General features: G+C 42.9%; 3 protein-coding genes and 2 long non-coding RNA genes across 7 annotated transcripts; 3 read left to right on the top strand and 2 right to left on the bottom strand.

The window, feature by feature from the left end:
- Positions 1-40,738: 40,738 nt before the first annotated feature.
- Positions 40,739-181,589, top strand: TRPC7 (transient receptor potential cation channel subfamily C member 7). Its single transcript, XM_077913159.1, has 13 exons — positions 40,739-40,840; positions 51,977-52,209; positions 52,736-53,513; positions 89,341-89,523; positions 127,296-127,460; positions 135,767-135,983; positions 145,707-145,940; positions 149,891-150,155; positions 164,766-164,961; positions 170,558-170,779; positions 171,448-171,528; positions 178,462-178,537; positions 180,700-181,589. Exons 1-13 carry the CDS (start codon positions 40,739-40,741, stop codon positions 180,867-180,869), a joined length of 2,922 nt encoding a protein of 973 aa, XP_077769285.1. The 3' UTR covers positions 180,870-181,589.
- A 4,714-nt stretch (positions 181,590-186,303) lies between these two features.
- Positions 186,304-189,713, bottom strand: LOC144322144 (uncharacterized). The gene is made up of 3 exons (XR_013387718.1): positions 189,558-189,713; positions 188,259-188,478; positions 186,304-187,757 (listed from the first exon to the last, which is right to left on the bottom strand). It is a non-coding gene; the product is annotated as an uncharacterized LOC144322144 (long non-coding RNA).
- Positions 189,714-202,154: 12,441 nt separating this feature from the next.
- On the top strand, positions 202,155-203,150 carry SMIM32 (small integral membrane protein 32). Its single transcript, XM_077910942.1, has one exon. The coding sequence runs from the start codon at positions 202,313-202,315 to the stop codon at positions 202,622-202,624; it is 312 nt and encodes a 103-aa protein (XP_077767068.1). The 5' UTR covers positions 202,155-202,312; the 3' UTR covers positions 202,625-203,150.
- Positions 203,151-211,860: 8,710 nt separating this feature from the next.
- Positions 211,861-268,982, bottom strand: SMAD5 (SMAD family member 5). 3 transcript variants are annotated; one of them, XM_077911770.1, is made up of 9 exons: positions 268,826-268,971; positions 267,910-268,128; positions 264,174-264,354; positions 244,045-244,616; positions 238,344-238,595; positions 234,419-234,538; positions 220,790-221,011; positions 218,473-218,729; positions 211,861-216,887 (listed from the first exon to the last, which is right to left on the bottom strand). In XM_077911770.1, exons 4-9 carry the CDS (start codon positions 244,445-244,447, stop codon positions 216,744-216,746), a joined length of 1,398 nt encoding a protein of 465 aa, XP_077767896.1. In that variant the 5' UTR covers positions 244,448-244,616; positions 264,174-264,354; positions 267,910-268,128; positions 268,826-268,971; the 3' UTR covers positions 211,861-216,743. The 3 variants fall into 3 exon arrangements, with proteins under 3 accessions (XP_077767896.1, XP_077767895.1, XP_077767894.1); XM_077911769.1 differs by lacking the exon at positions 264,174-264,354; XM_077911768.1 differs by lacking the exons at positions 264,174-264,354; positions 267,910-268,128 and having other exon boundaries at positions 268,826-268,982.
- Positions 268,983-269,061: 79 nt separating this feature from the next.
- On the top strand, positions 269,062-272,503 carry LOC144321621 (uncharacterized). Its single transcript, XR_013387220.1, has 3 exons — positions 269,062-269,193; positions 269,287-269,663; positions 272,243-272,503. It is a non-coding gene; the product is annotated as an uncharacterized LOC144321621 (long non-coding RNA).
- Positions 272,504-284,071: the final 11,568 nt, after the last annotated feature.

The following is a 284,071-nucleotide window of genomic DNA, read 5'->3' as shown; positions in this document are numbered from 1 at the left end:
TCCTAGAATCCACATGCAAAATCTGGAATCTGAACTCTTTTCTATCAGACTCCATTATCTTTTCTTTAATCAACACACTCTACTGGGCTTTGAGAGTGAGAGCAATCCTTTTAGCTGTTTTGAATGCCATCAAAAACCTGAGTGATCCCAGCTTGCTTGAAGTGAACACTGGAGGAATATATGTTTGTTTGTTTTCAACCAAAAGATCAGTCCTTTTCAGGTGGAGGGGGGTATCATTTTTTTTGACCTTTGAAGAATTTCACTCTATGTCCCCATGTACTGCCTTCACATTTGCAAGGTACTTCCTCCAGTGACTTCACTAAGCCATCTCAGAATGACATTGCTGACTCCTGTTTTCCTCAGGCAGAGTAATGACATGTGCAAAGACCAAATGTTGGGGTGCTCAGAGGAAGAATTGAAGGTGTTATCCTAAGACTTTTTCCATGAACCATTCAATTCAAAATGCATGTGTATGGTATCTTCTTTTCTGACAGCTTCCATCTGTTAGTATGGCTAAAAATGTACATGACCTGCTTATCCTCACACAGCTAAGAATGAAAGAATTAGAAGAGACATCATTTAACAGGTAAAGAGACCAAAAAGAATACTCTTTCATGGTTAAGGGCTCAGCTGTAGAGTCAAATGGATTTGGGTTTGAACCCCAACTTCTCATAGTACTTGAGTGACAGTGGCTACAAACTCTGGTTAGAGAGTTACCCAATGACAGGATCATCATCTATGAAGTGGGGGAAATTTACTTCTCAAGATATTTTCTTTTTTATAATAAGTGAGATGAAACATATGAGATGACCAGCACACACAATGTATATTATTAGCACAAAAAAAGACAAGACTACTCAAGGTCATAAGATGGGATGGACAGAGCCAGGTCAGAGACACAGCCTTCTGGCTCTTTCTGCAGTACTCTTTTCTGCATGAAGACTTTCTTGGTGGCCAGTTTTCTTTCCCTAAGACTTGGTTAGGCAGCTGGAGAACTGCCTGGCCACTTTCTATCTTGTGCCTAGAGAAGGAAAGGTGTAAAAACATGTTTGTGTAACAGAGACTCCATAAACAAGAATTGCTTCTTCCATTACCACAAAATGAAAGAATAATAGCCAAAGAGCTGCCAGGGAGCTTCTCATCTTATATCTGCTAGTAATCAGATTTCTGGCTCTAAGCTCTTTCTGACAAATTATCTGTTCTCTTTTCACATTTCTGTGATCCATTTGTAGCACATGTTCAGCCAAGGCTTCTGTTCAAGTCATAATCATCTTTGGCAAACTCATTTCCAGGTAATCCAACAGATTTCTGAGAGATGACATGTTCCAAAGTCATCCTGTCACACACAGGGGACTCCCTTTTCCACCCACTTGGCTAAGGAGACTCAAAGGAGAGCACCTCCAACATAGCCCAGTCCTCAGGGACTCACAGTATAGGAGAGAACACGTGCACATAGGTCATGACCCCATAAAGGATTCTGGGGGAATATATGGCAGGAGGTCTTATCTTCATGGAAGAGGTAGGGAGAGCTGCCTAGAGGAAGTCACTTAAGTTGAGGAGCAGCTGAGCAGGTGAAGAAAAAGATAAATGCCAGGCAAATAAAACAGCATATTCCAAGGCCCAGGGGGAGGAAGCAGACTGGGCTGGAGACATTAAAAAGTATACACTCCATGAGATTCTGGGATTGGTGGGCATTCAATAAAATCTTGCATCTTGGATTAAGAAAATTTATTTTCCCCCAATACCTTGATACACAAAGTTGTTTATGCTATAGTGAGATGGAGTCAGTTTTTTTTTCAGAATGAGAAAAGATCATGCTTGTAGACCTCTAGCTCGAAACTGGGGAAGCAGGGATGAGCACCTAACAGCTGCTGGGGTTTGTGGGAAAGAGAGACCCGCTAGGCTGGGCTTGGCAGCCAGGCCGGCATCACTGTACATTTACCACCCAATGAGAATGACTCATGCTGGAAAAAGACAGCACTTCCACTGAGAGGGCCACCAAGAGACTCCATGCTGGATGGTCTGAGTAGAGGTGCAACTGAATTTCTACTGAACATTTACTTAGTCTCTCAAGTTAATTACAGCTAAAGGCACAGGAGCAAGTCACTATTAGCATTCAGTTTTTGTCCATTCAGCCTAGGGTGGTAGTTTGCCTGGGACTCAGGTCTTCTTGAACATCAGGCTTCCCATGCTAAATCCAGGAAAGTGCCAGAAGAACCAATACAAACCAGTCACACTAGTTTGGCCCACTGCAAGTCCAGTGACTCTGTGCTGGGCTCCAGGCTAGGTGCTAAGGATATGGAGAGGGTAAGACACAGTGTCTCAAGAACTTCACAACACAGTTAATGGAAAAAACAAACATGTGACCAAAATAAGTCCTGGGACCCCCACATACCTCAGTCTTGATTAAATGATGAGTTCAACGAAATAAGTACCACAACTAAAAGTAATTAAAATGCACTTCTAAGTTCTATCTCTCAAAGGATATCAAAGGTGATCCAGTTTATCACCCCCATTCTTCTGGTCTTTAATCCCCCCTTCTCCCATCTCATCTCCTAACCTCTCTGAAGGTCCACGTGCCTGAGCCTCTGAGGCCATCCTTGCATCTGGCTCCTTCTCAAGGCTTCCCTGGTGCCCTACTTACAAGGGTCCTTCCTTCTCTCTTCCCTCAACATGAAACAGTACTTCCCTGCTGGAAGTGGCTGCTATGACAAAGCCTCCTCCAGGCTGTCCCAGGAAAGCTGGGGACTCAGTGACTCCTATGGAGACTGGAGCACCAGTCTTCTCTACTCAGAAAGGAGCAGAGCAGTTGTTTTCTCATGTAGTTGCTATTTTTGCAAGAAATTCTCTACCTCATTTCACTCACATAAGCATATCACTTCAAACTGCTGGTAAGGACTGTGATGAGGATAGTGTGTGTACAGGGAGCTGTGTAGCCACAGAGATGGGTGCTTAGCTCAAGAACAAAGCAGATACCCGGTTGATTGAACCAAAGCAGACTTTGTCCCACAGATTTGGGGTTCCCCACTATTCTAGACCTAGAGAAACTCTCATTATGGAGGAAGGGGAACCCTTTAAGGCTTTATCTATCCAACCCACAGGCAAATGAGCTTGAACACAAAGTGAAACGTATAAACCAAGCCCATGGTGTTCTATTTACTGAACTACTTAAGAAAAAATAGCTTCTTTTTAAAAATTTTTTTGTTTTTTAGAGAGGGGGACAGGGGTAGAGGGAGAGGGAGAAACTCTTAAGCAGGTCCCACACTCAGAGTGGAGTCCAATACTGGGCTCCATCTCACCACCCTGAGATCATGACCTGAGCCAAAGTCAAGAGTTGGATGCTCAACCAATTGAGCCACCCAGGCGCCTCAAGAAAAATAGCTTCTTATAGGGGAAACAGAATAGAGATAGCTAGGTCTTAAGGAAATCATCTATTTGGTCACTAGAAGTATGGATTCATTTTGTCCCTCAAGAATTGCAGAACCTCATTACGCTAAAGTGCTAGCAACATATTGGTCGGAGTGGGGGAATCCTCTGCATTCTAGTCCATATTTACACCTTCATGCACCTTTGCCTTCATCCTCTGTGGAACATCATTATAATAATCAGGCTGTACAGACTGACACAGAGTCAGACTGCCTTGGTCAGAGTCCAGTGACTAGCTGTACAACTTTGAACACGTTTTTTCACCTCTCCATGCCTCAGTCTCTACCTCTGGAAAACAAAGAGAAGCAATTATCTACACCTCAGAAGGTTGCTAAGAATAATAAACAAAATGATATCTCCAAAGTATTTAGAATAGTGCCTGATACAAAAAAAGAGTCACATGAGTATTTCTAAAATGCCTTTATCATTTTCAGTACCATTTAATTTGCACTCAATTTGTGCCAAGCACTATTCTCACAATTCCAAAAGGCAGGCAGTTTTAAATTACCACTGGTATTTACCAGGGAAACTGAGGCTCCAGAAGCAACTCATCCACTCAGCATCAGGGAAATAGAAATCAAAACCACAATGAGACACCACCTTACACTGGTCACAACAGCTAAAATTAACAAGTCAGGAAATAATAGATTATGGCAATGATACAGAGAGAGGGGAAATTTTCTTTACTGTTGGTGGGAATGGAAGCTGGTGTAGCCACTCTGGAAAACAGTGTGAAGGTTCCTCAGAAAATTAAAAATAGAGCTGCCCTATAACAGTTATTGCACTATGAGGTATTTATCCAAAAGACACAAACATAGGGATTTAAAAGAGCCCATGCACCCTAATGTTTGTAGCAGCAATGTCCACAATTGCCAAAAAATGGAAAAAGTCCAGATGTCCATTGACAGATGAATGGATAAAGAAGATGTGACATATATATTCAATGGAATATCACTCAGCCATTGAAAAGAATGAAATCTTGCCATTTGCAACAACATGGATAGAACTAAAGGATATTATGCTAAGTGAAATAAGTCAATCAGAGAAACACAATTATCATATCATCTTGCTCATATGTGGATTTTAAGAAACAAAACAAAGGAAGATAGGGGAAGGGAAGGAAAAATAAAATAAAAGGAAACGGAGACAAATCATAAAAAAACTCTTAACTATAGGAAACAGAGTTGCTGAAGGGGAGGTGGTAGGGGGATGGGGTAACTGCATGATGGGCATTAAGGAGGACAGTTGATGTAATGAGCACTAGGGGTTATATGCAACTAATGAATCACTGAATTCTACCTCCAAAACTAGTAATACAGTATATGTTAATTAAATTAAATCACATGGTTGATAAATAGCAAAATCAGAAGCTAAATCCAAGTGTTCTGGAATCAAAACCCATGCTCTGGGCTCTTTTGTCATCGTGACTCCCCAAACCAAGTTTTGGAGAACCTTCCATCCAAAGTTTGTCAAAAACCTCCCTCCTCACCCAATTCCCTCAGAAATTCAGGACCAGTCTTGGGAGAACAAATGGGAGCTGCAATTTTTCCAAGGAGAGCCACAGCCCTGGCGCCAGCCAGCCTCCACTTCGTCTCCAGCAGGTGGAGTCTCAGGCCCAACGTCATTGTGTGAGGACCAGCATAGGAGCCAATACTATCATTTCTACCCAAACAACCTGCTCCTTTCCAGCCTCTCTGTTAAGTTACACTCAGGAGAGAGCCTCCTTGGGACTGCACTCCCATCTTCATTGCCAAGCGACCCAAAGGAAACCTGGGTCCTCAGTGCCGGTTCCTCCTTCCCCGGGGGATGTGTGCCACTTTGAACTCTGAGGGAAACTTGGAGGAGACCCTCCGGCAGGACAAAAGCCAGGTGATTACCCCCCACCTAATGCCACAGCTGTGCCTGCAGATTCACAGTAAGAACAGTAAATATGACGGGATCCCTGGGTGGCGCAGCGGTTTGGCGCCTGCCTTTGGCCCAGGGCGCGATCCTGGAGACCCGGGATCAAATCCCACATCAGGCTCCCCGTGCATGGAGCCTGCTTCTTCCTCTGCCTGTGTCTCTGCCTCTCTCTCTCTCTCTGTGACTATCATAAAAAAAAAAAAAAAGTTAAAAAAAAAAAAGAACAGTAAATATGACAATGACAATTGTGGAATTGGAGCTAACATGAACAGGAGTTGCTGTGCTCAAGGACCTCTTCTGAGCCACTCACACACATCCTCTCCTATTCACCCCATAACAACCTAAGGCAGTATTAACCACCCCATGTGCAAAAGTAAGATGGGATCCAGAAATGGAAAGTTATTTGTCCTAATACCCCACAGATAGTGAGCGGCAGAGCAGGGGAGAGGGCGCAGGTCACCTGATTTCAGAGACTGCAAATCTCTTTCCCTGCTCAAGGAGACATGGGCTGAGGTCTCCACAAGGCCATTTCCCTCTTGGCTGTGAGGATCCATCTTCCAAGAAATAGGGTTGTCTCTCTGCTCCACCCATGCACCTGTCCCATGCCTTACTTGTCAAGCTGAAACTGCCAAAGAATTCTCTAAAGTGGATTTGACCAAACCAAATAATGTTTTGGAGATAATTTACATAAATAACTAAGTCTGTTTCAAGGTGAGAGACTATATCAAAGCTTTCCCTAGGGAACATTAGACTGGCTTTGCAAGCTCAGCAATCAAGTAGGATCCTGCTGTTCTGTACAATGCCTGCCTCTCCTGCTAAGTGATTTTGGCTATCACCCAAATGGGCCTCATCAGGGCATCTGTACCTTTCTGAGAACCTGGGCTGAGAGGCACATCCCTAGGATAGAGTGCAGCCTCTGCTCTCTCACACACAGCCGTGGCCTATGCTGTAGAATCCCCTACTCTTCTGTAAGCTTCTCTACACTGAGAGGTTTTTGTCCAGGGCTTTCCTGGAGGTACTGAGGCAGGGTACAGCATGAGCATTTGTGACAACTGCCCGCCTCTGCCTGGTATGTTCAGAATTAGATGGTCCAGCTCAGTCCCAAAATCCATCTGCTTGGTGATGGCCATGAGCAGCTGCTATGATAGGCCAGATCACCCCTCCAAAACAAGGAGGAGTCCACTTGGGCATGGGAACAACCCTTGACAAATAGCTTCTAAGCTGACGGACCCATGGTTGGGCTGAAGCTTAGCCTGCTCTTCTCCCCTGGAGCTGACAGCCCAACTCCTTGTCCTCCTGGAATGTCCCCCGATTGAGTGGAGTTTATGGTTAAGAGCAAGTTCTGATTCCAGCAAGGCTAGGTGCTGGTTGTGTGACCTCAAGCAACTTCCTTAACTTCTCTGAACTTTAGTTTCTTCACCTGTAACCCAAATGACAGTAACACCCATCTCCCAGAGTTGCTATACTGGCTACATGATTTCATGCACACAAAGAAATTAGCACAAGGCAGAACAGAATTAGCATTCGAAAGCTGGTAACTGCCCATCCCATGTTGGCTGGTGACAGCTCAGGGTACCCATCTCCTCACTTCAGCTGAGGACACGGGAGTCTGTATTTCCATTGTTCACTGCCTCCTGGGCCTCTACATGTGGGATGTACAGATACTTCTGTTTCAGTACAATCACAAGAGAGCCTTCCTCTTCTCCCCAAATGAGCATTAACACCTAAGACCTTCACAACCTAGTCCACTCCCTTTCCTGACATACATTGCTTTAACTCTCACTCCACAGGATGAGCTACACATTTCTGAAGAGAAAATGGTGTGTTTCATGCCTCTGTATCTTTGTGTGGCTTTTTCCTTTGCCTAGGATTCCCTTATCTGCTTCTTTCTAGCCTGCTTCTATTTCTTTCCATCCAAGCATCATCTTCTCTGAAAGCCTTCCCTGACATCCCCTCCCACCCAAGCTGGGTCAGGTGACCTCTTAGGAATTTTCATAGGACCTTGTCCTTCTCCTATCAATGCCAATATCACACAGAATCAGAATGGCTAGTGTTGCAGATAAGCATCTCAGCCCACAATCTGAACTGTGCATAACCCTTAAGGAACCTCCACACAGTTTTCCAGAGTGGTTGTACCAGTTCACATTCCCACCAACAGTGCGAGAGGGTTCCCCTTTCTCCACATCCTCTCCAACATTTGTTGTTTCCTGTGTTGTTAATTTTCACCATTCTCACTGGTATGAGGAGGTATCTCATTGTGGTTTTGATTTGTATTTCCCTGATGGCAAATGATGCGGAGCATTTTCTCATGTGCTTGTTGCCCATGTCTATGTCTTCCTCTGTGAAATTTCTGTTCATGTCTTTTGCCCATTTCATGATTGGATTGTTTGTTTCTTTGCTCTTGAGTTTAATAAGTTCTTTATAAATCTTGGATACTAGCCCTTTATCTGATATGCCATTTGCAAATATCTTCTCCCATTCTGTAGGTTGTCTTTTAGTTTTGTTGACTGTTTCTTTTGCTGTGCAGAAGCTTTTTATCTTAAGTCCCAATAATTCAACATGGATGGAACTGGAGGGTATTATGCTGAGTGAAGTAAGTCAATCAGAGAAGGACAAATATTATATGGTCTCATTCATTTGGGGAATATAAAAAATAGTGAAAGGGAATAAAGGGGAAAGGAGAGAAAATGAGTGGGAAATATCAGTGAGGGTGACAGAACATGAGAGACACCTAACTCTTGGAAACAAACAAGGGATGGTGGAAAGATAGATGGGCAGGGGGTTGGGGTGACTGGGTGATGGGCACTGAGGGGGGCACTTGACAGGATGGGCACTGGGTGTTATGCTATATGTTGGCAAATTGAACTCCAATAAAAAAATATACCAAAAAAACTGTGCATAAAGAATACCTTTCCTTCATTGATCAAAAACTGACCTTCATTTCCATTTGAGCTCCCAAATCATAATCTCAGTCACTTTCAATAATATTAATAACCTTAAGATATTCTCAGCCAATTTGGCCACACCCTCAACAAGCCACATCTTTCCCAGTTTGACTCTGGGCTCTCAGGGCCTCATACAGTATTGAGATTTGGGCGGGGAGAGGAGAGAGATGGATGAGGCATTGTTCCTCAGCTGTTGTCATTAACACATGCTGGCATCTGCTGAGATGCAGCCCATTCCCCTCAGATCCTCTGTTATCAACCTACAGAGGACTTAGTTAGCTCTGCTCCATGATCTGCCTCTCCAAGTCCAGCACTATGTGCTTACTTCTGCATCTCTCTGGGCATGTGCAAATCATGTTCCTGTTCTTTATGCAATGCTGAGCTCTAAGAAGCCCTCCTGAGGCCACTACCCTATACACTACACATATTCCTCTCTACTGCCCTTAGGTGTCAGGATAAATGAAGAACAACTCAAGAATTCTTGCCATCTTTCCAGGCTCCCCCAAGAAAATTAAGTGTAGATATCCTCCTTCCAAGTTACCCCCAAAACTCCATGGATATACTGTCAATTGTCTCACCCAGCCTCCCCAGAACTCACTCCGAGAGTCATGGGACCCTTTTAAGGGAACAGCACCAATGTATATTTCTTTTTTTTTTTTTTTCAATGTATAGTTCTGTTGCATTCCCTCCAATTCTCCTCCTTTAGCCTAGATAAGTTTTATCTTTTATGGAGTAAGAGGGAAAACATCTCAAACTCTGATCGATGAGTCTTATATTCTGTAGACCCTGAGTCTCTTTAAGGCAAAGGTTGAAACCTCAGATCTCTAAGCTTTTAGAAGTTACAAGTCTTTCCTTTCAAACTATTATCTGTGCCCTGAGTTTTCAAACATATCTTGAAACTCCATCCCAAGACTTGATTCCTTGAGACTCATACCTTTCTGTGTTTTGCTGTAAAAATTCTTTAAAAGGCAAAGAATGCCTTGAGGTATAGTTTAAATAAGTAATGTGACACAGGACTCTCCCCAAAATGCTAATAACCAAATACAGTACTAAATACATCAAAATAGTACCTTACTACCTCTTAGTTGTCTGATTCTCCACCAGACTGAGCTCTCTGAAAGCAATTATTTCATTTCTTTGACTAATACCATGTGCTCAATAAATTTTAGTTGAATAAATAACTAAAACATTGATTTCTGTTCATGGTATTTGAGATTTCAAGTAATAAACAATATAAGCAATAATATAATACACAATATAATAAACTATTAAACAGAGTGTAGATAAGCACTACAAAGAAAATTAAGTTCTTTGAATTTTGAATAGTAGAGCCATTTGAATGGTATTTGAATGTATTTGAATGGTAGAGCCAACAGAATGGCTAATCTTGATTCTTCTGCTCAGCATTTACTAAGCTGTAACTATGAGTCAGACACTATTACATACATGATCTCCCTTAATTTCATCTTAGAAATGAGAACATGCACCTTTTAGGGAATAAGACTCTGAGTGCTTGAAGCCCAGTTTTTTCACAGAAAATGGGAAGGCTCTCTTTCCCCCACAAAATAGCCACCGAGTCCAGGTAGAGTGAGATGGAGAACATGGGAAGTTACAGAGAACGAGTATCTTTCTTAGCACTTGTGGCTCTGACCTCATTAGATCTGCAAGTGAAAAACCAGGGAAAATATTTATCATTTCACTTTATGTTTTGTATTATCAGTTCTTGCACAGAGATAAATTCATAGAAGTTAATATGGGAAAACTGGTAATAAGCTCAGGAAGGCGCTTGGAAACCTCATATTGCATTTGCCCTGAGGCTCATAATTTGACTTTCAATCAACACAGCTGAAATACGTGGCATGAAAATTTTATCGTAAAAGGATATTGCGAGTGCCAGAAGGTAACCTCCTTTCTGAGTTAATTATTTACTTTTAACGGGAAAAATATTATAATAAAAATCACAGGTGCATTGTTCCTTGGACTCTGGCTAGAGAATGAGGACGACTATGCTCTCTAAAATCAGATGGAGTCACTGATTCAGGTTCATCCTAAAGTCACTGCTGTTCAGCTGTATTACTAAATTGGAAACTAGGAAGGAAACTTAGACAAAAGACTTGAACTCAATCAAGCCTTCCTCACCTGTTAAGTCACCCTGACCCTGTTTCCTCATCTCTCTCCCAGGAAAAATTATATGGACATTATGGATAGTGCATGGTTGTTGTGAGGACCCAATCGGTTGCTACATGTGAAAGAGTTTTGCGCACTGTAAAACATCATGCCTTCTGAAAGGAGAGATGGCTACCCAGCTAACAGGCTGATGCTTCCTGTCCCTCTTGTAGGAATTCAACAATAACAGCTCACATTCCCAAGGTGCTCACTTCTTACAATGTTCAGTGATCACAAATATTAACTCATTCAATCCTCAAACAACCCAATGTGGTAGGTTCTATTATTATTTCCATTTAGACATAAGGAATGGAGTCAAGGAGAGGCTAAGTCACTTGCCATGTGGCTCCAGAATCCCTGCTCTTCACACGTTGGGTAAGGATGTCTTCCTGTCTCCTAGTGTCCCCTCAGCCATCTTTATCTTTGATCCTACTGTAGAGCCCTACTTCTTTGGGCCACAAAATAGCTAAAAGAATCTAAATACAACTCTCCAGAACAGAGTCTGCCTTGGGATCTGGTGTTCCTTCCCCCCTCAGTACTATTATTTATGTATCCTATAGATTTGCAACTACTGCTTGCTGATCCACCCTCTGCCCTCTGAGGTCAAGCAGAGCAAGGAGCCATTTTTAAAAACTAAACATCTCAGCCTCTTCAACTCTTCATCCCATCAGACATTCCTAGGACTTTTCTAGATGCTCACTATACACTTCAATGTTCCTCTGATTTTGTCACCTAGAAATGGTCTATCCATACTAGACATATAACCACAAGGGTGGTCTGTCCCGGACACAGGCCAGGACTACACAACAACACACTAAACACAGCTAAAAATCATGCTCAATTGTCCCACACTGCCATATCCATCTGTGCTCAGTTTCCCTCCAGCCTGGTGTCTAAAGTCCCTAAGGTATAGAAGCTCTTTCTTATTCTCAGGTAGAGAATAATCTTCCTGACCGAGAAAGACTCAGCCAATTCCGTCACCCAGAAACTGATCATAATGTGTTTAGATTATCCTGCCCCCCACCTCCCACAACGTCCTGGATTATTCTTCTCATTCTCCTTCCTTTAGGCCCCTTTTATCAGCTTCTCCAATCATTTATTATTTCATTGATTCAACAAATACATACAGAGACTCCACCAATTAATTGGTATCCAGAACCTGGCATCAGAAAATATTAGAACTGTTATGAAGAGACTGGAGATTTTACATAATTTTTGAAGTCTTTTGGGAATTTTCATAGATCTTTCTCAAACACTCTTGCTTATCCAGGTATGATTCTACCTTTACTTATAGTAGGTGTTCAATAAGTGCTTGCTGGATTTAAATAGAAGTACCTATATGTATGATGTGCATACGTGTAATGATCTATGATGTGTCCAAATGCCTGTTGCAAAAAAGGGAACCAAGAGGTGTAGCCACCTTCCTCTGTGGGTTCTAACATCTTTACTTTCATCTTGCCACTGCATTAAAAGTAACAAATCAGGGAATTTTCAAAGAAAGGTTCAAATAAAGAAAATCATTTGCTGATCTTGTCAAGGGCATCCTTTATTCTGGCTCAGCTAGAATGGGGAGATGTTGGGTATCAAATGGTATGTTTTAATAGTAATTTCCTTAGATGAAGAGTTTTCTTTGACTTCCTTTGTATTTATGACATTTCTCTGTATAACATATTGTTTAACTCTCAGCCAAGAACAAAGAGCAGAGGTGTTGTTAATTCCATCTATACTGATAGAATTAACAATTATGAACCATTTTTTTAGGCCTTAACTTTTAAGAGAATTTTCCTCTCCTTTATATACTGCTTCACTCACCTATTGCTGCATCCCAAACCACTCTAAGACTCAATGGCTTAAAATAACAGCCATTTTATTGCTCACAATGTGGGTTGGCCAGCCTCAGTGTGGATGGCTTTTGTTTGCTCCATAGGGGGTAAGCTGAGATGACCGACCTTGCAACAGAGATCCAAAAAAGCCTCATGCACATGTCTGGGAACTCGGTGCTGTCAGTGAGCTGGGGGACTCAGTTCTCCTCTAAATGACCTTCCTCTCCAAGTGGCCTCCCTTGAGCAAGATGGCTTGGCTTTCTTTACATGGTGGCCAAATTCTGAGAGCAAAAGCAGAAGCTACAGAGACTCATAACATCTGGGCTGCCAAATTCTAGAACATTACTTCTATCATCGTACTGCCTTAGTCAAAGCAAGTCATGGGGTCAGTCCAGATTCAGGAGGAAGGAAGAAAGACTACATTTCTATTAGTTAAACAGCAAAGTCTACAGACACAAGAAGGCTACAGATACAAGAAGGCCCAATTCATTGGATGCTATTTTGAAGAGTCTACATGTAGACTCTCCAAATGGATGGAATGATGTCATTCAGAAGAGTAGAGTTTCTCCCTGCCAAATCTTGGTGAGAAGTGACCTGCAGTGTTTTACCACACCCAAGTATGCTCACCAGAATCAAAGCAGTCCACAAGGAGGACAGATATAACTAAAGGAGGACCTCCTTGGGGTACACTTTGAGTCTAGTGGGCAAGAAGATTTGACGGAAATGGAGATTATCCAAATCCCACTCCATGGGCTTGTAGCCCAAGAGACATGGGTTCAAATCTCAGTTTGCCACTTACCAGTCCTGGGAAAGTTCTCAACCTCTATGAGCCTTTTTTTCCAAGAAAAAAATGGGCATAACATTAGTAGAGGCCTCACAAAGGTGCCTTTGTAAAAATTAAATGAAGTGTTTCAAGTAAAGTGCTCAGCACGGGACATGATAAAGAGTGAATGTTTAATAAATAATAGCTCCCATTTCACCTGGACCAGAAGCTTTTCCTCTACTGAACATGTTCCTCCTCTCTCGACAAGTGTGGTGTTAGAAGGTAGGCTGGGCTTTCCGTGGCTGGAAGCAAGAGTGAAATTCAAAATATTGAACGACCTGTGTTGCCTGGAACTAGTCAGTGAGATCTGAAGCTGAAACCATAACCCCATCTAGAATAAGAAGTACTAAGGTCCCTCTTCTGCAGGTGATCTAATTAGTGCAGCCAGACTGGAAGAGAAGAACCAAAATCTTGTTCCTCTTATCTGAAGGAGTCAGGTTGAAAAAGCAACTGATACTCAGCAATGATTCAAATGAGGGATCAAAAGTACAATCTTATAATTTTGTCAGAATCCTGCAGCATCCAGTAGCCTGGCAGCCAGAAACAATAGATAAATAGCAGGGAAGATGAACATCAGGAGCAGCAGGTGAGTTAGTATCCAAAGGCCCTGATATGGACAGAAATTAGTAAGGCAGGAACACCAAGTGTGTAATGATGAGTGCCTGGAAGTGAGGTAAGTCGATGAGGTCAAGATCTTTTATTTTTTTAATATTTTATTTATTTATTTGAGAGAGAGAGGAAGAGAGAGAAGCGAGTATGAGAGGAAGGGGGGAGGAGGGAAGGCAGAAGGAGAGGAAGAAACAGTCTCCTCACCCTGGACCCCTGGACCCAGGGCTTGATCCCAGTATCCTGAGAGAGGGAGGAGGAGGGAGGAGAGCAGAGGAAGAGGAAGAAGCAGGCTCCCCATCCTGGACCCCTGGATCCAAGCCTTGATCCCAGGATCCCAGGATCATGATCTGAGCCCAAGGCAGACACTTAACTCACTGAACCACAAAGGCACCCAAGGTCAAGCTCTTTAAGCTGGAGTAATTTTAAACTGAGTAAATGGAAATTCTGAGGAAGGGGAGTTTCTTGGGAAATGTCCACACAGCTGCTGCTAAATCCAAAGGGCTGCAGTTAGTGCTGTGAGGGCCCAGTGAGACTGCCCTTGCCTTTGAGAGGCTCCTGTGCACAGAGACCAGAGAGCTCTCTGCTCCCACCTTAAGGGGGAGTGTCCAGCCAGACCAGTGACTTCACTGAAGCAGGAAGTGGAGGGACAGGATGGAGCAGGCACTTGGCAAGTGTGTGAGAGAGCTCCCCTGGCTGAGCCTGTAGGCCTTGGCAAACGGCCTTTGCCAAAGATTCGCCTGTGACTGGTGTAAGTCTCCTAAGCCCACAGAATAAGATCTTATTTCCCAAGCCTACAGTCAAAACATTCCATAATTTCGTTTCAGCTTACTTTACCAGCACCATCCCCCCAAAGTAGAATTGTACGGAGTGGGGAAATGAATAGCACAGTCTTCATGGAGTAGTTATGAGGAGTAAGAAAACACCCATGTGACACACAAGTTAAAATACATGAGGCAAACACAATGACTATTTCTCCCACCATGTCCAGTTCAGCAGCTGTGCACTGCACAAAGTTGTTGAGTCACTCCAAGCCACATTCCCATGAAGTATGTCTGCCCAAGGGGTACTACCTTCTCACTTCCCAGGCTAGCAGAATCCTGATTGCTTCGTATGATTTTATGAGAATTAACTTAGATTATGATTATTATGTGTTCAGCTGTGTATATGACAAGAATTACATGTTCAATAAATGTTCAGTGTCGTTGCTCTATTGTCATTGTTCAGGTTTGATCTCCAATCAAAAAGATTTTTTTTCCTTCTGCCCAGTTTGCCCACTGCCTGCTGAATAGAGAGTGTGCAGTGCCCTCCAAGCTTCTTCTCCACCGGGTGCGTACACCCTCTGATGCCTAAAGTCTCTCCATGCCCCAAGCGCCTCTTCAGTTTCCACATCCTCCGTAAATCATTCCCTGACAATTCCTGCCTTCCTCTTTTGAACCCCCAGAGCATCAACTGTCGGCATAATTCACTTGGCAATTAATCATTCTGTGCCATGTCACAGCTCCCTATTGTAGTTAAACCAATTATGCTGAACTGTCTTTGTACCTTCCTTGATGCCCATGTCCTCACCCCACCCTCTCAACTCCTGGATGTCCTTAAAGCACCCAGCTCAGTATCTGCACCTAGGAGGGGCTGGGTGTATTCACATATTCACGTGCAGAATCTCATGAGACATGGTAGTGACTTGAAGAGGTAAGAGCAAAGTGCGTGTCAAAGGTTCTGAAATGATTATAAAGAAAGTCACAAAAAGGAAAATCAATCAGCACACCAATTGATCAAAATGTCCACTTTGGGGTACCTGCATGGACAGAGTCTATGCAGGTGGGTTGGTTCACGCCTATGTACCACCCATTTTCCAGGCTGCTCCCAAAGGAAACAGAGTCCCTATGAACTCCATGAATTAACAGTGAAGTTCTGACAAACTTTATTAGCCAGGGGAACATGGCAGCCTCAGGCATGACCTAATGAGCCTTTTGAAATTGGGAGGATATAAACTCTTGCTTCATAGTTTGTACTCCTGTCCCTCCCCTGGGACCCTACTCAGTGAATAAGCAGGTCGTGAGCATTTAGCAAAGTACAGAAGAGGACATAGGACCAAGATAATTTACTTGGACCCGCATCCCATCCCGATCCCTTTCACCAACAATACCTTCTCACTCCAATCCTAACTCCTTTTGGAGCTTTTCCTGGATTCTGCAGCCACAGGAATCACTCTCCTGTTATATCCATCAAACCTGTAGCTCCAAACTATGTCACCAAACATTCCACCTCGCACTGTCCCACCAAGGTTTGCTTCTAGTTTCATAAGAGGCTGACACGACTGTGAGCCCAGGTGTACCACCATGATGTCCAATTTCAAATATTTATGCCATCAGACCAGAGACATTGGCTGACTATAGAAATGAATAATAAAACACATCAACCTGTATCAATAAAAAGCCTTATCTGTTTTAAAATGTGTGAAATCTTTGAAAACAAGTCCCATGCTGCCAACAAAACAAAACAAGAGCTCAAAAAGACCGCTTCCCATCATGCATATGGTAATTAATCCTTAATATCCTAAAGAATTTCTGGCATTGTTATCTTATATTTGCAGTACTTAAAGACCGTGTATTAATTATTAATTGTAGTGAACTTTTTAAATGTCCTGTAAACTGGGTTGTTCTAGCAGGGGGCTAAAGCTGGGGGTTGCATCATTCTGACAGAGAAGTTCTGGCTCATCTTGTCTCTCTCCAATTTGAGGAACCAGACCTGTTCACTTCAGAGTGTGCAGAGAAGTCATGGAAGGTGCCGACATCATTTTCTTTTCTTTCTTTCTTTCTTTCTTTCTTTCTTTCTTTCTTTCTTTCTTTCTTTTGATAATTTAAGCTCTTTTATTATTTTTTTCATTTCTTTTTTTTATAAATTTATTTTTATTGGTGTTCAATTTGCCAACATATAGAATAACACCCAGTGCTCATCCCATCAAGTGCCCCCCTCAGTGCCCATCACCCAGTCACCCCATCCCCCTTCCACCTCCCCTTCCACCACACCTAGTTAGTTTTCGAAGCTTTTACAGAGAGAGTGCCGTCTGCTGTGCTCCCTTAATCAATCCTAACAGTGATAACATCAGTAATCCCAAAGGGGTCACTGATGTTTCACCTCCCCTGGCTGAGTTAATTCTTCTTAATCAAACTGGTGTTCCAGACCTCCTCCTTCTCCTAAAGAGCCTACAGTCCATTGCTGGGTTTGCAGAGTCACTGCAGACTGTTGGGGGTCGTGGGCCATCCAGGGTTCTTTCCTAGCGGAGATCAAGCACCACAGGCTGCTATGATCTCTAACAAAGTATGCTTTAAATCACTTTCCACCAGAAATATGCTAAATAAGAGTTAAAATACTAGAAGGCAATTCAGCATGACAATAAGCACATCCTAGAATTAGGCTGATTTCTACTCCTGGTTTCTCCACTGACTGGGGCTGCATGACCTTGGGAATGACTCTAACCTCTTTGAGCTTGGGTTCCCTTATTTTTAAAGAAAATAATATTAAGACCTGCCTCTTACACATTTTGAGGATTAAACAGAACAATACACATAAAATGCTCAGAGAGTGTCTGACACTCAACAACTGTTAGCTGTTCTTTTTAATGAGTAAAGCATATAAATTATTTGCTTTTATAAATTAAATTCACAAGGTATCACTTTCATTGACCCACATTCTGATATGATTTCTCGAATGACAGGGAAAGGCTGGAGTACATGTAGTTAGGCTGTGGGAAATTGCTCACCGTCTCAGGAATACCAAATAGAGTGCCTTGTACACATAAAAACATCATTCGTCATGTATTGAGGTAGGAGAGAGGTTCAGACATGCTCCTTGGGGCACAGCCAGAAGCCTTGCTTTAGAAGTGGAATTCTCAAGGTTCAGAGGTAATTTTCTTTCTTTTTAATGTGTAAGGACTCCAAGATCATGTCTAGTGCCCAAAGACATCAAGATGCTCAGCAGTAAAAAGACAGAGCTTTGGAGGGAACAGAGACACGAGTTGGACCATGGACAAGCTATCTAAATTCTATCAGTCTCATTTTTCCTTTTTGTAAAATGGAACAGGTATAACATATCTTTGTGAATTGTCATAAAGATTAAGTCAACATACATAAAACGCATAAGCTGGATTTTTTTTCCTGTGTGCCATTAAGCAAGATAACCTCCAAACATCAATCTCTTCACAGATATGAGGATAAAAATAATTTTTCAGTGTTGTTTGTTTTACACTATTACTGCACCATAACTGACATGATAAACTATATCTATTTCAAGTGTACAATCTCATCAATTTTGACATATGTGTACACCACCCACAAAGCCACTACCACAATCAAGATAATGAACATATATTCATCAGTGGCAAATGCTGCCTCATAAGCCTTTGCAATCCTTCTTTCCTGCCCTTTCCCATTATGTCCCAACCTATGAATTCAGACAAGCAACAGCTGCACATACATAGTATGTGCATGTGCTCTTTTCCTATGTAATATTTTTCATTCAGCATAATTATTTTGAGTCTTAAGAGTATATCTGTGGACTGTTTTCTTATTTTGAGTTTCTTATTTTGAGTTTTGTATATTCGGATACAAGCCCTTTTTCAGATACAGGTTTTACAAATACATGTTTTCAAATACTGGGTTTTCCTTTCATTCTCCTACAGAGCTTTCCAAAGAGCAGAAGTTTTCATTTTGATGAAGTCCAACTTATCAATTTTTTTCTTTTATGGATCATGCTTTTGGTGTCATATATGATATGTTGGCTTAATCCAAGTTTAAAAATGTTTCCTTCCATATTCTCTCCAAGAAGCTTTATAGATTTAGGTTTTACATTTCAGTTCATGGTCCTTTTTGAATATATGTGAGGTAAGATCAAAGCCCTTTTGTTTGTTTGATTGGTATGTTTACTCTTGCATATGGACGTCCAATTGTTCCAGGATCATTTTTTTTAAAGACTACTATTTCTCCATTTGATAGTGATTTTGTCAAAGATCAGTTCTCCATATACATCTGAGTCTACTTCTGGATACTTTATTACATTCCATTTTTCTATTTGTCTTTTTTTGCAGTGTTATCATATGATATTAATTGCAGTAGCTTTATAATAAGTCTTAAAATTAGTAGTTAGTTCACCAATTTTGTTCTTTTTCAGAGTTTTCTTGTTATTTCATGTCCTTTGAATTTCCAATAGGATTTTAAATTCGGTTTGTCAATATCTTTATGAAGAAAAGAAAGCCTTCCAGGAATTTTATTGGGATTGAATCTATGAAGTAATTTGGGAGACCTGTGATTTTGTGATTCATCAACAATATCTGATGACCAGTAATATTATCTTAACAGTGTTGAGTTGTCTAACCCATAAATAAAGTCTCTCCACTTTCTTAAGTCTTAATTTCTCTTGATGTACAGATCTTCTACTACTTTTGTCACACTTCTAAGTATTTTACATTTTTCAGAGCCATTATAAGTAGTATTTTTTTCAATTTCCAATTGTTTTCTGCCAATATGGAAATATAATTGATTTTTATACTGACCTTTTTTCATATTTTCCAATGCATGTTCTATAAAGACATTAATGCTATCTGTGAATAAAGACAGTTTTACATCTTTGCTTCCACATGGATGCCTTTTATTTCTTTTTCTTGCCTGTTTGCCCTGGCTAGAATACCTAGTACAAGATTGAAAAGAACTGGTAACAGAGACACATTCTTGTCTTGTTCCTATTATGAAGGAGAAAGCTTGCAGTCCATTGCCATTAAGTATTTGTCTTTCACAGCGTTTTGTATATATCTTTTCAGTTGAGGAGGTTGTATTCTGTTGCTGCTTTAATGAAAGTTTTTATCAGGATGGGACTTTGGGGACACCTGAGTAGCTCAGTGTTTGAATGTCTGCCTTTGGGCAAGATCCCTGGGTCTGGGGATCGAGTCCTGCATCAGGCTCCCTGCATGGAGCATGCTTCTCTCTCTATGTCTCTGCCTCTCTCTCTCTGTGTCTCTTATGAATAAATAAAATCTTTTAAAAAAAAAAAGGATGGTTTTTAAATTGCAATTGTTTATTACTGGGGTTGATCTCCATTTATATGCTTATTGGTCACTTCAGTTTTTTCTTCTATGACAGACTAGCTTATCTTTTGTCCATTTTTCTATTGAGTTTTTGAGAAGATATCTATATATTCTAAATATTAATTCTTGTTAAGTACATGTGTTGTAAACATCATCTCTCATTTTGGGGGCATTTTTCACTTTATTCATGGCAGTTCCTGATGAACAAAATTTTTATCATTACTGTACTTAAATGTAATTATCTTTCCTTTGTAGTTTAGAATTTTTGCCACTATTTTAAATCATTTCCTACCTCTAAGTCATAATATATCCTCCAATATTGTTTCCTAAAGTTATATGATTCCAATTTCACTCTAATTTTTTGTTGTATTCTAGGAAGGAATCCAATTATATATTTAATATGTAAATGAACACAGTACCATTTATTATTGAAAGGCTCATCCCTTCCCCCACTAATTTGCAATTCCAATTTTGTCTGAAATCAAGTTTCCATGTATGTGAAGTCTATTTTTGGATTTTCTATATAGATTCATTGGCCTGTTTTCTATCCATATACTAATTACTCACTGAATTACCTTTATAGCTTTAAAGTCCATCTTGATATCAGCTAGACCAATCTCCTCCACCACATCTTTCTCCTTTGTGTAGTTTTGGCTATCACTACCTTTTTGAAGTTCTCTATAAATTTTTAGATTAATTGAATTCCCAAAAACAAGTAAAACACCCAATGCACACACACACATACATACAAACCTTTTTTACATTTTTAAAAGTTTAGTAAAGAAAGATAAAGCAAAGAATATTAACTGAATGTGATATGATGATATTATCAAATTATACTAAGGCAAAATGAACCTTTAGGGATAAAATAGGATCTTACTTAATGATGAAAAAAAATTCATCAGGAAAATATAAGAATCCTGATTTGGTATAAATGCAAACATACAGTCTCAAAATGTATAAAAAGAGTGAGTAGGCTTGAGAGGAGAAAATAATCAATCACCATTGGATATTTTAACACATTTCTCTCTAAAACCGACAGGCCAAACAGGACAAAAAAATAAACAAATAAAGAAGACAATACAAGTTTGAACAACAAAATAAACAATATTGATCCTGTGGACATAGCCTACAAATAGAGTAAAAACATTCTTTCCAAGCACATATAGATAATTCACAAAAATTGACAATGTTCTATACCATAAAAGAAGTTTTCACGAAACAATCGATACCAAACACTGAATTCTCACTACAGGACAATAACATTCGAAATCAATACAAAATGGCACCTTTTCAAAGTCCACATGTCCAGCTTTCACGGAATTTTTCTTATATTGCTAAGCTCTTCAAAAGGGATGCTGTGAATGGCTTCTTCCATACAAGTAAAGAAAAAGGACTATAACAATGTAGCCTATGGAGTCAAGGAGTCTCCAGTGGGGATTCCGGCTCATTACTTAACAGCTTTGTGGCATTAAGGAAATGACACAACCTTTGTGTGTCATAGGTTCCTCAAAGTTGGAATGGAAAGTGTCTTTCTCATAAGGATGTGTGAGAATTCAATGAGATCATACACAGCACTTGGCATAAAACCAGATTACATAAAAATAGCTAATGTTTGTTTTCCTAGTTTTTATTTAAATTTGTTTTGTTGTAGCTATTATTGTTGTAACATTTGCTCTTCAATATAACGAAATGAATTCCTCTTAGGTTTTCCACCCAGTCACAAGGCATCTTTTTTAAATCTACACCAGAGATATCAGGTTCAAACACTGCCTCACAGTGGAGGAGGCCAACCAGAGCAACTAGCTTCTAGTTTTTCACACTTGGTTTCCCCAAGCATGTTCACTGCTCCCAAGGAAGCCCTTTTTCCAATTCCATAGTTAAAACATCCAAAGGAGTCATTTCTACTTGACTACCTTTTACTGAACACATGGACCTTATTCTTCCCTCTTTGAAATCCTTTGAACTCTGTGGGTGAGTGCAGAGCTGTGGATATCCAAAAGGCTGATGAACTAGAAGTGGAATGACTTGGATTAGAAATCCAGCCACAGGGATCCCTGGGTGGCGCAGCGGTTTGGCGCCTGCCTTTGGCCCAGGGCGCGATCCTGGAGACCCGGGATCGAATCCCACATCGGGCTCCCGGTGCATGGAGCCTGCTTCTCCCTCTGCCTGTGTCTCTGCCTCTCTCTCTCTCTGTATGTGACTATCAAAAATAAATTAAAAAAAAAAAAAAAAAAGAAATCCAGCCACATCAGACTCTAGGAAACAAACTGAGGGGTGCTGGAAGGGAGAGAAGCGGAGGGATGAGATAATTGGGTAACAGACATTAAAAAGGGCCCATGATGGAATGAGCACTGGATATTATGTGCAACTGATGAATCACTGAACTCTACCACTGAAACTAGTAATACACTACATGTTAATTAATTGAATTTAAATGTAAAAAATAGAAAAAAAAAAAAAAAGAAATCCTGCCACATTTTGGTTAGTCCCGATGTGACCCTAAAGAAATCTTTCTAAAAGGAAGCTTCTTTTGAGGAGATTCAGTGATACAGGAGAAAGGATAAAATGATAAATAAGTACCTGTACTAGAATGTGACCATTAGTTTCTTCTTTATTTTGTACTGCACCTTTCTCATATTGAACCATAAACTGTGCTATTTCTGCCATCACAGGCTGAAGTCAACCTATGGAGGGTCATGAATGTTGGGATTACCTGTAGTTCAGTCTCCCTGTATGGCCATGAACTCAGTGGAGAAAGATTGTGCCCAAGTTGTCATTTTAGCCCAAATACTTAGAATCTGGGCTTGTAGGGTGCTCAGAGAACATCTTTCCAAGAGAAAGAATGACTATACAAATAGATGGAATCAAGAGGAATTGGATTGAATGTACAGTAAAGGTTCATAAGAAAAAGTATAATGAAGGGTGCAAGCAATACATTAGAAAAACACAAACAATACAATGTACCCAAAATGTACTTTACTTTTTTTCTACTACTATCTAATTTTTTCCTTATTGAAGTATAATTGACATATAATTAGCCACAAATATTTAAACTTAACTATTGGGATGCCTGAGAGGCTCAGCAGTTGAACATCTGTCTTCGACTCAGGGCGCGATCCTAGGATCCGGGATCGAATCCCACATCAGGCTCCTTGCAGGAAGCCTGCTTCTCCCTCTGCCTGTGTCTCTGCCTCTCTCTGTGTCTCTCATGAATAAACAAAAATAAATAAAGAATAAATAAACTGAACTATTATGACAACTCTGACATGGACATCCCCTTTTAACCATCTGTAAAACAAACATCATGGATATCTCAATCACTCCCAAAAGTTTCCTCCTTGCACCTCTTTAACAGGCTCTGAAACGGCGGTCTGTGCATAGGTTTGGCTGGGCTGTCAGGACCACCACCAGTGCAGGAGCTGGGCTGGACGCAGTAGGACTGGAGGGAGAAAGGGCTGGGGTTGAACTGTGATGAAGAGATGACAGAGGCTCAGCCTGGCTGAACCCACATGGAGACAAGTCATCCCAAGGGACAAGGGACTCCATCCTGTGTATCCTACTTCCACCAGTCACTAGATATGACTAGTGACTAGATATGACTCATGACTTCATCATGAGGTGAAGCCTAACCTTGGAAGGTCCCTTTGGCCCAAGGCGACTCCTGGGGAAGGACTCAGCTGCCAGATTAGCGGACAACATTCCCAGCACATGCAGGAAACCAGAACCCACATCCTGAAGTGGGATCTGTGTAAGGCAACATACACTTTCAATGGGGCAGGTAAGGGATAAAAGGGTGGAAAGCCCTGGTCCCTACCCTCCTAGAGTGAGGAAATCAATGTTTTCTTTTTTTTTTTTTTTAAAGATTTTATTTATTTATTTATTCATGAGAGAGGCAGAGACACAGGCAGAGGGAGAAGCAGGCTTCCCCCTGAGCAGGGAATCCAATGTGGGACTCAATCCCAGGACCCCAGGATCATGACCCAAGCCAAAGGCAGACATGCAACCACTGAGCCACCCAGGTGCCCCATTCTTTTCTATTTTATATGAAAGAATCTAGTTTAATGAAACCAAAGCTTCTGCCTGCATTGTGCCACACATAGCTCCAAGCTCTGCATTTTCATTACTGCATTACCACAACCACCCCACTCTGACCTGGTACAGTCCATGAGGCGACTGAAGCACAGAAAGGCCAAGTAATCACCCAGCATCAATCATATGATTAGTAAGCTCAGAGCTAACAATCAAAACTCCAGGCTGTCTGGGCCAATTCTATATTTCTAACTACTACAATTGGCTGCCTCTCTGAAATTTTACTCAGATTTTTTCATTATATTTTATACTGCATATCTTATCTTGCAAAAGGTACTCCTGTTGCATGTTATCTTCAAAATGTGAAAATTGGCAGTTTGGCACACACCAATTGTGTAAATCACTCAATGCCTGGATTAGAAGTTACCAAAGTCACATCTGCAAAGTTCTGCGATATTCTGTCACCACATTTGGAAAGGCTATCATTATAACTTGTAATCTTTGATGGAGTAAAAACACTACCCTAGAATTAGTCTTATTCAAAAGAATTAGAAATGGGAAATACATACACATGCACGTGTGCTCACGCTTGTTCTCTCTCTCTCTCTCTCTCTCTCCCTTCACAGGAGAGAACTTGAAGGCCCAGGTACAGAGCCTCCTTTCTTATTCCTGAGGAAACAGTAATTTTTTACTGAAATTATCCTACTAACTAAGATATATCAAGCTTGAGCGATGCAGTTCTCTGATGAAACTCATTATGTATTGTATCTGACAGGGCTCACTCAGAGAAACAAAATCACTATGACAAATCAGATATAACAAAAGATGAATCACTTGGAGTTGGCTTTACACACAGTGGAGCAGGCTAAGTAGTCCATGTGAAGCTATTCCACCTGCTTATGGTATTGGAGCCTGAATCTGCAGACAAGGGCATCAGGAAGAGCAGACAGATAGGCAGTGGAGGAAGCAAGGAGAAATTGGAAACTATCAGAATGCATAGAAAAAACTAGTACCCACTGCAGGCTCTTGCTGCCTCCAAGCTCCTACTGTGATGATGGTGGTATCCTGCAGGGGAAGCTGGCACCCTCCGTCACGGAGCGAAGCATAGGTATGATCCCAGAATCAAAGAAGCCTGGAGGCAGAAATGCAGCAGGAGCTGGAGATAAGCCAGGAGATCATCTAAAACATGTGACAACATGCAGGGGGGTACAGCAACACCTTGTGCCCTTTGCTGACCTCCTGGGCATAAAGAATATGGCTGTTGTTTCAATTCCACCTGCCAAATCTCCTGCAAAATGCCTCTATGGTCCAACCTATTTGGAATTATTCGGGGAAAGGAATTCTGGGAAATGCAGTTTTAGCTAGGTTGACCAACATAACTTACCACACCCATTTTTGAGGCTAGATCTAATGAAAAAAGGAAGTACTCAGATGGGCATTAAGGAGAGCATGTGATGTGATGAGCATTGGGTATTATACACAACTAATAAATCACTGAACACATCTGAAATTAATCATGTACTGCAAGTTGGCTAACTGAATTTAAATTTAAAAAAAGGAAGTACTCAAATGCTCTACCTGAGAAAATATTACCTTAGATCTTCTCAAAGCAGCTCTTGACATTATGTAGGGCAAAACTTTGTGTTTGTTTCCCCCCACAAAGAAACTGTAATTAGTTACTAAATACTTGACACCATGAATTTACAGCCATTACCTTAACACTCATGGTTAGTACTGTATTTGTTACTCCTATTTTGCAAACAAATGCATTGAAGTATAGAGAAGTTAATAGGTTTTTTCAAAGCTATGCAGCAAACTGCAAATCTGGCACCCACATCTCTCTGATTCTGTAATTCCTGCCCATCACCAATTCACTCTGCTACTCCTGCGGTACTAGAGAAAATCTTTCCAGTCATCACCTTTTATGAAGATCTAAGAAGAGTCAGTACCAGAAGGGATGGAACAGATGGTCTATCCCTAGAAACAAAGAACAAAGAGGACTAGAAGTTCAGGGAAAAAGTGAGAATGGGGAATCGTGGGTCTATAAGGAGAATACTCAGCAGAACTAAGGTGAGAAAAAGAAAGGGGTACAACAGAGAACAGAAAGTACTCCTCTTTTCAAAAGGAAAAGAAGGATTTGTCTGGAGTCCTGAGCAGATTAAGATCAAGTCAGGAGTGAGGGCTGCGGAGGGACACCTAAGCTGCTCATCTCTCAGTAAGACCTCTGTAAACCTACAAATTCATGACCAAAATGGCTCAACCCCACCCTCCTCCAGCTTGACTAAATGTTAAACAGGCTTCCCTTTTCTCGAGTACTTATTTTAGAAAACTGTCATTGTAAATCCTTTCTCTCTGCTTCTCTGAGATGTAAATCTGTTAAAAAGCTTCTTACCAGTTTTATAATCCTGTAACGTCTTTCTTGAGGAGAAAGACATCCTTTGAAATGTAGATAGCACCCCATCTCCTTGTTTCTGTGGGAGGATAGGAGACTAATGTCCCATGGACACCCTACTTCAAGTTATGACAACCATCTCCTGTCACAAAGAGACAGGAAGTTTACCTTTCCTTTGGGGAAGGCCAATTAGCAAACAGCCTAGGATCCTCCCCACCTGCAGTTCCGATGTTCTGGCCCCATACATTGCTAGAGCAGAAGTCAGATCAGGTTCTAGCCTCTCCTCTTGCTGGAGTAGCCTTGAATAAAGTCTTTGTTACCTGTTGAACTTCATTAGGTTTGGCCATCAGAAGCCCAATTAGGAATGGGCAGAATTTAACTCTAGTCTACCTGTGGAGAAAACATGTATCATGCAGAGGAAGATAAAACTACTAACCAGGGATCCCTGGGTGGCGCAGCGGTTTGGCGCCTGCCTTTGGCCCAGGGCGCGATCCTGGAGACCCGGGATCGAATCCCATGTCGGGCTCCCGGTGCACGGAGCCTGCTTCTCCCTCTGCCTGTGTCTCTGCCTCTCTCTCTCTCTCTCTCTGTGTGACTATCATAAATAAATTTAAAAAAAAAAAAACTACTAACTAAAAAAAATGAGGAACTCAAGTACCTTGGGGAGCTAAGACAGAATAGAGGTTTAGAACACATGTGGAATTGGTCACTCAAGTCTGAGTGCTCTTACCTCCTACTGCTCTTACTACTCTTGCAACACCAGCAACATTATTAATTTTTTTTTCCTCTGGCCCAGCAAAAAGAGTGATGGTAACAATAGTGCTGGCTGTACTATGAATTAAATCAATGTGCCTAATGCTTACCTGATTCCTAGGGTCTAACTAGTAATCAAGAAAATTAGCCTAATTATTTACCCAGAGGGAGGGTTTTTTTCCTCCAAATTTGCTATTTTGAGACATTCCAAACCTAAAGAAATGTTAAAGAATGGTACAATAATCCCATTCCCTTTACCTAGATTCACCAATTTTTCACACTTTGCACATCTCCCCCTCTCTCTCTCACTCTCTGCCATCTGAAAATAAGTTGCAGATCTCATGCCTAATACTTCACTAAATACTTCAGCATCCATTTCCAGAAAATAAAGACATTCTCTTACATAAGTAAAATGCATTAACCATACCCAAAAAGATTCAATAAAATGAGGTTATTCAATTCATATTTACATTTCTTCAAATGTCCCCAACCTTTAATTGTTTTTTGTTTTTCCCTTCCTGATCCAAGATCTATTCAAGGTTCATAAGCTTCTCTGTATTGTTTCTGCCCCTTTAGGTTTTTTTTTTTTAATCTAGACAACTTTATAACTCTGAATTCTTATGTTAGAAAATAAGAAACAGTCTTCAATCAGTGACCTAAGGTACAAGTCAAATCCAGAGTAAATTGAAAGGGGGGAATAAATAACGTAAATAGAAATTAATAAAACTAAACCAGACAAGAGAGAAAATTCCCTTAAAAATAATTAAATTAATAACTGCCAAGAATGACCAAGAAAAAAAAGTGAAGGCACAAATTACCAATATTATGAATGAAAGACATGACATTGCTAAAAACAGAAAAACTACTAATCTTAGAAGGATAATGAGGGGATATTATAAAGAGTTTTACACCAACAAATTTGACCCCTTTGATGAAATGGATAAATTCCTCAAAAAACAAAACTTACCAAAATGACCTAGATTTACATTAAATATTTTTAGCAAATATACCACCTAGATGACATTTTGTACTTCCTACTGCATTCCTTCAGGAGGCACATAATATTAGATTACCTCACTCTAAGATATCCCAGGTTTGATTACTTGGTTAAGGTGTAAAACATCAGATATGTCCACTATAAAAACACATTTTCCTTTTACCTCAACTAATCTCTGGGGTGATGATTTGAGACCATATAAATATCCTGTTCCCCAACAATCTTTCACTCAATAGTTTCAGTAGTCATTGATCATTCTAGTTGAAAAAATTGGTAATTAATAATTAATTGATACTTGGGGCACCTGGGTGGTTCAGTCAGTTAAGCAGCTGACTCTGCATTTCAGGTCAGGTCATGATCCCAGGATCCTGGGATGAAGCCCCACATCGAGCTCCCTGCTCAGCAGGGAGACTGAGGATTCTCTCTCTCTCTTTCTCTGTCTGCTCCTCCCTCAACCTGGGAATGCTTTCTCTTTCTTTCAAGTTAATAAATAACTCTTTTTTTAAAAAATTGACACTTAATAACTGATTACATGAGGTAAAATGCAGATTCTCTAATTGTGTTACTATGTCTACATTTTTTGGCTACCATTCTTTTATAAAAAGAGCTTTTCTTCTCTCCCTTGATCTCTCTTGATGGCTCCCCCACCCCCAACCTCATCACTATGAACTCATGAATTCAGTTTTTATTCAGCATGTTATAATCAATTATCATCATTCTTTTTAATGTGTCACTTGTACCAAGCCAGTTTCTATGCTTTTCTTTTTAATGAACCCATTAGTCTTTTTGCACTTACTTGCTTTTTGACATGAGATTTTTCAGGCTTACCTTGTAAATTCCCTGCTCTGGGCCTAGAAATAGCCATTTCTCTAAGAAACATTTTAGTGGTGATCAATGTTTAGAAATCCAGATCTAGGCGTCAAGTGTAGTCAATGCTACCGAAGTAGATTCGCTTAAAGCTCTTTCAGGGAACAGAGGTAGGAAATGTGTATGTGTGCTCATGCTATCTGTCAATATATATATATATACATATACCATGAGCTCATATTGATGTCTCTCATTGAAATCCAACCCTGTATCCTTTGTCCTCACCTGGAATGTAAAAACTCTACTTCCCAAAAACATCAACATATTGACTCATATGCTGTATCCTATTATACACATGAAAGAGTTTAATAACTCTATCACCCATACGACCACCAAGAACAAAGCTGCTAAGCAATTGTTAATAGTCCTTTGCAGCTCTTTTCGACCTTGTAATATATTCCATTTAGGGTGTATCATCGAAGTCCTATACTCTAAGTTACTTGAATTTTTTCTCTGTCTGATTATTATCAATTTGACATGCAGTTGGGTTATTTTTTTCTGTTTGTATTCGAACTTAATGTTTGTCTTTTTGTTTTTGCTATATTTTTAACATTTAAGATATTTACATGGTTCAAAATCAAAACTATGTAAAAGTGGTCTACTTTAAAAAAATGTCACATCCATCCCTATATACTCCACACTATCCCTACTTACATTTTAAGTATATATTTTCTTTAATTTCTGATATATCTTGTTTCCTTTTGCAAAAATAAGCAATTTCCTCTTCTTTCTTACATGATAGGTAGATATGCACACCATATCCTGGACTTACAGAGAGCTTCTTGATTCTTCCTCTTTGACTACATTGTACACCATTGTATGGAGCACTACATTTAAGCCAATCACTATCCTTTGAGCCATCATTTAGAATGACTACAGTCTTTTGTTATTGTAACTTATTCCTGAATGAAAACCTTGCACACATGCTGTTTCATATTTGTGGAGGTATGTCTTAGGGCAAATATCTAGAAGTGGAGTTTCCAGTTCAAAAGGTAAATGCATACATAATTTTGTTAAATATAATAAAAACCCCTTCAGAGGGGTTATTATCATTTTGCATTTCAAGAAGAAGTATATAAAAATATGTTAATTTCCACAGCCTTGACAAAAGTGTTATCTAGATTTTAGACTTCCTACCAATCTGATAGATGAGAAATGGTCTCTCAAGTTCTCACTGACATTTTTTATAAGTAGAGTTGAATATCTTTTCTTGTATTTAAAGGCCATTTTTATTGTTTTTGTGAACTATGTAAGGGGTTTTGTTCACTGTATATATTTTCTGATTTTTTCTTAATTTTTAAGAACTATTTATTATAGAAATTAGGCCTTTGACCATCATATAAATCTCCTGATTTTTTACTGGTCCTTTGACTTTGCCTACAGTGTTCTTCCATATAAAAAATATTTTCTTTATTTTTATATGATTGATATTATCAATCTTTTGTTGTTTCTGGGTTTGGGGTTTAAAGCTTTAAGTTTATTCACACTCTGGTAAAGACATAAATCAGCCATGTTCATTTTTTACATTTAGATCTCCGATTCACTTGGAATCTAATCTGGCAATTGGTATGACATATGAAACTAGTTTTGTTTTTCAAATGACTATCCAGTTGTCCCAAAACCATTTATTTTAAGACTGCCTATTTTCCAAAGCAGAGGGAATGTGAGACACAGATTTTGTCTTGTGAATGATGGATAGCTGAGAAGTCAAACAAGCTCAGAGACTAGCAACCACAAGAAACCACCATCAGCCCTGGGATGAAGTATCAAATAGAGAAGGAGATGTTCCTGAAGCCCAGGGTTTAGGGGCACCAAGCCAATGCAGCAATCATGACCATTGGTCCAATAAGATCTGAAGCCCTCCGAGAATTGCACTTACTGCCTAAGTACAGAAATAGGTAAAGAAATGCTTCCTTTCTTCCCATCCTCCAATCTCCCACCAGTGGTTCCTATTGGCCAAATCCGGATGGAAATCAGTTAATGAGGAGCCTGGGACATGCATCCTACAGAGTGTAACTCTCTTGCAAAATAGAAGAGAGATGGAAGAGGGGCAAGAGATGCTCTGAGAATAGGGGCGCCTAGGTGGCTCAGTCATCTGAGCATCCAAATCTTGATTTCCACTCAGGTCATGTTCTCAGGGTTGTGAGATCAAGCCCTGTTTAAGACTCCATGCTAAGCCCAGTCTGCTTGTCCCTCTCCCTCTGTTCCTCCCCCTGTGCTCTCTCTCAAATATATAAATAAATAAATTTTTTTTTAAAAGAATTGTTCTGGGGACAAAAAGGCAGCACAATACTCTGGAAAAAATAAGAATTCTTTTTATCTTTTCATAACAACAAATTGTAATGTATTAACTTATTAACATTTAGTAACTTATAACTTATTAACACTCCAGGAGCCAAATTCCTCTAAGTAAATTTTTAAAGGTATATGTGGATTTAAGGACAGACTGTAATACAATCTTCTTATAGTTCAATCATCTCTCCTGAAAATAATCTGGATCAGTGAGCTATTTATTGTGTATACATTTGGCATGAAGCAGAATTGAGGAAATTAAGAATACAGGGATAGGACTAGAAAGATTTCAAAAATAGAATTAGCCCTGCAGAAATTAAAAACATCCAAGAGACTGAAATTGAGATCAAACTGAAAACAACTGAACAAAATAAATCTAAATTTTATTTTAAAATACTAAAACTGAATTTTTTAAAAAAGAAACTTATAAGCCATATACAATAAATGCAGGAGTTTATAGATACTTAGGAGAAGCAAAAATTTCTTTTTATCCTTTATAATTTCCCTAGGTGCTGCATTTTTTAAGAAAGTGATTTACTTTATTTTTAAAAGTTATTAAGCCTTATTAAATATCGATTTAAAAATACTTTTTATATGTCTTAGAATTTGGGATATACGTGTACCTATCAATCATAACATAAAATCTAGACTGTATGACACACTCAAAACAACAAATAATGCTTTGCAATTCAAACGTTTGGATCAGAGGCATAAAATTTATATTCAATAATCTTTTCATCTCTAGGTACTACATGTTAATGCAATGTTTTTAGAAATATGAGCTTTAATAAATATAACATTCCATTTTACACCTTAAGAAATCCATTAATTATTTATATATCCTAATTTAGCAAAATTCAAATATAACCTCAGTTTTGAAGGTTTGATAATTCCCATAAAACAAATATTTTGATTTTTGGAAGGAATGATTTATTTTCAGAATTAGTCTAATGAAACAAGATTACTTTCTCATAAGGAAACCAATAATGTATCTCTCTTCAATTTCCTAGAAAATCAAGGGCTCAAAATTAGACACCTTGCTGACCCGTGCTTCAGGTACTCAAGAAAGAATTCTCTAGGCCCTTCCTTTTCACTTTTCCTTCTAGACTTCTCCTACTTGCCAGTGTCCTCTTCTGCACTTGATAGCATCACTGTTTAGGGGGAAGGACCATAAGGAGAAATGAATCAACTCAAGCAAACATCCTGGTGCACAGGAGGATGAAATAAACAATAATAGTGTGTGGAGCACCATTAGCCATTGTGGTTCTGCATACTCCAACTCCAATTAAACCATCTTACCCAAACACCCTTGGATAATTGGTTCCAATGACTAATACATGCCTACTGATCCAGAGCCTGTGAATTGTGTATGCAAACAATAAACCTGCTTAGGATAATGTGATTGATTGTAATTCCCTTTGAAATAAATGTAACAAATGGCAATGTGCCATCCAGTTAACCATGCAGCACAACTGTAATTGTTAAGGTTGTTCATTTCATTATACAGGGTCCTTTCTCAGAAAAAAATTCCTCTGCTCTTAGGATGAGGAACTTTTGTCCTTTCCCTGAACACATGCTTTCCAGTAGTTACTTGGCTTCTTTTTATTTCATTCTGGCTTCTAGAAAATCTGGAGCCTATCTATATCCTGTGGATAGAACTCAAAAGAAGTATCTACATATTAGCTTAAATCTGACAGTTTATGTCCCTATCATCATTATCCTATTCTTTTTTTGCCTATCTCTAATTTGTTTTGCATTTTATATATTCCTGTAAGTCATCTTCTCCAGAAACAGATCAAACAAAGACAGAGTTTGAGCAGTGCAAGATACTCACAGGTAATCAACACTTTTACAGGGGAGGAAGTAGGACTGGAGACAGAAAAAAAATGCAGACCTGATCAAAATTCCGCCAACTTGGCAGCGTGCTCTGAAGTGAGCATGGTCCTGTGGCAAGCCATACTGGTAGGTATATTCCCCTCCTCAGTTAGTCACCAGACACAGGCTTCCCTAACAAGGATGTGAGATCAGGCAAGGCGGGTCTCTAGAAGTGAGATAGCCTCTGAAGAAGTTGAAATATGTCTGCTGATGGGAATACCCTCAGTAGCAACAAGTCCTTCCTTGACATGAAGCTGAGTGGCCCTTCCACCTCTTTTTCTACTTCAGTTTCCTTCTCCATCAAGAATGAAGAGAAGCTCCTCCCAGTATCTGGTGTACCTCCTTCATAAAAGATGCTTGGAAGAGAGATGTTAGTAAGATAACTACAGTGCCTAACTAAAGCAGAGATGGATCTCGAGTCCCAACTAATTATCTTCTTCTTCCATCATCCTTTTTAGATTCTGTTAACCATTAGCTACCACTACTCCTGGTCTGGCTACTTACTTGCTAGTGTTCAGATCCTTCAGCCCTAAGGATCTGAGCCTTGGGTTATTATGCCCTTTGGCTGGGGTCACTAGACTAACCCATTTATAGTCACAATTGGACAAGGGAATATTAAGATAGGCTCAAGCAAATCAGTGGAGTTCTACTACATTCCTTTCTGCCTCCAATATGTAATAGTAGCCCTATCTTCTCTAAATAATCAATTACCTTGCCGATAGGGTGACTCATCTTATTTTTGATCCCCAAACAAGGAGGTTAACAAGTAAAAAGTGACAACTGAAGCTTATAATTCAATGGGACTTTTCTGTGTCCACTTGAGAGTGTACCCCCCCCACCTTGGGGAGCAGGACCTATAACCCAACAGAACCCATAATTATGGGGAAAGGAAACAAATGATGTTCAGTGGGTCACTGAGAGTGATAGTAACTAGAGTCATTACTATTTCCACCCCTTGATCCCTGTGTCCACATATTCTTACTGAAGACACACCAGGTAAAAGTCATTAACTCAATGCATATAGAATATTCTAGAAGATGGCATCCCATCTGTGTAGACCACTGTCTCTGAGCTTCCAACAATCTATCAGGCCAGCAGTTTCTAAGTGGAGTAGAATGTGATACGGCCAGTGAATTTCATGGTCATATACTCACTCATGAACCTCTTTTGCTATAAAGTGGCATTTATGTGGCATTTATAGTATTTCCCTACTAATGAGACCATATGGACAAGAAAGGCAAATTCACCCAGAATATACATCCACTTCTGTAAGACATACAAAAATAAACAACTAACCCTTCCGGGATCAAACGAGCCCAATGTAGTCAACCTGCAATCTACAGGCTATTTGGTCTTCTTGAATAATGGTGTCATATTAATATTGTTCTCTGTTGCTGGCATATTCGATATTCAGAAAGACAAGCCTTCATAAACAGGAGTCCAGGCTCCTGGGGTCTTGCATATCCTTAATCTTTGCCAACATCTTTCATGTGCCCTCTGTGCCAGCACTGCGGCAGGTGATGGCAGAGACTGGCTGCTATCAGCTAGACAGGTAATTTTGTTTACTTGGTGCAACATTAAGTATCAGTTTCACAGTAGATACTACCTTGTGGACATTAACATGTCCAATGTACATGTACAATGATCTTCACAATTCATATCACTCCATATGTCCATCCACATGTCTCTAACCCAGACTTTATCAATAATATTCCATTCTTTCTTCTTCCAGGCTCTTGATCAGCTGGCCAAATCATTTATCATTGTCCATGAGTTTGTATATATTTAACCTCAGGTTAGTTTTCTTTCCATGCAAAAGGGATAACTTCTGTTTTAGGCCTCTGAGTATTGAGAGGATTTACTTTATCTTTCAAGGCCATCTTTAGTAAGACTGTAGTGTAGCTACCATCCATTTTTGACACATATACAAATACTGAGCTAACTCATCTATATACTGAATTCAAACTTTTTCTCCTCTTTACATTAAAATCTCCATATGACCATAGATATAAGCTGAGTAAAGGACACTGGTGCCAGTATGGTGAGTGCCATAGGGATCTAGCTACCTGTTAAAGCTCATGCAGTTTTCATGTGTCCGCTGGCCCTGCCACCATTCATTCCTAGATATACCACTTCCATTTTTCTATGAATTGTTCCCAGACCCATCTGACCTTATGAATTTTGGATCTGATAGAAGTTAGCTCATGATGGACCACTCTAGACCTATGGTCACTTAGTTTCTCATGGTTGAATGGTTCATCTCTGCCAAAACCCAGTAACATGACAGAAGTTGTTTTTCAAAAGGTATGTGATTCTCCACTGCACCTCATGCTCCAGAATGCCGAAAGTTCACATTATGATGCTTTCATTGTGGCTTAACACAAACTATACATGACATATTTTCCCACCAATGATAACCCCTAATATTATTTAGTCTGCCAGACTGTATGGCCCAAGAGCAGCGCCCCTTGCACTACAATGTGATCCTATTACAGATTCTTTTCCTGCTCAGTCTCCAGTCAAAGCTGGCAAATTTCCATGCTTCCTGCAATATAGGCTGAGCAGAATCCTTAGCTGTAGTATATGCTGACGCCAGATCCATAATACCTTCTGCTTTGTTATTGTTGTTGTTGGGTTTTTTTGTTTTTTGTTTTGGTTTTTCTTTTCCATTTAAAATGTTTTACTTTCCTTTTTAAACTAGATTGTGGGGATCCCTGGGTGGCGCAGCGGTTTGGCGCCTGCCTTTGGCCCAGGGCGCGATCCTGGAGACCCGGGATCGAATCCCACATCAGGCTCCCGGTGCATGGAGCCTGCTTCTCCCTCTGCCTATGTCTCTGTGCCTCTCTCTCTCTCTCTCTCTCTCTGTGACTATCATAAATAATAAATAAAAAAAAAATTTAAACTAGATTGTGAAGTGCCACTGAAATAGGCAATGTTGGCATAACAATGTCTGTTACAATAAAATACATTAGACATTATAATAAATAACCATAAAAACTATGTGGGGGAACATGAATGTAGTCGACTGAATCTGGAAAAATGTTTTCTGCACAAGTGAGAACAGTCATACCTCTTGTTAAGACTGATATAAACAGAACCATAGGAAGCTTCCAGGAGAAGTAGCCAGCCCAGGGCTGAGGGTGGAGGTGGAGGTGAATGGGGGTCAAGAGGGTGAGGGGAACGGCAAACTAAAAAATACTGACTGAGGTAGCAGTACTCTGCTCAGTGCAAAAAAAACAGACTTATGCATAAAAATTAGACTATGATCTCAGATTAAATTCAGATCATCATGCAAAAGACACAATACATGCTGTTTAGTTTTAGAAAAAACTGCACACATTTCTTGGGTAGGAGATTGCAAGACACAATGACTGGTCTTTTAACTTTGGAGGTGATGTATGAGTATGTTCCTAATTCCTGGATGCCCAAAAACTTTTTATAGATGTAGAAAAACCAAAAATCTTCACAGGTTTCATCTCCTATCTTCTAGAGTGCATTTGTCTTACCAAGACCTCCAATATACTGACCACCTCTTACTTATCAGGTCCAGTCAATATAATATCATCATCATCAACTTAATAAATTAATATGGTGTTCTACAGTATGCTCAGGCAGTTCAGATCTCTTTATTCTATAATATGACAATGAGTAGGACAGTCAACATAAGTCCTCAAGCAAAATTGTCTGTTTCATGTGAATATCTGATCCTCATTGATAATTTGGGATAGAAAATAACATATTTTCCAAAATAATTACAACACATCTGAGGCCTATTAATCTACTCCAAAAAGACACTACATATAGTACAGTGCCTGTGACTGGGGCTACTATTTGCTTCAACTTGCAGCAGTCTACACTTACTACCTTGGGGACACTGGCTTCTGGAAGTATAGACTGACCAATTAAATAGAGATACCATGGGACTATCAACTCTGTACCCTTTAAATCTTAAAGGATACCACTAATCTTCACTGTTTTCCTTCTCTGGGATGTTTTTTACTTTACTATCTTGGCTTTGTAGGGAGTGTGGGGGATAGTTTCAAAAGCCTTCCACTTTGTTTAGCTTGCTGTGATAGTTCTTATCCCACATGACTAAGACCCAAAGTGGAAGCTATATCAACTGTCAAGTATGCCAAAGTCACTTAATATCCTGGGACCAAGGAAATGGCCATCAGGTAGGTTCATAAACCCAGTAGACCTCCTGTAAGCTCAATGTTGGCCAGCACTCCATTTATTACCTGGTCATCCTATACCACCACTCTAACAAGAGGACCATGATGAGGCACTGAGTCCTTGGATATTAATGTCAACTCAGACCCTGTGTCCAAGAAATGTCAAAATACCTGGCCATTCCATTTTCTCTTTTCCTACTGAAAAGCTATTCTAGTAAATGACTGTAGGACCCTTTGGAGAAGGGCTGGGGGAAGCATTAACGTGTAAAGAAAATACGTATTCTTTTCCTAGGAATTTGCCCACCACTTCAGTAATGGTTTCCAGAACTGAAAAAAGGATTAGATCCAGAAACTGGACAAGGAACATGACTTGTTTAATGAAGGCTATATTTTTAAAAGGAGTTTTAGATTCACAGAAAAACTGAGCAGAAGTACAGCCAGTTCCCATATATTCTCTGCCCGTACATATCCACAGCCCTCCCCATTATCACCATGCCCCACCAGAATGGCATATTTGTCACAAATGATGAACCTACATTGACACATCATTATCACTCAAAGTCCACAGCTTATATTAGGGTTCACTCTTGGTGTAGTGTAGTACATTCTATAGATTTTGACAAATGTAAAATAGCATATATCCACCATTATAATATAATTAAGAAGAGTTTCACTGCCCTAAAAATCTTCTGTGCTCTGTCTATCCATTTCTCTCTCTCTCTCTCTCTCTCTCTCTCTTTCTCTCTCTCTCTGCAAGCCCTTGGCAGTCATTGATCTAAATGTCATATAGATAGAATCATACAGTATACAGCCTTTTCACAAAGGCTTCTTTCACTAAGTACCCCTTTCTTGATTTTTCTATAGCCACAAACATAGTTACCTTAGTCAGTTACCCATCCTTTTTCTCCTTAGAGATGTTATCTTCTAATAACCATTTCCATTATTCTGTAGGCTCTTGACTGCCCCTCCATTCTCGCTGGTAATGACAGCAATGAAACAGTCTGGTTTAGGACGTTTAAGTGCCACTATCTGGCCTCCATTGTTTCAGGGTTCTATTATGCCCACTGCAGTCAGTGAACCAAGCCCTGTAAGAGACCGTGCTACTGTCAGCCCTGGCTTACAAAGAAGAACTACATTGAAAACTGTGTAATACTGGTGCTCTTCTAATGAGTGCATTTCTTATGCCATTGGTAAAAGATGTGTCCTCTAGGCTCCATGAATAAAATTGGCTCATGCGCCTTCCAGGCAAAGATACTCATTTCAATATCCTCACATCTATAAGCTCTTTATTTTTAATTTTTTTTATTTAAATTCAATGAATATATATTATTAGTTACAGAAGTAGAATTCAGTGATTTCTCAGTTGCATATAACATCTAGCACTCATTACTCAAGTGCTTTCCTTAATGTCCATCACCCCAGTTACCCCAGCTCCCAACCCACCTCCCCTCCAGAAACCCTTAATTTGTTTCCTAGAGTTCAATATCTCTGATGATTTGCCTCTGCTTTCGTCTTATTTTATTTTTCCTTCCCTTCCCTATGTTCATGTTTTCTTTCTTAAATGCCACATGAGTGAAATCAAATGGTATTTGTCCTCCTCTGACTGGCTTATTTCATTTAGCATAATTATTTCATAGCATACCCTCTAGATCCATCCATATCATTGCAAATGGCAATATTTCATTCTTTTTGAAGGCTGAGTAATATTCCTGTGTATTCCTGTGTGGTGTGTGTGTGTGCGTGTGCATGTGCCATATCTTCTTTATCCATTCATTTGTCAATGGGATCTTTCCATATTTTAACTATTGTGGACATTGCTGCTGCTTTGAACACTGGGGTGCATAGGCCCCTTCAAATCATTGTGTTTGTATCCTTTGGATAAATACCTAGTAGTGCAATTACTGCGTCATAGAGTAACTGTATTTTTAACTTTCTAATGAACCACCATACTGTTTTTCAGAGTGGCTTCACTAGTTTGCCTTCCCACCAACAGTGGAAGAGGATTCCCCTTTACTCTGCATCCTTGCCGACATCTGTTGTGTCCTGACTTGTTAATTTTAGCCATTCTGACAGGTGTGACATATCTCATTGTGGTTTTGATTTCTATTTCCCTGATGCCAAGTGATGTTGAGCATTTTTTTCATATGTCTGTTGACCATTTGAATGTCTTCTTTAGAGAAATGTCTGTTTGTGTCTTCCTCCCATTTTTTGACTAGATTTTTTGTTTTTTGATGTTGAGTTTGATAAGTTTTTTTATATGGAAGGGAATAGAGAACTTAGATTTGTGAAATCAATCAGACTGCTAAGCTTTTTATTCCATTCCTTTTATCCTCTGCCATGGAAATTCTGTCATTTCAACTTTGTGTATATGAACACTTGTTTTCTTTCCTGTTTTCAGGTGTTGTCCTAGCAGTAAGTTCACATTATTCCCTGGGATCCTTAACAAAATGTTAAATCCAGTAGTTCAAGAGAGCATTTCTAAGTCAATAAACTCTTCAATATGCAATTTTTATTTTAGGCCCCCTTAATCAAGCATCCTTAGAATCCAGGCCCACACTTACTCCCCCGACTCCTTCTAGTACACAATGGCTGGTTCTTGTAGCTCCTTCGGAACACTGTCCCTTTACTGCCTTAGCAGACTCAGAACATCCTCTGCTATATTATGAGTCTCTAAATATTAATGTCATTTCACAGCCTGTGTACAACCTAACTTAGTTATAGGCCTTATGAGCAGCAGGGAAGGTGGTATGGGTCCTGGGACACACACACGACATTACATGGATGAGTGTGTGAGATGGGAGGTACTAACTCTTAATAGAGATGAATGGACCATGTCTGTAGGTTCAGGTTCAGAGGTATAGAGGAGGTCAAAATCTTGAGAGACATCCATGTAGATGTCCTCATCCAATCCAAATCTTGGATTTTCCCAAAGTGTGTGGCATGATAGGCTTATTTTGGTTGGGCATTTAGTAATTTCTGAATTCACTCTTCCCAAGATTAATGCTTAGACCTTGAACTTCTCTATCTTTCCCCTACCCTAGAGTTGATAGGAGAGCTTCTTTATATGCAACCAAGAGGTCCTCTGGCTTTTACACCTGGATTTCAATTGCCTATTACATAGCTTCAGCTACTCATTATCTTTCTTTGGAATCAGTGGCATTTAACAATAGCAACCCAATACCATTGTGCTTAACATTATTATTTCTCCTTAAAGTTTCAAATGCATGAAATATCACACCTGCTAATGATTTCTCTTCCACCAGTAGAAGCTCCCAATTCAGTATGGGTAAAAGTTTAGGAACTTGACTATAACCTTGTTCCAGGAGCTGTCTATGCTCCACATATGACCAGTGATGGGATCTGCATTGCCAGCAAGATGGCAATCCAGCTTCAAATCCCATCTTATTATCTATTTTCTCAAATCACACCTACTACCAATTAATGAAGGTTGGATTTCATGGAAGCAGAAACCAAGACAGAGTTTGAGGTGAAAGATGCTTATCAGGGATCAACATTTACGAAAGGAAGAAAAAAGAAAGTAGAATCAGGCAGAGGAAGAAATCAAACCTTGATAATTGGGCCAATATGGCAGTGAGCTCTGGAGTAAGTGTTCCTTATAAAGTGTCCCCAAAATGGCTTATATACTTCATCTTACTCAGTCGCCAGATAAAGGCTGCCCAAGAAATGGTATGATTTCATGTAAGATGGCTCTCTGTTGCTGAGGCAGAATCTAAAGGATATGAAAGCTGTCATCTGTCAGCTGTCACTTCTGTGCAAGACCTTCCTTGAAAGGGGATCACCATGTATAAATATTTATTTCATATTACTTTGTTCACTTTTTAAAGAAACTGTAAATTTAAAGTTTATATAAAGACAATTATAAGTGATATAAATCCTGTAAGAGCACAGCCACTAAAATTCACAAGTTTACAGTCCAAACTAGAATATCAGTAATTTTACATAAAATGCATTAAATAGGGTTAAATTAGCATTATTATTATCATCACTTTGAGACACAATGCCATTTCTAGTCACTCCCCACCTGTTCTGGAATTAAAACACAATATTTCATGACTTGAAAACAGTCTAGAGCACAAGGTTTTTATCAAATCTGTGCTTACTCAGGAGAAGTTTTGCTGTGATACTTCCATCAACCAGGATGAGAGAGATCTCCCATTCTTTTTTAATACAAGTTTAACATAGTGGCTTCTGGTAATTTCAACCAGATTATTTTCCCTCTGGGACTGATTTATATCACTCTCTCTTTCTTTGCATCACTTCCTTAAATCAAAAGTGTAAGAAGTCTGATTACTGTACTTCTGCTTCTATCTATGAGAAAGAACCATGTCTGTCCAGTAACTAAACAAAGTAGCATGAGGGAAAAGAGAGAAAGTGTCCCAAAGTATTCAGTCATTTGAATTAGACTTTCATACTCATGGCTGCAGTTTCTAAACTAAATTACTCCTCCAATAGACAAGAGCAGTGTTTCCTCACAGTGTGATTTATGAACTTCCTGCAGAAAAATGACCAAAAGTTCTTGAAGAAAAAAATGCAAATTCCCTAGAAAAGGAGCACCAGAAAATTGTATTTTTATATTTTCAACAGGCTGGTTAGGTGACAATAGAGCACACAAAGTCTGAAAACCACAGATCAATAGTATGTTCACTATTCAGTCACAGAGTAAGCTGTAAGCAATAATGAAAACTGATGTATACTGAGCTCTATGTACCTGGCATTGCCATAAGCACTTTATGTGAGTTGTCTCATTTTCTCCTCACTATAACTACACAAATGAGAGACTGTTATTATTTTCATTTTACAGATGATAAAACTGAGGGACATGCTTGGAGAATGGAAGATTTGGAATTAAAATAAAAGAAGTTTGACTAGAATGCTGTGAATTCTACTATGAACCTAGGAGAAAGCAAAGCTCAAGACCTTACACACGAACTTGAGACATCTATAGTCTTCTGAACTTTCACCATTGATAGAAAGGACCTAATTACATCTGTATTTTACATACTGAAAATATTTTGACAGGTATATAACATTTTTTTAGATGATAAGTGTTAACCCACTGAACAAAGTGTTATATACAAGATCCTCTAGAAGTAATACAGCTCTCTAAAAATGTGGAACTGAAGGTTGGATCCTTCACAAATGTCATCTTAACCTATCACTTTTGAAAAGCTATCTGGCCTGATTGTGACCTGTCTTTAGTTAACATATCTATAAAATAATTAGCTCATTTCCTCTCTCTATATATATAATTGTTGTACTATCATTATCACACATTTTAAAATACGACTTGTTTTTTAATGAGCTCATCATGAGTAGAAACAAGAACACAGTTCATGTCAGAGTTTCATGAAAATATTCTTTTGGCTATTTATTAAAAACAGAATATAATAAGACTTCATCTCCAGCATTATCAAATAAAAGCCAAAACCCAGTATTCTTAAGAAAGTACCTTATCATTAGGAATGTCTTACTCTATACTGCTTCACTAATCTTGATGATGAGGATTCCAATCAAAAGAATATTTCCAGTGTCATAGCTAATCTTCTAATTTTGTGGCTGTGTAAGACACTTTTGTTGGTTTCCCATATTCCGCTCTATACTTCAATGTGGTATTAAATAGCTCTTAATTCATTAGCATTTTATTCAAATGAGTTCAATGTATGCACTCCTGACTCTTATTAAAGATAAAATTCCCTTGTCCTTCAAGACTTAAACTTTTAAAAGAAAAAGTCTTGGGCAGCCTGGGTGGCTCAGCGGTTTAGTGCCACCTTTGGCCCAGGGTGTGATCCTGGAGACCTGGGATCAAGTCCCATGTCCAGCTCCCTGCATGGAGCCTGCTTCTCCCTCTGCCTATGTCTCTGCCTCTCTCTCTCTCTCCGTGTGTGTGTCTCTCATGAATAAATAAAATCTTTTTTAAAAAATAAGAAAAGAAAAGAAAAAGTCTTAAGACAATTTCTTTCTAAAAAGGTATTTTACTGACAAAGCACAATCATCGGAAAGCTTATGTAGAGGCTTACAGGAATAAAATTAGTTTGTTGTCAAGCTTTTTAGAAAGTTGGAACTAGATAACTTCTCTGAGTAAGAAGGGAAAGAGAATACTCAGACTTATTATGCACCTCTTAAATGTGAACCCTTGTGACTAACTCTTCTGGTTGATTTTTATATGTTATTTCAATTAATTATCACCATGCATTTGGAAAAAGGCATACAGCCCCCATTATCACCCACCATTTACATATAAGGAGACAGAGGTTCAATAAGGTTAAACATTATGCCCAAAGTCACACAGTTAATAAGTGAATCAAAATTCCAGGGTCTTCCCCCACTCACCACATTGCTTCCAGAGAAAATGCTAGTGGCATATTAATGAACTAATGCAATCTGATTTGCATATAAACATAGAATGGCATTGTACAAAATACATTATACGTCAATTCTTTAACCCTAAGTATTATGTTTACACACAGAAACATTCCTTACAGACTGTGAGTTGTTAATCCCTGAGTTGGTTTCAAAGAATTAGCATTCTGGTTTATTGTTCAGTCACAGAGGTACACCCTGGAAGTAATCCCAGTTTTTCACATACAGGTAATATTTCAGTTAAGGAAGTTTCCCTCCCATGAGGCCATCAAAATACTTTAGTGTGTAAGAATCATAGACTATTTGTAAACAAGGCAAATGGTGAGAATGGGGTCTATGGGGGAAATAGATTTCTACATTAGGAATTTCCTTTCAAAAAATGGAAAGTCACAAATGAAAGCTAATTCTTTTAAAGTCCCATCATTAACATCAGACTTGATCTATATCAGGGCCACTTCCTGATCCTAGACAATGTTAAAAGGTCATGAAACAAAAGGGTAGAGTTAGCAGATGCATGACTCACAGAAGACACAGTAGGGTGTGACCTTAAAGCTTATTAAAACAAACAAACAAACAAACTACTTCTGTCATTCTTCAGGTTCTCCTGGTTTTAGTTTTCTTTTCAGCTTCCCTCCCTGTGTAAACACCCATAAACACAACAGGTAGGAAACCAATTCATTCCTCATTTTTCATTTATTTAAACAGATGAATATTCTGCCTCAGGAACCAGAACCTGATGCCTTACATATTGAGGTGTGTGTGTGTGTGTATGTGTGTGTTATGCACTGTTCTGGGATTTGAGAGGGGGCAGGTAGAAATCGTGAGGATCCACGGTAGGAAGGCAGAGTTGATACCTCCCTTTTAAAGCTACTGTCTGGGAGAAGGGGTGGGAACTATACCAACCCATCACCACACCACATGCCTGTCTCACATACGATTCTTTCCTCGTCATGTTCCCTGGGAAATTTCCCCCAGATTAGGAAAAGAACGGTAAGGCGACTCTGCCTCGCGGAAGGAGAGTTGTTACCATTGCAGCACAAAGGACAGCGAAGCGCGCTTTCACATCTTCGCAACTCCACTCACTGGACCAGCTCTACACTTCAGCACCACGGAGAGCGGCATCCCCTCCGCTACCACCCATGGGGAGCCACATTCCCGCGACCCAACACCGGATTCCGGTCATCTAGAGAGGAGGGACCAGCCTGCTTATTTCTCCCTCAATGTAAGCAACTATGATGATTCTTTCATATCAAATTTTCCAACAGAGGTTGTTTTCTTGCTGAAATACGGCATTAAACTTTTATTTATTAGCCCTCTCTTTCCTGTGTAGCTTGGATTTTTAGATGTAAATCTGGATCTGAAATCTTTCTTATTGATTGGGTTGGTAGAGGAATTTTTTTTTTTTACTTTTCCTTGCAAGTCTAAGTTTAAAAATCCATTTAAAATAGACAATTCATAGTGGTAACCCAGTCTTGTTGTGCTAAAGTGCAGTATTTTTTTTTTCTTCCTGGAATAGAGTATCTGTGTTGTCTGTTCTCTTACTTCAGTACTGACAGCTTTTTAATTTAACATTTTTTGTGACTGTATTTATCTTAACATAAATATGGGAATAGGAAAAGGAAGATGGCTATCTTCTAATAAGTAGCCACCATTAAAGAACTACAGGTGGGAATAAAGAAGCTGTTACTTTTTTTCCTTTTATTTGTGGAAAATATGTCCTTTAGATGTCCATTTCAACCTAACAAATATGCTCTTAAAAGAGATGTAATCTGGGCAGGGCTTTAACACAAGCTTTGAAACTCTAACAGAGAATCTCCTTTACATGTGAAGTTGTAAATTCACTTAAGTGTGATTGAATAGACTTAACCAGGATGCTATTGTCATTAATTGTAATTTAAAGGCTTAATGAATTCAAGGGTAGATTTGTAAGAGGCAATAATGATTGACCCTGTCTACTGGCACTCAGTGAATTTTTGCCTCAGAATGCCACCTACTGGTGGGTCCTGTTTCTGAACCACTGGACACACAACAGATTTATGAATGAATACACATTAAATCCAGAATATTCATTATGAATATGATACAAACTCACTCTCTAAGATCTTTTAAACAGTGGCATTGGTTTAATTATTTAACAACTTACCAAGGTTCTATGCCACAATTATAATTTCATAAAAATTTATTTCTAAAACACTTGCTCCTAAGCTTAGGGGCATATAGATTAGCTAACTCCTTCAGGCAGTCATTAACCCAGAAAAAAAATGAGAACTATGTGAAGCCTCACTGAGGCTAATTTCAGACACATGCGGTATCCTGGATGAGAGCTGCCAGGATCTCTTGCTCAGGAAAGGCAATGAACATTTCCTAGATAAATATTCAGCGTGTTACCTTTTTCATCATTCTCATTTCATGATTTTAGAGCCTTTCTTACTTTCTTGGGAGTAGATGATCATTTCAGGCTCTTCTGTCACAAAGGTTACTGTAACAGTCAAGAGGTTACACATACCTATTTTATACCAAGACAAATCTTTGGAGGAAAAACATGTAAGAACTTACTGTTTCAGTTCTATCTGGAGATATACACAGAGATACAGACATCCAGTTTCATAATTCCCCAGTTTCAAACAGACAAATAAGGATTTAAAAAGAAAGAAATAAAAAAAAGCATACACAAAGCATTAGTTATATGTGAATAGTTAATAAATAAGGTAGCCTGAAAATACAGAGAATGACCTCTAAATGATGATGATTCATTGAAAATTAAGTTGCTGATAAAATTGTTTATTAGCATTCAGGAATCTAGATAATATTTTTAATTCAAGATGCAATGGAAAAAATATAACACATTAGCAGAATTGTCTGGAAAGTATATCTCAATATAACGTGTTATAATGAGTAGCAGAAGGATTATTTTGCTATTCCTATAGGACCTGAATGGTAGGGTATATCAACTCATGTATATTAATGGGGTAACTACGTGGATATCTTTCCTTTTATTTAAAATGCATGTGGATGCCTCTGAAAATACATATAGTTTTTCAGAAGTATCTTGAATAAGTGAGAATGCCCCAGTCATTCAAGGACTTAATATACCCTCTGATATTAATGGTCTCGTCTAGCAACTTGTAGACCATTACTTATAGTGGAGCTGGAAACTAATTTGGCTTTGGAACTCATACCTTACTTTAAAAGTTGTTAGAACAAAGAGGAAATAATAATTAAAGGATCATATGACTCCTATATCTATAAGAAGGAAGACACAGTAAACATTAACACATCTATTTTATTGGTCTTCTTTAATGACCAACCCAAATTCAAGTATTTAAGAACTGATTACATTATTTGACCATGCACCATATGCCAGGCATCAGGGATACTGGGCACCAGGTACATATGCCATATAAACAAGTAATTCCCCTGCCCTCAAGATTCTTGCACTCTAATGAAAAAATTTACCATCTTAAGAAATTCAGAAAAATGGAGGAGGAAGAGGGATGGCAGTGGCATACCAGCCCAAAGCAGTGGCTTTGAAACCAAACAGATCAGAGGCCTAATAGTGGATCTATCACTCACAAGTTTATGTAGCCTTAACAAAAGTGGTTAATTTATCTGAGCCCCATTTCACCATCTGTTAAATGGGAATGACAATAGCACCTGTATCATGTAGTAGTTTATGAGAATTTAAAATGATAATACGCGTAAAGTACTCAGCATAGTGCCTGCAACGCAGTTAATGTGTAATAAATGTTAATCATTATGATTAGTCACTGAGGAAAAAAGCTTATCACACGATTTGTGTGAATTAAAATAATAATTCATATAAAGCACTTAACAGAATATCTGGCACATAGCAAATGTGTAATATATGTTAACTATCACCATTATACAGCCATTAAAAAAAAACAGCTAATCTGACTATATCACCATAGAGTAAAATGTAAGCCAATTTACAGTTATTTACTATAACTATATTTACTTAAGTGTACTGATCATGTAAGGTTGTGATCATTACTTTCATGGACATTTGTATAAGGCTTCACAGTATCCATTTGATACATATTATTGCATCTTCGCTGTGGCTGAGGTGCACAGAGGATGGATTTTACTATTCCCTTACTTTGGTAAGAGAACTGAAATTTAGAAGAAGACTCCACATCACCTGAATATTTTATCATTGTTGCTATGGACTAAAAATCAGACTATGTACACTGGGAGAGAATGTGCAGACCACAGCTGGGTTGTCCTCAGTAACTGGTCTAACTCCTGGATTTTGTTTGGTTCTATGTTCAGTTGTGGAATGTTACAGACTGAATTAGTTTCAGGCTTGGGTGATTTCCACAGAGACCTATGGTGCATGTGGCAATTTTACAGAAAGACAACAAATATCTCCAAAAGACATTCTGATTAAATGTCCTTTTCTTCATCAGTAATTAATCACAACCCCTGTCTCTAAAATGCTTAGTGGTCATGCTTATTTGCAGCTGGATTTAGGGTGCAGAATTTATACTTTTCATGGATCACTGACATCTGGCTGTCTTTAGACTGGCTGATGCATCTGTAAAAGCAGTTTGATAAAAATAGCAACCAAGGGATCAAGAGGGAGTTTAATAATCAGTTCTCTTCTCAAATATGGTTTTGTTTCCACTGAAACACTTCTTCTCAATGACATCAAATGTCAATGTATGCATTTATGAAAGATGAAAAACACAGTACCTTAATTGAGATGTTTGATCACTCATTATCTCAATAATACATGCAAATAAAAAGGCATTTGCATTCAAAGTTCATTTTGAAGAAAAATACTAGAGTAAGGGCAATCAAATGCTAATTGATTTTAAGGAGAATCATTTTGCTCATTATTGGTCCTGAAACTGTGACAGTATCCCCATACTCCAGCAAAGCAACACAGCTGATTCATGAGTGTGAGTTTTGGCCACCAGCTATTGTGAGCCAAATGACTTTATCTTTTTGACATATCATCTTTTTGACATATCTTTTTGACATATCATATCACATGACAACCCATGTGAAATGTATGGCTAAAGCCTGACTATCGATAATGTCAAGATTAAATGGTAAGGCTAAATATACTCACAGGTATAAAACTGCTGAAATTGAACAAACAGGAAAAGGCTGGTAAAAGAGTACAAACTTTCAGCTATAAGATGAAGTTCTAGTGTACAACATAGTGACTACAATGGTTGATAACACTGTGGTGCTCTAAGAAAGAACATAATGTTCTCACCAAATATATATATATATGTGAGGTGATAATGTATTAACTAAATGATGGGATTCCTTCCATGATACATACTTACATGAAATCACCACAATACATACTTTAAATATTTTACAATTTTGGCAATCAAACCTTAATAAAGCTGAAAAAATAAAATAAGTGTTTAAAAAGCATGATTAGAGGGCTATCAGGGTAAGAGGTAGAGCTAACAAGCAGCCCTAAGTGAGGTAAAGAGGCCCCCATCAATATCTGAACAAATTCACGTGGCTCCAGGGTCTGCTGGTTTAAAACCCTTACACTGGAAGCAACTTCATAGCATAGGATGACCCAGTATATCCTTGTAATGCATGCATGATTCGAGGGCCCATAGGTTTCATCAAGGCCAACTCTCCTAGGAAAATAGCAGAACTGACAGTTCTATGAGCATCTGAATGTAAAGCTGAGATTTTAAATGCTAGGAGAGAGGCTTGTTTATGTCTTAGTGTATCTGTGTGTCTGCTTTCAAGGTCATTCAGAATAATTCATGTCAAATGGGGAGGACATTTGACATCTGATAAATACTAGGCACACACATATATTTTTTCCTTGATATAACATAATTATTAAAGAAACATCAAAATTTACATGACACTCTACTCTTGTGCAGAAATTATTCACCCTAACGTTTAGTCTTTCTGCTTCACTTAAAAAATGAGAATGCTAACACCTTGCTTTTATGTTTGTTTGTCTAATGAGGGAAATTATAAATGTCTTAACACCTTTTAAGTTTTTAAGCTGCAGTGCCTATGATATGCATATGGACTCTGAATTTAAATTGGGTACTTACATGTTCCTTGTGAAATGTTTTTCTGCTCTGACTTGGTTCAGTAGTTATTATATTTCCTTTGAATTAATCTCTCCATGACTTGTTGCTGTGTATTAGTGTACACCCTTGACCTTGGAATCTGACCTATTCTCCCTCTTGAGCAGACCTCTAATGGAAAAGTGACATGGAATCAAGCTCAAGCCCTGGCTCCTAGGACAGCTGCTGTCTCATCTGACACACCACTCAGATACTCCTGAGTGGAAAGTAACTTTTCTCAGGTTGAGATGCAATGGCTAAAACCAGAGAGGTGCTCCTGAAAGGAGTATAAGCCTCATCATATGACAGATTAAGTAATTCCATCAGAAAGACTATTAGTCTTCTATGGGCTCAATTCCCACCTGAGTGTGTGTACCCAGATGACAGACCTTGAAACTAACTTCATAACATTCTCTGAAATAAGGTTCTTTGATGATACAAATGAGGTGACTGCTTAGATTTCAACTCAATCTCTTCCTCTTCTGCTGAAAAACCTATAATGATAAATACCTGTACCCTATTTGTAAGTACCTCTCTCCTATAAAAGGTTTCTACTGGACTCCCAATCTACAGTCAGCTTTGGCATCAATAAGCAGCCTCTCTCCCTGAAATGATGGCATTATTGAGAGAAATGGGCTCAGAGGAGCTCGTGAACTTGAATCCTGAGAACGTTTTCCCCAGCAATCTTTTATCAAAATGCTCTTTTAAAAAGTGGATGGCAGTTCAGATCTCTTTCTAAAGGAGCGCAGAGGAGCTATTAGGATTTATCACCCACAGTTACCTTTTGACAGGGTTACCCATAATTATTCTTTTAAATTTCTGCAGATGAAGAAGCTACTCCATTGAATAGTTTAGCAGATTCTTCCAAAAACTGTGTTACTCAGACCTAGGCAAGATTAGAGCATAAGCTCTGACCTCCAAGTCTTTGCCTTATGCCAGATAGGGCCCCCTAATAGAGCTAAAACCAAAAGGGTTTGAGCAGGTCAAAAGGTAAAACAAGCAGAAAACCAAATGGAGCCCAAAATCTTAAAAATCACAAGATTGACTTTTTTTTAAATCTCAAAACACTAGATTTAATTTAAAGGACTTCCTCTATGATTACTTTTATTTTTTCTTATAAATGGCTTAAGTGAAATACTGATTATTCTTAATGCATGGATACGACCAGTAACAAAAAGACTATTTATTGGAAACATGGAAAATAGTTCAAAATAAATCGCACTTACTCTTCAGAACACGTACTTTTTTTTTTTTTTTAAGATTTTATTTATCCATTCATGAGAGACACAGAGAGAGGTAGAGACACAGGCAGAGGGAGAAGCAGGCTCCATGCAGGGAGCTCGATGTGGGACTCAATCCCAGGACTCCAGGATCACACCCTGGGCCAAAGAGAGATGCTAAACCACTGAGCCACCCAGGTGTCCCGAACACGTACTGTCTTATTGAAATGTATGCTATTCTAATATTATTTGAATAATGTGAGGAGGGGCAAACTAGAGAAAAAAAAGAAAAAAATTTGGGTAGGGCTAACTGGAGAATTAGATGTTCAAGTTTGTAGAAAGTTAGAAAACGTGTGGTCCAGACTATGTTACAGTTAAAGCATCCTGAACCAGGGATCCATTCAAAGTTTCACTACCAGCTGAAGATAGGGTGTCTGATTCAGGCTCAAATGACACAAAAGCTTTTATTTTCTCTAGTCTTACCTTTTAAAAACCCTGGCAAACTAAAGTCTAGGTAACTTGCCCAAAGCTACCAGGTTGGCCAAAGGTGAAGGCAAGACTCATACTCTAAGTTCTCTGACTGCAAAGCCCACTTCTCAATCCTACTTGTGTCAGCATTATCACCTGGAATAGGATCAATACAAGATTTACACAAGCAATATATGTGAAATTATTAATTTCTCAGTATAGTTCCTGGCATATAATAGGTGCTTAATAAATGTTTAACCATTATTACCAGTAGCATCAGTATTAACCTCCACACTCTGCCACAATAGCAAAGAGCAAGTGAGAAATAAACCCAGCATCTAAAATGACCTGTTCTATGAGAGACTCCTAACTCTGGGAAACGAACAAGGGGTGGTGGAAAGGGAGGTGGGTGGGGGTGGGGGTGACTGGGTGACAGGCACTGAGGGGGGCACTTGATGGGATGAGCACTGGGTGTTATGCTATATGTTGGCAAATTGAACTCCAATAAATTAATTAATTAATTTAATTAAATAACCGGTTCTTCCATCCATACAAAAATCCAGATTTGAGCTAAGAAGCTACAACCAAATTTCCTCAGAGGAGCCACTTCAGTGACCATTAGTAAGTGGCAATGTGTCTAGGCCTGCTCCCTGCCACATCTTGCCCTTTTGTAGACGCTTAGGCTGTGCAAGCACCAGAAAGCAAGCACAGTCCCCACGAAGGAAAGTGTCAAGTACAGCACTGACTGTGAAGCAGAGGCATGTGGCCATGCTTGCACGTTGCAGCAGTTTTATCACAGTGAGGGATCTCAAGGAGGCAATGCACCCGAAGCAAATGCAGCAGTATCTATGGTGGCCATGTCCATAGCAGAGCCTTGGGGGAACTGGGCATGGCAAGAGGCAGGAGAGTACGGAAGAAAATCAACATTATTTTCTAGTATATGTCACCTCACTTAATCCTTCTATGGAACCTAAGGCACACAAAACATTAACCACATTGTATGGGTAAAATCACAGAGAAGCAAAGTACTAAAGCCCAGAAAAGTTAAATGACATGCTGAACTTTGCACAAATTGAAAAACTCACAGTTCTCAGCCTGTTTCAATCACATCCTACCCCACACCCTCCCCCTCTATCTCCTGTTAACTCCACTCAAATCTACATTTCAGTTTGCCACCATTCCTCCACCCAAGGGGTACAGATGCTGGATAACTGAATCAGTATTCTTCTATATGAATACGAATAATTCAGGTTAGCCAACCTGTCTTCATCTCAGGGAGAGAAAAATGATTTCTAATAAGATTTCATAGTTTTGCATTAAGATCCCAATCATGAGATTCTTTCTCATCTCAACAATTTGTGCTTGCTCTGCCGCTGGGCACCTCACAGGCCCCTGGGAGAGTAACCGAGCATCTCTGCCTTGTACCCCCACAGGTTGGGGAGCAACACCTTCAAAAACATGCAGCGCCGGCACACGACCCTGAGGGAGAAGGGCCGCCGCCAGGCCATCCGTGGTCCTGCCTACATGTTCAATGAGAAGGGCACCAGCCTGACGCCGGAAGAGGAGCGCTTCCTGGACTCAGCTGAGTATGGCAACATCCCTGTGGTCAGGAAAATGTTGGAGGAGTCCAAGACCCTCAACTTCAACTGCGTGGACTATATGGGGCAGAACGCGCTGCAGCTGGCCGTGGGTAACGAGCACCTGGAGGTCACAGAGCTACTGCTCAAGAAGGAGAACCTGGCGCGGGTGGGGGACGCGCTGCTGCTGGCCATCAGCAAGGGCTACGTGCGCATCGTGGAGGCCATTCTCAACCACCCGGCCTTCGCGCAGGGCCAGCGCCTGACGCTCAGCCCGCTGGAGCAGGAGCTGCGCGACGACGACTTCTACGCCTACGACGAGGACGGCACGCGCTTCTCCCACGACATCACGCCCATCATCCTGGCGGCGCACTGCCAGGAGTATGAGATCGTGCACATCCTCCTGCTCAAGGGCGCACGCATTGAGCGGCCGCACGACTACTTCTGCAAGTGCAACGAGTGCACGGAGAAGCAGCGGAGGGACTCCTTCAGCCACTCGCGTTCCCGCATGAACGCCTACAAGGGACTGGCGAGCGCTGCCTACTTGTCTCTGTCCAGTGAAGACCCTGTCCTCACCGCGCTGGAGCTAAGCAACGAATTGGCCAGGCTAGCCAACATTGAGACTGAATTCAAGGTAACTCTCCCAATCACCACTCTGCAGACATTGCCCAGAGGGCTCTTCCAGGTGTGTCCAGTAGTCAAACGGGTTGTCTTCCTGTCTAACCCAGGGTGAGGGCCTCGGGGTCTGACCATCCCACAGGGAGGAAGGGGATTTCCTCAACCTTGTCAGATGTAGGCCTGAAGGAGAAGCAGTCCATTAGGTGGAATATTTGAAATATTTGAAGAAGTGACTTATGCCCAAATCTGTACAGTAAAAGACAAGCAGCACAGAGTGGTTCGGGTGTAAATAGCTCACTGAGCTCTGCCCCAGAGGGCTGAGGACTATCTAGGAGACCTGTGGATGTTTCCTAGACCAGGTCTAGGATTTCCTGATTGTCTCAGTTAAATGACTTTGATTTGTCTCGTCCAGACCACCATCCTGGCCTGTACTGTGTCATCCTAGATTTGGTCTCACATCTGATGCTAGAAAGGCCTGCCTGAAGCCTTTCTCAATTTAGCAAGCTATTACTATTGTTCTGTGAAGGGGATGAGGGAAAGGTACCTGAAAATGAAAATAAAACTCTTTCTGTGTGGTTGAGCTTCTTGCCTCAGTAGATGGGGTCAGAGCAAAACCCTATAATTCAGCCCCCTGCAAACACCTAGATGACCAGGCTAGCCCAGGGAATGGAGACCCATCTCTAAAGTCCACTATTAACAGTGGGAGTGATCCCATGCTTTGACTGACAACTGACACTCCTCTTTAAAGAGAAGGCTGGAACCTCATTTTTTTATAGTATTTAATAATAATTGAGAGAACATTTAGTGGGCACTTACTATATGCCAAGCACTAACGGCCTTACATATATGATGTTGATTAATCCCCTCAGCAACCATTACTAAGAGTACCATTATTATCCTCATCTTAGATGAGGGCACAAAGGTAGAGACATATCACATAGTTAATAAGGAGCGAAACCACTGTTCTAATCTAGGCACGCAGAGCCCAGAGCCAGCTTTTTAGTCATTCTGGGAAACTGTTCATGCACTGGGCTTCTCAGAATTCATGTATCTTTATCTGAATGCTGAAGGAAGGTGTGCCTGGAAGAGTAGAAACTACAACCAGGCTCATCATTTCTCATCCTGTTATTCAATCAGAGCCTATGATGCTTTGGAGCATACAAAAAGGTGTCACATGCAAGGCAGATAATGGAGCTGGGAAAAGGTGTTAACTGCCAGAGAAAAGTTCATTGTCCAAAAAGATGTCACTGCAAGAATTGCCCCTGCAAGGGACACAATTATGTGGCCAAGAATGGGTACCAATTCATAGCAATGGAGGTCCCCTGGACTATGGTGTTCCAGGAGATCTCAGAATGGGGCTGGGCCTCACTGAGCAGGAGTAACTGGATTGGTGGGGAGAGGTGTGTATTTGGAGAAGGCAAGTGAAGGTGAGGTCCACAATGGCCCAGAGCAGGCAGAGGACTGCTGAGATGCTGCATGTGACTCGAATAAAGGGTTCCTGTAGGGGCATGCACGAGCAATGCTGCAGAGATGAGTCGGGGACAGTCCTCAGAGGGCTGAGCCCTGTGTGTGTCAGGCTGAGCACTTTGGCTGCGCTCCTATAGGACATGAAGAGCCAATGAAATTTGTGATTGGGGGTGCGGGACACCTGGGTGGCTCAGTGGTTGAGCACCTGCCTTCAGCTCAGGTTGTGATCGTGGGGTCTGGGATCAAGTCCCACATTGGGCTCCCTATGGGGAGCCTGCTTCTCCCTCTGCTTATGTGTCTGCCTCCCAGTGTCTCTCATGAATAAATAAATAAAATCTTAAAAAAAAAAAAAAAGAAAAGGAAGAAAGAAAACTGTGATTAGGAGACCACAAAGCTAGAGTTTGGGAAATTTACTTCACTGGTAGATTAGCTGAATCTGAGGATTTGGTGTGAGGCACTGGGACTAAAAAGGAGGATGATTTAGGTCTGCATGCATGAGGCCACCAAAGCCTCTCTGAAGGAATGAATGGCCTGCAGCCACAGACAGAAGAGCCAGGCTCACAAAAGGCTGCAAGGCACTGCAAACTGTGACTAGATGAAGAATCCTGTAATTAACTAATTTTACTCCATCTGTTCCCCCTATCTTGGACCCATCTACTGAAGTGGAACAACCTCCCTAATCCTGCATTGTTCATAGCCTCATCTAACAAAAAGTTAGTGGATGTAGATGAGGAGATGACCTAAAGAGGCTCCCAAGGAATGTAGCTATTGCCCATTTTTTTCCTTGTTTTGTACAGTAAACCCCATCTACCAGCAACAAGGTCAATGACATTCCAAGGAAGATCGGTGGAATTTTGCTTCTTCCCTCAGCTTCACAATGAATCTTCACAGGCCATGTAAAAGAAATGGCTAATCCAATTAATTTTAGATCTTTATGGCCAAGAAAAAAAAAATGATTCCAGAAAAAAAAAAGTTGAGGATTAGGTTTTCTGGATAATTGCACAATTCTCTACTTATCTGGAATCTGGGAGCAGGCCAGCCTTACTAAATAAAACGATGCTAGACTAACATTTGGAATTATATCTGAGCCATTTGTTTCCTTCACTAAAACCAAAAGTCTGGCATGTTTTAGTATGTATAAAACTGGAAGTCTGTGGAAACCATGATATTTTGATTTAAAAAGTAAATTATGAAAATTAGAGACAATTAAGAACACTACTAACATGATGACAGACGGGTTCTATAATGCAACGACTTACTCAGAATAAGATCTAGCATAAATACATTTGCTGGCTATTAACATCCCTCGAGTTACCTTTGTTTGAAATAATGTCTTTCACATTGTCGACAAATGGCGCGTTATAAATTAACACAAGTGTTCCTTTCGAACTTTATTACTTATTCAACTATCCTTGTATGTGCATTCCTGACATAAATCTTCTCAGAGAAGAGAGCAGCTTAGCAAAAGACAAGTCAATTTGTAATAAAAGAATAAAGAGCAAGTGTGTATTCTAAAATGTACTGTTTAGGAGTTTGTCCTGCTTTAAAGAGACTATGCACAGCTGACTGTAGCCACATGTATGTGGATGACCCAATGATGTCAGCTATATAAAAAAGATATCTGGTCCTGACAGGAGGTTTCATATCTCATCCTCCAGATCCTCTAAGACACTCACTCTGGGAATGGCTGCTCTCGACTAGAAAAGCTCACGCAGGGAAACTTATATTCAGTGGCCCAGTCTACTGTTCTTGAGTCATTGTAATTTATCACTAGAATAGAGTTTAGTCATTAGCAAGATGTACAGCCAATGTCCGGATCTCCAGTAAATCATGGCTGAAGTCAGATGCCTGCTAGCAAGCCAGTATTTTGGGTTTGGAAATTATGCATCTCTACAAAGATTTTCTTATGCCTCTCTCATCTTTTTGGGTCTAAAAAGATGAAAACTCAGTGTGGTCAGTGAGACCTTCCTAATGCTTTGACTGGTGCTCAGTAATCTAGGAAGCATTCCATAAATCCTTGATGAAGGGAATGAAGGAAATCCTGAAAGTATAATCATTTCAACTGATGAAGCAAGTGATTACTTTTATGTATGATTTAAACTCTTCCTACATGTATGAATCTGACAGAGCTATTTGATAGACACGGTGAGATAGGAAAGCTCTACAGAAAGTTACAAGGTAACTAACGGGATCAAACCAACACACAGTAAATAGCAGAAGACCAATCATATGCTGCACTGTATGGTGCCAGTGGCCACTAAACTCCTGGAGGGCACCACCCCAGGTGACATTTTGGTTAACTGAGTTATCTAGAGGAGGAAACAGGGAAAGGGGAGATCAGCATAGGATGGGCTATCCAGAGGTGTTTCATCCTGATGGAGGTTCTCTCTATATATAGAGGCACCTAAAATAGCATGAAAAAATAATTTTAAAAATACACAATAAGGTCTCTACATTTCTCTTGAATTAGTCTGCTTTTCTTCACTGATCATCCTTCTGAAAAAAGTGCTGAGGATCCCTTTTATTTTGCTGGTAGCTTCCTAAACTCCAGGGCATCCTGTCTATGAGTGTTGCTTATCTGCAGAGCTCTTATTTCAAAAGGATTACAGGTGTTAATCTTTCTTCCCACTTGAAGTTCTGCCTGGAGCATGCCTGGTGGGAGCAGGAAGGGGTGGGGACAACAACAGAAAATTGTGGAGTGAGATTTAGGGATTTGGAAGAAAAGAGAAAACAGGGCAGGGACTGGAGGTATCCCTCTTGTGCTCTCACCTTTTGCTTAAATTTAAAGACTCCATGTTCCCAAATCAGGGGACTGTGGAAGCCTTTACCTTAGTTACTTAAGACTTGGTCATTCAGAATAATAACAAAGCTACAACTAAGAAGGCTTTTCGCGTTGACATAACACCAGCATGGAGGCTGCTGATTATGTAATTTATTCTAATAAACCAGAGAGGATAAGAGTAGGGGGTAAGAAAGCTAAAGCTGTAGCTCCATCCTGCTTAAAGTGTTGATGACTCTACTGTTTGTCAATGGGTTAACCACAGGTATCATGAAAAAAATAGATAATGAATTATGTATCAATGTTTGTGTTGCCATTTTAAGATCCATAAAAAAAAACTTTCTGGGCCTAAAATACCACAAATTAAAAATGCAAATAATGATAAATCAGACCAATTTGCCACCTGCTATGATCTCTAGTGAGATCCCATTGTGAAAGGTAAAGATGTTGAGATGACAGTTTGTAATCTGCTTGCAAACTTATCAAAATGGAAGAGGAAAGAGGAGGGAGAAGGAGGAAGAGTATCTCTGTATTGAAGTAGGGAGAGCTCGAAGTACATAGGAACTCAGGCCATATGGAGCCAGGGAACTAGGAAAGCCTGAGTAAAGGCCCACCTTGGGCCTGAAGCAGTATTAGAAGGCTGAATAAGCATGTTGTCCCCAACATCCAGTGGAATCTGTGTTTTGCACCTGTTCCTCATGCTTTGAATATTTTTAGGATTTTTAAACTTTATAGATCAATACCCTGCGAAAATACGTTTCCTTGAAGTTTGAGCCTAGCTGGTAGTATAAACACATGCTTATTTAACACACAGGAAATGACTTGAAAATTGTTTCCCTCTCCATCAGGAAAATATTTTTTTAAGCTGTGAAGGCTGCAAGTCTTAAAAGCAAGTTGTTGGGGTTTTATAAGAGAATCTGGGAGAAAACTCCTCAGAGCACTCATCTATATATCAATCCCCAGTACCTTCAGAGATCCGACTGTGTGACCCAAGCCCTCTACTTGAGCATCTGATGATACAGAATGTAAGCAGAAAAGAGAGAGATCACAGAGGTCAGGTGATGAGCTATCTTGGGAGGCCCCTCACCTGAGCATGTGCAGGTATGGTGTGGTCAGAGCACAAATGCCAGTCAACAGGTCCACACCAGGACCTGAATCATCGACTTCCATGCTTGAGAGCAAGATCCAGGGACTGGCTTATCTCAGGAGAAGGGACAGATGTGACTTCTGCACATGCTAGCTCTTTTTCTATTTTCTTACCTAAGCAGCTGGAGAAGCACTTTCACCAGGGCATTCATTAATGACTTATCATAGGAAGTGAGCTAATTAACGTATCCTTTAATGACAATTTTTCATTGGGTCATAACTAATGCCTAAAATTATGTGATTATCTTCTTCTAGGGTTTATGCCAAGAGTATGAGCTTCTAAAATATAGGGAGGCAGTGTATATTAGGTAACAGGAAGTCAGGTGGGCCAAAGGAGGCCATTTACTGGACCAGGACAAGGGCAGAGGGCAGGATCTGGTGAGCACCCAGTGCAACCATGCTTCATTTCCTCAAAGTTGTGGAATGGAGAGCCAAAGGCTTGGCTCTGCAATCAGATTGACCTAGCCTCCAATCCCAGTGCCATATCCTGACAACCGTATAATTTTGGCCATCTACTGGAAGTTAGTTTTCTTATTTGGAAAACCAAGGTATTAGAATTGTAACATGTCCAAAATAGAATGCCTGTTTTCTCCACCCAAACACTGGCTCTTCCCCTAATCTCTGTAAATGACAATACAATTCACCCACTTGTTAAGAAGCCTCATCTCACTGAACCTCTGGGAAGTCCTGGCATGTACCAGGCCCTCAGTAAATATTAGCTCAGTGAAGAAATAAATGAGTTGGTGAGTGAATTAAGGACAATGTCCTCCCAGGATGCTGGTGACAATTATAATCTGCATCTAATTTTATATTCTTCATCAAATTTAATCCTCACCAGCACCCTGATTAGATGAAGAATATAAAACTCTTTGCAGAGAACTTGACCTGGAATAAGTACATAATTTTCCCCCAGAGAGCTCAGTGGGGATGAGCCCACTGGATTTTCAACACAACTTTTCCTCCTATGAATGCAACTTAAGTTTCAGCACCTCCTCTACTCAGAGGGTCTTCCTGATTGCTGCTAAGCTTCCCTACCCCTTAACCCCACCTCCATAGATCTTTCTAGAACTAGAAAAACTATAGGCTGTATGTGTGAGCTCCACGGTTAAAAACAGGCCAACGGATTAGTTCCAGTGGGACAAACGCAGACCACCAAGAGTGCCTAAGTCTGGAGTGCTAATAAAATATTCCTGTTAAAAGAAATGGCATGGGCAGCAAAGACAGAGGAGCAGAGAAGGAGAAAGGAACTGGGCAGGCAGAGCTCCTGACAAATTCAGACAGAGATTATTTTTTGAAAAATATCTCCATGGAAAAGATTCATCACTATTCACAAAAAAATGGGGGAAAAATCATTTCCTCTACAAGTGCAACTATCAGCGTGAAGTATCAGAGATATGAAGAAATTGGAGGCAGTTCTAGAGAATATTAGTAGATGAGTAGCAGCACAAATTACCTCAAATGGAAATGATGGAAATGAAGGCATTTTCTCTGAAAAAGTTACAATGCTACATAAATTAATCATCATAGTATATCATTAATCAAGTATGCTGCACACCTGTCAACATGCAGGCATGTATTTTACTAGCAGCAAATTCATAGATTAAATGTGGAAAATATATGTCAGGAAGGCGGGATGGTCTGTAGACACAGAGAATATCACAACTGGGTAGACCCTAGTTACAGGGCTATCTGAAAATCTGGCATCCCTGCAGCAAATATTCATTAAGCCTCTAGCATGAGCAGGGCCCTAGACTGGATGCTGGGATGAAATGATGAACAAGATAAACAAGGTTCCTACCCTCAGGACCTGACAGTCCAGGGGAAGGGACATTATTCATATAATCGCACAAATAAATACGGCTTTACAAATCGTGCTGAGTGCTAAACAGTAAAAGGGCAGTTTTAAAAGCTGACTTAGTGGGACAGCTGACCCTGTGAGTGTATGTGTATGTGTATGCATGTGTGTTTAAAGATTTCTCTCAGAAGAGGTGCCTGGGTGGCTCAGTTGGTTAAGCTTCCACCTTCAGCTCAGGTCATGATCAGGGTCCCGGGATGGAGACCCGCACCAGGATCTCTGTTCAGCAGGAAGTCTGCTTCTCCCTCTCCATCTGCCCTTCCCCCGCCCATGCCTGCGCTCATGTGCTCGCGCTCTCTCTCTCTCTCTCTCTCTAATAAATAAAATCTTTAGGAAAAAAAAAAGATTTCTCTAAGAAGATAATGTTTAAATGAAACCTGAGAGTATGGGAGAGATAAACAGCTAGCAGGGAATGGGAAAGACTGTGCTAGGCATAAAAACTGCACATGAAATATCCAGCACAGATAAGGGAGAGAGAGACCTGTGAGAGAACTGTAAGCAGCTCCACATGAGACGGAGTAACAGGGAGAGGTAGTAGATGATGAAGGCACTGAAGCACCACCTCAGCCTTGGCCTTACCAAGTGAGAAGTTGAACTTCATATTCAGGTAAATGAAGAGCCATAGGAAGGTCTTAGCAGATGAGTGAGGGACTGGTGTGAGCAGTTTGGAAATATCCCCTGCACCTGAGGCAGAAAGTGGCCTGCAGGATACGAGACTTGAAGGAGCTGGACAACAGCTGTAGGAAGACGGAGTCCTCCTAGGAAGGGGGTGAGTGGCATCTGAGTGCAGCAGCACATCTAAGCCTACAAGTGGCTCAGCACAGTTGGAGAACAGCACAGTCAGGAAAGGTGACAGGCTCCTGGCTGTTTCCAGTACAGTCTGCTGGTCTGGGAGCTGCAGGGACCCTGCTTCTTCTGCCCCCTGGGCCCTCTCAGGGCTTCCCTCAGAGGAGGAGGAAGGAAAGGGCCCACTCCTTATCTTCTCCTTCACAGTGGAAGCTCTGTGGAGCAGCAGCACAGCAGGAGAGTCCAGAGGACTCCAATTCTCCACACTGGCATCTAGAGGGAGAGAAAGGTGGGGCCCAGAGCAGAGGTCCCAGAAAGTGAGTTCAGAAGTGATATCCCTAGGACAGAAAGAACGCCGGGGGGGGGGGACTCTCCCGTGCATCTTCCAGATTCTGAGGCTATCATTCACTGTGGGCTGCAGCTACCAAGTAAACAAACATGTCATTACAGGAAAAGGACTACATCTTATCTCATTTTTTTTTTTCAACTGGAGCTAGTTTTAGCATAAATAAAGGCATAGAGTAGACCTCTTCCTCTTCTTCCTCCAAGGTTTGGGATGTTGAGAATATCAGAGGAGGATAATACAAGGGGCAGGCAAAGCTTTTCTGGGCACTGAAAATCCTCCCTGGTGAGCACCCGGGTAAGTATGGGGGATATATTAGCCTTGGCACTGCCATAACAAAAACGTGATGACTTAAAACACAGAACTCATTGTCTCACAGTGCTGGAGGCCAGAAATCCAAAATCAAGATGTTAGCAGGGCTCTGCTTTCTCTGAAGGCTCTAGGGTAAGATCCTTCCTTACCTCTTTGAGGTTTTCTTGGAGATCCTTGGCTTGTTGACCCATCACTTGAATCTCTGTCTCTGTTATCATATAGTGATCTTCTGGGTGTTTTTGTCCCTTACCCTATTCTTATGAGGACATTCTTCTAAGCACCAGTCATTTTGGCTTAAGGTTCCATTTTACTCCAACATGGCCTCATCTTAACTAATCACACCTGCAACACCCTATTTCCAAATAAGGCACCATTCTGAAGTCCCAGGAAGGATGCTGATTTGGAGAAGACACCATTCATCTCAATATGGTGAGGTAGAGGACCAGGTTGAGATGAACTGGGGAAGACTGAGACCAGGAATCTAGATAAACCCTCAGAGCAGGACCGGACAGAAGGCCAGAGGTCAGTTATTATAGGAAGTCAAGCACAGCCCTAAAACTAGGGGGTTAGTCTGGAAGGAACAGAAGAGATTGTACTTACCAAAGCATAAGCTGAGACAGTGACACTGCAATTCTCGAAGTGTGTGTGTGTATGGGGTTTGTGGGGAGTGGGACGTTGCTAACAGAAGCAACGGGGAAAACTCAGTATTGAGGCACTACCCCTTTCAAAGACATTTTTAAAGCTTGGGTTTGGGAATAACGAAAATAAAACGCACCAATTATAGAATCTTTTGAATACAGAAAAGTAGTGGGAACAAAAAGGTCAGCCTTAATTCCTACCATCTAAGAGCAATTCATATTTTGGTATGTTTTCTCCAAGTGCTCCTCCTATAGCCAGGTAACAAAATGTGAATAAAACTATGACTCAGATGGTCAAACATTATCATAATATTTGTGTTTCCCCTCATACTTTATCCTCATTCCCATGCTCCCTTACTCCACAAAAAGCCCCCACTTCAGCATATTTAATGTATTTATATATAATGTATTTCATATATTTATATTAATTATGAATATAGAGAGGTATATATTTTGTATTCGTTCAAGAACTACTTCCTTTGCAACTACCATGTGCAAAGTTCTAGAGGTTGGGGACACTTCGACACTATCAAAACCCTATCATCTCTGCCCTCTTGGAGCTTACATTCCAATGGGGACTATGGAAAAATATACTACTGAGCCTAAGTTACATAAAAATGGCTGTGGTACAAGATTATGACCTTTCATCCAGTGAAAGACTGGACACCACGTTTTTTATGCTCTCTCCATGTCACCCCATGGAAGCCTCACTCATTGCTTCTGTGTGCTACTCACTACTGCATTTTGTGCCTCTTGCAGCCTTTTTCTCTCTCACTCCAACAGAGCGGGGACACCTACACGGTTCTTTTTGTCACCACAAAGGCTGCCACAAAACATGTCCCTGTACCTGTTTGCAGCCCCTCTTGAGCACTGGTATTACAGGCCTGGGAAGAAATGCCCACAGTTAAGTTCATGCAGCCCAGCTGCCTGCCCCCTAGAAGGCTTGTCCCCGGGAGCTGTGCTGTGCCACACACTGCCACCTCTAGATATCATCCTGCTTTCTCACGTCTGCCAGTAGGAGGAAGAGAGTTACTTTAGTTAGCATTTCTCTAATTACTAATGATAAGCTCAGCCTGTCTTCCTATGTTGTGCAACCACGTGGGTTTCTCCCTTCCCTGAACTACCTCTTCCTGTTACTCCTTCACTCACTTTTTAACAGGATTTCTGTTTGGAGTATTTTTAAATTTTCCTTCAGGAGCTCCTTGTCTGTTCTAAATACTAACAACTTGTCAATATCAGACACTGCAGAAATCTTTTCCAGGCTGTCACCCATCTGTTACATTTGTCTATGGCACCCTGTTTTGAAGAGAAACACTTATTTTTGATGATTTGTGGATGTAGTCTTATTAAAACTCCCTTCCCCGCCCAAGGTCACAAGAACATTCTTGGACATTACATCTCTTTTTTCTTCTATTACCTTCATGGATCCACCATTCACATTTAGGTCTTGAGTACAACTGGAGTTTGCTTTTACGTGTAGAGGGAGTTTCCATCACATTTTTGCCTTTCTCCACATGGTGAGCTAGTTTCCCATCATGATCTACTCTGGAATCCGACTTACCTTCCCCCTCCACCCCGCCGCCCCCATGATGCCACCTCAATCACACGCCAATTCCCAAACACACGTGTTTCTGTTTCTGGACCTCTGTCCCATCCCAGTATCCTATCTACCCATTCCTCCAGTTTCATACCTGAGACTTTGTTTTGTGACTCATTACCTGATATGACAGCCACTCGTGTGATGTTTTTCTCTGCATAGCTTTGTTTTGTGCAATGCGGAGAAGAGTGTAAAAATAATTTGAAATCCTGGTTTTCTTACTGAATACTGTAACTTTGGCATTGCCCCATGTAATGTCAACACTTTATAAATAACTTTTCCCGGAAATTTTTAGTGTCCTGTGTTAGGAATAAAACTTTTCCTCTACTTCCTACATAGGCATCCCACAAACAAATGAGAGAAATTAGAGATGAGTAATTCAAAGGGTTGGGTAGGAGCTGCACTTCGACAGGATCTTAACAAAAGAAGACATTTTTAGACAAATGGCAAGGCAAAGGAAAAGGACTTTGAGCTTCTACGGGCATTAAATCACGGGAAGGTAAATACATGGATGAGGGGCATGAATGGCAGATGAGACTAGTTTCAGCAAAGTTTGTTACATAAATTCCTCTGGTACTGTCTGTGGACTGATGAGGGTCTAGAGCTGACCCCTGTAATGAATTATTCCTGCCCTTCTTGGTACAAAGAAGCGAGGGGAAACCCTCTATAAATTTATGTCCTACTTCTGGTCAAATAGAGGGAGGACAGAGGGTTTTCTGCTATCTGCTTCTTAATTGTCTTCAACTCAAAATAATCTTTATGCCAAAGTTGCACATTTTGAGGTGGCACATTCTACTGCCCTTCAAGCCCATGAATTACAAGAAGTAGGCAAATGCCACTGCAGCTCCCGAATTCACGGAAGAGTTCCATTTAATACCAATCAAGAAAATTGAGAGAACTGCATTTGATTGCAAAGTGGAAAAAAAAATCTCTATCATTCAGAAATCTCATTGGCATTGATAACTACGTGTCTCTCCTTCTTTCTCATTTATGAACTATGTGATCAGTAGCCACTATGTTATGTACTCAAACACAGTGTAGGGATAGGAAACTCTGCAATCCTTGCACAGGCTTTCCTTCAAAACAGGTACCACCTGAGCAAATGGAGGAACTGCACTTTTCCATCAGCTGTCAGTAAAACAGACCAAGTGGTATTCTAGCACCTGCACTCTTCTGCTGTCCCCAACAGGTCTGGAGGAGTTGGGGAATACAAGCTCTGGTCACAGTAGGAGCAAAATGCCATTGGACTCAGGAAATCTAAGAAAGCTAAAGTTGTATACCTAGTCCTAAAATTACAGGGATTTAAGAATGACTGAGGCTAAAATGTTCTAAATACTATCAACTCTCAAACAGAAAAGGATTTCCAAATGCTTGGTAGCAGAATTATCTTTCTTATAATTATGATCACTTTGTCCTTCATACTTGCAGTGTGAAATTAATAATGATGGCCTGGTTCTCTGGGCTCCAGAGCAGGCTTGTTATTATTGACAGGTAAACACCCTGAAAATTAAGAAGGGCCACAGTGAAATGCCAAACACTGCTCTCTCTCTCTCTCTCTCTCTCTCTCTCTCTCTCAATCTCTCTTTCACACACACACACACACACACACACCCTAGAAATACAACATACTCCACATTTACTAATAATACAAGTGCTTGAAACAGGAGTTCAGAGCCTCTGTTTGCATTCTTGAGAACAGTAGCATGAAGCTGCTGGCTTTTTTTTTTTTCATGAGGAAGACCAGGGCTTTGTCTGCTGAATTAATAGGTCTCTGCAGCTTCTCCTCCACCGTCTTTGAAAACGGTGGCTCAAGAATCTATCTGATGACAATGTCTCTTCTCTGGTGATTATTAATTTTGCTAAAAGTTCATACTCCAAAGAATTCACCCAAAATTCTTCCGCAACACATCAGAAACTTGATGTTTCATATGCTTAAAATGGATATTTTAACATAAACATGGAGATAAGCTCCAGGAAGTGTGCAGGAAAAGGAAAAATGTTGTAATTTGGCTGACAAAATACGGAGCAAGAGTTTATATCCCTAACTGATAACTCCTCTAAAATTACAAATTCAGAAACCAGATTTTAAACACAGACATGGGTCTTTTCTTCACCTAAAGCAAATTTGAGGTGTATTCTCATGACAGATTTTTGGGCATTAATCAAGTGAGCCAAATAGCTTGGGAGACCTGTGGTCACATTCTCCCCAGGACATGGTATATGTAAACAGGTAATATGACACCCTAAAAGAAGATCCTTAGGGGCGATGCTAGGATGGGGCCTTGACAGGTAAGACTCCAGAGCAGAAAGGTGGAAAGGAAAGGCATTGAATGAAGAGACCCAGCACTCTAACACAAACTGCTGTGTGACTCTGGCTTAGTCATTTCACTGCTCTGCTGCTCATCTTCCTCATTTACAAAGCTAAGTGCCTATAACCCCTTAATGAAGCCCTTTCTGCTTCTCCTTTCTACAGAATATTTTCTTTAGTTTTTTTTTCTTTAAATTTTTGGTAGTGAACATGTTTGGTTTCCGAAACAGAAATCAGTGATTCATCACTTACATATAACACCCAGTGCTCATCACAAGTGCCCTTTTTAATCCCCATCCCCCACTCACCTCCTTCCATCAACCCTCATTTTGTTCTCTATCTTTGAGTCTTTCATGGCTTGTTTCCCTGTCTCCTTTATTCTTTTCCCCCTTTTCATATGTTCATCTGCTTTCTTTCTTGAATTCCACATAAGAGGGGCACCTGGGTGGCCCAATGGTTGAGCATCTGCCTTTGGCTCAGGGCGTGATCCTGGGGTCCTGGGATTGAGTCCCGCACGGGCTCCCCATGGAGAGCCTGCTTCTCCCTCTGCCTATGTCTCTGCCTCTCTCTGTGTCTCTCATGCATAAATAAATAAAATATTTTTTAAAAGCCTCCACATATGAGATCATATGGTATCTGTCTTTCCCTGACTGACTTATTTCACTTAGCATTACACACTCTACCTCCATCCAGGTCATTGAAAATGGCAAGATTTCATTTTTTTGATGGCTGAGTAATATTCTATTATACATATATATACCATTCTTCTTTATCCATTCATCACTTGATGGACATTTGGGCTCTCTCCACAGTTTAGCTATTGTCAATAATGCTGCTATATAAGCATCAGGGTGCATGTATCACTTTATATCTGTATTTTTCTACAGAGCACTTTCATAAATAACATCTAAATTGAGATTTAACAAGAAATAATTATTCCCATTTTACAGATGAGTAAACAACTGAGAGTGGTTAAGTGATTTATCAACAAAAGGTATTCTTCCTTTTGTGTGCCAGACACTATAATAGATTCTAGGACTATAGGTGTGGATGAGACCCAGACTCTGTCCTCAATGCCAAAGGCGAGACTGGAGCAGTTAAGGGATAATTACAGTATAGTAGAATAGGAGCGGAATGTTGTGAGAACACACAGAGTGCAAAAAATGGCCTAGTAATGTGAGATAAGTCTTCCCAGAAGAGATAGTATTTTGAAGTGGTTCTTGGAGGATGAGGAGTTTGGCACATGGAGATGAGAAAGAAAAGCATAAAGGCAGAGGAATGAGTATGTGCAAAGGCATGGAAAGCCTAGTGTACTACTTTGTAGATAGGTGTAGCTAGAGGAGAGCAGGCTTATAGAATGGGGCTAATGTTAGTGAAGTATGTTGAGGTATAATAATCAAAATGCTGGTATTTTATTATGTAGGTTTTAGCCAAGAGGATGATGGGCTGGCATTTGGGTAGAAGAAGGAAGTACCATAAACAGACAAATCAGGAAGCTAGTTCAAAAGTCCAGACACTAAATTACAAGGACTTAAATGATGATCATGATGATAAATATGGGGATATGAATATGGGGTTCCGATATAAAGATACTTTGGATCATAATCCATAGATCTTGGTAACTAATTGGCAAAGACAAAGATGAACCCAGGGTTTCTAGCTTAGGAAGCTGAGTGGATGGGGATTCTACTTCCTGAAACAGAAAGCACAACATCAATTTTGCTGGTTACATGGAAGGCCCATATGTTCAGTTTGGGGCATACAGAGTTTGAAGCGTCTGTGAAACTTACCAGAGTAGATGACACCTGGCAGTTGAATATTTAAATCAGCTCCTTCAAATATAGGTTGGGGCTGGAGGTAAAAACCTGGGAATCATCAGAGGTGACAGCAGCATCTGTGGAGATAAATGGAATCACATCAAAGCCTCAGTCGGTCTCTTTCTTTCATATTTACAAAATAGATATAGGTCCTACTTCCGAGTGTTGTTCAGTCATTCACTAGATAAATCAGTTTAAAGCAAAAAAAACTGGAATCTGATTTTCCTGATTAGATTTTAACTTATTTAAATGCAATCACTTACTCATCTTTTTCCCATGTCTTCTGGGACTTTTAGAAAGTCACTGCAGATGTCTGTGCACAAGATAATGAGCCTGTAATAGTCAGCTTTGGCTCCAAGACCATCTCAAGAGCCAAGTATCCCCCCACCTCTCACTGCTCCTAGATCAATTCCCTGGTAGCTACACACCAGCCCTTTCTTGCTCCTCAAATTCCCATAAATAAAATTTTCAAATTGTACTACATGTAGTAAGCCATTTTACACAGCACTTATTAATTTCTATAATGTGACATGCCCTGAGCTGGAATATACAAATGACCAAAGTTGATTTGTTAAGTATGAAAATGTCAAAAATACAGAAAGCACTTTGTCAGGGCTATTGGACCCCAAGAAGAAAATACAGTGGGGGTGTGAGCATGAGACCGTGGATCTCCCCAGGGATATCAGGAAAATCACTCTGGAATTACCTTAGAGCTGGTCTTGAGAGAAGGGTAGGGAATCGTAGAGGAAGCAAAGAGGAGTATAGTCCAGGCTTGGGAACAAAAGGGATAGAGGCACCAAAGTGAAAAGAATGAAGTATGATCCTCCACATGGAGAAGTCATTAGCACTTATTTGCCTAACTTAATTTTTAGTTTTTGTGTTATAATTAGCAGGGCTCTGCTGTTGTTTTAATTGCTACTTTGCCATCTAGTTATTAAGCCCTCTTAATCAATAGCATTTTCAGCAATCACAAGCAAATTTTTTAAAGTTACTCCTATACATACACAGTGCTATAATTACTCTTCAAAACAAGTCTCATGAACATTTACTATTCCGAATCCATAATCAGGTGAGTCATGACATAAGCCTCTGGAAGGGTATGTCATCTAGTGATGCCAATTCGAAATTCATGTTTCTCTGAAATGTTTCCACAATATATAGTTAGTACAAATAAGATGCATAGGTCATATTTGCTTTGAACTTCTTTTTGGATCTTCTTTTAATTTGTTATTAAATAAAAAAACAAAGCCATTAGCCATCAAAGATGACTGCAACTCTGGCTAAATTAGCACCAAGCCTGGATACCCTATACCTCTCTCCAACACTGAGGTTTAGGAGCTCAGGAAACTTGGTCCAAAGGAAATCATACAGGTTTAAACACCATGACACACTCAAAATTATTTTTTTAAGTTTTTTTTTAATTTTTATTTATTTATGATAGTCACACAGAGAGAGAATGAGAGGCAGAGACATAGGCAGAGGGAGAAGCAGGCTCCATGCACCGGGAGCCCGACGTGGGATTCGATCCCGTGTCTCCAGGATCACGCCCTGGGCCAAAGGCAGGCACTAAACCGCTGCGCCACCCAGGGATCCCTCAAAATTATTTTTTTTAAGATTTTATTTGTTTATTTCCAAGAAAGAGAGAGAGAGAGACAGAGAACACACATAAGCTGGGGGAGGAATAGGAGAGGGAGAATCCCAAGCAAACTCCATGCTGAACGCAGAGCTCAACTCAACCCTGAGATCATGACCCAAGCCAAAACTAAGAGTCAGATGTTTAACCAAGTGAGCCACCCAGGCACCCCTCCAAATTTTTTTCTGATTATACTGGTAATAGCAATTAACACAGAAAATGAATTTGTGCATAAAAAGAAGAGAATCATCTATAATCCCACCAGATATTAACATGTTAGACAATTTCCTTCCAGTGTTTGATGCCCCAAGCATGCCACATATGGAAGCCTCATTTTCTCTCTGTCCCTAAAGTCCCATTGGTATTAAATCTTAAACGTTGGGGATCCCTGGGTGGTTTAGCGGTTTGGCGCCTGCCTTTGGCCCAGGGCATGATCCTAGAGTCCCGGGATCGAGTCCCACGTCGGGCTCCTGGCATGGAGCCTGCTTCTCCCTCTGCCTATGTCTCTGCCTCTCTCTCTCTATGTCTATCATGAATGAATAAATCTTTTAAAAAAATAAAATAAAATAGAACTTAAATGTTTCCCAAATCCACTTCCATCCCTACATCCTATCTTTACTACTTGCACTTGACTAGCTCCAACTGTGATCCTACCTCCATGCCATAATACTCCCCAACACTGAGGCTGTCCTTCACATGGGGCCAGGAGGATCCCACCGAGGTACAAACCAGACCATGCCATTCTCCCCCTTAAAAAAGCATCCATGGCTTCCCACTGCCTATAGAAGAGAGTCCAAGCTCCTTATCAGGGAATACAAAATCCTCCATGCCCCAGCTCCTGTCTACTTCTCCAGATTCATCATCTTCTGCCACTGTCTACCTCTATTTATTTTTTTTTATTTTTTTTTATTTATGATAGTCACACAGAGAGAGAGAGAGAGGCAGAGATACAGGCAGAGGAAGAAGCAGGCTCCATGCACCGGGAGCCCGACGTGGGATTCGATCCCAGGTCTCCAGGATCGTGCCCTGGGCTAAGGGCAGGTGCTAAACCGCTGCGCCACCCAGGGATCCCTGTCTACCTCTATTTAAATAGCTCCCTGTATGCTTGTAGAGCAGGGTTTTGTGTCTCCTTGCCTTTATTTCCTAACAAGGAATGCCATTGCTCCACATGTTGAACTGAGTAACTCTGATTTATCCTTCAAGATTCAGCTATGACTGACCTCCTGTGGGCAACCTCCTTGAATACCCAGACAGAGCTCACAGCCAGTCTTTGATTCTGATGTCCCAAAGCAGTGAGCCTGCGCCTGTCCCTTTATCAGCCTGTTACTGCTCAAGACTATTGTGCAACAAACCACCCCAAATCCCAATGCTCTACATGTCCATGTTTACGGTCATGTTCACAGGTCTGAGGGTCAGGGGATGAGGCTGCTCCATATATCTCATTCTGGGGCCCAGGGTAGATAGGCAGTGATACATTCTTCTCTTGGCAGAAGTCACACTTCCCATAGGGCCAAGGGAAAATACGTGATGCCTCCTAAGATCTAGGTTTGGAGGTCATACATTGTCAGGCCATGGGCTAAACCAAGTCCCATGACCAAGCGGACATCCACGCAGGAGGAAGTATACTAGTCTCATGGAGGTGGAGGGAGGAGGCAGAAATATCTGTTAAACAACAAGCTTATCTAATGCACTACTCATCTCAAAGATGGTGACTGTCTTTCTAGTTGCACAGGCCAAACACCTCCATCACCCTATCTCTACTCTGTTTTTCTTTCTTCATATGCAACTCCTCAATAAATCCTACTGACTCTATCTTTCAAAAATATCCAGAATTCTATCTACATTTCTCACCTGCTTGACCATTTTTTACCTTTCTGGGCCAGGCCACCTTCATCTCTTCCCTGGGTAACTGTAACAGCCTTTTAATGGGTCTTCATGCTTCTGCTCTTGCCCCTTAAAATGTATCCCATGCCAGCAGCTGAAATGATCCTCTTCAATCATTCATCAGATCATGTAAACTGCTTACTGACACCCTCCAATGAGTCCCCACCTCAGCAGAGTAAAAGCCACAGTCCCTGACAAATGCTAGTAGGCCTCTGGCCATATGTTCCCTGCTATTCCTCTGACCTCATCTCTTCCTGTTGTCCTACTCACCCACTTTGCCCCAGGAACTGGCATCAATTGGTTATTCCTCAAAAATACCAGATGACCCCCTCTTCCAGCTTTGCACTCTTTTTCTTCTTTGTACTGGTGACTCCCTATCGAGAACACTTTCCTTGTGTATCTACATAGCTCCTTCCTTCACCATCTTCAACTATCTATCCAAAAATCACCTCCTCAGGATTCTCTGAGGAAGCCATTTTGGATACACCACCTGTATAAAATAGCAATCTACAGCCCCCGTACCCCCAGTAAACATAAGCTCCTCAAGGGCAAGGCCTCTGCTTTGCTTATAGCTGTATCTCAATGATCTAGACCAGTGCCTGGCACAGAGAAGGTACTCAGTGAACAGTTGTGGACTGAATGACTAGCAACACAGCCTAATACTGAAAACTACTGGGTTATGTGTTGTCTCTCCCATGGGTGGACAGCCTCTGCATCTCCCTCCTTTTTGCATCTCCAGGGCCGGGCCCAGCTTCTAGAACAGAGAAGGCTCAGTAAGCCCATGTTGAACTAGGTGGAACATCTCTATAAGGATGAATCCCTAGAAAGCACTCAAGTTTACAAGCTAACAGACTCATACTGTTTCTACTGCTTACCAGCTTGGTTTATTGGTAAGGAAATATTTTCCCAAGAATTACTGTAAGATCAGATGTACAGACACTCGGGTCTAGTTTGCACAAAAAGGTAAGCTCCTCATCATACTTCACTGCCAGACTTTCAGTGTCTCCCTTTTCCTCTGATCTCTCAGCTCCATGAAGGCAGCAACCATGCCTGCTCGCTCTCCATTGTATTTCCAAGGCCCTAGTACAGTGGTCAACACGTAGGAGATCTCTATTCATTTTTGTGGAGTAAATGAAAAAATGAATGACCATGCGAGTTCTTCCAGGAGCCAATCCAAAGACAACAGTGACTCACGGGTGTTTTTGGACGAAAGCTTTGCAAGGACCCAGGAACAGGGAGTTGTTAATTCAGCACCACTCCACAGCTATACTGTAAGCATCGGCTCCAACAAGGCAAACAGATCACAAAACTATGCTTGCTAAGAGCCAGCACACCTTGAACCACAGTCACGGTGCTGCTCCCTTTGGAATTCCCCTAGCCCCCCACAATGCTGCCTTATCCCACCGCTCTGCTTCTCTACATATCTGAGGAATGAACAATGATGTCCCCAGCCACTGCAGGGGGGAGCTCTGCAAACCCTCTGCTTCCCACCCATTCCCAGACCTTCCCACCACGTAGACAGTAGTTCTGGATGGGACAAGGGACCAGGGGTGAGGGTGGGGGGACACAAACAAGGTAGATGACATCCTGCTGAGAGTCCTAACACCAGAAAGATCACAGGGGTGTAGATAGACTGCCACTCTGATAAGAGGCTGAGGGCCTGGGGAGCAATAGGAATCAGTGAGGACTTCCACCCTGACTTTCTGATTGCCAACACAACTTCTGGTAACTTAGACTGCAGGTCAAACTCAGTTCCCTGACCTTCCCCAGAGGTGCACATGTAGGGTAATGCCTTACTCCATTTCAGCACCTCTTCTTCTTATCCAGCAGATCCTCATCTCTCTCTTTCTCTGAACCCACCCCGTCAGGGTGATGCTCAGGGTTTTAGAACACATGCCAGGGAAGTTAGTATTTTTATCACCTTGAGTACTGCCCAGGATTAGCATTCTGGAATCTGGAGTCAGCCACATCCAGGTCCAAATCCCAAGTACCAGTGAAGTCTCTGGGCCTCAGTTCCCCATCTATAAAAGAGGAATGATAACAGTGTCTACTTCCTAGGTTTGTCATGAGAATTCATGAGCTAAATAAATAAAGCATCCGCCCTGTGACCTGGTACACAGTATGCACCCAATAAATGATAACTAATAGTAATAACTGTGACTGTCATTATGTTTTAATATTGTCTCCCATCCTACTACATACAAAGTGCAACCAATCATGCCTCAGCCAACCCCATGTGGGCAGGACAGGAAGGCAGGGGAAATGGGGCTGCTTCCATATAAATGAACCATCAGGGTCCCTGTTCCTTTTTCAACTCACACATCCTGAATACTGTCCTGATTCATAGCTTGGAGCAACCAACCTACCAGGAAGCTCTGATTGGATGGTTAGTAGAGTGTTGGGGGGTGGGGAGGGGAAGGGAAAGAGAGAGAGAGAGGGAGAGGGACAGGGAAGGAGGGGGAAAGAAGGGGGTGGAGAGGAAGGAGGCCAGGGGGCTGTGAGGTGTGAGGATGGAGCAAGGCTCACACATGGAGATGTGACTTCCAGTCTCAGGTCTCTGTAGTTCTGGAATAAAAACCAGAAAGCTGAAAAGAGGCTCTTCTGGTAGTTCACCAAGAGAACCAAGTAGCATTTTTAATCTGAACAAGGATGTGCAGAGGGTGTACATGAGTTCGTCTTTGGAAATCTAAGCATGTATATGTTTAATTAATTATAAAAAGTTCTAGAAAATAGTAGATAATGCACATAACCTATGCATGGCCATGTGATTGTTAGAGTAGCTAACACCCATCACAGTCCACACGTCCATGAACATTCTCTCCCCTCTGCACCCGTGCATTTGCCAGTCGCTCTTCCCAGAGTGTTCATTCCCTACTACCTCTCCTCCCCACATCCACCTTGCTATTCCTGGCCTCACTCATCCTCAGGTCTCAGGTGATGCTCTGCCTCTTCGTGAAAGTCTTCCATGTCTGTAGCAAGGGTCTCATGTCACCTTGTGATCCCATACCTGCTTACGTGTCATTCCTCAAGGGCAAGGACTATGTTTTATTTAGGTCTGTATTCCCAGTACCTGGCACATAGTGGGTGCTCAAATATACTTGCTGAAATACTGAATAAAATACTAGAGTTGCTCATCAGCCACTATTCTTCTTAGGCAAGGCTCTGACTCCATCAGAGGGAACTTGTTATAAAATCAACAAGTGGAGCTATCCATTACTTCTGGGACTTCACAATGTCATGGTGATGGCTTAGGGAGCCCCTTACAAATGTCAGTACCTGCCAATTAAGCAAACCAAAAATCAGGTTGGACACCAAAGTACCAGCCTGTCAACAATGCCTAAGAAAGGTGTTGTAGTCACAGGAGGATTCAGGCTCAGACCCACTGTGAATTATCAAGGATGCTGTTCCAACCCGGCGCTCCAAGCTTCTGTCCCACTACCTGCACATTCTACCTTAGGACTGACACAGGGTGAAGCTGGGGGACTGAATCCAATGACAGGTGTCTCAGCTTTACTAGAAAAGGCACTGGAAGGGCAACACCCCAAAGGAGACAAATGTTCTGTGTTCTCTCCTAACCTACAAGGCACACACTGTGGCAAGCAATGTATATAAATTACCATATTTAACTTACACCCTGCAGCAACCCTACAAAGTAAATAGCATTACCATCTCTATTATACCAAATGCACTACAGCACACAGAGAGATTGAGAATATATTCAAAATCATGCAGTCAGGGCCCAGCAGAAAGAAGATCAGAACCCTGACTCTCTGATTCAGGAACACAAGCACTAACCACCCAATCTTCTCATGCCAAGACTGATCAGGCCTGTGCTGAAAAATTCTGAGATCACCAACATACAACCATCTTTCCCAAAGGCTGCAATTTAGGGCACGGAGACCCCACTGGGAAACGCAGGAAGTCTGGGATATATAAAGAATGGCCTCCTGCAGAGGCACAGTGAGAATGGGGCCTTTGAGGAGGTCACTGGAGCTGGAAGGCAGCCCCACCTTACCCTCAGGGAACAACCATGGAATTGAGGATCTGGGGGGTGTGCAAATGCCCCTGGGACAGTCAAGGCAAGAAATGTTGGCTATCTGATTCATGTACTAGACTTAAACCACCTTCCTTGGATCTGCATTCCTAAATGGAGATTAAATGCTCAAGAATATGTGTCTTTTATGATCCTTTGGAGCATGGGCTTATAGATATGGTGAAGGTTAATGAAACAATTAAGTGTATGCATGAAAGCTAAAACATGGATTGAAGCTTTTCAATTTTCATCTGCAATAGTGAGCACCAGGCTCAGGTTCTTACCCCGCATTCCACATCCATTAATTATTTCAGTGATTCCAGCTACAATTAATAAGGATTCAGCCATGTGTGTTAAATCTTAACGTTCAGTTTTCTCATCCATCAGCTGAGTGGAGGGATGTGCAGAATGGAGTGCCAGAGGCAGGAGGTGGCTTTGAAGTCCTTCTTAGCTAAAAGGTGTGTGACCTGTGTGCCTGGCACTGTGCCGAGCACATGAGTTTACCTCACTGAATCCTCAGTTTAAGTGTTAAAATCCTTCCTTATGTTACCACTGTCCTCAGGTCACCTCTTCTGAGAGGTGAATATACTCCATTCTCCACAAGGCTCCCTTCCATCCCATCCTCAGACCCCTCATAACCTTCATCTCCAGACAGCCCCTACTTCACTCTCTGGAAATAACAGCTTCTCCACAACAAAACCCCATGTCACTGCCCTCCCCTGCAGAGATGCATCGTCATCTCACTCTTAGAAGACAGGCCCCCTAAGGACACACTTCCCCTGCAGCCTTCACAAGCTTTTGCTCCCATGGTCCTCATAGCCCTGGGCCTGGAAAAGGGGGGTGGGCATATCTCTCTTGCTACTCCTTACCACTTCCAGACCTTCCTCCTTCTCTCCTCCCTACAAACATTCACCTTTGAATCATACTTCATCAGATCAGGTCACCCGTTATCCCTCACCACTGCTGCCTGCAACAATGGATCACTCTGTCATTTCTCCATGCTTTTAGTGCCTGGACTTAAATTCCTGGTACTTTGATATATACGTAGATGATCCTTTCCACATCCTGGCTCAGTTGCATGAACTCCAGCAGTCTTACTGTAGTCACCATGAGCCCACCTGAGCCTACACTTGTCATGACCATAAATGCAAATTCTCCATAGTCTCAGCATCATACTCTGACTACTCAAACTTTTCCATCTGCCTCCAATATCTCAACTCTTATCAATCTTTTGCTGTCCCTGTGACCTCTAACTCAGTAATCTAGCCTTCTTCTTTTTTTTCATAACTTTATATTTATAGCAGTTTTAGGTTCCCAGCAATATTTAGCAGACAGTATAGAGTCACCATACATCCCCACCCTCCCACATGCATAGTGTCTCCCATTACCAACATCCTCACTGAGACATTTGTTACAAATGATGAACCTACAATGACATATCATTATCACTCCAAGTCCATATCTTATATTAGGGATCATTCTTGTTGTATGTCCTAAGAGTTTGGGCCAATGTATAATGACATGTTTCTACCATTACAGTATCATACAAAGTAAAGAAGCTTCACTGCCTTAAAAACCCTCTGTGCTATTCATCCCTCCCCACCATCCCGACCTCAAGCCCTGACAACCACTGATCTTTTTGCTGTCTCCATAGTTTTGCCTTTTCCAAGACATCATATAGTTAATGTGTGTACCTTCTTCAGATTGGCTTTTTTTCACTTAGCAACAAGCAATCAAGTTTCCTCCATGTCTTTTTATGGCTTTATATCTCATTCTTTTAAGTGTTCAATAATATTCCATTGTCTGAATGTAACACTGTTTATTTATCTACTTACCCACTGAAGGGCAGCATGGTTACTTCTAAATTTTGACAATTATGAATAAAGCCTCTATAAACATCCATGTGTAGTTTTTTGTGTAGACACAGTTTTCAACCCTTTGGGTAAATACCAAGGAGCACAACTGGTGAATTATACAGGAAGATTATGTTTAGCTTCATAAGACACTGGCAGCTTCATATTTAAGGTCTCTTGTAGATGACATGTAGCCGTGTCTTATTTTCCTAACCTTTCCACTTTTCTTCTCCCTTGAAAGCCCTGTCTGTCTTCATACCAGTCTCAGATCCATGAACAATCATTATAATCACTCTCACATACATGCCTCCATTCCTTTGCCCCTCTTCTGATCTGCTGTATTCTTTGGCAAAAAGACAATCCTTGTAAAATCTAATTCTCTACCTACTCCATGCCAGCACCCAGGGAGGTGGATGTGGTTAGAAAAAAATCAACCACATTAGCTGGCCTCATTTTAAATCTCTGACTATGAACCTCAAATGGACTCTTATTATCCTCCAGCAATTATATCCTGTCTCTTGAATCCATTCACTCTGAAATTTTGCTAAAAAACATTTCAATCAATCAATCAATCAATCAATCAATAACTATTTCAGACCTCCTCTCCTCAAACTTCCATCACCTTTCCCCCTCATTCTTACTCTCAGCTGATAATATTTTCTTCCTATTTCACTGGGGTGGGGGGTGAAATAACAGAAAGAAAATGTCTATAGATTCTCACCACCAGTGTGTGTACCTACTAGCATCCTCCTCCACATACTTGACCTTCCCTCCTACTTCAGATAAACCATATGTGATTCTATCTAAACCTATTCCTTCACTTATATATGAATATCTAATCTTCTGTCATATATGCTATTGAACTATGGGATTAATACAACTATCTAGTGATATCAAATACAATGATCCATATAATTATCTACTGAAAAATTTCCAACAATATATAAAATAATATGGTTTGTCCTATCAGGAAAAGGAAGGAAGAGGGGGAGGGAGGATGGAAGGGAAGCAGGAGGGGGCAAAAAGAAAGCTTCTCTGGATTCTACTTCTCACATGAGTTACTCTGCCATTTCTTTGCCCTCCTTTGCAATAAAACTCCTCAACAGACATGTCTATATTACTGGCCCAAATTCTCTCTCTTCTCACTCTTTAATCTTCACCAGTCACACCCTCTACTCTCCCCAAATTGCTCCCATCAAGGTGACCAGTGACCTCTAAGTTGTTATATCCAATGCTCAATTTTCAGTCCTCCTCTAAATAAGAGGGAATAATATTACCACCAGCTCTATAGGGTCTTACAGGCTAATGAAATACTAGAATGTTTAGAACCCTTTTATTATAAACTGCTATTTTAATCATTTCTTAAACAAACTTTGCCTAAATATAAAAGGCAGAAAGTCTCCCAGCACACACATGAATGTTGATTTATCTCCAACTATGTTTCAGTTGGACCTTTCAATGAACATTCTTGCCCTATAACTGCATTCCTGAAGGGAGGAGAAGGGCAAGTAGGTTTGATGCTCACACCCTTTTTAAATCTAATTTCTAAGGTCTCCATTGAGGAATGAGTGTTAATTATCCTGTACTGTGTGGGCGTCTCCACAACATCAGTCTGAGAAATTCATTTAACTTTTGACCGATCAGAGTAATGAGCTTCTGTCTCTCGTCATTTAAGTTTGTCAGTAGCTTTGAAAAGTTTTAGAACTGAGGTTTTTTAACCAAAGTCAAGCAAAGTAGTAATCTGTGTTGTTATGTAGTGGAAATTGTGGTGTTGTCAAAACAGTAACTTTAGCTCTAAAAATTCAAGGTATGAACATACCATGTTAAATGGTTTTGGTTTGTATTCTGTGTTAGAGACTGAGATTCATCTCAATAATAAGTGAGTCTGTAAAAATTATGGACCAAAAGAAAGGGAAGAAATTCTGGACCAGCTGAAAATAAAAAAATCTGTATTAATATCTGCACTGAAGAGAATGCAAGACATAAATGATGGATGACTATTGTAAAAACTGTTAAATACATTAACCAAGTAATCTGGGGTTGAAAGCCAACAAAACTTTCTTATCAACATTTTGTTCTAATAAAGACTCCTAACTCTGGGAAACGAACTAGGGGTGGTGGAAGGGGAGGAGGGCGGGGGATGGGGGTGAATGGGTGACGGGCACTGAGGGGGACACTTGATGGGATGAGCACTGGGTGTTATTCTGTATGTTGGTAAATTGAACACCAATAAAAAATTAATTTATTAAAAAAAAACATTTTGTTCTAAGATGTAATACTTTATAAATCTTTAAACCAATATAAAAGCATGTAACTGACCATTTTACTGGTCATATTAACAAATGGATCTAAGGTAAGTGTTCATTCAAGAGTAAACAATCCAAATTTATAAATATATGTGAACATGTTTGTTTATATAGAAAATTACAGAGAAATCTACAAAGCACAAGTAAGTTTAGCCAGGGCATAGGATATAAGGTCAACACAGAAAAATCTATCATATTTTTATACAAATAATGAACAATTAGAAATTAAACATTTAAAAAATATTTCCAATAGCTAAAAAAAGAGATATAAAAGTCTTAAAAAACAAATGTAGAATAAATATGTTGAAAGCTATAAAACACTAAGGAAAGAAGGGAAGGAAGTCCTAAAGGAGAGACAGAACATGTTCATAGTTCAAAGGACTCAATATAGTTGTCAGTTTTCTCAAAACTGATCTATACACTTTACACATTTCCAGTGAAACTTCAGCAGAACTTCTGATAGACATGAAGAAGTGTATTCAAACATGTTTATGAAAAGGAAAGGAAGGAGATAAAGCCAAAACAATGTGAAAAAGAATGACAAACCTGAAGAACACAACATACCTCATTTTCAGACAATATAAAGCCACAAAAATAGAAATACTAAATACTAGTAAAATAATAGATATAAAGTCAAAAAAAAAACAGAATAGAGAGCACAGAAATAAACCCTCACAAATATGATCAATAATTTTTGACAGCTATACAAAAGCAACTCAATGGAGAAAGAATATTTCAACAAATGAAGCTGGAATGGGTAAATGAATACCTATGTGCAGTAAAAGGAATCGACCTAAACCTTACACTTTCTATTAAAGTTAACACAGAATGGTTCATGGACCTAAATACAAAACCTAAACTATAAAACCACTAGAGCAAGACAGAGGAGAACACATTTGTGACCTTGTGTTAAGGTTGCTTAGGGCAGCCCGGGTGGCTCAGCAGTTTAGCACCGCCTTCAGCCCAGGGCCTGATCCTGGAGACCAGGGATCGAGGCCCATGTCGGGCTCCCTGCATGGAGCCTGCTTCTCCCTCCACCTGTTCTGTCTATCTGTCTGTCTGACTCTCTCTCTCTCTCATATGAAGAAGGAAGGAAGGAAGGAAGGAAGGAAGGAAGGAAGGAAGGAAGGAAGGAAGGAAGGAAAGGAGGGAGGGAGGGAGAGAAGAAAGAGAAAGAAAAAGAAAAGAAAAGAAAAGAAAAGAAAAGAAAAGAAAAGAAAAGAAAAGAAAAGAAAAGAAAAGAAAAAGAAAGAGAAATGATTGCTTAGTTGGAGCGCCTGGCTAGCTTAGTTGGTTAAGCGTCTACTTTTCTGCCTGGGTCAGGATCCTAGCATCTAGTAGGTAGCACTGGGCTTCCTGCTCAGCGGGAAGTCAGCTTCTCCCTCTCGCTCTGCCCTCCCGCTCAACTTGTCTTCTCTCTCAAATAAAAAAATAAAATCTATTAAAGAGAGAGAGAGAGAGGGAGAGGGAGAGGGAGAGAGGGAGAGAAACTACTTAGCTATAACACCAGAAGCATAATCATAAAAGAAAAAAATGATAAATTTAAAACTTCTGCATTTTGAAAGATGATAGTAAGAGAATGAAAACTATAAGTCACAGATAGTGAAAATATTTACAAACTCTCTTATAAAAGAATTGTATCCAGAATATATATAAGAATTCTCAAAACTCAATGAGAAAATTTTAAAAATGGATAAGGGATTTGAACAGACACTTCACCAAAAAGATACAAAGATGGCAAATAAGTGCATAAAAAGATGCTCAACATCATTAGCCATTAGGCAATACAAATTAAAATTGCAATGATATATCACTATACGGAAAATGAATTGACCATACCAAGTTCTGATAAGAATATGGATGAGCCGGAACTCTGATAATTTGTTGGTGGTAATGGTAAATAGTCCTTTACTAAGTGAATGTATAAACAGAGTGGCATGCACAGGCAGCCAATGTGAAATAAAAAGAAATGAATTATTGATACACACAACAACATGGATGGATGAATCTCAAAGGAATTATACTGAGTAAAAGAAGCCAGTCTCAAAAGGTTACATAATACATGATTCCCTTATTATGACATTTGGAAGATGCCCAACTCTAGGATCTTTTGGTTCCATGGCCAACGCAGCCACAGTTCACTGTCCCCAAGAGCATGATGACACAATGCAGCTTCAAAGCACTGAATGTGGACAAACTGACTGGGAGGCTTACCCTCTGTCCATTCATCTGTGCCCACAAGCCAAGAATGGCTCCCTCTTATCACTTTCTTTAAGAACAGACTTGAGCATGCCCTAATAGAAAGTAAAGAAGATTTGCATATAGCAGGCCACGGAGATGGATGGCAAGGTCCACATTGATACAAACCACACTGCTGGTTTAATGGAAGTCATCAGCACTGACAAGACTGGAGACAAATTCTATCTCACTATGACACCAAGAATCACATTACTGTTCATCAGATTCTGCCTGAAGAGACCAAATGCAAGTTGTGCAAAATGAGAAAGATCTACACAGGCATACAAGTAATCTGTCTGGGGATGCCTGATGCTGACACTATCCACTACTCTGATCTCATTAAGGGGAAAAAAATCATTCAGATTGTTTTGGGGACTGGCAAGATTACAGACTTAATCAAGTTCAACAATAGTAACCTATGTATGGTGCCTGCGGGTGCTAACTGGGACAGGACTGGTGTGATGACCAGAGATAAAGAAAAGTGAATTCAGATTCAGAATATATTTTTGATATATGAATTAGGTCTTGAAGGAGAGAGAAAGAAGAAGAATCAAGGGTTTCTCCAGTATTTTATGTTTTCTTTCCCATGAGCCAGTCTTGTTCTCACTCTAGGAATTAAAAGCCACAAAGAGAAAGAGGTCAAGAGTTTGAAATCAATGTTCAAAATAAAGTGCTAACAATAATAAAAAATTGCCTAACCACAGACATGTTGAATCACTATGCCATACACTTGAAACTAATATAACATTGCATGTCAGTTATAAAAAGCTTTAAATTGCCATTTATAGGCTTTAATATAAATTTTTACGTATTTAGATTTTTATTTATTTTCTGTATTATTTATTGTTAGTTATACTATTTTACATTGTTTTGGTACTGATTCTCCCAATGATTATATGGCATGTGTATTATTATAGATTAAAAATTGAGATGCAGAAGAGGTGAATGGTTTGTTCCATTTCCCACAACTAACAAGTAATAAAATAGGAGTTTAAATTCCAGGTCCTCCTGACTCTATTTTTCTTTTTAATTTTTACTTAAATTCAATTTACTTAACACATAGTATATTATTAGTTTCTGAGGTAGAGTTCAGTGATTCATCAGTTGCATTTAATACCCAGTGCTCATTAAATCAAGTGTCCTCCTTAATACCCATCACCGAGTTACTCCATCCCCCAAACCCCCTCCCTTCTAACAACCCTCTGTTTGTTTCCTAGAGTTAAGAGTTTCTTAGGGTTTGCCTCCCTCTCTGTTTTTATCTTATTTTACTTTTCCTCCTTTCCCCTATGTGCACCTGTTTTGTTTCTTAAATTTGACATATGAGTGAAATCATATGATATCTGTCTTTGTCTTACTTATTTGGCTAAGAATACCCTCTAGGTCTTACTGACTTTAAAACCTGTACACTCACTTACTATAGTAGAGAATTTGCTAGGTGTTCAAATTTCTGTATCCCAGCTCACCCTTTATTTCCCCAAGTTAGCTGAGAGTCAGCCCCAATTAAGCCTCTAGTTTTTATAGTGTGCTAAGGAGAAGGACATATATCCTGCTCACCAAGAGGTAACACAGTGAAAGAAAAGACAAAGGGATTTGGGTCGGACCTACCTGTTTTGAATCTTGGCTCAACCACTTAGTAGCTACGTTATCTTAGACAAGTAAACTGCTTTGATTGAGTCAACATTTATGGAAGGTCTATCATGTTCCAAAACATATTCTAGACTCTATTTGTGAATAAAACCGACAACATTTCCTAACCTCAAGAAGCTTACATTCCAGGAGAGGACATGGAAAGTAAATACAATAAACAGATAAAATACATAGTATGTCATATGGTCATAAGAGTACCATGAAGGAAAAGCAGCAGGATAGGGTGATGGCAAACAGAGAAGGCTTACAATTTTTTTTAAAGATACTCAAGGAAGGCTTCTGAGAAAGTGACACGTGAGCAAAGACTTGAATGAGTTGTGAAAGTTACTCATTTAGAGACCTAGGGGAAGAGCATTCCAAGTAAAGAAAATAGCCAATACCCAGTGTTCATTAAATCAAGATCTGGTCTGTGCCAGATGTGCTGGGAGAACAGCAAGGAAGTCAGCGGGAGTAGATAGAGGAAAGGAGAGAAGCACAGGTAATAAAATCAGGAGGAGAATGGAGGGGCCAGCATTGCATGTCCTTATAGGATGATATAATGACTCCACTTTTACTTTGAGCAGATGGGACACTGTTGGAGGGTTTTGACAGGGCAGTGCCATGATCTGACTAGTTTTTTTACGTACTCCTCCATCTGATATATGGAGAATACACTATAGCAGACCAGGACAGATTTTGTGTGTGTGTGTGTGTGTGTGTGTGTGTGTGTGTGTGTGTGTCCTGAACAAGTGAAAGGGTGGGAGAAACTAAATAAGGTGGAGAAGACTAGATTCAGAGTTAATTTTGTTAAGTTTGAAGTGATTATTTTCCAAGTGGAAATATCAACTTGGCAACTGGATATATGAGTCAAGTTCAGGAGAAGGATGTGCTAAAGATATAACTTTTGGAGTCATCAGCATATGGATGGTATCTAATGCTCTTATATAAGATCACTAAGGCAATGAGTATAAATAGATAAAAGGAGAAATCAAAGGACAGGGCATATCTTTGGGGCATTCCAAAATTAAGACATCAGAGAGATGAGAATAAATCCAGAAAGAATATAAAAAGACGTCATTCAGAAAGAAAAAACACAGAAGAGCATGTTAAGCTAGAAGCCAAATGAAAAATGGGTATCAGAGAGGAGGAAATAATCATCTATGTCAAAGGTCTTGATAAGTCACATAATATGAAGACTGAGAACCAACACTGGGTTTGGCAACATAAAAGTCACCTGTGACCTGTGATCTCACTGGAGAAAGTGGACGTGGGTGTGAAATACTTATTGAATGGAATAAGAAAGAATGCCTGGAGGGCAACTGGAAACAATGAGTGTAGACAATTCTATTGAGGAGTTTTGCTATAAAATGGATCAGGAAATTGTGCTGGTAATTGGAGAGGAAAGTGTGGTCAAGACAAAATCCTTTTTAAGACAAAGAAAATAGCAGCATGTTTGCATACTGAGCCAGGAGGGAAAGGGAGAAATTGACAATGCAGGAGAAAGAAAGGAAGACAGCAGGAGCCCTGTCCCTGAGTAGGTGCCAGGGACTAATATCCAGCACCAAAGTGAAGGACATGACCTTAGATAGGAGCAAGAGCACTTCATCCACAGCAAGAAGAGGGAACAGTCCATGAGTGCAGATGTATGAAGGTAGATTATGTGATCTTGTCAGCATGTGGTGCTTTGCTTCTGATGACTCCTATTTTCCAAGCAAATTGGGAACCAAGGTCCTTGTTTGATAGTCAGGAGGGAGAGGAAGTGTCAGAAGATGGAGGAGAGGAGAAGATATGCAACACTTGTTAGGAGAGATGGAGGGTAAACTGCCCAGAGGCACTCAGGACTACTTGAGGTTGGAGGTAGTTGATAGTAAGCCTGATCAGCACAGTTGTGTGTTTTGCACCCACCTTTACTATGCAGAGGCAGGAACAGGGCAGCAGAGTCAGACTCAACTAAGGTCAGGCTTTTTTCTGTCCAACAGGAAAGATGAGATAAGGGATTCCTGGGTGGCTCAGCGGTTGAGCACTGATCTGGGGATGAGTCCCACGTCGGGCTCCCTGTGGGGAGCCTGCATCTCTCTCTGCCTGTGTCTCTGCCTCTATCTCTGTGTCTCTCATGAATAAATAAATAAAATCTTTAAATAAATACAAATTATTAGTTTAAAATGAAAAGAAAGATGAAATAAGAGGAGGGCCAGAGAGTTGATGACATGTACAGGGATGATTATAACAACTGCCCATAAAATACAAGCACTGTAAGAAGGGAGACAGGCACCTAAATGGAACGAAAACTAAGGGAAGTGTAACCAATGCCTTGTAGATCTATCTGGTAGAAGCAAAGGATTGAGGTCCTAGAGGGAACGAGCTCAACATATAGGAGGTGGTAGTCAGAGCAGGAAGAGTTGAAGATGGGGGTTACAAAGGAGCTATGGTGGGGCGGGGTGGGGGGGGGGGGATATGTAAGAGAATGAATGGCTGAGTTAAGAGTGGAGGAGAAAGTCACTGGGAAAACACCATTAAGGAAATGAGAGGGCAGAGTAACAGGAGGGTCATCTTCCTGAATACTGAAACCCCCACAAATAACAACAGCAATGTTGGGAGAGTGGCAGTGAGACAGGAGCTAAAATCTTCAAGGAAAGTAAGAGTGATCTAGAGATGAATAAGTTCCTAATAGAAGGAAAAGCAGACTCAGCTTATTAGTTTCTCTCTGTGGGTCTCAGTTTCCCCATTTTTAAGTTGGAAATGCAGCCAGTCCTTCCATCATGAGATTTTTATAAGGATTAAGTGAGATATTGCAGGCAGAACATCTGTCACCCATTGGGACTGGCAGACTTTAATGTGCAGAAAATTAAATTATTTTTAAAAGGGCAACTGTGAACTCCAGGGTATGTGCCTCATCCACCTACCACTAAAGTTGGGAGAGTGTGACCTAGAAGACTTCCTGAACTCAGAGTTGACCCAATAAATCACACTCATCCTAACTGCCCAAAGACGTTCCCCTGTGGCCCTGTCTGGGAAGCCTGGGCCTGGCCATGACCACCCCCTACCACCTGCAGCTGGCCTCATCCATACCAACTCTGTCTTCCCAGCAGGCCCGGTGTTCTCACTTACTCAGCTAACCATCTGCAGACACCAGGTTTGTTGCCTTCCAGCTTCAGTGTCAAATGCAGAAAGCAAAAGCCAACTACATGCTTTGGCTGCTCTGTCTGGTGTGCCTCCCTTTTTTATGGCCAAGCTGGCTGAAAGAGCCCAGGGAAGTTAAAATCTCAAATAAAATGGTACCTTGTGTTCTGAACTGTGCTGAGCCCAGAAATGTGCAAAGGCTCTAGGACAGTACAATCTGACATTCCTAGCATGGGGAGCTTGGGCCATGGGCTGAGTCCAGCCCTTTCCAATTCTTTTCTGTATCTATCCCTAGATTCAGCTCTAGGTGGGAGTTTCTACCAAGAGAAGAGGTCATGTCTAACAGGAAAGTGTCTGTCTTACCAGGAATAGGCAACAGTATTCAGAGACTCCTCCTTCTCAAGACAGAGACAAGAAAGGTGACAGAGTAGAGGCCAGAGGCTTAGGACACCTGAGTTGTGGTGCCAGGATTGCCCGAGTTGAAGAGGTCCCTTTTGCTGAGTCCCCCAATCTGCTGAGTTTCCCATCTATGGTTCATCGGGGCTGTCAGAGTATCTTAGCTGGAGCAAGCTCTGAGCAAGTTTTACCTGGCATTACTGTGATGCAATCTAGAGTGGATCCCTGGCCTCCTCTCTCCCACACTACTCAGAGACCATATCTGCCTCATTCACTGCCAATTTTCCATTGCCTAGTACATAGCAGGCCCTCAATAATGAGGGAGAGGAGGAAAAGAGGGAGGGAGGGAGGAAGGGAGGTATGTTTAGGATGAAGGAGCATAGAACACAGCTCTTCCTATCGCCACCCAGCTCTGTACAAGGTACCAAAACCTAGAATACTCCAAGTATCTTCCCTGAATTCTTCTCCATCACAGCCTGCCTTAGCTGAGTAGTGGTTTTCCTACCCAGAATTTCTCTTCTCCTTAAATTATATATAAAAATTAAGGGTGGCCTCTCTTGTCAGAAAACATGTTCTTGATCCTCTTCCTAGCAAGCAAACCCTTATTGCCCTCTTTCTCTAATGCACAGTGACATTTTGACACAACAGTACTGGATAGAGACAAGAATCATTAATTCAGAAAAATGGTTACACTTGTACAGTTTGCTAGGCTCCTATTTACACAGGAATCCAAATTCTGGAAAAGCAAACCTCCATTCCTATTTACCAACTACTATTGGTAGTTGAAACCTGTTGACATTGATTTATATTAAAAGTGACATCTGGCTCTTGTGTCTTTTCTGAATAGCCTTGTTTCAACTAAAAAACAAACAAGGAAACCTCTAGAGGAAAATATTTTTGGGGAGTAGTGGTATGAGGGTGACATGAAACATTTTTTTGTCCAACATTTTGGTTCATAATGTGGAACTGAAGCAATCTGTTTAGGGGGAGAGATAAGCTGGCACGTCACTCAGAAAGGAACTGCAGTCTCTCAAAGATAATTCTGAAAGGTATGCCTAGGGAAGGAAATGAGAACTCCAGAGGCAACTCATTAACAAAACAAAACAACACAACACAGAGGTCAAGACCTAAAAATGTTTATTCAACACTAAGTAATTTAAGGAGCCATGATTTGCCATACAAAAGGATTTGTGGTTAAGAAAGGATCCCATTAGATTTAAATTACATTTGATTTTTAAATGTATAATTTACAAGCAGATTTTCCAGCACCTAAAAAGAAAGCATTTTTTTCCCCAATTTTAGCCCATCAGATCTTTCCAGTAAACTTCCTGTGTAGAACAGTTACCACTCTATGTTGGTAGTAAATGAGTGAAGGGTTATTTCCAGCCTTCGAAGTTCACTTCTTTATCACCCCTTTCTCAGAACTGGGAACAAAGAAGTGCTGCTTTGAGAGAGCCAGGATGGGCATCAGTGTAGCACGTACCCACAGTGACTCAGATGCAGGTAGCCTGTCCACTCTGAGGAATCCCAGCTTAGAGAAGAGGCCCTCTAGGTTGCTGTGCCTTCTGGGCACAGTGCAGCCCTGCTTCCAGTGCTCTCTGGGAGCTCACGCTTGGTGGACAGTTATTGATCCACACTGCTGTGCTGGGCAAGCCGATCTGTGGTGCTCAGTGTGACACACCCCTGATTTCTCTTTATTCTGTTAGAACGATTACAGGAAGTTATCTATGCAATGCAAGGATTTTGTGGTGGGCGTGCTGGACCTATGCCGAGACACAGAAGAGGTGGAAGCGATTTTAAATGGTGATGTGAACTTGCAAGTCTGGTCCGACCACCACCGTCCAAGTCTGAGCCGGATCAAACTCGCCATTAAATACGAAGTCAAGAAGGTAAGCTTCCCCACCTCTCCAGGCCTTCCTGTCTTGCAGGGTGGCTTGCTTAGCTTTGTGCTCATGCATATTTTACCTTCCCTCAAGGTGACCACGGAAACACCAATCACCTGACTTCTCTCTAGAAAAAGAATGGCCAGTCTTGCAGGGACTGCTCAGAGCTCCTTAGTCCTCCTTCCTTTCATTCCCCACCCCACCAACAGAAAGGTAGCATGACTTAATTCCATGAACAGGCTTTCAGCCTGGAAAACAAAAGAGATTTTCAGCCTCCAGACAACTGGCAGGGACAACGTGACATGACATCAGCTAGTAGGCCAATTCCCCAGTTTCATAAGAAACATATTACTCTGGTCTACCAATAGCATTGATTGAGCTCTGTGTGCCTGGGAACTTGCTGTGTAGAAAATGTTCTAGTGTGGAGGTTTTGTGGGATCCATGGTTCTGGGAGTCTTAGAAAAACTTCACTCCAAAGGCTTATGAAAGTATTTAGTAGGAGGCTCAAGGAGACTCACAGGAGTAAGTTCATCCACATTTCCTCAGTTAACCTCAAAGTGTCTTTAATCCCACAGGCACCTAGTAGCCCTCAGACCCAAAGTAAGTGGTCAGATTGAAGTTCTCAGCAGCAAAAGTCAATTATGTTTCCACTTTGGATGTACTCTGGATTCTTTAAAATCTGCTCTTACATTAGATGATGTCATCCATCCTGATGAAAACTGCAGAGATCCAAAGATCCATGTGTTGTATTATCATTGTTTGCACATAAGCAAAATACATGATCAGGATTTTTTTTTTTTTCCAGCTATTCCACAGGATCAGTACTGGGGGTATTTTCAGTGCTCCCAAACTGACCTCTGGGCACTTCTCCTCTTGCTTGATTATCTTAATTTGTGTGGAGGGAATCATCCTTCAACAAACCACATATATCTGTGGGATTTATCTAGTGAGAGCTTCCAAATTAAAAAAAATCTTCCTGCCCTCTTACTTTTAATAATAATAAAAACTAAGAAAAATAGCTTTTTTTCAAAGACTCTGAGTCCCAAAGGCAAAGTGGACAATCACGGGAAATTTGGCCTTCAATTACCATTCAAAAGCATACGGCTATGAAAACAGAGGGAGAAGGCTATAGGTTCAAGTACAACCCTATTTTTTTAGCTCAGGAAAACTCATTTTTTTACCAGCCTGAAGAGCTCAATGAGTCTTTTCACCAAAGCACAACAATCCAATCCAGAAGCTGCTAAGATATCCATGGCCTTGGAGTTCACACACACCCTGCTATGGAGATTGTTTAGCAGTGGTAAAGATGAGCTTAAGTTTCCAAAACCATAAGCATTTCCTTCCTTGCCTAAGCCAGAGTATCCTCCTGCCTCCCAGCACAGGGAAGGAGCCACAGGGTGGAGGTGAAGATGTCTTTGAAAACCCAAAGAACAGAGATGCTTGGCATCTGCAGATTTATATTCACAGTTTTGGCTATTCCTGGGCAATTCCAATGGCCCATAAAATGCAAGCATTTACCATTTTTCTGAAATGTAAATCCAAATCTCTTAGCAAAACTGTCACTGAGGGTAGATCAGTCAGCTAGTCTGAAAGTCTGGCCACCACCTCAAAGCTACCTGTCCCCCCTCATTGTCAATTACTAAGTGCAAAACAACTCCAGTGATGAATGAGGAGAAAAAGTGAAGTACTCCATGAACATGACAGTTTGGGGCTCAATAAAAAGGTTTTATGAGGGAAATTATTTAGAGATATTAGCCAATTAGGAGAGTCATAAAGGTCTCAGGAAATATCCATCATGTATGTCAAGTGTCTGTAGCAATCCATAGTAGGGAAGATGATAAACAACCTGCATAAAAAGTCAGCCTTGCTCATTTTAAGTACCTGCAATGGGTAAATTGTCTCCAACCATGTATACCATTATGCAACATCAGACAGATTCAGAGTTCTCCTTGACATTTATTCTATCATGAGTTATGGTGAAAATACCTAATATTAAAAAGGTATATTAATATTATAATGAGATTTCATTTTTAATTTATGAACTTTAGCATGCTTCCATGGGCACAATCTAACCCTGGATCTTTGAGTTATGAAATGACTAGCATCAAAGGTTATTTGTAGATACACTGCCTTTATACCTGATATATACAATACTTTTAAAGCTGGAATATAGAACCATAAAAATTTCCTAAGTCTCTGCCCGTATGATATCAAGTTAAACCATTAATTTGGTAATTAAAACAAACTAGTTATTCTTGGCAATTTCATGGGATGCTACCAAATATGACCTTAAAAAAAAAAAAAGGTTTCTTATTCAAATAAATTTGAAGATCCTGAGTTAAGTCGAGTCAAACAGATTGTTTTAAGACATTACAGAGCTTTTAATATGTATTACTATATTTATTAAAAGAAGAAGGTACTATATGCATTACTTGACCACAGAACTCTATTTCTCATAGAACATCTGGTGAAACTAGTTTTCCATGTAATAGTCTTTGGGATACTCTAAAGCAGAATCGGCCTAAATTATCCATGTAACACACCGTTCTAAATGAAGTGGGTGCCGCCCTGTGGCTGGTAATGAGCCCTGGATCATGTCCTTCACTTAAACGTCTGCCTGTTCAAGCACCACACTAACAATGTCTGGTCCTCTGGCTGGTTCAATCATGTCAGCCTCATTAGATAAAGACAATTATCCCACCACTGCACAAAGGACCACCTGGTAAAGAGAAAAGAATCATGAAGAAGGTGTCAGGAGATGAGATTTTTAGCATAATTCCTTCACTTACTAGTTACATGGTCTTCAGCAAGTCTTCGAAGCTCTCTGAGTCACATTCCGTATCTGTAAAGTGGGCATATAAGTTTTTGCTTCAGAGTTTTCTGTGAACTTTTAAATGAACGGATATGAAACTGTAACGTTCTCTAGTTCCACAGGAAAGCACCATTGCTGTCATTCAATAATGTCCTCCTTCCTTGGAACTAGAGGGGTCTTTCTGTTTTCACAGATATTCCCAAACTTGTCCCTTGCCTTCTCCCTAGAAAAATGCTAGAAACTGCCCCTTGGGTAAGAACATTATCATTATAGCCTAAAATTCCTCCAGAAAAGACAAAAGGCCTTATGAGGATATTGTTGTTCTCCATGATTTTTGCTTTAAGATAAAACTCAGCCTTCCCAAAACCCCGGCAGATACGTTATCTGAAATGCTAATCACTGTGTTTGGAAGACAGTGTTGGGGAAGTGGCTCAGAAGGTTAATTAATCCTGACCCCAGAGTCTGAGATTAATCCTGACCCCAGAGTCTACCACACCACCAACTCTATGCTGGGCTCTGGGGAGACTGAGAAGACCAAGACCCAGGCCTCACCTTTGGGGGGTTCATCTAGCAAAGGAGAGAGAAGAGTGAATCACAGTTACCACCCTGAGCAGGACAAACAGAAACGTGAAGGGGCAGCATGGAAGCCAGAGGAAGCAGTGACCAGCTCAGTCTGGACCCCAGGAAAAGTTTCCCAGAAGCGGAAATGCTTGAGACAGGGCTAAAAGGATGGGAGGTGCTAGAGGGGATGTCAATCTAGCAGAGAAGCAAGGGAGGACAATTTAGGCAGAGGGAGGTGAAAGTTGAAAAGTTTCAGGTACCTGAGGAAGAGTAGCATATGTGGGGCTATATTTAGAGGGGGACAAGTGCTTCTCTATGGCTAATCACTGGGGGAAAGGAGCAGACCAGAAAGCTTGTCGGAACTAAATCCTTGAGGGCGTTTCATTACACAGCCACTTGGACATTATCCTGGCAGTTCTGTCCCAGGGAATTTTCTGTGATGATGCAAATGTTCTATTTTCTGCTGTCTACCATGGTAGGTGCTAACTTCTTATGCATGGCCAGCCAGCACTGGAAATGTGGCTAATGTAATTATGAAACTGAATTCTTATTATTTTTAATTAATTAATTTAAATATTAAAGCCACATGGGGGCAGTGGGTATGACACGAGACAGTGTGACTGTAAATCCTCACCCATGCCTTCAATAAGCTTTCAGTGAGTGCCTACAAACTATGCTGTGCTAATCACTGGGGATATGTGGTGAATAAAAAGGACATGATGTCAGCCATCATAGGAAAGACAGATATTAATCAACATATCACACCAATAAATTGTTATGCTGGATTAGAAGTAAGTGTTATAAAAGATAAGACCACGATATTACAACTTCTAAAGTTAGATGTCACCTAATAAGGGAGATCAGTGATGGCTTCTCTGAGGAAGTCATACTTGCTCTGAGAGCTAAAGAATAAAAAGTTAACCAGACATAGGGAGGACATTGCTAAAGGACAGAACATGTTCAAAGCATATTCAAAGGTCCTGTGGTAAGAGAAAACATAGCATATAAGAGAAATTGAAAGAAGGTGACTGTGGCTGAAATGGAAGCCCTAGGGAAGGTGTGGGATGAGTATAAAGAAGCAGGCAGGGACCAGACCAGGCAGGGGCTCACAGGCCATGCTAAAGAATTTTGTTCTTATTCTTTTTTAAAGAATAATAGGAATCCATTGGAAACTTTAAGCAGTGGTTGTAAAGATGGGGAAAGAAGCATACAGCTTTTCCTCTGAGAAAGGCTGGAAGGCAATCGGGTAGGTAGGGATGCAACATTGTTGTTGGGCAAAAGGGACATGATATTAATAGAAATAGGTGTCGTTAAGCTGTGTTGACAAGCAAAGCCAAATTTATAGTGGCTTTTAACAAAAGAAGGCTTATTAACTGCTCATCCTATTTCTGTCCTAGAAGAGAACGCTCTCAGGAACCCAGGCTGATAGGACAGCTACCCTCTCCAATGGTCCCGCCCTGCCAAAGGGAACTCCCATGATGGAGAGTCCCACACCAGCAAGAAAATGCTTCCACCTAGCAGTGGCATGCATTGTTTCCACTTACAAACTCATTGTCAATGATTAGTCACGTCACCCACCACACTATGAGAGAAGCCAGGAAGTATAACCCTGCCATATGTTGAAAGGAAAGAAAAATGAAGCTGTTTGGCAAATAGCACTAATGACTACCAAAAGGATAAAAGTCAGAGGAATCCATATTAATAGCCTCAACTTCTCTATAAATAGGAAGCAGAATCACCCTCTGAGGTAGAAAAAAGTGAAAAAAAAAAGAGAAAGTTGGGGGAAAAATTCCTTGGGAGATGGAAGACAGCTGAGCAGTAGAGCCAACAGCCCAGCCAAGACTGGAAACTATAAATTCATTGCCAGTAGCCTGTGTTCTTAATAAAAATAGAAAATCTCTACAAAAAAAAAAATGGTAAGACGCCAAGTCAATGTCCTCCGTGAACCTTAATTCCATGCTGTCAATTTCATTTCAAGATTTTTTCACAGACATTGGTCCCAGAAGTGCACAAAATGTGGCCAGAGGTTCCCCTTCAAGAATAATGCCAAAGAGGGAGGGGCAAGTTTGGGGGGGGGGTAATTCCATCCACATCACCACTCTGTCAGAGCTGGGCCAGGGCCTCTAACCCCAGCAGAAGTCCCTTCACTTTTCTTCCAAAAATCACCACCTTGTACACATTTTACAGCCATGTTGGGAACAGGCCCACTTTTCTATCTGGAAAAAACTCCAGGAAAAGAAAAAAGAACATGGTAAGTCCTCCATTTACTAAGTATGTGGCTTTAGTTAGGTTACTTAGCCTGCTGGCCTGCAGCAAACTCCCAGAGAAGGTGCACCCTGATGCTCAAGAGCCTGCTGACCAAAATCTGTGTTAAAACTGACAATGAGGCCCAGCTATAGATACACAGTTGGCTGAAACCCCTCACCCAAATGCAGTGGCTATGGGGAGGGACAGGAGGGAGCGGGAAGATGACTTTTGCTGAGGTTCTTTTTCATTTCCTCTGTCTGCAGAGAGCACAGGGACAGTAAGAAAAGGGGACCTGGGGACACCAGGGCTTTCTAGAGGACGTCTAAGAGGCCACTGAGACACTCACATGCTCTAAGCAGACATTCTCCCACTGTGTTTTCCTGCTGAGGCATCATTTTACCAGATGCTCAGAGTTAGGAAGATCAGAGTTGTCACAAACACAGTCTGGCTGGTCAGGCACTACCCCAAACTGTGCTGCAGGATGCCCACTAGCTGCCAAACACTGTCGGAATCCACTTGTATCAAAAGCATCAATCAGCATCCTCTTTGTGGATTCCTCTCAGCATTTCTGTAGCCCTCACCTGACCACACAGCAGAAAAATGATCACTGTCCACCAATCATTCGTCTCAGAGGGGCTATCTTTTGCATAGGAAAGAAGTTTTGTTCTTCTCAAGCAGCAAATCCCCAAGAAGGACTAACCCATGTATGCACATATCCCTTTTCTGCCTGGAAAAACTCTGAGAGGAAAAATAGAACCTGATGGGCAGCAATACAGTGTTGTGTCTGGAAACCTAATTGTGCATATTCAAGTCCTAAGTCTCTTCCCTACTAAATATGTTGCTTCAGGCAAGTTCTTTCATCCCTGTTTCCTTATCTCTATAAGGAGAGCAAATAATACCTAATAATCAGTATTCCTTAACACCCATAATGCAGCTAGAACATGGTAAATGCATAATAAATGTGAGCTAATGGAAGCTGTTTGCCATGTTGTTCATACAAGAACTATTCTTCAGACTAAACCAGAATTGAGAGTGGAGTAAGATTGCAGCATAGCAGAGGGGCCCTGAGCTTACCTCATCCATCAAACACAGGTAGATCAATATGAATCATTTTGAACAAGTAGGAAATCGATCTGAGGATTAAGAAAATAATCTACACAATTGGAGAAAAGAACATGGCAGATGTAAGGTTCAGAGCCATGAATTGGGGAAGAGAAAAGCCTCAGAGCCACAGAGGGAAGGGAACCGAACCCTTTTCTCAGAGTGAAGTCAGGGAGAGAGGGAGAGAGTAGGAGAGAGAACAGCATGTAGGTGCATGCAAGATGCCATGGTGTGGGGATCTCCTGGGTCACACCTGGAGAGATCGCTCCCCTTCCTGGAGTACATTGGAAGAGGGTATTTTGCCTCTTCAAGGACGAAAGACCAGCCAAGAGCCACTGAGCAGCCATTGGGCAACAGGGGACAGAGGAGTGCTCAGAGGGCAGATAACCTAGTCGCAGCTTTTCGCTGCGCATCACAACAGACTACAGCCACGGTACCCACACCATGCCATGTGACTGCTTTCCTGGAACAGAATGGTGCCCAGTGCAGTGCTGCCAGGCTCTTCCCTGGGGGAGGGGAGTGGGTTTGTACCTTGCCTGGCCCTTTAAGATTTGAAGTTTTGAATCTCAGTTACCAGCCAGAGATAAAACAGAGAACTGGGGTGCCAGGCACAGACAGGTTGAAGGCAAGGATTTGATGAAAGCCTGGGACACAGGAGAGGAGATTGTTTGCTCTTCTGTAAGGGCCTCCTGAACAGGTGTAGTGATGCCATCTTCCAATCCCGCCCACCAGCACAGTCCAACTTCCGAGAGAAACATAGTGCCTCCAGGGGACGCTGGACTCATTTACGCCAAACCCCACCCTCCTGCCTGGCAGGGGCATCTTTACAAGGACAAGTCTGACTGCGAGCCAGTGCAGCAGGCCTCTCCCCCAGAACACTAACCCAGTCCCTCCACATGTACCAGATCTGCTGATAATAGAGTGCTCCAAAGCATCAGCTTCAGTCAGGTGGGATAGGATGAAGAGTTTTTTTCCTTTTTTTTTCTTTGGTATCAGGCTTATACATTTTGTTCATTTGTTGGTTTGTTTGCTTGTTTCCTTCTCTTGTTTTTTGGATCAAACTTCTTTTTAACTTTTTTTCTTTTTCTTTTCTCCTTTCTTTTTTAGTCTCTGAAATCAGGCTTATAATTTTTTTGTTTGTTGGCTTTTTTGTTCCTTTTCCGTTTTCTGTTTTCTTGGATTGGGCCCTTTAAAAATTTTTTTTCTATCAGGATTATCTTAACAAACAAATCAAAGCTCACCTAGTTAAAGATCCAAACACTCCATACTACAAGCAAGGAAGGACTCTGCAGAGGATTGACCTATGGGGAAAAGCAGCCAAAACACAACAGCAGAGTGCACAGGGCATACACCAGAAACACTTCCTGAAGTGCTAGGCCCTGGACAGTGGAGGACCCTTTCTTAATATAGTATTACTCTCAGGACCAGGAAACATAACAAGCTTTCTGAATTTCTGAATGCACAAAAGATGGAAACCTAGACATAATGACAAGATGGAGGAATTCTCCCCAAAGGAAAGATCAAGAAGAATTCTCAGTCAGGGATTTGCTCAAAACAGATATGAGGAATACATCTGAATAAGAATTTAGAGCAATAGTCATTAAGAATACTAGCTGGGCGTAAAAGAAGCATAGGAGACAGCAAAGAAACCCTGGCTGCAGAGATCAAATCCCTAAAAATGAGTCAGGGCAAAATAAAAAATGCTTTAATTGACATGCAAAACTGACTGGATATAATCAGTATGAGGATGGAAGAAGCAGATGAACAAATAGGTGATACAGAAGATAAGATTATGGAAAATAATGAAGTTGAAAAAGATGAAGGAAAGAAAACTATTAGATCACAAATGTAGACTTAGGAAACTCAGCAATTCCACAATGTACAATAATATCCATAACCTAGGAGTCCCAGAAGAAGAAGAGCAGGGGAAAAGAAGCAGAAAGTTTATCTGAACAAATTATAGCTGAGAACTCCCCTAATCTAGGAAAGGAAAGAGTTTCAAGTCTAAGAGGTAAAGAGAAATCCCTTCAAATTCAACAAAAACAGATCAACATCAAGACGTATCACAGTGACACCTGCACAATACAAAGATAAAAGGAGAATTCTGAAAGCAGCTAGGGACAAAAGTTTCTTAACCTACAAAGGTAGACATATAAGGTTAGCAGCAGATCTGTCCACAGAAACATGGCAGGTCAGAAAGGACTGGCATGATATATTCAACATGCTAAATGGGAAAAATATGCAGCCAAGAATACTTTATCCAGCAAGGTTGTCATTCAGAATAGAAAGAGAGAAAAAGACTTTCAAAAGACAAACAAAAACTAAAGGAGTTCATGAACACTGAACGAGCTATTCAATAAATATTAAAGGGGACCTTTGAGTGGGAAAGAGAGACCAAAAGTAACAAAGACTGAAAATGAACAGAGACAATCCATAGGACAGCAACTTTACAGGTAACACATAGCACTATATTCGTATCAATCAATAATTATTCCAAATGTAAATGGATTCAGTGCTCCAATTAAAAGAGAGAGTAGCAAAATGGATTAAAAAAAAAAAAAACAGGGCAGCCCCGGTGGCGCAGTGGTTTAGCACCGCTTGCAGCCCAGGGCGTGATCCTGGAGACCCAGGATCGAGTCCCACATCGGGTTCCTTGCATGGAGCCTGCTTCTCCCTTTGCCTGTGTCTCTGCCTCTCTCTCTGTGTGTGTCTCTCATGAATAAATAAATAGAATCTTTTATAAATAAATAAATAAATAAATAAATAAATAAATAAATAAATAAGCAAGCCATCAATATGCTGCTTACAAGAAACTCATTTTAGAGCCAAGACACTCCCAGATTCAAAGTGAGGGGGTGGAGAACTATCTATCATGCTAATGGACATCAAAAAAAAAGCTGGAGTAGCCATAATTCTATCAGACAAACTAGATTTTAAACCAAAGACTAGTAAGATATGAATAAGGGCACTATATCATAATAAAGGGAAAGGGAGGTCTATCCAACAAGATCTAACATTGTAAATATTTATGCCCCCAACTTTGAAGCAAATATATAAATCAATTAATAACAAACTTAAAGAAACTCATTGATAATAATACAATAATAGGAGGGGACTTTAATACCTCAATCACAGCAATGGAAGATGGCTGCTTCTAAGCAGAAGATCAACAAGGAAACAATGGCTTTGAATGACACATGGACCAGATGGACTTAACTGATATACTCAGAGCATTTCATCCTAATGTAACAGAATATACGTTCTTTTCAAGTATACATGGAACATTCTCCAGAACAGATCATATACTAGGTCACTAATCAAGCCTCAACTAGTACAAAAAGATGGAGATCATAACCATGCATATTTTCAAATCACAATGCTATGAAACTTGAAGTCAATCACAAGAAAAAATTTGGAAAGACCACAAATACATGGAGGTTAAAGAATATTCTACTAAATAATGAATGGGTTAACCAAGAAATTAAAGAAGGAATTTAAAAAATACATGGAAGCAAATGAAAATGAAAACCCGACAGTCCATATCCTTTGGGATGTAGCAAAGGGAGTCATAATAGGGAAGTATAGAGCAATACAAGCCTTCCTCAAGAAGCAAGAAAAGTCTCAAATGCACAACCAAACGTTACATCTAAAGGAGATGGAAAAAGAACAGCGAATAAAGCCTACAGCCAGCAAAAGTAGGGAAATCATTAAGATTAGAGCAGAAATAAATGACAGAAATAAAATAAAAACAGTAGATCAATGAAAGTAGGAGCTGATTCTCTGAGAGAATTAACAAAACTGATATACCCCCTAGCCAGACTTATCAAAAAGAGAAAGGACCCAAATAAATAAAATCACAAATGAAAGAGGAGAGATCATCAACAGTACAGAAATATAATTATAAGAGAATGTTATGAGCAATTATATGCCAACAAATTGGGCAATTTGGAAGAAATGGATAAATTCCTAGAAACATATAAACTAAAAACTGAAACAGGAGGAAATAGAAAATTTGAACAGACCCACAACTAGCAAAGAAATTGAATCAGTAATCAAAAATTTCCCAACAAACAAGAGTCCAGGACTAGAGAGCTTCCCAACAGAATTCTACCAAACATTTAAAACAAAATTAATACTTATTCTTCTGAAGCTGTTGCAAAAAATAAAAATGGAAGGAAAACTTTCAAACTTATTCTATGAGGACAGCATTACCTTGATTCCAAAACCAAAGACCCCACTAAAAAGGAGAATTACAGACTAATATGTGAACATGGATGCAAAACGAACATGGATGCAAAAATTCCCAACAAGATTACTAGCTAATCAAATCCAGCAGTACATTAAAAGGATTATTTGCCATGATCAAGTGGAATTTACTCCTGGGCTGCCAGGGTGGTTTAGTATCTGCAAATCAATCAATATGATAGATCATATTAAAAAAAGAAAGGATAAGAACCATATGAACCTCTCAATAGATGCAGAAAAAGCACCTGACAAAATATAGCATTCTTTCTTGACAAATAATCTTCAAGAAAGTAGGGATAGAAGGAACATACCTCAACACCATAAAGGCCAAAAGCAAAAAACCCACAGCTAATATCATTCTCAATGGGGAAAAACTGAGAGCTTTTCCCATAAGGTCGGGAACATGACAAGGACGTCCACTCTCACCTCTCTTGTTCAACACAGCACTGGAAGTCCTAGCCTCAGCAGACAACAGAAAGAAATAAAAGGCATCCAAACTGACAAGGAAGAAGTCAAACTTTCACTCTTTGCAGATGACATGATACTCTATGCAGAAAACCTGAAAGACTCCATCAAAGTTGCTAGAACTGATTCATGAATTCAGCAAAGTTATAGGATATAAAATTAACATACAGAAATCTGTTGCATTTCTATACACCAGACACCCAGATGGCTAACAGACACATGAGAAGATGCTCAACATCACTCATCATCAGGGAAATATAAATCAAAACCACAATGATACCACCTCACACCAGTCAGAATGGCTAAAATTAACAAGTCAGAAAACAACAGATGTTGATAAGGATGTGAAGAAAGGGGGAACTCTCTTCCACTGTGGTGGGAACTCAAACTGGTGTAGCCACTCTGGAAAATATTACGGAGGCTTCTCAAAAAGTGAAAAATAGAGCTACCCTATGACCCAGCAATTGCACTGCTAGGTATTTATCCAAAGGATACAAAAATGCTGATTTGAAGGGGTACATGCACCCTGATATTTATAGCAGCAATGTCCACAATAGCCAAATTATGGAAAGAGCCCAAATGTCCATCAACTGACGAATGGATAAGGAAGATGCAGTATACACAAACACACACAATGGAATTATTCCATAACAATCAAAAAAGAATGAAATCTTGCCATTTGCAATGATGTGATGGAACTAGAGGGATTTATGCTAAGTAAAGTAAGTCAGAGAAAGATAAATTTCATATGATTTCACTCATATGTGGAATTTAAGAAACAAAACAGGTGAACATAGAGGAAGGGAGGAAAAATGAGACAATATAGAAAGGAAGGCAAACCATAGGAGACTCTAAAATATAGAAAACAAACTGAAGGTTGCTGGAGGGGAGGTGGGTGAGGGGATAGGCTAAATGGATGATGGGTGTTAAGGAGGGCATTTGTTAGAATGAGCACTGGGGATATATGTAAGTGATGAATCACTAAATTCTACTCCTGAAACCAATACTTCACTCTATGGTAACTAATGTGAATTTAAATTAAAAACAAAAAGACTAAAGCAGGATTTCTCAACCTCAGTACTACTGTCATTCTCAGCCAATTTTTCACTGGGGACACCATCTTGTGTGTAATAAGAATCGTTAGCACTGTCCCTGGCCTCTACCCACTAAATGCCAGTAGCATTCTCCCCCCATACTATATCAACCAGAAATGTCTCCATATAGTCTCTAAAGTCCCTGGGGGAATGGTGGGGACAAAATCATCCCCTGTTGAGAATCTCTGGATAGTTTTCAGAATCTAGGCCATAACCCCCCTTAATGATAAACCCTGAGAGCAGGGATTATAGTCCTCCAAGGATGTACTGCATCTCTCTAGAGCAAATCCAAAGTTGGATCAAACTCAAACGCACTGTATTCCTCTAGAACTAAATTCTCAAACTTAACTGCACAAAGAAACCACCTGAGAGCTTTATTAGAAAACACCAATGTCAGTGCCCCACGCTCCATCTCTAATCTAATTCTTCTGGGTGGGAGCCCAGGGAATATATTTATTAAAGCTCTCATAATTCTAACTTGCAGAAAGACTGAGCTCCTAGAAGGTGGACCTCTCCTCATCCATCTTGGTCTCTGAAGCCAGAAAACAGTATTCAGCCTGCACATAATGTGCTGGCTCCCTGCTGAGTAAATGAAGAGATGGATGTAAAGTGCAAAGTCATAGGCTTTAATCCTTCTCCAACTAACTGTAATTACCCTTGTGACTAAAAGTCCTCATAGCAGAATTCAGATGATGTTCCACACTGGCCTCAAAGTATGAGGCCGCCACCCCCATTTTTCCACTGACTTGCGTCCCTCTGGGGTTGAAACTCTGCAAAAGAACTCTCACTCTCTTTAAAAAACAAACAAACAAACAACCCCTAACAATGGTCTGGCCCTGGCAGTCTTAGGGATGGAGCAGAGAAAGGGGTGGCTCCCGGGGTGCCTCTGCATAATCAGGGAGAGACCATGAGGCCTTTGTCCACCAAAAGGTAGCTCAGATCACTGACTGTTCAACAGTGGATCTCAGGATTGTTCCCTCCATGCATTAGCTTGAGTTGCTGGCCTGTCCCCACACCCTGCCTGGCTCAGGTTTAAGAGCGAAAAGCAAGCAGAACACCTGATGCCTCCTCTTTGCCTTTCCTCAAGCCTGCTATGAATCATCTAACACAACTTCCTCTAAAGAGCAGATGTCACTATGCTTTTGCAAAAGAGATTTCAGATCCTCAAAGTATGGGCTGTCACAACAGGGCAGAAAACTACTGTGACTTTTGGTTATTTTGCTGCCTTTTGTTCAGCTCTTTCACTATATAAATATTTACATGAAAGAATAATCCTTTAAAGCATTTTTCTTCTTCTTGGTTATCATGTTTCCTAGGCTACATGGCCTTGCTTTTGTAACTATCCTGATACTCACCAAGTGCTGCATTTGTTAAACTAGAGTCTGATTATTATTACATCCTGATTTGGAGGTTAACAAGAAGAGAAGAATTTAAGGAGCATTCAAGGAAGAAACATAAATCCTCAATGCCTCCAAGAAATAAATGTAAATCAGATACATTTACTAGCCCAAAGTGGAAAGAACAGCAAGAGCCATTTTCAAATTGTCACTTTTATCCCAGGGTCAAACAGATCTTAGAAATTATAGTACCCCCAAGGACCTGTGAATAACTCCAGTAATTAAGCTAAAGACCAATACTCATTATTTCTGTAGTAATGCTCATATATGGATTCAGAGTCTTAATGAGCATTTGATCTTTTATATATTCCTCCCATTATGTGCCATAATGCATTATTCTTTTATTAACATTCATCTGCCTAAGGTCACTTGCAAATTCCTTGATGGAAGGGGAGTTTTGTAAGTCTAATTGTGGATGAAAATCTTTGCTTAAAAGAAATCCTTTCACTTATATAATCTAAGCCATACTCCTATTGTACCTAAAAGACTGGAATAGCCTCCAATTGTCCTTACCTCTGTCCTCCACCTCTCCTCCTACACACACACACACACACACACACACACACACACGCAAGAGTTACAGAATTTTTTTAAGTAATCAGATACTGTCATGCCCTTTCACATCTTCCACCTAAAAGTGAACAAGACAGGTGCAGCCCCTGCCCTCAAGGAGCTCACAGTCTAATAATCATCACTGGGAAAAGCAGAGCCTGAGACAAGGGTCTTTGTGCAAGTGAGTGGTCTCAGGATAATACTGCAAGGAAGGGGCAGAAGCTGGAGATGCAGCTAAGTTAAGAAGTGGTTTCAGTGAAGCCTAGCTTCAGCCTTATCTAGTGGGGGAGCTCTGTAGTGTGAGGAGTGCTGCATTCATGCCCCATATTAAAGCAGGGGGCATCTGTATCAGTCATTACAGTGCAGGCTTCCCCCGAGGGGAAGGCATAACCTCCCAGGCATTTCTGGGCAAAGCAGCATCCACTGGGAGAGGTACATTTCTGGAGAAGGATGTACCAGTGAACCCTGAGCAGCCAACACCCCCAGAAGCTAAGGATGCATATGCCTAGCTGGTAAAGGGATCTAGGCAGACCACCACTACCATCTTCTCACCCTTCACGTGCTTAAAATCCAAACTACTCACTGTGGCCTGACCTTCTCTCCAAATTCACCTTGCACCAGGCTCACTCCTGCTCACTGATCTCCAACACTGCCTGGTTCAATATTCCTTCAACACTCCACATGAGTGCCCAATCCAGAGAAGTTAGTGATCGCTTTCCCTCAGATCTCCACTGGCTAGCTCTTCCTTACTGTTCAAAACTCAAATGTAATTATAACAATTATCTCCTCCTCAGAGAGACTCTCTTGATCATCCTATCTGAGAGTGGTCACCATGTTGATCCCTCCCTCACTGGCCACTCTCCATCCTAGTACTCTCTTTTATAGTTAATATCTGTTTGTTTACTGTTGATTTCCTCCAACACACTAGACTCTGTGCCAGCAGCCTCACCCCTGAATCCTTAACCTACAGCAGACTCAACCAAGCAAGAGATTCTCAAAATTATTTACTGAAGTCACCAAATAAATGAATGCAATATACCTGAGTTTTCTTCCAGCTTTTACTTTCTCTGAAATACAATAAAATTTCATGTTCTTGATGAGATGCATTCTAAAAACTATTGAGGAAACTCTCAGGGTTCTCTTAAGGATCAAAATGAGATAAAGAGAAAAGTAGCCTATGAGGGGCTACTGGGTATTAGTTATTATTTGTCCCATTCTTTTTTTTAAGATTTTATTTATTTATTCATGAGAGACACAGAGAGGCAGAAACATAGGCAGAGGGAGAAGCAGGCTCCACGCAGGGAGCCCGGTGTGGGACTCAATTCCGGATCCTGGGATCATGGCCTGAGCCAAAGGCAGACGCTCAACCACTGAGCAACCCAGGCATCTCTATTTGTCTCATTCTTGAACCTCTCTAACTACTGACACATAGCCTGTGGAAATTCAGATCATTACTGACAGCTTTATTTTATTGAGAAAAAAAAAGAAGTCTCATTTAAATACAAAATGCCACTGTTTGATTAACAAAGTTAGTAATATTTTGGTCACCAAAACTGAATCCTAAAGAAATTATCATTTTTTGTACTTATTATCCCATAATAAACCCATCTAATGTATCATCATTTGACAGCTTTGCTTGTTTCCCTCCTAATGGGTATTAGCTCTTTCTGAACAGGCAGACCTAGAAACTTGAAGGAAGAGATAATCACGTGACATCTATTATCACCTAAATCTGTGGGCATTAGAAAGTAAGATCCAGTCCCTGCCATCAGGAGCTTACATTCTAAAGGGCTACAGAGACCTGAATCCAGCTCTTTATTCAACTAAGAAAGGAAAGATTAGCTCAGGCAAAAATGATGTGAGAAGCCTTTGAGGAAGAAGAGGAGGTAGCTTCAGTCAGACAGTAAAAGATGGGTCAGAGCTCAAAAGAACAGGGGAATGAAGATGTTCCAGACAAGGAAATGAGGGGAAAGCACAAAGGTGTGATAATGTTTGGAGAACTGCAGATGGCTGGGGCGGGGGTGGGGGAACATATGGGAAGAGAGGAGGCTGAGGAGGAAGGGACAAAATGGGGGTTGGGAATTGGGACCAGGAGCCTGTGGTTGTAGGAAATGTGACTTGCTGGGGATGTGGGGTCAGATGTGTTCAGTTGCGAAGATGCGCTGCAATGTATGGCCTTCATTCCATAATGGAAATGGAATCCATGACATTGTATTTATAGTTTGTCTCTATAACCTTACTTATTTATTACACAAACAGCATAACAATAGGACAAATCTTAAAAAGGAATAGTCTATAATCCTATGTCCATATGTCTGTTGTTTACATTTGTTTACATTTGTCCGATTATTCTCATATGGAGACATGTATTTACATACTTAACAGCTATAGGGTAAATAATTCTGTTATGTGATTCACTTAGCATTAAAGGTAAACATTTTTCCATTTTTTCTATAATTATTATTTTTATGTCAGGACAAGATTCGTGTATCATTTATATCTTGTCTCTTGATGAACAAATACTTTTCTCATAAATTGATATTTTACTATTATCCCCACTCATATCACTTTCTTTCCTTCTTTTTTGTTATTTCCTAAAATTGAGTTTCTGAGAATGATGCTTCTGGGTCAAAGGATACAAATATTTGTGAAACACACTATAAAATTATTTTTCCCAAGGGCTACACTACTTTTCAATATTAACAGGTTTACACAAGTAAATTGGTTTCATCAGTACTTTGCAAGCATTAGATATTATTAGGATTTTTTTCCTCTAACTTAGTAGATGCAAAATATTGTCTTATGCATATTTTAAAATGCATTCCTCTGGTCACTAGGCAGATAAGCATTTTCTTTGTGAAATCTCCCTACCCACAGCCATTCACTATACACCACCACCAATATCCTTTAGTATGTACATATTGGAGCCTGACCTGTTCCATGATGATATAAATGGCTCTTGTGCAATACGGAACTTTTTACATATTTGGGGCCAAGTCAGTGCTATGCCATGACTGTAGGCAGGCATGCTTCCTGAGACAGTTCTAATAGTAGGGTTTGATAATATATACGAGAATGGGAACTGGCTAAGATGCTACTGAAGGAATCCAGTGGAAGGTGATGAGGGTCTAAAGAAGGGTAGTGGATGGATCTGGAGGGTATTATGCTGAGTGAAATAAGTCAATCGGAGAAGGACAAACACTATATGGTCTCATTCATTTGGGGAATATAAATAATAGTGAAAGGGAATAGAAGGGAAGGGAGAACAAATGGGTAGGAAATATCAGAAAGGGAGACAGAACATGAAGACTCCTAACTCTGGGAAACGAACTAGGGGTGGTGGAAGGGGAGGAGGGCGGGGGGTGGGGGTGACTGGGTGGCAGGCACTGAGGTGGGCACTTGACAGGATGAGCACTGTATTCTGTATGTTGGCAAATTGAACACCAATAAAAAATAAATTTATTATTCAAAAAAAATAAAGAAGGGTGGTAGCTGTGTTCATAAAAAGGGGGAAGAAATCCATACAACTGGTTTTTTGAAGGTAGAAAATAGGATGTTGTAGTCCAGGACACAAATCCAACCTAGAAGATTCTGTGAGAGTCTAGCCTACCAACCACAGGACAAACTGTGGAATCCCTAAATTGCCCTAAGGGAGAGTTCATTTTGGTGACAGAGGATACAGGAGGCCATTGTGGAGCCTGGAGGACTTTGTGGTAGGATGGGGCCATGCCCAGGCCCACGTGGATGAGGGAAGGACCAGGCAGGGGACAAGGAGAAAAGGATCAGGACTCAAGAGAGATGCTCAGAAAGAATACACATAGAACAATTCTCTCTCATGAGTGCCAGCCCTGTCCCCCTCTTCATGTGTATACCACACCTCAAAGCCTCAGTCATGGGTCTCTATATTACTGATGAAGGAACTGAGGCCCAGGGAGGGAGAGCAAGTCTCCAAAAGTTAGGCAACTGATAAGAAGTAGAAGAGGAACTCCAACTTACATCCCTGGTCTCAAAGCCTCTGTTCTTAACTACCACTCTGTGCTGGGACCAGAGGGGTTAAGACCAGTACCCCCTGCCTAGCAGGTTTCCAGAAGAATTCCAAAAGAGAACAGGTATGGGGGACAAGTGAAACCACAGAGCTGGGTGGTCCTGCTCAATCCACAAGCCCTGTGCACAAAGGCAGAACAATGCCAGAAAGTGGAGGAGGGGGTTGGCTACAGAAACTAATGCAGCCAGGGTGCCTGGTTGGCTCAGTTGGTTAAGTATCTGCCTTTGACTCCGGTCATGATCCCAGAGGGGATCATCTCCCACATTCGGCTTCCTGCTCAGCAGGGAGCCTGCTTCTCCCTTGGCCACTGCCTGCTGCTCCCCCTGCTTATGCTTTCTGTCAAGTAAATAAATAAAATCTTTTAAAAAAAGAAGAAACAAACAAACTAATGCAGCCAAGGTCCTCAAAGATACTCAACCTCTCACCAGATCCTCAATGACCCCCTTCTCATCCAGTTTCCCCAGTTTATTTTCAGTGGATGCAGAACAGTACTTGATTTTCTAATAAGGACCACCTTCATTAAATGAGAAAAATGGAGATGTTAAAAAGTTCACTAACAAAAAAAAAAAAAAAGTTCACTAACTTGGAAGCTGCTTTCAGTAACATCAGGCTGACCTTTAGTGACATTAAAGCCCACAGCAAGGATTTAGAACAACAAACTTCCAATAACCAAATCTAGTAGCACCAGTTATAGACCCTTGCTGATAATAGATCACTTCTCCGAGAAAACGGTGTACTATGAGGGTGGGGGACACACAAGTATATATGTTCTCTTATAATTGTAAATGGCTATTCTATTTATAAACATTGCACGTATATGCACAACCATATAACATATTGTTAAAAACTTCTTCCCAAAATAAAGGACTCCCTCCCAGAAAATCAAAGAATGCATGTTTTGGCTGAAAACCAGATCTTTCTTTTTTTTCTTTTTTTTTTTAATAATAAATTTATTTTTTATTGGTGTTCAATTTGCCAACATACAGAATAACACCCAGTGCTCATCCCATCAAGTGCCCACCTCAGTGCCCGCCACCCAGTCACCCCCACCCCCGCCCTCCTCCCCTTCCACCACCCCTAGTTCATTTCCCAGAGTTAGGAGTCTTCATGTTCTGTCTCCCTTTCTGATATTTCCTACCCATTTGTTCTCCCTTCCCTTCTATTCCCTTTCACTATTCTTTATATTCCCCAAATGAATGAGACCATATAGTGTTTGTCCTTCTCCGATTGACTTATTTCACTCAGCATAATACCCTCCAGTTCCACCCACATCGAAGCAAATGGTGGGTATTTGTCGTTTCTAATGGCTGAGTAATATTCCATTGTATACATAAACCACATCTTCTTTATCCATTCATCTTTCGATGGACACTGAGGCTCCTTCCACAGTTTTGAAAACCAGATCTTTCAACATGATGTGAATCATGCTGAATCTTTTTCTGTATGGAGTAGTGGTTAGAGTCATGAGCTCTGGAGTGAGACAGCCTGGACTGGCTTGAGGCAAATCACTTAACCTTGCTTTTCCTTCATCTTTAAAGTAGGGGCAATAATACTTGTCTTACAAAGTCCCAGAACATAGTAAGTACTGGATAAATGTGGGCTACTAGCACATTACAAATGCTACCTTTCAGGAATTATTCTGATCCGTAGCAGGTACTGGTTAGGGGACTGGCTGTGTATTACCTGGGTGGCAAGTGGCAAGCAAAGCACAGCCCACTCCAAGGTAATATGCTCTATTTTTAGAAAAATAATTCTCTATTTCTAACCTTAATCTACTCTGTTGGAAATGTAAGTTTATTACACTATTAAAACTTTACATATATATGTATAAATGTATACAATGAATTTATATACATATACTAAATATATGTATATATAAAATACTAAATATACTAAACATGTAATTAGTGAAAAAACAGGTATAACCAGTATGAATTTGCTTTATGCCTCTTGGTGTAAGAAGTCTCATCTATGGAGTGAGAGTATCTGGGTCGCTGATGTCTTGGTTGTGTGACTTTAGAAAAGTTACTTAGCCTCTCTGTGCCTCAACTGTTTAAGAAAAAACGTAACTGTGTCTATGTCTTGGGATTATTATGAGAATTAAATTAATACATGAAAATAACTTAGAATCTGGTGCATCATAAATGTCCAATAAATGTTGGCTCCTAACATTACTTTCTCTAAACCATGTGAAATCTGACCCAGTATCACCTATCCAGGTAGCCAGGAAATCCTGTCTCAATCACTCTGGGCATTCTCTGCTGTCATACCACAGCCCTGAAAACTCATCTGTGTACCCAAAGGAGGGCTCTTGGCCTGTCCACTTCTCCTTGTAGACACTTGCTGCCCCTAGCATTCACTGATCACCATCTGCCCAAGCTAGAGCTCCATCTAATTCATTCAACAGTTTGGTTTTGAACCATATTGGTTTGGTTTTGTTTAAGTACCTTCTCTGTTCCAAATAGGGAATTGGGTGTTGGGAATACAATAAAACAAAACAGACAAGGATCCCTTCCCTTCATGGAGCTTCCAATGAAGCAGGATCTGTGGGCCAGACTAATGCTAGGGTCCTCCTCTTCCACAAAGAAGCCCCTTGGCATTGGTCAATTACCCCAGTACTCTGAAATGACCCCTATCTGGGGATCCTTCTACCTCTGGGGCAGAGTTCAAATGCAATCTGTCTACATCTCACAGAAAACTCATAAAGCCCACTTCCTTCTTCTAGTCTCAGGAAGCATCTCTCCAATAACAGGTACCCTCCTCCAGCCCCTCTCCTTCACTAGGCCTTGATCCCCTAAAAATACCAGCATATGGCCTCTGGAACCATCACTGAAACCTCAAGAAACTATGTAATTCCTCCTGAGCCAGGACTACCTTGCTCAGAGAACCCTCCTGGCCACCTCCTCAGGAGGCAGATGGCAAAACACCACTCATTCTCCCCGAATGACACATCAGCTGAGAAAACATGATGGGTTCATCTTCCAGGGAGGATATTCAGATACCCAGCAATACAGAGGGGGTGAAGGCAGGGGCATCTAAAGCTCAGTGGATAGAAGATGGCAACTGGGCTACAGAGCTGTCTGAGGGTAGGAAGACGCAGAACGGACTTTTGGGTCTGATGAGCAAAGGATTTTAACATGATTTCGAGACAGCAATTGCGGCAGAGTTCAGGGGCCAGATTTCAGATAGACCAAAGGCTTAGGAAAGGTCAAGAACGCAGGTGAGAGCCGGTTGTGATTGACACTTCTTCCTCTGGGAGGGAGAGGAAGAGAGGATGAGCATCTCGGTAGAGAAGAGGTGAAAGCTGTGAGGGTAGCTCTTGCCCAACTGCCCTATGGAAAATGAGACAAGACAGAGCGCTGAGGGTGTAAAGTGAATACAGGCATTCAATTTATCTTCTGGTGCATGAAACTTAGTGGCTCAAAAACACAACAAATCATTGTATCTGGTTAAAATTCTGTGGGTTAGGAAATCTGACATGGCCCAAGGGAGAAATTCTTATGGCCAGAGGGCATTAGCTGGAGTCAGTTGCTCAGCTGTATTCAATTGGTGGTTATGCTGAATTGGAAGATTCAGGAAGGCTTTGCTTACATGTCTGGCACATTGAATGGCCTTTCATATGGTCTCTCTCTCTCTCTCTCTCTCTCTCTCTCTCTCTCTTCTTTTTCTTCTTCTCTCCTCTCTCTCTTTCTCTCTTCCTCTCTCCTTCTTTCTCTCTCTCTCCACCTCTGCCTGGCTATGTTGCACTTCCTAACAGCACAGTGACTTCAGGGAGGTGGTCTATTACAAGGCAGTTGCCTTTAAAGAGGGAGCATCCCCAGGAGTGAGGGGAGATGCTAAAGATCTCTAAGGTCCAGTCTTGGAAAATTCTATGGCATCACTTCTGCCACATTCTATTGATCCAAACAGATTGCTAAGAACTAGCCCAACCTCAGTGGCATCAGAGACCCCACTTCTGTCACACTGCAGAGCACGTGAGATGGTAGACACTGCTACCACCCTCTTTAGAAGTGATATATATCCCAAGTGGAAAAAAGAAAATTCCTATTTGTGGGGGAACATAGAGTTAAGGAGATGAGCTGGAAGATTCATTCATTCACTCATTCAACAAATATTTATTGAGAGCCTACTATGTCCTAGACACTGTTCTGAATACTATAGATACAATGCAATATAAAAAATTCTTTGCCCTTATGGAGCTCGATTCTAGGGCTGTGACAGACAATAAATGTGTGACATAAATTCTGGTGGTTGTTAAGTAATAAAAAGCTAAATAAAGCAGTGTAAGTAAGAGACAGAGCAAGGGACTGACTGGTAGAAAGAGGGAAGACCTCTATTTTGGTCAGAGTGGTCAAATGAGGCCTTAGTATGTCTCAGTAAGAGTGAGGAGGATAGTGGAGCTTCACCACACTGAGAAAAAAGGAGAGTGTCAGGATGTGAGGTAGGTAAGAACTAGATTATCAAAAAAATCTCAGAGACATAGTAAGAAATGCCTTTTTCTCTACCCATGGTGGGAAGTCACTGGTCTGGCCTCTTGCCCAGATGAAGGTGGCTTATTTCTTAGTAGAAACTCATCCTCACTGGCCCTTTCTGGGTTCTTGGGGAGTTGAGGAAAAAGGAGATACAGAATCCACCACCATCTTCCCGCCCTCTGACTCATGCTCGGGTCATTAAGCTTCCCTTCTGGATTCTCAGAGCTTGGGGTAGTGTCTTTGCTATATGTTTGACATTATGGAAACTAGAAGCTATCCAAACTTGGTCTGGAAAAAATATAAAAAGAATTCTGCAAAGCTCCAGATGGCTTTGTAAATTAAATTAAACTCACAACTGGCCCAGAAACTTTCCCCATCATAATAACATTATTGATCATTAACATTTAAAGAAGTTGCAAACAGAATCCTGGATACTGCAATAAATTACCATCGTCTACTGGGCAGGTTCCATGAATCAGGTGTCTCTGGAGCCCTTTGAGACTGTCTGATGCTGTAATTTAAATGATGTTGTTCTGCTCTTTGCTAAGGGGGAAGAACTGGGGACCAGTGTGTGTGCACATACAATCTACATTATGGGTATCTGGCCCATATATCTAAAAATAAGACTGTCACAACTCCTCCTAGGTCCTTCAGGACCCTGTTTCTCTGAAACATGCTTAGTTTCCATCGTAAGGTGATGCCAGACTCCTTAGTGGCTCCCATCTCCCATTGCTCCACAAAGGACATCCATTCTGAGCTACATGTATTACTCCTGACACACCAGGCTCTGAGGCATCACTGATAATAACAAAAATCTATTAAGTGCTTCATCTGTGCCTTTTGCCATATCAGGTACTTTGAATGCACTCATTCAGTACACCTTCAATATTGTCATCTCCACTTTCCAATGAAATTGATCTGGCTGAGAGGCAGAGTCAATATTTAAAGCAAGATCTAACTGACCACAGAGTCCAGAATCTTTGTAGCTCCATCACTTCAGCGTGCTCTCTTGTTTGATGTCCTTCTAATAGACTACATAGCTCACCTCAAGAAACCCTCCTTCTCTAAGAACCCTTCCCTCACCATCCCTCCATGTCCCCTCTCCAGATGGGTGCTTCTTCTCTGTTCTTTCATGGCATCCTTATCCAACCCCTGCTATAGAATTGACTGAGCTACAATGAATTTGCCCATTGGCCTGTCTCCCTGACCAAACTCTATGGGCCATGAAAACCAGAACATTATTTTTAACTTTTGCATTCCTGGTATCTGGCTCAGTAGGTATTTTCTGGATGGACAAACATATGATGAATGGATAGGATGGATGGACAGACAGATATAAACTGGTGTATACCAAATGTAACTTTAAACATGTCACAATAATTTATATGACTCAGTTTCTACTTCTGAAGAAAATGAATCTTCTGAGAGAAAAAAAATGTGAACTGCCCTGGGCTAATAAAAAACCAGCACTCAAATTAAGATCATGATTAACTCAACCCATCAAGAACACACGTATCTTAGGAGTTGACCCCTGAAAGACAAAGAGGACTACTACTGCTGCTTCAAACACTAAACAGAAATGTCAAAGGAACCCTTGCATTGGTTGCTTACATTTGACATGTAAAAATGACAGCCAGCAGTCACCTGCATGACAAAAACATGCATTCACCAGAAATAAATACTGCATGTTTCCCAGCATTTGGGGTGTAGTAAATTTCCACATTTCCCAGAGAAATTAAATTAAAGGAGCACCTGAGGATGTCCAGGTTGAAAGCCTGGGTGATAAAGCAGGCACTGATACCACTAAGAGGAAAAAAAAGCAACCTTTACTAGGTAGGTGGCTAAGGTATGTGCCAGGCTCTCTGTCAAGTAACAATGTCCCTTAAAGTATCAGATGATTGAAATGGGAAGTGTTACATTGAGAATAATTCTAGAAAATTATGGTAGTTGTTGGGGAGGAGGTATTCATCATAGATACACCCTATCATTCCCACAGAGCCCGGAACTACATGAGAAGGAACTGAACACTGTCTATGCTAGGTTTAACTTTGTTGGTCAGGTTGGTACTAAGAAGAAGAGGAGCAGGAAATAAGATTAATGCAATGGAAAGAAGGAGAGACAAACTCCCAGAAATGAGGACAAGTGTGGCCAAAACCTGAGTGTAGGGGTGAGCAGGAGTTCTGAGTTCCTCAGTCATCAGATAAATGAGGTAGTCCTCAGATTTTCCCCAACCTCCCCACAAGCCAAGATGGGCTAGGTGTTTGTAGGGAGCTAGGAGTACTGGCTCAGGATCTCACACCTCTGTCCATCCAGTTTTTGGGAAGCTAACTCATGTAGTCAAATGCAGGTAGAATGAATAAGATGAGTAATCTTCCACTTGGGACCATCAAAACAGAATTATGCAGGCCTGAACCCTGAGAAGGAGAAACTGTGGAACAATGGGAGGCATTAATTCACCTTGGCCATCAGTCCCAGCAACTCTACTGGGGGAGTGCCCTCCAAAAAAGATGGGCATGAGAAGATACAGGCATTTCTGGGGTAGACAGATAGAGATGCGGAGATAGGCATGATGGTGAGCAAGTGGCCACGTGTGCCGAGAGAGTGAACAGCCCACACACCAAAGAGGCATTCAAGGTCCTGAAGAATTCAGCACCCACTCCCACATGGGAGCCCACAAGGCCAGCAGCTGAACTGCAAGAGAAAATCCCTAAAAGCAGAGCAGAGAGCAGAGGGACAGACACACTCCACAGAGGCGTGGACCATCCCAGAAGGCTTTAATGCAAACAGAACAACAGAATAGAGAGACTATCTGTCTGGTGGATAGATGGATGGATGCATGTCTACCCACAGGGCTGGTTTGTACTCATCAGCTGACAAGGCCTGTAATATTTGGGTCACTTACCTGCTATTATTTCAACATTCATGTCTCATAATATCAAGACCCTGATAACAGTCACATTCCATAAATGTTGAAAATTCAGAAGTTTAAATTTTTAATAGTTTGTATTTTAAAAGAGTATGAGTACGTTTTAAATGTAAAACTGTAGGGCATCTTGGTGGCTCAGGTGATGATCTTGGAGTCCTGGGATCAAACCTCGCATGGGGCTCCCTGCTCAGGGGGGAGTCTGCTTATCCCTCTCCTGTTCTCTCTCAAATAAATAAATAATTTTTTAAATAAATAAATAAATATAAACTGTATATACAAATAAAAGCATCAAGTAAAAATAAAATACGGGCAAAATATACCTTACACATACATGAGCATTATAATATAAATTCAAAAGAGATGAAATTAACTTTAAAGTGTGATTTTTAAGTAATTACATTAAGGGGGGTGGTACCTGGTGACTCAAGCGGTTAGGCATCCAACTCATGATTTCAGCTCAGGTCATGATCTGAGGGTTGTGAGATTGAGCCCTGCATTGGGCTCCGCAACTAGCATTGAGCCTGCTTAAGATTCTCTCCCTCTGTAGCCGCCGCCCCGCCCCATCATGCACACATGCCCGATAGTAATAATAATTACATAAAGGTAAAATATAAATTATGATTTTTAAAAATAAAGCATACGAAATACATCATTGCTGAGTAATATGCATGCACAGCTCTCTGCAACACAGACTTGAAAAACTTGGTATCATAAAGTCATAAGTCAACTCCAAATAGCTCCCTCTGATTTATTCATCTGTAACTGACCTAATATTTTAGTAGATAATTAGATAAAAAAGCTTTTTGAAAAATGTATGACCACCTCACCCTACCACCAACCACTAGGTCCATCAACCTAGTACTAGAATTTCTGTTTTGGTTAAAAGCTATATTTTCTATTTCAAGAAAGTATGTCCAGTCTCTGTCTTCCTTTATTTAATACAGATGCAGATTTCCTCTATCAGTACTTTAAAATATATGTTCTCCTTGTTTATAAAGTCTTTGAACTCGAGTAAGAATTATTCTTGCAAGAAAAACTTAAATAAAACTTCCTCTTCTTAAAAACTATTATACGGCAAGGAATTTTATTTATTTATTTTTTATTTTTTAAAGATTTTATTTACTTACTCATGAGAAATACACACACACACACACACACACACACACAGGCAGAGACACAGGCAGAGGAAGAAGCAGGCTCCATGCAGGGAGCCCGACATGGGACTCGATCCCGGTTCTCCAGGATCGGGTCCTGGGCTGAAGGCAGCGCTAAACTGCTGAGCCACCTGGGCTGCCTCGGCAACGAGTTTTAAAAGACCATTCAAGGAGGTCAGTTAATTCCTCCATAAAGTTAAAAAAATGGACAATGGGAACTGTTTAGGGCAGGCTAGCCCCAGTGGGTAGAGGTTCATTCCAGAGGTGAACAAACACAGAATACATATTTGCTATCTTTTCTATAAATGTATGTAGTGAAAAATGTATGGGTTTTATATGAGAAAGGCTTGAGTTCTAATTCTTAGGCCCAAACTTCTGCAAAAAATGGCAATAAAAATAATTCTTGCACATAAAAAAAAAAAAAAACTATGAAAAATGTAGACAAATATTCTGTAAGTGAGCATACCTTTAATTGATTTTTAAAAAATCAATGCTTGATATAATTCTTTGGACAGGGATTAACATATAAATGATTTATATTTCTGAATTTTATTATACCAGTAAAAAATCTTAAAAAACAGTAATTTTGGCACTTAAAAATTGAGCTATAAACCAAAAATTGAACTGCATTTTCTGAACCCTTGAAAACTCCTTTGAGTTAGGCATGATTATGGGTCATTTTATAGATGGAGAAACTGAGACCTGAGAAGTTAAGACACTCTGCCCTTCACTAGTCAGTGGTAGAGCCAAGACTGGCACCAGGTAGGCTGACCTGAAAGCATGTGCATGCTCTATGACCCCATGAATCTTTGCACCCAAGGGACAGAAAAGCCACCAGGAAAGGTCTGCAGAGTTACAGATTCCATATAGGAACATTATTCAGTCAGAACTCAGGCACAGAAAATTATCTGAAACTACAGTTCTTCCAGTAAGATGTCAGTGTCAGGTGGGATTTGGCAAGAGACCCAAGACACTAATTAGGTCCTCAGCAAAGCAGTTTTTTGCCTGGAGTCGTACTTTTCAAGGCTGTAAATCTGGACTTAGGTGGACTCCACATTAATCTGGTTCCTGGCAAAGTGGTACCCAGGCATTGAGCCACTGCTTGAATCTGCTGCTGCTGTTCCTGCCTGTATGCAGGAGAGAGCACCCAGGATTTTGTCTTCAGTGTGATGATGACTTATTCCTTTTAGAAAGATACAGTTGTCGAGGGAACTGGCTTCGAGTCCTTCCCCTTGTGTATTCCTGATTTTCATCTCCACTGGGACTTGGCAGGCCAACTGACAGAAGCACAGGATGATGAGAGCTCCAACAGCATTTTAAATCACGAGAACCCCTGGCCTCTGTGGGCTTGGAGAAATCACTGTGGTCCTTTGTGCTCTGGCATGTCTACCTGTTCAAAAAAATCTACCTTGTGGAAATACAGGAAAACAGCTCAAAACATGGTCTTAGAAGTCAGAATGGCCTGGCTTCAAGTCCAGTCCATATCATAATCACCTTTGTGATTATAGCCAAGTTACTTTATTTCTATGCCTCATATTTCCACATTTATAATAAGAACATTAACAGCAGGGAGTCATGTGGGGGATAAATAATACAGTGACTGTTAAGGACAAAGCCTGACACAGAATAGATGCTCAATAAACATCAGCAATTCTTTATTAAAATAATAATTATTATTTTGTGAATATTTCTCAGTTGATGTTAGCTTATAGTGGTAATGGCAGACATAGATATTAAAGAATCCTCAGCAGATCCCAAAGATAAGCCTCAAACCCTACTTTAGTCTCATGTTTCAATTCTCTCCTGCACAAAAAAACAAAACCCTTAGTTTTTATCACCTCTCCCTGTTTGCTTCTAGTAAAGATATAAAGACAGCTAAATGTTCATCAGACCCTGAGTAATATAGAATCTGTTATATTTAGAAATTATTCTGAAATGTTGAGTCAGAGAGAAAATCATAGAACAAATCTTAGCAGCTCCAGAAGGGCATGCAATTTATCACTCAACAGATGTTACTATTATGAGCACCTATTATGTGTAAAACATAAGGCTGCACATCCTTGGGGATACAAAGACAGTTGGTTCCTTCAAAGAGCTTAAAAACAGCACAAAAGATGTAAACACAATAGTACAGCTCTTCACTACTTGACCCTTAAGCCATGACTGCTAAGTGAGTGCCACAGAACAAGACCCAGAGGAGTCTAAGACATCTCAGGGGACTAAGCGACTTGGTAGGACTTGAAAGAGGAGAGAGAGTTGGGTCCTAAAGGCTGATTAGGAAGTGAATCATAGAGAAGCAAGATGAACACAGGCAGGTAGGCTACACAGACCATGTCTGGGAACAGTATGTAGAGCAACTTGGCTGGAAGGCCCAAGAGGATAATCTAAGAAGGTGTGCTAGACACTGCTTCCATTTTGCCTATGGTTTCAGGCTAGGGCATAACCCTAAGTGGGGAGGACAGAGTCATTGCCCAGGTATGGAGAGTGGCCTCTGTGAAAGAGCAGAAGCAGTCATCTGGAGCCAGCTAGAGGTTCACTGTGAGCCCACAGTGGGACTCTGGCTGTGTGAGTGAAGTCAGATTGGAAACCCAGTTACCTCGTCAGCACCCTCTGGGCTCAGTGCTGTGAGAGGAATCCTGGTGAGCACTGACATATATTTAGCATTCGCCTCCAGGACGGCTGGCTAAGGCCCTTTGCCATTGCACCTGCACTCAGGAAAAGGCTCACCCACAGCTCTGGGAGAAGTCCAGCACCATTTGTTTAGGTCTCTGCATTCCAGAGACTAAAGCACAGGCTGTTCATGAATAATTGTCTCCATCAGAAAATCATTCTGTGTCTGGTAAGAGACAAGCTGCTAAGTCACAGGTGCAGTGCTCAGAGTAACTCACCAATTTGTGGCATTTGTGTAATTCCAGTTGATCTATAAAATTGCAGGACTGTTTGAGGTGGGAAAGTGTTTGTGTTCTGCTGTCCCTAGAAAACAGGAACAGAGAGCAATGGAGCAAGCTATTCAACTGAACAGATAATATCAAATCTTCATAGGAGTGAAGAGCTGTCAGAAGTACACACCTCCTCCCACTGCACAGCAGACTTTCAGGATGGCTCAGTGAGTAGGGACCTGCCTGGCAGGACACTCAGTTGTACAAATAACTAAGACACGTGCCATGGCTGGCTAAGCTGGTGGGTACACAAGTGGAAGATGAGGCAGGGGAGCCTGGAATCGAATGAGAGACATCTGTACAGGCTTCCAAATAGATTCTCCCAGAAATGAGGGAGATGTCCAAAAGACATTCGAGTAGTCCGCAAAAGGAGACTTTTGCAGGTGATACTGCAAAAAGATGAGGAGAGGGAGGCAGCATGCTGAAGCAATGCATATGTAACAAAGAAGCAAAAATTCCCTTGGCCTGAGCTCCCATACTTGTCTCCCTCATACTTCCTGGGTACCCCCTCCAGATGATGGTAGGAATTTTTTCCTGATAAGATCTTTAAACTCCTAGCTTGACTGCCTTTGGTAATGAAGCAAGTTGTCGTTGTCATTGTTTTCCTGTCCCCTGGCACTTCCACAGTGAAAACAAATTCAACCAAGACATGAATTCAGGCATTTATCTGTTCATTATGCCTCCTGGAGAGCAAGAAAACTTTCAGCCATTCGCACCCACGTGCCTCTTCCAGATATGGTGGTGTAGCCAAAAGTGCTGGGAATCTGCCAGACATAGGGATAATAAATAAGGAAGGCCACTCTGGTACTGTAAATGGTTCCAGGTTTGCAGTCTGACCACAACTGCTAGTTATGTCATTTCCTCATTCAAATGGTACTGCTGGCATATCCACTCACTAACCACCACGCTGAAGGTCCACAGACACTATCCAGGAGTTTTCTCTCTGGTAGAGGATCATCCAGGCATAAAACTGATAAAAGGAGAGACTAAGAATTGGAGAAGAGGAAAGAAAGACAGATTCTCCCCTGACTGGGCCCCATGAGCTTTCAGGAGAGAGAGAGAGAGAGACAGAGACAGAGAGAGCGCTGAACAACACCTGGACAGTGGTGATGAGAGGGAAAGCATGCTGGGGAGCAGAGACACTGGGAGCAGAGGCTCAGTGACAGTCAGGCTTGGGGCAGGCTCTGAGAAGAGTGCAGCCAGAGTTTGGCTAGAGCCTAAGGATGGGAGGCAAAAGAATAACAGTCAAGTTGGAACAGCAGCTAAAAGTCAGACTCTCAACTCTCTGACTCTCCTTTCCTTTGCTCTTCTCTTCTCTGCTTCCTTTTTCTTCTTTTCATTCCCTTTCACTTGCTTCCTTTCTCCCCAGTTAAAATCTCCTCCATCTATGCCCTCATGGCTCCCCAACAGCATGAATAGAGTGGATACAGGACTAGCACAGAACTGCCACTGCTCTCGAGAAGTGAGTCAGAGAGCAACTGTCCCCGCACCCCCAGGAGGACACAGCCCACTGCCACAGAACTCGGGCTGGAAAACCACAGGCACATCTCTGTGGCACATCTGGAATCTGGAGGCTCAGAAATGCCCTTCCACTTGGCAGACAGAATGAGACAGGGGAACCACTTTCTGGCTGTGGGACTATGGGCATATGTCAGGTGACACAGCCTCAGCTCCCTCACCTGCAAGAGGGGGAGGATAGCACATCTTCATTTGTACATGACAATGTACAGACATTCATTTTTTGGAGGGTTACTGTGAAGACGACAGCCAACAGAACTAAAATTCCTTCAGGTAGTAGGTCCTCAATAATGAATAGCAAAAACACTCAAGCTATGATTTCAAAACGTTTTACTTTATCTAGTGCCCATGCTTAAGGCTCCTTGAAAGAGGTATAATTTATAGATTCCCCATCCAGAGCTCCAAGCCCCACACCTTTCTTTCCTCTCTCCCACCACTGTCCACACAGAACTATTATGGCTTATCCTCTTGTGGTGGCCACTTGGGAGTGGCACAAATAGGTTCAATGAGCATAGCACCAATGTTGGTTCCATACCAGAATGTTCCACTGATTTAAAACTTCATGCAACAATGGCAATTTCTGCTTTTTTAGTGTAATTGAGCATACTAAATTCTTCAGGAATTTTTAACTCTAAAAACACCATGGCAACTCAGTCCTCTGCTGATGGGATAAACTCAGCAAGGTGAAAGGCCAAGAGACCTATGTAGACATCACTGTGTGGGGTGGGAGGGGAGCAGAAGTGATAGTGAGAATGGCAGCAGCAGTAATACCATTGCCCACCATTAATATTAATGTTCAGAGCACCCAATACACATTTTCCTCAATCACAAAACTAGCAGCCGTGAAGTGGCTTGCCCAGGGTCACAGAGCTAGGAAATGGCAGATCTGGGATTTGAGCTTGCATAGGCCAGCCTCAGAGACTGTGAGTGCAACCACTCTGTGAACTACTGGTACAGAGAAGAATAATTTGAAGGTCATCAATGGAGACAAAGCAACCAGCTGCACCAAGGATGTGGAGCTCTCAGTATCAGGTCTCTCAAGGGAGAAAGCACACCAAGTGCACCCACTGGTGGGACGATCATTCAGTGTTACCAGTTCACCCACTGGGAGGACCTACTCCAGAACTGGCAGGAGGTGTTACCCCAAGGTCCCATTCCACTTCACAGTCACAGGCCCGAGAGCTCCAGGTGGACAAGAACTGCAAGCTCTTTCTGTATTTCCAGTGCTGGGCACAGTGCCTGGTAAGAGGGAGTACTGAAGAAAATTCTATGAAGTGAATGAACGAACAAATGAATGACCCACCAACAAACTAAACTAGTAAGTGACTAATACTTCCATTTCTTTTCCTTCCTCCTCAACCTCCAAGACTTGAGAGCTTTCCCAAGACAGAATGGGAAGCAAAAACATTAGCGCCACTGAACCCAATTCCACAAGATGCTCCAAAAATGAAATGGCACCACAGAATTATTCTAATTCCGAATGATGGTCCTCACTAAGAAAAGCCACTTGATGACCATAGTTTGAGACAGGGTCTGTCTCCCTTTGCCTATGCAGACAGTTTCCAGGGAAAATACATTTCTATAAGCAAATCCTGGTGATGAGCTAAGTAGAAAACCTTGACCACAGTCATATCAGACACCGCTGGGCCCTTCAGTGGTTTATCTGTATAAAAGAAAGTCATTTTATCTATAAGCACTGGATTTTACAAATTTTGCTCCAGCTAAGTCATTCTTCAGCTGATCAAATCTTGCATTGCCACATCTCATCATTCTATAAACGAGACTCAGTGTGCGAGAGAAAAACTTGTACTTAAAGGCCTGGAAATCACAGTCTTGAAGCCACTGAGCTCAAATGAGTCCTCTTCTCCTCCCTGTGAAAAATGCAAAATGCAGGATTCAGGGGAGGGACACTGAGGAGGAGAAGTGCTTTCGGCAGGTTCAAGACCATGCACTGCTCCTCAACGGTGGAGTGCCCCACCAGCTGTAGGGGGTATCAGGGTGCAGAAGACCCTTGATAGGGACTCTTCCCACACAACAGAAGCCAGCCCGCTGTGAGCTAACGGCATGGATAAATCAAGCTGTGCCTTCAATGGAGGGTGGAGCAGAAGGGACTGGATAGAGGGAGTGACCTAACCCATGTGGTTAGATTACATGGTTGAGACACCAACACTTTAAGAATCTGTCTGCCCCAACAAGGTGGACACAAGAATAAAGACTGGAGGGTAAGGTAGAGCTGCAGAGAGAAGAGGGAGGAAGAGAGAAACAGAGGGAGAGAGACAGAGAAAAGGGGAAGGAAAGCAGCATTATGGGCTTATTTCTGTATATTACATACTAATATAGTGCTTCCGATTAGCCAGGTACTATTCTAAGCACTTTACAAATTCTAATCCTCATGATTAGTTTCATCTATAGAGGAGGAAAGCTCAGCACAGAGTCAGTGACATGAGAGCATATGGACAGTAAGTGGCAGGGCCAGGACTTGAACCCAAGAAGCCACAAACCAGCCCATGCCCTTATTCACCGCACACCAGGAAAGTCTCAGGCCTCGTTTTGATGAGAGTGTCTAGCCTGAGAGCTTTAGCATCTTGTGAGATAGCCTTAAAAACAGTAAGTTAAGAAATGTTTGTATCTCTTCAACAACTATGTATTCTTAAAACATCAGTTTTTTCCTTGTGAATGAATATAAAGTGGGCAAACAGTGAAGGGGATGGTTCTCCTTTGGGCTATAAAAGGAAAACAGCAGCCCACATATCAAATAAGAGTAGAGTAACAGCCAAGATTGAGCTAATATGTCCAAGAGTTCCCATATGGCAGCATTGTATTCTTACTATGTCACCAGGGGCTAGGAGAAACAAGATGCTTCGATATTAACAGAAAAGTAGCTCTGGGTATAGCTGTTGTTATATTAACCAGAAAGGCTGGTCAAATGAGCCATGATGATTAACTGGTGTGAGATGGTCTCAAAAACCAGCAGCCACATGATTCCTGGTCCCTCTGGACTCTCAGGTCCTGTTTTCCAGCCAGTCTCCTTGCCCACTGTAGGGGATGCTGGCTCAGAGCTCCCACTTATCTCTGCAATTTTACTTCTCTCAGCTTCCCCCTCCTGCCCCGGTTCTCTGCACAGTCCATCATGTGGCTGGATTTCTTCTCTCTGCACATGTCCAATCATGGATATGGCTGGATGTCTTTTCTCTGAAAAGACTGCTCAGCTCCATTTAAGGCCACCTTAATGGATTCTCAGCTCCAGACCATCAGGAACTCCCTGCTATGAAAAGTGGAATGGGAAAACTGAGGTGTTCTTGTCAGTTCCTCTGAAGAACTTCCATAAAAGTGAACCACACCCTCAGTCCAGAATTGTCTGGGGTGAGAATGGCCTGGGCAAAACCCTTGGGGTCACCCATCCTTTTGTGAGCTAAATGCCAAAGCAAGCAAACCCAAGACAATACTGATTTTCTGTGTTCCCATTCCATTCTAGCTGCAGACTTTTCCTCATACCCATTCATTTCTCACCCTACTTCTGAAAATCCTTCCCCCATGGACCTCCCCACCCCCACCTCCCTGCAAGAATTCTTCCTGTCCTTGTTCCCTAGCTGAGTGTCCTTTTGGTTGGACTGTTGTGAACTGATGGCATGCCTCATGTTACTCTTCTCTTCCTGGGATCACAGATGATCTTTCTCTGTGCTTCAAAGGCACAGTGGAAAAATTCCTTTGCTACACACTGAATTTCAAAAGCCTACCACAAGTACAGAAAAGCATCCATAGAAAGGTAAACAATCTGGGCTTCAGTTATCAGCTGCTGTCAGCTTTCTGGGAGGAATATACTATAAAGTCTATCCACAAATAAATATTATAATTGGAGCAAGTTTGCTTTATTATAGGGGAAGAAATGCAGCTATAAAACTTAGCATGTGTCTCATCAGAAGAAGTCTCAAGACAGCCCCCTTGTTTTAGTTGTGATCACTGTTTTCTCTGAGGCAGGCAAGGAGGAGTGGGAATGGTCCCCACTGTGTTTGATCTCAGCATTTCTTCCCCTCCAGCTCTGCTGCTCAATCTTTTGTGCTGACTTAGCTGCAGGAGGCAGTAGAAAAAGCATGGATACAGAGAGATCAATGGAGGGGTCAGCACCAGAGTCCTTTCAGAGCAGCTGCAGTGCAGGGAGCCACAGGGTGAGCTAAGGTCTTCTGCTATTTCATAAGCTTATGTCCCACCTTCTAATCTGACTATGGGTTTCTCCAGAGCAGATCCATTTCAGCACCCAGAGAAGGCTGGCTGTTGAAAACAAGACAGGCACTGAGGGGGGAACTTGATGGGATGAGCACTGGGTGTTATGCTATATGTTGGCAAATTGAACTCTAATAAAAAAAAATACCAAAAAAAAAAAAAAAAAAGGAATGCCACCAATGCCACCTACTATCCCTCTGTGGGATCTCGCTCTCAGAAAGCTGACAATTACTAAAATACCTATGTAATTTTCTATTGCTTGCTCCACTTTGCTGTGAGCCAGACAGGGCATAGGAAAGCCTATCACCTGCTGGCCTGGGGATTCCTACCCTAGGATGAGGAGAATCCACAGCTCTTATCCTTATAGGGAAAGACCACAATGGTTTGGATCCAATAATGCTACCAAACAAGTTACATTTTCACCAACATTTGGATCATAGTATTATCGGGGGCTGCTGCATGGTCAAATAAACCTTAGGTAGTGTCTTCACACATCACTTGGCTGCTGCCTTGAGTTCCCAGAAACTGGAAACAAGAACATGCTGCCATTTGCATTGAGAATGTTTAAAAAGAGTTGTATTTATATTACTCTTATAATGAAAAGGAAATGTTTTTACATTTCCTCATAATCACTGCACATGTCTCCTTAATACCCAATGAGGCAAATAAGATGAAAATTGGCATATTATGCTCGAGAGTAATCAGATGAAAAGTCAGACCCTTTGAAGAATGCCCAGTGTGTCTGTTCCAGTCCATGGATGTGTAGCTATCCTGAGTAGGGCCAAAGTGCAGGGCAACCAAAAGCATTCAGCAGCTTCCTCTTGTCACAGGGGGGAAATAAACTAATAAGCAAAATTTTCTTACTTATAAACTTCCTTCCCATAAATTTTACTTAAATATTGCCTATTAACCATTTCCACTGACCAGGACTCAAAATCAACAATCAAAACAAATAGCCAAATGGCAACAAATATTTGCAGAAAAAGGCTGTTTGTTTGCAGCAGTTCAATTCAACTTATTGGATGGAGTAGAACGAGGAGACTCTCTATGTGAATAAAAGGATGTCTCCTGTACCATGTAGACCCCAAGAGGGGGTATATATTATCTGAGCCTCTTACTACACATCTTCATTCTTCTTTCTTTTGAACTGGTTCATTTTAACTCTGTAGAAGATGGTTGCCCACATCTCCCAAGATTACTTGTTAACTCCTGGTAAATAAAAAACTGCCTCTCTCCATCAGTCTCAAATACTCAGGTGAGAAAACCTGGTAGGCCAGTAAGTCAGGGTTCCACACCTAGTCTAATAAGTTATATCCAGAGTGGTGAGGTCACACAATACCAAACGGCATAAGAAGTCTGTCTTGTAACCTGGGCATTAGGGCAGGGCCATTCCAAGAGAGGGAGGTGGCTGTGGGAAGCTACTGCCTGAGGGACACCATGTGTCAGTGCTCTGGCAGGCCACAAAATTTCTATGCATCCAAGCAAACACCACTAAAACCCAGTGGGGAAATATTCAGTTTGAACATGTCCTCTAGAAACACTGTAAGCACTTTTCTTAGCCAGTAAAGGAAAAGAGGTGGGAGCACTTCTACAAACTTATTTAATCCTACAGAACAATAGGCTGTTTTGCAAATGAGATACTAAAGCTCACAGTAGTTAGGTAAACTGCCCTAGGTCACCTGGTCAGAAAACAGAGGAGCAAATTTCAAACCCAGGTGGGACTCCAAAACCCCATTTATTCTCCGTTCATTATTCATGCTGCCTCCCAAATGAATTCCACCCAAGATAAGTGCCGAGCACCAATGAAGCCAGTCCCGTGAGGTCTCTGGCCGCAGTGGCACTACAGCCAGCAGCCTCACGCTGGAAGGGCATAGCAGGGAGCTGCCCATTGCTCTGTCCTAACACCCCAGGCACATCCCAAGTAGACCCTCTCAACCCCCAGCTACTCGTAGGTGGTATACTGTTTCAAGTGCTACCGATGCCATTTTCCTGTTTGCGTTTTGTTTTTGTTTTTGTTTTGTTTTTACAGTTCGTTGCTCATCCTAACTGTCAGCAGCAATTGCTTACCATGTGGTATGAAAATCTCTCAGGCTTACGTCAACAGTCTATCGCTGTGAAATTCCTGGCTGTGTTTGGAGTCTCCCTAGGCCTCCCTTTTCTCGCCATAGCCTATTGGATTGCTCCGTGCAGCAAGGTACAGACCTGCTTAAGGCGCATGTCGTTTGCAGTGATTTCTTCTCTCCTTCGCATGACCTAAAGGCCATTCACTCAAAACAACAGCTGAGCATTTCCCCCGTGTTGCAAGAAGAGAGCCTTGAGATATTTAGCAAAAGTAGAAAACCACACAGACCTGCTTTTTTTTTCCATCACTTTTCTAAAGAGAAAGGAGTGATAATATGGGAAATGTCAAATATATGAGGCATAATCTGATCAATATCAGAAGAGAGAGAGGAGAGACAGGCACTGTCATGCCTCTAATTATGCCATGTCCTCTACATTCACAGTAATAATTATAGCAATGGTCCTAGGAATAGGCAACATTTACTGAGTACTTTCTTTTGGCTAAGCCCTTTTCATGGAAGATCTCATTTCACTCCCTCAATTACATTGGGATGCATATTCTTTACAAAGTAGGTTCAGAAAAGAGAGATAATAGGCTGCGAGTAAAAATGCAGCTCCTGCTGGGCACTGCAGATCCATCTTCATGATATCCCAGTTTCCCTGGCTTCCTTGATTAGGCTCTGGCTCACACAGGTAGCTAATTGGGTCACAAGAAGGAAAAGACAAAGGAAACAGGAGAGCTGAAAAGGTGCAGAGCTGGGTTCTCTTCTCACAGGGAAGCAAGGGACTGGAACTTCCCCCACTTCCCTCCCCACCATGCCTAAAGCCATCTGATCTAGAGCCACAGAAAACCACAGCACTCACTCCAGCTTCAGGCAAGAGTTAGCAACCAGAGGACTAAATCATGGAGAAATGATTCCACAGGGAATCAGACCAGCTAATGTGATTAACAAAAAATGGAACCTTTTGTCAATTCTAATTAGAGGGAACTCAGGCCAGGATGATGGGCTCAAGACTTCAGCGCTGCTGCCAAGGCCACCTCATCAGGCAGGCAATGCACTCACTGCCTTAGAGTATGACGGGTAACAGAGTGAGGTTAGGATTCAGACTCCTTCTTCTGTAAAATGGTACTACAAAGTCCTCAAATTGAACATTTGTGGCATTCAACCTTACATTCACTGAGAATTTTCTTTGTCTACCACGCCACAGATTTCTAAATCAGAATTCCCCAAAGTTACATACAAAAATAAAGGCAAGATTTCCCGTCTTTCATTATGAGCTAAAAAAAAGGACAGTGAGCAAAAAACACCTAGCCAGATTTAAAGCTGGGTTAGAGTAGGTCATTGGTTCCAGGCACATGTTTTCACATGGAATTATCTAGTCTGTCCTACAGGTTAGATCCTTGCCTTTATCCAGAGCCTAGATGGACAAGGCTGCTCACCTCCATATTCTTGGAGCCCCAAACTAATTTCAGGACATTAAGTCATTAAAATAACAGCCACTTGGATTGGTAGAGAAAGCACTGATAATCGTCACTTTTGCTAAGTGTGACATATGTGACAGCTACTAGAAAACTGGGATGGTACTAGCAAACTGGTTTGCCTCTGCCTGCCTGGTGGCCTGGAGAAATACTGAGAAAGAAATGATACTCCAGTTGCTGACTCAATTTTTTAGATTTTCAGTAGGTCTGAGAAGGATCATCTTGGCCAGTATCAATCAGGCAGATGTGATCCAAAAAAAAAAAAAAGTACACATGGGAGAAATTTCTGGACTTTCCTGGGGTCCAGTAAATCCAGGAGACTGATGCCATCATGAAACAGAGGGTTCATGCCAATAGCAGTCTTCTAGAACATTCTGGAAGAAAATATGATAGGAAAATTTAGCCCACCAGTAAGGCTTCCTCTCCTCTGCTCAGATACCTGTCTTGATTGACATTTTGTCAATCATGGAGCTTCCAGTAAGACTAAGAAAAATATCAAAGATAAATATGAGTGGGCCATTACACTGCTTGTGCCTTTTGGGCACTTTCTGGGCTGCAAGTCTAAGTTCAACACACTGGAGGGTGTGTCCATGTCGGAGTGACAAGTTTTAGTCTGTGGCATGACATCACTCTTTGTGGCACTGCTTATTCTAAGGTTCCCTCATTAAAGAGGGAAATTAGTTGACAAAGTTGCTCTAAGGCAGCCAAAGGGCAGATAAAACAGTCAAGATATCTTTAGTCTTTCCTTTCACCACGACAAAAGAAATCTTTTCAAGTTTGGCAAAGATACTATATTACTGGGGATTACAGAGGTATTACTTATTCCATGTGAAGAAACCAGCCCTCTCCAAAGGATCCTGATGTCCAAAATACAATGTCCTCCCAAGGAAAGTGGCACAGTGGAGAAATATGTTAATGTGCTAGTATCCCTCCTCCCGAAGGGTCACTTCCTTTATACCTAATAAATCTATGAAAAAGCCAGTGTCATCCCAGCAACTTCATATTCTAACCACATTAGGACACCTGCCTCAAAAAATTAGAACTTGATATTCTTTCATAAATGTATTCATAAAAATGTCACTGCTAAATCCCATCAACCAGCTAATGTCTAACAAACTGTTGAAGTTTCTGTTTCCAACTTAATGGTCCATTTACTTAATAGTTGCTGTCTTAATTTAGGGACCACTAGGGACACCAAAATTACTTGACTGGCCTGCCAAAATGATCTCATCATTTCTTTCCCTTTGAATCCTCATGGCTATCAATTCGACTTTTAAGTTTTTGAGGGTCCCTAAGAAAGACAGCTAAATAAGAAGATTATAAGGTCAAGGGTGTCAACACAAGTTCAGCTTACTAATATAGTGGCTGGAGAGGGTAATCAAGTCACAGATGTGTACATAAGGTGATAACAGCAGGTGTGGATCATGTGACAGGACTGCCAAGGTCAATAAAGAGAACAGTGATATTTTTCTGTGATTTCTCATCTTAATCACCAACATGGCTGAAGTCATGCAGCCCACTGGGAGGCTGGTGAGTTCTCACCTCATGGCTGCTCTCAGGTAGGTCTTTGCCTACAGAGCACTTCATCCTCTCAAGGAGTTCTTGATGCCAAATGCCCCTCATGGCTCAATAGCCTGTTTTTGCATCCTTTGTTATTTCATTCTGATTCATAATTTAGGTTGCTTGCCTGTTAAAATCTGAAAGCTGTAAGAGTTAAGAGTCATTCTCAAGGGCCTCCACAGGGTCTCTATGGCAGGTGGATTGAAGAGTAAGTCAGCAATCTGGAAGTGTTAAGGAACAATACAAGTTCTAATTGTAAAGGTATGAGAGATGAAAATGATTTCCTCCATGCCTGTTAACCTTGATGGTTCAATTATCCTTATAACTCAGTCCCAGGACTCAGGCAGTAAGAGCTGTAAAGGACTTCAGCCTCCTACCTATTGTCTTTGCAAGGTACAAGCCATCCATTTATACACTGCCACATAACTCTCCACTGAAGAACACCAAAGTGTTAGCTGTCATGCCCCAACCCCTCAGCCGGGTACCAACAAAAAACACCTAGTGAGGAAGTGGAGTAACTCTGCAGCTTTGGAAGATCCCTGCTTTCCCTTGTCAAAGGTGAAGCAATTTGAAACAAGGGTCTTCACACCACGTGGTCCAGAGCCAACCAACCAGGAGAGGATGATGCCTCCAAAGGCCTCTGTGTCCCCCTACCTGCCTCTACCCGAGAGCACTAGATTAAAGAAAATCATGCTGTAATTTTTGAAGCATTGCCATGGAGGGAAAAATCTGTGCCCAGAAATAGAGCATATTTTGTTCTTACATTACAGAAGTGTCTACTCCTGTGCTCGCTTCAGCAGCACATATACAAAAGTATCCACCCTCAAATCCAAAAGGAGAGTCCATTGCCTGTCCCCATGCTAGGATAGGAGTTCAGAGTACCAGAAGGCTGATGACTTCCATACTTAGGCCTGTCTGAGCCTGGCAACATTCTCTCCCCAGCTCTCTATTCAATTTCCCAGCACAGGGTATAGCCCTGCATCTCTCTCCACTAACAAATCAGCTAGTGATCTGAAAGGAAGGACCAACTCTTCCAGTTTATTTATTCTATCCAGTGCCCAAGATTATGGTGCACATAGACGGTACCCCCAAAGGGCTCATGGCATAAATGCTTTAGGACTCTGTGTAGCTCCCACTTCATTAAGTGAAGCTTTATAAGCTTTATAAGAGCCAGTTGAATTAAGTTTGCCCTTAGGAGAATCGCCTGAGGCTCTCCAGTGCCACACAATAAGTGCTTCCTATGTTCCAGGAGCTGCTCTGCTTTGTACATATTATTCATTTCTTTTATCAACCCTACATGATAAGTTATATATTTTATCCCTACTTTACAGAGGAAGAAACTAAGACACAAAAGGATTAAGTAAATGATGAAAACTACGGAGTTGTAATTTAAACCTAAGATCTCTGGCTTAAAACACCTGACCTTAACCATTGCACACCCACATACACATACACATACACACATGCACACACACACACACAACCTGCCCTCTACCCTTTCCAGTACATCAGCCACATTACAACCTTCAGTGCTGAAGGTAAACATCTCAACCACTGACTACTTCACTTTGCAATGGACTAGATTCATAAAGTCAGAGGTAGCAGGACATTTCTAGAAGAGAGGAGTCAAAACCATGATATGACAGACTATATTCTTTCTTTTTCCTTCCTGAGAAACCCCTACCTTCAAGAGTCCACTATCACTCAGCACCTCTTCAGCCCATAGGACAAAGGGTGGATTCACATGGTCATGTAAGAATGCCCAGATTAGAAACACCCAATGAACATCCTCCTGTCCCACCCCACCCCCAAAAAGGAAGTTTTCTGAGCCCTAGGTTAGACATTTTGAATAAGAATTTTACAGGTAGCATACAGAGAAATTTTCCCCTAAGTTAACCAGGATCTCTAACCACTCTGGCCTTGAAGATGTGTGTGTTTCTTTTTTGGAGCACTTGATCCAAAGTTTGCATCCATTCAGCTTTCCAACTTATACACACCAAGCCCTTCCTTGAGGTCACTGGCACCTGGAAGCGAGTGAAGGTGGCATTTAGTGACACAATACTGGGTAGAGATGGTAGAAACATTCTCCAGGTGGAGACCTACTTTGCAGGCATGTGGCTACCAGGTCCCCATTGAGATGCTTACACTTGTGGTTATGGCTAAGAGCCCAGTGGCATGGGACACAGAGCTGTGCTAACTAGTAAAAGTCCACCTCTGATCGCTCACCAATACCATTTGTTTGCAGCTAATTTAAGAGCATTACTCAGGGGATCCCTGGGTGGCGCAGCGGTTTGGCACCTGCCTTTGGCCCAGGGCGCAATCCTGGAGACCCAGGATCGAGTCCCACATCGGGCTCCCGGTGCATGGAGCCTGCTTCTCCCTCTGCCTGTGTCTCTGCCTCTCTCTCTCTCTCTCTCTCTGTGTGACTATCATAAATAAATTAAAAAAAAAAAAGCATTACTCAGTTGTTCTCATACTCATATATTTCCCAGAGATGAAGAAGAGTACCCAGGAGGTCTGGGGTGAGCCAGGCATTGAGATACAATAAGCATGCATTTCCTGCTATCAGTTTTCTGCTCATAAGATCCAAGTAAAGACAGAACTGCTTTGGCCCACTCCTTAGACTCACCAATTTTGCCCTGGTGAGCAAACAGCAGAGCAAGCCAAGGCCTATATCTCCCAAAGCTCTACAGTCTTTTTCCATAACACTATTCCTTGATCCAGCTTTCATGATTCCCCAGAAAAGAGGTGCTGGCATACATTGGCTGACTTTTCTCCCTTCTTTTAGTTCACCAGGTGACCTTAAGAAAAGAGGAAGTTTTCTCCAGGTGTAGTTTGTTTCAAAAATTATCTTTGTGAGACAAATAGGAAATGTCACACACAAAAGAGAAAAAGAACAAAAGCTACTGAAATGATTTGATCTCATCTGACCTTAATCAAAGTTTGACCAATTAAAAAGAAGTCTACAAGCCCAGAAGAAAAAGAGGAAAGGAACATTAATACCTAACCTCCCTTTCCTCTCTATGGCCCAGATCAAGTGGGAAATGAACCCAGGGTAATCTTCCAAAGGCCCACAGGGCCTTAATAGGGTTTTTTTCTTATGTTTGCAGAGGATAACAGCAATTTTTATAGACTCATCTTCTGTTAGACAATAACAACTTGAAGGCGGTAACAGAGAGAACATTAAATGCCTCAAACCATGTCTTCTGGGGAATCCCAAGGCCACCTCAGGTTCAGCTATGTGCAGCTTCCTGCATCAGGTGCCCTTCATTGTATCCTCATCCAGGTCATCACCACAAGATGCTACATAGAGCCCACTGATAAAGGATAGGAAACCTGGCCATCAATCCCTTAATATTTGGGTCTATCTCCATGGTCCCCAGCTTTTTCTGACACTTCTGGGACCATGCTGTGATACACAAGATCTGACATCTCTTTCCCTCTGCTCGGCTTTCCCCACTCCTCACCCCATGGTCAGCTTCCATCTTCCCTCCCCTCTCACCACTACCCCAACTAGGACACAGTGACAAGAAACAAAGCAGTGACTATTTAAGTCTCCTGGGTACACCAGCATCCTGGTTGGGAAATGGAGCTTCAAGATTCGAACAGAGTCAACTAAAATGCTGAAAAATTCAAACTAGCTATTCGAGATATAAATCAACACAAGCCACAGTTTAATTCACTTTTCTTAATGAATTTACATGAGATGCTTTATTTGTCCTTACATTTAACCTGTGCATTCTGAATTTAATGAATCTACCTATAGCCAAAATTAATCTATTGTCTGATTTTGTTAATAATGAAATTAAACATTACAAAGAAGCACAATTTATAAACTGTCTGTAGGCTCCATGGTTTTCAGGTAACTAGAATTTCAGGTTTTCAAGCACTAGATAGATTAGTGCCATATGACATCTGACAATGCAAATGAACCAAGTTTTTTCCAGCATAGTACGGATTCCCAATGTCTAGGCTTGAGATCCTGGGTTTAAAAAAAAAAAAAAATTAAACAACCATTTTTAAAATTTCAATAGATAGGTTCTATGGCACTAGAATCATAATAAATCATGTTACACTAATAACCACAACAATTAGAGTGGATGATTACCATGCTGAAGCATATTAAAAGAACATTACCAAGCCATCTGACTTATAAATGTTACTCTGAACATAGTCATAATTAGGGAATTTTTACCTGCAAAAACCCCTGTAACTGGTCTTCTACGGAACCAACAGTCCATCTCGTGGGTGATATTTCACTCTAGGACTACTGAATGAGGCAGAATGTAAATGTCAAATAACCAGACAATGGCTACAGGTAGACATCTACACTAGAGAAGGAATTGGTCTTCAGAAAAGGTTTCCCTCTTTGCTCTTGCCTGATTAGCATATGAGGGTGAGGGGTAAGATTTGGTGCTTAAGTGCACTTGCACTCAAGTGCAAGTGATGGCAGTGACCTAGAAGGGACCTATGTGAGTTCACTAACAGGGGTTAGCAGACTAACTGGGCAGCCCAGAGTTTAGTCCTCAAAAACCAAAGTATCCTCTAGGTGGCACACACCAGGGCCAGAGAAGATGTGCCCAACATTAGCTCCTTAACAGGGCATCTTCTAGATCATTTCAGGCCCACATGGAACAGCTCCACAACTCAACTGTGCACTAGAGCTACAAGTGAAACCTCAATAAGTTTTAGAGTAGTATCAAAGACGCTATGATCTATACACAATGTACAATAAAAATAGAATTTTTTAAAGAATGAGAAAAGAGTCCTCTATGTCTAGAAATTAACCTGTGGTTTAAAAATGAAATCCAAAGGGAAGTTGTAAAATACTGATAACTGAATATCATGAAAATACTATCTGTCAAATTTCTTGGAATATGGCTAAAGCAGTACCTATTCCAAAATGCAGAGCTTTAAGTAAAAACTTACCAACATATAAGAAATACTGAAAACAAACCATAAAAAACAAAACTCAGGAAAATGGACCAAAGACCAACACGGCATATCCAACATGTATTTTCTTTAAATTCTGAACTCTACTAAGATAGAGAGGGTTTTTTTCCCCCAGATTTGAATGGCATAAGATGCATATCCACATGGTTGGGAGAAGTCGTGCATATTACAGCACAATGATACATCAGTGTGTTCTACTCCTGTTTTATACCATTCCCACTAAATCTTCTAAATAGGGGGGGGGGGAATGAATTCAATAGAAAATGCTATTTGGTTAAGCAGCATCTCACATAAAAGTTCAAGAGAAAATGTCTGGGTTCAGTCAGTAGCGTCTGTCCATGATGAAGGATTCTCTGGTTAAAACTTTGGCAAAAGCATTTTAAAGAGAGACCTGCACCCACCTATAGCTGCCAGTTTAATGTATCTTGTACATATTTTGTTTCCAGCTAGGAAGAACCCTGAGGAGCCCTTTCATGAAATTTGTAGCCCATGCAGTTTCTTTTACAATCTTTTTGGGATTGTTAGTTGTGAATGCATCAGACCGCTTTGAAGGCGTTAAAAACCTGCCTAACGAAACCTTCACAGACTACCCGAAGCAAATCTTCAGAGTGAAAACCACACAATTCTCCTGGACAGAAATGCTCATCATGAAGTGGGTTTTAGGTAAGCAGTCACTCGGTCCTTTATTCTCTCCTCCCCTATTAATAATAGGACATTATTAAACTCTGACTTCTCAAACTCCTTTCCTCTTGAGTGTACTCTGGCAGTCAAAATGGTGAGCAGGTGACCAACAAAGAAGCCAGAGTCAACTTCTATATATGCTGGTGTGTAAGACACACAGTCCTTTAATATGAACCCTAACTGTGGAAGGAGATGTTTGGATGAAATTTGCTACATGCTTTTCCTTATACATGTATAGAAAGTGATGGTAAAGTAGCCTTGCATGGGAAAATATATTTTCATCATTTAACTACAGTCTACCAGAAGCTTTAGGAAATCAAGGTCTGCTTCTAGAAAAGAGTATAAAATTGCATAGCTTAAATGATATTTTTGTCACTGAATACTAATGTATAGTAGAATGGAGATGATAAATATAAATCTAAAAAGTTAGGGGAGTAACACTTTCTCATGCTTTGTATTAATGAACATTGTGAAGTTCTGACAGTCCTTTCTGTGGTGATACTTTGTTCTGCCAAGGTCTACCACTAGAAGTGCCAAGGAAATTTTCCCAATTGCCCCACTGACTAGTCAAGAAAGACCATCTCTCTTTTGCCCACTTCTTAAAAACTATTATTAAGAGGAACAAACAAGATAAACTAAAATGGTAAAAGCTAAAACTGTATAGGCAAAATGTGATATAGATGATTTCCTACACTGAAAAATGTAAAACTATATGATAAAAAAAATCAGACATGGTGAGAAAAATGAAAAACTATAAAAGTTATCATCAGTGACACTGTACATAACTAAAACCTGATCAATAAATTATAATATATGCATCAAAAAGACAGGAATTTGATTAGAATGTTTTGAGCAAAACAAAACTGAAAACAGAACTGAAGAATTTTAACTCTGCACTATTAAGATGTACCCAACTAATTAAACTGCCCTAATAGTATGCACCCCAGATTTTGCTTTCTTCACAAAAATTCAATAATGGTATAATTTTCACTATGTTTATGTTAACAAACATTGAGTCAAAATGTACATTGTGCCATCAATCAACAAAATCACAAAAGAACAAGTACTTGAAAACAGCCCAGCATATGGCCTGCTTAAGTGAGAGAACCTAAGGGAGCCACAGCAGTTGAACTATGTGAGAACATCCTATAATGTCCTCGGCCCAAGCAGAGAATGATGGGAGCTAAGATCTCTGAGCTGGGTCTCTAAATATGAAGAGATAAGAAAAATGGTTTGATCCAAAGGAAAGAGGCAAGAGAGCACACCACAGGCTTTTCATCAACCAGCCAATCTATGACCAAGGGCTCAGTTGGTGGAGTCACCGGCACTAAAGTTGTAAAGAGACATTAAAGCCTGTGGCAGAGTGAATCCTGTGACCTTTCACAGTGCAGGGTCTACCGCAATTCTCCGTAGTATGCCCTCTGTGGATAAACTAAACACTTTAATACTGCAGTGGACAGAATGTTTGTAAGACTCCAAATCCATATGGGAAAACCCTAACCCCAGTGTGACAGTGGTTAGGAGGTGGGGCCTCTGGGAAGGGATTAGGTCATGAGGACAGAATGCTCATGAATGGGATTAGCGCCCTTATAAAAGAGCCTCAGGGAACTCTCTCACTCTCTCCTTGCCGTGTGAGGGCAGAACAAGCAGTCTGTAACCCAGAAGAGGGCTCTTGCCAGAACCTGCACACACTGGCATCTGATTTCAGACTTCCAACCTCCAGAACTGTGAGAAATAAATTTCTCTTGTTTACCAGCCACTCAGCCTGTGGTATTTTGTTATAGCAGACCAAACTGACTAAGACACAGATATAAAAACAAAACAAAAACAAAAACACCATAACTCACATGTTGAGTTCATGGATAAAAACTTAGGGGGATTTACGGTCCCACTCACTCACGCACCACATTTCCCCACCTGGCTCCCAGGGAGAAGACTGTGGTGAGTGCAACCACCCTTGCGCTTAAGTGGTAGAGCCACTATATGTTCATGGCTCCTACTGAAGCATGACTTTCTTCTGAGTTCTCGTATTTCTCTTCCTGGATGTCAGGGCACTGTCCCAGGAGGAGGCATTTATCTACAGGCACAGTGGATCCAACTCCCAATTCTTGCCCATCAAAGCAAAGCTGAGTTTTTAAGACTGTTACATGAAAAGTACTGGGGAGGGGAGGACTTATTTCTATTGACCTATTTCCTGTTATATTTCAGGTAGAAGACATATTCTAACTACTTTCTCTTATTTAGATAATTTTTTCAAACCTTTTATTATGAATAATTTTAAGAATATGCAAAAATCAAGACAAGAGTATAATAAACCCTATGGACCAACCTCTTATGTTCAACAATCAGCAAGTTGTGGCTAATCTTTGTTTCATCTATACCTTCTCGAGTTCTCTTTCCCAACAGTATAGTATCCTGAAGCAACTTTCAGAGCTTATATTTCATCTATAAATGTTTTTGTGTGTATCACTAAAAGATAAGTTTTTTCTTTTTTTCAATCATTTTTCTCTCTGTGCTCGAAATTCACTGATAATTTTTCTGCATTGTCTGTGATTTTAATCCCAGACAGGAGTGAATTTCTCCTTTCAGATATTATATTTTTCAATTCTTGAAATTCCATTTGGCTCTTCTTTTACTCTTTCATTTCCTTCTTCATGATGTTCACATTTTCCTTTACATCCTTGAACATATCATCCATACTTACGGTATCCTTAACACCAAATTCCATCACTTCTGTCAGTTCTGGGTTACCTTCTATTACCTAATCCTTTCCTGACATGGATCAGAAAATGACATTTAATCAGAAATTGAATGATGGACACTTTATGTTATGTTGTTGAGCATCTAGATTTTGTTACCTTCCTTGAAAGAATGTTTGCCTTTATTCTGACAGGCTTTTAAATTACCTGCAGATGAGTTTAGGGTTTTTCAAGCTTTCTTAGAATGAATCTGGAAAAATTTAACCATAAAGACTGTTTATCCTTATACTATAAAGACAGACATCTGGGATCTCTATCAAATGCCCTGGATAATCAACAAGGAACCTCAACTCTGGATGGTCTGAGCTCAAACATCGTTCCACTCTCAGTGAGCTCTGGAACCATTCAGCTTGCAGTTCTCTGGCTGTTGTTTGTGGAGCTTTACTCTGGGCATTTACAACTTAGTGTTTGGGAAATGTTCAAAAGGACCTGCAAGTAGTTTTCTGGACTTCATTTGTGGTTTTGTTTTCTGGTTTGCATAGTATAACTTCTCTCTGGAACTATACCACACAACAACTAATCACCTCTGCCTTCCTACACCCTAGTCTTTGTCGCTTAAACTCTGGGACTGTCTTTCATTCTTCTGGGACCCCTCTCCATGCACTGCAAACTAGAATGCTCCTCCAAAAAGAAAGACATGATGTTCAAGTGAAGCGGCTTACCATGCTGGTTTCCTTTTAATGAAGGAATATTTGTTTTGAATGTCTGAGGAGAGTTTTTTTCTTTATCCATGAATTCACTCCACTCAGTGAACAAATAGAAGTTGTTCCAGGAATTGTGCTGGGTCTCATGATTACAACACTGACTGTTCTTATCATTCTATCTCCACAAACAATACCTGGCCATTTTCATTACAGCATCTGTCATCCTAGAACATTCATTATTGCTTGTGATGCATTTGTCTTGAGCACTAGACTGAGCTTGCTAGGGAAAGGCTTTCTTCTCAGTTATGGTATCCCCAGAATGGTGGCTGGCACTGAATCAGCACTCAACAATGTCTATCAAGTGGGTGGATGAGTTCTTACCCAATGAGAGTAAGTTTGTGCCTAGTACAGGGCATGGTAGGTGCAGCCTAGTGGAGAGCAAGAGTCCTGTCTGCTTTTGTACAACTTTCTTACCATCCTCGTATGTTAAGTTTTTTCATCTGTAAGGTGAAGATAATTACAGTTTAACTAGCTAGAAGGCTACTAGGAAGGTTTACTGTTGCTCAAGTGTTTAGCACAGGGCCTGGCACCTAGCAGTACACAGTATTTGTTAGCTACTAAAATTAAAGAAAGAGGAAGAGTTTTGTTAGAAAGTTTTAAATCTATTAATATCATCTTCCCGGCTGGAAAACAACTGAATTCCAAATGTGCCTGAGACCCAGATTTGTTGCAAAGGACCCGCCACTGAGATAGTATTTGGATGTCAGGGCCTCAGGGCATATTGGCCCTTCTGAGAGTTCACAGAACACCTACATTTTGGCCCAGTGAGAAGCTGACCTGAAAGGATCCATAGGCCTCCTCAGAGGGGGTGGGGTAAGTCTGCTTTGCTGAGGACTCTGGGACAGAGTAGAGGATGCCCTGAGGTCAGGACCATTTAAAGAATGTGCATATTTAAGTCTCACAGGATTCTGAAAGAGGGATCCCTTCTGAATAGCATCTGAAGCAGGGGTGGGAGTGAAGGCCCTTTGAACTGACAGAGCGCCATCTCACCAGCCTGCAGGCCATTATTCAAAACCTGCCCAAATGAGCTACTCCTTTCCCCAAAGGCTTCCCGGCACTTCCTAGACCGTTCGTTCGTTCCACTATCAGCCATCCTTATTATCAGTGACCTTGTTCTCTGGGCTCCAGGCATCCCCGAGTGAAGGGGATTTTGCCTGAAGGAGGCACCAGTGCCCAGCATCCTTACCCCTGAGCTCCCTGAGCTCTAAACACTCCTCTGATTGACAAGCTGGAGGCAAGAACTTGGATAGAAAATGCTGAACTACCCTCAGCCCCCTGGAAGCTAGGGGCCTAATTTCACTCACTAAAGTAAAGTACTCAATTTCACACATTTCTTTTTTCATTAAGCATTCCTGCTGCTCAAACCCCTGCTTTTACTCATGGCCTTGGAATACTTAAATTAGCCTGGGTGAGTTAATATTTGATCTAGTAAAACTGACGAGTGTATTTGACTATGGGGGAAATGATTTGCAATACCCATGGGAGGAGCTACTATATTGGTCAAAAAAGCCAGTTTTCTATAAACAATTTATTTGCATTTCAGATTCATAGAGCTTTTAGAGTTTGAAATTACCCCAAAACTCCAAAAGTATCAAGGAACTTTTCTAAGGTCAAATATGAAGGAAGCGTCCAAAGCTAGAACCTGAACCCAGGGCTTCCTTGGATTCCAATCCTTCATTGGATTAAGGCCAATAACAGCCCTAAGTGATAGCCTGCAACTGTCCTAGTGCCAAACTAAAAGCACTTCCACTAAGACATTAGGAATTTTAATTTGAGGGTAGACAAAAGCAATAAACATTACTTCCTTCAGCCTGTAATGGTTTTTCTAAAAACATTTCTAAAATATCTAAACTGGCACAACTGAAAGTAATTTCAGCGTTAAGAAAATTATTACTTTGCTGAATTACCATACAAATTCTGAAAGGGTAAGCTTGAGAACTGTGGTCTGCAAAGAAAAAATAAGGCAAGGTGGGGAGTGGAAGTATCTTGTTAACAGTCCTACAATGTTTTGGGATATTTCCTATTGTGTGGCCTCTGATTGGACACAGACATGTAAATCTTAGAATCTACTTCATCAAAGCCATGACTCCTCTAAACAGACTCTCTCAAATTACTTTTCTCCTTAGAGAAATATTTAGTTTCAATTCCTCTTATATAATGAACCACTTTAACCAAAAAAGGGACAACTCTGCTTAAAACTGTCCCTGGGCAGAGGAGAAATGATCTAGTGTGGCAGATGTGGGCCTGTAACCAAGTCAGCCATGCTTCTGTGCCCATGACCGTTTGTCTGCTCCTAGTATCATCCCTGACTCCAGGCTTTGTAGGCAGCTAAGTCCCCAAAGGCCACTGAATTATAATGTGGTCATCTGCCAGTGTGCTTGAGTTTGAGGTCCAGAGGAGACAGAAAAGGGAACACAAGCAAACAGCTGGAGTGGAACTGTTGAGGGACTTGGGAAGACCTGCTTTGCTGAAATCCAGGATGTATGGACAGAGATCACAGAAAGGTCTGACAGCCCAGCTCTGCAGTCTGAACTTTATCTTAGGGTTGAGAGGGGGAAGTGACCATGATCTGACCTGTTTTTGAGGAGGTAAGAAGGGAGTGAAAAGTGAGAGGGCGGGATGGATCTGGGAGTCCACCAGCTGCGATCTGCAGAACTGTAGTGATGATGTCATGATGACACCTGAGGAGTCGGGGCTGTAAGAGAGGGGGTACTGGATAATGGTGGGACTAAGAGGCATGGAAGGACAAGGAGGCCAACTTAGAATATGTGATATTTCTAGTCCTGGCAGGGCATTCACTTAGAGCAGTCTCTCTGCACAGTGAAAATTTAGTTTTTAAGCTTTTAAGAAAAATCAGAAATTATTTACAAGGAATTGAAAGACAAAGCTGCAAGGGTGGACCCCCTTACTCAAGATCAGGGGGAAAAATGAAAATGGCTGAAATCTTGGAAAGCAACTGCCTTTAAGGGATGGGGTTGGAGAGGATGCGGAGAAAAGGGAACCCTCTTACACTGTTGGTGGGGATGTGAACTGGTGCAGCCACTCTGGAAAACTGTGTGGAGGTTCCTCAAACAGTTAAAAATATACCTGCCCTACGACCCAGCAATTGCACTGTTGGGGATTTACCCCAAAGATACAAATGCAATGAAACGCTGGGACACCTGCACCCCGATGTTTCTAGCAGCAATGGCCACGATAGCCAAACTGTGGAAGGAGCCTCGGTGTCCAACGAAAGATGAATGGATAAAGAAGATGTGGTTTATGTATACAATGGAATATTACTCAGCTATTAGAAATGACAAATACCCACCATTTGCTTCAACGTGGATGGAACTGGAGGGTATTATGCTGAGTGAAGTAAGTCAGTCAGAGAAGGACAAACATTATATGTTCTCATTCATTTGGGGAATATAAATAATAGTGGAAGGGAGAAGAAATGTGTGGGAAATATCAGAAAGGGAGACAGAACGTATAGACTGCTAACTCTGGGAAACGAACTAGGGGTGGTAGAAGGGGAGGAGGGCGGGGGGTGGGAGTGAATGGGTGACGGGCACTGGGTGTTATTCTGTATGTTAGTAAATTGAACACCAATAAAAAAAAAAATGGGGAGAGAAAAAAAAAAAAAAAGGGATGGGGGGAGGGGATGAGGAGCAACAAAGAAGGCTGAGCCCGGGCAGTGAGAGAGGCAGGAGCCTATGGGAAAGCAAGCCCTCCTTCTGATGCACAGGAGCCAGGAGAGTGCCAAAAGAGGCAAGCAGTGTTAACATTTTGGGAGGGAGTAGTTGGTGAGTGAAATTGTTTCACTCACTGACCACTTAGCAATTGTCTTACTACATTAACCTCCTAAGTATGCAGGCTAAGTTAGCGCACAGAATCGGCTGGTTCTGCATCACATCTTACCCAGGTGTGAGTAGTTACAGAGACGACTTAATGTCATTTACAAAACATTCTTTTCTGCACATTACTGGCTCTGAATCCAACTTTATGTCTTGAAGAAGCAGAATAACATAGTGGTCAAGAGCAAAGGCTTCATGGGCAGACATTCTATTTTCAAATTCCAGATCTCCTGCCTCCTAGCTGGGCACAGTAAAATTCTCTGTACCTAATGAAACATTAACTCCAAAAATGATTAACAGGATGTACTTCATGGGGTTGTTGCAAAGATTTAACGGAGTTAATATACACATACACAAAACAGTGTCCAGCACATAGTAAATGCTCAAAAATGTTTTTGAATCGTTTTTTTTTTTTAAGATTTTATTTATTTATTCATGAGAGATACAGAAACAGAGAGAGAGAGAGGCAGAGACACAGGCAGAGGGAGAAGCAGGCTCCATGCAGGGAGCCCAATGTGGGACTCGATCCCAGGTCTCAGGATCACACCCTGGGCTGCAGGCGGCACTAAACCGCTGCGCCACCAGGGCTGCCCAAATCATTAAGTTTTAATAACCTAAATCAATTTAGCTGAATAATCAATTGAGACAGATAATAGCAGTATTCAATACAAAAATATTCCAAGTCATACAGAAGCCACATATTTAAATTTTCTAGTAGCCTCATAATAAAAATGGTGAAATTAGTATTTAACCCAAATTATCTAAAATACTGTCACTTCAACACAGGACTGATTTTTTAAAAACTGAGATATTTCACTTTTTTTGGAGTCTTTGATATCTGATATGGTCTAATACAGCACCTCTCATTCAACCAGCCACATTTCAAGAGCTGAGTATCCACATGTGATTCACAGCCACCATACTGGCAGCGCAGGGACAGAGGGATACACACCAAACCAAACCGTTACTCTAGGTCACTTCACAAAACTGGCTGAGAGGCGAGGTGGGGAACTAGCAACATTTTGTTGACATATCCTCTACGTTACTTAATACATACCAATGAAGACAAATGTTTTTAAAATCCAACAAGTCATTAACAAAATTAAGAAGAAACTAACAACCCCAATTTAATGCTCCCTGAAATAACCAACAGAAATGTAGAAAGTTAGGACCACCGGGTTCTGAGTTACCTGTGGGACCTGCAGAAAGCCCTTTCCCGACCCTGAACCTGAATTTCCTGACATTTCATTTAGGGTTTTTTGTTTTGTTTTTTTTTTAATTGGAGTTCCATTTGCCAACATATAGCATAACACCCAGTGCACATCCCGTCAAGTGCCCCCCTCGGTGCCCATCACCCAGTCACCCCCACCCCCGCCCTCCTCCCTTTCCACTACCCCTTGTTCCTTTCCCAGAGTTAGAGGAGTCTCACATGTTCTGTCTCCCTCTCTGATATTTCCCACTCATTTTCTCTCTTTCCCCTTTATTCTCTTTTACTATTTTTTATATTCCCCAAATGAATGAGACCATATAATGTTTGCCTTTCTCTGACTTACTTCACTCGACAAAATACCCTCCAGTTCCATCCAGGTCGCAGCAAATGGTGGGTATTTGTCATTTCTAATGGCTAATATTCCCTTGTATACATAAACCACATCTTCTTTATCCATTCATCTTTCGATGGACACCGAGGCTCCTTCCACAGTTTGGCTATTGTGGACATTGCTGCTAGAAACATCGGGGTGCAGGTGTCCCGGCGTTTCATTGCATCTGTATCTTTGGGGTAAATCCCCAGCAGTGCAATTGCGGGTCGTAGGGCAGGTCTATTTTTAACTCTTGGAGGAACCTCCACACAGTTTTCCAGAGTGGCTGCACCAGTTCACATTCCCACCAACAGTGCAAGAGGGTTCCCTTTTCTCCGCATCCTCTCCAACATTTGTGGTTTCCTGCCTTGTTAATTTGCCCCATTCTCACTGGTGTGAGGTGGTATCTCATTGTGGTTTTGATTTGTATTTCCCTGACGGCAAGTGATGTGGAATCATCCGGTTCTAAATGAAATGTCAAGTCATCATGACGTTTCGGTTCGTAGAATGCACAAACGCGGGACGCTGTATTTCTCCTACCGGCCTCCAAGAGAATCCATGGGAGCATGAGAAGGCTCTCCTCACTTCTGGCGATGGCCTATCTGTAGAGCGGCAGCTGACGAGTCTTCACGTGGTCTGAGGACTTCCTGTTTCCTAACCTGCCTTTGCAGTCAGTTTCTGTTTGCCGCTGGCTATGAAGGTCCCCAGCTCTCAAGAACTCACATTTACCTTCAGACCCTGGTTCCCGCGGTGCCTGCGGTGCCTGCGGGGGTCACAAATGCCAAGGGAACTGGAGAAGGAGTCTTAACTTCTCACTCTCCCGCAGGAATGATCTGGTCCGAATGCAAGGAAATCTGGGAGGAGGGGCCGCGGGAGTACGTGCTGCACCTGTGGAACCTGCTGGATTTCGGGATGCTGTCCATCTTCGTGGCCTCCTTCACCGCCAGGTTCATGGCCTTCCTGAAGGCCAGCGAGGCCCAGCTGTACGTGGACCAGCACGTGCAAGACGCCACGCTGCACAACGTCTCGCTTCCGCCGGAAGTGGCCTACTTCACCTATGGTGAGCCAGGGGGCGGGGCTCCGTCGCGTCCCGCCCCTCGCCCTGGGCGTGGCCACGGCCCCTGGAGCGACCCACGTGACCCCTCGCCCCCCTCCCCTCCCCCTCCCCTCCCCCTCCCCCTCCCCCTCCGAAACTGTCCTGTCCAGCCGCGCCACCCGCGGATTAGAACGTGGAATTAGTGCCGACAAGAAATAAATTTTTTTATGTGTTAAGAAGGATAGATTTGTCTTGGTAAAGCTCTTAGAACATTTCTGGGAGGTTGCTGCTTTTTTTCCTTTTTTTTTTTTTTTTTTAAAGAAAGATCTTCGTTTCTAATGTGGATCCAGAAGCGCTAAGGGGAAATGTAGAGATGGAAGAAATGTTTTGTACTGGATCCCTAAGTTTTGTGCAAAGATAGGCCCTTGAACGCCCAATTCAAAAGTTTTTTCCTTATGGCCAGTTTTTTGGAGATGCCTTAATTCTTTCAAACCACCAATGTGAGGTAGTAGATTGAAATTTTAGGAACAGTGGAAGTAGCATCCATGTATTACAGACGTCCTAGGTCTGTATAGACATATTATACGGTAAACTCCAATCCTTGCAAAAAGCCTACAAAAAGAGTCTTTTCTGTTTTTTGTTTGTTTGTTTGTTTTGGTTTTTTTTTGTTTTTTTTTTTGTTTTTTTTTTTACAGATGATGAAATGGGTGTCCATAGCCGGGCTCACAGTGTTCTCAGAAATACAGCAATGCCTTAGATAGCAAGGGATCCTTGGCCCATGAATTGAAAACCGTGCAAAATGGCCCAGGGCTTATTATATTCACAGGCTTTGGAGTTACACCTGAATTCAAAACCTACTTCTATAGCTTACTCTGAGATTTTGTTTACCTAACTTTTCTGAGCCTTTATTTTCCTATGTGTAACACCAGGATAATACCCATGTCAGAAAGTTCGTTTTACAGATTAAGTAAGATAGTGCATATGATGAATTTTGCATTGTCCTCTGAAAACAGTAAATGTTCACTAAATGGTAATACTTGTGATCAACACTGCCTAGTGGGTTTAACACTGTACTTTCTGTCCTAAAAGAGAAAGATAAGTGGGGAGAAGAAACAGATTTCTTTTACTGTTACCAGTAAATTAGCTGGACACTGAATAGGCATTCATTAATGGCAGCTGCTACATCATGAAGGGTTGGAGTGTCAAAAGTTAGAGGAAGTCACATGGCTCCTGTGACCAAAGAATGTTTATGGTCGGGTAACGCAATGAGCTGCAGAGGGCTGGCCATTTAACACAGAAGTTGAGTTGCTACCCACACTGGATATAAATTATATTACGCAAATTATACTACATGTAAACATGGTAAGGAAACACCTCCTGAGAAATGGGGAGTCTCCTAGTATTACCAACCGTTCACTCTTTGTTGGTTGGTTTAGCAAATTCAGATGTGTTAAAGGCCACATGGGCTTGTATATTTTCCCCTCTGTGCCATTCAGCGTTCATCAATGAAAGATGAGAGAATCTCGATAACGAAATTGGATAATTATCTTAATGCCCTGATTCAGGGTGCAGTATTGTCCACCTGTGACTTCTGTTCTTATTAAAGATTGTGTTAGGGTCTCACCCAACTGCTAAATATTGTACGTTGTTGCCCTTGCTTTGAGGTTCACCCTTTGCCCTTGGAAATCTTTTGGCTCAGGGTGCTCCCTTGTGCTACAGTTGCGGGGCAAGAGAGCCCCCTTGTGGGTGAGCCAGGCGGTGGTGCCTTCCAACCTCTACAGCTCCAAAAAGGCAGATTCCAGTTTTTCAGGCTGTGATTGGACAATTTTTCTGATGGAAAGAGCTCCAAAAAGAAGAAAGCCCCTTTGAATCATCACACTGCTCTTTGCTCTTACACCCATCATAACTCTTACAGGCCAATCCAAGTAGAACACTTTTTCACTAGAAGTCCTGACCTGATCACCAGGGTCTGACAACAACTCAATCCATCCTACTAGATAATAGAAGTGTCTTTTATTCTTACAGCTGAGGTTTAATATGGTAGATTATAGGAGAGGGGGGAAAGAAATTCCTTTTTGGTGTCTTTTTGTAGAAGCCAAATCTTATTTCATGCTACCCAAATGTGTTATCTATCCTTGGAGGCTGACAGGTATGTTGGAAAAACATAATTTGTTCTCCTTACTTCTCTTTCCTGGACTTCTAAGTTATGACCTTGATGAGAACATAGAGTCTATAATTTTATTGTATTTCCAAATGCAATTTAGAATACACAACATGAAACTTTGTAGCAAACAGAAGCCTGGCTTCCCTTACGAAAGATTTCGTACTGTTCTTTATTATCGTAATTGTTTAACACAGTCCAGCCTTGAAAATAAAGGCTAAAATTCCTCTTCTTCCATGTCCCCTGGGGTGCCAAGAATTGCTATGTAATCTCCTTGCTATCTGCATTTACCTGCCTATGAAAAGGACCCCATACCCCTAATCCAATCTTTAAAATGGCAATAAGAATATCTACTCTACAGGGCTGTCACTAAAATTACAGCTAATGTATGCGTAAGGGCTAATTTCAGTTTCTGATGTTTCTCAATTTAAGTTTCACTTAGCATTTCTCAACGGGGAGACTCTTGGCTTTTTCAGCAGAGCAATTTTCATGGTACGGGTCTGTCTGGAGTATTGCAGGGTATTAGCATTTCAGTAATATTCCTGCCCTGGCATCGTGACAACTGCAGACACCCACGTACAGTTACGGGTTGCCTAGGATGAAGATGTTGCCCTTATCAGAGAACCACAGTGTGTCCTGACACATAGCAGGGAGCCTTATGAGCGATGAATGCCATCCCTTGTGCCATAGGAACACTTCACAGGTTTGTTTTGCTGCAGGGCAGTTCAGACCCTCACCAGAGACCACAAGCAGAAACTCTATAGCCCAGAACAGATCCCAGGACTCTCGCCACCTGGAACAGGGCTGTCATGGCAAACCTGGATGACCAGTCGCCACTTTGGAGACCTTAGATCAAACGCAGAGCTTCCAAACATATACTGTCTGAGAAACAAAACTCAAGAGCATTTTTTCAGGCAAGATCCTTTAGATTCCCAGCCCTCAAGAGGGCTAGTTTGTTCTGATTTGTGGCCAGCCCAAACTTGTGGTATTTCTTTCAGTCATTTAACAAACATTTAGCAATATGTGCTGTATGCCAGACCCTATGCACTTTGCATATCTGGTTGCATTGCATCCTCACTAAAGCTCTGTGAAGTTGATGATAGTATCCCCAATTTAGAATTGGAGAAAATTGGGTTCCAAAAGGTTAATTGACTTGCTCACAGTCATACAGCCTCTGAGTAGAAAGGCCACTGTCAACCTCAGGTCTGTCTGTCTCCAAGGCTCACACTCTTCCCCACCACCTCCCTGTGATGCTTTCCCAGTGAATGGGATAGCCCCTGCTTGTGGAGTTCAAACACTGATAAGAAGGACAGAATAGGGGACAGCTGGGTGGCTCAGTGGTTGAGCATCTGCCTTTGGCTCAGGGCATGATCTTGGGGGTCCTAGGATCAAGTCCTACACTGGGTTCCCTGGAGGAAGCCTGCTTTTCCCTCTGCATATGTCTCTGCCTCTCTCTCTTTCATGAATCAATCAATCAATCAATCAATCAATAATTTTTTTTTTAAGGACAGAATAGTAAGCAGCATGGTCAGTTCCATGGTCAGTTGTAGGAGTCAAGGCTTCCTGAGAGAGATGACACCTGACCAGAGTTTGAAGGGATGAGTGTGAATGAAGCACCCTTGAAGGGAGGGTAGGGTGTTCCCAGCAGATGGGCCCTTCTGTGTATTGGGAGGAACTTTAAGGGCAGGAATGGCAATGATGAGGTCTGACACCTCTAAAGATGAATAACTGGTTTCTCCACCAGAGACCAGTCAGCACAGCAGACCCTGTCCACTCCTCACCTCAGTAAGTAACCTAGATTGTTTTCTTACAGCCAGGGACAAGTGGTGGCCTTCAGACCCTCAGATCATATCAGAAGGACTGTATGCGATTGCTGTTGTGTTGAGCTTCTCTCGAATTGCCTACATCCTGCCGGCCAATGAAAGTTTTGGGCCTCTGCAGATCTCACTGGGGAGAACCGTGAAAGATATCTTCAAGTTCATGGTCATTTTTATCATGGTATTTGTGGCCTTCATGATTGGGATGTTCAATCTCTACTCCTACTACCGAGGTGCGAAGTACAACCCAGCGTTTACAACGTGAGTACCCCAGGGCTCTCCTCGGAGGGTCTCTCTGGGCACCCCCGCAATCCTTAGGAGTCTCTAGCAGGCAGCTCCTTGTAGAGACTCATGTTTCCTTGGTATCCACAAGTTGCAGGCAACTTTCTTTACGGGTGGCTCAGAGTTCATGTTCTGGAGTTGAAAGAACCCAATGTTTAAGCTGTATTAAATCTTCATTTTTGCCATTTACATGCTGTGCAGCCATGAGCATGTTCCTTAACTTCTCTGAGCTTTAGTCTCCTTATCCTTAGAATGAGGATAAAAATCATACCTGCTCGATAGGGATAGTATGAAGATTCAGTGAGATGATGCAGCAGCCCCACGACATATTCTCGATACGTGAAAGGGGTACTATTACTATTATCACTGCATGCACTGTGCTGCCTAGAAACCAGAGCCCTGGGCAGATCTTGCATGCCCGTGCTTCACTGGAGAAAGGCAGTTGTGATCCAAATGCCAGAGGACTGAAGGAAAAAGGAAAGTGAAGTCGGCGGGGGAGGGGGGGAGGTATTTCTGACCTGGCCACCATCTAGCAGAACGAACAACCCGGTCGCGACACTCTCTCTTGGGAGATTATACGGAGACGCCGCATCTCCCCATAGCCCATCAGAATGAGACAGTTTACCAGCTGGAGCCTTCCCACCTGACGTCTCCTATTAATCAAATTCACCGCAGAGGATGTGGACTGGCCTACACCTCGGGGACACCGGGGGAAGCCACAGCCACCCAGCGCGAGAGGCCGGTGTGCGAGCAGGTGCAGGCCAGCAGCTGCGCACACCTGCCGGCCGAGCCAGTACCGGTACCGGTACGTGCAGGGACACGGAGCAGGTCCGCAGCATCGCGCGCCTCGGTGGCAACAGGGAAAAGCCAGGCGGGGAGGCGGGAGGCGCGTGCGCGGGGCTCTGGCAGGCCACTGCCATCAATGGCCAGAAGTAGCTGCTGCTCGCAGAGCACGCCGCCGCCACGGCCTCCACATGGGGCTGGGGATGGAGCTCACGGAACCTGTGTCCTGGCACCCAGGGCTCACCCCTGCAGAGGGTGCTGGCCGTCTCCTGGAGGCCTGGGAGAAGGTCAGGTGACCCGAGTTCCCCCTGGCTCCTGACCTTAAGCCAAGTCACTTGACATATCTGTACCTCTGTGTCCTCACCTGTAAAATGGAAATGACTTCCTGCCTTGTTCATAAACACCCTTAGGAATAAATGGGTGGTTGTAGTTCCAGTCGAGGTCCTTCCCCCAGTGCACCCAGGCTCAGAACATCTTCCTGCCTTCTTTAAGCTCCCACCAGAATCTTAAGGAAGGACAGGCAGGTGTCCAGGCACAAGCACAGCAGCTGGGACCCACAGGGCTAGCACTCCTGACATGGGGGCCCAAGGAACCCTGAGTGGCCTGGAATCTGTTACCCTGCCGGTGAAAATGGCTGAGCCCGGCCACACAGTTTTCCTGAGCGACTCCCAGCATGACCTTACTCTACCCTTCTTCTGGAGAAATCACCCATCAGGGGAAGGTGCTTACCTCTGAGAACCCAAACCAAGGGCAATGAGTGCCATATGCCCTCAGCTCAGAACCATGTGCTATGCTGCCCTGCCCACAGGAGCTATCTAGAAGAGTGGGACCCTGGTGCTGCCACACCACAGACACTGTTACTCTGTGGGGCAGAGAAGTGATTTGTTTTTACAGAGAGCAGGTGCCTGGCCCAGAGCAGAGAAGTGCACCTGAGAAGGGCCTGGCTCTGCCCTAAGCCCACAGCAGCCCATGGCTCAGACAGACTAAGTTCAGGTCTGAGCTCTCCTCTCACTGGCTGTGTGGCCTTGGATAAGCACTCAAATCCCCTGGGCCTCAATGCCCCCAGCTCTGAGGTAAGAATACTAAGATGGCCAACCTCACAGGATTGTTCTAAGGATCCCATAAGAAGAAACAGTACTGAACACAGTGCTTGGCATACAATAAAGCTTCAGGGAGTAGCAGTGATGATCATGGAGATGGTGAATGAGGAATAGGGGAGAGAGGATAAGGTGCAAGCACAGACACCTATGTACTGATCTGGCTCTAAGGGACCCTTTCTGAGCAGTGGCCTCACTTATGAACTTTGTCCAGATCAGGCCAAGTATTTCACTGAATCAGTCAGACTACTTTCTATTACTCCAATACTCAGTGATTAGCTGTGGCAGGAATGAGGTAAGTATGAATCGCCCAGAAGCAAATTTGCTCTGGATCTGCTAGATGAAGCCATTCAGCATAGGATGCATTGTTGCTGAAAGACAGTCAAGCTGTCAGTCAACAAAGGCCTTGATGTACCTCCTGTACTTCCAGTCTCCCACAATGCCTTGTGCACACTGTACAGCTCACTAAATTCCTCCTGAACAAGAATGACAGGATGAATAGGGGAGACAAAGCCGGATTCCGGGCAGCAGGGTAAACATTGGACTGGAAATCTGACCATGTGAACCTGTGCTCCATTTCCTCCATCCTGGGTGTTCTGTGCAATCCCTCATCCTACTCCTCACTGGGGACCTGGTGCACAGGTGCTCAGAAGGTCAGTGCCAGGACACAGAAGAAAATGAAAGAGGGAATCTCTGGGATCAGGAAAGCCATTGGAAAAGACAAAAGCAGAAGAAAGGAGCAAAGCAGTTGGCTTGTTCCAAGTCCTGGGAACCCAATAAAAACCTTCTAGGCACCAGGGACCCAACCAAAGAGGACTCAGGCCCCCAGGATGGGGAAAGGAAGAAAAGCTGTGGCGGCAGTGAGCATGATGGAGAAAGTACAGGATATTTATGGCTTTGGCAGTTCCTAAAATGGGACATGCAGCTGCATGATGGTGTGATTGAACAGGGAAACAGTCGATAGAGCAGTGAAGTGCAGAGGAAAGAATGGATTTTTATAAATGTCATCTTTTACCTTCTGACTGCTCCCCAGAGCATGTCCCCGTAAGAGATCTTTGATCAGCAAAAAGCCACGGTAGGATGAATGAGATGTGTGCTTTAGGGGACTCAGGACTATTCTGTATGCCAGCTATGCAGGTGATAAAGTCAGATGACCCCTCTCAGGTGAATGTTTGCTTCAGAACAGCCCATCCCCAGGCCACCCTGCCTAGCTCTAGCTCAGCATCTTCCCTCCAACCCTCCCACAGGGGGTGCTTCTCTCCTGTGGAATTTTGAGCTTATAGGGTAAGATGGGTCCCTTATCTGCTTCTACAGAGTCAGGAGGCTCAGTCCTACAGAAGGGAAATTTGGGCTGGTGCACCCGCAGGTATCTTCCCCCAGCCCCATACCTGCCATGTTCAAGGACAAGTGGGTTCAGGAGTCCCCTTTGAAAGTCAACTTCAAGGAACCAAGAGGCTGTAGCCCCCAGGAGAGCCCTGTTCGCTGTAGGGGTGCAGTCCCAGTTCAGGTCATAAAAGCCATTCCACCTGAATCCCACAAAATTACAGTGCTGTCCCAAATGATGGGGGGGCAGGGACATTCTGGGACAAAAGAGGCAAAAAGTCTCTCTACCACTGCAGACCCTCAGCCCTCAGCCAATCCCTATTCTAACCCCCCATCTGTCCCAATTCTTCCTTCCCCACCCCAAATTCCCTTTCCCTCCATCCAGCAGACCTCCGTGAAGGGGTTAGAAGGAAATAGACTGAACTAATTCTACCCCAGTATAAATAAACACAGAATAGGAAGAGTCTTTTTTATTATTATTATTCATGAGAGGGGGGGGTGCGGGGGCAGAGACACAGGCAGAGGAAGAAGCAGGCTCCATGCAGGGAGCCTGATGTGGGACTCCATCCTGGGTCTCCAGGATCATGCCCTGGGCTGAGGGCGGCACTAAACTGCTGAGCCACCTGGGCTGCCCCAGAGTATAAAGAGTCTTAACCGAGATCAGTGGTTCCCAAACCACACCAGAATCACCTGGGGAAATGGCTACTCTGGGGACTTCCTAGGCCCCACCCCCGAGAGAGTCTAATTGAATATGCAGACATCTGCATTAACAAGTCACTGGGGTGACTCTGTGAAGGTGGTCTTAGGGCTACATGCCGACACACGCTGATACTACCCAAACCTCATCATTATTCACATGGAGAGACGGAGGCCACTCTCTGCCACGTGCATTTCAAAAACAAAGGGCTTGTTAACCCGAGTGTCTTATTGGTACACTCTCAGGCTCCGCAGAATAGGAAGGCAGACCAGCAAGGAGTGAGCTCTGGGATTAGATTCTATGAACAGTTCTCAACTTGTCAGCAGGCTCCATCCACTTCAGAACTAAGGGTGCTCTCAGAGGTCTGGGTTATTTTTCTCAGATGCTTCTGTGTCAGGGGGGCTAGCTAAAGGGGGAAAGGGATGTGAGTGTATGGGTCATTGGCTGGTGAGCTGGGCCTGTCTGGGCATGACAGACAGCGCACCTGCCAGCAGCTCATTATCTCCAAGTTGCTTCTATTAGAAACTGTGAATGACCAAACAGGAGGAAGAGACATCACTCAGATAAGTTTTATGCTCTCAGAGTACAAAATCCAAGTATCCCAAGATGAGGGTCAGGAAGCAGAGAGAAAACTAAGCAACCTGCCCAAGAGTGTTCTTTCTTGAAGAACTCTTTAAGAAAAGTTTTTGATTCTGTTAGGAATTTTGTTCCTATTAGGAACATATCTTTGACTTTACCATGGAAGTCAGTAGACAAAGAGGATTTGCCTTTTGAGGGGGTTGTTTTGAGATTTTCAGCTTAGAAACTGTATGAAACTGTGGGGTTCCAGAACTCTAGTTACAGTGTTAGAAAAAGAGAGACAGGGGCACATGGGTGGCTCAGTCCGTTGAATATCTGACTCTTGATCTCAGCTCAGGTCTTGATCTTGTGAGGTCAGGCCACACTGTTGGGCTCTGTGCTGGGCATGGAGCTTACGAGAGAGAGAGAGAGAGAGAGAGAGAGAGAGAGAGAGAGAGAACTTGGCTCATGGATGAAATACAGCCAGGCAAGAATGCATCCAAAAGGGGTAGCCTTCTCTATACTCTGATTGTGACCATGGCAGGACAGGTACACAGAGAAAAGTGGGAGGGACTGGGGGCAAGGAGGTGACCCAGAGCAGGGAAGTGATGGGCTCTCTGACACCACATGGGTCTCATGACCCACGTTGGGCTCCTGGTCTCCCCTTAAGGTAAACGTGGCCTCCTCTACTTAATTCTGATTGGGCATTAAATATGGGGCCTGTCCCATCAAAAATGAGCCAGCCAGTCTTTTCTACCAGGCTGTCCTGGAGTCAGCTTCATAGCACAGCTGGGTTGAGACTTTTCTAATCAAAAATAATACTTCTCCTAAGGTTATTCTGTCTCCCCAGGAATCATTTTAATGGAAGAAGTTTCAGCAGTGCTAAGCAAAATTAGAAGCTTCCGTTTTCCATGACAGTTATGGAAAATTTGCACGTTCTATAAAGGGAGAGATTCATATGGCCACCAGAGGCAGGAGGCGCTGATTCAGCTCACTCTGCTCTCCAGGGCCACAGAAAAGCCAGCTCCTCCTTCCTATGAATCTGGAGGGGCCCTGGGGCAAGGAGAGAAGCTCCTGGAGACCCTGCCCACACATGCCTCCCCTCGCCCCACCAATGCTACATCACCCTGTTGTTGAACAACTCATAATAAACACATAATCTGCTCTCTCACTTAATCCTCCAAACAGTGGGATGACACAGACACTACCAGAAAACTAAGGTTCAGAGAGACTCTAGACTTGCCCAAGATCCCAGAGCCAAGAAGAGGATTTGAACCTGGATCTGCATGACTCCTTCCCTCCACGTTTTGACCTGAGATTCCCAAGAGCAGGATCTCCACTCCTACAGCAGAGTCTCTGCTCTAAAGTGGAGGGGGAATCTCTTTAACAGTTGAGTCACTTTCTTGTGGCACTAAATTCTTTTTTTTTTTCCTGTGGCACTAAATTCTAAAGAACAACATACTGAATTCAAATGTGGTTATCACTGAGAACCTGATGGCTCTGCATACCTCATCTCTAAATACACAGCCTATGTTTGCCCCCTGGATAAAGTAGGTTTTCATTCCAAAGTACACTCATTTGTTCGACAACCGTTATGGAGCAACTACTCCAAACAAAGTTCTGTGTTTGTCCTGCGGTCACAGAGATTAATAAAACAATCCTCCTCTCTCTGTGGAATGCATAGACAAGGGAGCATTTAGAAGAAATGGCATCAATTATTGTACCACCTGATCATCATCAAAGGGTACTTGGGCAGCACAGCCAGGAGGAAGTGCTGAACTCTGCCTGCCAGGGTCAGGGATGGCTTCCTGGAAGGCCGTGGAGGGTCTTGGAGGATGACTAGGGGGGTGTTCTAGCCTGTGCAAGGTGTAAAGGAGCAGAGGAGTTTTGAAGAACTGCCAGTCAACAAGAGTTTGGGAAAACAAGAGAAAATCACATAAGATAACCCAGGAGGATCCAGATTCTGGAAATGAGTCCTAATAGGGTGTTAGTCTCTGCTAGGACCTTTTTAACAGAAAGAAGATGTGATTATATCTGCCTTCGGGAAGTGTGCTGGGGCAACTGTGTGAAGGATGGGTTGGAAAGGATGGGAGGAGAGTAAGCCCAAGCTCAGGATTTTATCATGAGTAAAAATAGTCACAGCTCCTCCCCTCGTGGAACTTCCAGACTGGTTGGGAAGACAGATGTTAATCAAAAAACCACAGGAATGAGGGCATGTTTACAAATTGAGATGTTCTGAAAGAAGGGAACTTGAAAGAAAGGAGGCTCCCAAGATTGTTGAATGAGCTCTGTTAGGTGGCTGGGACCAGGAGCTACACGCAGGACAGGACTCTGACCTGAGGAGTGGCAGAGGGGATAGAGAAGGGAAACTGGGGAGGCTGGAGTGGAAATGTGATGACTGAGTGACTGAATGTGGGGGTTGGGAGGGAAGGATGTTTTTGGGTTATGACATTGGGAAGGCCCTAGAAGGATCTGGGGAAGACAATCTGGAGGAGCATACGATGGGAAGAAAGGCAAAGTCCCTGGATGATTCAGGGGGACATGGGGGCTTCGACCTTCCTCAAGATCCATACCCAGCAGAGTTGAAGGCAAACACTCAGAAACAGGTGAATGTTCAGTGTTGTGGGTGAAGTCCATGCTCTAAGGGATGGAGGAACCAGGGGACCTTGAGAAGGAAGGCCCCATGCTCAGCGCTAGGGGTCAACCACTCACTTGATAAAGGAGCAAAATAGGCTCTTCAGCTAAAAAAGCTATATTGTGCCTTGCAAATAGAAGACTGAAATTTCCCTGGCTCACAGAAGAGAAAAAAGGGAGACAGATGAGCCATACAAGCCCCAAGATAAGTGAATGAGCCAGAGGGGCCTCCTGACAGCCAAGGGCCATGCCACCAAGAAGGATCTGGCTGCAGAGGAGGTCTTGCTACCAAGGGCTGGGTAAGAGAAACCAAGGAAAGGGTCCCAGTGTGGCATCGCAGGACCATGGCCAACTACTGTGTTCTTGGGGCAAAGCACAAAGCTGAATATGTCTGCAGGTGGGAACTGGGCATGGAATCAGCCTACTGGGATTTAGAGGGACAGATTCTCCCAGGATTCTGGGCAATGTTGAAATCTCTGGCATGTTGGCAATGTTGGCATCTCTGATAGAGAAATGTCATGGCAGACTTTACTGTATTTTGAAAGTTATAATCTCGCCTTTCATCTTTTAAATTCAAGCTAGGTATAAGGATTTGGGGGGAATAAGAAAACTTATTACAGCCACCATCACATGGAGACAGTAGTAGGAAGGTCCTCAGACTTGAGGGAGCAAGCAGCAGTGGCTATTGAAGGGGGTCCAAGTCAGGCTCAGAGAGGTCAAGCATCTGAAAAGGATCATTATGTGTCAAAAAAAAATACTTTGAATCTAATAGAAGTTCTCAGCTTTGTATAATTCTCCAGGAAGTGATAAAAATATAGATCTTTTCTGGGACCAGTTCAGAAGAATCATTATGCCTGTTACAGCAGGCATTCTACTATCATATAATATTTATTTATGCTTTCTCCTCATGTTTATTCATGACATGAAAATTTAAAAGCCTGGTACCTTTAAGTTTCTGGAACAGGCTGAGAACCCACAGATTCATGAGGGAAAGGCATAATGGTACACAGAAAATGTTCTCTCTTCAATGATGTCTTCACACACATTTCCAGGCCCTGCCCCACATCCTCCATCTTATTCTCGTTCATGGGAAGACAGCCTTCCCTTTTTATCACTAACATTCAATTCTAGAATGAAAACAGGGTCAAACTGTCCTTCCTCCAAGTGTCAGTGACAGGAAACCGGGCTGTCCAGGGTTAGCTCTAGAGATACTATCAGAATGTAGTTCTTGGGTAGGTCTGAAGCCAACCAGCTAAGGTCAAGTCATCTCATGCCTCAGTTTCCCAGTATTCAGTCATCCATTGGCCAAAAATGTTTACTGAATTCCTACTATGAGTCGGGCGTTTTCTGGCACCGATGACAGAGCAGTGTGAAAGTCAGCAGGCCCTCTTCCTCATGGAGGTCACACTCCTCCGTGAACATGAAAAGAGAGACAAAAGGCAAAAAATAAATTACAAAACTAAACAAAGAGACCAAGAAAGTCATTAGAGATTAAGTGCTGAGAGCTAGGAAAGAAATAAAAACACTGAGAGAAAGAATAACTCAGGAGGCCTCCTTCAGTCAGGGTTTCTGACAGGTCCACCCTGAGCTGGTGACAATCAAGTTTACAGCTGGTGCATGAGGAGGAGGAGGGGCGGCCACTCCCAGACAAGGGAGGAAGGCCTTCCAGGGTGAGGGAATAGGGCACAGCAGAGATGTTGGCAGCCACACAGGCTCTGTGAGCTTAGGGAGGAGTCCAACGGGGGGAGGGGCTTTGAGGCCTCCCAGGTGACAGGATGGATTGTCAGCCCTGGGAAAGCCACTAACAGAGAGGGTGAGGATCTGATTGCTATCTTCAAAGGGTTATGCTGAGAGGTGACTGTAGGCCACAAGAGACTTTCAGCCTGACACTGGAGCCCACTGCAGTTAAGAAAGAAAGAAAAAAATGAATACCAAAAATAATAATACATATTATGTGCCAGGCAGTATTTTGCACACTTCCCAAGCATTCGATTAATTCCCTTAATCCCCACAACAAGCCTGCGGAGGAGAAATTGTAGTTTCCCCGTTGTACAGCTAGAAAGACAGAGGCCCAGAGAGGCTGGAATGTGGCCAGAAGCCCACATGCAAAGCCAGGTTTGCCTGACTTGGAAACTGCTTTCCGAGGGTCTCACTCGGCCAATGGAGCCGAGAGCTCCCCACTGGGAGTGGGATCGGGACTCATTCATTCATTCAACAGACAATTTATGGGGCACTTTCAGGGTGCCACGTTCTGTGCCAGAGTCTGGCGTTTCGAGGATGAAGAAGACACAGCTGTGTCCCTGGAGGAGCCAGCAGGCTTCCCCGTGTCCCAGGAGGAATAAATCTGGGCCATGCAGGCCTTGTACACCCCCTCCCTCAGCACTGATTCTGGGCCGGCCTCCTCTACTTCTGGATGCTCTAGATCAAGCGCCTCATGTAGGACCCGGGGTAAACTGAGAGGTCATTCAGGGGACACAAGCTGGGGGGCATGTCCTTCAAGCACGGCCCAGCTGCTCCAGGTCTCCAGGTCCAGGCGTTAGAGCCCCCCAGGGCTCTGGCGGGTCCCTGTGTATCTCCAGTACCGTCTTCCATCATCCCAGCCCGGAGGGCAGGTAAGCATTTCTACCTCAGCAGGTCTGTAGCATGGCACCCACTTTTGTCCTCCGAACGTGAGAAACAGTCTTTCGGGAGCTAGCCTCCTGCTTAATTTTAGCTTGCTATGTGCTATGTGCAGCCTGGGGTAGGCATCTGAACTGCATGGTTTTGGGGGGAAGCAGGAAGGCAGTGTTCCAGCACCAGGGGGAGGGCATCGTGGCATTCCAAAGCAGCAGCAATTCTCCTAACAATTGCCCCAAACCCTCCCCTTGTTGATCAGTTTGTTCCCTGAGACCCATACACAACCGCCTCTTCAGGCAACGTGTTATTAAAGCCCCATTATCCAGGCGAGACGAGCCTAGGAGAGAGCTAATGAGATGCCCCTGCCTTCCTTCCGCCTGACAGATCAGCCCCAACCTTCCCCCACATACACCCCCGCGCAGCAGGAGCAGCCTGAATCATGGCCTATTCAGCATCACTCAGGGGAGCCTTTCCTCTTTTCCCCACATTAGCAGCACTTCTTAGGCTGTGGGGGCCTATTGACTATACTTTGCAGTCCCTTGCACTACAAGCTGAGAGAGTCACAGGTCACAAGGCAGCCTGGGCCAGAGAAGCCGGAAGAAGGATTTGCATGAAATCAAGGGTTCATGATGATCTTTGCAGGGAGGAAGGAAGATAGGCTTGTTCAGCAAGGTCTCTGTTTGGCCCTGTGTGGCAGCCCAGGGTGGGCAGGGTGCCGATGGGGCCGAGTGTGACCCTGGGGAAGGCCAGGCCAGGAGAGCACGCATGCCTACTACAGCCCTGCAGCGTTCTGTCCCCGCTGGGGATGCCTGAGACCGGGACCCCCGGGCAGGAGCAAGGTCTGGACACCAGCGCATGGGTACCTGGTACTCTGCCTGGGGCACAGAGTTATTTTGTTATTGGTAAATAGCAAATAAATGAATGAACATAATAGCTACCACTTACAGGACTTGCATTATATACTATAACTAGGTTGCTCATTTAATCTTGATAGCAACTTCCTAGTGAAGCACTTCTGTCCCAGTTCATAGATGAGTGGACTGAGAGTCCAAGAGGTGTGGTAACACACCCAGACTCACACAGCCAATGGGTGGTGGCGCTGGAATTTGAACCCAGGCATGCGCCTTTGCTCTTCTTACTCCTCGACTATGTCTGTGAAGCTTCCTGTGATTGACACAGTCGAAGGAATCTGTGACAAATTCTGCAGGTAGCAGAGCAGTTAGGAGGAGGATGTGAAGCTGGTGACCACTATCCCTATGAGTAGAGAACATTTAGCCTTGAGACCAACTGGTTGACAATAGAGGCTTTCTGTGAGACAAGCGGTTTCATTGTGATGATCAGCTAAGCCAGTTCCTGGATACTTTCTTCCTGAAAGACAGTCCCCAACCTCCATAGTGACTGGTCTTCTGCCCCATCGTCCTAAACATGGTGGGTGATGACTCAGAGAGTATCATAATCTCACAAAACATCGAGGCCAGCTCTAGTGCCAAAGCTCTTTGCATTAGTAATGTACTATTTGTCTCCTTTCCAAGGTTAGCCTTCTCTCTGGGAATATATTATGGTAGGTTTCCAAGGTCAAAGTAACACAGCCTTTTCCCACTTGGAACAATGAAGACAGCTTTCCTTTATTTTCTGCCACATATTAAACCAGAAAATGTCACTAGCATGGCACTTCAAGTTAAACTGTGGAGCTCTAGTCACCATAAAAAGCACCTAGATTTCATAGAAATTTCTTTCTCCCCTTTTTCTTTCTGCTAGGATGTCATTTTCATATTGACTTGTAAGATCTCTTTATATAAGAAAGACACACAGAGTCTGTCACCTGTATTGCAAATACAAATTCTTTTCTCACTTAGCCTTTTGCCTTACATTGTTAGTTATTATGTCTTTGTTGTATACAAGTAAAGTTTTATGTGGTCAAATCCCTCCATCTTTCCCTTTCTAGTTTCTGAAACCTCTCCCAGACCAATATTATACAAAATAGTGCTATTTTATTCTAGTTTTTTTTTATTGTGTAATTTTTAAACTTTGAACTCCTCAATTCCATTCAGAATTAGTTATATAGGTGGAGCTATGGGTAAAATACTCCACTGCTTACCATTTAGGCCAGGTAATTGTGCATAACTCAGCCCATGATGTCTCCTCTGGGAGAAACAATGACAACAAAATTAGTCTATTTGGTTGGTCCAGATCATGTCAAGAGGGATAAGTGCACGTGAAAGACCCAAAAGACACCAATGGTGGATCGAGCTATAGTGGATGATTCAAGCTAATGGACCCAGCTTTACCTTAAAGGAGGTCTTTGCTACAACAACCCATTTTGCCCCATAATAAGAGGACACAGGGCTATAGACAGTCCCCAAAGAGCTTACAAGAGATTGTTAAAAATGCATACTTTGGCTAAGATCCTTTCCTGCCCAGTCAGGTGCCTGTGTTATTGCTCTGGAGGGAGGGTCACTTTCACTCTGGAAATCCCAGTGACTCTGGGCCTCTCGTAATTAGATGCTCTTGTAGGTCACAGCCAAATTCAAGTCCAGAAGCTAATTCCTGAACTATAGAAGAAATGAAACAGGTATAAAGATTGTCTGGGAACCAGATAACAAAGCTAAAGGATCAGTGTTCCAAGTGGGGGTGGGGGGAGGGGACTGATGGTGGAGGGGCTAAGCCATGAATTTAGGGATCTGTAACTCTTCTCTTACTACAACACACACTGTGTAATGGGCTAGCTCTGCCTCCTTTCGATTATTCTATTACATAGAATGCCTAAGAGAAGGCACCAAGGATAAACCAGAGCTTAGTGGCAAAATTCATAACAAGAAGAAGCAAATGAGAAAAAAAAAAATACACTCTGAATCTAGGCCATTTTCCCTAATCAAAATTCAGAAGACTTTCCTTGAATATTCTGTAATTGCTTGCTTCATTTGTGTCAGCCAAAGGTCTGTAGGGTTTTACAAGGTAAGCAAACGAAGATGAATTCCTGTAAAGCATCTCTCAGTTGCACATATTATCCATTTCTTAGGATGTTCGTGGTAAGTGCCTAATCCTGGACCAGTGCCAGCCTGCCCAGTCCCTGGCTCAAAGAGCGGGCCCTTTGGTTTCCTGACCTGGCTAGAAAGGGAACAACTGTCATCACATCCTGCTGTCTCCTTCCAGTTTGGGAAGTGGGGCTCATCCAGTGGTTCTGGAGTCTCTCTGCCACTGTTCCCTCCCACTAAGGTGATGACCACAGGATAACTTCTTAATGGCAGGCAATATCTGCAGAGAATCCTGGCCATGCATTGAATGGCATCTTTTTCACACAAAATGGATCTCACACAAGGAAGCAGTGTGTTCCCCTCTTTCTCAGAATAGCGTTAGGGGCTGGGGCTCTAAAATAATGCTGGATACCTGGTCATCACCTCCAAACCCCCAACTAAATTCCTTCTTATTAAAAATAAAATGAATTAAATATTCTAAACTCACAGTTTTCAAAGAAACCAGAAACAAATAATGACAACAAAAACCCACTTCAATTTTCAGTTTTCAGACTCTGGGATGCATAGAGAATGAGTCAAACCGCTGGCTAGACACACACATACACATACACATACACATACACATACACATACACATACACCCACACATACTCGCACACAGGAGAGCCGAAAATTCATGTAAGTCAGAGTTGGATTTTTAGCCAAAGTGACAAGAACTAGTATTTTTGTACATCTTGTCAAATAAATACCAATCCTTAAGAAATGCCAATTTTTTTTTTGAGATCTAGCTAATCCTGGCCACTTGTGGGTGAGTGCTGAAAATCTGAAATGTTAAAGAGAAAAAAGAAAGTACTTTCTCATAATGTACCCCAAATCTGACTGCAAACCAAAAGAACTGCATATAACCATTCAGAAGTTATCAGATGCACGGAGGTGTTCTAAACCACCCAATAAAACCCAGCTTTCTGATTGGATTCTATGTTGTAAACCTGATGTGGGTTCCTAGCCACAAAGTAGACAGTGAAACATGCCTGGACCCTAGTCTTAAAACTAGGATATTCTGATAACTTCACAGTCTCTCAAGAGTCAAAGAGCAGTGTTCTAAAAGCCAGATTTTCCCGGCACTGCCCTCAAAGCACATGCAATCTCTACTTTGAGTGAGCTGCAGGCTGAGGTGCAGACAGCTGTCTGCTGAATTTGAATAACACGGACATACCAAACTTACTCTTTTCATAGCACAACTCCATTTGAGAGGACATGAGGTGTGAGGCTGGCCTCACTACCTAGAGCCAGGGGCTGGAAAAGCATAGTAGGTAGATGTACATGCTTTTGGAAACCTCAAATGTGCCTGGATCTGTACCTCACTCTCCAGTCAGATGCCCCTAGAAAGGAGAAGGGTCTGAGTGTCCATGCCTCCATCTGTAAATGCAGGTAATAAGCGAGCCCAACACAGAGATGGTCATGAGGCTTAAGGAGCTGCCCTGTGACAAGCGCCAGGCACCAGTCATGCTCCCTTCATCGATGGACACCATCCTCTCCCCCTGCACATGGGGCTGGGTGGTCTGAGACATTCAAGAGACTATTTTAGGAAGAGTGCTTTCTGAGCCTGATAATGTACAAGAAACAAACATCTGTCTTAACTTTAATTGCTTAATTAATTACAAGATAAAAATGATACCACACTCTGGAATCCCCCAAAAATGGACTGAGTGGAAAATGAAGAACCTGCCCTTTATATTTTTGACATCTCCTCAGAGATCTGAATATGCCATTATTTCAGAAGACAAGCACCACCAGTCAGCCCAGCCCCACTCCAGGGTAACCACCAAAGTCTGGGTAATGGGAACTTTGATGTGAACAGTGTTAGCAGATACAAAGTGGCTGAAGGGATTGTCTTTCCTTATAGGGTTGAAGAAAGCTTTAAAACCTTATTTTGGTCCATCTTTGGCTTGTCTGAAGTGATCTCGGTGGTGCTGAAATATGATCACAAATTCATCGAGAACATCGGCTACGTTCTCTATGGCGTTTATAACGTCACCATGGTGGTAGTGCTGCTCAATATGCTAATAGCCATGATCAACAACTCGTATCAGGAAATTGAGGTAAGACCGAGTTCATTGAAATTGTTCCCTCTCCCTTGCTTTAATTTACACGGCTGTTTGAAGCAATGAGAGTAATGACATTAGAAGTTCATGCGTTATTAAATGTGAAGCCAGGGGATGCCTGGGTGGCTCAGTCAGATGGTTAAGCATCTGACTCTTGGCTCAGGTCATGATCTCAGGGTTGTGAGATGGAGCCCCATGTTGAGCTCTGCACCGGGCATGGAGTCGGCTTAAGATTCTCTCTCTCTCTCCTTCTCCCTCTCCCTCTGCCCTTCCACCTCTCAACTCTCTCTTCTCTCAAAAAAAAAAAAAAAAAAAGTGAAACCAGAACAGTAAACAACCAGCACTTTCAGTCAACCTGCCATATGGTAGAGTGGGCACCACACATGAAGGGGCCTGACGAGGCCTGAAAGAATCAGGGTCATGAATCTTTCCTCTTTCATGTCTCCCTTCAGGACAGCATGCAGGTGGCCCATGGCAAATCAGAATGACTATATCTTTCAGCCAACATTCCCTTCGCCTCTCACATGTTATTTATGAAATACCAATGGTATGCAATGCCCATGCTGGGCACTGGTAACACAGAGATGACTAAGCCAGTCCCTGCCCTCTAAGAACTCAGTCCCTTGAAAAAAAACAGAAACATCACGAAACAAACTTCATTGCCCTAGGCCCAGCACGCCCAGAAAAGTCCTATCAGGTACACAAGGTACAAAGCAGAGAAGCTTCCAGAGGTGATGCTGGAATGGAAGGCCATTCAAAGACTAATACAATTTTGCCAAATAGCTAAGGGAGTCCAGAGAATGTACCAGGGGACAGTTTATCAAAATCTGAAATGCACAAACCACAAGCTATTGATTGTTTGGAAGAGCAAGAAATTAAAAAGAAAATAAATGAGCATTAATAGGAATCTGGTAAAATAGATGATGTTGTAGCTGAACAGCAGGATGCTGTGTGGCTTTAGAAAGAACAAAGACATTCTCCGTACTGATGACTACAGACCTGCAAATTGTAATGCTAAGTGCAAAAATCAAGTTGCAGCACAGTGTTTATAGAGTGCTCTCCCTTATGCAACAAAGAAAGGAAGGGGCATACATGCTCACTTTTAATTACATAAGACGTTGAAAAGGAAGAAATCTCTGAAAGGGTCCACAAGGAACACACAACAGGGCTCCCTGTCAAGAGGCAACTGGGCGCACTGGGAGCGGAATGCCTTTCTCTCTATACTTTTTCATGCTCTATAAATCTTATTACTGTTTTACTTACTATAACGTAAAATAAATAAGCCAAGGATTAATAAAAGGCACTAACCTATTTTGAATTAACTCAACAATTCCAATTGTAGGGATAGATCCATGCAGCAGTATGGTTTTACATCGGTGCTAATTAAAGGAAAAACATGCAAATAGCCCATGGACATCAGAGGGTTTCAATAAACTCTGATGGAGCCTTTGGAACACTGCCTATGTGATGAGAAAAACTTATGCTCATATCACAAAATCTCTATGGTACTGTGGGGAAAAATGCAGGTTGTAGGAAAATACATATAGGAAAGTCTTATTTACATAAGCTGTAGATGTATATGCACATTCGTATAACAATACGTGTAACAATATGAATGTACATTTACAGAAAGAAAAAGCAGAGAAAGGTAGAGAAAAGTTACCACGCCCTTGACCTAGGGCATCCTCTGGGGACGGGAGTACAGCAGAGAGCTTTGGATGGGGACGGTCACTTGTGCCTGTGTTACCTTTGTACTCTGATCTTTTATGAGAAACAAGCATTAATGTATTTCTCACCGAGAGGAAATTAGAGACCTCCAGGTATTAGTCTGTGGGGCTGTCATAACAAAGCACCCCAGATGAGGCGGCTGCAACACAGAAAGGATTTCCCTGCATTTCTGGAGGCTGGACATCCCACATCAGGGTGTTGGCAGAGCTGGTTTCTTCTCAGGCATCTCTCTCCTCGGCTGGTGGATGGCTGCCTTCTCGAGGCGTCCTCACATGGCCTTTGCTCCCTGTGCATGCATCCCCAGCATCTCTTCCACCCCTCAGTAGGGTACTCGCCAGGTCAGATTAGGGCCCACCCTAGCCCTAGTGTTTAACCTTACTTACCTCTTTAAAGATGTATTTTCAAATACAGTCAGTTTCAAGGCACTAGGGGTTAGGACTTCAACATACGCATTTTAGGGGACATATTTGGTTCATAACACACACCTCCCCAAAAATAGAGTATTCTAAACTGTAGGAACAACATGTGCCAGGGCAGGAGGGGTGAGAATGCAGTATTTGGGGCCTGCGAGACGGTAGACTGTGCCAGGAAAAGAAGCAAGAGGTGAAAGGAGGTGGCGAGCTAGCATGAAGCCTTATCCTGTTTCCTGCTCTCCCGCTGCCACCCACAGCAAAACGCAGCTCTCTGTCCATAGACAAGTGTAGTTTTTGACAGTGTACATATTTGGTCACTTATGCACATGAGCTGTTGCTAACCAGCCATCCCTGTGCTTCTGCAACAGGGTCTCTTACATCTGGGTTTCCCCAAATGTAAGAGAAACCAGACGGTGCCTGGATAATATGCAGGTCTCTGTGCCACTCACCTTGGGCGCAGTGCCCCATCCTAACCTGCAGATCATGTTCTGGTCCAAATTAATGTGGCATGGAAACCATGTGATTAGTGTGCAGAGATCCCCACTAGTTTGGATGTCATGATGTCACGTGGGCTTGTGATGTCAAGTTACCCCAGCACAGTTTTGTGCCACCAGGTGGAGCGAGCACACTGCAGCCCTCACCTCCCTTCGGGGTTCTGGGCTTCTCCTCAGGTGAGAGCACATGTCCCCTCCCGTCTCACTAGCCATGTGTGTGTAAGCACCCTGAGATGTGGAATTGGGCCACTAGACAGTGCCCCGTCTCCTGGGTCACATGGAACTTTGATGAAATATAGAGAATGCTTATGATTCAGCCAACAGATCTTGAGCACCTGCTGTCCAAATCCACGGACTTCCTTGCTTCTATACCTGCCATGGCCCCACCTGCCCTCACTCCTGCGGGGGGTGGGAGAGGTCTTCTCCATCTGGGCTGCCCTGCCCACGTGCCCTGGCTCCCTGCTCTCTCGCCTCCTCAGGAGTTGCCATTGCACGTCATCCCTGTTCCACCCATATCTTCACCCTTCCTGTCAGCATTTAAATGAGACTCTGGATCTTAAAAAATAAAATAAAATAACTAAAAAAATCTTCCTTTGATCCCACTTTCCAGCTCTTTCTCTCTTGCTCTTTCTTGCCAACTTTCTCAGAAAAGCTGTTTACACTTCTTACTGCCTCTTCTACTCATTAACTCCCACTCTTCTCCACTCTCACCCCACCCACTCTCGACCTGGCAGAGAAGTACCCACCCCATGGAGCTCAGCTTAAACACCAGCCATCAGAGGCAGCCCCCTCAGCCCCGCAGGCCAGGTCAGGAGCTCTATACCCAGAGAACCCCATCCCCCGGCACAACTCCAAGTGAAAGATCAGCTGATGCATAGCAGACTGTATTCATGTCATGGGGCAGACTGTGTGCTCCATGAGGGCATGGACTGTCAACCCCACTGCCCACCTAGCCCATGCCATTCACATAGCAGGTACTCAATGCATGTTTGCTGAAATCACTAAAAGGTTGAATGCTAGGCACTGTGTTAAGCTACGGACATTAAAATAATACTTCCAGAGGGACTACTGATGTCTGACACTAAGTGCACTCATTTAATTCTCATAATGACCTATGAGGTAAGCATTCTTATTACCATTTTACAGATGAGGAAATTGAGGCCCAGAGCAGCTAAGCCACCTGCCATCGCTACACAGCTAGGGAAGAGGAGAGTCTGGACCTAGGCAGGCTCCAGAGCCCATGCTGTCACCAGTAGACCACCCTTCCTTTCAGGTCAGGTGTCCCTGTCACCTCTCTCTGTTATGCAGCAGAGGCCAGGAGCAAGCCCTGCCCTTACCAAACTTCCACTAAAGACCCCAATATGAGGTCCCATAAACCAGGCCAGGTGCTGATGGGCTCTCAACAAAAGCAAACAAAATGGACAAGCCTGCAGGTGATAACTTTGTATCAAGTGGCACCTGCCAGTAGCCTCATGTGGGTCCTTGCTAGGTTTACAGTCCCTGGAAGTGTAGCTAGAGTCTGTGGGGATTGGAACCCACCCTTTCATGGAGCACATAGTGCCAGTCTTGAGGCTTCATGAGGGAGGCAGCATTATCTCCATCTCCCGATGACCAAGCCTGAAGGCCTTGCTGAAGTCACGCAGCTAGGTGGGGTGGTGAGCCCCGGGCTGTCTGACTCCAAGTCCCATGCCTCCTTCCTGCTCTCAAACCACCCCACCGAGACAGAAGCCTGAAGAGCCTGCCTGTAAAAAACACACACCTGCTACTTCTTAGGGGGCCCACTTAGCATTCTGGCATTGACACCAAGTCAAACAAGATAGATGAGGGGTTTAAATCGACCACCGCCCCCAGGGAGGAGAGTGTGGCTGGACCACATGCTAACTACAGCCGGCTTCGCTTCTTTGGAATTACATATGCACAATCTCTTGACACCCTCTGTGGCGGCACCGACCAATAAGAACATGCTTTCTAATAAGAAATACACAGTGATACAATACAGTGTGGCAGCTGCTCACCACATGTACCTGTTAAATATGTGAAATGTGACTGGTCCAAATTGAAATGTGCTATAACTGTAAAATACACACTGTTTTCAAAGACTCAACATGAAAAAAAAAGTGAGTTATTTCGTTAAGAATTTTGATGATGATTACATGCTGGAATAACTATTTTGAATCTACTGGATTAAATAAAAGACATCACTGAGATTAATTTCACTTGTTCTGTGGAGGCACCCAGCTGGCTCTGTCAGGAGGGTTTGGGACTCTTGGACTCAGGGTTGTAAGTCTGAGCCCCACACTGGGAGGAGACATTACATACATACATGCATACATACATACATAATTTAAACTTTGATGAAAAATAAAATAATTTAAACTTTGATGAATTACTAAATTCTACATCTGAAACCAGTTTTTACCAGATAAGTTAAAAAACTAGAATTTAAATAAAAACTTGAGAAAAAAAAAAGGAATTAGCCTGTCCCATTTTACTTTTTATAATGTGGCCACTAGAAAATCTAAAGTAAGTTCTGTGGTTTGCCTTTGTGGCTCACTTTATATTTCTACTGGGCAGCAAAGCTCTAAAACCTGAGTGCCTTGAGGCCGCGGTGGCTCTTCAATCAGCGGAGCTGTCGATGTTCATGAACAACGGGATGAAGTGGCAAGTGGAGAATGTTTGTGAAAATACCCGGCGGAGTGTCAGGGAGGGTGACAGGCTGAGGTTTTCAGTGATGAATCCTGAGAAGTTATGTGGAGACCTTAGCAATGGCTAATCCCGTACGGCTTTAGCAAGAGCAAACCCTCCACCCTGTGCCCATGTGCAGAGACAACGTTCACAGATGATCAGAGTCGGATCTGGAAGCCCACTGTGAGGTGTAGACCGCGGCCCCCCTCCTCACGCTGAACTCCGATGTTACATCGTGGCTGTTGATGGTGTGTTGTTTCCCTTGCTCCACAGGAGGATGCAGATGTGGAGTGGAAATTTGCCCGGGCGAAGCTCTGGCTGTCCTATTTTGATGAAGGAAGAACCCTTCCTGCTCCTTTCAATCTAGTGCCCAGTCCCAAATCATTTTATTATCTCATAATGAGAATCAAGATGTGCCTCATAAAACTCTGTAAATCTAAGGCCAAAAGCTGTGAAAATGACCTTGAAATGGGCATGCTGAATTCCAAGTTCAGGGTAGGTAGCATGGGGTTTGTGGGGCAAGAAAAGGCAGCAGGAGGGAAGGAGGGGAGAAGTGTGCTTGCCTAAGATGATACAAGGGAAGTCAGTGAGGGGTCCCTGCTTTTCAGAATCTGGGGGCACGTCAGCAAAGCTGCAGCCCCCCCAGCAGAGGCTGCCTGTGGGAGCTGCCCTTCTCCCCACAGTTCCTGGTTGGGGCCAGAGCAGGCCACCAGGCTGAGCCATGCCCCCACAGAGGATTCCTTGAGTCCCAAAGAGGAATCAGTGTTCCCAGAAAGTATCTGGAGGATGATCACTGGGAGAAAAGTTCCCTGCCCATTATCTCCCCTTCCTAGAGATTCTCAAGGTTTACTAGCATATTAAAATCTCTGAGGAGTCCTGGGAGAAAGACACCCCCGTAATTTTAACTCAGTGCTTCCCAAAGTTAACCAAATTATATTCTGTAACTCGTTGTCATCCTATAGATCTAAGGTCCCAAGAACAGTGTTCTAGGAACCCTAGCAGCAGTGGGTACATCAGCTTTGTGAGGGTCCTCTTTTTAAAGACAGTCCTATACGGGTACCATTCATATACAGGGGTCATATATGTTACTTGAACACATACCCACGTGTGTATGTACGCATATAGTGTTTATTATGTATTTGGGGGTTTTTTTGTTTCCCCAGAAGACTCGCTACCAGGCTGGCATGAGGAATTCTGAAAACCTGACAGCAAATAACAGTTTCAGCAAGCCCACTCGATACCAGGTAACCACACCTTTCCCACATATGGGCTGAAGTGGACTCATCCAGATGTGAATTTGGTGACATGGCACATGAACACAGAACACACACTTCATTTCTTCTTGCATTCAATAAATACTTAACAAGTAACAACTATATGCCAGGCACTGCACCACTCACTAGGGATGCAGATGGTTCCTATCTATTAGGGCATCTCCAGGCCAGTGAGAGAGACAGACAAGGAGCAAGTAAACACACAAATACACAACCTCAAATTGATAAAAGTAGAAAGAGGAAAACAATAGACTGCAAAAATGGAGGAAGAGAGGGAGCGCCTATTTAGGTGTGATCATCAGAGGAGGCAACTTCAAGCACAGGACAGTTAACTGAGATGTCAAAGAAGGAGTGGTCACGTGGGGCCTCCCAGGCACAGGAAAGGCATCCATAAATGCCAGAGGGGAGAAGGTTGGCAGGTCTGGAGCAGTGGGAATTCAACAGGCAAGGGACGGTCATCTAGAAGCAAGAGAGCAAGACTTGGACTAGGGGGAGAGTAGGGTGATGGAGAAAAGCAGACAGAGTCAATATACATTCTAGACATAAAGGCAACGGCACATGATGCCTGTCTGCAGGGATGGGGTACCTGGGCATCACCTCCAGGCATCTGTCTTAAGCAACCAGGTGGACATGGGTGTCTTCACTAAACACCTGACCTGAGATCACCAGTCTTGTACATAAACCTTGGGAGACTTTATGCTTACAGCCCTTTGCATTGCTTTTGGAAATTAATGCCGCATCTCTGTATCCCTTTGAGTCAGCCCATGAGCCAGTGATAAATGGTAACTACAGGTTATTGATTATAAAAGTACAGGACATTCGTTTCCTGCCTTCCCCTTCTTGACGATCAGCAATTCTAGCCATGCTGATCAGTTCTTATCAGGTGTAAATTTGCAGCTATCCTGAGCATGCATGGGGCAGAGGTGCTGTGTCCCTGGTGCCACCACCTCAGAGGGAGCAATTAGACTTAGCATCTTCCTGACACAGGTCTCTAAATGTATCTCCACCCATATTTCAGAAGCCAGCTATGCAGGTAGGAGGATTTAAGTGCACAATTAAGACATGGTTCATCCCTCAAAATACTTAGAGTTTTATGAGATGACACAGGCTAAAAACTGGAAATGGACAAATCTTGTATCTAATCGTGTGCAAAATTGGGTCTGACCAGTTTGATCTGCTTTGAGTTATTTTATATCACAAAGCCTTTGGTCAGTGGAAGGATTTTTATTTCTCAACTTCTCAGAGAAATGTATAGATTATCTGTGTCAACAAAAGAGAAAGTCCTAATGGGGTAGGGTCAAATCTCTGATGGGTTGCAGGGAGAATCAGCTGCTGAGATAAAGGAAGACTGATTATGTGGTGAATGTCTTGTACCCAGAATGAATCCTTTATGAGCAAGACAGTTTTCAAAAGCAGCCTCGGGGTGATCCCATTTCTGTCTTTGCTCATCACTGGCTGAGTCCCTGCCGCCATCAACATCCCCAAGAGCTTCCCTCTGTGATTACAGAGATTGAGGTAGTAGTCGGCTTCAGGCTACTGATGACCTTGGGCAGCTTGCTCACCCTGTATTTTGTGAATCCACCAAGAAAAGCCTCTGGCTATTTATTCAAACAGTTGTCACAGGAAAGAAGAGATAGGTATCAGAGGGAAAGGGTGGAGAGGTGAGCAAAAAACAGAGCACTTTGCATTTGCACCTGTGCCCTGTGCTCAGCCCTGCAAGGTGAAGTCTGGGCATCTTCCTAAGCCATCATCGGCTCAGACAGGAGTGAAGCAAGAGATGGCATGGACAGCGGGTTGCCAGCTAGACACTAGCCCAGATGTAATCTCACCATATGCAGGTGAGAGAAGCAGTAGCTTTAATATACCCCATTAAACAGAGGAGAAAACTGAGGCCCAGTGGTGAAGGTCCACCGCTGGTTGAAGGACCTGACTCACAAGGGTACCCCTCTTTTACGACATCACATTTCCTAGACACCCAAGCCTCACCGAGAACCTGTCCTACCAGCCAGAAAACCCTCTGAGCCTGCAGAGCATGAGGGGAGTGGACAAGGTCCAGGAGGAGCTTTTAGAATGAAGGGTGGGGTAAGGGTCTGACAAAGCCTCTTCCATTTTCTTGGGCCCACTGGTGGCCTTCCAGATTGCACTGATTTCTTTCCAAAGCAACTTCCAAATGTGCAGAGATCAGAAGGAGCCTGACACGCGCACTTCCTCCTTCTTACCATCCTGGCTGCACCCAGAGCCGTCACCTCCCTGAGGACACGTACAGAACCATAGTCCCCGACACTGTCACACTTGGGAGAAATTCTGTAGCATTCCCACTTGGACCAAAGCCCCGTGGTTCATACACATGGAGTTTTTAAACTTGCTGCCTTCATGGCTCTTCAGTAGATCCGCTTGATTTTTCAAACTTAGTGCTTGAGGTGTTTATTTTAGGCTTGTCAATCCTTGGACTTCTGGGGATTCTCTGTCTTAAGAGAAGGCAGTTAGTTCCCTCAGACCAGGGGGTCTCTGTGCTTTGCTTTAACTTAGGCGTTTCCAAGGGGTCTGAATCTGTGGGTCACAAAACTGGTCCCTTGCTTTTGTAACTTTTTATTTTTCAATCTGGGCTCATATGAAACTAAACAATGAAACAAAACCAAGATACTGGGGAGGGGGTCAAAGCACACCTCCCATCAAAGCTATTCTGTGACCTGTTCCAAAATCCAGAATGCCTATGTGCTGGGGCGTGTGCAGACTCATCTACTCCCACTGTGAGAGCTACATTTCCTTCTCTGGCAGAGCAAACAAGCTGCATCCCAAATGCACCACAGAATCCAGGCACGCTCCATAACTCATGCAGGCCCTGTCTGTGGTGCACTCTCTTCCCCAAGCCCGGTGGGGAGTCCTTCTATTCATGCTCTAGGTGGTCTTTTCTGTAGAGATCACAGCAAACAGGATAGACAACTTCATCAATGCTAATTCCTTCTATTTTTGGTGTCTGGTGAACCCTCATTTAACAAATGGTGTGTCCCTGGGATCCATTTACGCCCTCTCTTTCACATATCCACTGATTTCTGTTTTCCTGGGGGGCAACACTGTTTCCCTCTAGGCTCTGTTTTGTTGACCATCTTCAAAGCACCATATATGCCCTCTTTGTTTACACCTTTAGCTGCCCTGGCCGCACAGAGAGACACAGGTCTTCCACAGAAAGGCTTTCTATCTTCCCCTAGCACCAGCAGCATCCCTTAGCATGTGGGCAGGGAGAACCGTGTGGCTCCTTCCCTGGATCTCAGTGTCACAATCATTCTGATCCCTTGTGCATGTCATCCTCATCCCCTCAAGTATTAGTTCTTTGGCCTGAGTTATGTCACTACATGCACTCACCTCTAGTATCTGCTAAGGGCAGGAGGCCAATGTAGGTGGAATCGGCACTGACCAGAATATGTTAACTTGGGGAAAGTTTAGTATCTTCTGGAAGTGAAAGAACTCCATGGAAGATAGCAAGGAGACATCTCACACCCATCACAAAGGAACATTCTTTTACTCTGCACACAGTGAATGAGGGGAGACTTTTCATGTCCATCTTTTTTGAAAAGAGATACCTCCTATAGCATCTGAGCTAAAGAGAACTTGGGGCAGTTTCTAACCACTTCAGTATTTCTGGGGACAAGACTGGCATCTTCCTCCTACATACCCCAGGCTGTACACACTAGCAGGGAAACCAGGTGCCATCAGGACACGAAGTCTCTAAGTGGGTGCTAGGTGGCCACACTATTCTTTAAGGCATCTGTCGCTCCTGAGAGTGAAGTAGGGGTGGGAGAAAGGGGAAAGGGTCACTGCTTGTCTGCAGTGCTCATGAGATTCTGCTTCCATATTAAGCCTCTATAATCCTAATGTGTGGTGAGGGACTTAATAACAAACATTTGCTAATAGTGAAAGGGAATATAAGGGAAGGGAGAAGAAATGTGCGGGAAATATCAGAAAGGGAGACAGAACATAAAGACTCCTAACTCTGGGAAATGAACTAGGGGTGGTGGAAGGGGAGGAGGGCGGGGGTGGGGGTGAGTGGGTGACGGGCACTGAGGGGGACACTTGACGGGATGAGCACTGGGTGTTATTCTGTATGTTGGTAAATTGAACACCAATAAAAAATTAATTTATTAAAAAAAAAAACATTTGCTTCTCTCCCCCTGGAGCCTCAGATGTGCAAACCTTAGCTCAGGTTAGGCTTGCCAGCACTCAAGAATGGGCCGTAAGCACTCATGACAATGACATGCCAGTGACTGTCTTTCCCAAGGGTAACCATTTTTTAATTGAAATATCCTAAGGGGGTAACAACTGAACAAAGCCATCCATCCTCCAAAATCGAGCTGAGATTTCCTCCTGCATAGAAAACTGTCTTTTAAAGGACAAGTAGATACCTACAAGCAGCCCAAATCCCCTCTAACCAATGGGAACCAGCTTCCTGCATCTCATCCCCTAAAGCATCGTGCACATAACCTTTTCCTGAAGGTTGGAAGAAGCCCCAGCTTTGGTTTCCATTTTTGTTACATTTCAGATCTGTGTGACCTTGGAGAAATCACCTCACTCTGTGAGCCTCGGTTTCCTCATCTATGAATGCAGATGACCTCCCCAAGCTCACCAGGTTTCTGGGAGAATTTAACAAGGTCATTTTGTTAAGGAGGTTAACATGACTCCTGGTCTGCAGGAAATATTCAATACATTTGTTTCTGTGTTTCTTTTTTACCCTTTCTTCCCAGCTCTCAGAGGGCCACTCCACACTGAAGGGGGCTTGTGAGTGGGGACTCACCTACTCAAGACAAATGGAGTTTGAAGGGCATTAATAATTACGTGTATTAATAATGTGGAATCTTTTAAAATAACAGGTTGAGTTGTGTTGTGCTAAAACACAAGATGCACCCTAAGCCAGGAAGACAGTGATCGCTGCCATACCTGTTGAGGGTCTCCCCTGAGCACCATCATAGGAAACTCTCCACTTCCAATCACCAGCTTATACTTTGACCCCATACGTACATTTTTCAACTGATGAATCAAGAAACTAAAGAACCCTTAATTCTTGAACTTTTCCTTAAAAGAGCAACAAACTTTAACTAGATCCCCTTGACTTGTCTCAGCCTGAAAATTTGCAGAATACTTCTGAATTCTATATTCAAGAAGAATTTTAGGGGCACCTGGGTGGGTTGGTCAGTTAGGCATCTGTCTCCAGCTCAGGTCATGATCCTGGGGTCCTGGGATCGAGCCCTTGCCTCAGGTTTCTTGTTCAGCGGGGAGCCTACTTCTTTCTCTGCCGCTGTCTGCAGCTTCCTTTGCTTGTGCTCTCTCTCTGTCAAACAAAATCTTTTTATTTTTTAAAAAGGGAGAATTTTAGATAGCTGGGTATCTGGGTTTCTTAGGTTTTGTGCTTTTTCCCCATGAGAACTAGCTCAGGACAAAGTTGATTTTGTTTGGGTTTTACAGTTGAAGGTGAAAGGAGCATTACTGAGTCCCAGGAAAGGCTTTATATACATTCTTATAACTCGGGTAGCCTGGCTTAGGGGCCAGAAGGATGTCAAGGAGAAATCTAGTAGATATGCAAACCTTAGCTCAGGTTAGGCTTCACTAAATCTAGCAGATATGCACTTGAACTGCTAATATGGCAAGATCCAGGCCTGTCTGACAGAGAGCAGCATGAAGGCAACTTGCTCACTAACTGTTCAGCCGAAATAAGATCATGATTCAAAGCACAGAGCCAAGGAGACCAGCTGCCCAAGGGCCAAGGAGGGGGGCAGGGAGCAGCAGTGGCCTACAGGTGACGTAGGGCTCACCGCAGAGAGCCTTTGCTAGGTTCAGTTAGAGCCCTGGACTCACGAAGCCTGGAGACACGGGAGAGGTGTTCTGGGGTCGTTCTTGGCCATTAAAGGCACTGACAGAGCCTGCAGCTGGTGCAAGAATGTGCTAAATCCTTCCCTGTGCCCTCAGCCACCCACTTCCCTTGGCTTACCAAAAGCTTTTTTTGAGCCCATGTAGTCAGAGAGAACTTAGCAACCTGCCTGACCACACACAGCACCGCCAAGGACAAAATTCAGGTCCCTTCCATCTAGAAAGTGCTGCCTCTGTCCCCTGAGTCCCTGGGTGTGAGCAGGTCATAGGAAGGGATGAGCACGGAGCAGGGAATCCCTCCCTCTCTGCCAGATTCAGAAATCGCAGCTCTCCGAGTATTTCTACATCCTGTGATTGTCCAGCAGCCCTCCAGCAATTAGCCAGCAAAATCCCAAGTTCACCTCCTGCGGTCTTTTTCATGCTTGGCTCTGCTCTTGGTATCTCTTGTTTACTCCTACCTGCTCATTTGCTTAAAGAACCTCTATCTGCACAATACATGGGAGCCACAGGAAGTCCTTCCCCTCCGCCGTGACTGGCGGCACAGAGTCAGGCTTTCAGGGAAGTGGTATGTTGGCAAAACCTCCTGAGGCCCGCCTGTATCTCTTGTTGCCTCTGGTAGAAAATTTCCAGGTCAAGTGGACTTACCCAGCCTGGTCCGGACTCTGTTCTAAAGGAGAGGACAGAACTGGCTAAGGTCACAAAAAAGGTCAGGGTAGAGTCAGGCATAGGACCCTCAAGCAGCACCTGTGGATCTTAGATGATTCTCTCTCTCTCTCTCTCTCTCTCAACCCCTGCCTTGGCTTCCCACTGAGTGTCCTGTTCTTGCATCCCCAGGGCAGGATCATCCTAGTGCAGAGGTTAAACAGGGACAAGCCCAGGTCCCCCCATCAGGCAAGGCACCCTCAGAAGAGAGGCACCAGGCATGGGAGCACTCCCAGCTGCTGACCAGGTGCTCCGCAGGAGCTGGGCACCAGACATCCCCATGTGAGATGCTTCTGTCCTTGGCCAGGCTTGTCTGATCCCTTCCTTGTGTTCCCATTTCAGAAAATCATGAAGCGGCTCATAAAAAGATACGTCCTGAAGGCCCAGGTGGATAGAGAAAGTGATGAAGTCAATGAAGGTGAGCGATGGGTCCTTTTCCTACAGGTAGACAGTGAGGTGCAGTCTTGCTCAGCTAAAATCGAGGTGGTGTTGGCAGGACTGTGCTCCTGTCTGGAGGCCCCAAAGGTTGGGGGGTGCTCGTGTTCCTTGCTGGTTTGGGTGTGGGCTCAAGTAGGTTCCACGAGGCTGCTGTGGGATGGAGTTTTCTGTCCCTGCAATGGCTGTTGGCTGTGGCCACCACCCCCTCCATCAGCTGCCGACAGGCCCCTCATCTCAGAGCCAGCACTCAGTCCCCAATCCCTTCTCTAGCTGCCACATTCCTTCCTCTTCTGTCTTCATGTCTCTCTGACCCTCTCATGCCTTCCTCTTTCACTGGTAAAGACTCATGATTAGACTGTATAATCCAAAAATAATCTCCCTATTTAAAGTTGGCTGATGAGCAACCTTAATTCCAACCTTAATTCCACTGGTAACCCTGGTTCCCTTTGCCATGTAAAGTGACTGTACTCAGACTGGATACCAGGGATTAGGACCTGGTCATTATCGGGGGTAGGGGTGGGGGTGGTAAAAATCCTACCTACTGCAGCGATGGTGGCCTTGAGTCCACCTCATGACCTATGGGTACAGGACAGCCCAGAAGTCCTCATTCCCTGGGTGCACACACAGAGAGCTGTAAGCAGACAGGACCCCTTCAGATCCTGCCACCACCCTGTCTCACTTCCAGGCTCTCAGAACCTGACAGCCAGCAGTGCCTCTCTAAGCATTTCCCCCACCTCAGAATCCCTTGTTAAAAATGCACATCCCAGGCCACACCTAGGTGTGGCACCTGGGGGCTGTGCATTTTGATTAAAGCGCCAGGTCATCCAGATGCATACCGAGGTTTGCAGGCTACATTGCCTTCACTACCTGGGTGATTTTCCAGTCCATTTTGAGCAGTTACTCTTAAGTAAAAAGCAAATTGCCTTATACCAGGTCATTAATCTTCATGAGACACACAGGACAAATATTTGCTACCTCAAAACAGCCTCCTCCATGAATGAAGGCACCAAGTGTCCCCCTGGCTCAGGCCCCAGGGGCCTCCTGGAAGAGCCTGGTCACTCAGTGACCCTCTGCCTCCTCCCAGAGCATCCAGCATGCAGCCTGAAGATGAGCAGTGGCTGGACTCACTCCTGGGCTGACATGTTCCAGGGGCCAGCAGCAGCCATCCAGCCACCCCTATGGTTGGGTCTCGAATTTAACAATGCTAGTGGCCTGCCAGCCACCTCGAGCAGTGTGTCGCCGTGATTACAGACGGCTGGGTTGCCAGGCTTCATGCCACTAGAATTATGCCATGCAACTGGAGCTCACTAAAGCACTGATGAAAAGCAAATGGGGTGGATGCACATGTCAAAACTGGCTAAAGTGTACCTTTAAGATCTCTGCATTTTCTGTACATGGCACATAAGGAAAAAATATATAGGAATAGCATGTTCCCAGGCACCAGGCTCCCATTTGAGGCATGTCCAATATCTATAATATCAGAAAAGAACATTTCTGAGTCTTCTTTATAGTTAATTTAGGGATTTCCACAGCCCAAGCCCAGGTGGATTTGTACCCCGTGGCTCACTGTGGAAACAAGTGCAAGTTCCCACCTGGTGGCCCCTTGCTGTGGAAGGAGAGTGGCCTCGGTGAGGCAGCGCTGCCCACGGGGTCTGGGCGGACCCTAGCTCTGTCAGGCCGCCTGGCTCGTGGCCACATGCACTGTGCTGAGCCGGGCCCTGCACACTTGGAGCTTCTCCTCTGCAGAGAGCAGTGACGGAGCAAAGCACGGAGCATCGCGACGATTACGTTCCAGTTACTGAGGGCGTTCCTGGGAGTCCTGAAGTCTGCCTTTAGTGGCTCCAAAGCCAGCATGCTGTCATGGTAGGAGAGAGGTGCCAGGACTTCACAATCCTGACCCTGACTCCTCCGTCTGCCTGAGAGCCTTCACGGAGAGCTCCACCAGAGTGGAAGGAGGAGGGTTTTAGATGGATGGACATGTCCTTCAGTGGTAGGAGCCAGGGGGACCTAGGTCACAACGCTGTCCCCTCCTTGGGCTGGAGCAGCATCCTGACTGTGCTGGAAAGATGCCCGCCCCCAACGTACGGGGAGCGAGCCCTCTGTGCCTGCTCACACTCACCCAGAGCTCCTCTGTCCTTGCAGGTGAACTGAAGGAAATTAAGCAAGACATCTCCAGCCTGCGCTACGAGCTTCTGGAAGAGAAATCTCAAGCTACCGGTGAGCTCGCAGACCTGATCCAACAGCTCAGTGAGAAATTTGGCAAGAATTTAAACAAAGACCACCTGAGGGTAAACAAGGGCAAAGACATCTAGCAGCCCGCGTGGGCACCTGTGACTTCTACCAGCATTCCCAGGCCAGGACGGACCTCCTAGCCGCCAGCCCTGGCAGGGGAGGGTCCTGGGCCCACGCCTCGAGGATACCAAGAGGACCCTCTGGCTCCGTCCGTCCGGAGTGGACATGCTGACGGGGGGGGGGGGGGCAGCGTCGTGGCCTGCCTTGACCCGGAACTGCTGTGAATCTGGGCTGTTGAGGAAGAAAGGCCAGCAAAGGGGTGGGGGGAAGGAATGCCCCACGGACACGTGTGAGACCTTTGGTCCAGTAGCCGTGATGCACGTCCCTGTGGCCAGTGCAAGAAGAGGCCTTCTTGGGTGCACAGTCGTGCCCCCCCACCCCACCCCCCGCTGCACAAGGACCGCATCTCTGCATCCGAGGAAGACAAACCACCTCACCCCATGCCCCGCCCCCTCCTCACTCCCCGACCACCACCACACCCCCCACACCCCCGCAGCCCACACACATCCAAACAGAACCGGGAGGTGACCTGTGATCTATTCTTAAGTGCCAGACGAGAACACAGATAGCCTAATAGCAAAATAATTTTATTTGTTTATAAAAAAAAATTTAAAAATCCTAAATCAAAAATTGTACTGTAGGTAGCACTGTTTAGAGAAAAACAACAAAATCCAAATGATGTATTTTTACCTTTATTATCTTGTATTTACTATTTTTACCTAAAATGGAAAGAAAATAAAATTACCTCATAATATAGCCTGGGGATTGTATGTCAATGTGCCGCCCTCCTGCCGTCTGGTGGCCCGACTGGTGGCCGGTCTGGAGGTGGCCTCAGAAGCCCATGGGTCAGCACTTCTCTGGGAGGGGAATGGGACAAGTGTGAGGGGGTCCCAACCCCCAAGATCATGAAGCCGGGACCCCTCCTTTCCTGCCCTCCTCCTATCCTCAGACCTAATGAGCCCAACCCCATCAAAGTTACGAAGGAGGCCCAGAAAAGGGTGAGGGAAGCAAAAATCTCCTCCGGCCCACTTCTCGCCCTCTCGCCCTATGTGGGAGGGGAAGGGGTGCAGGCAAAGCACCCCCCCACGCCCACCTCTTTCTCAAGGAGCGACCTTGTGTGTGTGAGCCCGGAGAGCGGCCGCCAGAGGGAGCCCCGGTCCCAAACAACACCGGTTCCAGAGCAGGTTGGAGGCACTGCTGTGGGATACGGAGAGAGGCCCTGGCCCCAAGAAGACACTTACTAGTCACCCTAGCCACACACGTGGAATGAGTACTTGCTGGGCACCAGGTCCGGTGCTGAAAGCTCTGCCGGCATCTGCCCACTGAAGCCTCACACTGCAACCCTGTGAAGAGAAAGCAGCTCAGAGTCACAAATCCAGGTGCTCTGCAGACGCCCAGGGAGGGCAAAACATGTATGTGCGTGTATGTCTTACACACACACATGCATGAGGGGGCTTGTGTTTCACAATACCCAGTGTATCTCCGGAAAGCAAACTTTTTTTTGTTTTGTTTTTTGTTTTTTGTTTAATCCTGTTCTAAGAAAAGAGCAGATCAGATGGGAAAATAAACCAAAGTGAAGTCGGTTGGCACCACTGAGGCAGGGGGAGAGCCATGACGGAGGGGGCAGCTGAGCCCTACCCGAAGTGCCATAGACACTCGGCCCAGCCAACTGTTGCCGTAAAGAATACAGGATCGGCTTTGCTAGATCTTCCCAATTTCTGGGGGGGGGGGGGGGGGGGGGTCAGAGGAAAGCCCACATTTGTTGGGCCCCCAACAGCCAGGGAAGGGAAGGCTAGGGAAGATGCCCTGAAGTGTGGCTTCACACCCGGGTGGTCTGGCACCACCACCCAGTGCTCCAACAAGAGAAAAAAGAGGAATGCCCCACAGGTGCCAGGGGCATGCTGTATGCTCACAGTCTAGGAGCTTTTCACCTGGAATCCTTAGATGAATTTCAAAAAAACCTGCAAATCCTCCCGTGCCCATCAGGTTGTGTACCTGTCTTTGTGACGGGACACTGTTCTGACTTTTCCCAAATACTCATCCATGACCCCCCAAGACTGCGGATGACGACAGGATTCATTCAGCAGATATTTACCGAATCCCTTGCGAAACACTGGGGATGAGACACATAAGCATCCAGAGGTGGGGGTGAGGGGACTTCCTTTTTAAGCTTGGACTCTGAATAAGAAAGCTGACTGCTTTGTAAGAAGAGCAATTGATTTATCCAGGGGACAAATTACCAGCACTTCTGGAAGATTTCCTTTCAGATCCCTCACTTATCTCCATAAGAATGCTAATAAACGCTTCGAAGAGGCATTATTCAATTTCCCAATCTGCCTTTAACCAGAGGCAGGTGGCAACCCCGTTTTCAGATCCTGGGGTGCCCTATTCCTCTCAAACCTAAGCCTCACATTTTCCTTTTACTGGGATAAAGGAAAACAAGTCCCAATACGTCATTAAAAACTGAAAAGGAAAGCTAGCACCATCGTCAGGCTTCGGAGGCCGTGTCTGGGAGGTAAAGGTGGTCCAGGAGTGGGCTCACGGCTGCCAGAGAGAGGTGGTGCAGAGAGGGGCCTCGCTTTCACGGAAAGCTGTTGGAGAGGCGTGGAACCGAGGGCTGGCAGGGCTATCAGCTGGAGCTGAGGCAAGAGCTAGTGATTTTCCAGGCACTGACAGCCTCCCTCCCTCACCCCATCTCCCTGGCTCCTGTTGCACTAACCAGGTGAGAGAAGCAGCTCTTGGAGAAACAAAGCAGGTGAGTGAAGAGTGGAGCAGGAGAGGGGCTCACAACAGAGGAGGAGAAAGAGCCCAAGCCCTCCCTTGGGCTGAAGAGTCCAGGGACCTCCGTCCTCAGGCTTGCCTGCTTCCCACAGCACCCCCTCATCCCCCAGCACAGGCTGCACAGCTGTCCTTGTGTAAGACTCTAACTTTCACATATTCGTGTAGCATCTCCCTGCCCTGCCTGCCAGCAGGAAGACCGTGGGGGCGGCTGAGCCTGTTTTGTTCCCACTGCTGGCTAGCACAGAACCAGACAGTAGCCCCCCAGGAAATCCTGGCCGAGCCCCAGTTTTCTACAATTCCTTCAGATGGCACCGCTGGGCTCTGAAAATCTAGTGAGTTTGCAGGAAACACAAGCCTTCCCCTGCCACAGCTCTGTGCATGCCAGCAGAACCCTGCGGCCCCTTCCCTCCCGGCCACAGCATGGCCTTCATGGCCTCCATGGCCCCAGTTCCAGCACCTTCTATGCTCTGGAGCTGCTTCCCACCAGGCCTGGAGCACACAGCCACCAGGGGAACCACTGCTGAAGCAGTCAGTTCTCCAGCGACTTGTCACCTTCTGATGGCTCCTAAGAGGACTCGACAAATCCTAGTGACACTTCTTGGACAAACACCCTCCCCCCAAGTTAGGCCCCAGCACAATTCCTAAAGGACACAGCGTGCTCACACACTGGAGGAAGCCCTGCCCGCCTCCCCTGCTGTCCGCCCGTCACAGCGTCTCTCTCCCTCCCGCAGACACGGGAAGACAAAACACCGACCGACCGACAAACCCCAGGTGAGGGGACATTCCCCAACGCGAGGGCAACTGTGCAGAAGCTCCTCCAAGTGGGGAAGGCGGTGGGAGCCAGCTCCGGGCGGCCTACCCCCAGGAGGCCGAGACACCTTGCCCTGCTAGAGCCAGAGTCTGGTTAAAAATAAGCAGCCCGGGCCGCCACTCCTCAAAGGGCTCATTACGCCTTATGTCAAGTGTGAGTGTGTGAGTGTGAGGCCCGCAGAGGCTGACAGGAATTAGGAGTTTGATCCTCTGAGGCAGGGAGGCGACGCCCCCATTCTATGTTTATCCCCGTCTTCCCCTCATCCCTTGGAGAGTGAGTATGCCGGAGGGAAGGGCCTGCAGGAGACCAGGGCTGTAAACCAGCTCAGGCAGCAAAATCCCTGCTGCCTCTGGTCTAGGACGGGCAGGGGCCCAGGCTGACCCCCCTCACCCCGGGCCTTGCAAGCAGAGGCCACCTGAGCCGGCGCTGCCTGGAGGAGTCTCTGCCGACGCCTTGCCGGGGGTTTCTCCCCTTTGCTTCCCCACAGCAGTCAAGCAGCTGGGAAGCCCCCTCCTTTCAGGGAAGCAATGACACAGACACAGGAAAAGAATAACAGTGTCCGGGGCTTGGGTTTCCTGAGGCTGGAGTCTTTCAGGAAGGGAGAAGGCTGAGGGAAGAATCGCAGATTTGGGAAGAAGTGGTGTTTGAGGAGCACAGGGCTCTCTCCTGCCCAGAAAGGCCTCCCTGCAACGGGGGAAGAACAGGAAAGGAGGCCGGATCCTGAGACATGACAGTCAAGGCAGCCTGGCCCTGCCTGTGGAGGAAAAGCATTCCACGCCCAGAGACATGAGGACCGCAACTGGGAGGCCTCATCCTCGTCCAGCCCAGCCCGGGCTGCACCCCCATCCACATCCAGGGAGGCAGGAGGAGGAAGAAGGACGCCCCCCCCCAGTCCCCCAACCCTGGCAAGGGCAAAGTGCACTCTCCTTAGGGTGCTGTTAAAAAGTGCGGATTCCATGTCCTCAGACTAAGAGCCCGCTGTGTCTGGACAGGGACACAGTGGCAGCCCTGCTGACTGACCAAAGAGGCTCGTGGGTCCCGTGGAGCTGACCCCACACAACTCAGGCCAATGCCCGCCCTGCCCCGGCAGTGCACTGATAAGGACAAGGCAGAAACAAGTCTATCCTGACACTTTCTGGTGTCTGAACACAGGTACAGAGCCCCGCAGAGTAGACGACATTTCCAACGTTGCCCCTTCAACCCCAACCACAGCTGCACATGTGCACAGATCAAGCCGAGGGAAGGCAAGGCAGAGGGAGGGCAGAGGAGGAGCAGAGGGGGGGCAGCAGGCAGGTCCTGGGACACATAGGCTTTGTGCTGCTCATGAACCCCATCTACAGGCACAGGCCAGCACCCGACCCCCACTTAGCCGCCCCAGAAAGGAACACGGCCCTATGCAGGGCCTTAAGGCTCCTGCCCTGAAAAGTATATACATGTGGATGGTGGGAAAGAGCCGCCCTTCTTTCCTGCCGGGGGCCGCTGAGCAGGGGAACAGGAATCTGAGACACCAGCAGACCCCCCTTACCTCTTAGATAGAGCCTGTCTGGGAAGGAAGCCAGACAGAGGTGAGGCGGGCAGGAGTGGGGAGAAGCAAAGGAGGGAGGGAGGGAGGGGAGGAGGGAGACAGAAAGGAGTGAGGAGAGATCGGATCGGAGAAGGGAAGAGGCTGCACAGTCTCACCCGTGCCCACCCTTTTTAAAGAATTTATTCATGAGAGACACACAGAGAGAGGCAGAGACACAGGCAGAGGGAGAAGCAGGCTCCACGCAGGGAGCCCGACGTGGGACTCGATCCTGGGACCCCAGGGTCACTCCCTGAGCCGAAGGCAGTCGCTCAGCCACTGAGCCCCCAGGTGCACACCCCCACACCCACCCCCCTGCCCGTTTTCCCGCAGCTCTTCCTTAGAGCAGGGGTACTGTTCCAGAAGCCTTCTCAGCTCCACAGGCCCATAAACCCCCGCTGTCGATGAAGCCAGTGTGCAGGGGGTTTCTTGACGTCCTTCACAGTCCTGGAGCCCTGAGGGATGCAGGAATGACGTCAGGGCTTCCTTGCCCCACCCCCTCCCCTGGGGCTGTTCGCTGTTTCTGTGGTTAGAGGAGCAGAGCCAAAAAACGGAGATTTGTCTTTCTGGAGAGTCAGTGAGGTTCTGACTAAAGGTGATGGCTTCGGGCCAGCGAAACTGACGAAGAGCAAATCTGCAAGACCCTGGACCGAGGGCCACTCGCGGGCCCAGGGGACACGTGCCCCTCGGCATTGGAAGAAGAGCGTGCTCCTGGCTCTGAAGGATCCCGGACCGGCACCCTGGGCATCCCCGGGATGGACTGTGGCCCTGAAGGCCCCTCTCAGCAGCTGTGCGGGCAGCACGCGGCGGGGAGTCACAGGGCCGGGACGCGGCAGCCAGTTGGGAACTAGACGTACCATTCTTTTTTTTTTTTAAGCCGTACCATTCTTGTGGGGGGCGGGGGTCACCCCTCAGAGATTCTAGAAATGATCAGGAGACACTTTGAGGAGGACCAGATTCTGCTGACAAGGCTCCTGCTACAAACAGAAAATACAGAGCCTTATCTTGTAGGTGCAGGCGACGAAGCAGGGATTCGAGTTACATAAACACAATTCAGCATTAGATGGGGGCTTCTTCGCCTTCCGGGAGCACGGATGGCGGGAGCAGCGTGAATCCCAGCAGCTATCCCCCTGAGCCTAGGGGCTTTCAGGCCGGCCGTGCCGGGGGAGCAGCCCCGAGCCGGGGCAGTCCCAGACGGAGAGGGGAAGTAAGTCTTTGGATCATTTCAGTGACAGAACAGAAGGGAGCCCCGGGGGTTTCCTGCTCGGCTCCAATCAATAGCAGGACAGACAACCCAGCCAAAGGAGCCTCTGGTGCTTTCCCAACTAAATCAGGGCCCCTCACAGCCTGTGGAGCCCTCCAGAAGGTGAACATTTCTCAGAGCCGAGCTGTTTTTTTTTTTTTTTAGACATATCTTTACATAAAGACGCTGCGAGCATCATCACTGTCTGTCACCAACAGCGTGAACAGAATGTGTACTGTGCGCGTCCGCAAAGGCCGTGGGGGCTGGGGCCCGGCTGCTTCCCGTAACATTTCCCCTCAGCCGTGCCTGCTGAGTCCTGGGACTCCTGAACTTCCGTGTCCCCAAGCACCAGCACACTGAGGCTGCACAGACAGGACGGTATAGATCAGTATTCTGGGCACTGTAGACAGATCTTCAGTTCTTCTCCCAAAGGACAGAAATACCATTTTCCTGATTCTTAAAGGCCTCCCAGACTGCTCCTCTCTGCAGACACACGACATGAAAGATTCAGCCTGACGAGAAATGTAAGAGACCTCTTCTGGAAAACAGCTTGTGGTCCGAGGCAAGAGCACAAATGTGAGAGGAACCCACAAAGCCTGTCAGTCCACACACAGCCCAGGTGTGCATCACCCGCAGGATCACAGGGCAGGGGCCCGTAGAACCGTGAAGAGACCCAAGGCGTCCCAAGCCCGAGGGTGCTGTCTGTCGCCCCTGGTGCCCACCACACACAGTCAGAGAGGAGGAGAGGGCCATGAAGGTGAGAAGCGACCCAGGCCCATGCCCCCAGCAAGAGGCGACAGGAGGCAGAGGCAGGCACGTGGCCACATGGGCCACCTGGCAGCAGCCCAGGCAGATGAGGAGGGGCAGCAGGTCTGCAGCTCCATGGACATGGAGCCCCTGGGAGCCCTGGGCAGGCCCTCCCCCAGAAAGAAGAGGCCAGAACCCATGTGAAAGAGGCAGCTTCTGTGTGAAGACGTGTGACTTCACAGTAAAACGAAGAGAGAACTGCTTACCTGCCAGGCCTCAGAGTCTCCTCCAGCACCCAGGGGCCAAAACCACCATCAGCACAGAGTGGAGGAGCGTGGGTCTGGGTGAGCTCCCCGAGTCACACCGCGGGCCTCCCAGCCCAGGATCTGGCCAGGCCGCAGGACAGGTGCCAGCAGCAGAGAGGGCAAGGGGGCACAGAGATGGGGGGAGGCCGCTGTCCTGCTCCACAAGGTGTTTGGTGACCTCCTAAGAAACAAAGGAAAATGAGGTTTCCGTGGATAAAAACAGTGACCCCAACGTAACCTGCTCAAGGGTCCTCCACCCCTTGCTCACTCCCCACCCATGCCCACCCTGGCTTGGTCACGCGACCCATGTGAACCAATGGGACGTGCACATGCACTCTGCTCCGGAGGCCTGATACGCACTTGCCCCCTGGGGCTTCTAGAAAGCCAAGGCTGTGTACTGAAGAAGCCAGGCTACTGAATGCTGAGAGGCCACGTGGAGAGGAACCCTGGAGCATGAGAAGCTTCTGGACTGTTCCAGCCTAGCCAAGCTCCCAGCTGAGTGCAGCCACAGAACACACTCGCTGGGTGAGGAAGAGCTGCCCAGCTGAGGACTATCAATCCTCATGACAGAATCATGGGAAGTCATGTTTGCAGGTGCATATTACCCAAGCTGTAGAGTAACAAAGGGACTGTAGGTGGTCCGGGAACTTTTCACACCATGTGCAGCCCAATCCCAGGAGAGGAGCCCATGTAGTCACCCCGGGAGGGCGACCCCAGGAGGGTGACTGAACCCCAAGTGCCTCGATGCACAATGCCTTAGGAATGCACCTCTGCTAGTATTAATCAAGCCACAGGCAGGGTTCCCAATGACCTGGACCAGCTTGGTTTCACCCAGAAAGAAACCCTGTGTCTGAGCACCAACAGAAACCTCCACAACAGGGGCGCCCGGTGAGAAGTGAACATCTGCTGTCAGCTCAGGTCATGACCCAGAGGTCCTGGGATCGAAACCCACGTCAGGCTCCCTGCTCAGCAGAGTCTTCTTTTCCCTCTCCCTCTGCCCCTCCCCTCACTCATGCTATGTCTCTCTCCCTCTCTCAAGTATAAAAGAGGAAAGAAAGAAAGAAAGAAGAAAGAAAGAAAGAAAGAAAGAAAGAAAGAAAGAAAGAAAGAAAGAAAGGAGGGAGGGAGGGAGGGAGGGAGGGAGGGAGGGAGGGAGGGAGGGAGGGAGGGAAAAGAAAAGAGAGCCATCCAGCCCCAAAACCACTCTGGCCTCTTTGGGGGAGGATGCTGCCAGTGGGTGCAGCCATCCTCTCTGCTCACACGCGACGTGTGAAGCCCCGTGGCCTCCGGGGCGCTGGGAGACAGCAGGCTCGCTGGAGACAAAGGCCGCAAGCCTGGCAACAGTGAAGTGGATCGGTGAGATTTTAATAAGAGCAGTGGCCAACACGGAGGTGATGTCACAAAGCCGCCTGTGAATCACTGCCCGGCAGACAATGGGTTTCCAACCTTACAGGTGTCACAGCACCTTCACGTCCTGACCTTTTTTAATTAAAATAACAACCTAGCAAAGCGAGCTGAACAGAACTCATTATTGCTTTTGCAAAGAAAGAATTTAAGTAGTGTAGGAGTCCCAGTGAACTGGAAATTCAACCCCTGGGCCCCTGAGCACCATGACCCTGGCTGGCTGCTGGGTGGGTCCCTGTGAACACAGCTGAATGGGCGGTCAACCCTCGGGTGGGACACCAAGTGTGGGAGTGTGTGTGCCCTCCTGGAGGGCAGCCTGAAGGAGGAGGCATGCTCCTTGCAGAGTATTTCTCCCTGTGGTCCTAGAACCTCCTGCCCTGGGACACTAATTAGTAATGCGGACCTACAGACTGGGAGCAAGGCCTAGGAATCTGTATCTGAGATGCTCCCAGGTGACTCCAGGGGTCAGCCCTATTCTAATGCTCTACACAGAGGTCCCTTCACTACATGGGCATGGTCATCAGGTTTCTGGACTGGCAGGAGTGGAAATGGGCTGCAGCCTCAGGGTCCAGTGCTCTAGCAGACTCTGAGGTCTTCACCCAGACGGGGCCACCGATCGAGTTTTGGAAGGCTCTCTAGGATTTGGGCAGGAAGTACTGGGGAGACACCAAGAGAAAAAATGGTCAGGGTAAGAAGTTCAATCCTCTTCTACCCTATGCTGCCAACCCATTATTAAACACCGTCATTATGAAGCAAACTCTTAGGAAAAGGACGGGAAACACTAACAAGGGTTTGGGGTAATAACCTTCTGGGGCATCATGTCTCCTGCTTTCCGGAGGTGAGGTCATGTCGTCCTTGCACTGGGTCTTGGGCACAGTCCCTGCCCACTCCCTCCTGGAGTCTCAGGACTCACCAGAGGTCAGGGAGCAGAGCCCTCCAGTAGACAACCTGCCAGGCTGGGACAACACACTTCCTGGGTGCCGGGGCGTCACACTTGCTCTGGGGGCCACTCCTCCCCCAGGTTCCGCTGACGGAGACAGATGCGTGGGAAAAGCGCCCAGCAGGCTGCGCATGGGGTAGGCCTGGAGGCGTCCTCTTCCTCTGCCATAACAATTGAGGTCCTCATCCTTGAGACCCATCTTTTATTTCTTTTTTTTTTAAGATTTTATTTATTTATTTGAGAAAGAGAGAGAGCACAGGAGCAGGGGGAGGTGCAGAGGGAGAAGCGGGCTCCCTGCGCAGGGCTGGACCCCAGGACCCTGAGATCACCACCTGAGCCGAAGGCAGACACCTAACCGACTGAGCCACCGGGCACCCCTCACCGTTTATTTCTGGCATCTTTTCCTTCTTTTTGTGATGGAACCGCAGTCACCTCCGGTCTGTATCGGGAGGAGGCGTGCTGCTTCTGCGCGCTCACAACTGGAGCCCGTAATCTGCTCCTTAATGATCAGCGTGGGTCCAGCTCCGCTCACCGAGCCCCCTCCCGCCTCGGTTCCGTTTTCATCCTGGCCTCCCCAGTCGGGGGGACTCCTGAAGGGAGCCCAGCTGCTCTGCCATCTTTTCTCTTTCTTTCCAAATGGCCCCAACAGACCCCAAGGGTGGGCCTTGTCCTCGTGATTCCAAGTGGGGATCAAGGGCTCGGATGGCCAGAGACGCAGATTCTCAGAAAGGACGCTATTTGGGTGCTTGGCCAGTGGAAAGGCGCAGCCTACTCCCTCTCCGGCTCAGCAGAGCCCAGCCAGGACCCTCCCGCCTGTGGAGGAGGAGAGACCTTCTCCCTGAAGCCAAAAACGGCGAGTGTTTCTGTTGCCCTGGCTGTGCTCTCAAGTGGGTGCAGACAAGATGCAAAACTGTCGCTGATGACATCATTGTCGTGCCATCGTGAATCAGAGCTTCTAGTTCCAGGACTCCCGGCTGGGCCTACTCCCTCTCTCCAGCCGGTGCCTGCAGGGTCTGGGAGAAGGGGGCTCCCCAGGGGCTCAGGGAAGCTGCCAGAGGAGGAGCCCAGAGAGGGGAGCCCCCAGAGGGCAGAGAGATAAAAAAGCAAACTACTTTCGCTGTTTCACTTTATACTGTATTTTTAAAAAATTATTATTCTCATCACAAAAATAAATGGTAGTCACTGGAGAAATTTTCAAAAACCTCCACTCTCAGAAGCAATTAAAATTGTCTTTAATCTCACTGCACAGAGATGGTTTACGGGGCCGGCAGTGGGGAGGGGGTGGTATTTGTGGTTTTCTTTGCATATTTATATCCCTGTCCATCGGCAAGCTCACTCGGACAAGGGCTCTAACATGACTTTTCCCGTAGCCAGTCTCCGGGAGGAGCCCCCGACCATTCTCCCGAGGGGGTAGAAATCCCAGCTCCGAGGCCCACACCCACCTTCCCCCGAGGCATGGTGCTCAACTCTGTGGGCTGCCGGTGGGTATTCGGTCTTCCCCCCACAGCCCTCTCTGCACTGGCATCCACCAGGCACCTGCCGTCCTGTCTGCTTTCTAAAGGTCAGTCCTGGGATCCCTGGGTGGCGCAGCGGTTTAGCGCCTGCCTTTGGCCCAGGGCATGATCCTGGAGACCCGGGATCGAATCCCATGTCGGGCTCCCGGTGCATGGAGCCTGCTTCTCCCTCTGCCTGTGTCTCTGCCTCTCTCTCTCTCTCTCTGTGTGACTATCATAAATAAAATAAATAAATAAATAAATAAATAAATAAATAAATAAATAAAAATAAAGGTCAGTCCTGGAGGGCGAGGTCACCTGGATCCTAACTCCCATCCCAGAGACCCCCTCAGACAACTCCACTCCACTTGCATGCCCTCTGTGGAGCACTGGCTCAGAACCTCTTCTTGTGTCTTCCAACGGCTTAGCCAGCTGTGCCCTGGGCACTCCCAGGCACACAGGGTGGGCTTGTAGGAGTTTCTCTGCCTTGTCACACCTGGTGCCGCTGGGGGAGCCACCCATCCTCTGAAGGCTTCTGCCTCCCAGGGCTTGACCCCAGAAAGGCCTTAACTATCTCCTATACCCTGACCCGCAGAACTCTCCATGTCTCTGGCGTCCCTCTCAAGGCAGGGAGGTCTCCTTGTCCCCCAACCAGCCTCCCACAGCTCCCTGCCCTGAGAGCAGGAAGGTCTCCTGTAATGTCAGAGGTGGGAAAACATGCCCTTGCACAGGGCAACAACCCTATAAGATTGTGTATGCACCACACAAAGGTGCCCTGCTGAGTGGGGAGGGTCCAACAGATATTAGCCCTTGTCAGGGCTAATATCTGCCCTGACAAGGACAAAGGCACCTTGCTATGATTCACCCAAAGGTGCTTATATGTTCCAGGCACAGCCCTGTCCTTACTCACAATGTCTTGTTCCGAATCTCATGCTCAGACTTTTGAAATTTGAAAGCCAGTCATTTGACTCCTGTGAATTGAGTCCTGCACTGGTGTCCCTTCTCTGAGGCAGTTCATGTGGGCTGTCTGCCTGCTGCCGGTCTGCAAGGAAGCCTCACAGGTGCCAGGAGACGCCCGACGATATCACACACACACCAACACACATGCACACCCACACACATACTCCCAGCTCCAAGGCTGGATTTGAATCTTTGGGTTTGGGGCCAGAACCTAAATTTAAAAGTGTCCCCCAGGTAGGCCTGAGAGGGTGGGGGAGAAGAAGTACCATGAGGAGAAACTGAGACCCAGTCCCTGGAACACCCTGCCTCACAGCCCTCAGCTCCCCTTGGGGGTGGAAGCAGGGGAGGGGATGGTGCTGGCCATTGCCTTTCTTGCCTAGATGGTCAAATTCAGAGCCCTGCTGGGCTGGCTGGTGGATGGTCCTGTGTCAGAATGCCCTTGATACCCCCCAAGCATCTACTTTTTTCCCCTATTTGGTTCCAGCTGAGAGGCTGAGAAAATCCACACAACGCCATTCCTGGGGGAGCGGCATCTTCTAGGCTTCCATAAAGAAGGGCCAGATGATCCAAGTCATTCAGCTTACTTCTCTTGCCCCACAGAATGAGCCCATGGGCAGTCTCCTCGGGTGGGGGGGGTGGCAGGAGCAGCTCCCTCCCCAGCAGTGTTGGGCCACGGAGTCCACGCGTACCACCCTGGGGTACACCTTCCAGGATGGAGACCTCCAAAATCCTGGCTCAAAAACCCGACGCAGCAGAAGGACAGGTCGGATTTCTGTGCCCGCAGCACAAAATGGCAATGCTAATGTGGTTTCCAATTTAGGTTTTAAAATGCCACTTAAAGGACAGCTTCAGTTCTCTCACTTAAAACTTTTTTTAAATAATCACATCTCCTCATGAATCAGGCTGTGGGCATATCTGTCCTTCCTTCCCTGTCAGGAACTGACAGAGCAAAAGAGATATTTTCTCAGATTTGTTCATAACCAGTTGCTGCTTCTTGGACTGGGAGGACTTTCCTGCTCCTATCCCATATCCGTGGTCCCTTCTGTCCAGGGCCTCCTGACCCGTCAGGAACCAGCTGTTCCCTTTTGGGGTGGATGGCATCCCCAGGTGCAAAGGTGCCAGGAAAGGAAAAGGGCTGTTCCTCAGACACCGGCCAGGGGCAGGTTAGGAGCAGGGGTGACTGGCTGTCGGGAGGAGCTTACTCCAAATTAAAATCATCGGGATCCCTAACTTTTATGGGAAAGAAACAAAGTTGTTTAAAGCCAGCCAACCAACCTTAGGAAAAAAAGAAAACATAATTTCAAACCCTGAAGGAATATGATCCTAAATTTTGTAAATTTGTATTTCCTCCCCTCTTTCTGGTCAAGGATGGAAAACTTCCCTACATTTTAAGTATAGGTGGAAGGAGGGGCATGAAAATCAAATGTCTCTCCTATCCCACCTTCCCATTAACTTGAAAAGTGACTTGAGGGTTTGTACCCATGAAGGCAGGGTCCGCAGAAGGCCCAGACCAGCTTCCAGGGGCTCAGAGCAGCTGTCAGGGACTCCAGCAAGAGCCTTGCCTGGAGGACGGGATTTTCAGGCTTGGCCCAGTCTTTGGGGAAGGAAGCCAGTAGGGAAGGGGTATCTGTCCTTGCAGGGCCAAGACTAATGCCCTAAGATGCAAGTCAGGCCTCTCACTGTCCACCCAGAAGTCAGCTCAGCTGTAGGGTCTGGAGGCAGAGCTCAAGCCTGTCCCTGCTGCCGCTCCCCAACCTGGCCCAGCTTCCCAAAGCCTACCCAGGGTGCTCGCCATAGAGGCAGCTAGGAGAAGGATGTAGTGGTGACAGGAGCTGGGAACACCCCTTCCTGCAGGTAGGCTCCCAATCCCAGAGCTTCTTGCTGGCTCAAACCAGGTGCATCTAGCTGGTGCGGCGCCCAGTCATGGGTGGCGGTGCAGGCCACACGGGCCACTCCCTGTACCTCCCAGGTATAGGTCCAGCCATATCTGAACCCTCAAGAGGTTGAACCCAGTGGCCCTTCCCAGTCCTTCCTCTGGCCCAGACCCCCTGCCTCTCCCATTTCCCACACCCTAGACATCAGGCATCCCTGACACAGTTGAAAGCAGAACCGGTCCTCAGTTCGTCTGTTCTTGGGAATGCTCAGGCTCCCCAGTCGAGGTCTGCAAGCAGGGCAGCACCCCTTCTCACCACTCAAACACGCTGCAGCTAGCATCTCGCTCTCAAGTCTTCAAATGCTCTGCATCTACTGGCCAGGCCTTCATCCAAGCTCTCGAGGGCTCCAGGAAGAAAAAATAATGGAGGCTGATAAACAGGAATGTTCTAGAACAAAAAATGGACCAAAAGGAGGAACATAATGTGAGCCCATGTGCTGAGACATTCCAACCTCTCCACTATCAGTGTCATGTCTAATTCTTAGCAGGGGATGGGAGAAGAGTAGAGTTCTAAAGTGCTACTGCTTGCCCCTAGGATGATTTTTATTTCCTTTTTTACCCTTGTCTATATTTTCCAGATAATGGCCAAATACTGCTTTTATAAGCAGCATAAAAATAAGAAGAAATGACTTTTACTTTAAAAAAGTCATTGGGAGCCATTGTAAGTCACTGACTCAGGCAGTGACCTGAGGATGATCCAGGCCCCTGCTGGCAGGGGAGCGGACCTGGGAAAGACGGAGGTGGGTTTACCGTGAGGTCAACGAAGCTTGAGCCTGGGAGCCCCAGCTCATGTTCACCCACCTGGTCAGGCATTTTTGTAAAATTTGCAAAGGTAAGGCATCTTACCAGGTCAGACCAGTATCTTCCCCCGCCATCCCCCTCCACGAGTCTGGTCCTTCCTAGGAGCACGCCCACCACCTGCTCTCTGGGCTCCCTGGTGCTGGGACAGGAAGGTGCAGGGTCAGGGGTGGGGGACTCTGCACTGAGGTGTTCCTAAACACAGGGTAGCAGGGGATGTGGCGACTGAAGGGAAGTGAGGAAGCGTAGGGCACCCGAAGCCAGTCTGGATTGTTTTCCCACATTTTGGATCTTTGTCAGCTTTCTAAAATGTGTCATTTATTTTGATTGTTTCTTTCTTTTTTTTTTTTTTAATTCTGTTTCTCTTTCTACCTAAATATCACTTGAAAACTTAACTCTGTGGCGGTATTCTCAGAGAGGTCCCCAACTGCACACAGGAGCCACAGCAAACCCCGCTCCCCACACCGCCCTCCCCGAGGACGAGGACGAGGACAGGCCACAGAGGGACAGACAGGGAGGGCGGGAGGCTCTGCAGCGTCAGTCAGCGGAGCTCTGCCCCTGGGCAGGAGCGGCCCAGATGGACATGCCAATGGTGAGGAGAGGGTGAGAACAGCCACGCACACAGCCGGGGTGCTCATGGATGGCACATTGCTGGCCACAAACCCCAGGCCCTGGCTGTGGCGGGGCAGATGCTGGGCTCCGATCGTGGCCCAGACTCCTGGGCCAAAGCCCCAGGACGTGACTCTTAGCCTTGGTCGACCCTGAATCTGAGGTCTATCGTCTTAAGCAGCTGTAAACAGCCGGAGACTGACCAGTCACAGCCACCGGGGGAGGGGACAGGGAAGCAGGGGCCAGGGCTAGGAGGGGAGGCTTCTAAGGAGAGGGGAGTCTTGCAGGGACTGAGCACCTGCCCTGCCTCCAGGCCTGCCACAGCCCTCTGCAAAGGGCCACCAGCCCACTGGGGCAGGGGAAAGGGACTCTACTCTCGACCACCCACAGAGTCCAAGCTGCCCCCAGCTGCATGCCTCCTGCCCACCAGGCAACCACTGGCCTGGCTGCGGCTGTTTTACCTGGAGGCTCCTCCGCCACCCTCCCCCAGTCCTTCCTTCCCCCTCAGTTCTCAGGAGCCCCAGGCTGCACTGTGATCACAAAGTCCTCCTGCCTGCTCCGGCTCCTGCACCTTTTCTCCGCCGCGGGCATTTCCACCAGTTCATCTCCGGCATGTGCTTTCCGGCAGACCCGCATTGACCCAGGGCCCAACTAGGTTTTTCTTCTTCTCATCACCAGGATAATTAGAGGAGATTAGAAGCCAATGATTCTTGCATCTTGTGATTCAGTGGTGTTTAATATTTTACCAATGGGCTATCTAAAATAATACTGCATCTCACCTGATGGATGTACACTCAATCTTAGGAAATACAATCCTAGAAAAGAACCACCTCTTCCTGAACGAGTTCTTCTGCCCTGGCATCACCCCCAATTTCCAGACCTTTCCATGAAGTAGTTCTCCCTCAACACTACAGGTGGAATGGGTTGGGGGGCCTCCTAATTAACTGAACAGACCTTCTCCCTCACCTTGGTGCCTGTCTCTACTTCTGGGCCTGAGACACCGCCTCTGGTGCCCAATCTCTCTCCAAGTGTGACCTCATGATCTAGGTACCCCTTCCCCGGAAAAACAGGGGCAGGACCAGAGGACTCAGCCAGACTCCCAGGTGCCCCTGAAGCTGGCTGGCTACTGATTCCAAACACTAGCCCTGTTCCAAGCCCTCCTGCTCCTTTTGGTACATGCTCTATCCCAGCTTTGGCCTACTTCCTGTTCTTGGCCAGGATGGTGACCTGCTCCTTAACATGCAGCGACCTCACTCACCCCTCCACACCACCCACGCTGGTTGGGTCTAGGCAGCAGGGGCAGTACAGCGTCACTGTCATGCAAACCCCTGTCCTTTCTTTTTTTCTTTAAGATTTTATTTAGTTATTCATGCGAGACACACAGAGAGGCAGAGACATAGGCAGAGGCAGAAGCAGGCTCCTTGCAGGGAATCCAACACGGGACTCGGTCCCAGGACCCCGGGATCACTCCCTGAGCCAAAGGCAGACGCTAAACCACTGAGCCACCCAGATGCTCCACTTCTGTCCTTTCCAGAAAAGTCTAGGTGATTCAGCTCAAGGGGTGGCAACTGGTCACCATCAGTCTCAGCAACCTTAGAAGCTTTGTGTCTCTGTGGCCACTTAGCTAGAGACCACACAGCTAAAGGGACCTAGAGAGGCAGGAAAGGTCACATGTGGTAATCAAGGTACTAACCAGTGAGACTTTGTCCAAAAACTGGTAACACCCAGCATCATCCCATCACCAGAGTCAGAGCCACCCACCACCAGCAGACCAAGTTTGCACCTGCTTCCAGCTATCTCAGGCCACAGCCCCAGCCAGCCCTGTGCATCGTGTCACTGACTCTCTCCATCACATCGCACCGTCTGATCCAGCAAGAGAAGCCGCAGGCCCAGGTGTTAGAGGACAAGGGCAGAGATACCCTTTCTGGGAGAAGAGCGTCCGTGAGCACTCTCCTTGCACTTGGTCTCACGCTCACACCCCATCCTTTCCCCAGGTACCCAGGCAAAACACCAGACCGCAGCCTCTCGCCCAGTCCAGCCTGACCATTCCCCAAGCCCACTACTGCCTATTTCCCCCTTGGAAAGGCCCTGCATTTCTAAGCCGGGCTTGGCCTACTTTCTATTTAGTTCTAAAATGGTCATTCTAAAATATGACCTTAAGTCACCAGCCACTGTGGTTGTCGAAGCCATCTGTAAAAAAAAATAAAAATAAAAAAACCAAAAACCCTCTAGAGCACTGCCGAGCACCATGGTTAAAATGAAAACGTTTGCAAGCAAGGGCATCATCAGCATTCACGGAGGAGCACGCCACGGCAATCACAGCACACGACACGCACAGAAAGCCACTCCAGTGGCGGCAAACCCCGGGCAGCAACATTTCTCCCTTGACCTGCACCCCAGCCTCTCGGTGACGCGGAGCTGTGTAATAATAATTCCCCTCGCATGCAGGAGAAACAGAAATAGCTTCACCGGGCCCCACAGGCCCCGCAGCACAGTTTATGGAATCCTGGGGCTCTAATGCTCCTAGTCTCCCCGGTTTCCATTAAGCAGCTGCCAAATGGCCCCATCGTGGCAGGAAAGGCACCCTTGCCTCATCTTCCCGTCCCTCCACAGACAGGCCAGAGGAGGGGCAGCATGTGTCACTCAGCAACCACATAATGGGGATAGAGGTCACGCCTGGCCCTGTGACCTCTGCCTGTCAAAGCCAACTCAGAGCCCCTTTATAATCTTTTCCAAGACTTAAATGTATGAGTACACAAAGCTCCCTTAATGGAAGGTCGCTCTGGCTTGTGTAACAAACTGTGTAAACTTCATCTCTGCACTCACTCAGCACCGGCCTTGTTTACCTTCCTGCCCAGACGCTTAGGGAATGGGGAACGTGACCGCCCTCCCAGGCTCCAAACATCTTTCGGAAAAGAAACAGTGCCCTCCCCGCTTGGAGACCAAAAGACCCCCAAAAAAGGGCAAGATACCTTCTCCAACTTTACCAAAATGCCAGGCAGTTTGACCACACGTTCTTTGTTGAGTTTCTCATTAGAAGAAGCAGCTTGAGGCTGAGCGGAAGAGGAGAGGCTACGGAATCCCAGCTGCCTCGCCTCCTGACCCCAGCTGGGTGGCCTTGGCCTTGGCGAGGGCACCACTTCTGGAGGCTGCCTCCCTCCCAGGTCCCCATGAGCAGAAAGATCACGCCTAAGCGCAGGCTGGAGCCCCGCCTGAGAGAAGAGGTCCCTGAGCAGCAGCCAACGGCACTGCTCTGCCCTTGGAAGAGGTCATGGTAGCGGTAAAGCGCATGACCTCTGGAGCCCATTGGAAGAGGTCATGGTAGCGGTAAAGCGCATGGCCTCTGGAGCCCAGCTGCCTGGGTTCCAGCCTCAGCTCCGCCACTCACCACTCACAGGCTGCAAGCCCTCGCATGCATCACTCCTGCAGAATGCGACCTGATGCTGAAGAGCAGGAGCCGTGGGGACAGAATGAGAGCACCAGGGACCCCAGGTCCTGAGACCTCCATTCCCCTATTCATGAGCAAGGGCTGCAGGTCCCTTTGCAGACCCCCCTGCTCCACACCTACTTCCTGGATGCTTACTCCATGCTTCCTAGCAAGACCAGAGAAATCTCTTACCACAATCCCTCATTTTATAGCCCAAGGCCCAGACTCCCCCACTTAGGACCTCCCAACTGAGCTGCTTCTGCTTCCTGCCACCACCTACTGTCTTACCTAATCTCGTGGCTTAGGGCAGAGACAGAGTAGAGAGAGCAGGGCCATGTTCCCCCACACACAGAGGCAAAGAGGAAAGTCGAGGCAAAATCCCGAACCCATCTACTCAAGCCCTACCATTCAAGCCTCACCAAGACCCTGGGAATTGCTAGGGCAGGGGCTTCACCTGGCTCAAATCTCTTCCATCCAGCCTGTGTGCTGCCCCTTCCCCTCTGAAAGCCAGGAAGCCTGTGGTGAGAGCACATAATTCCCCTGGGATCCTGCTGGCTGAGAACAATGCTGTCCAAAATAGGTCAGGCCTTCCGGGGAAGGGACTACCTCCCCTCATTTGAGTGGCCCACTTCCCTGGCTTCTCCACCGCTCTTTGGTGGCGGCTGTCCGAGTGCATATGGACAAGCCTTGCTGCTCTCAGAGCCAGCTTTCCCACCTGGAAAACGAGGGTTTGGCCAGGCATCGAGGCTCAGCATCCTACAGGCCCTAGGAGCATGCTGGGCAGCTCCCCAGAACCAAGGTGGGGAGATGAGGTGGTGCTCAGCATCCTGTCAGGCCCTGCCCTCCACTCCATCCACACACATCCATCTCCCCCGTCTGTGTGCCTGAGAGGAAAGCCCTGCCGACAGCCTGCAGAGTGGAGGCCTCCCTCAACAAGGAGAAAAACGCTCTGGAGAGTCAGGCCTTGGACCACGACTTCAATGTTAAACAGAGAGGTTGCAAGGGTGTTTCTCCCCGGCTGGGGTGGGATCTGTGGGAATGAGCTCTGGCCCCGGCTGGCCTTGCACATCCTGAGGCTGCGCGTGTTGTGCTGGAGGCCAGGCTGTGAGGCATGCGGAGGGCAAGAGGGATGCCTAACTTATCTTCCCCGGTTCACTCAGCCAGTGCTCACCAAGCTCTCCCCACACACTGCACCGGGGACGGGAGGAGGGACGCAGCTAGAACTTGCCTCACCCTGCAGGTATCTGACAAGTGACCAGGTAACAGCGGAGGCTAAGGTGAGGGACGCCTATGCAGAGTACAGAGGAAGGAGGCGCCCTCAGCCCCGACTCTGCACTTGCAGGACAGCGAAGGCCAGTGGGCGCCTCCATAGTCTCCAGCCCTGGGCCTCTCGCAGGCCACCCCCCTACCTCGGGCAGGGTCACCCGGTGACCCGCTGGGGCAGTCAGTCCTTCCGGAGCAGTGCAGCTAGGGCAACAGTTCCCAGTTTCTCAAAGGAGGGGAGGAGTTTGGACCAGGAGAGCCCCTCAGTCTCACGGACCGCTCGCCTCTGCTCTGGCCGCCTCGCCGTGGCCAGGCCTGGCGAGGTCAGCTGAGGTCAGCTGCGGTATCACCACCCGCACCGCACCCCTCGTTCCCCCTGCTCCGGAGGAGCCCGGGCCAGGGGAGCTGGGCAGCACCTGCGCCCTCAGGGCCCAGCTAGACAGGGGCCTGGGCCCGGCCAACCCGTCCCGGCTTGCAGGGGGGCCTCTGCGCCTGCCCCAGGTGCCCCTGGAGGCCCGGTCACGCCGGGAGGGAGGGAGGGAGGGAGTATATCGGGGGAAGAATGGAAGCAGGTGCCTCGGAGCAGCCTGCCGTGCACGGCGTCTCTGCTCATAGGTCTGTAAGCCTCTCTGTGTGACCCTGTTTTACCTCCCTCCGTCTCCCCGCGGGTCCCTCCGGCCTTAGGTGATGTGAGGCCGGGCCGGGGCCGTCGCAGCGCGTCCCCCGCCGCCCCATTGGTCGGCAGCCTCCGGGGGCAGCGCCGTCAGGCCCGCGCCCCGCCCCCCGCCGCCCGCCCCCCGCCGCCCGGGACCTGAGCGCGCGGAGCCTCGGAGCGCAGTCGCCGCTGCAGGCGGGAGCGCAGCAGCCCGAGGAGCGCCGACAGGCTCGCCGCGCGCCGTCCGACCGGGGCTCGCCGCCGCGGGACCGCCGCCCGGAGACGCAGGGGCGCCGGACGGACCCCGCCCCCGCCCCCGCCGCCGCCCCCGCCCCGCCCCGGCCGCCCCGCGTCCCCCGACTGCGGCCGCACGCGCCGGACCGGCCACGTCTGGCCGCGCTGCAGCCCGGAGCTCGCCGGGGCCCACCGCAGCCCGGCTCCGACCCCGCGAGCCGCCGGCCCGGGAGACGCTGGGAGAGGGCCATGGGGGCGCCCGGCGGCGAGTGAGGCGCCCGGCCGGGGCCCCGCGGGCCATGTACGGCGACGTGTTCAACGCCACGGCCGGCCCCGAGGCGGCGGGAGGCGGCGCGCCGGCGCTGGCGGCCACGGTCAAGGCGGAGGGCGCGCTGCCGCTGGAGCTGGCCACGGCGCGGGGCGTGCGGGACGGCGCGGCCGCGAAGCCCGACCTGCCCACCTACCTGCTGCTCTTCTTCCTGCTGCTGCTGTCCGTGGCGCTCGTCGTGCTCTTCATCGGCTGCCAGCTGCGCCACTCGGCCTTCGCCGCGCTGCCCCACGACCGCTCGCTGCGCGACGCCCGCGCGCCCTGGAGGTCGCGGCCGGTGTAGCGGCGCGGGGAGCCGCGGCAGGCGCAGTCCCGGGTCCGCGCGGGGGAGCCGCCCGCAGCGCCGCGCCCGACCCGGCCGCTCTCCGACCTGCCGCGGCGCCCCCGGGACGCGGGGTCCTCCGGGACGCGGGGTCCTCCGGGACGCGGAGCCCTCCCCGCCGCCGCCGACTGCCTCGCTCCGCGCAAGGACGCGCCGGCCCCGCGCGCTCTTCCCGCCGCCGCTACCGCCCCTCCCTCGCTCCGGCGCCGAGGACAGCCCCGCACCCCGCAAGAACCCCAGCGTGGACTCAGCCGGACTTGCAAATGAGGCCTTTGGGGGGCTGCGTCCCCCGGGGGGTGGGGGGCGAGGGGATGCCGAGTTTCGGTCGGTCCCGCCGGGGTCCAAGAGCTCAGTGTCCTCAGCGGGCAGGGGCGGGGGGGCAGCGGGTCTAGGGGCGCAGGGCCGCACCGGCAGCACCCGGCGGCCTGGGTCCGCGTCCTGCATCTCCAGAGACAGCGTTTCTACAATAAAACCTCACTGAATTAGACCCAGTGTCGAGAACGCTCTGGTCATTGGTTGTGGCACTTTGCAAAGGGGGCTGAGGGCGGGGCGAGCAGGTGACACTCAAGTGCGATCTGCCTCCTACCTCGCCATGACCCGGGTCAGTTTTAATGATCCTTCCTCCTCTCCAGCTTTTCCCCAGCCTCACTTAGTTGTTCTAGGAAGCGTTTTCAGAGCCAGTCTCAAAAGGATCTGCTCCTTCATCAGCTTAAAAAAAAAAAAAAAAACCTGGAAAGGCTCCACGGAGACCTTCCTACCCCGCAGTTCTTCCAGCTGGCTTTGTCCTTTGCCCTCAGAGACTCTAGGGCCTGAACCAAGAGCCCAGTCTCCACCAGAGCCCTCCGGTGATGGAAGGGCCTGAGAGTCCAGCGATGGGATCAGCTGCTCAGCACTTCTTCCCAAAGTCGGCAGAGGCCGGCTCTGGAGAGCACTGGGGGAAGCAGTGAGTGAATAAAGCCAGCTACAAGGGGATGATGATAGAGAACCTGAGAGGGAATAAATAGAAAGATTTGTGATAACCTTGACCATTTTCAAAGTTAACCTCATTCTAGGAGTCTACTTTGTGGGGATTTAAAATAGTTTCAGGAGCTCCGTGACTCAGTGGGGCACTAGAGCTTAGAGAATGTTTGACTAAAAAAAGGTTTGCCAGATTATCTCCGTCAGTAGTGCAAAACCATTGGTGGGGTCAGTCAGGTTTTGAGAATCCGAAGAATGCTAGGATGTTGCATCAGGCAAAATGCAGACAGGCACACAGTCCTGCAAATCTGTTGTAAGGGATGCCTAAGGACCCAAGCTGAGCTGGGGGGAAAGATGTGCTAGGGCTGGCTGGTATCCGAGGCCAGGGCTCCCCCCCACTGTTTGGCCTCTGCCACTGAGCGCCCAACAGCCCCTCCTGGCTCCTATGCCAGGAAGCAAGACAGATGAACGGGAGGTAAGGTCCCACCCTGGGCTTGATCAACCAGGTCTTGGAAAGCTAATGCCAGTAGTGTTAATTCTGTGCTAATGGTGCTAATTCTACGAAGACCTCGCACAACATTTTAATAGGATCTTTGGAAGTGCAGTCAAATCTTTCCAGCTTATAGTAATGGTAGCCCAGCTAATCTGCAGAAGAGATTAAATGGAATATGTGTAAGGAAATATGAGGACCCCGGCTGGTGTAAAGACACAGCACGCTGCTGATAAGGGAGACCCTGTTTTGGCCTTGATCTGGGGGCTGTGAGGAGTAAGAGACTCTAAGGATGCAGAGTACTCCTTCCTTGTCCACATCTCTCAGTGGGTGGATCTGAGGGCAGTATGCAAAGTAGAGCACAAGCTCCGGAGTCTGACTGGCCTTAAATCTCAGAGCCACTACTCACTGGCTCTGGAAGTCTAGGCATGTTATTTATCTATTTCAGCCTGTTTCCTCATCTGGGAAGTGGGTGCTCCGTCACCCATCTCTACGGGGTTGAACGTGGAATGCGGTAATTAATGTAACAGGCCAGCTACCTAGCACCCAGTTGTTAGCTCATACCCTCCCTGAGCCTTAGGCTGGGGGAAGCGGTGCTGAAAGGTGAAGCTGACCCTAAAACAGAAATGTGCTGTCTCTAGGGCTCACTGGTCTACTGTGTCCACAAACCAAAAGCTGGTCCCTGCAGGGGCAAATATGACTGGCTTAGAGGTCACCCGAAGTTCCCGAGCCAGAATCCACTAAAGCCAGAGCGATCTGGGGGGCTCTTGGGATCCCTTGATACAATACTGGCCCTAGGCCTCAAGAGGTAGACACTGAAAAGTGCTAAGGTGGAGAAAGTGTGGAGAGCACCTGTGTGTCTGCAGGCTTGAGGTGGCTTTAGCCACCTAAGCCAAAGGCCTGGCCACTTCAAATACACAGATCTTTTTGAAATAAACTCTTAGGCCTATGCAGAGATGGAATCTAGGAACAAGGCCGGGTCCCTGAGCAGAACTAGACTGGGGCTCTCTGCTTTTGGCAGCACTGTAACCCCGAATACTTGCATTCCCTTCTCTATGCTAGTGTTGGACTCGTTGAGGAGTAACGGGCCTTTCTCAGAGGGGACTTAGCCCCAGATTCTCCCTGGGAAAGGATGGGTGGGGCTGAGTTCACGTCTACCCTCTACTGATGGGCCGGGTAAGTGGACTACAATGTGGCTATGGACACGTAGATGGATGTCGGGGAGGTAGGTCCACACACATCCTTCTGCCCTTTGCTCTTCCAACAATCCCATGAAACCTTGGAACCACCTCTGGAGAGCTGGACAGGGCAGGCTAAACCTAAGAACAGGACCCATGACACAGGCGTTGGGGCTGCTCTGCCATAACCAGCCACTGGGAGCAGGCAAGAGGGCCGAGCGCATGGTCCTGGCGGGGGTGTGGGGGCCGTAGGGTGGAAATTAGGGAAGGTGGTTGCAGATGCCAGCAACGGGGGAGCTGACCTGGGCCACCCATGCGAGGCCTTGATCGTGCTCCTGGATTTCTGGGTGCCTCTCTCTGCTCACCTGGAGAATGGAGATCATAACGGCACCTGGCTCGCAGGGTTTTCAGCACCGCGTGAGACACTGCATGGCATGTGCCGAGCTCCTGTTTGACACGCACTGAGTGCTCCGAACGTGAGCTATCCCTGTTCTTCGCCGGATGATCTGGTTCAGAGGTGCTCGCCCAAGCGTCAGTGTAACGCTCTCCCGAGGTGACCCCGGCCCTTAAGCTGCCCCCTTTGCAGCAGTCTGCCCAGAGCCCTGGGGCTTTTCTCTGTGCACATTCTCGCCGAACTAGCTTATCCAGTCTCATGGCTCCGGGGGACTTTTCAAATGACTCACTTTAGACCTCACCCCTTTTGACATCTCCATTTGGACAGCTCATAGGGAACCCCAGACTCTACGCGTCTGAGCCTCGTCATCCTCCTGTAAACAGTACATCATCCTCCAGTCTCCTCCATCTCAGGAAATTGCACTGGCATCTGGTGGCCCAAAGTGGAAGCCGCGGAGATCATTCTTGCGCCCACGCTCTCCATCCTCCTACTTGCAATCCATCACCTTCCAGATACCACTCCGCTCATCTCCAGCATTGCCGCCCGAATTCAAAGCCTCTCTCCAAGGCGACATCTGAGCCCCCTGCCTGCCTCCAGCCCCAGCTTATACTCCAATGGCTTCTCCCTGCCCTTGGGATTTAAAACCAAGCCCTAATCTTGGCCTTCAAGACCTAGCACTATCTGGCCCCCACTAACCCCTCCAGCCTCATCTCCTCACACTTCCTTTGTATGTCCAGCTCCTGTCACTCTGGCCTTTCAAGCCCTGGGGTCTCCCTCTCCTCCCTCGGCTCGCTAGTGCCTTCTCCTCCTTCAGGTGTAACCAACAGCTCTCTTCTCCAGAAGGACTTGCCTGCATCCTCAGAGATCGGTCCTCTTCTATCAGAGCCCCGTCAGCTCCCTTATCATTAAATAACTGTGCGATTCGGAGCCGAATGCCGCTCTACCTACCACCATGCAAGTCGTATGAGGTCAGGGCCAACAGCCGCCCTGTTCGCTGCCGCTTCCTCAATGCCTAGCAGAGTATTCAACACAAAATAGACAGTGAGTCTTTGTTGGATGAAATATAGCGGAATGACAGAGCTAGAGGTTTCAGGTGAATTTGCCTGTAGGTTCTTCATCTGGACACTTTCCCTTTGATTCTCTGCCTTAAAGTAAACTGTATCAGATAAAATATTGAGTTGAACTCTCCTTATTGATTGGCCTTTCAAGTGGCCACTTTCCTGGAGGTGGTGATCCACAAAGTTGTTAGCAACCGACATTTACTGTCTCCATCGATGTAGCGCCTCGGTTATTATTGTGTCTCCTGCAGAGACTAAAGAACATGCAATTTAACTTTGCACACTTAGCTATTTCTGCTTGAATCACTCTTTATCCTGCAGGCGAGCAGAGGTCTTTGTAGTATCATCCATGCTTTGTGGATTGTCTTGACTGAGAATCTGTTAAATCGCTGCTTCACACATTGACTTCCCCACCTCTTCCTGAACTTTGATCCAAGATTTCCTTCTCAATGAGCCCTCCCCTGGATCCTTGATCCAAAACTTCAAGTATCTTCCTCCCCCAATCCTGGATGTTCCGAAGCTCCCTCTCCTACATTTTCTCCTTAGAACTTCCCACTACCTTATATATTTTATTGTTCTTGTTTAGCGTCTCCATCAACCAGAATGAAGATCCTTGAAGGAAGGAACTTTTTGTTCAGTCTACCCTGTGCCTGACATCTAGTATTAGTTGAATGAATGAGCAAACCACCTGGGCACTGCTCCATACCAGAAAAACAATACATTCAAAAATATAGGAGCAGAGTCTATTCCTTAAAGTCTTCTTCATTCTCCATTTCTGCTTCTCCTCCGTCTTCCAAACCGATCAGATAACCCTAACCAGACAGGGTTCAGACACACTACACTGCTACAGCTTTGCTGTCCACAAGGGCAGCTGACGCCCCTACTACAGCTCTACTACACCGCCTCGCACAAAGCTCGACCTGTAATAAGCACCCAGGGAAGAGCGATGTGAGAGGAAGTGAAGGAGCAAGCAGTATTTAGCCTGAACTCTCTTAACAAACACCACTTGCCACTTCCAAGTTCCTTTTTTCACATGACCTTCCAGGAGTAGCACAGCTTTTCATCCTCATTCCTGGGCTTCCATGTCCATTTCAAAGTGGCTGCCCAGGTTCCTGTCGCCACCGTATCTGCATTGTAGCATTGGGAAGGCGAAAGCAGCCGGGAGGACATTCTTCTTTGGAGCATTACACCAAATGGCACATATTTCTGCTCCTCTCCTTCGCCACATGACCATTATCTAGCTGAAACGGAGTCTGGGAAGCGTGGTATGCGGCTGGACATAAGTGTCCTATAATTATGGAAGGGAAGAATGGGTCTTGGTCAACTTCCAGCAGTTTGTCAACTCATCATCTTCACCATCACTGCTATCGCTAAGGAGGCTGAAGCCAATTCCGTAAAACTTAAAGAATTGTAGTTGAAGAGAAAGCAATCAGAGGATGTCTACTATGAATCTTAAATGTTGGGATAGCAATTCAAACTCCTCTGTGCTTTCTTTACCCCCTATAATCCCACACACTCTTCAGCAAAATTAATCTTGTACTGGGAAGGACAAACATGGTCCCTATGCTCTCTCGCTCCAAGGTGTTACTTGGGGTGCCCTACCTGAATGTAATCAAAGGCTTGTCCCTCATGCACAACTGGGGATATTAGGATATCTAAAACCAGGGTGCTAAAATGAAACTACAGGGTTCTTCATACTGCAAGCTATAAAATAAAAAGTACTTTTTGGTTTATTTTCTCAGGTTAAATAAATCAAACTGTGCCCTTTGACTTTCTCCAGGAAAATATTAAACATCAACAGGGTAAAGCTCCAACTTGACTGTTAATTTTGTAGGTTCTCTAGCCAACAATTCCAGGAGCCTGATAACTTTGGGGGCAAAGATCTAAAAGTTCAAGGAGAAAGAATAGATACTGCTCTTCTAATTCTTAGTTGCATCTCTTCTTCTCTGATGAGGCATGCAATAAAGAGATCTAATATTTAGAGTGCTGAACTATGAAGCATTCAGCTAAGAACCATCATGTTACATAATTCAAAAGATGAATTCTAGTATAAAAAAAATTAGGGCAGCCCCGGTGGCCCAGCGGTTTGGCACCGCCTGCGGCCTGGGGTGTGATCCTGGAGAGCCGGGATCGAGTCCCACGTCGGGCTCCCTGCATGGAGCCTGCTTCTCCCTCTGCCTCTGTCTCTGCCTGTGTCTATGAATAAAGTCTTTGAAAAAAAAATTACCTCTGACTTCTTTCCGTTCATTTCACAAGTATTGGAGTGCTTATAATTTACCAAGAACTGCTCCAGCAGTGGGAATACGCTGGCCTCAGAGACTTTACATCCCCATGATGTGAGACAGTCAGTAAAGAAATAACACCTATAGGGGATCCCTGGGTGGTTCAGCGGTTTGGCACCTGCCTTCGGCCCAGGGCGTGATCCTGGAGTCCTGGGATCCCAGCATGGAGCCTGCTTTTCCCTCTGCCTCTCTGTCTCATGAATAAATAATCGTAAAAAAAAAAAAAAAAAGAAAAAGAAAAAGAAAAAGAAAGAAGACCTATAGTATGTGAAATGGGGATACTTTCTCAATTCCCAAGGTCTTATTTTGTTCTTCCTGAAAGCCTTCTCAGATTAATCCCAATTGGCTTTGTCACTTCAGCAATTTTTTTTTTATAGATTTTATTCATCTATTCATGGGAGAGAGAGAGAGAGAGAGGCAGAGACACAGGCAGAGGGAGAAGCAGGCTCCATGCAGGGGGCCCAACGCAGGACTCGATCCTGGGACTCCAGGATCATGCCCCAGGCCTAAGGCAGATGCCAAATCGCTGAGCCACCCAGGGATCCCCCACTTCAGCAATCTTATTAAAATATCTGGAAAGCTAGGCTTGATGCTGTACACTTCAGAAAGTCTGACATTCAACATGAAAGGATATTGAAGAGAGGACAATGTTCTCTTGGGTATAGAAATCCAAGAAATACTTTGGAATCTATTTCTCTGAGTACTTTCAAAAAAAGAGCTATATAGTTCCACTCCTACTAATCAGCTACATTTTTGTCAGAGAAAGGAAAGGACCAATGTAGAGCAACTGCCTCAACAGGTTAGAAGGGTACACACACTACACACGTGACTGTTTAGTGGTTAGCTAGTGGTTGGGGGTTTTTAATTTATCCTTTCCTGAACTGTTAAAATTTTCAGCATTTAGCTCAGATAAAAGTATATAAAGTGAAAGAACAGGTGAGGCTTTTATTGGACAGGAAAGGGGGAACAGATTAAAACCAAAGTATAAAAGGATGCTTTCAAAATCCATCCCTGAACATCAAAACACTGCCCCCAGGAACTGCCTCGCACAGAAAATTTACAAATATCCACTTGATACGATATGGATAGTAAGAGTCTAAATGCCTCTTTCCCCATCCATTCCACATACTTTAAGACAGGAAATGCTGGAGCACCTGGGTGGCTCAGCAGATGAGCATCTGCCTCCGGCTCAGGTCATGATCCTGGGGTTCCATATCATGTCCCACATCCAGCTCATGGGGAGCCTGCTTCTCCCTCTGCCTATGTCTCTGCCTCTTTCTGGGTGAATCCCATGAATAAATAAAATCTTTTAAAAAGGCGGGGGGGGGGGGGGAGGTTAAGGAGGCCAACAACTTTTCCCTTGAGTCTCAGCCTCCTTTCTTTAAACTACAACCACAAAGTGATTTAGATCAAGAGAACACACAATCTTTTTTTTAATCAAGTCTTTATTAACAATAGGCTTACAAAGTCAACAAAAAAGTGATATTTAACATGTTAAATGAACTTTAAAAAAAAATGCTTCCTTCTTTAAACCGTTATTTACTACAGAGCTCCAAAGTAGTACTTTCTTAAAAGCTTGCCCTAGCCTGCTGACAGCCTTTTTATAAATATGTATAAAATCTGAGCTGCATCAAAACTGCTGTAATGTGGAAGAGCATTAGCTACTGAATCTGTCGTCTGAAGGAAAACTGAAGCAGATGTCACGGCTGATCCCTTCATCACCTGAACTGTTTGGACTACAGCAATCTGAAAACTAATCACCTTAAATCGGAGAGAAGCCAACACCTCTGTTTACTGAAATCTAGTGCCAGAACAAATGTTTTTTAAAATATACTTTTAAAACAGCTATCGAAGTAACTACTAAATACCTTACACTTAAAATAAAAAGGTGTAAGAAGGAACTGATTTGCAGGGATGGATTCTTTTGATGAAGCCTTGTCTCCGAAAAGAATAATAAGAGCTTTTATATTTGTTCTTTTGGGTTAAAATATTTAGTTTGGGTTTTTTTCCTTTTCAGGTGGGGAGCACAAAGATTTACACCATCCCCTCCTAATGAGAGTAAGTTTGCATTTCTCCTGTATACAACACAGCGGTGGTAAAAGTATGTACTTGTGGGGCTGATAAAACCCATCTGTGATTAAAAAAAAATTTTTTTTTTGAAGGAGAAAATGAAGAAAGTGGATCTCCTGAAGTCAAGCAGTATCAGTAATAATTCCTCTCAATCAAAGAAGCAGAAGAAATGCCAATAGACAATAAAAACAAGTTATATGCCAGGCACTGTTCTAGGTAGTTTTTTTGTAGGACTTTATTTAATCTTTCCCAAAATACTATGAAGCAGACTTCCACTCCAACTGGGGTACAGCGGGGTTAAGCAACTTGCTCAAGGGCACAGAGCTAGAAGAGCGATGAGGCGCAGGACTCCCGTGCAGGCAGGCTGAATCCAGAGGCACTTCTGCTAGGAGCTACTCTATCTCCTAATCATCCGGTTAACACCTCTCATCTACAGATGGGTAAGAGAGAAGGGACATCAGTGTTTAAAACAGCCCAGACTAGATCTAAATACTTTTTCAAAACACAACTAAACTCAACAAACAAAGAAAAACACATCAACTCTCTTACAAACAAAATGGAAAAACACTGATCATTCTGAGCAAATCTCCTGCTGAGTGGAAAGGCATGGAATACCTATTTTCTACTGCTCGTGCACACGCAGATAACAGCCGGTCATAGCAACTGGTCATCTCATCATTTTAGAACTCCACTCAGTGAAACATGTTAAGTCAAAAGAGAATACCAAAAAACAAAACAAAACAAAACAAAAACAAAAACCCACACACATTAAGGTTTTGAGATTTATTAAAATAAAGTATTAGCAAACAATATGCAAAAACAAAGTTCTTAAGAGTTATGGCTTTGAAAAGCACAATATAGTAAAATCTAATACATTTTTATAAGTATCAAAAAGGCAACAGAATTGAAGCATGTTGCTAGAATTTCACTTTCTACAACATACACAGAAGCAGAACAAGTACAAAATAAGCAGATCTATAGCGCAGCCATTGGTTTGGTCTTTATCATCTGCATGTGAAATATCTTTTTAAGAGAAGATGGGTAGGTACATACAAACATCCAGTTTTCATGATTACAATCCTATCCAATTTTAAAATAAGTGATATTCAAAATGCAATTTTAACGCACCCAATTAAGAAGAAAATCACTTGCCCAACTATTATCTTCAAGAGTCCCTATACATAAAATACTTCATGAATCAAATCAAAGCAATGTCATCTCCAATGACATTAGAAGTGAAAATCTGATTCTAAAAAATTTCTTTTATAAGGAACTTAGGATTGTTTGGCTTCACTGTACTTTTATTATGATTAATACCAGCTAGTATCAGAAGGCGCTACTCATTAGTGAGGGAAAAGAAAATATCTGTACACAAAATTCTGAACTTCTTAGGAATAGTATCGTCAAATGAATACTTAAGGGACAATGGTTTATGGTAACTGCAAGAATTTTAAGAATTGAATTATTTGGACAAGAACCACACAGAACTTTTTCAGTCTGCCATGAATAACAGAAGAATTCTGCTCTAAGACCCTATCTTTTCACCAAAACATCCCATCGCTTGTTTTACAGCAACTGCTACCAGTGAATATTTTAACATAAGCTCTTAAAAAAAAATTTTTTTTTTTGCTATGTAAAATCCCTCTGTTTTTTGTAAACCATCCAATTTCAGGTTAACACTTCAGTTATAATACAGTTGGCTTTTAGAAGATAAGTTTCTACTATGAATAATCCAATATAACAAAAGCGTGGTAAATACTGTTACCTCTTTTCATTAGGAAATGCTAAACTGTAGTCCAGTGAATTCCAAAGAACTATCCACCAGGCACAACTGTTTATGCAGAAGAAATGCCTTGAATTGTCAGTTTCCATACATGCATCTTCTGTGAGAAGAAAAGCTCCCCCAAACCCCACCTGTATCATAGAGGAAAATGGCTGCTGCTCTGGAGGAAACAGGCTCCAAACCTGAGATCTGCCCCCCATAAAGCTGCCCTAGTTAGTATCTCAAGAGACCCTCCATAAACCAATGTTTAGGAAGACTCCCTGCCATTAAAATCACCAAACATGCCTGAAACCACCATGATATCAACTACATTAAAAGATCCTTGCTTATCTAGCTCCTGGGAATAATGAGGACACATTTTGTATTCCCATCTGAGTGAGTGAAGATTTAACTAAGAAGACAAAGACGGACTCTGATCCCTTTAAAAAGTTAACAGATCCAAAACTGAAGCCATCACTGGAAGTTGAATTCAAAATTATCAAAAGAATCTTTTATTTCAGTAAGCATAAAAGATATTCATATATTTTAAGTGGGAAAGTGATAATAATCCAAAGTAATACTGAGCAAACAGCTATGAAGAGTATAAAGAAATAGATCGAAGCTGATGTATTAGATGCTCTTCTGTAACAGAAAGACAGTGCTTAAAGAGGTACTATCAGACTTTCTGGAGGTTCTGTGCTACTGGTAGGGTTTCATTTTTCATATAAGCCTTCACTGTTTCCCACGGTTACCCTCAAGGGTTTTACGATGTGAGCCCCAGGTCTCATCTTGACAAGAGATTTCAGATCTGAACACTTATTATTTTACATCTTAAAAGCATATCTTACTCTCCAGTGTCACGGAAAGTATAAAGTAGCTACATCCTCTTGCAGTGCTATGAGGTATGTAGCTCACTGAACTACCCAGTAATCTTACTGTGGATTTCAACTCAGAAACCCAGCCAATTCTATAACCACAGTTACCTTAAATAACAATAAAATGTGAAAAATGACTTATATTCTGATGTATGTAACTTGACATTTTGATTGATGTTTTCTTTAATCTCTAAAAAAAAAAGCGTTAGCTTCAGTAGATCAATAACATGCCCACTAGTTTACATTCTGTAACTCAAGCCAAGTAATACCAAAAAGACCATAATACTTTATGAGACAGAGATGCTGATCAAATGCAATGCTTATTTTTTTTTCTGATCATCTTTCTGTCGTGTTTACTCAGATTAAAGTTGACTCAATTTCTCTTTTTGCATTTACCAAATCGGTTGTCATTTTATTATTCTCAGACACTAGTCTTTTCAGCTCACATATGTTGTATGTTGTACAAGTTATAAAAGGTGATTGTTCCAGTGGTGTTGGTATTTTCCATCAACTTTGACTATAAAATAGATTCTAGAGATTAAATAAAAATTTAAAACTGTCATTTTCTGAAAAGGTTTCCTTCAGAAGTGTCTTTTCATTGGTCATAATTTTATTTAGTTTTTTAAATCTCACTGGTGATTTTTATCTCCCATCCATGGATTTGGGGCACCCTCAGGAATTACAGAAGCAGCCACATTGAATACAATTTTCATTTAAAATCCAGGGGTGTGGAGTTAATAACTTTTAGGAAGTACAACAGGCTTATACTTTTCCATGGAAGTCTTGACAGGAGCTTCATACTGTCCTCCATGAGATAAAATTTCTTAAGGAAAACACAGAAAAGGCCAAACACATAAAACCCTGCCAGTTCTAAAGGTTGTAATGTAACTAAAAACAATTTTTAATTACCTCAATTGAAAACAACAATTCAACAGTTCCACCAGTTCAAATCCACTGATTTTGAATACATGTATGTCATTCAATATGGATGCTTTTTTTCCTACAAATTTGTTCCAAAGATTATGCCATAAGCCTGATAAATAAAAGAATAATGTAAATAGCGAGGTTCTAACACCAAGCAAATAATTCTCTTTTCATGTGGCTGACACAACTCTGGAAGATTAAGAATGCATGTCATGTAAAACTTCTGTCTGAAGCTCGGGTGGTGGTCAGAAAGTATCTTTTTACCCAGAAAGGACCGTGAGCTGAAACACATATGGCACTTCACCTGAAAGAACTAAACCCCCCCAGTGGCTGAACTTCGTAAAAGGAATAAATAATGTCACGGAAAACAAAATGAAATGCATATTCTCCTTTCCTTAAAAAAAAAAAAAAAATGCATTTAAAAAAATTTTAAAAGCAGAAAGTCAAACCAAACTAACATTTTAAATAGAAGACTGGCTCCATATACTTTCGAAAGGCACCAGAAAATAGCTTTCCCTGGTAGGTAAATTAGGTCTTTTTTTTTTTTTTTTCTGAAACCATGTCTTTGTTCTCATGCCATAACAAATTTGACTGCTCTCAGGAAAAAGAGGTTAAAAGCCCTTGACCCAAAGCCTTCAAGCATGATTGACTGAATGGCTATTTTAGAATTTTCACATCTTTCCTCTCTGAGGACTGTTCTGAGAGACTAGTGTCCACAGAGGTCCCCCAAAAATGGAAAACCAGCAGCATGTATGGTAAATGAGAGAATAGTCTGCATTCTTTGATACATGACTATATTAAAGTCAACTATTCTCAACAAACACTGCTTCTTCAAGGACGTACCAGACCAGCAGCCTCAACTTGGGGCTAGACTGAAGAGGCTTCGGGCTACAGTCCCTGGGTCCCTTCCTTGCTCAGGGCAACTGATGGCAGTAAAAGCAATGGGATTAAGCACGGGACTCTCCAACAGGAGTAACACCCATAAGGCAGCAGAGAATTAGAAAGGCACCTTCAGGTGGAGCTACAGAGTAACAGTCTTATTATCATCTAGGTTGAAAATACAACAAAAGCTAGAGAAAGTGTAACTTCTACAACTGTCATCTATAAACCGCAGTGTCTGTTAATACAAAAGGGGTACCAAGGAAGTAAGGATGTGCATCCAAGTCTAAGTCACTTGAGTGTGTTTCACAAAAGGTTACACTAAAAACTGTCACCCATCAAAGTGCAAAATAAAAGATTAATGCATGTCAAAATTAGAGTTCTTGCAACAGTGGCCAAAAGCAGCAAAGCTGAACAAGGCCGGGCGTGCACTGTCACTAGCTATAAAAGTAGTACTTAGGACAGATTCTGAGTAAATGACATATAATGGAGATCTGTTGTTTACAATAATTCTTTTTTTTAAAAAAGGAAACGTTTTACAAAAGATATACCGAGTGAAGTCACAGGAGACTGACAAACATTTAGCTGTATTAAATGCAAATTTTATGACATTGCCTAGAAAACTATGACTTTACTTTTACTGAACACTACTTGTTAGAGCAGTGCATAGTGTTCCTTCAAATAAAAGTTTTGTTTTGTTTTTTATAGTTTCTTTTCAGCCCCTACCATATGCTTTTACGAAACGATGAATTACACTTTCTTAACACTGGTAGGACAAAGAAACTGGTAAAAGTACAGCTTCTGCAGGATGAAGAGTAGAAGGGAAGACTTTTTACTGTATACCTTCTTAAACTATTATAATTTTTCATCATGTGGTGTATTACTTTTTCAAAAAACTTGAACAAATAACAAGTTGGTTGGGACAAGGCAGCAAAATTGTGTCCCAGTTTAAGATCAATGTCAAACTTGTGAACTGGGGTACAATATTTACTTTGCATTTCTCACAACACTTTTGATAGTTAATCACATGAACACAAATAACAAACAAATGTAGATTCATTACAAAATACAAATGTATTGGTCACAATTATGTAGAAAAAAAATAAGCTGTAATATCTGTTTTCCACGTAAGCTCACAGTATCTGTACTGAAGGTTTCCCTAAAATTAAAACAAGTCCGCTAATAATATAATTGAAAAGACTACTTCTGCACTATGAGACGGAAGATATGGGGTTCAGAGGGGAGCCCATCTGAGTAAGGACTTTATCCAGCCACTGAAGAGGCCCATGAAGATGAATCTCAATCCAACAGGGGGTGCTGGTAACATCCTGCCGGTGATACTCGGCTCCCCAGCCCTATGAAAATGAAAAGATATCATAGCAAATCCCTCTTGAAACTGTCAACCAGCCTAAACCAATTTTAACTTACTAACAAATAGATACTTTAACAGTGGAGACCACAAAACCAATCTTAGAATTCACCATGGAATTAAAAGCAACATAGAGTTGCAGTATTCAAAGAGATAGGATTCCTTTAACAGAAACCCTTGGAGCAAGAAATGTTTCAGAATTCTTTTTCTTTTTGAAGTTTAGAAAGTTAATACAGTACAAACAGCTCATAATTAAAACACTATTATTTCTGCAGTGAGATACATCCTCACTAAATGGAATAAGTAACACATAGCAACAGCCTCATGTAAGTTTACATCAGATTTTGTTATGAAAAAGTTTTGGGTTTTCAGGTTTGGCTTTTTTTTTTTTTTAACCATCAGATAAGACACTGTAGATCTGATCAATGTATACAAGTGTAACTAAAGTAGCTGGGATGAATTAAGCTGGAACACTTTAGCCTTAAACTCTAAAGATTAAAACAGAATTTTTTTCACTTTTATTTTCCTAGATCCACCAAGGTCTCTGCTTTACAGCTTAGAGTACTGCTGGTCTAGGGAAATTAGGCTTGGGAGGGAGGAGATGGGGAAGTAGAAATTAAATACATCACAGTTTTGTTTCAGGGGCACCAGGGTGGCACTGTTGGTTAAGAGTCCTGGGAGTGAGCCCTGTGTCCCTGCCTTGCATCCCAGCATATCAGGCTCCCTGCTCAGCAGGGAGTCTGCTTCTCCCTCTCCCTCTGCTCCTCCCCTCCCACACCCACGCATGCATACACTCTCTCCATCAAATAAATAAATAAAATCTCTAAAAAAAAAAAAAGTTATGTTTCTATGGAGGAGGAATGCCTTTGGGGCTAATAAACTGATGCACAGAACAGACTTACAGCAAAGCAGCAAGGCAACACTGAACTGTGGGTCTGAATACCAAAAAGAAAAATCCCGCTTAGAGCATTTCACAGTTGGTTTTCTTTGGCTAAATCCTTAAGGACCAATTGGATAGAGTACAGGATGCTTTTATGCATCACTAAAATTCTTTCCTAATTTTACTCATAAGCCATCACCCTTGGAAGGCCAGTAAAATAAGCCCAAGAGCAAATGATAAATTTGAAAAGTTCTTTCAACTTTGCAAATCCTTAATAACAGAGGTTAAGTGCAAGGAAGATAATTTTAGTCTCCTAAAGAATTTTTTAAGTCACTCCAGTGGGATCTAATAATAATTGAAACTGCTGAGGCTAAGGAACTTCAAAAGCAATTTTAGTGTTAAATGCTTTCTAGCAATTCAGTCTTTAACTGAAGCTCTTTATAAACTCAGCCCCTATTCAATATCAAAATCAGTATCGTGTGTTTTATAACATCTGGATTATAAAATTAAAACTTCGACCTATTGTGTGGCTTTGAAGCTATAAATTCAAGAATGTCATTTAAAAACCTATTAAGTCAGGTCAAAAGTAAATACCGATTTTCATTTCAGGAAGACATTTTAAAATCATAACCTATAGAAATATGCAAATTTACAGTGACTCAAATTAAGCTACAGGTTATAACCCACTCACCTTGACAAAACTCATTCGGATGGTACACATTTTGGTGAGCTCATACACTGCCTCAAACCCATGGTTGACAGACTGAGCCAGAAGCTGAGCAAACTCTTGGTTGTTAAAAATTTTGAGGCTGCAACTGCTGGGAATCTTACAGACCGTGGTAGGATGAAAGCCATGATGAAAGTTGCAGTTCCTACTCTGAACAAATATGCTGCTGTCACTGAGGCACTCTGCATACACCTCTCCACCAACATAGTACAGATGAACACCTTAAAAAAACAAGCATTACAAGACTCACCTTAATAAAGGTGAAATAATAAAAATCATAAATTTTTTTAATAAAAAAAAAATGTTTCATTATACAATGAAACCAAAGAGGTTGTAGAAGGTGCAACCAAGAACACCCACTAACCTATAGCAAAGGCCCAACAGTCTGTAGATATGAAGCTACCACTAGAGGGCCTTAGACTGCCGAAGATAATCAAGAGGTTAATGGCCTCCATCTACAGTGGTCCTCAAATAACTGAGACTTAAATTAAGCTTAAGGTTGGCAGCTTATTAGGTTTATCAGTTCTTAGGTTCTTTTCTTTTCTTTTCTTTTTGGTTCTTTTCTCTTTGCCAACAATCATTTATTATCTCTAGGAGCAAAAGCAAAGGCAAAAAGACAAAGAAAGCGCAAATGATGAGTCCTTTCAAAGGAACGCTTGGTGCTAAGTTAATTTATCACAGAGTCAATTGGCAAAGTGTTTTGCACTCTTTTAACTAATGGAGAGTACAGCAGCATTAAAAATTTGGCCCTAAGTCACATATGTAATTGCAGGTCACAGGAAGAGACTTTAATTTTTTTTAAGAAGAGACTTTAAACGGCAGATTTATTTTACTTCCCTTGAAAAGAATGGTTTTGGTATTTAAAAATATATATATATGTAAATAATATGTGAAGTTTCAATATTAAAACTTCAACTTCTATAGCTAAAGTTATTTCCAACTTTTTACTTCCACAAAGAGTGTTAAAAAGGCCATCCTTGTATACACATACCTCATACACGTGTGAATCACAGACTTGTATTAGGCTATGATACAAAAAACTGTTTTGGGACACCTGGGTGGCTCAGCAGTTGAGCTTCTGCCTTTGGTTCAAGGCATGATCCTGGGGTTCCGGTATTGAGTCCTATTATTGGGCTTCCAGCACAGAGCCTGCTTCTCCCTGTCTAGGTCTCTGCCTCTCTCTGTGTCTCTCGTAAATAAATAAAATCTTTAAAAAAACCAACAACTGTATGTTGTTGTTTCTAAGCAAATAAAATGACCCATGGAGGAAGGGATCCTAGAATTAGATACCGGGAAAAATGGGAAAACAAATTCTAGAATTTTAGAATTCACCTGGTAGATTTCTCTTAAATCATTCTAACGTAGTGGGAAAATCAATACATAGAAGTGAGGCATTTCACCAAAAAAAAAAAAAAAAAAAAAAAATCAATGCCAAGTTGGCAACAGAGTCAAAAAAAGAACAGAAACTTCCTTTCAACTTATTTTTGGCCATAGTATTTTGCTGAATCTCTTCTATAAGAAATCACATGACAATTATAATTATGGACCTTTTGTTCTAACTTGGACTAAGACTTTCTCAAGTGAAAGAAGTAGAACAGAGCGAGTGGCAAAAACTAAACTTACAAGACAGGCAATACACTCTACCTGGGAAAGGTTTCCTTTCTGACCACTTGCATGAGCCTCTGATATTTCATTGAGGTGGGAAAAGTTACTTGTTTATTGTGGCAACTGTCTTGCTGGATGAAACATAAATAAAACCTGGTTACCTGAATTTAAAAGGCAGGAGGAGTGGTGGAGAGACTTGTCATTCAAACTGGATTTCCCACCTATAACCCAGCTCCTCCCCACATAACAGAAGTTCTTACAAGGCACCTCTTCTCAAAAAACCATAATTAAAAAATTCTAATCCTATGCCAGCAATCATATATTCCACAAATATTTGTTGTGTACTTACTGTGAGCCAGGAACTATTCTAGCTGCTGAAAATAATGCTATGAACAAGGCAAATTTCTGTAAAGCTTGTATTCCAGTCAAGAAGGCACTCAAAAAATAAATAAAGAAATCGTATGATTTCAGATCCCAAACAAAGAAAAACAAAGCAGGATAAGGAAAAGAGGACTGATGAGGTCTTGACTTAATACATTCTATGGTATCTGCACCTTGAGAGCAGAGCCCATGCTTCAGGCTCACATTACACTCTAGTGCCTTATACAGTGCACGGTACAGAGCAAGAACAGCAAATGACTGATTTCAACTGAACGCAGGGCAATGACAAAATTACCTTTTCCAATATGTCGTCTAGTGTTCTCAATTGTTGAATTACGATTAACATTTGACAACAACCCCAAGCAGAATCTACTTTTATTATTTGAAGGGTCTGTGAATCCATCTACTAACACACTAGTAGAAGATGCATGAAAAGCCTCCCCAACACGATTGTTTAATTCATAGTAGACAATTGAACACCAATGTTTGGGCTCTTCATAGGCAACAGGCTGAACGTCTGTAAACAAACCAGATTTAAAAAACGATTAATGAGTAAATTAGAAACCCCTGATTCTTTATGTGTTTCCCTTACAAACCAGATAAAAAAACGATTGAGTAAATTAGAAACCCCTGATTCTTTATGTGTTTCCCTTACAAACCAGATAAAAAAACGATTAATGAATAAATTAGAAACCCCTGATTCTTTATGTGTTTCCCTTTAAGCCAATCCAAGCACTCAATGAAAAATATTTTCAGATATTTCACTTAAGTCTCTCACTGTCCTCCCTGGCTTGGAGTCTGTACTTAAAAAAAGAAATGGCCATGAATATGATTTTAAAACTTTTCTAAATGCAAATATAAAGACAGGCAATATTACATTTATTTTACTTTTAAATTTTTATTATTTTAGTTGACATATAATACCATAATAGTTTCAGGTGTACAAGGTAGTGATCAGATACTCCTATACATTATGCACTGCTCACAATGGTAAGTCTAATAACCATTTGCCACCATATAACACTGTAACAATATTATTATTATTCCCTATACTATACTTTTTTACCCTATACTATACTTCTCACCTCCGTAACTTATTTTATAATTGGAATTCTGTACCCTTTAATCCTCTTTTCCTGTTTTATACACCACCCTCCTCTGGCAACCACCAGTTTGTTGTCTGCATTTATGAGTCTGTTTCCGGTTTTTTTATTTGTTTATTTGCTGTGTTTTTTGGATTCCACATAGGTATGAAATCATATGGTATTTGTATTTCTCTGTCTGATTTATTTCACTTAGCATAACATCTTCTTGGTCCATTCATCTTGTTGCAAAATGGAAAGATCTCATCTTTATGGTTGAGGAATATTGCGTATATATCTCCTTTATCCATTTATCTATTGATGGACACTGACATTGCTCCCATATCTCGACTACTGTAAATAATGCTACAATAAACACACATGTATCTTTTCAAATTAGTGTTTAAAAAAAATAGTGTTTTCACTTTCTTTAGGTAAATACCCAGTAATGGAATTACTGGATAATATGGTATTTCTATTTTTAATTTTCTGAGGAATCTGCACACTGTTTTCTACAGTGGCTGCACCAATATACACTCCCACAACCAGTACACAAGGATTCTCTTTTCTCCATATCCTTGTCAACGCTTGTTATTTGTCTTTTCAATACTAGCCATTCAGACTGATGTGAGGTGGTATCTCACTGTGATTTGATTTGCATTTTCCTGATGATTAGTAATGTTGAGTATTTTTTCATGTGTCTGTTTACTATCTGTATGTCTTCTTTGGAAATATGTCTATTCAGGTTCTCTGCTCATTCTTCTAATTTAACTGTTTGGTTTGGGTTTTTTTTTTTTTTTTTTTTTTTTTGGTGTTGAGTTATGTGAGTTCTTTTTTATTTTGGATATTATCCTTTATCAGATATAACATTTACAAATATCTTCTCACATCCAGCAGACTACACCTTTTCTTTTGTTGATGGTTTCCTTAACTGTACACAGCTTTTTATTTTGGTGTGGTCCTAACAGTTATTTTTTGCCTTTGTTTCCTTTGCCTGAGGAGACATATCCCATAAATACGTTGCTAAGGCCAATATCCAAGTGATCAGTGCCCTATGTTTTTTGAGAAGTTTTATGGTTTCAAGCCTCACGTTTAGGTCGTCTATTTTGAGTTTACTTTGGTATATGGTGTAAGAAAATGGTCCAGTTTCATTTTGTCACATGCAGCTGCCCAGTTTTCCCAACACCATTTACTGAAGAGACAGTCTTTTCCCCATTGTATATTCTTTCCTCTTTTGTCACAGCTTAACTGATCATGTAAGTGTGAGCTTATTTCTGGGCTCTCTTTCCTGTTCAATTACTCTAAAGTTGATCCTGCAATTTTACTGATTTCATTTCTTAGTTCTAACAGTTTTTTGTTGTTGTTGAGTCTTCAGGATTTTCTATATTTTATATATATATATATATATATATATATATATCTGCAAATAATGATAGTTTACTTCTTCCTTTCCAATTTGTGTGCCTTTTCTTTCTGTTTCTTGTCTGATTGCTGCAGCTAGGACCTCCAGTACTATGTTGAATACAAGTGGCAAGAGTGGACATCTTTATCTTGTTCCTGATCTTAAAGGAATAGTTTCAGCTTTTCACCATTGAGTATGATGTTAGTTGTAGGTTTGTCATATGTGGTCTTTCCTATATTGTTTCCTTTAAATCCACTTTGTTGAGCGTTTTTATCATAAACAGATAATGATTTTTGTCAAATGCTTTTCTGTATCTATTGAGATGATTATATGGTTTTTATCCTTCGTGTTAGTAATGTAATATGTTGCAATGGTTGATTTACAGATCCTGAACCACCATTGCACTCGGGGAATAAATTCCACTTGATTGTGGTAAATGATCCTTTTAATGTACTGTTGAATTTGGTTTGTTGACATTTTGTTGAGGATTTGTGCATCTATAAGTTCATCAGCAATACTGGCCCATAGTTTGTTTTTTTTTTTTTTTGGTAATGTCTTTATCTGGTTTTGGTATAAGGGAAAGGCTGGCCTTGTAGAATTAATCTAGAAACTCTCTTTCCTCTTCTATTCTTGTAATAGTTAGAGAAAACATAGGTATTACCTTTCCTTTAAATGTTTGATAGAATTTACCTCTGAAGCCCATCTGAGCTTTTGTTTGTTGGGAGTTTTTAAATAAAAATTTTATTACTAGTAATCAATTTGTTCAGATTTTCTAATTCCTCCTGATTCCGTTTTGGAAAATAGTAAGTTTCTAGGAATTTATCCATTTCTTCTAAGTTGTCCAATTTGTTGGATAGTATTTTTCATAGTAGTCTTTTATATTCCTTTGTATTTCTGTGGTTTCAGCTGTTACCTCTCTCATTTCTGATTTTATTTGGACCTTTTCTCTTTTTTTCTTGAGGAGTCTAAGGGTTTGACAATTTTGCTTATCTTTTCAAAGAAACAACTCTTGGTTCCATTGATCTTTTCTATTGTTTTTTAAGTCTCTATTTCATTTATTTTTACTCTGATCTTTATTATTTCCTTCTTCCTACTAGCTTTGAGCTTTGTTTGTTCTTTTACTAGATCCTTTAGGTGTAAGATTAGATTGTTTACTTCAGATTTTTCTTGTTTCTTGAGGTAAGCCGGTACCACTATAAACTTCCCTCTTAGAACTGCTTTAGTTGGGCAGCCCGGGTGGCTCTAGTGGTTTAGCACCGCCTTCAGCCCAGGGCCTGATCCTGGAGTCCCGGGATCGAGTCCCACATCGGGCTCCCTGCATGGAGCCTGCTTCTCCCTTTGCCTGTGTCTCTGCCTCTCTCTCGCTCTCTGTCTCTCATGAATAAATAAATAAAAAATAAAATCTTTAAAAAAATATTAAAAAAAAAAGAAAGAACTGCTTTGGCTATGTCCCAAAGATCTTCAACGGCTGTGTTTTACATTTTAAGTTGTTTTCCTAGCACAATCTATTCAAGGTTTATATGTGTATGACAAACCTCTGTATAAGCAACCTGAAAGATTTAACTATACCAGTATTTGTAAAATTATTCTAAACAAAAATATGAACTAAAAAGGCAAGTGAGACTCTCAGCAAGCTAGGAATAGAGGATAATTCTAGAATTTGATAAAGAACATTCACAGGGAACTAATACCTAACTTCATACTTAATGGTGAGGAACTAGAAGATTTTCTGCCAAGGCCAGAAATTAGGTAAGGATGTTCTCACCACTCTTTTTTAACACTGTACTGGAAGTCCTAGCTAATGCAGTAACAGAAAGGGAAGTAAAAGGTACACATGTTGGAAAGGAAGAAATAAACCCATCTTTGTTCACAAATAACATGACTGTCTATACAGAAAGCCTGAAAAAATTTATTAAAGAAATTCCTGGAACTAATTAAGCTGTTACAGTAAAGTTGAAAGATGCAAGGTTACTAAGCAAAAATCAATCACTTTGCTATACACCAGCAATGAACACGTGGAATTTAAAATTAAAAATTTTATATTATATTAGCCACTTATATTAGCATTCTGAAGAAGAAATACTTAGGTAAAAATCAAACAAAATAGGTATAAGGTCTATACAAAGATATACAGCCCTAAGGAGAGACATTCAAGAGGAACTAAATAAATGGAGAGATAGTCCGTGTTCATGGAAAGGAAGCCTCAATTCTGCCAGGAAGTCATTTCTTCCCAACATGTATCAATATAGTTATCAATGAAATCCTAATCAAATTCCTAGCAAAATCATCTTGTGGATATCAACAAAGCAATCCTTAAAGTTTCTTTGGGTCAGCAAAAGATTCAGAATAGCCAACATAATACTGAAGAAGAATAAAATCAGAATGACAATATTCAACTTATTCAAGGTAGCATGGTACAGGCAAAAAGAATACATATACAGATCAAAGGTACAGAAGAGAGAGCCCAGAAAAGACCCATATAAATACAGTTAACTGATTTCTGATGAAGGCACAAAGGCAATAAAGGAGAAAAGATAGTCTTCTCAACAAATTCTACAAGAACTGACATTCACATGCAAAAAAATTAATCAACACATGTTACACCCTTCGCAAAAACTACCTCAAAGTGAATCACAGACCTAAATGTAAAACACGAAACTGTAAGAGCTCTAGAAGATAACAGCACAAAATCTAGGTGACCCATGAATATGGTAATGAGTTTTTAGATACAATACCAAGGCATGAACCATGAAAGAACCGAGAAGCCAGACTTTACTAAAAATTAAAGACCTCCGCTCTGCAGAAGACACTATCAACAGAATGAGAAGATAAGCTACAGACTGGGAGAAAATATTTATATACACAAAAGACATATCTGGTAAAGGACTAGTATCCAAAATATACAAAGAATTCTTAAAATTCAACAAAAAAAAGTAAGTAACCCAACTTAAAAAATGGGTCAAAGACATAACAAGCCACCTTATCGAAGAAGATATACACATAACAAGCATATAAAACCATGCTCCACATGTGTCATCAGTAAATGCAAGTTAAAATAGCAATAAAATACCACTATACACATGTAAGAATGGCTAAAATCCGTAAGAGTGACATCATCAAAAGCTGGTGAGGATGTGAAGCAATAGGAATTCTTGTTCATTGCTAGTGGGAAAGTAAAATGGTACAGCCACTTTGGAAGACAGTTTGGCACTTTCTTACAAAACTAAACATACTTGGGGTACCTGGGTGGCTCAGTGGTTGAGCGTCTGCCTTTGGCTCAGGTCATGATCTTGGGGTCCTGGGGATTGAGTCCCACATTGGGCTCCCCACAGGGAGCCTGCTTCTCCCTCTGCCTATGTCTCTGCCTCTCTCTGTTTCTCATGAATAAATTAATAAAATCTTTAAAAAAAAAACTAAATATACTCATACCATATAATCCACAAGCATGCACCTCAGTATTTACCCAAAGGAGTGAGAAACTTATGTCCACACAAAAACCTACACACAGATGTTTACAGCAGCTTTATCCATGACTGCCAAAACTTGAAAGGAACCAAGATGTCCTTCTGCAAGTGAGTAGATAAATAAACTGTGGTGCATCCAGATGACGGAATATTATTCAGCTCTACAAAGAAATTAGCTATCAAGGCAGGAAAAGGGATAAGGGAACTTACAGGCATGTTACTAAGTGAAAGAAACCAATCTGACAAGGCTAAATACTGTATGATTCTAACTAGACATTCTGGAAAAGGCAAAACTATGGAGACAGTAAAAATTATCAGTGGCTGCAGATTAGAAGAAGCAAGGGGTGAACAGGCAGTGCACAGAGGATTTCGAGGGCAGTGAGATTATTCGGTATACCGCAGGTCTACCTCTGTGTGTTACCAGTACTATAATGGTACATACATGCATTATTCATTTGTCATAATCCACAGAATGTACAAGATCGAAAACGAACCCTAATGTAAACCATCGATTTGGGGTGATAATACTGTGTCAAGATAGGTATGACTATAATATATATAATATATGTACCACTCCAGTGAAGGGTTTTGGTAGCTGGCAAGGCTGTGTATATGCGGAGGCAGGGAATGTGTGGGAACCCTGTACTTTCCTCTCTTGTTTGCTGTGAATCTAAAACTCATATAAAAAATGAAGTCTGTTTAAAAAAGGAACGAAAGGAAAAGGAAAAAAAACACAACTAAGTGAGCATGAACTTTTGGTAAAAGTTAGTATACATTCTAATGTTAAACGCCAGATGCGCCTATGGGAAAAGATTATACACAAAATAAATTACCAGCCAGACTTTTATTATTGTAAAAGTCAACAATTCATAATGGATGTAATAGATGGAAGGACACATATAAACTTTTCACCCAGGGCTGGTAGAGTATCTTGGGGCTGAAATCAGGAAGGAAAGTCATCAACTCTCAAATTTCCTTTCAAAAAAAGGGGCACAGATTTAAAAATGTCCAAAAAACCCTCAAGAGTGGCTACGTGGCCTAGGTGGGCAGTACAAGGGAATCGGTTAACTTTTAAGACTCAGTTCTGATTATTCAATTGCAAAGAATTCAGATAAGGAGGAACAGAAAAAAATAAACTAATGTGGACCCAGAAAGAGAAGTGTACTAAGGGCTTGGAATTCTAAAAAGTTTATATAAAAGATGGAACAGGGAGGGGCCCACAATCAGAGATACATACAAATGAGTTGCAGGCAATTATAAGAATAGTGTCAGAAAAGCTAGAGCCAAGAATGATCAGAAGCTTGTAGGAAAAAAGTGCTAAGCAAAACTAAAAAGGCTCAGAGAAAAGAAGAGAAAGAAGAACTCTGCTGCTGCTCAAAGCTAAGGACATACTGTCAAATGGCAATTTAGGGCGCTACAGTTTAACTCTGATGTCCTTTTGGTCACTTCTGTCAAAGAAAACAGGAAAAAAAAAAAAAAACAGAAAATAGGATTGAAAGGAGGGGAAACATTGGTGAAAAAAGACCAATGAGGGCAAGAAGACTTGAGTGCCAAGTCGCTGCAACAAATGATAGTGCAAGGAGTATCTAACATAAAACTCCACAAAGCTGCACTCCAATCTCTGGACAGCCAGGACAAAGAAGGAAAGGAAGATGACAGGGGAGGTAAATCCAGTTCATAGTTTCAGAATGAGAATACCATTTACTGGTTATCACCTGATGCAGTATGCTATGGCCATTACACATAGTGTCTAATCCAATCAATAACCTGTAATTCCTACGCAAATATTCTGTTTAATGTACAAAGAGGGAAACAGAGCAGAGACATTTAAGCAGCTACCTGAGGCTGCAAAAGCAAGTAAGGAGAGGTACAGGAATTCACATCCAGAAAGTAATATCCTGAAACATTTGATTCTACACGAAGGTCGATTCTATGAGCTACAAGAAAATCAGTATGACAAAAGTCCTAGATAAATTCTAGACCTTGAAAAAGCAAAGACAGTATTCACACATTAACAAGACTACCAGGGAGGCCTGAAATTTAACTGTTCTTAGAAATGTGGGGCCCTTGGGAAAGCACAGCATGACATACACTCCTTCAATATCATCACAAACCCATACAAAGCACGCAAAAACATCATTCTTTTAAGAAACGTATAAAATGGCAGTACCATTACTTCTAAACTTGTTATAAACTAAGGAGCTTTAAAGTCTCAAAACAAAGTGACTTTAGAACAATAATGAGATTCCACTTAACATATAATAGGATGGCTATTATATTAAAACAAACAAACAGAAATTAACTGTTGGCAGGAATGTAAAGAAATCAGAACACTAAGATACTGCTCAGGGGAAATGTGTAAACAGTATAGCTGCTGTGGAAAAGAGTTTGGCAGTTCCTCAAAAAGTTAAACAGAATGACCATAAAATCCAACAGTTCTACTCATAGGCATAGGATACCAAATGAATTAAAAAGCTGAGAGCCCAAAAAATACCTGTACAGCAATATTCATGGTGGCATTATTCACTATTCTACCAAAAGTTAGAAACAACCCAAATGTCCATCAACTGATAAATGGATTAACAAAATGTGATATATGCCTACAGGAGAACACATACAGTCTTGGAAAGAAATGAAATTCTGACACATGCTGTAACATGGATAAACCTTAAAAATATTAAGCTAAGTGAAAAAGCTAGTCACAAAAGAACAAATATGATATAATTCCACTTAGATAAGGCAAATTCTTAGAGACGGAAAGTAGAATAATGGTTATCAAGGGGCTAAGAGGAGGGGGAGTTACTGTTTAATGGGTAGAGCTCTGTCTGAGATAATGAAAAGTTCTAGAAATAGACAGTGGTGATGACTGCATGACACTGTGAATGTACTTAATGATACTAAGTTGTTCACTTTACCAACAGAGCCCCAAAGTATACAAAGCAAAAACCAACATGAATGAAAGTAGAAATAAATGATCTAGTAGTAACAGCTGGGGATGCCCCAATTTGGAATCTCATACCCTCAACAACTGACAGAAGAATTAGAAAGAAAATAAGCAACGATATAGACTTGGACAACACTATCAACTAACCTGATCTAACTAAAATCCAGAGAACTTATGATACCTTACAGTACCAAAATATACATTTTTTTTTCAAGTGCACATGGACTAGTCTCTAAAACAGACCAATGCTCTGCCAGGGGTTAGAAACCTTTCCTGCCCACCAAACCCAGGAACATATAAAAAGGATTAAATACCATGACCAAGGGGATGCAAATATTTTATTTTATTTTTATTTTTAAAGATTATTTATTTATTTATTCATGAGAAACACAGAGAGAGAAAAAGAGGGAGACACAAGGGCAGAGAGAAAGGCAGGCTCCATGCAGGGAGCCCCACGCAGGACTCAATCCTGGGTCTCCAGGATCACATCCTGGGCTGAAGGCGGCGCTAAACCGCTGAGCCACCTGGGCTGCCCATGGATGCAAATATTTTAAGTTTTGCAAGCCATGTGTTATTTTTGTCACAGATTCTTCTTCTTTAATAATCTAAAAGCCATTTCTAGATCACAAGCTGTACAAATATATGCATAAAACAATTCTCAATAAATAATTTTTAAAAGAATTGGAATCCTACAAAGTATGCTTTGCAATCTCATAGTGGAATTAGATTAGGAATCAATAGAAAAAACTGGGGAAATGCCCAAAAAAATGTGGAAATTGATTACTATGTTACTTAATAATCCAAGGGTTATAGTAAGAAATTACAAGGTAAATTTAAAAGTATTTTGAACTAAATATGTATGAGAACAAAACATACCAAAATTACGAGGCAATTAAAGGAACGGTCTTAAAGAAGAAGCAACTGAAACTAATCATCTAAGATTTCACCTTAAGAAACTATAAAAAAGGCAAACTAAACGTAGAATAAGCAGAATAAAGAAAAAAACTAGAGAATGGATTTGGAAATCAATGAAAAATAGAAAAGCTGGTTCTTCCAAAAGATCAACAAAACTAACAATCCTTTAGCTAAACCAACCAAGCAAAAAAGAATAAGACACATATTACCAAAACCAGGAATGAAGATATTATCACTAACCTCTACAGAATTATAAAATATACTATGAAAAACTTTATGCCAACAAGTTAGACAATTTAAACAAAATGGACAAATTCCTAGTAAGACACACATTACCAAAACTGACTCAAGAAAAAAGGAGACTCTGAACAGACTGATCCAATTAAGGAAATTGAATCAGTAATTAAAAATTTCCCCACAAAGAAAAGTCTAAGCCCCAAATGACTTCATTGGTAAATTTTATCAAATATTTAAAGAAGAAATAATACAAATAAGCTCTTCCAAAAATAGGAGAGAATACTTCCCAACTTACTCCATGAGGTCATTATTACCCCGATACCAATGCTAAATAAAGACTTCACAATAAAACTACCACTATCCCTCCCTCATGAATATACAAGCAAAAATATTCAGCAAAATATCAGTAAATCTAATCTAGAAATATATTAAAGGGCAGCCTGGGTAGCTCTGCTGTTTAGCACCACCTTCAGCCCAGGGCCTGATCCTGGAGACCTGGGATCGAGTCCCAAGTCAGGCTCCCTGCACGGAGCCTGCTTCTTCTCCCTCTGCCTGTGTCTCTGCCTCTCTCTTTCTCTGTGTCTCTCGTGAATAAATAAAGAAAAGAACTATCCCTATACATTAAAAAAAAAAAGAAAGAAATATATTAAAAAGGATTATATACCTTGACCATTTGGGAATTATCCCAGGAATAAAAGCCTGCTTTCACATCAGAAAGTAAGTTCATGTAGCACACATTAACTAGAAAAAAGGGAAAATAACTCATCTGATCACCTCAACAGATACAGAAAAAGCCTCTGACAAAAGCCAACATCCGTTCACGGTAAAAATTCTTAACAAACTAGGAATAGAAGAGAACTAATAGTTTATGGCTAGCGCTCTAGAAAAATGGTGAACAGAAGTAGTGAGACCAGGCTCTCTTGTTCCCCATTGTAGGGGGGAAAGTAATTCAGTCTTTTGCCATCAAGGATGATGAGAGCTACAGGCTTTTTGTATATGCCCTCTAATAATGAGAGAGAGAAAAATATTAAAGGCATCCAGATTGGATAGCAAAAAAAAATTTTTTTAAGCTTTTTTTTTTAAATAAAAAGAAAGATTTTATTTATTTATTCATGAGAGGCACAGAGACAGAGAGAGAGGCAGAGACACAGGCAGAGGGAGAAGCAGGCTCCATGCAGGGAGCCTGGTACGGGACCCAATCCCAGAACCCCAGGATCATGTCCTGGGCAGAAGGCAGATGCCTAACCACTGAGCTACCCAGGCGTCCCAATTAAATGCTGTTTTTTATTGACATGTTCCTGTATTTAGGAAACCCTAAGGAATCCAGGTACCCACACACATACACACACACACACACACAAAAAAACCCTACTAGAACTAATAAATAAGTTCAGTAAGGTTGCAGGTTATAAGATTAATATATGAAAATCACTTGTATTTCAATATATTTAGTTAAGTAGAAACCAAATTCTATTCACTTAGGAATACATCTATAAAGAGAAACAAAAGTAAAAAATTTATACTAGGAAATGGACGATCTAAATAAATGGAATGACATACCACACCTGTGGACTGGAAGATGATGGGAAACCTCCCCAAGTGATTTATTTTTTTTTTTTTTTAAGATTTATTTATTTATGATAGACAGAGAGAGAGAGAGAGAGAGAGAGAGAGGCAGAAACACAGGAGGAGGGAGAAGCAGGCTCCATGCCGGGAGCCCGACACGGGACTCGATCCTGGGACTCCAGGATCATGCCCTGGGCCAAAGGCAGGCACTAAACCGCTGGGCCACCCAGGGATCCCTCCCCAAGTGATTTAGAGATTCAATGTGATCTCTACCAAAATCCAAGGAGGGGATTTTGGGGAAGCAGAAATTAACAACTGGTACTAAAATGAAACAGAAATGCAAATAATGCTCAAGTGCTGAACAATTCTGAAAAAGAATAAAGTTGAAGGAATCACACTTCTCGTTTTCAAAACTTAGTATGAAGCTTTAGTTAAGTATCTCAAGTACTATGAAGTATAGACCCACAAATCAATGAACAAGTTAAGAGTCCTGTAATAAACTCTTAAATTTGTTCAACTGATTTCTGAAAAACATAAACATGACAAGGCATTTCGATGGAGAAATGGTAGATACTTTTTTCAACAAAATAGTGCCAGGACCAAATGGGTATCTATATGCACAAAGATGAATTTACATTTTTAACATACAATACGCTTAACTCAAAATGAATCACAGACCTAAATGTAAAAGCTAAGCCTATAGAATTTCTAGAAGACGACAAAATAGAAAATTTTCAGGTTTTGGGATAGACAAAGATTTCCCAGATTCAACACCAAAAGCAGGAACAAGGAAAGGAAAAACTGGTAACTAGACTTCTGCCAAAATTAAAAACTTTCAGCTCTTTCTGCCATCTTGCAGCCTATGGAGGCCTGCTGGAAACAGGACTACTAAAACACAAATGCGTCTGGGAGGCTGTCATCCAAGGCCATTTTTACTGGCTCTAAGTGAGGTCTATACAACCAGAAGGAGCACACAGCTCTTCTTAAAACTGAAGATATTTATGCTTGAAATGAAACTGAACTCCTATATAGGCAAGAGATGTGCTTCTGTGTACAAAGCAAAGAACAACACAGTGACTCCTGGAGGCAAACTGAACAAAACCGGAGTAATCTGGGGAAAAGTAACTTGTGCTCATGAATGGAAACAGTAGCATGGTTTGTGTCAAATTCCAAAGTGAAGTTCCTGCTAAAGCCATTTGCCACAGAAGCCATGTTACTATACTCCTCAAAGATTTTAATTTACAGAAAAGAAAATAAAGGTGTAGAAAAAAAAAAAAACTTTATGCTTCAAAATGCGAAAATAATCCAGATTGAGAGATATCTGCAAACCATACATCTAGTAAAGGATTTCTATCCAGAATATATAAAGAACTCTTAACAGCTCAACAATAAAACAAATAGCCCAATTAAACAAATGGGCAAAAGATTTAAATATTTCATGAAAAAAAATACATGAATGGCTAATAAGTACATAAAAATGCTCAACATCATTACTAATTACAAAAATGCAAATTAAGACCACAATGAGACCCGTCATACCCACTAAAATGGGTACACTCAAAAAGACAGACAATAACAAGTATCAAAAGCATATGGAGAAACTGGAATGGTCATATGTTACTCATAAAAATATAAAACAGCACTGCTACTCTGAAGAAATTTGGCGGTTTTCCTTAAATAGTTAAATTCATGTTGACTCAGAAATTCTATTCTTAGGAATTAATCCAAGAAAAATATAAATAAAGCCCACACAAAGAGTTATATGCAAATATTCCTAACAGTATTGGTCATACTAGCCAAAAATTAAAAATAATTCAAATGTCCACCAACTGGTGGATAAAAAAATGTGGTACATCTCTACACAATGGGAAACTGTTCAGCAATAAAAAGGAAAAAACTACTGATACATGTTTCAACCTAAAAGAACCTTGAAAACATTATGCTAAGTGAAAGAAGTGAGATGCAAAAGATTACACATTATGCAATTCTACTTACATGACAATGTTTAGAAAAGGTAAATCTATATACAGACAACAGATTAGAAGGTCTCTAGAGCAAGGACAGGAGCAGAGATATACTGCAAATACAGACAAGGTAGCTTTTAAAAGGATGAAAATGTTCTAAAACTAGATTGTGGTGACAGAGCAAAACTATACATTTACTAAAAATTACTGAATCATACACTTGTAATGGATGTTATGGTTGTAAATTCTACTACAATAAAGTTTTTTTAATAAAGTTTTTAAAAAGTAGTAAGGAGTTAAAAATAAGCAAGATAAGAGTAACAACAAATTATGATTAGTATTTCTCTTACCTCTGCTGGATATACTGGGCATAATCTGAGGAATCATATTATTGCTTGTATCCATTGGCTGGGAATTATCTTGACCCATTTGATCATCTGGTGGCATATAGGCAGGAGGAGGAGTATCAGCTAAAAAGAAAACGAAACAAGTCCCAAAAGAATAGTTAGTATCTTCACCCTGCTTTAAAAAGCATTAAAAATTTCCTAAGATTATCAGCACAGTTTGCCAATGACCATTAGAGACAAAAACAATGTAGGATGCTATCTTAGGTCAAGAGAAAAGACAGCACACCCATTAGCCACTGAAAACCTTGCTAAAGGTCCACACGTATTCAGTCCAATCCAGGAAGATCAATGCTAAAATTCACTGAAACAGAATTCAAGGTCAAGAATGTTGTCTTTATGTTAATTAGAATTACACGGTGGGATAAACTGCCAACAACTACAAACCAATCCAAAGGACAAAAATTATCCTCGTTTGAGGGTATCTCTACAGAGACACTTTTAAGTTATCAAGATCACATACTGTATGCTGTTAATTAATACTGAAAATACTGAAAACCATACTCCTACTAAATGTACCAACACGAACAGCAGCTAGACATCTAATTCTTTTCAACATCCTAAAATGGCTGTTGTGCCCTACTAAATGACTAGCTAATTCTTAGGAAATCTGAATGTTAACTAGAAAATCTCTTGAGTTGCAAAAGCTATAGCTAGGGGCGCCTGGGTGGCTCTGTTAAGTGTCTGCCCTTGTCTCAGGTCAGGATCAAGCTCCTTGCTCAGTGGGGAGCGTCCTTCTCCCTCTACCTCTGCCTCTCCCCGTCCCATTCGCGCTTTCGGTCTCAAATAAATAAAATCTTACCCAAAAAAACAAGAAACAAAAACTACAGGTATTATTTCTTTGTCTCAGTACTATAAATACTTAATATAATCTTTCACCCAAAGGTTTATGTATTTTGACACACAACTGTAATCAGACTCTAGGACAAAGTATGAAAATTAGTTTTGGTACAGATACCTAACAGCAAGTTAAACAGTTGATGATTCCTCTTGAAAAAATAAAAACTAAAAACTGCATCAACTGATGCAGTAAAGAAACCAGAAATAGTATACTTACACATGACTCCACATGCAACCGTAGACATTCAAATACTTCTTGACAGAGTGACATAATGATGCGTCCATACATGACATGCCATTAATAAAATTTGGGAACTTTATAACATCTGCTTATGAACTTTTTCTCCAGGCAAACCAGTTCATCAGTTACCTAATCAAAGATAACTGGGTTGCCTTTTAACTTTCCCAAGTCTATAATGATGTGACAAGTAGTAAAGTCAAAAAAGCAGACTTCAGAGTCAGAGAAACCTAGGTCAGAAACCTTAGGCAAGTTACTTAAAATCTTCAAGTGAATATCAATTTCTTTCTCCACCTGTATAATAGGAGCACTATCTATCTCACACTGTTATTCTGAAGATTAAATTTAATGTAATATCTTTCATCACAGTACTGGTTAGACAAAGGCACTCAACAAATAGTATTTCATATTATATAAATTATATGAAACTATGTAAGTCAAATAGGACTACCTTTTTTTTTGGTAAAACTTGTATTTTTAATGCCTGATAATATGTAATTTAGTTGTTTGGGCAAATAAATGATCCAATGATATGTAAATAACACTACCAGTTTTCCAGATTACCTACTACACATGGTAGTCATCAAACACAGAGCCTCTTTCTGTCTTTAGGTTTTTGAAAACCTACTAGAACACTCTAAAAAAACAAAAAAGAACACTCTGCCCTTCATGCATATAGGACTCCCGATGAAACCTTTCAAGTTAGCACCATTTGGCTTTCCTCTTCAGTCATGGTGGCAAGTCACTCTGCACAGCTAGTTATAAATGTATATATGTATTTCTGATTCATCCACTCATGTAACAAATATTTACTGAGGGTCTACTGTACACCAGTGTCTGATACAGAGACTGGGGATGTAGCAGTAAACAAGAGAGGCTAAAATTCCCCTTTCCATGGAGTTTATAGTCAAGGCAAGGAGAAAAGAAAAGGGCAGAATATAAATAGACAATCTGTTAGATTGTAACACACACTATGGAGAAAAACCAAGCAGTGAGAGAAAGAAGGTAGGATGAAACAAGAAACTGAAACTTTTTTCATCATTCTTAAAGGATCATCTCTCCAAAATTCTATTTTCTTTTTTTTTTTTTAACATACAATTTATTTCAATCAAAAAAAACTAAAACCAGTTCACCCATTTCCCCTACCCCTTGTCTCTGGCAACTACCATCCTGTTCTCAATACCTAGGAACCTGGACCCCCCCCCTTTTTTTTTTCTTTTTAAGATTCCACATATAATAGAAGAATCATATGGTATTTGTCTTTCCCTGACTTACTTCATTTAGCATAATACCCTCAAGGTCCAGCTATGTTGTCACAAACGAGATCTCATTCTTTTTTATGGCTGAATATACCACAATTTCTTTATCCATTCATCCATTGATGAACCCTTAGGTTGTTTCCACATCTTGACTATTATAAATAATACTGCAACAAACCCAAGGGTGTAAACGTTTTGAAATTAGTGTTTTTGTTTTCTTCAGGTTAAGTACCAAGATATTACTGGATTATGTGGCACTTTTATCTTTAATTTTTTTTATCTTTAATTTTTTGAGGAAACTCCATATTGTTTTTCACAGTGGCTGTACCAATCTGCATTCCCACCAATAGTGCCTGTTTTCTCCACATCTTTGCCAATGTTTGTTATTTCTTGCCTTTCTGATAATAGCCCCTCTAACAGGTAAACCACTCATTGTGGTTTTGATTTGTATTTCCCTGGTGACTAATGATGGAGAGCACATTTTCATGTACCTGTTGGTCATGTGTAGGTCTTCATGGGAAGAAGGGCTATTCAGGTCCTCTACCCATTTCTTAACTGGAATGTTTGTTTTTGTGCTATTGAGTTGAAGGACTTCCTTATACATTTCACATATTATCCTCTCATCAGACAGGATTTTCAAGTATTTTCTCCATTCAGTAGGTTGCCCTTTCATTTTATTAATGGTTTCCTTTGCTGTGCATAAGCTTTTTGTTTGATGTAGTCCCATTTGTTTATTTTTTTGCTTCTGTTATTTTTTGCTTTTCTTATCAATTCAAAAACTCAGCACCAAGATCAATGTCAAAGAACTGCCTGCCTAGGTTTTCTTCTAGGAGTTTTATGGTTTTAGGTCATATGTTAAAGTATTTAAATAACTTTTAATTTTTTTTTTTTTTTTTTTTTGCATACAGTATCAGACAGTGGTCCAGTTTCATTCTTTTGCATGTGGCTATCCATTTTCCCAACATCATTTATTAGATAGACTGTCCTTTCCCCATTGTATATTCTCACCTCCTTTGTCATAAATTAACTGTCCAAGTGTGGGTTTATTTCTGGGCTCTGTCTTCTGCTCTATTGATCTATATGTCTATTTTAATGTTAATACCACACTGTTTTAATTATAGTTATCTTTAAAATTGTAAGTTAATTATATTTCAACTTTTAAAAATTTGTTTAAAAAATTACCATAGCTTTGTAATATAGTTTGAAATCAGGCAGTGTGATACCTCCAGATTGATTCTTCTTTCTCAAGATTGCTTTGGCTATTCTTGGATCTTTTAATGGTTGTATAAAAATTTTAGGACTGTTTTTTCTATTGCTAGGAAAAATAAAGCTACTTCCATTTTTAAAAAACATACAGTACATGGCAAAATAAAATCCAAAACTCTAGAAATCAAGTAATTACCAAAGAACAGAGAGTCAAAAACAGCTACCTCTCAGCATATAACAATTCACCCAAACGACCAGCAGTATAAGAACTGCTGATTTTCAGGTGTCATTTTTTTTTTTTTTTTAAATCAATAAAATAAATTCTTACCTGGGAGCTGAAATGGACTTCCTGGTCCAGAACTTGCTGGGGAATTGGGATATGTGCTGCTAGCAGGGGAAGGGGGATAAGGGCTATTTGGAGATAAGGGAAAAGGAGTGTTGTTGGGCTGGTGGAAGGAATCTGGAAACGTTGCATTCTGTGGCATGTGCGGCTCGTTGTGGCTCAGGTTTCTAAACTGAACCAAAAGGCTGTGTTGTGGATTGAATTCATTGTGACGAGGCACTAATACTGGAGGTAAGACTGAAAGAGAAAAACCAAAAGTCATCCATCAGCAAAGACAAAAGCAAATATCTCATGATGGAAAGGATTCAGTAAAACTGCAAACCCACTGAAACAATTTACTTTCAGGAAGAACTATTTTGTAGAACCCTGAATGTGTATTTACATAGTAACTACACCAAAAGCTAAGGATTTAGGCCTGTATAATGAGCTCAGGAAAAGAGAAAATCCAGAAAAGATACCATTCCTGTTCTATAGGAAAGAAGGCATATTTAAAAACGATCATATGTAGTGAGAGTTCAACAGAGGTGAGCATTTCCAGCTAGCAAGAATCACACAAAATGCTGTGGAAAAGGTAACATCCGATTACCATTAAAGAACAGGGAGTGCCAGGTGCAGGGATAGTAGAAAAGAAACTGGGGAGACTAGGAGGGAGAGAAGAAAGCATAGCTGCTTGGACTGAGCACTGACCTAGGAGCTAAGATCAGAGTGTGATACTGAGGTCAGCTATAAAGATGCCTGAAGGCCTCTGTGTTTCAATTTTGAACATTTCATCTTTCTTAGTTTGAAAGATTTCACATTTTATGTTCTTCATAAAGAAGAACAAGTTTTCTTGTTCAAGTTCAGTTTTCCCTAGTGAAAATAGTAACATTTCCTACATAGAAGTCCTCCATTCAAAATCAGTTTTAGGGCAGTCTGGGTGGCTCAGAAGTTTAGCGCCGCCTTCAGCCCAGGGTGTGGTCCTGGAGACCCGGGATCGAGTCCCACATCTGGCTCCCTGCATGGAGCCTGTTTCTCCCTCTGCCTGTGTCTCTGCCTCTCTCTCTCCCTGTGTCTCTCATGAATAAATAAATAAATAAAATTTTTAAAAAACAATCAGTTTTATAAACATGATAATGAAAATGCATCCAACAAAGCCTAAATATTTTGAGATATATTTTTTTTTTAAAGGTTCTTATTCAACTATTCACGTTCTCTGAAGATCCAAATGACCCATCACAGAAATGTCGGACTACTTTTCCCTATAAAATCCAAACAAACCTGATTTCTTTAAACTCTTACTGTATCAGTTCATTTTTTTCAAAACTTTCCCGTATTTGTCAATTTAATTTTGCTTCCAAAAATCTCATTTTGACATCATTCAGCAGCAACTAAATCAAACTGTTTTTAAGCTAACTAGGTCATACTTCCCCTCCCAGAACTAGGGATATACCTGAGTAATGAGAGGCTCTATAAAAATCAGTATTCATACTGGTTTTTGTCTCTTTCCTCTGTAGTCAATCTGTGTTGTAATTATGTGGTTAACATTTGACTACAATTGTTTCGTTCTACTGTATATTACTAACTGCTGTTCCCTTTACAGAATGATGGGACAGCTGCCATTAGAGAGTAGGACATTAGACAGCAAGAATTTCTATGTTTAGCTGGCTAGCAAGCTGAAAGACTTAGTGAAATAACTACTGAGGAATTCAATCCAGTAAGGATTCCTTTACTTTTTAGAAGCAGAGCTAAAATCACTGACTTCTCTCTATTGTTTATATTCACTTTAACAATATTTTCCTCCAAAATACAGTTTAAAAAGACATGCTGTAAGAGAGAGCAAATACAGCAACCTAAGGCTCCTCTCATACTGCTTCCAGAAACAACAAATTTAAACTCTTAGCCATCTCTTCGAACATTTACTTTGCGCAACGCTAAATAATATGCTTATGTTGTTGTTATTAATTTGCCAAGGCATCATTTGCCAATTTGCTATTGTGGCAAATTAAGTAATTTTTTCCTTATATCATTCTACCCCACTCCCATTCCCATTCCCCTCAATAAAGCTACATAAAAAATGTTGGCTAAATCAACAGCTGGTGTTTATTATATGTACAAATATTCATTCCTGAGCCAAGTATGTACTATGATTATATTTTTTTGAACAGTGCTTTAAGTAAAGCTGATTATTGACTTGTTGCTTCATTTGCTTAATCTTAAGTACATACCACTAATATTTCTAGAAGTCTAAAAGATCTGTTAAGTTTCTATCAATACTATTTTCCACATGCCACAAATAAACAAATTATCTATTAACTCATTTTCTGACCTCTTCATCCTTCTATGATCTAGACTGGTATTCCTTAAGTCTCCTACGGATCTCAAGTCCTTAGACTTCCTTTCTCTTCTCTCCTGTTGGACCCCATTTCCTTGACCTAATGTGCTATTTTTCTTTTTTTTTTTTTAATGTGCTATTTCTTTTTTTTTTTTTTTTTTTTTTTTTTTTTTTTTTAAATTTTTATTTATTTATGATAGTCACACAGAGAGAGAAAGAGAGGGGCACAGACACAGGCAGAGGGAGAAGCAGGCTCCATGCACCGGGAGCCCGATGTGGGATTCGATCCCGGGTCTCCAGGATCACGCCCTGGGCCAAAGGCAGGCGCCAAACCACTGCGCCACCCAGGGATCCTAATGTGCTATTTCTTAAGAAGGGTAAAAGGAAGATAAATTTTTAGTCCTTGCATATATGAAAATATCTGTCTTTCGTTTGTCTGCAGACAGATTCCAGCATAAACAACTTTTTCTGAATTTTAGGGGTACTGCTTCATTGTCTTCTAGAATCCAGAACTGCTTTGAGAAAGCCAATGTTCTCACTTCCAGTCCTTTGTATATGTCCTGTTTTTTTTTTTTCTCTCTGGGAGCTTTCAGAATCTTTTTTTAACGTGATATACTAAAATTTCATGCATAGGTCTTTTATCCCTAACAGCACCATCACTGCTGTTCCCTTACCTAGTTTCCATACCTAATGTTATTTCCAGAGCTTTTTTTTTTACCATACCAGGCTTATTATCTCCATGTGAAATCCAGCATGGTAGACATCCTCTGTGGCCACCATGATTCCCAACTCTTGATATTCACCCTTGCATAATCCTCGTCCTTTATGTTATTATCTCTGATTTGCTACTAACCAACAGAATATGGCAAAGTTGATAGAATGTATGTGATGACATGGTAAAAGAATATAATGCCCTTCTGCCAAGACCCTCTCTCTTCTTACCGTCTTTAAAGAAGTAAGCCCGCCATGAATGTGAGCTACCTATGAAAAAGGTGTCAAACAAATAAAAGCAACCACTAGTCAACATCAAGAAGAGTCCAACAGCCCACAAGGAACTGAACCCCATCAATAATCACATGAGGTGGGAAGCAGATCCTTCTTCAGCTGAGCCTTATATGAGACCTAAGCCCTGACCAACATCTTAAATATAGCCTAAGAAGGACTCAAGTTAAGCCATGTCTGGACTCCTGGCTCAAAGAAACTGTGAGATAATAAATGTGTATTAAGCCACTTAGTTAACCTGTAATGCAACAAAAGATAGCTAATGCATCCAATTAGTATCTCCGCTTATACGATTCATTCATTAAAAAAATATATTTAGGGGGGCAGCCCCAGTGGCGCAGCGGTTTGGTGCCTGCCTTTGGCCCAGGGCGCGATCCTGGAGTCCTGGGGTTGAGTTCCGCGTCGGGCTCCCGGCAGGGAGCCTGCTTCTCCCTTTGCCTGTGTCTCTGCCTCTCTCTCTATCATGAATAAATAAATAAATCTTAAAAAAATAAAATAAAAATTAAAAAATATATTTACTGTGCACCATATACTAAGAGCCAGGTAATACTACTATTCTAGGCACTGGTGATGCAGTACAGAATGAGACAGAGTAAGTTTCTGCTTATACCAATTAATAAATAAAATAAATATCTAATACATCATATCTAGCATCAAGTAGATGGGGGTATTTGAGCAAGGACTAAACGGAGTGAGAAAATATGCCATGACAAGATCAGGCAGGAGAGTAAGCAGAATTGAGAGAAAAAAAAAATCTAGATGCAGTAGTAGGGCAAGTCTATGGAAAAGAGGAAGTTTGACGAGAGGTTATATAGGGTCTTGTGGAAATCTAAGTGTGACAAATGTTTTGAGCAGGCACAGATGTGATTTGCTATCTTCTTTTTTTTTTTTTTAAAGGCTTATTTATTTTAGACAGAGAGAATCTCAAGCAGACTCCCTGCTGAGCATGGAGCCCGATATGGGGGCTCAATTTCACAACCCCAAGACCATGACCTGAGCCGAAACCAAGCATCGGATGTTTAACCAACTAAGCCACCCAGGCACACCCATGATTTGATATTCTCTAAAGACCACTCTGGCTGCCGTGCAGAAAACAGAATGGGTTGGCGGGAAAGAGAAGAGGCAGAGAGACCAATCAGGGCACTATTTAAGATGAAAGATGATGACGGTCTATACTAGAATAGTTGTGTTAGAGATGGTAAAAGGGGACATCAAGATACATTTTGAAGGTAGAGCAAGCAGCATTTGCTCATAGCTCAAATCAGGACTTCAAAGAGAAATAATAGATGACTTCTAGGTAGCAATTACATGAATGCTGGTGCCATTTACTTCAACAGGGAAAACTACAGGAAAAAAGGACTGGGGGAGGAATCAAAAGTCCTACTTAGACATATTAAATCTGACATGTTTATGAGACATTCAAGTAGAGATGTCATGTGGGCAACTGAATCTGGGAATAAAGAAGTCTAAAACTCAAAGGGGAAGTTCACTCTGGAGTTCAAAATGTGAGCACAAGCTTACAGTTTTAGGACATGTGACAGTATGAGCACCCATAGAGGAAAACTATGGATGTAGAAAAGGTCTAGGGACGGAGTCATGTGAAAACAGGAAAATAAGCCAATAGAGGCTAAACAAAAACAGCCAGTGAAGAAGGAGAACCAGAAGAGTGTTGTGTTTCAGAAGCCAATAAAGAAAAAGTTGTGAGTAGGAGGGAAGGAGAGTGAGTGTCTCAAATGACACTGAGAAGGCAAGTAAGATGAGGGCTGAGAATGACCCCTCCTCTAGAAGGAGGCAGTCATCAGTGACCTTGACAAGTCAAATGCTAGGAGAGAGAGACCAAGTGGAAGGTGTCCAGAAAGAACAGGAGGAAAGTAACGTGAAGATAAAAAACAATGGAGTCGAAACTAGAACTCTTTTTTAACTTCTGTTTTAGGATGGGCAGTAGCATGACATGCTCATGTGCTGACAGAAATAATCGAATAGAGAGGGAAAATGTAATACTGGGGAGAGGGGTGACACCTGTATGAACAGACTTCCTGAGTAGACAAAAAGGAGTGGGATGTAATACACACATGGAGCTTAGGTTTCAAACAAAAGAGAGACACGTCATCCACAGGAAGGCAGAGCACATGTATGATGGACTCTGACTCATGTACACATGACTGACTGTTTACATCAAACATGAATTAGAACTAACTACTTGGGAGCTATTGTATTTATATATAAAGAGCTAAACTCAAAATCCACTACTTCTTCCAAGATTAAAATCTTGAAGGAAACACAAGGCTAATACAGCCTTTTAATTACTAAGTCCACTGAAATGTAAATCAGAAGGAGACAAGTTTTTGTAATTCTTCTCAAGGTAAAACCTACCTGGACTCTCCACTCTCTTATAGTGGTATGGGTTGATACAAACTTCTTTCTGCTTAGATCCAAAAGGAAATTCACAAATATCCAATGGCTTGAGCTCATGATGACTCTGCAAATCAGGCCAGCGCCAAACACGGCAATATATAACATGGGGTAAGCCTTTTCTGTGGGAAACCTGCAGGCGTCCATCTAAAGATCTGGGAATAGTGACACATTTGCTCGGCTGTCCTGGACTGCTCAAGGCTTTCTCCAGTTCTTCCATGGCACCCTTTTTCTTTTTGAGCTTTTTCACCAAAGCATCAACTGCCTTTTCCGCCCATTTCTCCTCTTCATCACCTTGTTTCCAGCCCAACAATCGCTTTACTGCTGGACTAGTAAAGGAAAACAAGCTGGCCATTGACGTCATTTGATATAACTCTTCAGAGACCTTCCTGCAACTCAAAGTCAGTGGCCACTCAAAGAACAGCTCACGGATGAAAAGTCACATACAGGTTCTAAGCAGAAGTTCCAATTAAAAAGGGAGGAGTGACATTTATCTTCATAAGTGCCATAAGATTCTTTCATTGGTTCAAGTCCTGAAAGAGAAAGAGGGAAAAGGGTAAGATCCCTTACGTCAAGGATTGTAATTAACATAGAGCTAAGTCAATCTAAATGAAAAGTATGTTATTTTTAAATAAGAGCAGAAAAACATTACAAAATAAAACAAAAAAAACCTAAGTCTAGAAAGAGAAATTTTCCCTAAAGTCCTGTGACCACTCACTTCCTTTCTTCATAATAGGAACAAGTATCTCACAGGCAATGCCAAACAATAACCAAAAGCAAAAACAGATTGCTCTACTTCCTATATACTATCCAAACAAATAAACCTCTAGACTTTTACTTCCTTTCCTTAGACCATAAAGCCCCCAAACGCCTTTCTAAGGTTTGATTCTGAAGTACTTCTCTTCACTAAAACCCATGTCACATGCCATGTCAATTTTAAACACAGTGTGTTCTAATGTCAACAAAAGTCTTCAAAAATCTAACTCTTCCCTAAGGTCACTATCCTCTATAAAGTGTTTCACAGACTTGTATTGTTTGGGCAAGAGCCATAGTACTATTGAAATCCCATTATTAGATGCAAATTTTATCAAATTTTATATTATTTTTTTCATAAGAGGTAACAAATCCTCAAATAAATTGTAACACACGTAATTGCCAGAAAAACGGGAACTATCTATGTTTAAAACTAAGAATGCCGAATAGATTTAAAGAGAATAAATTCAAAGTTTAACCCAGAAAAGGAGTTTATAATTTATAAACTTTATAATTCTTATTGCCTATGCATGTTAAGTTAAGGAATCTTCTCTAGGCAGACCACCCCTCTGCACCCTTGCGAAACTCTTGGAGATGATAAGAGGGAATGATAGGCAGTGGCACTGCACTGATAGGAGTGGGTACAATTCCCTGTGGTCCACTACACAGCCAACGATAGACAATAAGCAGCTAGTGAAATATTTAGCAGGAGTAATGTTTGGGAAAAGGATGCCAGTAACAAAAGAGGTTTCCTTTCTTGTGCCTATTGCAAATAATGCTGCAGCTCTGCCTTTGACAAGTTCTAGCAAACTGTAGCATCAAAGACCATCTTCTCAGAAAAAGAATGCATGTGTTCAATTAAAACCCAGGTAAACATAAAATAAAACTGAGTTGAATTCAAGAAATAATAACTGATTGCAAAAAAATAAATAACTGATTGCTTGTTATGTGCCATACATTGTGAACTGCCATGACAGTGCTTAAAAAAAAGTCACACCAAGTTATGTTTCATCTTAAGAGCCAATTGATTCACTCATTCAATATATACTTAACTGAGCTGTAGTAAGCGCCAAGCATTGTTCTAGATGCTGATCAACCAGCTGTCTATCCAGATTGCTATGAACCATGGCTAGAACCTAGAACCATGGGGGCAAAGGTGCACAGAAGTAAAGGAATATTCCTCCTGTGTGGACAGACTTCCTCAATCCTACATGGGATAATTTCTGCCAGGTAGGCAAAATTAGCTACATTAAACCAAAGAAATTCAAGACAAGACTGAAAGCTTGTCAGTAACAGGTCACAAACTATAAAATGTTATGTTATAAACAAACTTTAAGAAGGGCTGAACTCAGCTGTAGCTACATCAAGGGTATAGGATAAAAGCCATCTGGGCCAGCCAGTAAAGGTAACAAAGTAAACCAAAATATCCTCCACTGTCTAAGAGGAGAAATTTCTTTTTTTTTTTTTTTTTTTTTTTAAAGATTTTATTTATTTATTTATTCATGATAATCACAGAAAGAGAGAGAGAGAGAGAGAGAGAGAGGCAGCGACACAGGCAGAGGGAGAAGCAGGCTCCATGCAGGGAGCCCGATGTGGGATTCGATCCCGGGTCTCCAGGATCGCGCCCTGGGCCAAAGGCAGGCGCCAAACCGCTGCGCCACCCAGGGATCCCTAAGAGGAGAAATTTCAAAGGCATAGGGACACAAACAAACAATAAAATGTGTGGATAGACATGAACACAGCCATTTCCTAAAATAGAAAGTAGACAGGTCTGGCTAATCCTTACTTAGTAACACTGGAACTGAATGGAGGCCAGAGGGGGGTAGTGCAGATATGTGGGAGAGACAATATATGAATAACAGGGAGATTAAGTTGAGGAAGGAGACATCATGAGGAGAGAAGCTTGAAGACCAAACACTAGACTGTAGTTAACTACTAGACAGTGTTTAATAAATGTTAATTACTAGTCTCACTACCATCATGATCAAGTACTAACCATATTATGTATTAATCAAAAAAAGGGAAAAATTATTTGTGCAAGTAAACAAACAAGGACTAGAAGGGATACCCTAAATTAACCATTGCAGTTACCTTTGGGAAGAGGCATGGAATAGGGAAATGGCAGGAGAAAGGGGTCCTTCTGCTTTCTTTTATATATTTCTGTATTGTTTTAACCTTTTCACAAAGGGAATCTACTAATGCATTACTTGCATAATACAAAATAAAAATAGTAAATCTAAAATTGTGGTAAGTAAAACAGACTTACAAGTGCTGGTATGATACAGAGGCAAAACTAACGCATGCTATGTTAGAGGTCAGGATGGTGATTTCCCTTTGAAAGGAAGGATATTAACTAGAAGGAACCCTGAGTTTCTGCCATTCTGGCAAAGTTCTGCTTCTCCTATGGGTGATTATATGGGTGAGCCCAGTTTGTGAAAATTCAGCTGGTGGGAAACCTAAGATGTATACACACTTCTGTACGATTTTTAAAAATTTTCTGGACGTATAAAGAAATATAGAGTACTCAGTTTCCTTTCCCATTTTTCTCCCCATTATCAATCAATTCCCCTTCTCACAGGTAATCTTTTGCAATTGTCTTTCATGTCCTTACAGAGAAATTTAACACAAATATATACGTAAAGCTTTTTTTTTTTTTTTTTTACATAAACAGTGGTATTCTGCCTTCGGCCCAGGGCGTGATCCTGGAGTCCCAGGATCCAGTCCCACATCGGGCTCCCTGCATGGAGCCTGCTTCTCCCTCTGCCTGTGTCTCTGCCTCTCTCTGTGTCTCTCATGAATAAATAAATAAAATTTTTAAAAATAAAGAAACAAACAGTGGTATTCTAAAAGAAAAAGGTATTCTAAAAAGAAAAAGGTATTCTAAAAAGAAAAAGGTACAAATATATAAACAGTGTATCTTCAAGATCTTCCCATTCCAATACAGAAAGTGCTTCCACGGATTCTTTTCTACTGTACAGAATTCTAGTATAAAAGTAATTTTAAAAGTATGTCAAACTATGTCATTCCTCTGCTCAAAAGTTATTCAGTGGCTTCCCAATATACTCAGTATCCAAATTCCTTAACGTCACTTTATAGGTCTATATGATCTGGTCTTTGGTCTCTCCTCCAAAGTCATTTTTGACCATTCTCCTACCTAACTTTGCACTTAACCAGTCTTGACTTCCTTCCATTTCTCAAGTGCTCCCAGGTCATTTCTACCCCAAGGCCTCTGCACTTGATGTTTCCTCCCCTGATTCTCTCTGATCTTATTTAACATGCTTACTCTTTCAATTAATTCAGCTGCTCAAATGTCACTCCTTGAAAAAGGACTTCCCTGGCCATTTTATCTAAAATAGCATACATCACTATCACACTCCCATCATCATTCTCTACTGCCTGATCCTATTTACTTTTCTTTCATGGTATTTATCCTAACCTGATCAACCCATCAATGTTATTTACTTATTATATGTCTTCCTCAGTGAAACATTAGTAGGCAGGTAGCTTCATGTTCCTTATCCCTCATCAAATTCCCCTGGACTGAAAACAGTGCCTATTTATTAAGTGAGCAAGCAAGTAGTGAGCTAAAGAAAAACAAGTTGGAAGAATATACATTCCTTTTTATCAGAGCAACTGTATAAAAGTTAAAACAAAATCTTGTACTTACGGGTACACACAGATTTGGTAAGAGAATAAAAGCATAAATAAAAATGATACACCAATCTCAGGACAATGAATACTAGTTGCCACTGCTAAAAGGAAAGAAGTATGAAGAATGGAAAAGCTTCAGCTGTGCTTCTTTTAAAATCAGATTTTAAAAAAATTTAGCAAGTCATTAGATATTATATTCTCTACTGTTAAAATATTTCATAACCCAAAATATTCACAATTTTTAATTTTTAAAAAGTATATGATGAAAACAGAATATGATCAGATTCTGTCCTTTATAAGACCATGAACCAGGTATCACTGTTTCTAAGTCTACCAACTCTTCCATAAAAAAGGGATGATGGTTCCTAAGTGACTGAAATGTTGAAGTAATAAAATATTTTGGGACACCTGGGTGGCTCAATCGGTTAAGCAATCAACTCTTGGTTTTGGCTCAGGTCATGATCTTAGAATCATGGGACAGATCTCTGTGTTGGGGTCTGTGCTGAGCATGCAGCCTGCTTATTCTCTCTCCCTCTCCCTCTGCACCTCTCCCACTGCTTGCTTGCATGCGTGTGCACTCTCTCTAAAATAAATAAAACCTTTAAAAACAATAAAATATGCATGCACATGTGTACACACACATAATATATGCTTTATACACTAAAAAGTGTTTTTTAAAGATTTTTATTTATTTATTAATGAGAAACAGAGAGAGAGAGGCAGAGACACAGGCAGAGGGAGAAGCAGGCTCCATGCAGGGAGCCCGACATGGGACTCAATCCTGGGTCTCCAGGATCACGCCCTGGACTGAAGGCGGTGCTAAACCGCTGAGCCACCCGGGCTGCCCTAAAAAGTGCTATCTGAACATTAATTATATCATTAGTATTGAAGGGAAGAAGAAAAAAAAGAAAAATTTTTTAAAAAATGAAGGGAAGAAGAATCAAGACTCAAAATATGGCTGGATTTAGCACCTAGGTGGGTCAGTTAAACGTCCAATTCTGGACTTTGGCTCACATCCTGATCTCAGGGTTGTGGCATCAAGCCCTACACTGGGCTCTAGGCTGGCCTTGGAACCTACTTAAGATTCTCTCTCTCCTGGGGCAGCCCAGGTGGCTCAGCAGTTTAGCGCCACCCTCAGCCCAGGGCATGATCCTGGAGACCCGGGATAGAGTCCCACGTCAGGCTCCCTGCATGGAGCCTGCTTCTCCCTCTGCCTGGGTCTCTGCCTCTCTGTGCGTGTCTCTCATGAATAAATAAATAAAAAATCTTTTAAAATAAACTTTGAAAAAAAAAAAAAAGATTCTCTCCCCTACTCCCTCTACTTCTCACCAATCGCTCTCTTAAAAACAAAAACAAAACAAAACAAAAAGGCTGGATCTAGTACCAACCTAACATACCCATCACTATACCACTTATACACACTTTCTGGTCCAACCCAAATTCCTATACTTCTGCCCATCTGGGTCTTCCTAGAGAAATCTCAGTCATCCTCAAGGAAAAGCTCAAGACCAATTCATTTGGTGAATAATTCCTTCATCACCCAACTCTAAAGAGGCTACGGTCATTGAGTATCATAAAAATTATTAAGACAGTGATAAGAACAGATCTTAACTTCCCAAAAGGAGTACAAAATCCTTCCAGGAGGAAGCCTTCAGCACCTGGCACCACTCCATGCATTCTACCACATACTAAAGGAATGTTTAATGAACAGCCATTGATTTTTCTATCAACTGTACCTTGAAATTAAAAATAACTTCAAATTTTAACCCAGGTGACTAAGATAATGATAACTCTATTATCAGAATTAAGGTCACTCAGAAAGTTGTTTAGTCAGTAGGGAAGACGGTTAATTCTACTGGAAAAGGGTCATGAGTGGAGACACAGGTTTAGCAAGGAAAAAATGAGAAAGATTTAAGATTTCACACAAAGAGCTGAAACAGTAATAAAAAATAGGTTTTCAGCAGAAAGAGAAGGGTGGTATGTTAACAGCTGTGCATTAGGGAACACTGGTAGGGAAAAGGAAGAAGTTACCAATGAAGTATTGTTAAAAGGAGGAGTTTAGGATTAGATGCAATGGTACTGCAGAATTTCAAACACAAGATAAAGTTTAAAAATAATGTGAACAAAGAAAAGGCCAATGACTGGTTAATGAGGATGTCATTAGTCCAACTCCAAGAGACTGGTTTCAGAAAAAAGATTAGGTGTCAGATTCCAAAAACCTAAGAGTCAATTATTAAATATTAGTTAAATCTAGTACTGGGAAAGGAGTAGGGACAAACCACGTACTCAACTCTTTAAATATTGAATGATTAGAAATTTTAGAAACCTCTCATGATACTCTCTCCAAAAGTATTTTACAACTTTGCAAACTAAGTAAGTTGTATGTGCAAGTAATCTGAGGACTCGTTATCTAAGTCTTATCTAACAAAGTTAAAAAAAGGGAGCAAAATTCATTCCAAAAATTTACTGATGAACAAGCATTGATAGAGCACTTCACATAAGAAAATATCACAAAGGCCATTAGATGGTAAAATGGCCTCAACATTAGTTATCAGAAAAAAAAATTTTAAGAAACCAGTGAAATATCACACTATATTACACATAAATCCCTATGACCCAGCAATTTCATCCCTAGGTATATATCCAACAAAAACAAATGCTATTGCCGCCAAAAGTCAAGTACATGTTCAAAGCAACTTTATTTTCACTAGCCCCAAATATCTACCAACGGTGGAGTGGGCCAATAAATCATAGCAACAAATTCAAATTCTTCACAGCAATGGCAAAGAACATATGAAAAACATGGATGAATCACATAGACATGATATCACATAGATATAATGAAGAAGTCAGATATAAAAGATCACACATTATATCATTTCTTCTCAAAAACAGGCAAAACTAACCTATGTCATCAGAGACAAGAAGGTTACTAAGTGAGGGTAAGAGAGAGAGTTCTGGGGATAAAGAAATATTCTACAACTTGATTTGGATGATGATGACACAGATGCAAACATGTAAAATTTCACTGAGCTATGCACATAAGATTTACCAAAAAAAGTATTTAAAAAATTTGTTAGTGAACTAATCACTTAGAAAACTGGTTCCCATTCACTACCATCTCCCTCACCATAATGGCTAATAAACCACCAGTGAAAGTGCAAAGTTTGCAAAATATGAGATTTCAAAAAGTTTGTTAAAATAATGCCCAACAATGTAGGGCATGGGATTTAATTTTACCCTACCAGTCCCACAACCAAGTAAATTAATGTTAACTGTTTCAGGAAGGCTGACAAGGGCCAGGAAACTCCTGAGCCAGAGACAAAGGACTTTTATCACTCACGGCACAGCAAGCAGCATAAGCATCAGATGTGCTGTTGCCTTTGCCTCCAAGAGACCCATGGGAGTGATGTAATATGGCCAAGAAGGACAGTACTCCTGCGGTGAGTTTGCACTGATGAGGAACAATTAGCCTGGGAAACTGACGATTTTACAGTTACATCAAGCAAGCCTCTCTTTGTGGAAAGAGAACAGCTTCACTATCAAAGGATTAAAAGTTGTCCTTAGTAAAATCAATGTGTATTTTGTTAATGGATATTTTTGTAAAAAAAAATGTAAATGCTCTTTATGTAGCATAAGTGACAAATATAAAGAATGCCCTATCACACTAATAAGTTATTGTGAGAAAAATTACACCTAATAGGATGCCTGGGTGGCTCAGGCGGTTGGGCATCTGGCTCTTGATTTTGGCTCAGGTCATAATCTTGAGGTCCTGAGATAGAGCCCCGCATCGGTCTGCACTGTGCATGGAGCCTGCCTGCTTTAGTATTCTCCTTCCGTCTTGCCACCCCCCTCCCCACCATGCTCTCTCTTAAAAAAAAAAAAAAAAAAAAAAAAAAAAAATTTTAAAGATTTTATTTATCCATCCATGAGAGACACACAGAGAGAGGCAGAGACACAGGCAGAGGGAGAAGCAGACTCCCTGCAAGGAGCAGTGTGAAACTCAATCCCAGGACCCCGGGATCACCCCACCTAAGCTGAAGGCAGACAGATGCTCAACCACTGAGCCACCCAGGAGTCCCCACCAAAAAATTTTTTTTAAATAATCCTATCCATCAAACTTGATTCATGCTTTATTCACTGTAAGAATACATGTTTACAGTTATAACCTAATATTTTTCTAAAATTTTAATCTTTGAAAATAAAGTCTCAATCAGACCTTTTATTCATAGTTCAGTTTAAGATACTGATCAAATTTTAAATAGTTTCATTTTAAATGCGCTTTTTAGAACCAATTATCATTATTTCAGGAAAACCTACACATAACATGAGCTTTTCCTGATGACTTAGTTATCCTTATGAACCTCTCTGCTGCTGTACTGTGCTGGAAATTCTCTGTAAAAAGCACAGGACATGGGCTGCGTTGCTACTGACTAAACAGACAAAAGCACATGAATGATCTTAAAAAGTTACTTATAGAGATAGAATTTTGGACATTTGGCTTTCTTAAAAGACTGTAGCTATTTCAAGGATTCAACAGCTTCCTTTCAAAATCAGCTCCTTTGATGATGATGATGATGATAATGACAGTAATAGTAATAAACTACTACCATTTATTGAACACTATGTCAAGCACCGTTAAGGACTTACACTGAGAGACCAAAAATCATTAAAATCTCAAAAGAGTCGTATCAGGTAAATTCCATTATTCTCATTTTACAGATGAGAGAACAGGCAAGGGGAAATTAAACAGGACTTATTTCTATAGATAAGAAATAGAGGCAAGAATGGAATCCTAGCAGTCCAGCTCCAGAACCCACACTCCTAAACATTGTACACAGTACCTCCTAGAAAGAAAGCTTCTCACCAAGGAATATCTTTCTCTTAAAGATCTTTTCTATTGTTCTCCATATTTTTTGTTTCAACAAAACATTCAAATCATTGTTATCAAAAGATTATACAGTTTCAGAGACTAAGAATAATCCTGTCAATATGCTGATTTTCAAACTGATTTTTTATACTACTCAACCTATCTTATCAACTTCTTCATCTACTTTAACCCTCTCTTCTCTCAACTGAGCTAAGTCAATAGGTATGAAAGATTGTTTACTACTATCGTAAAAAAAATTTACATTTATTATGGTAGTCTTACTCCAAAGCCTTTCAACGTTCATTAGGACATTTTTGCCACACTAAACACTAGAACACAGTATGTGTGTGTATATGTGTATATGCCACACTAAACACAGTATGTGTGTATATATCTGTATACACATATATGTATACACCACACACAATTACACACACTCAACTCTATTTCACTCATCCACTTCCTAATATGTAATATTTAGATTTCTAAATAAAATTGTTATATTGGGATTAAAACTGTTTTATTATACCCATATGATCAATTTTCTCCTGTAAACTTTCCTGGAGAATATATCAGATTCAAAATAACACCTTGATCCACACTGAAGTAAGGGTATCATAGTGCATGGGACACAGCAATAGATTCATTTCACTATATTCACTTAAGTCCTTGGTCATGAAAGATTTTTCTCAATAAGTCCACAAAAAGATAGATTAAAATACTATACTTTTTCTAGTTTGCGTGTATTAGCATGTTACGTGAACTCTAAGAAAACATGCAATACCTCTAGAAAATCAGTGTATGATTAGGTTTTTTAAGGGACCAAAAGGTTTCATTTTGAATCTCTTATTGAAAAGTTGGTTCAATTTTCATACCCCTTTTGCCTTTTACTATATAAAACAAATTTAGAAACACTAAGACACCCATTCTCAGTTCAGTCAGCCGACTGTGTAACCATTCATAATTCTTTCCCATAGTATCTCTAAACTTATCCCAGTAATAAAAAAAAGTCCCTAAAGGCTATATTTAGTAACTTTAGTCTTGAGAGGTTATATATTGCTGGGCAGTTTAATCTGGTCCTCTGTGCTCCCTTTCTACAATGCTTTCAGAAACTACTGAGGTACAAATATAAGCAGTGCTAAACTTAAATCTCAGACTTACTTATACAACACACATTTACTGAATGCATCTAAAAAAAAGGGCAAACCACTAAGCCAGAAGCTAAAAGATCAATCAGTTCCAGGCCCAAACTAAAAGAATTACAAATTGGTAATTAAAATATGCCCGTATCAGGGCACCTAGGTGGCTCAGTGGTTGAGTGTGTCTGCCTTTGGCTCAGGGGGGATCCCGGGGTTCTGGGATCGCGTCCCCGCATCCGGCTCCCTGTAGGGAGCCTGCTTCACCCTCTGCCTATGTCTCTGCCTCTCTGTATCTCATGAATAAATAAATAAAATCTTAAAAATAAATAAATAAAATATGCCCATACCTAGCTACAATACACAATGGAGAATGGCAGATGCCCTAAGGGTGTATAGAGCACTAAAAGAAATTCAGGGGGGAAAAATTTTTTTAATAAAAAGAAATTCAGGGAATGGCCCTTTTTGGAATGGGGGAAGTGGAAAGACAAGAAGCATGAAGTAGCTTTATCATAGGCATAAAAGCGATTGTGGGTAAAAATCTACAAAATCTGATTTTTTTATCTACTATGATGAGTAAATACTAAATACAGTTTGCTAAAACATAGGTGGTAGAATTAAAGAAGTGGCTAGGAATATACAATAAAGTTAATCTGTAATATATGCGTTGGGGGATCCCTCGGTGGCTCAGTGGTTTAGCACCTGCCTCCAGCCCAGGGCATGATCCTGGAGGCCTGGGATCGAATCCCACATCAGGCTCCCTGCATGGAGCCTGCTTCTCCCTCTGCCTGTATCTCTGCCTCTGCGCCTCTCTCTCTCTCTTTCTCTCTCTCTCATGAATATATAAAATCGTTTTTAAAAAAATATATGCTTTGTAAAAACCAAATTTGAATTCTAATCAACTTGGGTTCAAATTCTGCATCTAACATTTACAACTAAACCTCTATTTTTTCTATTTTATTTCTATTTTATTTAAGAAATACCAGTTCTGAGAATTAAATGAGATAAAAACTCAGTGCCTGGCATGGTGCGTACTCAGTACTGTACTTACTATTGTTGTAATAATGATGAACACTTTGGTAACAGGCTGAGGATTTTAAAAATATAGCTGAGCTACTTTATTTCAACAAATATACAAAGCCATCTACTTAAAAGGTACCATTACTGTATTAACCTTAAGGGAAGAACAAGATGCAAGTTAAACTCTCACACAGTGCTTTCATAAGAAATTAAATTTTTCTTCACACTATCATCCTTCTGCCCTCAAGAATGTAAGTCCAAAGAGTACTCCAGTATTACTCCAGTACTGTCATACAAGCCACTGACACTCATCTGCGCAGGTTCTGAAACTGGTGTTTGCTTCATCTTCCCAAAGGGTGTTAAATGGAAGAAATGACAACATAAACAGAAAGGCAAAGATTATGCCCACACAATGACAACTACACCACAAGTACCACCTGGCCAAAGCCAACATGCAAATACCATCAAATGTTAAGACACATCCCAATTTCAGAGATGTATACTGGGTGAAAAAAAATGTAACTACACATTAGAAGAAATAAGGAAACAATGCAGCTTTTTCTTTTTGTCCTCCCAATGTCCCTTCTCATGTTTCCTATCACTTCCCACCAGTATCTGTTGCTCTCCTTTCTCTTTTGTTCTCATTCCTTTGACTCTTCTTTCTTCATTCCTCATAGCTCTTCCCAGATTCCTTACTGCTTACCTCTGTGCTCTCCTCTAAGTAGAAAGGAAAATGCATTTGACAGCCCAGATATGTGATACGGTACTCTACATGAAAACCTGGCTTCTGAGCAGATTCTATCCATGCCTCTGCCATCCTCATCCTAGGCTATTTAACCCAGTGAACCTACCCTAAAGTATACCACTGGGAAGAATACATATTTATTATTTTTTAAAGGTGATATATTTACTTCCTAAGAAAACAAGGACGCTTCAAGGAACTTAAATTTTGGCATTATTTTCTTTTGCAATAATTATCCCTACGAAGCAATTTCACTTATAACATTTAACATTTATTTAACCTTTTAGTATCTATTTACAAATATTAAAGCCTTATTTCAATAGCATAATCAGGGACAGAAGACAAATTCTGTTTTCTTTTTCTCTTACTTCAGCCATACTGAATCAACCTTTTACAATTCTAAGTGTCAAACTGAATCTTTTCCTTAAAAGCCAAGTCTTGCTACAGTAATGCACAGTGAGCTAACCAAGTTAATAAAACGAAAAAATAATAAAAGTTTTGTTTATTAATAATAAACAGTTATTTGTTTTATTAATAAATAATATTATTAAGTTTTGTTAATAAAACAAAAAACACAAACCAAATTGAAAGTGCCTAAGATACCTTTCAGGGAATTTCTATTTCTAGCTTTAAAACCAGAGAATCCCCCACCCAAATCTAAAATCCCATTAGGAAATATACCAGACAACCTGTGTAAGCTGAGCCAGTTAATTCTCATCAATATTACAGTTTGAGTGAATATAATTAAATCTAGTGATCAAACACTTTAAAACTAAGATCTTGGGATCCCTGGGTGACGCAGCGGTTTGGCGCCTACCTTTGGCCCAGGGCGCGATCCTGGAGACCCGGGATCGAATCCCACATCGGGCTCCCGGTGCATGGAGCCTGCTTCTCCCTCTGCCTGTGTCTCTGTCTCTGCCTCTCTCTCTCTCTCTCTGTGTGACTATCATAAATAAATTTAAAAAAAAATAAAAAAAAAAAACTAAGATCTTTTTAGAAGGATCATAAATAAAAATGATAGGAAGAGGGATTATCTCAATATAACTGGAAATGGAGGGCAGTGGTGAAAGGTAAAAAGATCATATACTTCTGAGTAAGACTGAAGAAAAAAATCACTGGGCTGCAAATGGCTAGTGAGAAAGTGGAAGGCTTAGCCAGTGTACAAAAAGCTCTGCCTAGCTCCAGGTCCCTCCCTCACCCCCAATCACACACACTGCACCAAAGTGAAGAAAAGCCTTAAGGATGAGATGTAGATAAATGCACATATTTGTACAAATTTTGGGAATAATTATCACAAGATCAAAATAGGAATATGACAATCTATAATTCTAATATAGTTGGTAATGAAGGACAAAAATAAGGAAAATCAAGTATCATTAAGCCAAATGAGGCAGGAAGACGACAACTGCCCAGTTTGTGAAGCAAAAGGGAAAGGCACCACCATAGAATGGATACTAAACAGGGAAGAATGAATATGAGGCTAGAGTCAGGCTGTTGGAAAGAACCCTATGCACAGGGCTGAGTTCTAAGCAGAAAGAAATGTTCGAAAAGTTAAAAATGACCAAGAGACTTAATTAAGGGGGCAGAGAAGGTAGAGAGAAAATATGGTAGAAATTCAACTATGATAGAAAGACACTCCAGCTCAGGGATACACAGACCAGGACAGCAATGGCAGTAGATAGAGACAGAAAAGGAAGATGTGACAGGCATTACAAATAAACAAGAGGACTTGGTGACCACCTATAAGAGAAACAATGGCAAGCAAGAAAGGTGATGGTTTAAAAACTATAAAGTAAAGAAACCCACTTACCTAAAAAGGGCAATTCTAGTTACAGCCAAGGCGAGGCAACAAAGTATTGGTGGAGGGCTGGCTCTAAGGGAGAAAGCACTGATGTACCTCCAAGCAGATGTGAAATTAGAGCTCAAGAGAGAAGGACTCTGTAGATTTGAAAGATCATATGAATAGAAGTGAGTTGTACCTATGAGAGTAGAGGTTTCATTTGTTCACAATTTATTGGGTCTAATAAGCCAGGAACTGAGGCTGAAAAAACACTATCCATAATCTCAAAGATCTTAAAGAGTAATGGAAAAAAGAGAAGATGCTGTGAAGAACTTCCTAAGCTGGTTAGCATACCACAAAACAAACAAAATGAAATTTTCTTCCAGATTTGTTTCCATAGGATAACCAACAAAGACAGGGCATTAAAATAAAGCAAAAAACGGGGGCACCTGGGTGGCTTAGCCAGTTAAGCATCTGACTCTTGATTCTGGCTCAGGGTGGTGAATTCAAACTCTGTGTTGGGCTCCACGCTGGGCTTCAGATTCTCTCTCCCTCTGCACCACACTGTGCCCTGCCCCCACCCCACTCACACGTGTGCCCTCACTCTCTCAAAATAAAAAAATAAAATAATTACATAAAAGAGTAAAATAGATGTACAGCAAGCACAGAAGGTCAGTATCTGAGCAGGTAGGAATATGTGTTACTTCTTATATCAAAACCTGGAGGTACTTAAGAATTTAACTATGAACAGATTATCTGCTATCACCTTGGCCTTTTACAGTCTACCTCTGGTTTATGAAGATCCGACTATATAACCCTTCCATTAAACTGTTTTGTCATTTCTCGGAGAAATGACTTCCGAGCTAGAAAGAAAACAAGGATAACGATAAGATTAAGAAATTCCTGTGTGTTAAGTTCCGTGAAATTCTTCCATAAAACTGCACACTGGGGTAATAATGCAGAGTACTTCGGAAACACAAAAAAAGCAGGGGTATCTCAGCTATAAATGAAAACATGGTAAATTTTAAAAACATCATGCATTACAAAAGAATCTAACATGTTACAAAACACACACACACAAATATTAACTCTAGTTCAGCTCTAGCATCCCTTCTTCAGCAGGGAAGCCTCCCTAGACCCTGCTGGGTAGGAGAAATTCCCCTATTATACATTCTCTTTTTTTTTTTTCCTTTTTTTTTTTTTAAATCTTTTTTTTTTTTTTTTTTTTTTTTATTTATTTATGATAGTCACAGAGAGAGAGAGAGAGAGGCAGAGACATAGGCAGAGGGAGAAGCAGGCTCCATGCACCGGGAGCCTGACGTGGGATTCGATCCTGGGTCTCCAGGATCGCGCCCTGGGCTAAAGGCAGGCGCCAAACCGCTGCGCCACCCAGGGATCCCCTATTATACATTCTCATGGCAAGCATCACATACCTCTACTTTGTAGCACTTAACATACCTGTATTTTTACATTTAATTGTCCACCCACAAAACTGTAAGCCTGCAAGAATAAAAATGAGAGGAACCATAGCTATTTTCACTCATCACTGTAAGCTCCATGATACATATACTTAAGAAATATTTGTTTTAATGAGTGAAATGTAATGTGCATAAAAAGCTACTAAAAGGACCTTAGCTAAAGGATTGGGGTATGTCTCACTTTCAGCTTCATATAATTCTGTACCTTTTAAAACAAACATATTTCATATACGGTCAGAGGAAAAAACAAATTTCAAACCAAAGTGCAGCTGCACTTCAGCCATATTAAAATCCATACTAAGGAGAGGATTTACATTTCAAGAGACATTCATATTTCAAAAGAACTCTTTCCACTGTATCTGGTATTACACAAATTTGGAGGCTTGAAATTTAAGAAAAATCAGTGAGAAACTAGGGGCAAATACCTTCTGCTCCCGATAAATATTATTAAGAATTAATCTTTCAAAAGCATTTATCTTCCTATACTGGAATGTCTTTTGTACCTCAGAGATTCTACAAATGCCATTCTCTGCCTGAATCACTTTCCTCAAGCCCCAACCGCTAATTTCCAAGCTCTCTTAGCATTTGGGCTTTGGCTTCAGCTATCATCCCAGAGACCCTCCCTGATCACCCCATAATCCTATATCAAGTAGGTTTCCCCCAATCTCTAATCCAATACCATGTTCATTTCCTTCACTCTCTGAACCAATGTGTAATTACTAATGGACTTGATTTTTTTCTCTCTCCCACTAGAATGTAATCTTTAAGAAAACTGTTAAATTTATTTAAGTAATTCATTCAAAAGTGTATTTTTTGAGGTATTATTGTGGGAATATACACATGAATATAAAGGGGACCAAAACCTTTGTCCTCATGTAGCATTATACTCCAGGGGAGGGAGACAGACAAAAGACAGTAATTAAGTGATCATTATAGTTTGTCAGGTGGAAAGTGCTACGGAGAAAAATTAAGCAGAGGAAGGTAAGAGAGATGTGATTTTAAAGAGAGTGGCTGAGCTGGGCCTCAAGTGAGTAGGCACCAACTGAGTCAAAACTTTAAGCAAATAGGTAGAAGCAAGCCAGGTAGATATCCCAGAAAATCGCTGCAGGCAAAGGCAACAGGCAATGTAAAGGTCCCAGGGTGGGAGCATGTCTGGGATACGCTGGTAAGTGCAAGACCAGTGTAACCTGAGAATAAAGTGAACAAGGAGGGGGAAATAAGAAATGGTGTTAAACAGGTAAGAGACCTGCAAATAAAGACACTGGCTTTAACTCTAAGTCCAATGAGGGCACATTTGAGAGCTCTGAGTGGAGACATGACATTTTCTGACCAACATTATTAAAGAATTACTCTGGCTGATGTGTTGAGAATAAACAGCAAGGGTAAAAGTGGGAGACCCAGTTCGGAGTTGCAGTCAGCTAGGTAAGAGATGATAATGGCTTGGACCAGAGTGATGGCAGTTGGATGGTAAGTAGACAACTTCACATACATATCAGGAACAGTAAGTTTCCTGATGGAAGAGATATGGGGACTGTGAGAAAAGAGTCAACAATGATTCCTTTTTTTTATTTTTTTTTATTTTTTTTATTTTTTATTGGTGTTCAATTTACTAACATACAGAATAAACCCCAGTGCCCGTCACCCATTCACTCTCACCTCCTGCCCTCCTCCCCTTCTACCACCCCTAGTTCGTTTCCCAGAGTTAGCAGTCTTTACGTTCTGTCTCCCTTTCTGATATTTCCCACACATTTCTTCTCCCTTCCCTTATTTTCCCTTTCACTATTATTTATATTCCCCAAATGAATGAGAACATATAATGTTTGTCCTTCTCCGACTGACTTACTTCACTCAGCATAATACCCTCCAGTTCCATCCACGTTGAAGCAAATGGTGGGTATTTGTCATTTCTAATAGCTGAGTAATATTCCATTGTATACATAAACCACATCTTCTTTATCCATTCATCTTTCGTTGGACACCGAGGCTCCTTCCACAGTTTGGCTATCGTGGCCATTGCTGCTAGAAACATCGGGGTGCAGGTGTCCCGGCGTTTCATTGCATTTGTATCTTTGGGGTAAATCCCCAACAGTGCAATTGCTGGGTCGTAGGGCAGGTATATTTTTAACTGTTTGAGGAACCTCCACACAGTTTTCCAGAGTGGCTGCACCAGTTCACATTCCCACCAACAGTGTAAGAGGGTTCCCTTTTCTCCGCATCCTCTCCAACATTTGTTGTTTCCTGCCTTGTTAATTTTCCCCATTCTCACTGGTGTGAGGTGGTATCTCATTGTAGTTTTGATTTGTATTTCCCTGATGGCAAGTGATGCAGAGCATTTTCTCATATGCATGTTGGCCATGTCTATGTCTTCCTCTGTGAGATTTCTGTTCATGTCTTTTGCCCATTTCATGATTGGATTGTTTGTTTCTTTGGTGTTGAGTTTAATAAGTTCTTTATAGATCTTGGAAACTAGCCCTTTATCTGATATGTCATTTGCAAATATCTTCTCCCATTCTGTAGGTTGTCTTTGAGTTTTGTTGACTGTATCCTTTGCTGTGCAAAAGCTTCTTATCTTGATGAAGTCCCAATAGTTCATTTTTGCTTTTGTTTCTTTTGCCTTCGTGGATGTATCTTGCAAGAAGTTACTATGGCCGAGTTCAAAAAGGGTGTTGCCTGTGTTCTTCTCTAGGATTTTGATGGAATCTTGTCTCACATTTAGATCTTTCATCCATTTTGAGTTTATCTTTGTGTATGGTGAAAGAGAGTGGTCTAGTTTCATTCTTCTGCATGTGGATGTCCAATTTTCCCAGCACCATTTATTGAAGAGACTGTCTTTCTTCCAATGGATAGTCTTTCCTCCTTTATTGAATATTAGTTGCCCATAAAGTTCAGGGTCCACTTCTGGATTCTCTATTCTGTTCCACTGATCTATGTGTCTGTTTTTGTGCCAGTACCACACTGTCTTGATGACCACAGCTTTGTAGTACAACCTGAAATCTGGCATTGTGATGCCCCCAGATATGGTTTTCTTTTTTAAAATTCCCCTGGCTATTCGGGGTCTTTTCTGATTCCACACAAATCTTAAAATAATTTGTTCTAACTCTCTGAAGAAAGTCCATGGTATTTTGATAGGGATTGCATTAAACGTGTATATTGCCCTGGGTAACATTGACATTTTCACAATATTAATTCTGCCAATCCATGAGCATGGAATATTTTTCCATCTCTTGTCAACAATGATTCCAAGGTGTCAGTCCCAACTACTAGAACAGGATTTCCCATCAACTGATTTGGGGGGAAGGCTGACAGCAAAGCTAAACGAAGATCAGGACTTATATTTTACATACATTAAATGTATGAATGAAATGTGACTAAGCTTCACCAGGCTTCCATTTCAAATAAAATCATATTAATATAAAAAAACCCTAAAGATCCTGTTCTTACCTCAAGCTACTTAAAGTAGGATCTCTTGGCCAACTCCTAGAAAGGCATATACAAGCCACCCTCCACACTCATCCCCAGACAAACACATGCACACAGCTCATGCCCAGACTTGACAAAACAATTCATAGAAACAGTTCCCTCACTTTCTGTTCCAACATCTCTGCTTCAATCCAAAATAAAAGGCAAGCAACCAATCCAAAACAGAACCTGCTAATAAGCACATCAACCCATGCAAACAAATGCCCACATGGGTCACAACCCACTAAAACCTCAGCCAAACCTGTAGAAAAGAATTACAGATGGGGAAACAAATTTATCATAACCATCAACAAAATTCAGATTTGAGATTAGCGCTCTACTTCCCACCATTTTAACAAGAATCCCAGATCTGCAGCAGGTTTGAGAAGCAAGGCCCTTAGGATCACCTGCAATGGAAGAAAGTATATGCAAGAGTAACTTTTTTGTGGTTCATGTGGGTAAAGCTTTAAAAATATCTTACCCTATGGTTCTAATAGCAATAGTAGTCCCCAAGTACCAGCACCACTAGTGTCAAACCAATCCCAGATCCAGATACACAATTACTAAAACATATAAGCCATATATCTATGGCAGCAGCAAGGAAGAAAAACAAACCAAGAGTAAGTTTGCCTACAAGCTTTCCTAGATTCAGAAATCCTATTATTTATGGGAACATCTACAAGGAAGAGGGGATACAATCACGTGAGCACCAAAATAACTCTCCTAGAGAAACACTTAAATTACCACTTTTCTGAATTGTAGCTGTCAATTTCCAAAGATATCAAAAGTTCTCATAGTGGATTTCAAAGCCACACATGAGCTGAACTCATGTTCCCTGACACTTCTCACAGAATAATCTTATATAGTCTCTCTCTGTGCCCACACAAGTCTCTACCTTATCTCCCACATCCAGAGTTTTGTTTCCCAGTTTTTAATCACTCTTTAAACTTCACCTGCTCCTCTAAGTCCTCTAATTAAGCAGAGCCTGATCTAGATGTACACTCACCCCCACAGAGAGCCTACAAGATTTCCTATATTACTACCAGATGTGTTCAAGTATACTTGTCCAGGCATGTAGGCACAGGAATAGACACAGAGTTGGTCAATCATTATAGTGCTTTCCTTTAAATTATAAAATCATCAAGGGCAGATACCAAATCATTACATTATAAAGTGTGTCTCAGAAGCACAAAGCACTAACCTGTATCCACAATGCTTTAGGAAGATGCTCTCCAGATACCTCATATGCAACCCAGAGTTCAAGTCACATAGAAGAAGAGGGAACAAATATGACTCTGGGTACCTTCTGAGCTCCTGTCGTCATTCATTTAACTTATACTTTCAATCCCAAAGAGTTGGTCAGTGAGTCATGTAGGCACTCGCTTAACAAAGCACAGAAATGTGAATAAAGAGAAAACAGAAGACTAGCTTTGAAATATTTCAGCAATACCCCCTTTTCCCTGGGAACATACAAACCAGAATAACTAGATCTCAAGTTATACAGCCTTCCAGATAGGATGCAAGGCAGATCCTAACACATCATGAAAACAGAACTGAACAAAACAAAACTTGTCTTTAAAGCACCAGCCATATTCTGAGCTCATAGTTAAATTTGAAAAGTGTAAGACACTTCTCAGGACTCCAGATGCTATGCTCAGAGAAAGGTGGGATGGTGACACCAGTTTTTCTCTTACTGTTATTTTCAGCAATAACAAAATAACATCAAAGTAAACCAAAAGGAAAAATCTAGTTAGAATCTCACAGCACATCTAACCACTGTCAAATTTTCATGCAGTACACTAGTCTATAATTTGTATATATGTTACAGGCAAGACTAGCATACCAAAGAATTTAAGAGCAAATCTTGTTTACAAAATGTACTTTAACAACTAGCTTCCAAAGGTCAATTACAATTACAGGATGGTCCATAGAAAACTCTCTAATACAGAATTCTTTCACCTAAAATAATTGTCACAACCAAGTTAGGAATATTACAATAAAAGCAGGAAGAAAAGTCACTGAAACCACCACTCTGCTATGATAGGGCCAAAAACTTCACCTAGCTGCCCAAACAAAAACAAAACATAACAAACCAAAAAACCCACCAAAACTAAAAAGCTAGGAACTAGATGGTTATTTACGAAAAACCTCTGTCATTATCCCATCTTCTCCAAGTTAAACAATTAAAATGTTAGAACATGAAGGTGACATATGAAAATGGGAAATGTCCTAACAACAATCTAAATCTTAACAATTCTTTAAAAAGAATTGCAACTACTAAACAGATCTCTCAGACTCACAGTTCTAGACAACGGCAATAAACTAGATAATCTAGGGTTAAAAATTTCAATTCTGCTAGCTTTGGAAGTATAAAAACAAGATGTGAGAAGACATAGATAGGCTTCCTGGAGTTGTGTATCTCTTTTTTTTTTTTTTTGTGGTGGAAAGCACCCTATCTCTGTGCAGCCTTCTTGGGTCCTACTCCTCCAGATTAATTCTCTTCTTCAAAATATTCCTACTGGGAGAGGTAAGAATCATCCCTCAGGCTATGACTGTCCTTTTTATATAAAAGGCAATTTTCTTCAATGTCCTTGACCTTATGTGTAGACTGTCAAACCCCCTGGATGTAAGGTGCTGGTAACATCTAAAGAAATAAACTAAAAAATAAATAAATAAATAAAAAAGAAAGAAACTATTTTGTCTTCTTCTTTGTGATTAGGTTAGTAGGAAACACACACACACACACACACACACACACACAGAGAGAAGACAGGGAACACGGACCCTCCAGGAGCAAACAGGGAAGAATGATAAACCAAAGGAATAATGGTGGCTATATCCTAAAGTATATTCAAGCAGGCTCTTAAATTCACCCAAATGTGTGGCTCATTGCCTAAACCAACATATACATCTGGTAATAATAAACACTGATAAGTCATAAACAAAAAGGGCTTTCTTAATTCAAAAACTCTACAAACTACTGGTTAACGTTAAAATTTACACAAAACACTATCAAACAATAGGTGTGAGACGGATTTTAGATAGTATTAGTATTTCAATTCAAATTACTAAGAAATGAAAAACTGGTATTTTACTGCCTCGTCTTTAAAACACTAAGAAGCCAGTATCTTTGATTTGACCAAGTTACAAATCTGTTTTCAGTAGACAGAGAAAACATACTGCCTCTGTTTAACGCAAAGGACAAAAAAGATCATCACTGCAAATCATAATGTTTGGGTTCATGATGAAAACAGGAAACAGACAGGCTGCCCAGGTATAATTACGGTTATAGTGTAATGTGCCTTCAGGTTCAGCCAAGAATTAAAACCCAGTGAAGAGTAAGCAGAATTTACTTGCCTCTACCTTGCTGCAGAAGGCAACTTTTAATAATACTTCCAGCAACATGTTACATAACCAACAGTAAACAACAATCTGATTCAAACCTCATTAGTAACAACATTCTGCCACAGTCTCCCACTGAAATTAATAGCTGACTTTGCCAGAGGGGAAAGAAATGCAACACTTACCAATCTACCCATTTCTGTGGCGCCTACCTAGGACAACCAGACAAGTGGATAATACCACCAAATTTGCACAGAATCTATGAAAAATATTTTATTCTTCTCTTTTCCCCAGTTCACTGCCAGCTTTCCTCCCTTTTACCAGACCCTATCAATATGGGTGCATTTAAATCGAAGAGGAAAGCAAGTTGAAGAGGTACACCTAACTTTTGCTGCCTATGTTAGCTATTTCAGATATAAAAGGAATGGAAGGGTAAATGAGGAGGAAATTTTTTTAACAAAGATACACGGGGGGATCCCCGGGTGGCTCAGCGATTTAGCGCCTGCCTTCGGCCCAGGGCGTAATCCTGGAGTCCCGGGATCGAGTCCAGCATCGGGCTCCCTGCACGGAGCCTGCTTCTCCCTCTGCCTCTCAATCTCTCTCTCTCATAAATAGATGAATAAACTCTTAAAAAAAAAAAAAAAGATACACAGTAACATTTATGCAATAAAAACAGCCACGTAGAGAAGGCACACTTACTGAGGGATCCACAATATAGGTGGAAAGGAGGACTGCAATCATGCAATCGAAACAAAAGTTAAATTTTAAAAGTCTAAAACGTATTATGTACCACCTTTGTGAAGGTTAAATTTTGTTAAACTGTCTCTTATGTTATATATGTTTTGCATTCTTATAATCTCGGGGCTCTCCACAGAGGGGAAAAAAAAAAAAAAAAACCAGCCACCAAAGAAAGAGTAGAGGAAAAAACAGCTACCAAAAAAAGAGTAAAAGAAAAAAAGAATGTGTACACATATGTAAATAATCCCTTACAGACTGAATGTGGAACACACTAACTTCCTAACAGTACTCTGCTCAATACACATGAAACTGTCACACTGTGTCAAGGTATTGGTTTTCCTTTCAACAGCCACCAACCACCACGCTGACATCTAGCAGAAATTCTGAACTACTTTGCGATGTCACTAAATCTCCTAAGGTCCTGGAGCCTTATCGGGTTTCAAATTTAAAATCGAAAATCCACTCTGGGCCACTCGGGTCCTCGAGGGATATCGAGCTACTCTAGTTTTTAAGAACTTAAATAATTCTTAAAACAGCCAGGTCCAGCACCCTCTCCCCTCCGCGTGCGAAGCCAAGCCACGACCTCCACCTATTCAGCCTCGGCTGCTAGATAAGGGCACTTTTGGTAGGTGCTAGGCAACACGCACGATGTGACAAACCCAACCAGACTTCAAAACTTTTTCCACAGAAAGATAAGGTAAACAAGATATACTTAGCACCACACCCATTGAAAGGCACAGGCAGCCAGGAATGTTTCTCCGCCCCCCGCCCCCCCCTCTAGACCTCCAGCTGGTCAGGAAACAATGTCTCTGCAATCAAGATAGTGATCTGGCCCAGGGTGTTCGGGCATTCCTCACCTCCAGGATGGCCTACAGCTCCAAGCTCCATCAAAACCAGAATTGGAACATTTTGTTAGGAATCGGGCACGCGTCCAAGATACCCGGACTATCCTCGCCCCAGTTCTTTTTTGCAACCAAAAATCTGCTTTTTTGGCTACTGAGCATGCTCCGATTTAAGACAGGCGCCACATGGGAGTTTTCAACGCTTAGGCTCCAAACTCCACGTAATAACAGCAGCTGAAAGGGGGAAGAGAGGGGAAGGGGGGAAGGCGGGGGGGGGAGACGGGAATATGAATCTGAGCACTGATCGTCAAGTGAAAGACCCGGCGGAGACCGACTATGATGAAGGCAAGCGGGCGCCGCTTGGCACTGCTCCTTTTGCACCGATGCAGAAGTTCACACGCGAGGGAGAAGAAGAAATGTTTGCAGGGGGGGCACCGGCACGGCAAGCGGCAGAAACCAGGTCTAGCGAGCGGCTGAGCGCGGCGGCAGGTCCCCAGTGCGCGGAGCGTGATTCCCACCGATAAGCGCGATCCTCCTCTCTGAAACGCAAGGCGGCGGCGAGTCACCGAGCCCGGGAACACAGCTCCGCGGGCGGCGGATCGGACGGCCCCAGCGAGCGCGGCGGCCCGGCGGCGGCGTGCCTCAGGGCGGCGGGGGCCCGGGCACCGCCAACCGCTCCCGCCCACGCCCACGCCCACGCCCACGCCCCACGCCGGCCCGGGGCTCCCCGCCCCCCGCAGGCCGCCGCGGCCCGGGGCTCCCCACCCCTCCCCCCGCAGGCCCGGGCTCGGCCTACCTCCCCGCCCCGCAGGCCCCGGCGGTTTCCGTTCCGCCCGCGGCCCAACGCCCCCGCCTCGGCCCGACTCCAGCCACCGCGGCCTGATGGGCGAGCCGGGCCCCGGACGGAGCTGCGGCCCCCGGCCCCGCTCACCCGCCGGCTGGACGCGCTCCCCCGGCGCCGTCGCTGCGCTTCCCCTCCGTGCAACTTTATTAGCAGCTCGGCCGCGGGACACGCGCACGGCGCCCGCTCGCCCAGGACCCGGATGAGGGAGGGAAGGAGCCGGGAGGACGCCGCTGGGGTCCGCGCATGCGCGCCAGACGCCGACTGACCGCGGCGGCGCGGGGGGGAGGGGGGGGGCCCGGCGCTGGGCTCTGCTGCGGTCCGCGCGCGGCTCGAGCTGCAGCGGGCCGGCCCCGGGGGGAGGGGGAGGGGGGCGGCGGGGAGTCCGTCGCTCAGCACCCCCCGCCGCCGCCGCCGCCGCCAGCGGTCCCCTAATACGAATACAACTAGTGCCCTCGGTACGGACAATTGCACATTTTCTCGGGCATGTAAAAACTGCAGAAAATCCTTTAGAGACAAGTTTGCTACATTTACTGATTTTCTTTTTAAAGGTTTTATTTATTCACGAGAGAGAGAGAGAAGCAGAGACACAGGCAGAGGGAGAAGCAGGCTCCACGCAGGGAGCCCGATGCAAGACTCGATCTCGGGTCTCCAGGATCACGCCCTGGGCCGAAGGCGGGCGCTAAACCGCTGCGCCACCCGGGCATCCCCACTTACTCATTTTGTAGCTCTATGAATCTACGTGAAGAGAATCCTCTTTCTGTGAAAACTGGCTTCAAAAGAAACCTGTGAGCAGCTGCTTACTAGATGCAACCCTCACCCCCCCTCCGTGGAAATCTTGGGGAGTCTGCAGTTCCCCACAGTAGGACTGTCCGTGTATTGGAACGTCAACCCCAATAGTTGAAGATCCGCACGCCCTTCTGCACAGGTGAGGCCACTGCGGTGCCCAGAGGTTGGCATCCCTCCACTCCGCCTCCTGGGGCGAGAACCCTTTAAGGGTCTTCCTTAGTGATTGGGGGGCTCTTCTCATTTGCTCTTTCCCTCAAAATTCCCCCCAAAGCGTCAGAATTTCCCAGACTAGGATAGTGGCACCACCTGGGGAACCAGTTTGAAAAGTACGCGTGAAGAAAAGCTTTTCAATAATGTTCTTATTTTAAAAGTTCAATACTGGTTTTTCCAGTACTCCACCGTAGGTTTCCTTTTTTGAGTAGATTAATCTAGGTGAAAATAAAAAATCGGAGTCATTTCCAGATCTTCTCCCTCATAGCTTAATCCAATCCATCATGCACTCTTATGAACTCTACCTTCAAAATATATGCCAAATCTGATTTCTCACCGCTTCTATTATCACCTCGGTGGCCTGGGGCAGCATCCTCTCACACACATGGGCAGCTGCTATGTTGCTCAGGGCTCCAGCAGTGTGTTGCTACAGTGAAAAGACAAAGTAAATATTGCAGAAGTCTCTGCGTGAGGGGTGGCCATTGAATGGGACCGGGGCCTGGTGAGGAAGTGCAGTGGGCCAGGGTAGGGAACCAGACAGTGCCTATTCTGATCAAAGGGGCAGCTGCTCCTCCACTCTAGCCAACTGCCACCATGGGGAGATGCAATAAGAGCCAGTGCTGGCAGATCTTCTGATTTTTCAAAAACAGCTGGAAATCTGGATGTTAATGCAAAAAAAAAAAAAAATCTCACTTTTATATGTTTAGCCACTTCTTTCATTCTTTCTCACTTCTTCTCCCTTTCTCAGACATTCAGGAGGCCAATCCTATACAAGCCAAGCAAAACAAATCCATGGTCCCGATTTAGCCTATTGACCATTGGTTTGCAGTCTCAGGTCTACATCTTAAACCTCTTTACTACATCATAAATTTTGTGAAAGTAAAGTCTGTGTACTTTAACTCTTTGTCACACTCACTGATTATTTGTTGGTAATTCAGAAGTTTCCAGTCCTTGGAAGGCACATATTTCTGGAGCCTGCATGGGTTTACAACTCCCAGAAGTGGCTATAACCCTGCCTTATTTTTTTTTTCCAGAACTAATGTTTGCAGAGTGTTTTGTTGAGCATTATAAGACATAACAATTTGGTTTAAATATTTTGTACACTAGAGCCATTCCTCACTTCAAACAGCTAGTAAAATCCGCCCCCAAATGTTTGCTATCTTGCAGTCACTGCATATTATGCAAGGAACAATTTGTGATTGCAGGATCCTATGAATGCTCACATTTGTCATCTTAAAGCCAATAGATTTGTTTCCTGAACTATGTGTTCACATACTGATCAAAGCAGCCAGAGACTCCAACCTCTCCAAGTTGCTATGTGGGATCAGCTTAGGTCTGAAGTTGGAAGAGATGATAACATAGAAGGAGGAATAGAAACTTGAAGAGCACAAGAAATGCCTTCCAAAGGACGGAGAAATTACCCAGACTCCAAGAATATAGAAAGTCAGAACACTAAACGTGCAGATAGTTGAAAAGATTATATAAGTGAATGATCAGGTGTGCTAGAGCCATAGGAATGGAGTAAGGAAGTTCCTGATTTTGACAAATAGATTCTAAAAACAAATGTAGAATGGGATGATCTGAACAGGTAGATATAGTCTTGGTGGAGCTTGAAAATAGATAAACTGATTTTTCAGTCTAGCATTCCTCCATGAGGTCAGATAAAACCAGCTTTTATTCAATCTACTTTATTTGTAGAGAAACCTATTTCTGGGTAATTTAAGTCAGTGCCTCTCAACCAGTGTGACTGTGTCCTCCCCACTCCCACCCCCACCCAGGGAACATTTGGCAATATTTGAAAGAAAAAAAAATCATGACTGTCACATCTAGGAGGGTGCTGCTAATAGCATCTACTGGGCAGAGGCCAGAGAAGCTGCTAAATACTCCACAATATACAGGACAGCCTCTTTCTACCAAGATTTATCCAGCCCCAAATGTCAATTGTGCTAAGGCTGAGAAACCCTGTCTTAAGTCCTAAATAGGGGATGCCTGGGTGGCTCAGTGGTTTAGTACCTGCCTTTGGCCTGGGGCGTGATCCAGGACTCCCACATCGGGCTCCCTGCATGGAGCCTGCTTTTCCCTCTGCCTGTGTCTCTGCCTCTCTCTCTCTCTCTCTCTCTCTCTCCCTGTCTGTGGGTCTCTCATGAATAAATAAATAAAATCTTAAAAAAAAAAAAAAAGTCCCAAATAGGTTTTCTTTAATTGAGTTGCTGCTCAACTCAAAGGGGGAAAAAATGGGCCTTTTCTTTGAACTTTTCAAAAAATACATAAAAATAACAAATAAGCCTTAATGTTTAGCCCATAACGTACTCCCACCTTGAATTTTTCCAGAACTAAAAAGAAGGTAATTTGCAGGAAATATGGGACCATATATGGAACTTGAAAGACTGGAATAATTAACTCAGTCTTTCTATATTTTTACTTTTTAATTTTAAAACTTAGGGTAATCAAGGCAAATTGGTTTTGGCGTCAGTATTCTTAATATGTCAATTCCATCCTTTGCTATAGCTCAGAAGATTCTCTCTTGAGAACCATTGTACACCCAGTAGAACTGGAAGAACATGATGATGTCTGGAGGAGCTACCCACTGTAGAAGGATCGGCAAATGATCACAGAGATCTGCAAATGGTCCTACCTAGTAGCCACCTCAGACTCCCACTTTGTCAGACAGTCGTGGCAAGTGGACACAAGAGGAAGAAATGTCTGAGCTTGAGTGACTCCTCTGGACAGGGTCCTGGAAACAATAAAGCTGCCTTTTCAAGTTCTAAATGTTCTGTGTATGTTCTTCAGTTGACAGACTAGCCCCACCTCCAGTCTTAATATTGGAGTACAGGAGGCCAAGCTAAACAAAGAAAAGTGTGACAAGAGTGAGATCCCAAAGAAATGGTCTACAAAAATGCAAGAGGTGCCTGGGTGGCTCAGTCAGTCAAGTATGTGACTCTTGATTTCAGCTCAAGTCATGATCTCATGGGTTGTGGATTGAGCCCCGCATGGGGCTCTGCGCTCAACGTGGAGTCCCCTATCTCTCTCTCCCTACTCATACTCTCTCTCTCTCTCTCTCTCTCAAATAAATTAATTAAATCTTTTTTAAAAAATCCGAGAGAAAATAAAATCATGCTAAAATTTTCCAAAGAAACTTCATGTTGCTGTTGAACAGAATAAGCCACATGTTTCTGTGTGAACCAGAGAATACACTAACGTGATTTTATTCAACATTTGAAAGGGTTTTTTTCCAGTAAAATTTGAGTGTTCTGGTGTGAAATGATCTCTTAATAGTCCACAGATCCTTTATTTTCATAACTCTAGATGTTGAGAATCTTAATGTATTGAGAAAAAAAAAAAAGAAAAGGAAAATAAAAGAATGACAGCTGCCTCTTCTGGAAGCCCAGGAATCTCCAGGCCATGGACCCCTTGAAGCTTCAGGGACAGATATGAGAGACTCTGTGATGGCCTCCCCCGCCCCCACCAGAATGAATATGTGCTTTTTTGTATATATACCTTTGTACACATTCTCTGCAGAAAAAAAAAAAAAAATCCATAGCTTTCATCAGTGGCTCAAAGGCTTGCCTGACCTCCAAATGTTTGCAGATGCTTAAAGTAGTGGTGACTTACGGGTGGTGTAAATTTAATGTGTCCATTTTAAGTTCTCTTCTCTTTTTCAGAGCAACGTAATTGGGAGATTCCTCTCTAGGGAGGGCTGCTTGATGCAGAGTGTAGGAACCTGGCTTGCCTGTCTCCAGCCATCTGCTACATTAAAGAAGGCCTCCTATGGCTGGAATCCAAAACACAAAATTAAAAGGGTTGCTTGCACCCAGAGTCATAAAACAAAGAGGCTTTCTAAAGCAGGGCTTGGAGTGAACACTCATTTCTTCCTGACTTAAACAGCATCTGTTCCTCCTGACGGCAAACACCCTCCAAGTTAACTCAACTGAACTCCACAGTTCTATATTCTCAATTTTCATGCTCCGAGACATAGTCTCAGATGAGCCAAACCACATGTGCACTCTGCCACAAATCCAGAGCAGCAGGTGAAAATCTGGGAATGCTATGGAACCGGAGAAAGGGGAAGGAGACAGAAGTTCACATTCTCTAGAATGCCTTTTACGTGCAGAAAATCTTGGTCACCAGAACTCTGAAGCCAGCCTTCCTGTTGTGAATATCAACTGTCTCCCTTGCTCCCTGTGTGACCTTGCACAAGTCCCCTCATCTGTAAAATGGGGATAACAGTAGTATCCAATTAATGGAATTATTGTAAGGCTTAAATAGAAACTTGATAGGCACACAGTAAATACAGTAGAAGGCATGTGTTTTCACCAATACACCAGCAACCTCTAAAACAGTCTTAGCAAATTCATTTGTTATGTAAAATATACATGCATTGGGGCACCTGAGTGGCTCAGTCAGTTAAGTGTCTGCCTCCAGCTCAGGTCAGGATCTCATGGGATCGAGTCCCACATTGGGCTCCCTGCTCAGCAAGGAGTCTGCTTCTCTCTCTCTTTCTCTCTCACTCTCCCTCTCTCAAATAAATAAATAAAATCTAAAAAAAAAAAAATGTGCATGCATTTTACCTAATATACCCTCTTCTCTTCTTACTTTAATAGGTGAGCTCATTCCCCCTCAAGCCTACAGTGCCATCTATTGCAAACAACTCCCAAATTTCCATTTCCATCTTGGACTTGGCTAACAAACTCCAAGTCCTTGAACTCCCCTCTCTTGTCTCTACTGGATTGTAGTAATTGTGGATTTTGTCTGCCTGCCATACTCCCTAAACCCCCTTTCTCCTGCTTCCTTTGTGGTACCGTTCCTGCTCGGTATTAGCAGACACCTCACCCCAGAGATGCGCATAACACCCAGGAAGGTTATTATAGTTTCCCACTAGCTAGGCCACCATGATTTGTTCATAGATGGGCATATGACCCAAAGAAAGTAACATGTATTATCTCTTAGACTGATGTATGGATGTTGAAAGAGAGCGAAATCCTCATCCTTACTTGTTGGTACTAAGCTAAGGATGAGTCTGAGGCTGCCACAGCCCATCTAGCCATCATGTAGAAGGAGTTTGCTTGGCCATGAAGCCAAGAGAATAGACCACAGCTGGAGATACAGAGGAGACGTCATGACAAAAATCCCTTGATCTACCTGTACCTGTTTGCTGTCTTATTCCACTGAGACCTGGGACTGTTTGTTAGGCAGCAATGGCCAACTAAAACATTCTTCACTTACCCTTATCTCTTATCCTCAGTTATTTTTTCATTTATTCTCTTCCTCACTCAATAGTGTGACAAATATTTATGGAGCACCTACTATGTATCAAGCATACTTTGGGCATCAGGGAAAAGACATTAAGCAAAACAGATGAAAAGCCGAGCTTTAATGGAATAAATAGGTATTTGTTTAAAGTATAAGAAAGAAAATTGAGTATGTCACCTGGTAATAACTACCTGGTAAAATAAATAAATAAAATCATAAGTGGGGGACAGAACAGGTTCCAGGAGGAGGAGGGATGATCACTGTGTTGATCACATAGTCAGGGTTAAATAGGGTTGCCCTTCCACTTCCAATCCAGTGTAAAGTCTTATCATTTCTACCTTCAAATCGTACCTAAAAACTCTCCATTTCTCTCCATGTCTAATATATATATTTTAAAAGATTTTATTTATTTATTCATGAGAGACACACAGAGAGAGGCAGAAGGAGAAGCAGGGAGCCCGATGTGGGACTCGATCCCAGGTCTCCGGGATCACGACCTGAGCTGAAAGCAGATGCCCAAACACTGGGCCACCCAGGCGTCTCAGAAACTCAGCTCTTAGATTTAACATGTGTCCATTTGCTTCTGCACTTAACTAAAATTTATGTAGTACCTTCTTTGTGCCTGACAGTGTGTTCAGTACTGGGCTACAAAGATGACTGCCTTGTTGAAGTTCACAGTTTCCTTGGGAGATGTTTGGGAGAAAAGATGCTTCTTTTCTGTCTTTAAAGATCCTTGAACACTTGATGGGAGAGTCAGAAACTAGAAAAGCAAAATCTGTCACTTCAAAGGTGTAAGCCCAAGGATTCTCAGGGGAGGACACCCTTCAGACCTTTGAGGAGTCCTTCGTTTTATAGAAAGCTCCCACATGCAATAGACCAATTATGCCAATGTCAAACAAAGATTATTTTCTGAAAAGGAATATTTAGCACTAACATTTAAACTATTCAGTATACTCATTGGAAAGGCTGTCACAGGAAGAGCTATGTTCTTTCAGGCTGTATTTCCTGCGATGTTTCATTTCTAAGTATGAATTAAAAAATAGCTTACAGTTTTATAAAAATAAAGCATGTTTATTGGAAAAATTCAAATTATAAAGAAAAGTCCAAAAAAAAGAATAAAAATTACTTGAAATCACACAAAGAAAAATAACCATGGTTAATAAGTTGATATAACATCTTGCCAGACAGCTTTCCATGTGTATAATAATAGCTATTATAGATCAAGTATGTACGTTATGCTAGGTACAGAGCAATATGCTTTACATAATTTATTTAACACCACAGTAACCTCACAATGGAGTTACCATTGCTAACTTTATGATCGTCTTTTCTATAAATGGAGAAACTAAGGATGTAGGTGCTTGTATTTCTACAGACTGCTTGGGCTTGCAGTGCCCAGAAATGTTCCTAACATTGTAACTCCCTTTATTTAAGAAGCAGTGTTCACAACTGCTTTGCTGATCATGGAAGGATATCACAGAGCATGGTTAAAATATCCTGTACAGTCAGCTCATCCCTCACGTCATGCATTCCATAAAATCTTGCATTCTCTGCTCTCTACAACCCACTCTCTTCCGTCTTCTCCCACCACCCCCTATATGGCTCTTGTTACCCCTGTCAGTGAATTGGTCTTTTTGCTGTTCCTTCCCAACCTGCCATCACACTCCATCAATACACCTCTGCTTTCACGGAACTTCTGTAGGAAGTTCCCTTCCTGCAGCCTATCCCATCTTTCTTTCCCCAGTCTGCCCAGACTTCAAGGATCTTTCCTGGACGCATGGCATCGTGGAAGGAGCATAAGAAGGAAAAGAGAGGGGTCCCTGGGTGGCTTGGTCGGTTAAGTGTCTCACTTCAGCTTAGGTCACGATCCCGGGGTCCTGGGATCAGAGTCCTGGGATCAAGCCACACGTCCCCTTCTCCCTCTCCCTCTGTCTGCCACCCCCCTCCCCCCGCTAGTGCTCTCTCTCTCTCTGACAAATAGATAAATAAAATCTTTTAAAAAAGAAGATGGAGAAAAAGAGATATGCAATATAGAGATGGGGAGGGGGAGGGGTTTCACAGGCATTTTAGGGATAAGGAAGTAGAGGCTCAAGAGAAGTGAAATCAGTTCCTGAGAACATACAGACCATTGGTGATGGGACTAGAAGTGAAATCCAGTAAGTTTGGTGCCCAAACTCCTGCTCTAACCACTCTGCACATTGCCCTGAGACAATTCTCAACTCCAGTATCCCAACAAAACGGTTCTCGTGAATCCCATCACAACAGTCAGGGAACCACAACATTCAGCGAACTGAGCTGGAAAAACAATAGATTACTGAGTAGGAGAAGGAACAAGTGAATGAACGTGTCAAGGCACACAAGTGCCATTTCTAAAGCCGACGCGTGTGATTTGGAGATGGTGAAGTCACACAGAGCAAGCAGGCCATAAAACTTTGTATTTATTCTAACAGTCAGGTAAGGACCCTGAACAAGCTCAAAAGGCCCTGAATGAATGGGGTTACTGTTCCAACATGTTTATCTTGAAGTGTAGTGAAACCTATTCATTCTATTTGTGTAATGACTAATGCCTCTGTGGATATATCATTTACAATATGATGGCATTACTAATGTGCCACATTAAAGGTGATTTGAACTGATGAACCAAATCAGTTAAGTTCCTCTAAGTCAACTCTGGCTACCCAGGTCAGGCGGTGTGCTGTTTCCATTGGAGAGAGGCAGCCAGGGGTGTTGGTCTCATCTGTATTGCCTCTAGAAGCCCGTTTTCATAAAAGCGGTATCACACGATGCTCCAAAAACCAGAGTTCAAACATTTCAAACATGAAGTAAGAGGTCAACAGAGTCGCCTGCCCCAAATGTGTCCCAGCTGGAGTAGTAGGAGCCCCCCTGCCAGATCAAGCTGTCAGAAATGAGAATTTAGATGAGATCTGAGCTCCAGCATGAGTTCTGGCTGTGATGTCTCTGAGGTCTTAGCAAAAACCACCCGGGGACTGCTACTGGTTTTCAGGACGACAGGAAAGAACCTCACATAGGTTAAGGTATTTATTTTCCTTGCTTACGAATGCTGGCTGAGCTTCTGTTATCAGCCAGGCACCACAATGGTAAGGACATTTCATTTACTCATTTCTAGTTTGCATTCCTTATTTACCCTTGGAGGTGAGGGATACTCAAAGAGACAGATGTCCACGGAAAAGAACACCCACCTCTCTCCTCGAAACTCTCTCCCCATCTCTTCTTGCAGTCGGGTCTCAATTCCGATCTCTGGCTTCCTGACCAAAGTCCGATTCATTTATTCACTCAGCGATCATTTGTTGAGTGCTTGCTCTGTGTCAGGTCTTGGGCTCCAGGCTGGGAATGCCTAACAATGCAAAACCAGGCAGGCACGCTGCTCACAGGGAGAGCAGTCAAGTCAGGAAGACAGACGTAAATTCTCCATCTAGAATCAGCATACTTACAGTGATCCCCAAACGCTTGCTTTTTTTCTTTTGATCAGCATTGGCTGTGCTCCACTTTTTAAACTCCACAGCTTTTCCCCGTTCCTCTATTCATCTCATCCGCACATGGCTGGAAATTAGATTTGAGGTCTACAAGCAACCTCGAGGAAAGAGACATACTCATGCCTTGCTTGCTTTCATTGTTTTTGCAACATGGACAGAACCAAAAAACAAATTGTAGGTAACCAAAGGCCCCCAGACACTCAAGCAGCCACACCTGCTTTGCCTCCCAAGGGAGTTAGCACCTGGGATGCCAGAAACTACTGCTGATTCACAGACAGGCCAGGTCTTCACCGGGCTGCTGGACTGAATGTAAAGGACCCAACAATTCCGGAGCTGCTAGGGTGCCAGGGACCATTTTGTCAGTAGGTTAATACCCCACAGCTACATGGCCCTATCAGGAAAACAGACACTAGACATAGGTCTTTGTACTGAATGGTTTCTAGCGGCTACCTTTAGAAACTCTTAGCAGCCTTAAGAGAAAATTTTTAAAAGTCAATTTTTTTTTCTGTACAGCACATCATGAAAACAAACACAGTGACAAACCCATCGCTCATCCTCACACTTGGGTTATTCTTACTCCTTGAAATTGGAAGAAAGAGATGAACAGGAGCTATCGAGTGAGGAGGCAAGCATATCTGGCAAAAGAACGTGGTTTCGTTGGCTAGGAAGTCGTGTTGGCCCCAGGGCTACCAAGACTGGGTTGTCCAATAGGCTTCCAGAACAATACTCTGAGTGCAATTAGGGATTCAGTCAGCCCTTGAGTGACCCTCCTCTTTTTTCAATTTTCCAGAATTGGTGGCAATTAGACTTCTCAAGAGACACTTTTGAGTTTGCCACCATCCAAAATGAATGCTACTGAAAAAAAAAAAAATGAATGCTACTGGACTTCAGTCTCCTCTTTTGGGTGATGATGACCAGAGCTATAGGGTTGTGTCCTCTCAAACCACATGGCACAGGTCAAAACCACTTCTCCAGGAATGAGGCCAGTTGGGTGGCATTCCCGAGAAGTTTTCTGTGGACATGGTGGATACCCTGTGCTTTCTGGATTCCAGCACTCCAACCCAGCCCACAAAGTGAAAGCCTGGGAATCTGCTCAGTACGGATAGTTTCCTCCATGCAAGGCATAAATTGATTTGTTTATCCATCCAAGAATTTGTCATACTTTTACTAATAGCTTACCCCTTGTAGACTCTGTGACAGATGCCAGACACAACAGAGAGCTGACACAACAGGCCTAGTCCTTTGCCCACACAAATTATACAACCTCATAGGAAAGACAAGTATTAATCAAGCAACTACACAGTATAAAAAGGAATATGAGTCAGAACCAGGGGGCAGGGAGACCTGCCCTGACAGAGGGGTTTTAGCTTCAACCTGAAGATGCACAGGAGTCCTTCAAGTGGAGGTGAAGTTTGGATGGGGTGGAGGGTGAGGAAAGCCTTCAAGGCAAGTGGAAAGACCCCAGGGCGGGGAAACCAAGGAGTAAGCAAGCACAGAGGGGCCTGGAGAGGAGGACGGGACAACCAAGGGCTTTGTAGGCCACCGCTAGTGTTTGGCATTATCCTAACTGTGCATCACATGTCAGAGCCGGGCCTCAGACTGTCGCTTTCCTGGTAAGGAGGAAGGCTGGTGGTAGCAGGGAAGAGAGAGGGGTACAGAGGAAGATGGGGTTACTCAAAGGACAAGCTCTCTGCCAGCATCTCAGGAGCCTACCACTCATCTCCCCTGTGATTTATATCCAAGGCCAGCCCAGGACCTTGCCGCTCCAGATCCATCTCACACCCCAGGTCTTGTACCACTTGCTTGTTGCACCATGGCTCTATGACTATAGGGACCAGGTCACCCAGCTGCCTTTCCGCTGCTGGGGAGGGAAGAGCAGGAGTGAACCGGAAAGTTGGAGTAGCTGAGAAGGCATGTCTGGGGCAAACATGCTCCATGGGGGACTGAGCCCCCATGTTACTTTCACCCTTCCAGGAGATGGGAAAAGACCCTTCCTCCTAGGGGAGAGCAGGGGGCATGCTTCCATGACTCCTAGATGACACAACATCGTGGATGGAGTGACTGTGGGAAGACTCATCACACCCAGACTTATTTCTGTGAGGAAGGGAAGCGGTAGGGACATGTCTGTCAAGTTCTTGGCTGTCATGCATGATACATAGTGGTCCATGGCAGATCCACAGTAAATGTTTGCTACCTAAATTCCAGTGCAAAACATACAAAAGCTAATTTCATTTTTTCCCTTATTACCTTGAGGGGGAAAACCTAGGACACCCCAAATTAATAGGGAAAATGATCCCATTTCTTGTCCTTTGAAGTGGGTAAGCATGTTATAAATGTTTTAAATGGGTGAAGAAGTCTTCAATCAAACCAGGGCTTCTGTAGACTTTGCTCTCATTATCTTATAAGACACTGATTGTGTTTAATTGTGGAGACTTCATTTATTTTTGCCCAGGTCAGTGTTCCAGCAAAGGTTGGAGCCCAGACAAATTTTCACTCTAGAGACAGGTCTCCTGGCCTTCCTGTGCATATGTGTTTATGTGTGTGTGTGTGCACGCACTTAGGGGTCCTCTCCTCTGCAGTGACCTAGGAAGGAAGGTCCTGCATCTGGCTGACCAGCCAGGAGTCAGCAGATTATTTCAAGGCCATGTGGTGAATTCGGTAGACTTTTCCCTTATGAAAGCACTAGGAATAGTATTATGCTTACCTCCAGACCTGGAAAAATCTTGCTCAGGAGTCCTACTTTAAATGACAGTAGAGAGGAGGGGCCCACTGTACTGAGGCGATCCCTAAGAGAGAGAGAGAGAAAAAAAAAGATGGTCATTCGTTCACTCTTTCCCTGTACTCAGGATCTAGGGACTGGACCCCAGATGAAGTTAGGTTTCCCTCACGCTCTCTGGTGTGGGGAAGTGGGATTTGGGTATCTCTTGCAGAAACCCAGATGACCCTGGCCTCATTCTCGTCTGATCATCTCAGAAGCCCTCCAAGGTCAGGTGACACATAGTGGCCCAGTGCATCCATGAAAAAAGGTGACAGGAAACTTCCTGTGGGACTGGAAGGTGGAGCTCCCCAGAGGATGTTTGTTCCTTTGAAGTTGAACTCACTGTGAGGTTCTTTCTAACCCCCACACCAGGCCTTCTGCCTTATGCTTCTCCTTGGGCCACACAGCTCCAAGATTCTAGTTCCAGAGAGTTCTTCAGATCCTAGAAGCACCCTTGCCTGCTCCAGGTGACCCTTCGGATCTTGTTCCAATTGGAGCTTAGCTACTGAGAAAGATGTGAAGAGAAAGGAGGAAGATGTGGGTGGGTAGTGGAGAGCCTGGGGTCCTGAGAGGGCCCTTCCCTTTTGCCTCCATTACTCCCAGCCTCCGGCCTCGGAAGTCTGGTCAGACGGACCTTCAAGTTTGATCTGGGACGGAGAAAATAAAATAGAGTAAGCATCGAGCCAGGAAGGGGTAAGGGGAGAGGAGGTATGGGGTTCATAAGACCAGAGTGTCAAGAGGAGTGTGTGCAGCACAGAGGAGGCTGGAGGTCGATAGGACTTCTGAGTGAGGAAAAGGAACCGAGTCTGCCAGGGAGAGAGTAGGGCTGGGTTCCCTGGCATGGAAAGAAATGTCTAGGCTGTGGGTTGGGAGCTCTTTGGGCCAGAGAGGGAAGCGGACCGGGAGTCCGTGCCTGCAGGCGATGGCCTGGGTTTCCTGAGGAAGGAAGAAGGCCCAGGAGTCCGGACGAGAAGCGCATGGTGTTGAACCAGACGGTCTGGCATGTTTGATTCCTGTCCAGTAAAAGAAAGACAAAGAATAAAACTAGACAGTCGAGTGTTTGCTTTCATCATGCTCATTTCAGACCCTCTCCATCCTCGTCATTTCTTGATTAGCAGGTAGTTGAGTCAATTTCGTCTTTTGCGACTCTCAGTAAAGGAATGAACGAACGGTCAGTAAACACAGGGATCCAGGCCTGTGAGGAATCCTTTGGTTTTGGTGAGTTCAACCTCCATCTGTTTCCCAGTAAGAAAGTTCAAGGCTCTGTGTGTGCGTGTGGAGGGAGGAGTGGTGGCTGCGGTCATGTCTATCTCTAGCTCCATAAAAACCATCGTTGCACCTGTCTCCTTCACTGGCCCCTTGTCATCCCTGTCCACTCTCTCCGTGTCCTCCGCTGCCCCTCCAGCTCACAGCCATCCTCTGTGTGGAGGGTCCATGAAGGTGATCTCTCTCCACCCCCTCCACCCCTGTCCACATCTCACCTCTCAGATCTCAGCGTTGTTCCCTCAGACAGCCTTCCTCAAGCTCCCAGTCTAGAGTGGTTCCTTCATTCTAGGTTTTTGTGGAAACTTGCTTGATTTTTTGAGCACCATGTTCCTTTGTTATTATATACTAGGATGGTGATTATTTGATTGAAGGTCACCTCTCTCACTAGACTGTAATCTCTTTGAAGTTAGACATGTCTGTTGATGTTTACCCCTGGAAGCTCACCAGCATCCACAGCAGGTGTCCCCCCACTTCTCTTCCTCTATAACTCCCCCCACTATTGATAGGGAAGTAAGCGCTCTGGAAACCCATAGAATGGGTCAGATGTCTTTTTCCATGGGGTGACTTTGCTAATAAAAGGGAGTTCACATGATTCCCATGTAAACCTTCTCAATGGCAAAAAAGGCTCAAAAGGGGGTTCCGGCCTTTGTGCATGAATAACATTAAAAGGGTAGAAGCTCTCAGATGAGGAAAAATTAAGGGGACCAAAGATTCCCCACTCCGCATCTGCTTTTCAATAGCAATTGGTTGATTTTACCAAATCAGGAGAGGCGTGTGTTCTGTTCCTCCAACCCAAGCTGTGGTTCTAGAGCTGTCCACAGTGGCTTGCTGGGAAGGATTAGATCAGTGATTAGAATGAGCAGATCTTGAGAAGCTACACCGAGAGGCTGCCCAGCCACCTGGTGCCCAGGATGGACAGTCTCCTGGGTGTGGTCAGATTTTTCTTGTCTAGCTCATCTGGAACCAAAATTTTAAGAATTACAGGGTCACGAGGGAAAACATAAAGGTTTTTCTGGGCCTCTGGGAGGAAAGGGAGAGGGAAGACCTGCTGTTCCCAGCCTGTGGGATAGATAAGGACTAAGGAAACCCTTCTTCCTTGTCTGACTCAGACCTGGATCTGCTCCCAAGAGGGAACCAGCTCTGACCATAGTTTCTCTGTGTCCCAGCTCCACAGGAGCATCTGGGCAGCCAGACCAACTGCTCCTCTGCTCTGAAGCCAGTTGGCATTTGCTGCCCTCAGTAGGGAAACAGATCCTTGAGTTGTCTGTGCTCCCGGTCCAACTTGACTGCTGTCTACCAAAGATCTCACAAAAGAGCCCAAATCGAACCACTTCTCTGGATCCTTGAAAGTGTTCTCCTACTTACTGAAATGCCCTGAAGGACAAGCATGTAGTTCACCCCCTTAGGCTAAATTAACTTCATGTTTGTTTATGTGCATTTTCTTAATCATCTTTACTGCCTTTAAAAAAAATGATTTTATTTATTTATTTGAGACAGAAAGAAAGAGAGAGAGCAAGTGAACCCAAGCAGGGGGACGGGGCAGAGGGAGAGAGGGAAGGAGAAGCAGGC

This window comes from Canis aureus, chromosome 10 (genome assembly GCF_053574225.1).
Source record: "Canis aureus isolate CA01 chromosome 10, VMU_Caureus_v.1.0, whole genome shotgun sequence".
NCBI lineage: Eukaryota > Metazoa > Chordata > Mammalia > Carnivora > Canidae > Canis > Canis aureus.
The sequence above is the reverse complement of the archived record's forward strand: the minus strand, read 5'-3'. Positions and strand labels throughout refer to the sequence as shown.

Excerpts from the sequence above, each read along its gene's own strand:
- TRPC7 (XM_077913159.1), top strand. The coding sequence starts at position 40,739 with ATGGCAGTGAGCTCTGGAGTAAGTGTTCCTTATAAAGTGTCCCCAAAA. Across the intron at positions 89,524-127,295 it reads TTAAATACGAAGTCAAGAAG|TTCGTTGCTCATCCTAACTG; the intron begins GTAAGCTTCCCC and ends TTGTTTTTACAG. Across the intron at positions 145,941-149,890 it reads AGTGGCCTACTTCACCTATG|CCAGGGACAAGTGGTGGCCT; the intron begins GTGAGCCAGGGG and ends GTTTTCTTACAG.
- SMIM32 (XM_077910942.1), top strand. The coding sequence starts at position 202,313 with ATGTACGGCGACGTGTTCAACGCCACGGCCGGCCCCGAGGCGGCGGGA.
- SMAD5 (XM_077911768.1), bottom strand. The coding sequence starts at position 244,447 with ATGACGTCAATGGCCAGCTTGTTTTCCTTTACTAGTCCAGCAGTAAAG. Across the intron at positions 238,596-244,044 it reads TAAGAGAGTGGAGAGTCCAG|TCTTACCTCCAGTATTAGTG; the intron begins GTAGGTTTTACC and ends TTTCTCTTTCAG. Across the intron at positions 234,539-238,343 it reads AAGTCCATTTCAGCTCCCAG|CTGATACTCCTCCTCCTGCC; the intron begins GTAAGAATTTAT and ends TTTTCTTTTTAG.